At 38.6% G+C, this 288,358-nt stretch overlaps 2 protein-coding genes across 23 annotated transcripts; both read left to right on the top strand.

The window, feature by feature from the left end:
- The first annotated feature begins 87,571 nt into the window (after nt 1–87,571).
- Nucleotides 87,572–257,813, top strand: Mbnl1 (muscleblind like splicing regulator 1). 22 transcript variants are annotated; one of them, XM_057757030.1, is made up of 12 exons: nt 87,579–87,684; nt 140,459–141,468; nt 223,294–223,464; nt 224,427–224,537; nt 232,267–232,467; nt 239,775–240,032; nt 241,160–241,213; nt 242,102–242,255; nt 249,019–249,054; nt 249,756–249,850; nt 252,524–252,598; nt 254,459–257,813. In XM_057757030.1, the coding sequence occupies exons 2-11, from the start codon at nt 141,295–141,297 to the stop codon at nt 252,578–252,580; spliced, it is 1,311 nt and encodes a 436-aa protein (XP_057613013.1). In that variant the 5' UTR covers nt 87,579–87,684; nt 140,459–141,294; the 3' UTR covers nt 252,581–252,598; nt 254,459–257,813. The 22 variants fall into 22 exon arrangements, with proteins under 22 accessions (XP_057613030.1, XP_057613013.1, XP_057613012.1 ...); XM_057757029.1 differs by lacking the exon at nt 87,579–87,684 and adding an exon at nt 111,772–112,075; XM_057757049.1 differs by lacking the exons at nt 87,579–87,684; nt 140,459–141,468 and adding exons at nt 112,215–112,422; nt 172,169–172,305.
- Nucleotides 160,720–191,117, top strand: LOC130865742 (cytochrome c oxidase assembly protein COX16 homolog, mitochondrial-like). Its single transcript, XM_057756717.1, has 2 exons — nt 160,720–160,842; nt 190,594–191,117. Exons 1-2 carry the CDS (start codon nt 160,720–160,722, stop codon nt 191,074–191,076), a joined length of 606 nt encoding a protein of 201 aa, XP_057612700.1. The 3' UTR covers nt 191,077–191,117.
- Nucleotides 257,814–288,358: the final 30,545 nt, after the last annotated feature.

The following is a 288,358-nucleotide window of genomic DNA, read 5'->3' as shown; positions in this document are numbered from 1 at the left end:
CCTCTGTTATTCACAGTTGTATAAAGCCATGGCAAGGTGATGCCATAAACAATCCCACACCAGTTCAGAATTACTAATTATAAAAAGGGTTATTTATTTAAGGGGGAAAACTTACAGATCACCATCCTAAAGAACAGTCCTCTGAGAACAAACAGGAAACAGAGCCTAGGAACCTGGAACAGGAGCCAGAAGCAAGAGAGCTGGAGCACAGTTCCTGCTGCTTTTTAAACTATAAGATACCACGCCCAAGTGGGCTGGTATCTTAAGGGCTATTGGCTGAAGGAGCAAAATGTGCTCCCACAGCACCAAGGTTGTGGAATTTGTGATATTTAGTGTCATATTCCCTCTGCCTTTTAAACTCAGTTCAAAAAGATTAACAGAGACGAGAGCTCAATTCTGACTAATTAGTTCCTTGTAAGACTCGTCACTTGGGGAAAATAGTATTTTAGATGTTCTTACTAATCTGCAGAATGTTTTCAAAGAGTATCATGGGGGTAATAATGGTTACTTACATCCCACTGTATTTTATCTGATGAAAGTCAATTCTTTTAGTTTTAAGTAGCCCATTACAGTTTCTTGGGTTTTATTTCCTAAAGGTTATCATTATTAGTATTTATACTCAGAGAACACTTTAAGACAGGTTTGAAGCCACTAATACCTAGAAGGAAATGGCTCTCAATAGAACATCCTTTGATGTCTACTAAGAATATTACAGATTATTGGTTCCTCCAGCAAAGCCTTCTTCAGCACTCCTCAAAGGTATATAGGATCACAATTGCCACTAGTCTGTGAATCACCTACAAGAGAGGCCCCCTCACACACAAAATCTGTTCAGCTAACTTGGCTACATTTTTCTGATTCAACTCATATGGATTTTATGTGAACTTGCTACGTCATAAATCTTGTTGCATTTTTGGACCAATGCCAGAGGATCGGTGGCAATATGTGAAATAGACTGAAGTCTTTTTTAAAAAATTTGCTTTATAGTTACTAAGTATTATAGGAAGTTCTTCATTAACAACGTCCAAGTAAGCAGCTGATATACCTGAGTATATCCAGCAGCTGTGAGAGCAGCCACTTACCTGGTGAATCAAATCTAATCATCTCAGCATCGTCATGTTGATGTAGTATAGTTGCTTTCCTTTGGCTGCTCAACTCATAGTGATGTCTTTTCAGTTTGAAAAGTGATTGAAATGACAAGTAGTCATTTGAAGTGGTGAGTATCTCCTGTAAAATCATGATAGTAAAATGTATCAACTGTAAAAAGTGTTACTTATAAAACTTCTTGATTGCCTTCACTGATAAATGGTAACTAAGGTCACATTTTGTGTCATATTGCAAACATTTGCTTGGTTTTGTATCTAGCTTCTTGTGAAACACTTTCTGTTGTTGTTGTTGTTGTTGTTATGGTTACTGGTTTGACTGGTTATTTTCTTTTAACCAAGATCGTATGCTGATTTTCAGCAATGGTGTGTGATGAAAATCATAGTTACCAAGAACATTCGGGTTCACCTGACGTCTAGCATGTTTGCCTGCCTGCTAGCACAGAATGCAGGTATTAAGGTTTAGCCTAGCTCCATTATGCAAATGACTCTGTTCCCTGAGGTCATGTCATCGTCAGATCAGACACGAACATAAACTACCAGTTATCAAAGAGAATAAGACTTACAGATTCCCATAGTTTTATCATTTATAACAAGATAAATTTGAGTGATAAAATGAACAATGACAGATGGAGAATTATTGAAAGAAGAATGTCACCAAAACCAGACATTTTACAAAAAACTGTTTTACCTTTATCACATCTGCCACCACCTCCCAAATTTACATCCTGATTCTGTATTGTGACCTAATTAATCAAGTATCTTTGTTTCCAAACTTTTTTCAAGTAAAACCAATTTAACCCTGTAAAAATGTTTTAAGGAAAGAAATTAAAAGAAAATCTTATAGAAGGGCATGTAATAAGATAAGCTAGATTCCTTTTTGTTTTATTTTTGTACTGATTCTTGACTGCTGTTTCAGATATATGAGCATATGTATACAATTGTATTTTGCATCCCAATTTAAAGTCTACTGTTGTAAAGGATCATTTCTTTAATATTTAAAACTTTACCAAATAATATCTGCCTCTCATTCACTTACAGATGATTATTAATGTACCTTGGTTTCTTTTCTTATTTCTGTAATAAAATATTCAAGAAAAGCCACTTAAGGTAGAAGGGATTTATTTTGGCTTATGGTTTAAGATTCAGTCCATCATAGCTGGGAATCCATTATGGCAGGAGCTTGAAGGGGGTGTCACGTTGCATAATCAGTCTGAAGCAGAGACAATGAATGGGAGTGCTCAAGTTACTTGCTCTATTTTATAAAGTTCATGACTCCCTGTCCAGAGAATGGGTCTCCTTCCAGCCAATATGAGTCCCCACATCAATTAAGGTACAGACAATTCCTCATGCCCAAATGCTCATCTCCAAGGTGACTCTAGATTGTAAACTTGATAATTAATGTTAAGCATCATCGCATGTAGACACCATGTTCAATATGTTGGAAATGTAAAAAATTGTGATACAACTATCTTGGAAACACTTGTATCCTCCTAAGCAAATATGCTATATATACAAGCAAATGCATCCTGACCTGAATTCTGGAGCAGAGTCCAGAAAACTCCACCAAGAAGGTAGGAATAATAGTGATTCCATATTCTTGCGGTTTTGTTCCACAGATTCTTCAGTTTTCTGTTTGAAGTCAGCGTGCTGGAGTTTAAAGATGCTAGTTTTCTGCCCATTGTCTTCTAGTCTGTTAAATTAATGTGATTATTGACGAATAATTGATACACAAATTTCCATTTAATGAAATGGAAAAAAATAGCAGCAAAGACGTATTAATAGGTACTAGGTTTACCCTCCGAAGAATGGAAGCAATTTACAAAAAGGATTTTTTCCGTCATAAATGTCTCCTCTAGAAAGTCTCCCCTTTTGCCCCCAGTTTTAATTTGGTCACAGCAAACCACTCCATAGCACAAAGGTCCAAACACCCAGCAGCATATATGTGAAATTTCATGCCAATATATGCTCATGCTCAAAACCTAAAATGAGTCAACATTATTACAGCGGGTTTTTGACTGTCCGTCTTTTTTGTTTTCTTCTTACCCAAAATACAATGGACTTTCATAGCATGCACCTTAAAGCCTAATAAAGACAGATTTTATGTGGGTGTATTACAGTACTTGACCTTTTATTACGCATAGCGAAATCAGAATTCCAGTCATACTGAGAAAGGAACGAGCAGACTGCCATTCTGCAAACAGAACCAAAGCCACTGCTTTGCCGTGAGTGCTTTCTCGGAAACTCCATAAACAGCCCTTGATGGTGACTTCTGTATTCTGGCTTCTTTATCACACACTCATGACACAAGCCTTTCAATCCTTCCACAGACCTGTTTAATTTTTGTCATTATTCTTCATTCAGAGTCTTTAGCAATCGCTTTTTGTTCTGGTGCCAATGCAGTGTTTTGAAGGTCGACAGCACCTCTAAACAGCTAGAGGCTTGTCCACTCCATGCTCCCCATGCTCTTGCATTAGCTGGGACTTCGTTTCCATGTTCTTCTCCATGAAGCTTTGATGAGCAACACAGTTTCAGTGACCACACTAGTCTATAAAGCCCCGGGAAGCTGCTTGCTTCATTTCTGAGGAATCACAGGACAGCCCGAGCTTCTGGAGTTTGTGCCCTTATTAGGTCTTTGGCTGAACGATCTTTTAAAAAAAAAATCCTGTTTTATTTTATTTATGTTTCTAAAACAACTTGAAATTATATTTAGTGTTACTTTTGTATTTAAGATAATAGTAAGTGTGAAGTAGTAATAATAAAACCCTAGCTGACTGTTTTTTCTTATTCCTGAGAAGTTTCTGCTTATTTTGTGGGTTATAAAAAACTGTAAATTTTTTTCTATATTTTATCAAGCTGGTTTTATATATTGAAAATATCTAGATATCGTCTTGAGGATATTTGCCACGAAAACTATATATCATTTTTAACTACATATCATTCTGTCTTGATTCTTCTATATCCTCTAGCATATAACATTTTATTAAATGATTCAGGCCAAGGCATAACAACCCCTAACAACTAGAGAATTATAGACTCTCAGACTTATCTTAAACACTAACACACATGACTCCTCAGATATGGAGTAGAAAGAATGTGAAATATTTTTGTTACCACACCTTAGAATTAAAAAACAAAACACAAACCAAATAGATGAAGATACTTTGGTAAGGGTTAGCCTAGAGATGGGGCATCTTCTTCTCCTTCTCTGTCTTCTGCTACCAGGTTCTGTCTTGTGCATGCCCCAGAGATACAAAATAGCAATTATGCAAGATTCTTAGGGTTGTAAAAGTTCCTGGCAATTCATGAAGTTTCCTATTTTTAACATTGCTCAAACTCTGCCTCTGTCTAGCTAGCTAATTCTTCTGTCCCTTTCTCCACCCCATGTAACAGTACTGCAATTCCCAGGGTGCTGTGCTCTAAACCTGACTTCAGTAAAGTTTGAGAAATCACCATAGGAAACAACTCTGCGATATTCCTCAGCATTGCAAAATCCCTGATGAAAATCTGGCAAGAGAATAGATTGTCCAGACTTTAGAGGCCTGTACTTGCCCAGGACTCCGCTGGGAGGGGTCTGATAATTCTCTTACTCCATGTCACAGTGTAATCCCCATCTTAGCATGAGCAAATGGATATGGAATTGTGAAAGTATTTGAAAGATTCTTCATGCAGAGAGAGCATTTTTGTACTGAACACATACCTGAGTATTTTCCAGAAATCCACTCATCAGGAAAGATGGTTGCAGGACTAGAGCTCAGAAATGATCTTTCTGAAGATAACATAGCTTGTTGTAACTTGGTGTACTTTTTTCTTTTTACCTTCATTCAAAAGTATAAATGGACGAGACATGAGTTTACACCCGTAATTTTCATTTATCTAACTAGAGGGCCTGGCATGTACAGTGTGATATAGAACACTCGTGTCATAGGAAAAGGTTTATTCTGGGAATCTGTGCAGCCCTGTGTAATCAAGGAGACCAGATTGGCAACTTAAAAAAAAAAAAAGGTGACAATTGTCAAAGAAATTTAAATTTAAATGCCAAATTTTATATAGATATGAAAGAGATATCTGTCCCTTTAAAGCTGTTCAGAATTTCAAACAACTAAAGCGATCTAATAATATTCCTAATGTCAATTGTTCTAAAATTATCTATAAAACTCTTAATTTGCAAACACAGTGACACTTTTCACTTTGGTTTCGTGTGTACCCCATGAGTTTTCAGTTGGATACTTTCAATTGTAAAGTAACTCAGAGTATGTGCCCCAGGCAGATAGACTGGCATCAGTCCAGGAGTGTTCAACACATAAATCAGCCCTCCCAAGTTTAGAGAAAAACATACAAGTAAATCTTTCCTGGAGAAAATAAAATACATCACCGTCCAGTTTCCAAACAGGCAAACCACACTCTAATTTCCCTGTAGAGGAATCTACTGGCAACCTCTAACAAGCTAAAAGAGATTTCAGAAGAATCTGCCACCAGATTCCCAGGGTTCTATTCAGTGCAATCTGAAGAACACGCATATTGGAGTAATAACTGGCTACGTTTTCTAATTGTTAAAATAGTCTCTATCTCACCACCCACAAAAGTCATTCCTCCTGAATGTCTAAGCAAGGTTAAATAATATTGTCATAGTAAAATACAAACAGGTCTTATGAACATAAAGAAGCCTACATAATGTTCTTTACCACAGAACAACTGACTCAATATCGTCTGCACCGGTGCCAGTGTGTAGAAACCCTGGTACTTTTTTGGGAGCGGCAGAATTTCCCTAGGGCAGGCAGCTCCTCCCTTGCCTTCACTTCCCACACAATTACGAGCCTACATTGCTAGTGTGGAAACTATTAACTCTTCCAAGAGTGCGCCCTTGGAACAATTATTAAAACTGTCCAAAGACTGCGTTTATTTCACGCTCACCTTTTTAAATAGTTAAAAGATATGAAAAAACACCTGTATCAAATGTAGTATCTATTGACAGACGGACACTAAAACTACTACAACCCTACAAGTTTCCACTGAAAAGTCGTGCCCATCAATCATGCTAATGTCCCCACCAAGGCAATCTAGAGCCCATCCGTAACATTACTGCAATGGTAAAACCACTGCCAAACAAAATATCATGATATCCTAAGGTGAGTAATTAGATAATTTAGTGTAGAGGTTGGGAATTTAGTTCAGTAGCAAAGCACTTTTCTTGCAAGTAAGGGTTTTGGGTTTAGTCCTTAGCTAAGAGAGAGAGGGAGAGAGAGAGAAAGAGAGAGAGAGAGAGAGAGAGAGAGAGAGAGAGAGAGAGAGAGAGAGAGAGAGAGAATTGAGTGTAAACCCCAAAAGCTTCAGGTTTGTCTGTACATGAAATAGAATAATCATAACTGGAATTCAAAGCTATGATGGCAGAAGACCATGAAAATATTTTGTACACATGACAAGAAGTTTGTAAAAATCCAGTAAGTGCTTCACGCAAGATTTATATTTTTTCAACTGGGTAAAAGTACTAAAAGTTAGGAGAAACTAAGAACCACATATCAGTAACTACAAAAATATCAAATGAGCAGTAGAAACACATAAGTACAAAACCATGATTCAGGAGAGCATTCTTAAGGAGAATATAAACTCCCACAGTCATCACAAATATTCAACATGAAATCATTATAAAGTATTAAATATTTCATTTGAAAGAATAGTCCTCCATCAGAGGAACAATAAATTGTAAGTTGAGCAGCAACATAGGTAATATGTATAATTAATATTTTATAACTGGGAGATAGAGGCCTTAAGAACCAATTTTTAGAAACACAAATGGAAACAAACAAATGAATAAAAGAGAAATGGCCAATAAAAATATTAAAATGATTCAAGCTTGATGCTTGTATCAAAAAGAAAGAACCTTGAAAACATGTTAGGTGAAACAGCATGAAAATAGAAATATATATATATATATTGTATGACTTTGTTCATGTTGACTATCTATAGTAAGCTACTTTCTATATGCAAGACGTAAATTGTAACTCACATGAGTGAGGTAGCAGAGAGCAGAATTAAGACATCATTTAATCATATCAAGTTTCTATTTAGAGTAATTAGCATTTTTGAAACCTGGGAGTGCTGGCCCTCGCCCAACATTAAGAATGTAAGAAATACTAATGAATCGCATATTTTAAAAATACTCCGTGGGATTAGGGATGTACTTTAGAGGTAGAGACTTGAAATGATGCCAAAACCGTGCGTTTGCCCCAGTAACACAAGAAATAGGGAAGTTAAAAAAAAAAAATCTTACATAGAGAATTGAGTGAGCATAATGAAATTAACATAAAATTCTCTTTAAAATTCCTACAAATAATATCGTTCAAGAGTTCAACACAAATCAATAAACTAAGGAAGAATATCTGTAAAACATATACCTGAAGAGAGATATAAAAAATTCTGAATCAAAGAAAAGAGGTCATCAGTTTGTGAGAGGGGAAAGGCATAGGAAGAGGTGGCGAGAGGAGACATAGTGGGACGAGAGGGGAATAGAAAGCAAAAATGATATGATTTTATTATTACTTTAAAATTTAATACAAAAATAAATGTTTTAGTTTAGATAAAAGAATTTAGAAAAGTAGCTAAAAATATTAAACACCTATTAAATAATAACTGTTGATAAGAAAAAAGTTCAGAACAGGCTCAGCCTTAGAATTTACACTAACAAAAATATATAAAATGATATACAGCTTTATTTATCACTAGGAAATCAAAACTTTAAATAACATTGAGATATCACTATGCACTTGTTAGAATGGTTAAAATTCCTATCACTGAAACCATCAAATGCTTGAAAAATTTGCAGCCATTGTTGATGGGTGGCCATGCATAAATGGTATGCCCGCATGCTTCTGCTCTTAACTGTGCAGCTAAATGCAGGCTTACCACAAGTCCCAGAATTTTCACCTTAAGGTATTTACTCAAATGATACAATAGCTTATGCTGAATTAGTTATTTTTCTTGTCAATGTGATTAAAATATTTGACAGAAAATGCAAAAGGATTTATTTTGCCTCATGGTTTCAGGGGAATTTCAGTGCACCGTGAAGATGGATAAAGAACATGATGATATCCATAGCGTAAGGGAGAGGTAACACTCCTCACATCCTTTCACCTTCTAAGACCCAATCCCATCAATTTACTTCCACCGGATAACATCTACATCCTAAAGTTTCCACAGTCTCCTCAAATAGCACCACAGTCTACTTTGGCATTTCACCTTCAGATATAATCCCATGTCTGGACCCCAAAAGCTTATAACCATCTCTTAGTGTAAATTTCATTCAGTTTAACTCAAAATTCCCACAATCTTAAGCATCTCACCTTTGTTCAAAAGACCAGGGTTCCAGCTCAGACTTCTACAAGATTTTCAAAGAACTAATACCAATGCTCCTCAAATTATTCCACACAATAGAAACAAAAGGAACATTGCCAGACTCTTTTTATGAAGCTACAATTACCTTGATACCCAAACCGCACAAAGACATTACTAAGAAAGAGAATTACAGACCAATCTCACTCAGGAACATTGATGCAAAGAGACTCAAGTTAAGCTCTTAACTGTGGGCTGCTGTCAGTAAGAGGGAAAAGTAGACAGGGTGAAAAAGGAGAAAGACTTTTCATATAGATTAAACATTGATATATTTATATATTGATATTTGGATATAGTTCAGTTTATCTTCTTGCTATAAATTCATATAAATCTTGACAATTGATTATTTTTTGTATATATCACTACTGTATAATTCGGATTAGTTTCAGTAACCTCCAAATCACCCATATGTTACCTCATTCCTCCCCCAAAACCAGCTGAAATCCTAATAAGCACTTATCTGCTTTTCTTAAAGTTTTTTTTTTATTTTCCTACTTTCCTGTGATTGGAATAATAATATGCAGAAATTGCAGAGGAATTCATTTTGTCTCACGGTTTCAGGGGATTATCAGTTCACTATAGAGATGCATAAAGAACATGATGGTATCTGCAGAGTGAGGAGTAAGCTCTCTCACATCGTACCAGTAACTAGAGAGCAGATCAGGCTTAGACTATCACCTTCTAAAACCCAACCCCATAAATCTACTTCCACAGGATTGCATCTACATCCTAGAGTTTCCACAATCTCCGAGCACCATGGCCTAAAAATGTCCAAATTAGAAATAATCCAAAACAGATTAACATTCCAAATAAAACAACAAGACAGTGTACATATTCCCATCTGAGACCCTATGGGGACAGTATTACTCCTTGACTGTATTTCCATATGTATTCTACTTCAATCCCTATAATTGACTGTCCCATTAAGCTCTACTTACAGGATTTTAGAACTTCTCTGTGCTGCAGCTCTAAACATTTCCAATTTCTCCCACAATTAATTCTAAAGGCCCAAGAAACATGGCCAGATAGATGTATTGCAGTAATGGCCCAACCTGTTGGCACCATGTTTCATATTAAGTATTTTTATCACAGTAGTGACAAAAAATCCCGAAAGAAACAACTTAATTGATGGAATCTTTATTTTAGCTCGTGGTTTCAGAGGGACTTAAGTCTGTCCTACAGAATAAGGCATTGTGGCACAGCACAAATCAACTGCTTCTCCCATCACTGTTAGACAAACAGCGAGGTAGATCAGAATCAAGCTAGGCAATAGCATCCCAAGACCACAGCTGAGAGTCCTACCTCTCATTCAAGTCTTATTTCTTAATAGTTCTATAGCCTCCCAAAATAGTGCTAGATCTGATATACACGTATCCAAATAGATAACCTGTTGTGCACATTTCACATTCAAATCATAACCCATAACCTCTATAAACCTGCACATAAATGTTTAGCCTGGACTTCAGTCATCAAAAACTTAGCACAGACAGGATTTCCTTCAATTGGTGAATGGGTAAACAAACCGGGCATATCATACAATGGAAGAATATTCAACCGTGACAGGAAATGAACTATCAGCCCAAGAAAAGACATATGGGAAATACAAGTACATATTACTCATAAGGAAATATAAAGAGGCTACATATTATTATTCCAATCACAGAAACGTGTGAAAATAGGAAAAACTATAACAAAAGCAGATTAGCACTTACGAGGATTTCCATTGGTATTAGGGGAAGAAGGGTGGAATTAGTAACATATGGGGGGTACTGGGGTTGTTGAAACTATTGTGAATTATTCAGTAGTGGTATATACAAGATATAATCATTTGTTAAAGTTCATATGAATTCATAACAAAAGGAATAAACTGAACTATATCCAAATTTCAAAAACATAGCTTACAGGGTTCCAATGTGGAGTGTAAAATAGCAGAATTCGTCATTCAAGTGTGAAACAACCCCCACTGTAGCTAATAAAAGAAAATCTACTAACCTACATAATTTTGAAAGTGAGCAAAATCTCTAAGATTAACAGAGAAATGGATTGTGTTTGATCATTGTGCTATAGAAATTGAGGTCATTTACCCACAATTCACCTTGACAGGCAAGTACACACCCTGAAGTCTAATTACTGAAGACACACTTGTGACAACTGGAATCAGGCATCCTTCTAAGAGGTGAAACATTTCAATAAACAAGGGAGGAGCCTGGAAGAATTCACATAGTAGTGGGTTTGATTGGAGTTGTCAAACAAAACTTATATTCAGTTTGTTGTAGATTTTGATATGTATATATATGCATGTGTGTACATGTGTATATGTATGCCAACATGCATACGTATATACATATATTTACAGTGCATGTACATATATGTTAGTATCTATTACAAGCTAAATGTATGCATACTTGTGTGTGTGTCAGTATATACATGTGTATTTAATTATTTTGTCAGATAAGAGATCCAAGTAGAAAAGGCAGTCAGAGAAGACCTGGTGCTCACATGTTGGCATTTAATACTTTTAAAATGGTATAAAAATTAGTCATGTTTCCTTGGAGAATTGGCTGAGTCAAGAAATGAAATCTATATCTATGAATATATGTATATAATACTGCACTAATATAAACAAATATTTGTGTAAATAAGTGAGAAAGGCCTTATACATTATAATGGGGAAGAACTTTATGCTGAATGAGCTACAAAGATCATTAAAGACGTAGAACATTCTTCTCTCTGCTTTAGTGTAAACTGTACCCTGTGACTCTGTGCTAATGAATGTCATAAAGGAAGAAAGAAGAAGAAGTGATTTCAAAGTAGGCAATCATCGCGGACCTCAAGCTCATTGATGAAGCCTAACATCAGGAATAAGTCATATTGATATTAATAGCATGTATTCTTTAAAATGCATACGAGAATAGCATTTAACTGAGTGAGGTTACTCCTAAAAATCACCGCCACATTTATTACGGCCAGCAGTGTGTAGTTTTCTAAGGATACAAAAGGGCTGAGAAATTTAAAATCAGAGGCGTCTGAGGAATCACGACTTTTATGTGCAATTTGTATTCTGAATGCATCCTGGATCTGAGGAAAGATTATAAGAACACAGCTTCAAAAAATAGAGATAAGTTACGAACCTGACAAAATTGTTGACAAAGCACATATCTGATAAAATATCTGTACCTACAATACACAAATAATTTCTGAACTCAAGAGCAGCTCAGCTGAAAAGGTGGCTAAAATTTGAAACTGAGTGCAGAGAACTAAAGCTCTACTATTTTGGCAATAGTTCTGAGTATAAAATTCTTCTAAAATAGATGTTTTTTGATTATATAGTTTTAAGTTTGTTTAGAAATTTATTTTAATTCTTGCTTTTATTTTTAGAGTTTATAATATTACATCATTTCCAATTTTCTTTTCCTTTCTCCAAAATTTCCCATACACCCATTACTTGCTATATTTCAAATTCATGGCTTCTTTCTTTTTCGATTAATTATTTTTTTATGTGTTTTCAGGGCTGAATGTTTAGTATTGGGTAACCAGTTGGTGTAATCTTCTGTAAGGAAATTTTGCTCTGACCGTCAGTGTTCCTGTAGTTCTCGGTGTAGGTCTGAGGCCTCCTTAGCTTTCCCTTGTCAACATTAGCAAGAATATTATTATCTTTGTTCAGTTCATGTTCAGACAGTCATACTGGTGAGACTTTATTATAACTTCTAACTTTTCAGGAAGAATAACGCTAAGGGTGCAGTAGTGGTGTGATTTGGCAGCAGCCAATACTCCTCTAATTGCTCTTAATACCCAACCAACAAGAGGGAAATCATGTCTGGTGCTGGAAGCCTAGCCAACTACCAAGGGCTAGTGAAATCATGGATCCTAGAGAAGAACCTCCAAATCCAACTTTGCTAAACCAGCACAATCCCTAACTTCATTCTAAACATCCTTCGTCAAGAAAACTTTGCAACAGGAGGAGACGAATACAGAAGACAGCGATGAATCAAAATGCAGAATTATGGGACCCAGTCCCAGAAGATATACGTACAACACAACCCCAACAACTAAGTCTAGAGATCATTCTGAAAGAGTGATGAAAAGATTGTAAGAGCCAAAAGAAGAGGGAGTTCACTCTAAAAATTAATTTTATTTTTTATGTTTGAGTTTTTTACCTGCATGCATATATGTAATACATGTATGTATTTAATATGGTAGTTTTTGTTTGTTCTACTTCGCTTCCTTCTGTGAGAAGTTACTACTGCTTCATACTTGAAGAGAGATAGCACATGAACTCCACAGAATTCCAGACTAATTCTCTTCCAAGAATGAAGTTTCCCATGTTTATTTTTACATTCATAATTATATTATATAAGTGCTTAATATATTATATATTAAGAACAGTTTTGGACACTGTGTTTATATACTTTTTCTAGTAAATATTCATGCACCAAATTAAAAAAATTCAAGAGTCATGGAGTCTGGATGATGTGCAACATTTGTTTTTTTTGTTTGTTTTTTTGTTCCAAGCCTGAAGACAATTCAGAAGCATATTGGGATAATATCAGTACTGAAACGTGTTATGAACCTCAGCAATAGTATAATGAATGTGAAGTTTGTAGTAGATAATGGATGCTAGCTTTGTTTTGCAGTCTAGGAAAGCCAATGTCAAGGTGCGGTAGATGAAGTGTCTGGGAAGACAACAATATTCATATACATCGCCATCTTCCCACGTTCTCGAGAGCCAAGAGGATAAAACTGTCTCGATAAGTGGAGCATGCACCAGTCTCACTCATGGCTACATTCCATGAGGTACTCATTTCTCAATGGTTCCATCTCCAAATACTATCACATTTATAAATTAGAAGTTCAACAAATGGATTGGGAGACAGAGAAGACACTCAGCCCACAGCTGTCTCTAACAACCAATTAAGCTCTCTCTTCTTAAAAGCCGTCAGATGTACAAAATGACTTAATTCACTTTCTTCAGAGAAAACGCTGCTCTTAAAATTTCCTCCCCGGGTTTTCCTGTGCGTAGTTCCCATTGTTTTAACAATCTCTCTACACATTCAAGTGTTATTAAGAAGACAATGAGTTACTGCTAACACATTGACATATTAAAATGGGCTATCAATCTAATAATCAGGCTTACCTACCTTGTTACTAAATTTTCTTTAAAAAGGTGTTCATGAAATGTAGGCACAATAAACTATGTTTTAAACTATTGACCATCACAGCTTTGCTCTATAATGGTAGAATGGAGTAGCAGGGACACTGGCACAAATATGTAGCTCCAATCTCTTAGAAAATGTTTGATATTTGACCCTTTGTATAAAAACTTGCTGATCTACATTTTATAATATCATTTGTATTAGAATATAAGAATAATTCAATTAATTATTTATTTCCAAAAATTGTGCTGCAGAATAGGAGATGGCACATCTGACTACATTGATATTGCTTAGTATATACATTTTAGGTACCCTATAAAGGCTTCGCTTAACATGAAAATTGTGGATAAGACTACAGAGTGAATGTTATGATAATAACAGCATGATGAGGTTCTAAAATAGTGAATGCTCAAAACATCAGTATAACTATCATGGTATCTGACATCACTTAATTGAGATTAATAATTATTGATCAAATTACAGAACAATTAAGTGAATTTAGCAACAGGTATTTTATAAAACGGTTTGTTGAAACTCAAACAGTTATGACGAAGTTTATATCTGACTCTTACCTCATTCAACAGGTGTATTAAGGACTATATGTTGTTATATACCAATAAAATGTGCAAAAGTTTGAGATCGGACTTACAATGTGGTGTGTGTGTGTGTGTTTGTAACAACAATTAGATAAAAATAGGCCACAATTTGGAAGAAAGCAAGGGAAATGCATCAAAGGTGAGGAAGGGGCAAATGAAAACAGGAGGGAGCTATAATTATATTATAAATTCAATATAAAAATACATTTTACTATCTCTGCAGCTCTGGGATGAAGCCTATGTAATTGTGGTAGATAATTTTTCTGATGTGTTCTTCAATTCAGTTCACAAGTATTTTATTGAGTTATTTTTACATTTGTGTTCATAAGGGAAATTGGTTTGTAATTCTTTTTCTTTGTTGAGTCTTTATGTGCTTTGGGTGTCAGGGTAACTGTGGCCTCATAAACTGAACTGGGCAGTGTTCCTTCTGTTTCCATTTTGTGGAAAAATTTTAGGAATGTTGGCATTAATTCTTAATTCTTCTTTGAATATCTGGTCATCTCTTGTCACCAGACAAGACTTCCAGAGGAGGGGCTGACTTGTATTTAATTGAGTTGTTGGCCAAGGAGGCCCCATGAAAATTCCCAAGCAACAATCTATCCCTGTTACATGTGCTGGGTTTTTGGAGCCCATTCCTTATGGTGAGTTGATTTGCTCAGTTTTGATGCAGGCGAAGGGACTTGGTCCTGCCTCAACTTGATATGCCAGGCTTTGTTGACTCCACATGGGTGGCCTTACCCTTTCTAAGGAGTGGATGGGGGTAGGAGAGAGTTTGGGGAGGGGAGTTGAAGGAGGGTAGGGATGGGGAACTGTGGTTGGTATGTAAAATGAATTAAAATTTAAAATAAAAAAGTCAAAAGATTGCTTTCTGCAAACTGACAAAGAGGCCCCATTACCAAGGACAAACCCCAAACAATTCAGAGAAATAAAGTTGATGCCTACATGGAGTCTTCACCCCTGTGTTCTAGTATTTTTGATGCAGGATGGTACTCCGAAGTTTACTGAAAGAAAAACATGGACACCAACTCAGCCACAAAATCTCTAACCTACAATCTCTCCTGCCTGCAAAATATGGTAGGGCAATGGTGGCATTGAACTTGTGGGAGTAGTCAACTAATGTCTTATTTGATTTAAGACCCATTTCATTTAAAGGAGCCCATGCCCAATACTGTTTGGATAACCAAGAGCCAGAGAATAGGTAGCCCAGGGACTGAGAGTAGAAACCGAACACTACTGGTCTACAGAAAGAAAAAGTATTAATAAAATGACTCCTAATGATATTCTGCTATATGCAGAGATCAGTGCCTTATTCAGTCATCATCAGAGAGGTTTCCTTGGCAGCATATGGGAACAAATGCAGAGACTTACAGCCAGACATTATTCTGGGAGAGAGTCTAAATGAGAGGTCTCCATAAAATCCCTTTCCTCATAGCTCAGGGAATGATGAGGAAGAGGAGGAAAAAGATTGTGAGAGCCAGAGGGGATGGAGAACACCAGGGTTACCGTTGTTCTTGTAATCTGAATCGACTGAGCAGGGCACTTTATGAGCTCATAGAGACTGAAGAAACAAACACTCTGTCTGCACCAGGTTCTCTGTATATATATATATATATATATATATATATATATATATATATATATATATGTATGTATATATTATAGCTCTTAGTTTAGTATTTTTAAGAGACTCCTGACTGTGAGAATGACTCTTGTGCCTGCTCTTAGGACTCTTTTTTTCTCTGTTGGGTTGCCATGTCAAGCTGTGATGTTACAGTTTTTAAGTCATCTTATTATGTTTTACTTTGTCATGTTTGTTGTCTTTTAGGAGACTGATATTTCTAATAAGAAACAGAAAGGGAGTGGACCGAGAGGGGAGGAGAGGTGGTAAGAATCAGGGAGGAATAGAGGAAGTGGAAATCACCATTAGGATATACTGTAAGACAAAAGAATCTATTTTCATTAAAAGGAAAAAGTATTGGAAAAAATATTTAAAAGGGAGGTGCAAGAATTATGCTATTTTATGCTATCTCACTTATAGCAATAATCTTTGGATTAATGTTAAATAAAAAATTAGAATTGATCAAAAGAGAATTAACATGAAGAAAAGTACTACATAATCTCATTTATGCTTGAAATATATAACGTGTTTTCATAGGACTTGAGAGTGTTAGTTCAGAGGCAGGAAGTGTCAGTGGGCAAGAGAGTTGAGGAGAGGTTGAAGAATGGAGATGAATTTATTAATTCAAATACCTCTTTTCCCTAAGTCACGTGCAACAAGTTCACTGTGTGCCCACATCATAGTGTAACTGTAGTGGCATTTGATTGTATTTCAATAAATAAAGCTTGCCTGAAGATCTGAGAGTGAAACAGCCCCACCAGTCAGCCTTATGGACCAGGCAGTGGTGACACACACCTTTAATCCCAATAGCCACACTACTTTGTCATAGAAACGAGGCAGTGCATGCCTTTAATCCCAGTGGAGCACGCCTTTAATCCCAGCCCTAGAGACAATTATAAAACAGAAGGAATCATCTCACAGACACAGTTTTATTCTGAGATTCCTGCATGCAGGTTGTCATTTTGGACTGGGGTAGAAGTAAGAGCCAATGGCTGGCTGTTTTACTTTTTGGATCCTCAGGTGGAACTCCAATTTCTCTCTCTGAGTTTTAATTAATCATGATTCATGTAACCAGCAATAGTAACAAAAAAGATCTTAAGTGTTTCAGCCAAGACTTGGTAAGTGTTAAAGAAAAGGTTAATGAAAGCAAGCATCACAGGGTACCAGATAAATAGTTGCAATTTTGCCTTTTTAGAGCTAGTTACTTTTTAATTTAATTTAATTAAGTACTAGTATTTTTATTTAAATGTATTAAAAGAAGGAACAACATTTAGTTAGGTATATATTCATTATCACCAAACTCATAAAATCAAATGATAAAGGTTCATTTGCTAGTCAAAATTTAAACATTTATTCTTCCTGGAGTCTTAGAAAAGTCTAAGATTCATAATATTTTTAGGTTGCTTCTTCAACCCCTCCCTGTACCACTTTTTCTCTTTCTCAAATTTATACCCTACTTTCCACTTATTATTATAAAACATACACACTGTCTTTATTAACTAGACCTATCCATTCTTGTCTTCCACCATGCACGTTTTGAGCTTTATTATCATGGTGATCCTTGACTCTGCTCTACAAATTTGACAGCTTCATATCATTAAATCTAGCATCTAAGATTTCTGCAAACTGGTCTTAAGTATGCCAATCCCCAGCCATCTGTGATATTGTTTCTCCTTATGAGATCATGTCTAAATCTCATTATCTTTCTCCATCTCTGTTTATCTAGACTACGTTTTAGGTTCAATTTGTCTGTTCATCCAGGAAGCCTTATGTAATTATTCAAACAATCTGCCTGTGCCAACCTCTTTCTATCTTTAGCTTTTCTCATCCAGGACAAAGGACGTTATTTAGCTATGTAGTTCTGTTTCTAAAAAAAGATCTGTCTCATGTGACATCACAGCCCAACATTCACCTGGCTACAGCCTGCCTCCCAAACATCAGGGGTCCAACATACAGCTACTAATGACAAACTTCAAATCCTAGGAGCCACCAGTCACTCTGCCTCTGAAAAGTCAACCCTGAAAGAAAGGATAAATGAGATTCCTCACAGCTTCTCTGACGTCTCGTTCACTGCAAACTGATTCTTATGCAATTCTCACTCCATAGTTAACAGAAATACAATTGAATATTTATAGGCACGTGCACATGAAGAAGAATTTGGACTGCCAGAATGACTTGTGCAGGCTTATGTATTAAGGGCTCTGACTGGCAGATCTAATACACCTTTCTTCACAATGAGAAAATCTTCAATAGCTGCATTCACTTCCATTTTTATCCTTTCTCTCCTTGAAACTTGTTTGGCAGAATCATTTTAATACACTTATCACTTTCCCTGGCTTGTGAAATTACTCATGCCTTGGCTGTGTGAGTGATCAGTGTCCTATCATACCATGGGATTAGAGGCTTTGTGAATCATTCCAAGATGAGAAAACGATGATGTTTATGTAAGAAGCTGTATGCTTGTATGAAAAGAGTACAAAGAATTTTTAACAACCCTGGTTCTAGGCTCAAGAAGGTTTATCAAATTCTATACAAAATAGGCTGCAGATACATACCGTGGGCAACGCTTAAATAAACATGCCTTCATGAGAGAAGGAATTTTGAACTGGGAATTCAGCATACATTTTCATTGACTTCTGAGAAAGCTAAGACTCAGACACATTAGAAGGGAAAGTCTTTAAATCTCAGATCAGCACACGTCCCTTCTTTAATATTGAATTTTAACTATCTTAATCATAGGAACACACGTGGTTCATGGTAGGTATGCATCTTTTGGGAGAAAAATCTCCTAAAATGACTTTTCTTGACTCTGAACGTGAAAACCACTCTACATTTTTCAGAATAACAGATGAAAATGTTCAAACCTGGTCGGTAGCTGCATGCTACTTGAAATCTTGTGTGCTATCATTAAGAAGGCCTGAAATTTCAAGTTTGTAATGATTAAGCCAGTATATGTGTGTTCTTTTGTGTGTGTGATCTTTCATGATTTCATCTTCAGTCCTTAAAATCAACTTACTCTGCTAAGACATTTTTTTGAAACACCAGCGTCTTTTGTCGTATCAAAAAGTAATGTACTTATAGAAGAAATGGCTAGAGGGTAGGGGTAGAAGTGGGGCAGGCAGCTGTGAAGGGCTAGGTGCTGGAGGCTTTGAGGGTTAGGGGAAGGTCCTGTGGGTGAAGTGCTTGGCAGGCAAGAAAGAAGATCTGGGTTCAGATCTCTCGTTACCAAATAAAAGTGGAGCTCTCAACACATCAGATGGCTGAAAAATATATAAGTTAGAATGATTAACTTATTAGCCAGTTTCCTTAGACTTATTATGGAACTTTTAGAAAATAGGTAGAGTTTTTCCTGGGCTTACTAAATTGGTTAAATCTAATTGGTAGCCAAGTTTTTTTTTTTTTTGACAGAGGATGATTCTTCTTCAATATTGGTATGGTGGTGGCAGTAATGCTATAATAATACACAGTCTTTCTTGGGATAGTGTAAGTATCTACCAAGCTTTCAGATATTCATCAGATCACTCTGAATCCAGAAGCCATCTTCAGAAGACAGAGGAGACTACTTTAGTTGTGTCTCTTTCTGGTGTTAAGTAACTACTCAACCCATGGGAGGACTTAGATGCAAGACAACACCTTGTTTATTCCCCACTATTAATTACTCTAGTTCTGAGCCAGCAAGGCAGAGAAGCAGCAACTCCCTGAAAAGGCTCATTTCCGAACCCTTGTTCACTCTTCTGTCTTAGACAAAGGAAGTGAAAAAAAGCAAGAATATATTTTCCATGAAATTAATAAAGTATTTTGTGGTAATTTGGAGCCTAAAGAGCTAGTATTATCCAGACTGTCACAGCCACACTGGACTTCATACTTCTCCTTGTAAGACCAAAGAAACACCACTTACAAACAGGTTTTAATTTTTCCCCAACACATCTGTTAAGCAGGACCTCAGTGTTGTCAAGTGCCCTGTCCTCCTGTGCCCTCCTTGCAATCTAGCATTGCCTTCACGTTTGCCAATGTGTTAGTAATTCACTTTTCTCAACCGCATTTTTATGACCCATGAAGAGATTCTCAGAGTGCCCTCCAGGAATATTTGCATTTTATAAAAGACCATCCATAAAACTACCCCCATCATACTGCTTTCATTTCTCCTAATGCTGTTATTTCCTTATATTTTGTTTAAACAAACTATAAAACTATGTTTCTATTAGCACATATGCACATGTACATACAAATTATTCCATGCCATTCAAGTTTATTCTATTAATGGACAGTTAGCCCGGATTTGCAGCCATATACCATTGTTTTGACAATTTCATGAAATTTTCTAATGTATTCCTTTACATCTTTGGAAAAAATACACATCTTTTTCTTGAACATCTAGTTAATGAAAAAAGAAGACTAAAAAGGAAAGACACGACTGATCCTTGGTATTGTGGAAGAGGAGGCTTATTATAGATAAAAGAAAGAGCATAGCCAGAGATAGGGACATCTGGAAGATTCCAGCGTGCACCTGATCCTGAGCAATGTAAAGAGAGAGGTGAAGGGAAGGAAGAGGAGAGGGAAGAAAACCAGATACAGCAGTCAAGAGGGCAAAGGTACAAAAAGGGTGGGTAATCAAAATGGCTGGATTATACAGGAAGGGCCTCTGGGGGAAGGGCAGCTTAACCCCTGGCCTGGAAAGTTTGAGATAGAGGGTGGGGTATGCCAGTCATTCCCAGTAACTGATAGGAACTAGGAATGTTGGGAGAACCTGGCAGCCAGGTCTGCTTTGCTATGTTAAATAGATAGCTCAGCCATTTGTCCCAAGGTTTGAAACTTAAATGATGGTGTAACGGACTAGCAATATGGTGCTGCAGATAAAGGCACTAGCTTAGATTAGAGACTAAATGACTTTAGTTTATTTAGTGACCCTAGTTTAGTACTTAGAACCCGTGGTGGGAGGAGAGAAGCAACCCCCAGAAGTAGTTTTCCTTTGACTTCTGCATTGTGCCTTAGCATGCACCCATTTCTCTCTCTCTCTCTCTCTCTCTCTCTCTCTCTCTCTCTCTCTCTCTCTCACACACACACACACACACACACACACCAATAACATTGACCAAAAACTAACAGCAATAAATAAATAAAGCAAGTTTAAAAAAAAATACCCTCTGGAATAAAGTAGGGTTTGTACCATTTGGGGTTGGTGTCTGATAAGAAAATGGGATATGACAGGTAAGTCACTGTGTTGGATGGTTTTGCTTTGATTTGACTTTTATTATTTTGTTTATTTATGCATCTGTTTTTTTACTTATTGGCCAACTTGGCACAAACTGGGGTCCTCTGAGAAGAGGGAACCTCAACTGAGAAAGCACTCTTCTCAAACCTGCCTGTAAGAAAGTCTCCTTGACATTTTCTTGATTGACGATTGATGTGAAAGAACCCAGTTCACTGGGAGCAGCGCCGTCTTTGGATAGTGCTCAATGGGGAAATAAGAAAGCAGGCAGGGCAAGCAATAGAGAGCAAGGCACTAAGCAGCATTCTTCCATGGTCTCTGCTTCCGTCTTTGTTTCCGTGTTCCTGCCTTGAATTCCTCCTTCAGTAATTACCTGACTTCATTGTATGTGGAACTGGTGTCTTGCTTCCTATTGACTGGATGTCCCTCAGGGGTCTTTAGTTCCTTTTCTTTATGGGTCTTTAGTTCCTTTTCTTTGGCTACAATGAAACATGCTATATTTGCAACCTAATTCCGTTTCTTCTGACCTCTGACTGAATAGAGACCCGTTCTCTGAGTTCCACATACTAATAATAACCTCCCGAACGTTGCCTGTCCTGAAAACGAACCTGTCACCTGTGCTTTCTACCCAGTTTCTATTCAGGGCGGGAAAACGAAAGACCACGGAGTGAGTACAGAAAGTCTCTGGATCTGAACACGGCAGCACTGTCCACTAATGCCTTGGCTGAATGTATGCGTGGCTGTGTAATAATAATCTATGCATTAGATTAATCCTTAGGTACAAGAAGGGAAGCCAGACAATAACCCAGTGTTCTCGAGGCGCCACCATTTATCACACACGCTACCGCCTCAGCATCAAGGCCAGAGGAAGGGAACATGGAAGGAGAGCACCTGGCGTCCTTGGAATCATTAACGTGTTTTCCATTTTTGCCTTTCTAAATCCATGAACTCATAAGCCTGGCTCTAATAGACCTAAAGTAACCATCTGCAGAAGGAAGATTGGGATGGATGACAAAAGGAAACCATTTATTACAGTTGGAATGTGAAAAGGAAGGAGATCTTCCATTTGCGATATGCAAATAGGATCCCACAGCAAGGAAACTGCCTTATAATCCAGGATATGGTCTTGAAAAACGGCCTGCGAAAACTGTCCTCATCTGTCTCCCTCAGCGTCCTGTGTCTTAATAAGGAAGCCTAGAGGATTAGTACCGACATTTTCCTCCAGTGGAGAGAAGATGTCCTAAGCACTTAAGGTTTGCCAAGAGGTCAGAGTCATAAATGAAGGTGGGACAAAGGAGACGGTGGAAAGAAAGTAGTCTCCTGATCAGTTTCTGTCACCTTAACAAAAGCTGGTGTGAACTGGGAAAAGAAACCTTGAGAAAGCATATACCTCCATCAGCCTGCCTACAGGAAAGAAAACAGAACTTTTTTCCCCCTTTTCCTTTAGTTTATTTTTAACTATGCAATATAAATGTGTAATTTTTACATATTTTTATATTTTTAAAAATTATCTTTTTAGTTTTCAAAATTTTTATGTTTTTAACTAAAACAGTATACCGCTTTGCCTTTCCCCTTCCTCCCTCTAGCCTCTCCCAGACCTTGTCCCACCAACCCTCATGTGTTCTTTCACTCTCAAATTTATAGCCTCTATTTATTTATTATATTTAAAGCATAAATATGTATGTAAACACATATATAAGTACAACTTACTGACTCTGTTTTGTGGGTTTCTGTGTATATGATTTCAGGGCTGCCATTTTGTCTTAGATAACAAGTAAGGGGCTCATCTTTAGGGGAGGCATTTTCTTAGATAATGGTTAATATGGGCAGTCCTAGCCCACTGTGTGTAGATATTCCTCTATAGTCTTTACTCTGGTTTCTGCCTCTGGGTTCCTACCTGAGTTCCTTAGTTTCCCTTAATAATGGTCTCTGGCCTGAGGGTTATAAGATTGAAGAAAACCTCCTGCCCCAAGTTGCTTTAGGTCTTTGCATTTTATCACAACAACAAAAAGACAAAGTAAACCAAGTAGAAAGATATAAAGAAAATGAGAAAGGAGAGAGGACAGTAAACAACAGAGCTAAACATCAAATGTTTCCTGATCTTGATCCCCAATCTTTTGGGGCCAAGGTGTGATCATGTCAGTTCATATGAAATTCTCAGATGTAACTTTTCTACTTATCTTTGGTTGCTATATAACATGGGGAAAAATCATTGAACCAATTGAGCACCTGGTATGAAGTTTGGAATGTGGACTAGTTTGGGCAGGGACAAGGTTGCTTCCGAGAAAGAGCTACGGGATACATCACCAGGTGGAGCCCAGATGAATGCTAGTGATCCTGGTACAAGGGGCACAGAGTCATTGGAAACTAAGCTGAGACCATCATTCATTGGTAGATCTCATCACAAGTATCTTCTCATGTTGTCAGAATGTGTGCTCTCTCATCCAGGTATACAGACGTCAAGGTTAACACGACAGGAAGACAATACATTCACATGGATTAACGCTTAAAAAGGACTCCAAAGAAAGTTCATACTAGAAACAGGGAACTGCAGATTATCATCTCAAATCATCCCAAAGCTTCTTTAGACACACATGCTGCCTACATGTAAGAGCAAACTTCCTCCTGGTTATAGAGATGCTAAGGGTTAGACTGTCATAAGCACCTTTGAGTCCCAAGAGGGATCATAGGTGAGAGGGCAGTTGATCGAGGGTAGTAGTTACAGCTTCCAAAGAGGGATTTCAGAAAGTGTTTAAGATACTGTGATATGAAGACTTTGACAGGAATGTTTGGAGGCAAGCAGAGTTCTTGAATGCTCAGATATGAATTGTCACTTCTAAATAAGTTGGGATGGATCAATTAAATTCAGAAATAAGTGAGATCGGGAAATTGGAGTCACATAAAACATGAATGATGCTGTTGTTTGGGGCATACTATATACAGTGTGCGTGCATGAGTGTGTGTGTGTGCGCGCGCGCGTGCGCGCGCGCGTGCGCATGTGTGCGTGCATGTGCTCCACTGCTGGACTGTTTAAAAAATTGGTTCCAGTCATAACATTTAGACTTTCATTTCAATCCCATAATGGTTAGCTTAAGGAATGTCCAAATATTTCTCGAAGCCACAATATCCTATTTTCAGCAACAGACTCTAAATCATACATCACTGTACCTGCTGAACTCTGGCTTGGAATTTGTGGAACAATCGTGGGCTCAGTTAAGGCTTGCTGACTGCACTCACGTATGAAGTGAGGCTGGCAGAGAAAGGGTGTTTGTAGCTGCTGCTGCAGTCGGGTAATTCCAAACAATTCTATCTCTATATGCTACGTATGACTGAGCTTGGCACGGGCACTTGTTTCTCATTAAGTAGAATCACCTAGTGATTGTTACAAGCCCAAGAGATGCCTTTGAAAATATAGTAATTGGAAATTAAGGAGGATCTATCTCAGTTATCCTCATAAAGTAATCCAGTTGGCCATCGTTTAGAATGGGAATAATTTCCACAGACATTCAAGACATCTGGTTTTGGGTGTTCCTCCTGGTCCATAGTGATCTGTTAGACGCTCATGGAGAAAAGAATACATAGTACATTTTAGAGACACCTGTTTCAAGTTCGGATTAACTGAATTCCGTTTATGTCTCCCACTTCGACCTCATGACAATAAACATCTATTAGAAGATCAGAAGGTAAAAAATCACCTGCTGCAAATGCTTTATGAGAGACACCTTCAATCAACAAGAACCTTTATAAAAATATTTCATTATCTTATCATGCAATCTTCACAACTATCCCTGGTAGCACTACTAAGACGACGAGCAGTTAGCACTACTAAAGCTCTGTGTGTAGAGATTTCTAGTCATTAGTCTTTATTTAGTACAATAATAACGGTATGGTGTCAGCTCTGTCATTTATATGCTTTAAATATTAATATTTATTATATGAATAATATATGAGTAAAGGGCCATTAAGAAGTAAGTCTTGAGAAAGGAACTGCTCAGACTTGCCTATGTAGCGCGACGCCAAAGTCCACATTGTACAGAGGTACGGTGGGTTTTATGATGCTATAGTGACCACAATATCATGTGGCGGTTGAGAGTGTCATGTGCAGAGCCCCACAGGGAGTATTTTTGTTACTGAAAAATGCTACTGTATGGCTACTGTGCAGTGCGTGTCAATACTTAACAGGGCAATGTGGCTGAGTTTTGTGCAGTAGCATCAGGGACTGTGGAATTGCTAAGCCTTTATATACCTTTGAGATCCCAAAGTTGCTTCTCTCTGTCTAATGTTTCTAGTGAAGTTGCTATGGGGATTCAGGGAACTAAACTATGTTGCAAATACAGTGAAAAATGATTTCCTGATGTGTTGAGTCAAAAATTTCCCAAGAAATGGGAATGAATGTTCTAGTAATGAGGAGCCCACCGTCCGTCATTTGGGAAAATGCAGAGTGCTGCGTCAAACACTAAGAGGTCGGTAGATACCACTTGTTATCCTGTCATGGTGGCAGGCCTTTCCTTGTTGTTGAAGGGTGGCTCCTCCCCTCACACCAAATCCAGCCTGGAAAGCTGCTCTTCATCTCAGGACCACACCAGGTTACCTGAAACAATTGAGTTGACCGCAAAAACTGCCGGTAAGCAGGCTCTGTAGTTTCAACTCAGAGCAACTCATGCCAGGAATGGCGTTACCAGGTGACTTCAATGGAGCTGGCATGAGCTAAGGCGTATTTCAGTTGAGGTTGCTTTGACTTGGTGGTCTGATTAATTTAGACTTTATAGAAATTCACTATAAGAAATACTAGAAGATATTAGAGTATTTCAATACAATGACGTTAAGTCATATTACAGAGTAGATTGTCTTCTTTTATTATTTAAACTCATAGTTATTAAAAAAAAAAAGCCCCCAACATAGCATGGCACAAGCATTATGGTGCTAAAGCAGAAAGATGCCGGGTGAGAGCTGCTTGTTAGGGTGTTAGGAAGAGAAATAAAGCACGAACCAGAAAAATGACAAAGAAATCTACATACTCCTTGAATTTTTAAAATACAATGGATTTCCCCCAAAGGCCAATGACGTGTGACTATAGAGTGCATTTTCTGAACACACAAACCCAATTAGAGGCTGAAGGTTGTATGAAGTTGATAAATGACAGATAATAATATAAACTCCTTGTAGGTTAAGTTTATGACTATAGACTCGTAAGTCTTAAAACAATTCCAAAAATAACATAGCAACAGATACTTGATATTATAGTTCTTTAGTCTAATATGTCTTCTTCTAAACAATAAACTAAACTAAGAACCTGTGCATTGAGTAAGGAATAGTGAAGAAAGAGGGTCTCTTGATGTCACACTTCTCCCTATGAAGCCAACCGTCCAGCCATTAGGACACTGTCCACTGGAGCAGTCCATGCTTCTGCTCTTCAAAATCATTTTCAACAGAAGACAACTGATTACTCACACACTGAAAGAGATGTTTTACCATCAACCCAGGAGTTGTGGCCCTTTTATCCCTTGAGTTTAACCTCTGACTTGTTTCTTCCAATCCATCTAGTAAATTGCCCACAGCTTCTCCCAGTATTCATTCTTAGCAGCCCCCAGTCTCCAAAGACTCCCTTAGGTTGTGTGTTTAGATTGTGTTTTAGAAAGTAATTATTTCCCAGGTTCCTTCAAACAAACTTTTGTATCTTTTGTATCTTACCAGCTAGAATTGTATCATGTGCCCACTTTTATTTCTAGAAAAATAAGAAATCATGTTGAACTAATATTCACCAGCTAATGAGAGAAATGCTATACTTTCCTAAAGTAAATGACCCCTAAGTATTCACTAAATCATTGCTTTGTGTACCTATAGAAGGGTCAGAAGTTGGAAGGAGCCATAACTATTTCAATGTTAAAACTAAAATTTTCTAGTAAAGGTGTAGAAAAATAAAATAATAACTGCAAAGAAATAAAATACAAGTTTGAAGTGATCTTAGAGAAAATAGAAGTAAGTGAAAAATACTTTAAGGTTGTCAATAACCACAAAATTTTGAATTTTATATAAATCAGTTTTAGAGGACACTGGGAACACTTGAAAGAAAAGGGTAAAGTGTTCAATAAACAGCAAGTCGAAGGATTGGAGTGATGGGTTATAACAATTTGGTCAATATTCTTCTGTCTCTACCCAACTGTCATCGGGATGATGTAATGGATTCTACAGATGAAAGTTCTCTCTGTCATGTAACTATTTTAGACCAATTTTTACAAGCATAGGTTTCTGTTAGGAACTAAGGTTGATTGTCCAGAGAGAAATGAACAAATCCTAGACTGACTTTGTTTAGAGGAAACTCTCCTTAGAAGATGCCCTGTAAGACGAGCGGAAGAATAAGATGCTTACTTCTCTAGATGAGTGTCTTGACAGTCTGCTCACAGAATTTTATAAATTCAAAACATTACTTTGAAAATTCTTCCTAATTCCTTTCATTAAATCAGTGGTTATCGAAGACACGAAAAGAGTCGGTGTGGCGAGTGTAATGATGGCTCTCCGTGCCTCCTGAAAAGCCCACTGTAAGTGAGTTTTTCCTTTGAAACATTAGATTAAAAGCGAGACACTTCAGAGTGCAGCCACAGCCAGGCCAGGCTGTGACTCACATCAAGCTAAAGGTTTGCCAAACCTTCATTCATTGACCCCTCAAGTTATACATCAATATCTCCTGGAAAAGAAGCAGTCTGCTTTCCAGCACCTTCTAACCTAGTGCCTACATGTGCCTCCACCCACCCCCGAACCTGATGTTAAGTTATCAGCTCAGATTGCCTTTCATGTGTCTAAGCTGCTGTCTAAACTATAGAATGTCTCTAAGCTATGGAATGTATAAAACAATGCCCACATTCTTTTCATTGTTCCTTTAGTAAGCATGGACTATTTTGTAGAAACTATAAATGTATTATTGCATGGCTTTTCCTGTATAGATGTCAAGAATCACCTATTTCCCTCAGATAGAGAGAGTACCGGCAGATCAATAAAATGATTTTGTCCAAGTCTAGCTTCATGACTCAATTAGTTCTTGGAGGTTCTATACAGCAATGGGTGATTCACTTGAACCTACCCAACTGGCAAGTACCTTACAAGTCACAACTCAGAAGTCCTGGCCCAATTTGTTTAATCTCTTACTGAGCAGTGCTTGACACTTGGTGGGGAGGGGCCTCATGAATGTCTCATGAGCTTCATGGACCTTAGGCATGAGCTTCCCCCTTCCATCAATGAAGGAGAATCCCCCAAGCGCCTCCTGGATATCATCAGGACAACTTTGCTTTAAGATATTAAAACATAGTATCTAGATTATATAGTAATTAGATATATTGGTCTTCAGCCTTGAGGAGACAGCTGCATTACAGAACAGGTGATGGCTATAAACACAGAGATAATACCTAGAGAGTATGAGGTAAAATGGTAAAGCAAGCAAACAGAAAGATTGAATCAGCCAAAGGAAAAAATAAGAAGTCCTTCAAAGCATACAGGTACAGAGGAGAATTGTCTGTGACCCAGTTCAGAAAAAGTAATTGAGGGATAGCATTTCTTCATAAATAATTTAAAAACTTTATCTTAACAATTACAACATGTATGTGCTGTGTTAGCAAGTGGCTATCTCCCTACTCCAGATAGTAACCCAGTAGACTTAATATTTATTTAATCTTACTTGGGCATTTACCATTTTGGTTGGTGGAATCAACCATGTAGAGCAGGGCCTGAAAATGAGGCAGACTAAAGCCCCATGCAAACAACTTTATTCAAAGCATCAGACATTTTATACCCTGAGGACTAAAAAGAGTAACACCAAGAAAAGTAAACAGTCACATGTGACAAAAACATGTTTATCCAAAGAGGCATATGAACAGCAGCAGGTGAAGTGAGCTGACTCCTGCCTGCTACACCTTGGAGGAGCATGAAAACACATTTCCCAGACAATGCTGTGTTATGGAGGACCTGCGATCAAAACCCTCATGTCTTGTTTTCTTGGAGTTTTCTCACAAGCGCTCAGAATTCCCCTCGTGTGACTCCTTTCGTGGACCGTGTTCCAACACTTGGGTCAATGTGCTTACATTTCACCATCTCTCAGAATAATATTTTTTCCACTAATTTTATGATCTGTTTGCAGCTCCTCGGAAATCCAATAAAGTATTAAGCCATTATTGTAACATTTGTTTATCATGGAGAGTGAGCTGGAGCCCAAAACATAGCTCATAGCTACCATGGTCTATACAACTAACTTGGAATCACTACACTGTATCCCAGACAATGAATTAAAAGGCTTGTTGTTTAATGGCTTCCCTTTCAGGCAACTTTTCTCTTCAATACTATAAGAAACTCTACAACTCCTCTAGAGAAGATTCTTTCAGTTGCCAACTGGTAATCCACAGATAATGGAACAGACAGATCAGGACAACCCCAGCTTGTCGTGGTTAGGCTTGGTGTGAGAATGATGGTATATTGGTCATAGCTGGGTAGACTAGGTGAATTAGCCAAAATCCTTCTGAGGTTTCAAAGGGGTTTCTCAACACTGACAAGAAGAACTGAGTCAGCAACTTAGTGTTTAGCTGAAATCCTCACAAATGATTCACAGAACCCTTCCTGTCTGGACTGAGAACGGAACTAGTCTTTGTACCTCCCCTTCTCCCAAACATGTCATCCATAGATTTAGTTCTCAGTCACTGCCAGGCAGGTAGGTAGCATGATTAATCCTTCCTACTTAACGTCTTTGCTGCTCCTCTCTTTTCTTTAGCTCTCCACATTTGTTTCAATTGGAATCCTGGATAAAACGTTTTCTCCACCTTAGTAAATCTCACTCGCTTTTGTTGTACGCAGCAGACAACAAAATTTTGTAGAGAGAAGGGGCATGGATGGTCTAGTAAAGAGTGTCAAAGCTGTCTTGTTCCTTTCTCAGCAGTGTTGGGAATGTAGATTCATGAAGGCATATGATTTAGTTGAGATTTTTTTCCCCAAAAAATATCACAAATAGCAATGTCGGTATATAATTCAATGTATTATTTAAGAAACAGTGCTTTCACTGAAACTCATATACCTGGAGTGACACACCAAGAGAAAAAAGTGTTTTCTAGAAGTATTCCTATTTGGCCCATTTGGTTCTTGAATCATTCATTCATTGTAGAATGTGCTATCCATCCAAATGTCAACATAATTTGTGGATTCATTACAAAATAAAAAATATAAGACACTCTATTCAAAAATATGAAGAAATTTAAGAGAACATTGCTAAACTCATTTTAGGAGGCCACAGTCACCCTGATATCTAACCATACAAAGATTCAATGAAGAAAGAAAATTAAAGACAAATTTACGTTATGAACATTGATGCAAAACTACTCAACAAAATACTCACAAACACAACCCAAGAACACATCAAAAAGATCATCCACTATGACTAACCAAGATTCATCCCAGGGGTTCAGGGATGGTTAAACATAAGAAAACCAATCAGTGGAATACACCAGAGAAACAAACTGAAAGAAAATAAACCATGCTATCATCTCATTAGATGCCAAAAAAAGCCTTTTTCAAAATGCAACACTCCTTCATGATAAAAGTATGTTATAGAGTAGGGATACAAGGGACGTACCTCAACATAACAAAAGCAATGTAAAGCAAGCCAACAACCAACATCAAACTAAATAAAGAGAAACTCAAAGTTATTCCACTAAAATTAGTAACAAAACAAGGCTTTCCACTTTTTCCATATCTATTCAATACAGTACCCAAAGTTTAGCTAGAGCAATATGACAACTGGAAGAGATCAAGGGTATACAAATTAAAACGGAAAGCCGGGCGGTGGTGGCGCACGCCTTTAATCCCAGCACTTGGGAGGCAGAGGCAGGAGGATCTCTGTGAGTTCAAGACCAGCCTGGTCTACAAGAGCTAGTTCCAGGACAGGCTCCAAAACCACAGAGAAACCCTGTCTCGAAAAAACCAAAAAAAAAAAAAAAAAAAAAAAAAAAAACCAAAAAAAAACAAATTAAAACGGAAGAAGTCCAAGTCTCATTAATTGCATATGGTATGATAGTGTACTTAAATGACTAAAAAAATTTTCATTAGGGAACTCCTGCATATGATAAACACCTTCAGCAAAATGATAGGATACAAGTTTATATAAAAAAGTCAGTAGCCCTCTTGTATACATATGACAAATAGACTGAGAAGGAAATCACCGAAATAACACCCTTCCCAGTAGCCAGAAATAATATAAAATACCTTGGAGTAACTCTTCCCAAGCAAGTCAAATAATGATTAAAAACTTTCAAGTCTTGCCAGGAGATGGTGGTGCATGCCTTTAATCCCAGCATTCAGGAGGCGAAGGCATGAAGATCTCTGTGAGTTTGAGACCAGCCTGTACTACAGAGTAAGTTCTAGGACACCAAACTTATAACAGAGAAATCCTGTCTCTAAAAGAACCAAAAAAAAAATCAAGTTTTTGAAGAAGATAAAAGAAGATAGAAGATACTCACTGATCAGTAGTATCAACATAGTAAAAATAGTCATCCTATCAAAAACAATCTAAAGATTCAATGTGATCCCATTAAACATTTCAACACCAAACTTTACAGAACTTGAAAGGCCAATATTCAACTTCATATGGAAAAACAAACAAAAAAAAAAAAACCCAGTACAGTTTAAACAATCCTGTACAATAAAAGAACTTCTGGAGGTTATCACCATCCCTCTTGGGAAGATGTAGTATCGTGTTCTTAAATTTACTTGCTGCTGTCTGGGGGTGATGGCATCTTTAAGGGTAACCTGAAAAATTAGGATAATTATCATGTTCTGAAAGAGCTAGCTGTACCATTTGTTGCCCAGTCTTTGCCTAAAAGGAAAGTGCAAGTCTTAAGTCCTGGTTAGAGTAGTCTGTGATGATGGACCATCTCAGTTAGCTGCTTTGAAACTGTCCTCATGAAAAAAACTTACTTTTGCTGTCTTAAAATGGAGATAAAGTCAGACACACCATAGACAATTCTCTCCCCAGAATTGTAACTACATGCTATCATTTCTATGAAAATTTCCATTGCTTTTGAAACTACTTGATGTCTAATCAAGGCATCCCAAAATTTCATTGAGATCTATTCACATTGTTCACACGGATCTCCAGATCTTGCCTTCCAGATTTATCATAAATATTTAATTTTGTACTTAATTTGATGATTTTGTGTTTATTTGTTGAAACCTTGGTAAATATAGGACCCTTTCTGCACTACTGTTATCCTGGCATGTAAATGCACACCAGGCTTTGGGTCAGAGTCAGAAAGCATTTAACAAGTAGTTATGAAATAAATAATATCTGTTATATAATAATGTAAAATATATGCTAGAGGTAGATAACACGAGCAAGAAGATGAAAGCAGAAAAAGTGGAAATAAAAATTTGAATGAGCCTGACATCTGTAATTGGAAGTGGAAAAGTCTATGTTGCTAGACTTTTGACATGACTGGGAAATAAAAACAGAGTGTCATGGAGCCACCATGGTTGGGAATGATCATGTGACTAGCTGTAGCAATAAGGCAACACTGTTCTGTGTTACTAGAAGAGGTAATTGTCTGCATCAGTTTTGTCGTGACACGCATGAAAAGGAGGACAAACAGTCAAAACAGTAACTACCACAAAAATTGGATATAAACATCAGACTTCCAGTATTTGGAAACAATTTTAGAATTAATCTCCCCCACCCACCCAATTAGTTGTTTAATTGATAGAAAAGTTAATAAACCCTGGTTCATTTTTCTAAAGTTGGAGCCTTAAATAAGAAACACTTGTGAGGTTCGAGTGTGCTGGTCCTTTGGTTTCATTCTTTCTCATGGGAGATCACGGCCTACTTTTGATTAGCTTATACTTTTTAGGGTAAATTTCCAAATGGATTGTGAAAATATTCCCAATCACTGGAAATTTTTAATGAAAAGAAAATCCCATATACAAAAAAAATATTGAAACTAAAAAAATTATAGAAAAAATAGTCCTACAAAAGAACTTTTTCAGGTTAGATAAGCAAAAAAAAAAAATGTGTGTGAGCATTCTACAAGCTATCATAAATCAATGGATTGACTTTCCTCCCAGATTAGCATAAGGCAAAAGTGCAACCATCTCTATGACAAGAAGAAAGAATGCTAGATTATTGCAAAAAGAGAATTATTTCTGTGTACTCTCTAACTGACAAGTGACAAGTTGCTGCTTCATATAACATGTAAGTTTAATGCTAGTAAAGGGATTGCTTGGTATTAATATTTATTATTGTTTTAAAATGTTATAAACATGCTTTAATATTTAACAGCTTCTTTACTGAGACTGTCGCTCAGATATTATGCCTAATCTTATTTCTTGATGCCATTCAGTCTATAAACTCCCACCGGGTAATCTGTGAAAATGAACTTAAGCCACCTCTTCTATAGGTTTTTATAGGTTTGAAGAGTGTCCTTCAAACTACACAAATCCTTAACGAAGGGACAACAGTAACAGGCAGTCTACAACGTGTCCAGGGCTGTGCCGAGTGAGAATGATAACAGGCTAACACAGAGAAAATAATCCTAAGTGTTCTGCTTTCTACGTCAGTCATGCTCCAGACAATATTGAAGGTGTGGCCTTAGTGTGTGAAATGGTCGTTGTACTAAAATGCTTTGTTTCTCACAACAAGCACATTATATAATCCGTTCCTAAAGTTTGAATTAATTAAATACATGCCACTGACAATACAAACAATAGATAATTCTTATATCCTCACAAAAATATATATTGGCCTTTCCGCAGTCTTTTGAGGAGAGAGGGAAACAGTAAATGTCCTTTGGAAAATCGCTTTTCCGTGTTTCTGTGGTAATTCTGTTGTATCCATCCTTCTTGTATTTAACTTTTGTAACTTGTGCTTTAAAATTATTTTGCAAACTGCTCCTAAACTGATGCTCATTTTTCTGATAAATGAATCTAGGCAAAGAAACTATACAGTATGATCAACCTTAGGGGAAATAGCCACGTTTAGATAAATTAGAAAATCCACTGGCGGGGCTGGTCACATTGTGCGAGAAGAGAAAACACTCCAACAAATTCTCTGAAGCACCATCAATGACAACAAGAAGCTTGAGACAAATTGGACAGCTTCATTTCCAACTCACAGTCTAACTCCCGGTTCCCGTCTTAGCAGAGAGAACAGCTTCTCTGACTTGGAAACCACAGTTTGTGGATGAGACAGTGGACCAAGGGCAACAAACCACCAAGTGGAAACAGAAATCCCAACCAACTTAGTCCTTCATTTTCCTTTGCTTTACAAATGTTTCTCTGTCTGGGCCACATTGACAGCTACACCAGAAAGTGATGTAGCTCAGGTGTGTGCTTAAGCTTCATGAGATGTAAGAAACAAAGACAGACCCTCACTCCTCCACTGCCAAGCCAGAGAGTTGCTAACATTTACTATGTCTGTGGAAGGCAGGTGCATCTGTGAGCTGTTTAAATTCTGGTCATTTTGATCATTTCGTTTGGAGGTTTTTCCTGTTTGTTTTGACTGAGGTTTGACTTTAATATTGGGATATATAAAGTGAGTCACAGGTTCTTGACACCAAGAAGATATTAAATTGTCAATGTTTAAAAGAACACAAGGTGAAACACTTTTCTCTCCTCCCTAGAAGGCTTAAGGACATGATTTAAGAAAGCTGTACAGTTAGGCGGTAGTGTTACACACCTTTAAACCCAGTATTCAGAAGGCAGAAGCAGGTGGATCTCTGAGTTTGAGGCCAACCTGGTCTACAGAGTGAGTTCAAGGAGAACAAGGTCGACACAGAAAAACCCTGTCAAGAAAAACAAGAAAAGTGAGATGGGGGAGGAAGCAAGGGAGGAAGGAATGTAGGAGTGAGGGAAGGAAGGAGAGAGAGAGAGAGAGACAGAGAGACAGAGAGAGAGACAGAGAGACAGAGAGACAGAGAGAGAGAGAGAGAGAGAGGAAAAAGGAAGGAACGAAGTTGAAAGGAAGGAAGTGGAAAGGAAGGAAGAAAGAAAGAAAGAAAGAAAGAAAGAAAGAAAGAAAGAAAGAAAGAAAGAAAGTCATGCAGACCTACTCCGCATGTCACATTGTGAGACTGTTGAATGCATGAACTAATTTAACACTTTACAGAACACCTAAATTGCCTTGGAAAGAGCGGCCATAATGGTAGCTTCATAGGGAAAAGAAGAACAGATGCTGGGACTTGGTGACTTGCTTTACTGCTAGTGTCAAAAATTTGCTAGCATTGACTAAGTGTAACTGTTTAACCTACTGATGCTCCAACTTTGACAAACATTTTCTTAAACACATATTGCTTCACCCCTTAGCAAGGTCTCTGATCCAATGACATGGCATTAGGCCCAGGAAATTCTAATTAGTATGTAAGTGTTGCCAGCACTTCTGAAGACCAATAGAGAGAGAATCCAGATGGTTAGTGTCAATGTGAGACAAGGCTATACCAAAAGTGCAGAAAGAGAGAATGTCCTACATGAAGCATAGATAGGTAGGTAGGCATATAATAAATGATTGACAGATAGATAGATAGATAGATAGATAGAGATAGAGATAGAGATAGAGATAGAGATGATAGATAAATGTATATTGAGAAGAAAAAGAAGGAAGATCAATGTTACTCTGGACAATATTAACCAGTATGAGTCTCATTTGCTGTCTGCTTCAAAAACTGAATCCTCTCATATACACTTGAGGTTCTCTTTAAGTAAAAATCCAATATAATGGAAAACTGAGAGTCATGGTGATGTTGGATCGTTCAATGGGGAAAAAAACTCAAATAGTATAAATAAAGAGACAATGGACAGTTGGAGAAAAGGAGGGAGGTATCTTTAAAGTCACTTCCCATTCCTAAGAATATAAGAGTAAGCTGCCACCTTCTATGGGATGCTGGTGCCACTGATAAAAGTCGTTGGGAGAAGGCACTTAGTTCATCACACACCCAAGGTTGCCATCAAGGAAAAGGGAAGGGGTGTCGATTGCCGGCCGACAATGGTGTGCTCGATTCTGGTGATGCTTTGACTTGCGCCTCGTTCGTCCTCTCTGTTGCTCTGTAAGATCGCGTCATGAAAGCCTTTCACAGATGAGGGATCTGAGACTCCAAACTATTAATTTTATCTGTTGGGGCCATCAGGCCAGTGCCGGGGTTAGGAATTGAAGATGCCACTCATGCTCTAGTGACCATTCATTTTATGAAAACTGAGACCAGAGACCAGTAAAAACCGTGCCTAACTTAAGCCTCTCCCTGCTTCTACTTTTCTGTCAAAAAAAAAAAAAAAAAAAAAAAAAACCCTGCATTTGCCTTTTCTTAACTTCCAGTATTGTAACTATTTCCATGGTAAAAAATCTAAAAGTCAAACTGTACCTTACACTATTTCCTCAGAATTCTCTTGAGAGGTGGAGAAACACAAAACGTGTAAGCTCTGGGATCACGTGGTCGGATTCACATTGGTTTTCACTACCTCAGGTCATTCTGTGTTTGCAGCTAACACGCCGGGGTGAGGGGAATGATATCAAACAGTCCCGCACAGCACAGCACACAGCAGGTGACGACATAAGCAAGACATCAGGCACAGTCCCACCGTATTCTATGTCTGACAGAGGGAGCATTTGCTTCTCCCTCTTTGAAAGGCACCTCATGGGCAAGACCACTCCGGAAATATTATTTTACTTGTGAGTCACTCCCCTTTGTTTCTCAGCTTTCCTTTATCTTACCCCCTGAACTTTGATTTCCTGTTCCGCTGGTCTGTTTTGCAACTCTTCTAATCTTTTGCCGAGGGGGAGAAAACATCTTTTGTTTCATTATCGCCTCTTATAATACTTACTAACCCATATTCTAGAGAAAACAAGCTATTGGCCAGCCAAGATCAAGCCATGTAAAACCACAAGGCCTCTTCACACTCCGGTTTATACTTCCAGTGGTCGTATTTTTGTGAAATTAGCTTTAATATTCATAATTATTTACACAGACTTGCTAATTATAAAAGATATGAAAATATAGGCACTTATTTAGAAAAGAAAATAGCCTCCCAAACCAAATCCTCTGTATAGATGTGTATATATGAGTTGTGTGTCTAAAATTGTTTTCTAAATGTTCTTTTTACTTCACATCATAATGTATACTTTATCATTTGAGACTAGAAAATAACAGCAGAGTGCTAAAAGGTTATACAATATTTCATCATACAGTTATATTTCTTTTGTTTACAAGTTTATAATCCCCCTAAGGAAAAACCAGTGCATCTATGTCAGCTGCCACTGCTACAAAAGCAAGACTAATGCCTCTCAACGGCTGTTTACCTAGAAGCTGGAAAGTCCACAGCCACTGTATAGCTGAGGCTTTGTAGAGGAGTTGTTTAAAGTGGCAAAAATGCGCTCTCATGTCATGACAGCGACAGGTTTTCAATTACAAGCTGTTGACTGCCAACTAGAAAAATATGCAGTGATATACCATTCAGTTTTTTGTAGGGGTAGCAATCTTCTCTCTCTCTCTTCCTCTCTCTCTTATGTATGAGTGTTTTGTTTAAGTGTACGCATGCGTACTGTGTGAGTATGTGTGTTGGCTCATGGAGGTCAGAAGAGGCTATCAGATCCCCTGAAACTGGGGTTCCAGAGTCAGATTTGAACCACCATGTGGGTGCTGCCAATCAAACCCAGATATTGGAAAGAACAAGTGTTCTTAATCACTGACTCATCTCTTCAACACAGAGATCATGTTCTATAAACATTTTTGAGATAATTAAAGAATAAAAGAAACATATATGCATAATTTTATATTAAAGGAAATAATTTTCAGGAGGAAAAGAATGAGTTTCTGATCTAAAATGAAATACACGTAGATAGAAGCTTGTTTTGCCATTGAAAGAGGACGGTAAAGGTGCTCGAATATATTTTATTGCTTCAGTGTCAGAGTGCTCTCTCAAGTCTCTACTCACAGATAGAGTAGGAATGCAGTCTGCATTTGTTTTCCATGACCTGCAAAAAATAAGTAAATTGATGTGGGATACTCCTCTGTATGTGTGTCGCTTTTATTGGTTGATGAATAAAGCTGTTTCAGCCAATGACTTAGCAGAATAAAGCCAAGCAGAAAATCTGAATAGAGATACAGAGAGAGAGAGAGAGAGAGAGAGAGAGAGAGAGAGAGAGAGAGAGTAGGGAGAGTCAGGGGGATGCCATGTAGCTGCCAAAGGAAGCAGATGCCACGTAGCTGCTGAGAAGCAAGAGGTAAGAAACCACGAGCCTTGTGGTAAAATATAAAATAATAGAAATGAGTTCATTTAAGATGTAGGAACTAGCTAGAAATACACTTAAGACACTGGCCAAGTGGTGTTGTAATTAGAATAATTTATATGTGATTATTCGTGTACTCGTGTCTGGGTGGCCAAGAGCAAACGAGCAGTCTCCATTTACAGTAGATAGATGGTAGATAGATAGATAGATAGATAGATAGATAGATAGATAGATGATAGATAGATAGATAGATGGTAGATAGATGATAGATAGATAGATAGATAGATGATAGATAGATAGATAGATAGATAGATAGATAGATAGATAGATAGATGATAGATAGATAGATAGATAGATAGATGATAGACAGGTAGATAGATGATAGATAGATGATAGATAGATAGATAGATAGATGATAGATAGATAGATAGATAGATAGATAGATAGATAGATAGATAGATGAGAAAAAAAGGGAAAAAGTACTTACCATCTTTAAAATCATCTATCCTTGGGTTACAAAAGATTATTTAAATAGTTTCTAAAAGACAACAAGAAAAGCAGTATATATATATATATATATTTTTTTTTTTTTTTGGTTTTTTTTTGAGACACGGTTTCTCTGTGTAGCTTTTGACCCTGTCCTGGCACTCGCTCTGTAGACCATGCTGACCCTAAACTCAGATCCACCTGCCTCTGCCTCCCAAGTGCGGAAATTAAAGGCATGCTCCACCACTGCCCAGCTGTGAAATCTTACAAGCTATTGAGGTACCCTGGTTCGTTACTGTCTCAGAGATGCTACTTAATATTAGTTACATTAAAACATCAGATATTAAATAATTGGTTGAGAACCACAATTAATCATCATTGCTGATAATATACTACACATATAGACACAAAACATGCAGAACTTTTAGTGTACAATTAGTTAAAAAAACAAACAAATAGATATTTCAGTAAGACACCATGAATAAAAATCTCCTTTTATATAATACACATCTACATGAGGGAGATTACAATATCTAGATTTCAGTAATTTACAATATTAGGTATTAAAGAACTGTTTTGATGTTTCCATGACAGTCCACACCAGGCTTACTGTGAGCAGTACTTTTGGCAGTTACAGCGCTATTAGGTACCAGCTACACCTTTTAACTATTTTACTTAAGTACACTTCGTACTCTTCTATTGCTTCTAAATAATCTCAATATATTTGGTCAAGGAAGATATTTGGTCAAGGAAGATGGCAGAAATTGATAATCCTGTAGATGAACACATTATTTATTAACTGTCTTTGTCACCTTTAGATGGGCTGTGGAGGAACTATGACAGGGAGGACAGAGAGGTCCCAACCGACTCCTGGTGATACAGTTATGAGTGGCACGGCTCTGTGCTCTCCATGCTTATCTTAAAGATCACTCAGATGCCTTCAGGAAAAGTCTGCAAGTACGTCTGAGACCATGCTGCCCTGCTTTGTTGATAGAGTGTCTGGCATTGGGCACAGACATCTTGGACCAGCCACTGTTTTTAATGGCAAGCTACCATGGCTTCTAGAGAAAAAAAATAAAACAAAGCAAAACAAAACAAAACCTTTGCACTTTTCCAAGCAGTGGAATATTTTCCGTGCCACTGTTCATGTCTGTCTTTAGCAGAAGCTGAGCGGGCCTCACTCTTTGACAAAGAGAAATAACTTAGCTTGTGGCTCCAAAATTACTTAACATAAATAAAAAGGTGTTGATTGCCTATACTTTCATTTTCATACCACGCGAACTCGATTCTTCCTGTCTCTTCAAAACCAAGAGGCTTCTCTGAAGCTTCTAAATATGTCATCTCATTCCAGAACAAAAACAAAAGAAACGAGGATAGAGTATGCTTCCCCTCCCCATTTCTAAATAACTCTGTGGCAAAGAAACAAAATATGTATAGATATGACCTGCAAATTCTGTATGGTTAAAATATAAGCTGTCTAAGACTCACTTGAATGTTCTCTGCCTTGCAAATGCCTTCTCTGCAATCCAGGACCTTGAAGAAAGCCATAAAAGGGAAGGAATATAATTTTGTTTGTTGGCACTTACTGAAAAGCTAAAATAAAATAGTAACAGCAATCGTCTTGGCCAGCTCCAACCAAAGAAGTAGTGAGACATCCCAGAAGATCATAAGTTATGGGGGAAGTGTGGTTTCCACTCTGTCAGCTGTGTTTCAGGGAAGTCAAATGAACATCTCACCAATATCAATCTAAAGCAACGTAGAGCAGTGGAGTAGAACTAAAAGTGACTTCATAAAATGCACAGTGGTATACAAGAATAAAGAGCATGTTTGAATGTAGCTTTAATTTGAAACCTCGTAGCCATTTTTCACTTCGTGGTAAGAGAGGATTCTGTGATGTTGGCTTTCAAGTGCAGAAATGCCAAATTTGCAATAATGCATTTCATTGTCTGGTTAATGAACCAGAAGGACAATATATAACTTATAATTCACTTCAAAAAATTCCAAAATCTTTAAGGCAAGTGTAGATGCATGGATGTTAGCTAAACCACAACTATAATAAATGATTGGAATCCCACAGTGCCAATACTCTTTTTACTTGGGACTCATTGACTCTCTATAATAGAGCAGTTCAGTCCTTCAAATCACAGTGATTTATGTATTCAGATATCATATAAGTGGTAAAATTCTTAAATTTGGAATTAGTAGAATGTATTTGGAATTATGACCCATGTAGGAAAAGTTGACAGAGAATGCCAACTTGTCCAAACTCTAAATATGAATGATGCCTAGGAGAACGGTTTGCTTTTGTAGTAATACATACTTCAACTCACCTGCAAAGAACTGTGTGGACTACAGCATCTCAACATTACAAAGCTGTGCATTTTCAGGTGTAACAATGAGAAATTTGAGGGATTATCTTCATTTCTTTTCAAACTATAATTTTCAATCTACATTATAGGCAAGAGACCATAACTGGAATACAAATCAAATTACATCTCTGTTCCAGTTAATAAAAAGAAAATTAAGCCATTCTAAAATTCTTTTACATCTCTGTATGAAGAGGCATTTTTATTTAAATTCAAATATGAAAGCTTTTTGTCAAAATACGCATGAAGCATTTTCTTCTTTTGGAAAAATTTTTTCCCTCTGAGATCAATGAAATCAATGGTTAAGGTCAAAATATCCTTAATGTAAAAACATAATTTTTAAAAAACCTGGGTCCTCATTGCCTCGCTTAGCCTGTACCTCCTTTCCAGTTTTCCTTGTACCCTCACTCTCCTGTTTAAGTCCATCCTGTCTAATACACTAAATCAGGTCCTTTCAGGGTCTCGGGCTGCCCATGGCCAGAGCAATGCAAGTACATGTTATGGAAAATCCATCCCTAGGCTACATGTTAATTAAAGGGACACAGAACAATGTTGTGAAATGACTGGCTTTTGTGTGTTCCAATACTGAGCTCTTATATGTTTGCAGAATGGGTTTAGGCAAGGAAAAAATTTATAGGCAGCACTATGGGAAAATGAGATTTCTTTAGGAAAAGAGGTGTAAGCACAGCTCTTTTAAATCCAGGAAGGAAATTCTTTCTTCCCCGTGAACCCAGATTGGCTAACTAAAGGCGAATACCAGTAAACTGCACGAGTACGCGGCTGTGTTGTAGGATTGTTGGTTTCTCCTGCCTACCCTTTGTTGTGCTCTAGGCTGGGTTAGTTCAAACATCTAAAACAGTAGAATCTCCTGTTCACCTTCCTTATTAACATCTTAGCTCACCTGGAATTGTTGCTCTATCTCGCTTGTCAAGGAACAGTTTTTCTTTAGATTTCTACCTATTATTTTTCCCAACTTAATTTACTTCTTTAGATTTCTATAATTAAGACTATATATCTATTCTCTATTACCATAATCTCATGGTTCTCTTCTAAGAGTTATGGATTAATGAAGGAGTTACTTAGAAATTTGGGTAAAAATTGCTTTCCACCCAAGAAAATTGATGTTATACCCAGTACAAGTATTCAATAAATACTCTTTTGCTAATATATGTGCAAAACTTTAATTGTTTGAAAACCTTTTCTTATTTAGATGACAGAAAAACTCAATTCCAGGCATCTTTTCATACCCCTTCTCATCCTTCTTCTCTTTTGTCTCACTGGACCTGCAGTTATAATAGAAGACAGAAGTTCATTGAGATGCAAAAAGAGAAATGGTGGTTCCCTTTTAATTATCTGCCCTTCTTCTACATGGAACATGAAGTATTGATCCATCATAGCCAGATTGTCTTCATCTTTAACAGAAGCCACAAATCTTAATTTTATATGAAGTATTTTAAATTGCAAATGCTAAAGGATCCAGCTTAAATAAATAAAAAAAAAAAAGACCTACTGATCATTTTATGACTTCTACCGTGAAACAGGTAAATGCCATGAAAGCAGTATCCCTGGGGCAGTTTCTGCTCTCTGTCCTACTGAGGCAAGGAGTCAGCTGTAGTGTTTGCAAACCTTTCAAGATAAAAGTCCAGTGAGGGTGCTGATGTCACTTCTGTCTTTCTGTGCTGATCTCTGATACTGTAGAGTCGTTTGCCCATCACAGCGCCACTGTGGTGCCAAAGCTTGTGCATTCATGTGCAACTATATTAACAACTTGTTATAGTAGATAATGGGTCGTGGTTAAGTTGTGTTGAGTGAATTGTCTGGTGTATTTGATTTGTTCTTCGTGGTGACTTCAAAAGCCCACCACTACAAGGAACGCATTAGTAGAAGGAGAGAAGCTAGAATACGGATGTTCAATATCCTAAGTTTCCAAAGTTTAGCTGAAAACTGTTAAGTGGGGTTCATCTACAGACATGAGGAAGAGAGGCAGACAAGCTTGGCAGAGATGATGAGCAGACTGGTTGGATTTGGTGCCAAATGTACACAGAGCTGTTGGGATGGCCGAGCACTGATTCACGAGACACTTAGCTGCCCTTTCAGTAGTTTTGAAATTTGAAGAGATTAGTTTCAAAAGATTTATATCATCACGTTTGCATCTTAAAGCTCTTCACTGGCTTGCTCACTGAAACAGACCTAAAATAATCTATTCTGTTTGGTCTAAAATATCCTTTAAAATGTGGCTTCAGATTGCCTCACTAGTCCTTGTTCAGCTCAGCATTCAACATCTGCCTCAAACACCCTGACTGCTTTGCTGTTTCTAAAACGTGCTGGTGAATGTCACATACATGTTCTGTCCATCCCGTGCCCACATCCTCATCCTGTTAGCGCTGATGCTGAAGGTGCTGCCCTCAGGAAATTGTTTCCAGGTCCCTAGCTAGCTAACCGCCACCGTTTCTCTTTACCAGAGTAGTTTGTATTTCTTTCTTTTTCTTTTCTTATCTCTTTTTATTTTGTTGTTTTTTTTGTTTGTTGTAGTTTGGTTTGTTTTGGTTTTCGAGACTGGGTTTCTCTGTGTATTCCTGGACTAAGTTAACTTCGAACTCAGAGATTCACCTGTCTCTTCCTTCTTAGTGCTGGGATTACTGCTGCGTAGTAGTGTGTGCCGCCACCGCCCGGCTTACGTCTCATTTTTGATAATAATATTTAGAGGTTACTGAATGTTTCCAAGATAACCTCCAACATGTAATAAAAAGTTAAAAAGAAAAAGTATGACTGGGCTGATAGATTACTAAGTTTTCCTGAGGCTGTGATGTATAGTATCATGTGCACAGTTTTCCTGAGGCTGTGATGTTTAGTATCATGTGCAGTTTTCCTGAGGCTGTTATGTATAGTGCCATGTGAACAGGTGTTGCTATGGGCTGCTGGAATGAATCAGAGGCTTTCCCCTTCTTAAAGATGTTGAGATTTCCAATGCTCAGAGAATCCCATGGAAGAGGAGTCAGAAAGAAGATAAGAGCCAGAGGGAATGGAGGACGCCAAGGAAACAAGGCCCTCTGAATCAACATGACCAATGCACGTATGTACGAGCGAACATACAGAAACTGAAGTAGCAAGCATAGGGCCTGCGCAGATCTGCAACGGATAGAGTAAGAAGTAAACATATGCCTGCCTTCTGACTCAGAAGCAACTGTCAGCTGATAACCTCTTGAAAATGAAAATTTATTTCCCTCCAAGGGAGTCTTACTGGGGAAACAAACAACTCTTTAAGGGTAGGCTGCATTCCCAGAAGTAGATGGCAAAAAGAAAATGATCTCAACCTCATCTCTGGAGTTTTCCTTGTTTCATAATGTCCTCTTAGGATTCTTTCTGATTGTTTGATGGTTTTAATTTTATCTTACTATTTATTATTTTATTTGTATTTTTCTTTTCTCTTTTTGCCTTGCTTGTCCTTTGCATATATATTATCTCTTCTAGTTTAGTGGGCTTTTTTTTGTTTTGTTTTCCGTTTTTGTATTTTATTTTATTTTTTTTTTCATTTTATATACCAACCCCTTCCCTCCCCTTCTCCTACCTCCCCTACTTCCTCCCAAAGTCCAGCTGAGGAGAGGGAAGGATCACATGAGCAAGGTGGGTTCAAGATCATGATGGGGAAAACCACAGGGACAGCTGACCTGAGCTAGCAGGAGCTCATGAACTCTGTACTGGGGAACCTGCATGGGACCGAACTAGACTCTCTGAATGTGGATGACAGTTATGTGGCTTGATTTGTTGGAGGGGGACGACTGACAGTGACTCCAGGACTTATCCTGGATGCATAAACTGGCTTTTTGGAGCCCATTCCCTATACCTTGCTCAGCCTTGATACAGGGCAGAGGGGTTTGGTTCTACATCAACTTGGTCTGTCAGACTTTGTTGACTCCCCAAAGGAGGCCTTACCCTCTCTGAGTAGTTTAGTGTTTCTATAGGACTCCTGAATGTCCCTTGAGTAGGTCACTGTCTTTCTATGTTTCTTGTTCTGTCTCTAGGAATCATTCCTTCTTTGTTTTGCCTGATACCCATGTGCTACTTTTTGTTTTATCCTATTATATATTATTTTATTATAATCCCATAGATGCCTGATTATTTTCTAATGAGAGATGGAAAAAAGGAAGTGAATCTAGTTGGGAGGGGAGGTGGGGAAGAACTGAGAAGAGTAGAGGGAGGAGAAACTGTTATTAACATATATTATGTGAGAAAAAATAGATTTTCAATAAAAGGGAAAAGAATATTGAGTTTTGGATAGTGTTCAATATTATGCAAAACTCCAAAAATATTCAAATAAAATGAATAAAATTTAAAGATTAGTTTACCTTTAGTCTCATTATTAGAGATAAAATACTTCAATGATCTCAACATAAAAGAGAATATCTAAAATATTATAGTGCTGCTTTAAAACATTAAAATAAAGTTAAGTTGCTTATTCTTACACAGGAAATGCTTAAATTTTATGATATTTGTTTCAAATGGGGATATGAATATCCTGAGATTTGGAAATAATAGTTTTTCTTTTAAAATTTTTAATTATCACTCTTCTATAAATTAACCAAATAATCAGAATTTAGCTTTTTTGGAATTGGACATTGGTGTAGGAGGTCCTTCTGTCTATGTGTTGCTTTCATTGGATAATGAAGGAATTGCTTTGGGCCTATAGCAGAGCTGTAGGGGAACAGAGGTAGGTGGGGAAAGCTAAACAGAAAGCTGGGAGGAAAAAGGCAGAGTCAGAGAGAGACACCACGGAGCCACCAGAGTCAGACATGCTGAATCTTTGCAGGTAAGCCACTGCCACATGGTGATATACAGATTAATAGAAATGGGTTAAATTAATATAAGAGTTATCCAATATGAAGCTAGAGCTAATGGGCCAAGCAGTGCTTTAATTAATACATTTTCTGTTTGATAATTTGGTTCTGGGCAGCTGGGACAAACAAGCAACCTCCTTCCTTCCAACAGGCATGGGACATGCTCTAGCTCATACAAAGCTTGTGACATGTCCAAATGTTTATGTTTGTCATATTCTCTGAAGGTTTAATGCATTTCCAGTTCTTAGAATATTTTAAGGCAAAAGACAAAGTCATTGAAACCATTAAATCCCAAACCATTTTGAAACGTCATCCTTTGTTATGGTAAATACTGAGTATAATCCTTTGCTTATCACACAGTTTTCCTTTTGAATAAAAAATAAAACATGATAATGCAGGGACAAGACCATTACTTACTCTTTTCTGTATGTTGGAAAGCACACAGATACGTTGTTCCCAATCTACAGAGCCACCGAGGTGTGGCCCAGGACCAGAGAAGAGCAGTGAGGACTGGGACAGAGCTGTTTTCATTGTCATGCCTCCCAGTGAATCTGTTCCTTGTGGTCAGTGAAGTTAAACCCATCACAAACGCTCCGTTACACAATGACATATTTCTCTACACAGGGAAAGATATTTTTCAGCTAGAAGGCCAATGTCTCATTCTGTGATGGAGCTTTCCAAAGCACCTCCAGTCCCAGGAGTTCATTGTGCAACGGATGTCATGAGTCTATTATACAAGTCTGCTTGTTCTAAACTGCAGTCCTCCTCAACTCTTACCCATCATCACTCTGCCTCGTCCTCTACAAAGTTGACACAGCATACAAAATTATAGGCTACAAAACCCAGCAGTTTTATTTGCATTTTTAAGCTGATAATTTGGTACAGGAATATTAAGAGAATTGTTCTGTTTTGACTGGATAAATCACTTTGAACAAATGGCTATCATCCCGACGCCCCTCCCCTATCATTCCAAGATTGAGATGTTTATTGTGAAAGTTAAATGCCATGTTTACAAGGCAGGTTCTCAACAAATGCTAAACTCTAATTAAATGTCTGGATGTGGGTTAACTACAAAAGTAATGTAAATGGGGAAAGGGAGTGAAGGGCAGAAGAAACACATAGAGATATTTGCGTCACACCAGTAAAGCGTTTAGGGAATATTTATGGATGGAGTTCCATGAACTCTTACCAGAATACTTAAATAAATATCTGTTAATTTCTAAATGGTAGAAGTAGATATTTATTCAATAAAATATTCCTCCATTTTGTCATGATAGACTTGGTAAGACATTATAATCAGACATTATTCATACTGTCTATTGTACTACAAATCTTTAAAATCCATTTCTCTCCTTCTCAAAATCATATCTAATGCATTTTTATATAAATTTCTCACTCCTGACAGTAGACAAAGGACAGTAAAAATAGTTGAAGAAATGCCCTATATGTATTTCTATGCTTCCCAGGAGACTCAAGGTAAACCATCAATGGATACACGGGGAGAATGAAAAATATACATCAAACACCCATGTGCTTCCCAGTGGCCTCAAGTTCCAACCTTCCAGAAAATCTTAATGGTTCCTGTTCTTTGGAAACAGTAGGAGGAAAGTAAGAGGAAAGAGGTAAGGAGAAAGGGGACAGTTGGGATGGAGAGAGGCAGGCCCTGTTTCTCTTTATCAGGATTTCAGTTGTGATCAAGCCATTACTTTCCAACTACCTGTTTTCTTACTCTCCAGCTAATTTTCCTGCTGACAGGATCTCTTTTTAATAGATACATCTTGGTCTCACAACTCTTTCTTTGAACTGCACTGAAACTTGCCACCTTCTGTCTCTTTTCCTTGAAGACAATATGTGCTCACTTCCTGTGATTGACTTGTACTGTTGGTCATCCATCCCTCCCAGCTTCCCCAGCTCAAGTCTGGCTGGATAATGAGATGCCCAACTCCTCCCACCTATGTCTTCAGTACAATTGTGCCTCTCACATTCTGCATGGAAGCTGATTACTCCTAAGAAAACTGTCATCAGGCGAACTCTGTCGGTCTTTAGTTGTGCCTGATCCCTATGCACAGCAGCGGTTAACTCCTGTCATCCCAGGTTAGCTTAACGACCTTTCTCTCTAACACCACCCTTTTTAAATTATCTAGTTTTACTGTTGCTATGATAGATGTAGGAGAGAATGCTATAATTTATGTTCATAATTTACATTATTTTATTTATTTATTTATTTATTATGCATACAATATTCTGTGTGCAGGCCTGAAGTGGGCACCAGACCTCATCACAGATGGCTCTGAGCCACCAAGTGGTCGCTCGGATTTGAACTCAGTGCCTTTGGTAGAGCAGGCAATGCTCTTAACCACTGAGCCATCTCTCCAGCCCCCAATTTACATTATTTTTATTGATTTTTTTTCAAGGATCTGTACAGATGTATGATGTAAGTCCAGTTCCATTTTTTTCTCTCTCTTTTTACTCCTGATAGCCCTCTTGTTCCCCCTGGGTAGTTCCACTTCCCTTCAGTACATATATGAATGATTTTATGCCTCAGTATAAAAATCTAATGTTCACTAATAACAGAAAACATTTTTTTCTTTGTCTCTTTTGAGATTACCTTAATACACTTAACAGGACCTAACTCATCCTTTATAATTAAAAAATAGTGTCTGAAAGAGATTTGCTATTCAGCTTTCGTAGTCACAAGTAGGAGGCTCATCAGTTAGTGTGTGCCAAAGACTTGGAAAGAACGGGGCCTACTCTGACGAAATAGAGAAATGAAGTCCTTTGGCCCTTCTGGGAGGAGACCTGTGCGGATAAGATTCTGAAGCTCATTTGCCTCACCTCACCCCGTCCTATGCCTGACCTTTCTTGTCTAGCCCAGGAGCGTCCAGAAGTGGGGGAGGGGAGCGACAACAACAAGGCTTTCACAGTAATTAGTCCCAGTATCCTCCAAACCACAAGCTAGGAAAATTGCTTCTTCTAAATAGCTCTCTTCTCTCTTCCTATATATACCTTTCTGTTTGGCTGACTTCATGATTCTGTCCATCCTCCTGAGTTCCTGCTTAAAGGGCCCTAATAAGGCCCAGGTGCTCATTGTATCTAGTTTATAGAAACCCTTGTTTCTGCCTCAGGTACTGTCCAGGTTCCCACCAGTACTCCTTCTCCAGTGTCTGTTCATAGAGACACATCTGTGTCCTTGTGGGTGTCAGTTAAGGCTCCAGAGTGCATAGATTAGCAAGCCTTAAGAAAGAAAACATTTATGGAACTGGGGTAATCACATTAATAAAGAAGAAAATCAGCCTTGGGAAGACAAATTCCACATTTTCTCTCATTTAAGAGTCTTAGAATTTACATAAACACATGGAATCATATGCGTACAAGATGTCATGAAAGTAAAAGTGAAACTGTCTAGGGGACGGGGAGACTGACAGGAAGAGAGGTCGTGTTGGAGTATGCAGTATACACAACGTACTAACGTTATATACTTGCAAGAAAGTGGTCTTACACAATCCAATGTAATAAAATCAAACTAAAAGCTAAAGTGAATCTCCACCTAGTCACTACTGCTGATCATCAGCATAACATATCAGGTGGTCTGTGTCTCTGGCATCCTTGGCATCTGTGATTATTAAATGCCCACTCATACAACAGAAAGATTACTGTTTTTATTATGATCTGGTATAAGGACTAATTTTATGTCAATTTGACTAGACTATGATGCCTGGTCAAGTACTAGCATAGATGTCACAGTAAAGATACATTGTTTAGATGTGATGGACAGTTTTGGATAAAGCAAATAATTTTCCATAGTAAAGGTGGACATCATTTAATCAGCTGAAGGCCTTAAGAGACAGCGAACAATATCCCCACTCCCAAAAAATAATTTGTATCACCTCTCGATACAAATTATGTTATCTCAAATTTTCTAGGGCTTCCAGTCTTCTGGGTTGTCTTTCCCTCATAATCAATTCCTTAAAGTAAATCTGTCTCTTTCTGTGCAAAAATACAAAAATATTTGACTTTGTAAATCTTTATATAGATCTATGGTAAAGATTTATCTACACACTAATGTAGTTTTGCATTTATGTTCACAAAATATCTGTTCTTTTTTGCTGGTGAACCTAATACATCAGATTTGATATTGGGGTCCCAGATGTAGTGGTTGTATTACTTTGGAAAGGTACCTAGGACTCAGAGTTATTTGACTAAATCACCAGTTAAGGCTTTTTTCTATCTAAAGGAATATCCCAGAGGTGGAGCCCTTGTCTACGACCTGCAAAACTCTGGGTTCAGTCCTTAATATTGTCACAAAAAATACTACCAGACTTAAAAATGTGTCTGGTAGACTGGTAGGTGTGATGGGACAGCGATGGTGGAGAACTGGGAGGAACCTTGGATTTTCTCGTTGTACTCTGATTTCAACTATTCCCCATTCCTATTTAATTAGCCTTTTGAAAATGCGAAGGGATGGATATATTGCTCAGTGAGGGGAAGCATTTGCAACATAAGTATGAGGACCTGAGTTCAGTTATTCAGCATCCCTGTAAAAAGATGATCATTACCCATGTAGGCCATTAACCTCAGCATGGTGAGAAGCAGAAGGCAGATTTCTGGAAGTTGTTGACAAACCAGCTCCAAATTCCTGTCCCAAAAGAATGAGGTAGAAAATAACAGATCAGGATACATAACACCCTTCTCCTCTGACACATACCACTGTACATATACATCTACATATACCAAACACACATGTACTATAATCACATAGATACATACACATATACCACACATACAAACATTACATACATATATACAAGCACACATGCACACTCATGACTCACATTTATACATATATTATACCCTCAACACATATGCCACCCTCATATACATACAACCCAGACACTCACAGACATCTACAAAAAATTAGTTCTCTTGTTAATTTAATTTTAGAAATTAATTTTTAAATTTTTTTTGAAGTTCATTAATTTCCTCTGAAATTTTAATGTAATTGCAATAAGCAGCAACTGATCTTTGACTTTCATTCTAGTTCTGATAATGACGCGTGAAGACTAGGCTCACTTTTTTCTAGAACTTTCAGGCTTGGCCATTTGGAATGATGGGTGACATGGTGGCAGAGTGTTGTCAGTAGGTTCTCCGCAAGAGACACAACCCAAAGCCACAGTGTCCTATGGGATATCACAGCTGAGACCTGTTTACTACAAGAGAGATTCCACCATGTGTGGAATGGTAACAGCTGAAGCCAAGCAGGTTTCAGTATCTTGGGTTAAAAGTTTTGCTTAGACTGTGTAGTGGTGGTGAACACTTTTAACCCCAGCACTCAGGAGGCAGAGGCAGGTGAATCTCTGTGAGTTCAAGGCCTGCCTGGTCTACAGAGTGAGTTCCAGGACAGCCAGGATTGTTTCACAGGGAAAACCTGTCTCGAAAACAAAACAAAAAGAGAAAGAATATTGCTTAGTTAGGCCTCAATCAATGATCCACCTTCCATCTGAGGTGGAGATGACCTAGAAGTATGTCCAACGGCATCAGTGGCAGGGGTTAATTTTAGCCCTCCTGTCTTATCTGACAGTGTGCCATGGTAGATCAAGTAAGTCTGACAAAGGAAGGGCATGGCCTTTTCATTGCCTGAAATTCATTACCCACAAGTGAGACTCAATAAAATCTCATTAAATAAATAAGCCATTTATGACAGCACAACATTAAACTGGACTTCGAAGGTCAGGACAGTGTTATATGTAAGTATTTCGTGTTTTTTTTTTTTTATGTGATAGTCTCCGTAGACATAGGTTCATCACAAATAAGAAGTTATTACTCTTAAGCAAATTCTTGTTCTCCAGCTATAAGGACAGTTCTAGAGAAAAAATGTAAGGACTAATATGAAAATCAGGACGTGGCATTTTCAACTACCTTACCACATAGATGCCTCTTTTTCATTAAGTTCTGTGGGAGGGCATTTTTACCTTAATATGCTAATGTGATACAAACTGTTTGTTATAGGGGCTGATTCTCTCATTGACGCAAATTAGTTCTTTGTAAAATCTGGCTGGACTGCTTTCTGCATTTCATTTAGCTTATTCTGTGATAACCTCAGCAGAGCTGCTGCTGAATAAAGGTATATCAAGATACATCTTTAAATTCATAATTTAAAGTCTATAGCAGTATATGTGGTAAGAGTTATAGTTGCATTGTGTTTTATTTAATAGGTTCTAGTTTCAAATTCTGAATTTGAAATATTTACTTTATCTGGACATTGGGCAAATTTCTTTAAGATTTAATAATTCCATCACTTATAGTAAATAAAGATTATGACAACAATAAATAACAGTGTCATGTTCTGATAGGTTCTGACTTTGAAGATTGCATAAAAGTGTTCATGACAAATTCTGAATACCCAACGCTCAATGAGAATTTCTGAATTTTACAAAATGATGGCTAGGTTTAATGGATACAAATTGCTTTCCATTTTAAAATATATGTAAAATCTTTTAAGTGAGTATAATTACAATCATCTCTAATAAGTAAAATTTGTGTCCCTCCATGAAAATCCTGGCAATATTGTAGTTTATATTTATATGTTTCCTTATACTGTGACTTAGGGGAAATGTTCTCACAAAATGAAAAGTCATTCTTCAGATCAACAGTCCTGACTGAGAGAGCCTATGAAAAATAAAACTCAGTATGGAAAATGAAGAGCATTGAGAGATTAATTTCTACAAAAACTTCAAGACAATAGGCACGTGGAACTGTGGCCTCAGCACTGGCATTCATTAATAATTATAAGTACACATCCTCTATCCATCAAGCATTTCTGTTATTGGGCTCCTGTCTTTATATTAGGACCCTTGGGGGTTATAACAAGGTGATTTCTGCATGAGATGCTTTCAAAGGGCCTGATGTTGTAGCTAGAGTTGTTACTGTAGTTTAGAAACTTGAACTCTAAAGTACCATGCATAAGAAAGAATAACATTATAAAAGGCCGCGCTCAGGAGCAACCAAAGAGAAAGCATAATTCATTTGCCTCAAGATAAATGTTTGAATTGCTAAATGCCCAATGATTAAGTAGCTTGTTTCCAGCCAGAGTCACGGGGCTGAAACCCTGAACTGAAAGCAGGGAGACAGCCAAGCACAGGAAGGTGAAAACAGCTTTCAGAGCCCAGACTAGCTGGATGAGCTAGCAAAAAGACAATCGTTCTTTCCAACAGACTGACATTGCTGGCATTCCTTCAAGCTAATAAGCAAGCCAGGGCATGAGTTGGAAGCCCACGCTTGCTCAGACTTTAAGAGAAAGCTTTCTGATCAATACCTCTCAAACATTCTGCTGTGAGGACATCTGTGTTTTCTTATTTGCCATTAGTCACTACTCAAAAATAATGCAACTGCTCTTGAATCCATATTTAGCTCACATACATATTCTATTACATACATTCATAGTCTATCAGAGCCATTGCTAGCTTTAAACATGAAGTAGGTAGGCTCGATTTCTGTTTCCTACTTTATCCATTTTGCTGCCATTTGTTCTGATGCCTTCTGTATCCCAGTCAGAGCTATCTGTTCAGCAAGTACATGCTTATGGAGAGAAATCTTCAGGCATGGAATTTTTAACAGATAAGGAAAAAGTCCTATGTCAACATATTGAATATCAATAGCATTGAAATCTTCTGAATATTTCATACTCATTGTCCTTGTTTTTTTTTTTTATTTTTATTCTGAGTGGCAGTGTAGAGAGAACACACAGGCAAACAGATTCAAGTTTGAGTTCTGAGTATCCCACTCCTACAGTCCTTGTAACTTTGAGCAAATGATTTAACTTCATGTATCAGTTTTGCATTCCAAAACTGAGATGTTGCCAGCTGTTTTCAATTCTCTCTCTCTCCCTCTCTCTTTGTCTCTCTCTCTCTCCCTCTCTCTCTCTCTCTCTCTCTCTCTCTCTCTCTGTGTGTGTGCGTGTTCATGTGTGCGTGTGTTTGTGTGTATGTGTGTGTAGGTACAGGTGAATGCATTACCAGTCTATGCTAGAAGATATCTGATTCCATGATGGTGAAGTTACAGGTGGCTGTGAGCTGCCCAGGAAAGGTGCTCAGAAGCAAATCTGGTCCTCTGTAAGAGCAATATACCCACTTATCCACTGAGCCATTTCTGTAGACCTAGATATTACCCATTTTGGAGACCTGCTAAACTGAGGTAAGAAAACGCTACCATATGGATGGCAAGTATTCAATTGTTTTCATTATTCTTCTTATCACTAATTATAGTTTTCCATATAATCAAGTCACTCTTAAATGTTTAAAAAGGCACAGCTCCGAAAAGAAGGTGTGGAATGCCTGTGATCATGCTGGTACTTACTCCTCCCAGAAACCTCAGTGCTCAATTCCACTCTTTTTTCAGTGACTGAAAAGAAAGAAGTAATTCTTTTCCTCAAAACAAAACCGGACTTTATATTAAAAACAGTAAAAATAGGATGAAAGTTCAATGGATAAACATGACAAAAAGCTTAAGAGAAAGTTGGAGGAAAGCAAAGGCTTTGGTGGTATTGTGTCATGAAACAGAATATTTGTTTAATTAAAGATGTGTCACATTTGTTTGTGTTGCCGAATAACTGTTTAACTATGTAAAGATGTGTTGCATTTGTTTCTGCTGCGTTTGTTTAATTATGGAAAGGTGTGTTGCTTTTGTTTCTGCTGCATTTGTTTAATTCTGTAGAGATGTGTTGTTCTTTCACGTTGCCTGCCTAAGGCATGTGATTGGTCTAATAAAAACCTGAACAGCCAGGAGGAGACAGAGGAGAGATAGGTGGAACTGGCAGGCAGAGAGAAAAGGGAGTTTGGCCCGCAAACTGGGGGTGCAGCCAGCAAGACATGGAGGAGGAAGAAAGTGGGATGGACAGAACCTAGGTGAGGTAAATGAGCTTCAGGGCAGCACGTAGATTAATAGAGAGGGGTTCATTAATGTTTAAAAATATAGCTAGAAACAAGCCTAAGCTATTGTTGAGCATTCCTAATTAATAAAAAGCCTCTCTGTGTTATGGTGTGGGGCCTGGCAATCCAAGCAAACCCCAACTACAGCGTTGGATATTCGACATGCTGACATGGGAATGTGATGGGAAAATGTAAAACTAGAGAGGGAAACATCATGAAAGTCAGCACAGGAAACTCTGCCATGCTGGGGGGCAGACTCTGAGCATGGCACTATCATATTTAAAATGCCCTTAGTTAGACATTATTACCCAAAAAACATTCCACAGAACTCTCCTACCATGGATTTTAGAATAGTAATTTATTTAGACTGAAGTTATTTTATTAGATAAAATTTTGCACAGTTGTTAAATCCAGTTCCGTTCTAACGACACGTAGAGATTTAAATGTCAGGTCATGGGTAGTGATTGTATTCTTGGCATTCATTGCACTTAATATTTGTTGCACTTCAGAAAACTTCTAAAGAACTTGGAAATAAGGATCCCTGAGAATTCATCTAAACAGTTCTAATATACCTTGACAGATTTGTATTTATTCAAAAGTGAAAGCATTTTTTAGAGTGATAGGAATTACAGTGGAACACTGTCTAGAAAGATAAATATTACAAAACAAACTAGACAGAGGGGTGGGATTGGGCTGCAGATGAAGAAACCTTCTTTTTATTACACCAGTAAAAATGGTACCAAAAAGTCTGAACTATGACCCAAAATTATGGTAGCATAAAAATGAAGTCTCTCCATTAACATTCTAGTTTAAATAGAAGTATTCTTTTCAAAGAAGCATCTATTTTAATTTTACAATTTTTATAGTGCAGTAGTTATTACTACTTTTAATTTAATGCATAAAAATCATTCATTTTAATTTCTCAGAAAACTGTTATAAAAGAAATGGAAACTCTTGTTATTCTAGATGCTTCAATTGTATTTGGCTGGCAATGCTTTCCTAAAAGGAATTTTATTTTACTTTTCTGTTTAATTCAGTGTTTTGGATTATTTTAACTCTTTGCCTATATTTGTAAGCATTATTCATCCATATTCTTAGGTCACTCTTTCAAGTAGATATTTCAGATATGAAACACATACCACTTTTCACATGTATAAAACATTTAAAGCTGTATTTAAATTAGTCTAGACCCCTGAATTTCCATTTCTTGATATATATTCTGAACAACAGGATTACAATTCTATTTACATTGCTCCTACTCTCTACAGCAGGTTTTTCATTTGATACTAGGAGCATAATTTAGAGGCAAATGTTTACAATAGTTTTATTTCAAGGTTTTAGAAATCTGAGGCAAATATTTTAAATAGTAATGTCTAAAGTTTCTCCAACACTTCATCTATCAATCATCACCATGAAAATTGGTATTCTATGTTAAGTGAAAATTCCGCAGAGTAGATCCTTATCATGTTAGCTGCCTTGGTTTTCCATTTCTGTCTCTTTGCAGGAACTCTCCACACTGCTTTCCTCTGGGAACAACAACATTAAAAGAACCTTTAAAATACTCTTTCAGAATTCCATATCTTTGCTTGATCTTGTATAACCACCTTATTCTTCAAAGAGCCTTCTTTCATTGCATCTCTCAGCTTTATTTGGCCTCATGGATGATCATTATGAAAGTGAACTAAGCACAAAGAATGCTATGTAATTGTATATAATGAAGAAAACCAACAAGAAGTGACAGTCCTCAAGACCACATTTTGACTGCCACATAGCAACCAAAACATACTTCGCTGCTCTCTTAATTTGTTCCAAATGCTTAGGGTTGCTCAGTGGTCGTTTCTGTTTCAATAAAATATGACTGCAAGTTTCCAGAGCACTTGAAACTTGAACACTTCAATGTCCTGAATGACTCTCGTTAAAAGACAAGATAGCAAGGACGCGGGGTGACGGTGCTACACAGGCTAGCTAATCAGCTGCTAGTTTTATGCTGCTGTGCCCTGTTCTTGAGACAGTTAAGAAGGAAGGCGCTCATCATGCTCACACAGTCAGATGTTCCTGTTCGCGTTTGCTTGGATCGGTTGCTCTCTGACGCTGTGCACAAGAAAGCAGAACATAGTTGGGAGTAAGTGTAAGAGTATAAATCTCACTTCATAGGGAGCATAGGTGAAACTGAGGACAAGACTCATCTTCCCAGCTCACTTCTCTTCTTCCTCCAAACCAACCCCACCTTCTCTTTTTCAGTACCTCCCAATAATATCCCAACACTGAATCATAAAAGCACCAGTGTAAGAATTAGTCCACAGCCCTCAGAATGCAGCCTTCTCCCTTAAACCCATCAGCTAGTATCTGAGTCCCGAGTACAGTGAGTGAACTATGGGGTACATTTCCTTACAAATTGTAACACCATTGTTTTAAGAGGCATGACTGCACAGACAATATCCGTTGAGTGGTAATACTCTGTCATTGGGGATTATTTCCTGACCAGTGACCCTTCTCTCTCTACATCACTCATACTGTGATTCCTGTCTTCTTTCCTTATGATCATGTTTCTTCTAACATGTCTTTCGTTGGACACATAAAAATTAAGCCTAAAGAGAATGGAGAGACATAAACATCAAATAGGTATCTAAAATATACACTAATTTTCATCTGCACTTGAAAATTTTAAGGGTCAATTTAAACTATGTAGATGTTAGGAAACAAAAGATGATAAATGATTCATAAACCATTCACTGTTTCTATTTCTTAGGGAATCAGCTAGATTGCCTGATCCCCGTTGTACCCTCCCCATAAATACACATAAATCCACAATTGTCAAGTCCTAAATTCTAAATCTCCCCCTTCATATGAACTCTTCAGCAGCCTATCTGTCACTTCAGAACAATGGTCCACTGTTCCACGGGAACCGATTCTTGGTTTGTTTCTTTTGATATTTGCTTTATTTTCTTTAGTTGCAGTACTAGAATAAACTTGCATTTTCATGAATTTGGCCTAGGCTTGTAAGCTATGCCCCAGGCCTCTATGAACCAATTCTTTGCAGTTCTCAGATATGGACTAGAAGCTCTCATGGGTTTTTTTTGTTTTGTTTTGTTTTGTTTTGTTTTCAAATTTGGTGTCAGAACCTGGTTCTGGCACCTGTCTTTCAAGCAGAGAGAAAACAACATTGAACGAGTTCATTGTTTTGATTTAGAACCCAAAAGTTAACAAACTTAAACTGAAGGTTGCAGGAAATCCCAGTAACAGTTCCCTAGCACCATTTTCCAATGAGAGTTTGGTGAAAGTTAGGCCTTCTGAGTACTGGCCTAATGAGAAGTAACTGTTGGGTGCTTTTTAATAGCATAAAACTAGAGTCCGAGACCTTAGGTAATTGTTCCAATGTTGGAAAAGAAAACATTGCAGACCTTGGCTGAAGGTCATTTTGTCAACTCCCAGGAAGGAAAGCAAATTGTTGAGTTGCCTCATCTTACTTATTTTTATTGCAAGAAAGTTTCCATTTTTGAAAACCAGCCTGGCATTTCATAAAAGCTCCATCTGACAAACTTTGACCTCCTTAATTGCCAAGGCCTTTGGATTCCAGGTTCTGTATCCTTAATTGCCAAGGTCTTTGGATTCTAGATTCCGTAAGCCTAAGGACTCTTGCCCAATAAATTACAGCCACCCAGAGAGGAAAGCCTCCCTGAAACTCAGTAGCTATTAACTGGGAAAGTAAGCTAAAGAAAAACTGCGGAAGCAATTGGAATTTCCAGCATTGGGATTTCATTATTGGAAGATCTTTTGAGGCAATACTAGTCGCTGGAGACACGCCACAGACAGAAAACTGTGTTCTAAACTTGTGTAGTGCAAATGATTCTAGGCACAGTGTCTACCCACTGGTACAGTTGCCTGTGTATGTTTGAAGACTACTGCTTTAAACACTTGGTTAGCAGGTTAGATAGGTGTGAATGGGAATGGTTGTCAACCCTCCGCTTTCATGTAGGTTGAATAAGAAAGACGAACCATGGAAATATATAAGGCAGAGAAGACGTGCCTGCTGAGTGACATATCAGAAGGAAATAAAGACACTAGATTTTCTTTTTTCTCAGAAGCACTTTTTTTTTTGCCATGACAAGAGCTGAGGAAGGTTGTTTTTATGCCTAGAAATGACAAGGCAATTTTCTTCAATTTGCCCTCTCTCTCTAATGCAATGCTGCCAAAAGAATCTCTGTAAAAATGAAAAAAGTATTTTAGTTATCTAATAAAGTATCAGATAGCTATATGTGGCAGTTGAGCCCTTGAAAAGTGGGAGATGATGTGTTTCACTAATTTTTAAATAATTTAATTCTTAAATTTGAACAGCCTCCTGTGGTCATTGGCTACTGTGTAGAGCAGTGCTTCAATAAATATTGAAACTTTCTCCATCTTCATTCTTACAAAATTTAATAACTTACTGCTTCTGTTTTAGTTCCAGTGAGTATTATAACTTAGTGCGTATTTCTGAGAAGTCTAACATGAGTCATGGAGATAGCCTTGGTAATAATACATTACAAATAATTCTATGGGGCTGGGGAGATGTCCCTGTGCACCCTTGCTACCCACGTGTGAGGACCAGAGTTTGGCTCTCCAGAAATTTATGTAAATGCCTCATAGGCAGGGTGACCAGCCTGTACTTCCAGCCCTAGAAAGAGTCAGCGAGCTGACTAGCAAGACTATCAGACTCGCCGTATCAACAATCTCTGAGTTTGAGACTTCTTGTCTCAATGAATAAAATGGAATACCAATCTAGGATGAGTCCCAACGTCGATCCTTTTTTTATTATTATTATTGATTTTTATTGAGCTCTACATTTTTCTCTGTTTCCCTCCCTACCTCCCTAAAGAAGGACACTTAAAAGAAATCCCACACTAGGTCAGAATTGAGAAAAAGATGGCTATTTATTTAGGGGTAGACTCACAAATCAGAATCCTCTGCTTGAACAGTGTTCAGAAACCAAATCCAGCAGCCGGAACAGAGGGGCCGGAAAAGAGTGGATGCATGCTCTACATTGGCTTATATAGTATAAGAGGCCACGCACCAATGGGCGGGTAACCACTGGCTGTCAGACTTCCTACAGCACCTCCCCTCTCCCCTTCAACCATGCTCCCAATTTACACAGGAGATATTGACTTCTTATCTTCACATGCAAAGGCACACACAGGAACCCATGCACACCCATCACCTTGTAAACACACACACACACACACACACACACACACTGAAAATGAAAAAAAGAAAAGAAAATTCCACAGAGAAAGGTGAAATTTCTCAGCAAATAGAAGTGCTTGCAACCAAACGTGATGATCTGAGTCCAGCCCCTCGTGAAGGAGGGACTTCTGAGTTCTTCTGAGTTCCACAGATCCACATGGTTTTCACAAGCCCATGCGGATACACATAGACACATGCATACACACACATCCACACACAAATAATAAATGAATAAATATCAGGCGTTTTGCAAATATACATAAATGATATCTGTTCAAAGACAAAGGTGGAATTCAGCTATAGAAACAGCATAGGGCATTGAGCATTAAAGTAGTTCTTCCTTTTTCCTGGAGGAACGTGCTTTCTGGAAAACCTTAGCCAGTGACATAGACTTACTTTCTAAGAGGTTACACCTGTAACAAGAAAGAGAGAAAGAACGAGTAAGAAGAAACCTGAAATTATAATTGAGGCTTTGCAAGCACAAGTGTCTTAAGGCTTGTGCAAATGAAGTTGATGTGTGTCGTGCCAATCCACATTAAATTTGAGGCAGAGAAAGCCCTTAAGCCCTCACCCACAATTGCTTTGGTTACATCAGGGGACCACCTGTTGAGCTTATCTGTCTTTACCTCCACCATTGCCATTCAGCCCACTTGGGATCAGCCCCTGGTGTCTTCCATATGAGTTTGACGACCCCTATGCCAAATAATTCCTACATATTTTGTACTTCTAGCAACTTTTACTTCTCTAAGTACATCGTTGAAATGATGAGAGGGCCTTTGTTTCATCAAAATGCTAAACCCCTGGGGGGGTGTTGATACACTTGATAACTACTACAAACATATAAAGGAAGAACTGCGATATTATTATAGGCAAACCCTTCTTTCCATGCAAAATGCTCTCTGATGGTTTAGTGAATAAATGATGGAGACATTTCTAACATGGAAGAACCAGTACATAAATAACATCTTCAAGCTGAGATGTTTGAATTCACCTTGTTTGGTGCTTTAGCTTATTTTCATCTGACATAAAACTGTGGCGATAATTAAAGTCACAGGGAAAGTATAGCAGCCTGTTAAAAATCCTCAGAGAGAGTCCATTCTTCCAGTTTGTGTTCTGTGGCTTGTAACAAAACTGTGAACAGAAACAACTTGGGGTGGAAAGTATTTATTTCAGTTTACATTTCCACATGGCAGTCCGTCATTGGCAGAACTCGGAACAGGAACTCAAGCAGGGATTGGGAGGCAAGAATGGAAATTGAGACCATGAAGGAAGAGGGCTGACTGTGTTGCTCCCAGGCTCAGATTCTATTTATATACAGCCTAGGCCCACCTACCCAGGGATGATATTGCTGACATGGGCTAAGTCCTCCAACAACCAACAGAGTTCCCGACAGGCCAATGTGATGGAGGCAATGTCTTGATTGAGGGGTCTCTCTTCCCAGGTGACTCTAGTTTGTGTCAAATTAACAGCTGGACCGATGACACCCATGAAATAAATGCCCGCGGTGTGACTAGAACTTGCCTAAGTTGTGACTCTGCCTTCATTTCCCTCTTTGTCTTCATGGCAGTCTCTGTTCTCAGACCCAGAAATCTCTCTCAGCAATTAGCTCATAATCTACATGGTAGGATGGTTCTCTGTGTTCACTCTGCTTAGGGATTATGAGATTTCTTAATCAGTAACTTCATAGTTTTCAACAAGTAGGAAACTTTTGTCCCTTACCTCTGCAAAGTTTCCATTACTGGGTCTGTAAATATTTATAAACTAGATCATTTGGTAATTACCCCTAAGGTTGTCAAACATATTTTTCAGTAGTTATTTTTCTGTGCTTTTTTTCAGGTGATTTTTATTATTATTAAATTTTTTAAACAATCATTTCCCATTTTACATACCAATCTCAGTTTCCACTTCCTCCCCTCCTCTTGCTGCCCCCACCTTCCCCTTATCCCACCCCACATCCAATCCTCAGAGAAGGTAAGACTTCTCATGAGAGTCAACAAGTCTAGCATATCACTTTGAGGCAAAACCAAGGCACTCTGCTCTGTATATAGGCTGAGTAGGGCATCCCTCTAAAGAGAATTGGCCCCAATAAACCAGCTCAAGTACTAGGGATAAAGCCTGGTCCCACTACCAGTGGTCCCACAGACTGCCCCAGCCATATAACTGTCACTCACATTCAGAGGATCTAGTTTGGTTCTATGCCGGTTGCTCCATTGTCAGTCTGGAGTCAGTGAGTTCTCACTACATGATGTCAGCTCTTTGTGGATATCCCCATCATGATCTTGACCCCTTTGTTCATATTATTGCTCCTCCTTCTTTTCAATTTGACTTTGGTAGCTCTGCCCAGTGACTCACTATGAATCTCTGAATCTGTCTCCATCAGTTGATGGATGAAGTTTCTTTGATGACAATTAAGATAGTCATCAATCTGATTAGAGGGAAAGCCCAGTTTAGGCACCCTCTCCCCTATTGCTTAGGGTCTTAGTTGGAATCATCCTTGTGGATTCCTGAGAATTTCCCTAGTGCCAGATTTTTTGCTAGCCCAATAATGGCTCCCTCAATAAAGGTATCTCTTTTCCTTGCTCTCCCTCTCTGTCCTTCCCCCATCTTGATCATCCATTCCCTCATGTTCTCTTTCCTCCTCCCCTTCTCCCTTACTCCTCCTCTTCTTCCCTCCCTTCTACTCCCACCCCTCACACTCCCGATTTTCTCAGGAGAACTTGTCTATTTTCTCCTCCCAGGGTAGCCATGTATATCTCTCTTAGGATTCTCCTATTACTTAGCTTCTCTTGAGTAGTGGACAATAAGCCAGTTATCCTTTGCTTTATGTCTAATATCCACACATGAGTGAGTACATACTGTCTTTCTGGGTCTGGGTTACCTCATCAGGATGGTGTTTTATAATTCCATCCATTTGCCACTGAATTTTTTTTACCACTGAATAGAACTCCATTGTGTAAATGTACCATATTTTCTTTATCCATTCTTCGGTTGATGGGCATCTAGGTTTTTTCCCAAATTCTGGCTATTACAAATAGTGCTGCTAAGAATACAGTTGAGTAAATGTCCTTGGGTAGGAGTGTGCATGCTTTGGGTATATGCCTGGGAGTGGTATTACTAGGTCTTGATTCCCAATTTTCTGAGAAATCGCCATACTTATCTCCAAAGTGGTTCTACAACTTTGCTGTCCCACCAGCAATGGAAAAGTGTTACCCTTACACCACATCCTCTCCACCATAAGCTGTCATCGGTGTTTTTGATCTTAGCCATTCTGACTGGTGTAAGATGGTGTCTCAGAGTTGTTGTGATTTGTATTCCCAACAGTTAAAGATGTTGAGCAATTCCGTAAGTGTCTTTCGGCCTTTTGAGATTCTTCTGTTGAGAATTCTCTCTTTAGATCTTTACCCCATTTTTTAAATTGCATTATTTGGTGTTTTGATGTCTAGTTTCTTGATTTCTTTATATAAACTTTGTCTGATGTGGGGTTGGTGAAGATCCTTTCCCATTCAGTAGGCAGGTATTTTGTCTTCTTGACTGTGTCTTTGCCTTAGAGAAACTTCTCAGTCTTAGGAGGTCTTATTTATTTATTGGTGCCTTCAGTATCTGTGCTACTGGTAATATATTTAGGGAGTAGTCTCCTGTGCCCAAGAATTCAAGGCTTCAAGGCTACTTTATCTTCTATGAGTTTCAGTATGGGTGGATTTATATTGATATCTTTGACCCTCTTGGTTTTGAGCTTTGTACATTGGAATAGGTATGGATTTATTTCCATTCTTCTATATGTTGATATCCAGTTATGCCAGCACAATTTGTTGATGATACTTTCTTTTTTCCATTGAATAATTTTAGCTTATTTGTCAAAAATCAGGTGTTTATAGGTGTGTGGATTAATATCAGGGTCTTTGATTCAATTGCATTAGTCTGTCTGTTTTTATGTCAACACCAAGGTGTTTTCATTACTATAGCTCTGTAATAGAGCTTGATGTCTTTGGATGGTGATGCCTCTGGAAGTTCCTTTATTGTACGGGATTGTTTTGGCTATCCTGGCTTTTTGGTTTTCCATATGAAGTTAAATATTGTTCTTTTGAGGTCTGTGAAGAATTGTGTTGGTGTTTTGATGGGTATTGCATTGAATCTGTAGATTGTTTTTGGTATGATTGCCATTTTTATTATGTTGATCCTACTTATCCAAGAGCATGAGAGATCTTTCCATTTTCTGATATATTCTTTAATTTTTTCTTCAGAGGCTTAAAGTTCTTGTCAAGCAGATGCTTCACTTCTTTGGTTAGTGTTACCCGAATATTATTATTTGTTATTTGTGGCTACTGTAAAGGGTGATGGTTCTCTGATTTCTTTCTCAGCCCTTTTATCATTTGGATAAAAAGGGCTACTAGTTTTTTATTTTTTATTTTTGAGTTGATCTTGTATCCTGGCACATTACTGAAGGTGTTTATCAGCTGTAGGAGTTCCTTGGTAGAATTTTGGGGATCACTTATGTATATACTATCATATCATCTGCCAATAGCAAAAGTTTGACTTCTTCCTTTACAATTTGTATCCTCTTGATCTCCTTTTGTTTTCTTATTGTTCTAGCAAGAACTTTAAATACTATGTTGAATAGACATGGAAAGAGTGGATTGTCTTGTTCTTGATTTGGGGGGAATGGCTCTTAGTTTCTCTTCTTTTAATTTTATGTTGGCTGTTGGCTTGCTGTCTATTGCTTTTACTATATTTAGATATGCTCCTTGTATTTCTGATCTCTCCAAGACCTTTATCATGAAGCGGGGCTGGATTTCATCAAATGCTTTTTTAGCATCTAATGAGATGATGATATGTTTCTTTTTCCTTTCAGTTTATTTATATTGTGGATTACATTGACAGATTTTTCATATGTCAAATCATCTCTGTATCTCTGGGATAAAGCCAATGTGATTATGGTGAATGGTTTTTTGATGTGTTCTCGGATTTGGTTTGTTAGTACTTTATTGAGTACTTTTGAATCAATGTTAATGAGGGAGATTGGTTTGTAATTCTCTTTCTTAGTTACATTTTTGTGTGGTTTGGGTATCAAGATAACTGTAGCCTCATAAAAAGAATTTGGCAATATTCCTTCTGTTTCTATTGTATGGGACTATATGAGGAGTATAGGTATAGCTCTTCTTTAAAGTTCTGGTAGAATTCTTCAGTGAAACCATCCAGCCCTGGGGTTTTTTGGTTGAGAAACTTAATTACTGCATGCATTTCCTGAGGGGTTATAGGCTGATTTCAATTGTTCAACTTGTCTTGATTTAATTTTGTTATGTGGTACCTACTCATTGTCCATTTCCCTTAAGTTTTTCAATTTTGTGGAATACAGGTTTTTGAAGTATGATTTAATGATTCTCTGAATTTTCTTCATATCTGCTGTTACTGTTTTCTTAGTGTCTGCAGCACATCTGTCCAGGACCTTTTGGCTTTTAGGAATTCCATTGAGAATTTGGGTGTAATTCTGATAGGTCTGCATTTATATGTTACTTGACCATTTTTCTTTGCAGCTCTTCATGTTATTTCCTTTTTCTGTATGTTTAGTATTTTGATTATTACATGGCAAAGGGACTTATTATTTTGGACAAGTCTATTTGGTGTTCTGTATACTTCTTGTACTTTCAAAGGCATATCTTTCTTTAGGTTGGGAAAGCTTTCGTCTATGATTTTGTTGAAGATATTTTCTGTGCCTTAGAGCTAGATTTCTTCTCCTTCTTCTATCCCTGTTATTCTTATAGTCTTTTCATGGTGTCCCAGATTCCTGGATATTTTGTGTTTGGAATTGGTTGGATTTAACATTTTCTTTGACCGATGAACATATTTTCTCTATTGTGTCTTTAATACCTGAGATTCTCTCTTCCATCTCTTGTATTTTGTTGGTTATGCTTGCATCTGTAGTTTCTGATTGTTTACCCGTATTTTCCATTCCCAGAATTCCCTTGGGTTGTGTTTTCATTATTGCCTCTATTTCAATTTTTAAGTCTTGAACTGTCTGAACTGTTTGCTTCGCCTGTTTGATTGTTTTTTCTTGGGTTTCTTTGAGAGGCTTATTGATTTCTTCCAAGTTGTCTTTTTGTCCATCTCTTTAAGGAAATTTTTCCTTTCCTCTCTACAGGTCTCTATAATCTTCATAAAGTTAGATTTAAGGTCGTTTTCTTCTATTTCTTCTTGGTTGGAATGTTCAGGTCTTCCTGTTATATGCCCACTATGTTCTAGTGTTGCCATGTTCTTTTTAGGTTGTTGAATGCATTCTTTTTTTTTTTTAGGTTGATTTTTATTTATTTATTTATTTATTTATTAAAGATTTCTGCCTCCTCCCTGCCACTGCCTCCCATTTCCCTCCCCCTCCCCCACTCAAGTCCCCCTCCCTCGTCGGCCCTAAGAGCAATCAGGGTTCCCTGCCCTGTGGGAAGTCCAAGGACCACCCACCTCCATCCCAGTCTAGTAAGGTGAGCATCCAAACTGCCTAGGCTCCCACAAAGCCAGTACGTGCAGTAGGATCAGAAACCCATTGGCATTGTTCTTGAGTTCTCAGTAGTCCTCATTGTCCACTATGTTCAGCGAGTCCACTTTTATCCCATGCTTTTTCAGACCCAGGCCAGCTGGCCTTGGTGAGTTCCCAATAGAATATCCCCATTGTCTCAGTGTGTGCATGCACCCCTCGCGGTCCTGAGTTCCTTGCTCGTGCTCTCTCTCCTTCTGCTCCTGATTTGGACCTTGAGATTTCTGTCCGGTGCTCCAATGTGGGTCTCTGCCTCTGTCTCCTTTCATCGCCTGATGAAGGTTAATATTCAGGAGAATGCCTATATGTTTTTCTTTGGGTTCACCTTCTTATTTAGTTTCTCTAGGATCACGAATTATAGGCTCAATGTCCTTTATTTATGGCTAGAAACCAAATATGAGTGAGAACATCCCATGTTCCTCTTTTTGGGTCTGGCTTACCTCTCTCAGGATAGTGTTTTCTATTTCCGTCCATTTGCATGCAAAATTCAAGAAGTCATTGTTTTTTACTGCTGAGTAGTACTCTGATATGTATATATTCCATACTTTCTTCATCCCTTCTTCCATTGAAGGGCATTCTTGCATTGGTGCCTACCCATCTCTTCCTCCAATTGGTGCAGGCAGTGTCTCTGCCTGTTGGTCCAATCCTTGTAGTTGGTGTTTATGTCTCAGGGATCCTTTCAGTGACCTATTGGTACAGTTGCTTGGTCCACTCTGTGCAGTCAATGTCTGTGTCCCTGGGAGCCTCTGAGGTTTCTTGAGATGCGTTGGTTTGGGGGCAGAATGGGACTAATAGATTACTGGGTCCAATTGGGGGTTGTTGGAGCAGCCTGCCTGCAGAAGGCCTGCCTGTTGACCTGCTAGTGCAGCTGAGGTGAGTTGGGGGCGGGGTCCAGAGTTTTACCCTGGAGCCTAGGGCCTAGAGACTGAGCTGTTCAGCTGGGGCGGGGGGGGGGGGGGTAGTCATTTACCTCCTGATCCTCTCTGTGTAATCACAGTATCTCAAGGAGCCACTGAAGTCTCTGGGAATGGGTGGGTTTGGGGAAGAAGTAGGATTTGTAGATTACAGGATCTTATTGATGGGGAGTTCTGGAACAGCCTCTATTTCAGGTGATTTCTATTGTGTTTAAACTTTTCTTCTAAATTGAATTCCTGTGAAATTCTCTTCCAAGATACTCAATCTCACCATTGCACATTCTGTTTTATTTTCTCTTGTTAAGATTTCTCTACGACTCTCAATGTCATGGGGAATCATTATAATCAAAGTATTTGCACCAATGCAGCCATCTCTTGCTTTCAAGAATTGTTTCTGGTGAATGACATTTCTCTGGGTGAGCTACAAAGCTCACCAGGCTTTTCCAGGCGTGAAATGTTGTGAATGTTAGGATGCTGAGACAGGTCTTGTTGTCTTCCTTTAAAGATGTTTATGGTTTGGTCATGGTTTAGAACGATGATCTCTGAGTCTTATTTTTCAGTTATTTCAGGGAAGATAGAAAGCCTTCACTTTGAGAGATCTTAGCTCCACTTCTGTGCAGATACAGACTTTCCTCTGAGCTTTATTGACTATTTTATGTGCTCAGTAGAGCATCTCTTCTCTACTTGATAACTCTCACAGCATAAGAATCATGTGCATTATTCCTCATATTTCCCACAGTTTTTCTGAACCTAGAAGATATTCCTAGCTTGGACTCATGGGGCTTCACAGTATGGGTACATATTTGCAACCATGTATTACAGAATCTTTAGTTACATTCAAGTTTTTGTAAGTATTTCTTTACATTGTTTCTATATCTAATGCTAACTGTTTCTACATCTTCCTGTTGGGGTTACTGTCTCCCCAACTTTGATGAGACTGCCATGTTTGTTTTCACTTCCCTATTACTTTGTTACAAAGTTCAGAAGTTGCCTCCAAATAAGAATCACAACCGGTTTGATTCTTTGCTTTAGGACTCTTCATCTAAGCTGCCCAGTTTCTAAAAATGGGTGTTTTTTCACAAACATTTTCTCCTGTCTTATGATTGTTTGTTTGTAAACAAATGTATTGCCATTCCCTTGTGGCCAGAATCAGAAATCCCCTAGATTTCAAACATGGCTTCTTATGCTGTGATTTCACTCTGGTGACATAGAAGGTTTCCTCTACGATTTTTATGTCTATTGGATAAAATATCCCTAGGTGTTTGCTTTCTCTTATTGCACTGACTTTCTATATTGTCAAGAAAAATCTAAAACATTATTTGATCTAGATGTTTGTTGACTACATGAAGCTATTTGGGGGATAAGAATATGTCCACTCATAATTATATTTATTAGGAATGCTTCCTTCCATTTCTGTCCATCAAGAAAATTAATTTTAAATGTTATTGAAAATACATTTTTTTTTGCTTTTTGAGACAGGGTTTCTCTGCATAGATCTTTGGTGTCTATCCTGGAACTAGCTCTTAGTGAAAATAGAAGCTTATTATTATGACTTTATTATAATTAATTGAAGATAACGGATGGAGTATTTCACTGTTGTTGATTTTTAAACTCCTCAGAGTTTTATGCACCTTTGAATTTTAATTAAAATCAAGTTGATGTGATAAGTTCTTATATGAAAAGTGCCTAGACCATGGTTTTCAACAGAACTGTGCAGTGGGGTGGTTAGTACTCATTCCAAATCTGGAAGTGAATGAGCTCCAGATCCAACAAGCAGGAGATCATCATGTTATTTACCCTGAAGTAGAGAAATGGGGAAATAGCCTTGAAATTCAGAGTAGAAGATTCAACATCTCATAGAATCAGTAGGCAGCTAGTTTAAATCCCTGCTCCAGTGGAGTCAGGATATTTGCCAGATGCAAGTGGTAGGTACATAGATTATTCTGTACATGTGGTTTCTCAATAGTGTTCATGCCTTTATAGTAAAACTCAAGTAAAACAATTTTCAGTACAAAGTTGACAGGTACTGACAGAGATTGGCAAGAATATCCAAATATATTTTGACTTTGACACAAATCCTATATTCAAGGATGCTCTTAGTCTAATAATATTTATAAATTACATGCATACAGTGAAGAGTAATTTTTAAATACTCTTATTTTTCTAAAAGTAATTCTAAACAAATTTATTGAGATAAACAGAAAAATATCACTGCAACATGTTTATAGTAAATTCTAACCTTAACCTTTTGGCAACATTAACAGTGATTTAGCATAAACTCATTTTTAAATTCCCAGGCAAATGACACAGAAAGAGTGAGGATGCCACAATAGGTCAATGGATGGAGGTACTACAAAAACAGCATGTGCAAAGGTACCTTCGCTTTCTCTTCTCCCTTGCGATTAGCTAAGGGACATTTTCTTAAACGACATCCCTTTCAAGAATAGCAGTTATGAGGGATGATGGATTCAGCCTCATTTCTTGTCTTTTGTTCAGCTTCAATTGTTTTCTTGACCAAGCTAAAATAAAACAGATGCAAGTAAATCAGACAAAGATGTGAATTTGGCACATGAGTAGAGAGAGGGTAGAATTAATGTTGTTCCTTATTGTTTAGCTAAGCATTGTTAAGCACATTCTGTTACTGTGAGCAAGGGGCAATGCTTCAGTAGTAAAACATTTGCTAGTGTTGAAACTGAAATAGGAAAAACATTAGAAAATAAGAGAAGTACGCAGAAGCTTGATACTAAAATCTCATAATTCTGAACAATAGGGCGGTATGTTTACTAACTCACTCAAGAGCTATGTGTGTATGCATATTTGAATGTATGTATGTATGTATATATATATATATATATATATATATATATATATATAATGATATGTAATGTGCTGGTTGACTTGGTTTATTCGTACACTACCTCAGAACATAGCGGTCAACATCCTAATTTACTGTGTAATGAATTGTTATTTTAGAATGCATTAGTGTTTTAAAAGAATAGTAATTTCAAAATATGTCAATGTGAAAAATGTATCCAAAATTAGTATGTCATTGCTTAAATGTTGTGTTCATCCAGATTCCTAGGAAGAAGAGCCATTGGGATATACATAGAATTAATTACAGGCACTAGCTCGTATAATATGGACGCTGATATAATTTAAGATGCATATCTCTACCTACAGTGATTGAAAGGTTTCTGGAAACAGTAGTCCAGGCTGGCATCTGTGGTCTCTTAGAGTCTGCAGGAACCTGTCAAGGCCCTTCTGGTTTTCAAAGTCTCCATTGAGAAGTCAGAGTAATTCTAATAGGCCTCCCTTTATATGTTACTTGTTTATTCCCCCTTGTAGCTTTTAATATTCTTCCTTTGTTTTGTATGTTTACTGTTCTGATTATCATATAGTGAGGGGACTTTCTTTTTCTGGTTCATTCTATTTGATGTTCTGTAAGCTTCTCATACCTTTATAAGCATCTCCTCCATTAGGTTAGGAAATTTTTCTTCTGATTTTGTTGAAAATATTTTCTGTGTCTTTGAGCTGAAGTTCTGCTCCTTCTTCTATTACTACCATTCTTAGACTTTATCTTTTATAGTGTTCTAGGTTTTCTGGATGGGTTTTGTCAAAACTTTTTTTATATTTAACATTATCTTTGACTGACTTGTCTTTTTCTCCTATGGTATCTTCAGTGACTGAGATTATCTCTTCTGTCAACCTTATTTTGTTCGTGATACTTGCATCTGTATTTCCTGTTCACTACCTAGATTTTTCACCTCCTGAATTTACCTCAGTTTGTGTTTTCTTTATTGCTTCTATTTCCATTTCCAGGTCTTTGAATACATTTATTCATTTCTGTCAGCTGTTTTTTGTTTCCTCTTGATTTTCTTGGCATGATTCCCTCCAATTGTTTTGATTGACTTTTCCTAGATTTCCTTAAGAGATTCATTCATTTCCCCCTTAAGAACCTCTATCATCTTCATAAAGTTGGTTTTAATGTAGTTTTCAGGTGCTTCAGCTGTATTGGAATATTCCAGGCTTGCTGTAGTGGAATAGTTGGGCTCTGGTGGTGACATATTGCCCTGGCTGTTGTTGTTTGTGCTCCTACACTTACATTTAGGCATTGGATTTGGAGTGATTTCAGGTCTAGGTGCAGATTTCTTGGTTTGTCTTTGTTGCACGGGTATTTTGTTCCTTGGTTTCTGCTTCCTCTCTGATCCTTTGGTTATGGTGGCTTATGATGGAGTAGAGGGTCTCCACCGTGTTGGAGGTTGGACTTCTGATGATCCCGATGGCCTCTGATCCAGCAAGAGGTTGCTACCCAAGTTTGGGGCTGAAGTTCTGGCTATGTTCATGTCCTCTGATCTGGCTGGAGGTCCTCTGGTGTTCAGGATGCTGGTCTGGCCTCTGATGGGGAGAAAAGCTTCAGCCAGAGGTGTTAGTTTCTGTTTCCTTTATTAATTCTGTTTCTATTTTCAGGTTTTAAACAGTCTTATTAGGTTTCCTAAACTCTTTTTTATTTATTTTTTGGCTTTCCTTTAGGAATTTATTCATTTCCTCTTCCAATTTCTGTTTGTCTGTTCCTCGATTTCTTTAATGCTTTCATACATTTCCTCTTTAAGAACCCCAATCTTCCTAAAGGTCTTTTTCTTGTGCTTCATTTGTGTTGGAATACTCAGGCCTTGCTCTAGTAGGATAGTTGAGCTCTGGTGGTGACATATTGCCCTGGCCCTTGTGATTGTGTTCTTATGCTGGTGTCTAGGCATCTGGATATGGAGTAATTATAAGTCTAGGTGCTAATAGAAATTGTTTTTGTTGATTGGGTGCTTTGTTCCTTGGTTTCTTTTTCCTCTCTGGTCTTCTGGCCAGTGTGGTGTCCTCTTTGTTCCTAAATATTAGTTTTTATGTTGGAAATAGAAGAAAAAATTCTGAAGTATAGAAATATTATTTATTTTATCTCTTTCCTCATATCTTTACATATAATATATTTTAAATAGAAAATTAAGATAAAATTAAATACCAGATAATTTAAATAAATAGTAAAATTTATACTAAAAAAGAAGGAGATTATAATAAGAATATACAGAAAATAACATTTTGTAATACAGGCATAGACATATTCAAGAAGTAGATACTGATGTATTAAAATTCTTTTCTAACAGAATTCTGTTCCTAGCTTGTTGTCTTTTCCAAGGAACATTTTATGTTCCCATGGAGAAAGAATATGTCTCATCAATAATAGCTCAGTGAGATTTAGTCAGGCTTTTTGTATAACATTTTTTGGATTTTTCTATTAAAACTGCTTAAATGTCTGTACATAAAGCAGGATTTAATCTTTTTCTGACATTCTTGGGGGGGGTTCTCATATGCATATCAGATATCCTGCATATCAGATACTTAAATTATTATTCATGACAGTACCAAGATTGCAGTTACAAAGTAACAGTGAAATAATTTCATGACCAGGGGCCGCCACAACATGAACTGTATGGAAGACAGCCTGTGTTTATTAGAGCTCCCCACTTCATCTTCTTCCCTCCTCATCAAGGACCATTTGGTCACTGATGCTGTCGACTAGAGATCTCTGCCGCACGTACTTTCCTCATGGAAAATGCTAGCTACTTAGTCATGTTCCCATGGCTACCATTTTGTGCCTTGGGGAGTGCTTTAGGAACGTAGTCCCAGTCTAAGAGGTAAAGAATGACTGAACAAGATCCAAAGAATGTGGGAGGAAGGACACCTTGATGGTGTGGTGAAAACAAAGGTTGGGACTCGAGGTTCAGGCTGAGAAGGATTCTTTGGATTTTGTTGGGGCTTTTTATTTGTATATTTTGGGGGTGCTGGGGAGAGTTTGCACTTATTTACTTTTTAGTTGATACTCTCAAACATAAAAGCACCAGAAAAAAATTGAAAAGAAACTCCCCGTGTTTAAGTTTTAACAGCTTTTCATATCTTATCAAATTTGTCACAAGTACTCTTTGCTCTTTTCTGTTGATAAATGCAAATCCCATGTATAAGACTGTTCTGTCTCATAGATGTTTGTGTGTGTATGTATACATATATGTGTACATATATATGCATATATACATATGCCTATATACATATAAGTGTACATATGTATGTTTATGTTTGTGTTCAGTAGCTATATGTGCTGTTGCATGTTAATGATATAAAAACTGAGGAAGTAAAATCTAACATAGTTCCCTAGATGCCTGAATACTCACATTTTTTTTTTTTTTTTTTTTGGTTTTTCGAGGCAGGGTTTCTCTGTGGCTTTGGAGCCTGTCCTGGAACTAGCTCTTGTAGACCAGGCTGGTCTCGAACTCATAGAGATCCGCCTGCCTCTGCCTCCCAAGTGCTGGGATTAAAGGCGTGCGCCACCACCGCCCGGCTGAATACTCACATTTTCCAGTTAATCAAAGACTCTGTAGGTACCACTCTTAAAGAGTTTGAAAAGGTAATGAACATACAAAGTCAGAATACCTTGGACTAATCTAAATACACATGTTACTTGATCTAGAAGCCAGAGACAGAAATACAGATTAAATATGAAATATCATGGGGGGGGTTGAGAGCACAATCATTCAAGAATATTTCAAAGATGGAAGGAGCATGGTGGTAAGGAGTGGAATTTGTGCATTGTTCTGATCAAAAAACAAATTAGAGAGTGGGGGGCCTCAATTATAAAGCTAAAGAAAAGTCTTCTCTGCCCACAACTAGCACCATATTGAGCACTACATGACGGAAAGGAAGCCATGCTGAGACCATGATTTTAGCAGTTTAAGACATGTCCTGAGAACCAAGCCATGTTATATGAGTGTGACATTTCCAATCTACTAAAAAATTGGTTTTGTTTCCAAATTTTGTGGTAGCTTGACAACTGTGGAAATTTACAGAACATGAAACTATATATATTTATATAGCTATAAATAGAAATACCAGAAAACCACTTTAGAACTCTTAAAAATAAAATCACCATACCATTGTAGTGATGCCTAACACAATTAACAGAGAGAGCTTACTAACTTCAACATATCGGGTATTAAAGAACTGGAAATCTTGGCTGTTGTGTACTGTGTTCATCAGATCCTCAAGAGTCAACAACGACAACAAAGTGTGCCCTTTGTGCTCTTGAGAATCAAATGTAAACAACTAACATAAAGATGTGAATCAAATCTCTATGAAACCTGAAGTCTGTCTGTAATTCTGAAATTAATCAGTTTCAGAGTTATAATCAAATGACTATTGAGACTAAATTGCTTAGAACATGTTGAATCCTGTCAGAATCATCTTCTTTTCATTGGTGAGTCTGTGCAGTTTTGAATGGATTCAGTGAGTCATTCATCTAAAAGCAAGTGTGTGGCTTTGGCATCACTGAATTCATGCCTCTCCCAGTCTCTTTGATAACAGCCTAATACATCCTCAGGTACTCCTTGCAACTCAAAGTTGCTCTTGTTTTTTTTCAACTGAATTGGAAAAAGATTTAGCTACCTACGGAAAAGAGCAATGTTTCTTTATTCTGATAATAATTTCTCAGGTGTTTGACTGGTCATTTTCAGAACTTTGGAATTTTGTTATAAAATTATAAAGAGCCTCATTGTTTTCTAAGCATTTTTTTCAGTTACTTCTGATAAATTCACCTTTCAGCTATAAACACTTGGTTAAATTCAGTTTAAATCTCACTGGACATTTCTTAAATTGTAGCCATGTAGACCCTGGAACTGAGTCCCTGAAGTACTGTGATTCTTTCAGGATCTTCTTTAGACATTATTGCCTTTGGAAAGCCTTTGAAGATTCTGTGGAAACAAGACACTTTGTGTATCCACTTGTACTAATTAATCCCTAATTCCTGAAACCACACACTTGCTGATTTCCAGGCTTGACTCTTGCAAGCTGTGGCCCATCCTAGTTTAGGGCAGATATTTTGTGTGTGTTTGTTAACAACAGAAGCTGTGGCAATTAACACTGCTTAGAACATAGAGCAATCAACATGATCACTCAAGCTTGACGTGTTAAAATATTTACATCAGTTGCTCTAAATTTGTGAGTCACAGGTTTTATAAAAGTTTTTCAAATTATAAAATTATATCCAAATAATTATATAGCTTGAGTGTGTGTGTGAATCTCTCTCTCTCTCTCTCTCTCTCTCTCTCTCTCTCTCTCTGTGTGTGTGTGTGTGTTTGTGTGTGCTTGCGCAGAGGCTCTGGCTTGCTATGGCTGCCGCTGAGAGCTACTGAATGACCCTCTGGATATAGGTGTCATATTCTCTAATACTGCCCTATGGGACTATTTTTCGTGATCTTATCCTCACTTTATAGTGCACACACACCTTCATTGTGCAGCTTGTGTGCTGTGCACACACGTTCATTTTTTCTTTTAATATAATGTCTTTTTTTTTCCCTCATTGACCATCTGAAGGCAAGACAGGTCACCAAAGCTCTATTGGAATCAAACCAAGGAAGTCGGACCAAGGTTCTCGCTCTTGCCATGCCTCCATCTACCCAGTGAAACTAATCATACTTGTCTTTGTATGTAAAAGATAAAAAGCCTTTAAGACATTCAAAAATAAAAAAAGAATGAATGAAAGAAAAGAAGTTTCAAACTTATCATCCAGTTGGCAGAACATTATAAAGGAATGCTCACCACTGTTTAAATGTTCAAAGTGGGGGGAAATGTTGTCTGGCATTTGGAATTCAAATCAGACCCATGCATGTGACAGGAAGGTGCTCTACCTGAGCTATAACCCTACCCCATGTTTTGAAATGTTACTAAACTTATAGGAGCCCTATCATTATATAGTACCAGTTTCACACTATAAATAATAAAAAAGGAAAGCCGTTCATAGGCTTCTGATGTAATTTAATATAGAGAATATTAAAATCTCATATTTAAATTTGTGATCTAGGAGATAGATAGATGATAGATAGATGAAGGATAGATAGACAGACAACTATAGATAAAGATGAGTCTGAAAAAGTGTACATTGAAATATAGTAATTATCCCCAAATGGTTGAAATAAATTTTAGCCTTCGCAGTTTGTCTTTATTTTCCAAATTTTAAAGATAATCACAGTCTATACCTCCCAACATGATACAGATAGATAAATGTCGATATAGATAAGTAGATAGGCATGTTTATATGCACATACTACTTGTGTGCACATTTATGCACACATGCTTTCCTAAAAAGTATTTCCACAGGGCACGGTACGTTATCATGAGAGTAAGGAAAACAACTGCAAACCACTGAATTAGTTGAGTGCAGAATGATAAACTAACTTCTGTAGCATGTGCCATAGATTAGAGCTTTGATAACTTTGTAAATGTCCAGTCACCATAGAACAGAACTGACTTCCTTGAAACCTTTTAAAAGCCGTGTAGCTGCTGGTAATTGGCTTTTGGGAAGAAAAGAATGCATTAAGCTTCCATTTTTTTTCGTGTTTTGCAACAAAATAGTGCATTGTAAAGCTCTTCAATGTGTCAGAATGGCTGTCCAAAGGCTGGCTGCAGTGGCCAGATGACTGGCTGTATTTGCCATCCACTGTCGGAATTGCTCTCCAAATGCCAAAAATATTGAGAAAGGCAGCTGCTTTCAGTAAACATGGATCCACTTCCCCACCTAGAAATACTACATTTTTTCAGAATGTGTTACTGTGAATCTCCCCATTTCCAAATGCAAATTTCACCACAGCTCCAAGTAAACAAACAAACAAACAAAAAAGCAAATGCTTGAAGCTAATGTATCGTGCTATGAGAACTTCCAACACTAATGGCACTGCTGTTTCCTGGAACTCTGATGAGGAAAGTAGCCCAGCATTTCACAGTGGCTCTGTCTTGCTGTGGCTGCCATAGTGGGCTATTGCATAACCCTCTGGGTGTAAGTGTGATATTTTCTAACACTTCACTCTAGGGACTATTTTTCTTGATCTGATTCCCGTTTTGCCACACATACCCCGGTGTTGGCGGGTTATGTGTTATGCAAATGTATTGATTATTTTGTTTTAATTTGGAATTTTAAAACATTTCTTCATCCAGTTGGCAGAAAGGAAGCATTTCACTTACTATACAAAAATCGGCTCGTCTATCTGAAATGCTTTTATGGAAAAAGTATTTCTAAGCACGCACACAGAGAGAGAGAGAGAGATTTGACTTTTCAAGTGTAATTCATTTTTAAGAGAATTCTAAGGTTAGAATTTATGTAACCTTTTTATTAAAATTTAACAAATTCTCAGTAATAAAAATTATTATATCCTTAGATTATTTTATATTTACAAAAAAAGAAAGTGAAGCATAAATCAGAAAAATCTAATTAAGGCTATTTAAGCATAATCAAATTTAAAATGGAAAAACTATTTTTAAAGTATAATATTGATATTATATATAATAAGATTTGAAGGGATAGTATTTATATTTTATAATTTAATTGTTTTATTAAACAAATATAATCTTTGAGACCCTACAATGATGAAGAAATGGGATGGGTCAGGAATCTTTAGATTACTTATACACCTTTGTATAAATATCATCTTTGTATATATAAGTAATAGTATATGTCTTTATTCAAAGACTCTTATTATTTTCCTTTTTGAGCAGTTCTCAAATAAGAATTTATCTTTTAGTTAATTCATACATAAGAAAACATTTTACTCTTTTGTTCCTTCCTTATTTGACTCCATTTTCTTTCTTTCTTTCTTGTTTTGTTTTGTTTTGTTTTGTTTTTTTTGATGACCTTGAAGCAAAACCCATTGTCCCTACCTGGCATAGGATGTTCCAAGTCTTGACGTGAACAAAAAAAAAAAAAAAGTATTGAGAGAACCCTAGTCAACATGAGATTTCCCAACTGGGGCATAGTTTGGTGGTACGGTGGGCACAGCCTACAAGAGCCCAATGTACAACATCCAACTTCTCAGAAAGAAAACAATGCAGGATGTGAGATACGTTCTCTGGCTGCCCTACTCTAAAGGCATAAGCAAATGTTTGCCCATAGAAAACCTTTCTGGATGCTGTAGCTCCGGGATTTCTTTCATTGAAACATAATGTCATCTGCATCTTTTCTCAGCTTACTCCTGTTGTACTCGAGGAATGACGGTGAAGGATGGTGTTGTCTGATGCTTCTGAGGACTTGAAATGAGGCTAGGCTGGAGTGGCTAAATGTTGAATTTTTTATTGGATTTAGTTTTAAGTGATTTAAATTTATATTTAAAAATGGAAATAACATGTGTATTCCCATGTGTATTTATTTCTATTGAAATAGTTATGTTTTTATATTATTAATATATTATAAAATTTATTATTTTATATTTATTAGTATTAAATAAAATACTTTATCAATATTTCTGTCACCTGTTTATTCAAAATTCATTTTCACCTTCCCCTCTTTCTCTTCCTAGTTCTCTTTTTACTGTGGTGCCTCAGAATTTCCTAAAAGGAGAACATGGATGTCCAGTACTAGATCTTCTTTCTTGACTTGGATCATGCAATTATTTTGGAAGCAGTCAGAGCTTTGGCAAATGAAAAGGTTTTAATTTCTTTACAGACAGGGATCACATGTTTGCTGCAGTGCTAACAAGTCTGAGAAGTCAATGTCTCACTCCGCACTGGGGCAGGCATCAAGCAAGGACTTGCTTCTCTGAGAAATCTCTTGCAGATTCTCTGCAAGAAGCAAACAGTAATGAGCAAGAAAAGGTGAAGATACAAAGACCTAACTGTTCACACTACGAGTTGTTTTCGACTCCTTGTGTTTTCCTATGGTATGGGATGAAACCGGAGCCTGTGTGCTAAACACAGATGCAATTCTGAGCCCTGCTTTTTTACGTTTGTTTGTTTGCTTGTTTGTCTGCCTCTTTTATTCTGTTGTTCAGAGGATGTATAGCAAGCCTGTTCTAACAATATCACACATTACCTACTCTGGATCTGCAGCCCTTCTTTGCTAATGCTTTTACTAGCTTGTAAGTCGATACCTCCTGAATAGCATACCTTACACATCATTGTGAATGTGACACTCTTTCTCTGACTGCCATATCCTCTCCGACTTGATTATCCCTTCCAAATACCTGCACAGACCTACTCCTTCTTTGGGTCTTAGTTAAGTGACTGTGTGCCTTTACTTAGCACACCTCCTTAAACTTGCTCCTTTGTTTTTCCTCTGATACTGTACACCTGCTAGTGTGTTAGACTAAAATGAAATTTGATTGCATGGAAGGGTATATATATATATATATATATATATATATATATCCTGAATGAGGTCTCCTTAAGGAATGCATTTAGAAATAACAATTTTGGGTGTTCAAAAAAATAACTCTTAGAGGTATTGACATGACCAGGAGTGCTTGAGGCATGACAAGCCTCTGGCAGGTCCACCTCACCCATGAACATCAAGGAAGATTCACGCTGTGGGAACCTAGACAGAGCTGTAGCTAAGGAACTGGAGACAAGTCCAGACTGGAAGCTATAGGTAGAGAAATATAGTAACTTTTGAATGCATGCCCTAGCAGGATTATGACGATATAGGCATTCAAAATTTGCCTACACCCAATGCTTATATTAGTGTTTCCATTGGCCAAGATCAGTCAGAAGGAACTGGACAAGGCAGCCTGGTAAGGTATGCAGAGGTCAGCATCTGGACCAGAGAGCAGGACTGCCAAGGGCACAAAGACTACTAATGGGTTTTCTTCCCATTGCTTTGCTATTATACCTCTATACAAATTGCAGGAGAAAAATATTAAGTAGGTGAATGCCTCTCTAAAGATCTTCAACATTACTGCAATCAGGTTTAACTTTTAAGTCTTTGCAATGTTTCAAAAAACACACTGACCAACATGATAAATATTTGTTGAATTCTATATCTCAAATTAGGTTTGGAAATCACTAGTAACATTTTATCTGGTAACAGAGTCATCTTGGCTCTCTGTCTTTGATAGTCTATTGACTGGAAGTCTCCTTCACAGTTTATAAAGAAGACAAAATGAGGTCAGAGATGCTTGGAATCATCATGCCTTCCCCTCTGATTCTTTCATTTAATAAAAGCAAAATCAGAATATATATATATATATATCAATGTTTGAATATAAAAATCTTTCTTTACAAGTTAAAATTAAAATCAGTGAACTAGAAGTTCATCCCTCACCACTAAGCTGTGACGATAGCAACTGGAATAGTGTTACTTCTGTGTTCTGAGAGTCCCATGAAAATGTGCTTGGGAAGAAACTCGTGCCTAAAACTATGATTGTCTTTCATTTGAACTGAAATCTCCTTCCAAGAAAATAAGCACAGTCATGTGATAAATTTTTGTATATGTATGTGTGTGTGGTGTGTGCATGCATATTTATGTTTGTATGTGTATGTGTGTGTATTTGCACATGCATGTGTGTGCATAGCATGTTTGTAAAATTCCAGTATTTATGCCTGATGTCTTTCTTGACAATACCCTACCTCATACTGAGGTAGAGTGTATCTGAACCTGGAACTCATCTTTTGGGTAGGTCTGGCCATGCACTTGCTTAGGAAATTCCACCTCTTTGTATGTGGCAGGCTAGATTTCAAGCAGATTTCTGCACCAACTTGGTTTTTGTGTGGGTTCTAATGATTCCAACCCCTGGCCTCACACATGTGGGATAAGTTCATTATTTCCTGAGAAATCACTGTACTCCCCTGATAATTTGGCCTGGTATAAATACTCCTTATCTGAAATGTGGGTGAATATTTGCTTGTACATAATGATAAATGTTGAATTAGGGCCTAGGCCTAAACTCTCAGTTCTTTTACATTTCATGCATAGCTTATACACAAATTCTAAACATAATTTCTGCAATATTTGACTATGATCTATGATATGAAGTCAGAAGTAGAATTTTCCACAGGTAACCATATATCAGCACTCAAATGAGGTTCTGCTTTGAAATATTCCAGATTCTAGGTTTTCATATTAGAGATTCCTACCCTTCAAACAGAGAAGGAAAGGGAGTGGAAGAGGAGGAGGAATAGCAATGGGAAGTGGGTTTGCAGTAGTAAATCTGGATTAAAACCATGGAAAGCAAGGAACCTGTGCTCCTCTTCCAAACTACATGACTTTTCAAATTTCTTTGCAAGATTATATCAATTATGATTCATCAAAATAATTAGATTATTATTAGTAGTAGTCTAATTATTATTAGTTTATTACTATAGTCTAAATATAAATCAATAATTATTTTATTGCTTTTCTTCATTAAAATATCCTTTTAAATAAAAATTGTGCCCAACTTTAGTCTATAAGATATTTTCTTACATTGAAATTATCGGTGTAAATTATTTCATACTATATATGATGTAATGTTCATGCATGCTATAGAATGTCTGATACACAGACGTATATATGTATGATTATGTGTGCATAAAAGAATGTATTGCTTGGCATATAGGAGAAATTAAAATAATTTATATATTCATTTTTTATTTTAAATTATGGCCGGGCGGTGGTGGCGCACGCCTTTAATCCCAGCACTTGGGAGGCAGAGGCAGGTGGATCTCTGTGAGTTCGAGACCAGCCTGGTCTACAAGAGCTAGTTCCAGGACAGGCTCCCAAACCACAGAGAAACCCTGTCTCGAAAAACCAAAAAAAAAAAAAAAAAAAAAAAAAATTATGAACGTGTGTGTGTTTGAGACTACTTGTGGGTATGTATATATGAGTATAGGTGTCTGCAAAAGCTAGAGGTACCAACTCTGAAGGGAGTTGGAGTTGCAGGTTGCAGATGATTTTGAGGTATCCTACATAGGGCCTGGAAATTAAATATGAATCTTCTGCAAAAGTAGTACAAGCTTTTTACTAATAAACCACTACTCTGAACCCCAAGACAATTTTTATTGATTTAATAAATAAACAAAATTTTTTCCAAATGCTTTCAATAACTCAGTTAGTAATAAGTTGCACAGGAGTTTAATTGCAGTTGCCTGAAATCCTATTTTACTAAAAGAAGCCATGGTTCTTTAGAGAAGTGAATGACTTTAGGTCCAGGTAGAAAATATACTAATGAGCCCAAATATCTTGTGCCAGAAGGCATGCGCATTATCAAGGAATATGAGAGTCATCTCAAAAGGTTCCGTGGTGAAAAAGAAAGCCCTAAAGGAGATGCAGGAATGACTACAGCAGCATCTGAAAGGGGCAACAACACGCTAAAATAGAATGCACTGCCAACCCTGCAAGTTAGTAAGAATCAGCCAACTACCCAAGATAAAAGCAAGCAAAGTCCACCAATGAGCATTTATGAAATAGCAATCAGTAGCAATAAAGAATACAACATTAAAACGGTTTCTACTATTTTAACTAGAAATACAAACTAAAATTTATTAAGACATCATTTTTTTACCCAAGAGTGACAAATCTTTAATATCTGATTTTATATAATATTAGCAACAACATGGAAGATCTAAAGATGATGACAGTTTATATTTTAAAGTCTTTTATGAGAAGGTGATTCAGCAGGGACAACTAGTTGTTGTCATGTGACATATATTATGTCATATGTCCTAATAATCCTATTTCTCATATCTTCTTGGAGGAAAGAATTGAGGATTTTGGTAGGGAGGCCTTCATGATGCTGTTTCTGTGCCACTGTTTTGAATTGTAAAATTTAGCCAATGAAGGAAATTCATATATAAATTATTTCAAAAGTATGTCTTAGAGCAATATAAGATCTCATATACAGGGATATGAACTGATAATCCTAGCACTGCGGAGGAGGCTACACACACAATCTTAGAAATTATGTTTTAAAAGACACAATGAGAAAATATGCAGTGAAGTTTTATGTAACTTTAAATAGACTCACAAAAAAATTTAATTTTGTATATGTTAAAATTATATAGATAGATATAATTTTATAGGAACCAGGGGATCAAATATATATATATGTATATATATATTAGATGAGATAGGGTATGTTTGGGGTGTTATGACCATAAACCAAATATATACATAGTGCTTACATCATGTGTAGAAAAAAAAGTTGGAGAAAATTCTAATGGATGTTGCTATTGTATTCATGTTATACTACAGTCCTTAAGAATGAACTTTGTTTTGTAATCTTCAATAACATTTTAGGTGAACATTTAAGGGCCGCTTACAGAGGAGAAAATGACATCAAAATGATCGTGGATTTGTCAGACTTAACGGATAGTAGAGCCGATCTCTCATTTTCCCCCTTCACTGGGAAACATGGTCTGGGACTTCACTATATCAGAACTTCTTCAGGAAAACATACATTTGAACTAAAAGATTTAGCATTTGTTAGTCTTTGTTCATGGAGACTGCTAGTAAAAGTGTGTTAAGGAGACAGTGGGATGAAGAGATCTACCAGACCCAACTCCAAGCAAAAGCAGAATCTAGATAGTACAGAGCCAAAGCTCCTACGAGAAAATCAGGGAAGCTGATGCTCAGTCAGAGGAGGTGATGGGGAAGCCCAGAAATGGAGCTCAGAAAGCAAGTCCAGGGAGAGGAAACGGTCAGTAGAGGGCATGTGCTGAGAAAAGATGGCAAGAGAGGGCTTAAATGTCATTGCAGCTTGATAACACGGAGCTCATTTCCTGCCTAGCAAGGAGTCTTGGTGAATAGAGGAAGCGGGAATCCAAATGCAGAAGGACAAAGTATGACACGAGGGGGACTTAGTAATCTGCTACTCCCTCCAAATGCTAACCCTGGCTTTGTCATACAACATACATTTTTGAGGTTGCATAGCCAACCTAGAAGCAGAGATCAAAAAGATGCGTGCACAGTATTGTTTACAGCAGAAGCATCCATAAAGCCCAAGGAAGAAACAATTCAACCGTTCCCTGATGAGGAATAAAATGTGACCTATGCATACAACAGAACAGTGTTCAGCCTTGAAGAGGAAAGATAGCTTGGACAGATGGTAGAAACTTATGGACCTTAATGAAATAAGCCAGGCATGGGGGGAACAAAGGCCATATGTGTTCCTTTACCTGTGGTATCTAGAGTAGTCAAATCCTGGAAGTAGATGGTGGTTGCTAGGGAGTACAGGGAGGGAGCAGGGGCAGGTTGTTGTTGAGTGAGCTCTGAGTTTCAGTGTAGATGGATAAGAAAGTCCTGGGGGCTGATGGTGCTGGCGTTCTGCAGTGAGGATGTCCTTGATAACTTCAAACTGCACACATGAAATGGCTAAAATGGTGAGATCTGTATTACATTTTGAGACTAACACCGAAGGAGAGGAGGACTCAAGCAGAATTAGTATTGGCAATGACTTCGAAAATTTCAGAGGAAGAAAAAGAGAGCAATAGGTTGGGTTAGGTCATTCGTGACGTTGTGAAGCTGGCAGAAGCTCAAGCACAGTTGCCAAAATAAAGTTCCTGTTGGAGAAGCATGGACACCAGCCTCTCAGATAAAGGGGATACTAGTGTTGATGAAAAAGGAGGTGATTGTAGTGGTCCATGAACCTTCAGGATGTATTTCAAGATCTCCCCACAGCAGAGGTCAAAATCTCCCCATGCCTGCCAACGTTTTCTTTCTCATTACATGAACCACACCTATGCCACCATGAGATCTATTTTCTTCCTGAATTACCAAGAACGTTCACCTTTTCCTTTTAAAGGAATACTTCCTGTCTTCTCTTTGGTATTTTAAAGTGGGTAGAGCATCACTGTTCTAGAATGCTGGGGTCGTGATTAAGTAAAATAAGGTGACTTCAGCGTAGGCCCTAAGACAATGTGACAGGACTCTGATCACATAAATGGGTAGTACTGACTATGGGGGGGTAGCGCCCCCAATGTGGATCCACTGGGCACTCAGGTGATTCATGTTCTATACAACAAGCAGATGAGATTTTTTTTATCATGCTACAGAATTCTGGCAACTGAAAATTACGTATCATTTCTGTAATTTTTCGTGAAATTTTTTTGGACTGCGATTGTAACTGAAGCAGTAGATAGGAAAACGACAGATGAAGGGTTACAAGTGCACCCATGGGTGCTAAGGAGGTGAGACTGGGCCCTGTTCACATCAGTAGCATTTCCCTCATGGGCGATTCTGCCAGGTTGTCACTGAAGATTTCAACCCAACTTTTAGACGATGACACTTAGGTTGTTATTGTTTGGAGTTTTTTGTTTGCGTTTCTTTTTGTGGTATCTCACTGCAGGCTGTTCTCTTAGCTTGGTTTATTCGATTCTACTTCTCGCCAATTCGCATTAAATACGTGTGTGAGTAAAGTGCAAAATGTTTCCATTTTTAATCATTCCCAACATCGGTCCTTTGGCCACACGATTAAATAAAAAGCTTAGGGTGTGGGGTTGAGTGAGGCCTCTTGGGCTTTCCCTCAGTCCCTGTTAGCATATCTGTTATTGCTTTTGTTGTGCTCGTGTTTTGGCAGTTACATTAGTGAGACTTTCCGGGCATAACATCTGACGTGCCTAGGAGACAATCTCACAGAAAATTCCTCAATCCTTTGACTTTTACGTTCTTTCTGCTATCTTCTGCAAGGGTTTTTGAACCATAGTTGCAGGGTTATATTGTAGGTAATCCACTACAACCCTACACAAAGAACTACAGGCAACTAAGGAATACTGGGAGCTAGAGAAATAGTCTTTCCCAGGAAAGAGCACGTCCACTGATTATCTAATACCAAACCATCAGCCCTGAAAGCATACAAGTAATATTATGCAGGTAATACCTAAGTATTCATGAAAATATGTTAATAAACACACATATGCACATAACAGTTAACAAAAAGAGACTATGAACTTGATAAATAGTAAGGAGGGGATATGGGAGAGTTTGGACGGAAGAAACAGAAGGTGGAAATGACATAATTATATTACAATCTACAAAGAAAATAAATTGCTTTTAAAGACCAAAAAAAAAAGAAAGAAAGAAAAAGAAAAAGAAAAAAAGGAAAAGAAAGCTTAGGCTTAGTATGATGCCCGCCGCACAGCGGTTTCCAAAGTCCAGAAAGTGGTTCTTAGAGTGTGTGAAGCGTTGCGTAATTTATGTGTTATTCTTGCAATCCACCCCCTTCTCTTCCCCAATAAGCAAGCGAAGAGGGGAGAAAGTGCTACCCATTGGCTACCATTGACTTATATTATCTGTCAGACTGAATCTGAGAGAACACGTATGTACATATGAAATACACATGCACAACCATCTGCATAGAGAGACCTCTATGGAAGTTGTCTAGAGCTGATACTTTGGTTAGCCCTTCCCTATATTTGTAAACATGTCTTCTTTCAGCCATCTTCTTTCAGATATTTCCGTTTGCTCTCCTTACTGGTAAGGAACTCAGCCATCGATGTGTTCAGCGACATGAGATCTGTGCCTGTTTTTCACTCTTGTGGCTGAAGTTGTGGGAGATTGTGGATAAGTAGCGGTTTCATTTCTGTCGTGCTTTATCTCCATGTAACAGACCACTGCCATGAGAAAGGAAGTTTAAGACTTACAGGTAAAGAACCACTACCCCAGTTCTGGGAAAATGTGCTATCTTTCTCTGTCTCTCTCTCTCTCTCTCTCTCTCTCTCTCTCTCTCTCTCTCTCTCTCTCCCTCCCTCCCTCCCTCCCTCCCTCCCTCCCTCCCTCCCTCCCTCCCTCCCTCCTTCCCTTCCTTCACCACTCTCTTTCCCCAGTAGTCAAATGAGTGCTTGGGTCATACTCCAATAACTTTAAATTAATTATATCTATCAAAGCAAATTTATGTGTCATGTGTTGGCTATTCCCTTTCTTACACAGAACAGCATTTTTTTCTGGTTGTGTGTTTCTGTAAGAATCATAGAGCTTCAAGCAGCTTTTTCCTTATACAAGTGAGCACTACTTGACAAAATATAAACTTCAATGACTCGACTTCTCTAAATTTTTAAATAAATATGCATATGCATTAATTACATATGAATGGATGCACAAATTATAGTTCAGCTCCCATGATTATAAGGGCCTCGTGAATAATTTCTCTTCTCTGTAGAATTTGTAAAGCGTAATGACTGGTATTTTGCAACTTCCTCTTTCTGTGCACTATCCCTTTGCAGAGCAAAAGCTCTGTGCTTTTGCCACTTGTGAAGAGAGTCTGGCAGAGAACAGAGCTCTCGGAGGTGCTGCCCGTCAAACACGGATGGAGCAGACAGACCAGCAGCAGTAAACAAGTCCCAGAGGTAAGAAGAACATGTTACTTGTTACTTTTAAATTTATTGTTTGGATTTCTATTTCTATGCCAATGGTACAATGTTATGCATGCTGGCCAGATTACAAACTAGCCTGTGTAAGCCTGGTACTTTTCTCATGTAAATAGTAGAAGTTTTTAAATGGAAAAAGTTTAAGCAATTTCCCAAGTTTTAGCTTCAAATGTAAGCTTTTACTAAGCTGTAAAAAAATTAAAGTTCTTCTTTAACCTAAAAGTTATTTTACCTACAAAATAAAAATAAACTATCTTCCTCATTTATAGGTAGCCCCACATACAACTACCTGCTAGATAAGTTTTTGAATTAATAATAAATTCAAGTGTTATTTTTCCCCCAGCAGTTGATTCCTAACATTCAAAAATCCTCCAACAGTCTCTTATTCTTTTTATGCTTCATTTATTAAACAGTTTTCTTAAAAGAATATATTTCTTTTTACCTGCTATAAAAACAATGTTATTTAACATGTAGTGTTTGGGATTTTTCATATTATTACATTATAATACTTAAATGTTGAAAAATGATTTGAAATGTAAATCTAGTACATGAATTTAAAATCGAAATAAGTAAATTTAACTTTCCTAATAAGAACAGTTTGTATTTATGATACTTAGTAGAGAAAAAAATAGAACAAAGATAATTCATATTAGTAATTACAAATCAAACTACACTAGTTTTATGAGTCAAATCTGAAAACAGTGTAAGTCGTGTAGAAAATATCCTTTTCCCATTTGTGCCAGTGTGAGAAGCTGGCTGTCCAAGCAAAGTAAGTGTATTCAAATATGGAAACTTAACAATCTTCCTTTTAGGACCTCTTGGTTTCCTCAAGTTTGCTAAAACTCTTCATAGCACACTGAAGTCAACAAACAGGGTTTAGGAAGAACAATGGCGCTCGCTCAAGTGCTGTTCAGTTACACGCTTGTGGTTTGCATGGTTTGCCTGTGGAAATTCACAAAACTTAAGTAATTTAAGGAAACAACACACATTACATATTCACTGTTTGAGATTTGTTGAAATAAACATTCCGGACTTGCCTATCTGAGGGCACATTTAATTTTACTTTTAAAATAGACAATCATGGCCTCCAGCAAAGAAAACCCGCGCTATCTCATTTCTTGCTGGATCTCGTTTTTAGTGTTTCGGAGCAGTGATGTCTTCCTGGTTCCGTTGCAGCTACTGGTACCTATTGACTTTTTAAAACTGTTTTCACATACTAGATCCTAAACGTCTTCACTGTTTTTTGTTTTGTTTTGATTTGATTTTGTTTTTTTATGATAGACTCAGGAAAGCAAATGTTTCACATTGTAAATTCAGGAAAGTAATTGATAATGAAAGTTGGACATTTTAACCAGAGTAAGTTGATAGCTGAGAATCCCATAACATTGTGCCTCTTCATCTTTAAATCTCACACATTAACTCAATAATATCTCTATTCAAATTTGGTTATGTTACTGCAACAATACTATTTCAAATGTCTACTTTATCAATACCTGTATTTTCAAATATCTGCACATTTAACTATGAGATATCTAGATATCATGAACTACTAAGTATTGAGAGTATGTGATACGTTATGAGGCACTACTGTGTATATTGGATATTGGATAAGAACCAAGAAAAAAAATATGGACTAAGCTGATCACCACTGTAACCCAGAGCAGTAAACGAAGGCCAAGGCTGTAGAGAACATGCTGTCTTGTTGGCCGGGCAGACATTGTTGATGTGAATTATTATAAGTCTGAATTAGCAGCCGGCTTCTAGATCGTGGAACATAAGTTTAGAATTTCTTCTTTGAAAACAATCTATTTACGGACAGGAAACATGAGTGGTTGACTGGCTGTTTCCAGGAGACAAGCGAACGTTGAAGGGATATACTGGACAATATTAGCATTGTGTTTCTTCTCCCAGAGACTCACTTGGGCAGAGCATTTAGAGTCTGTCCCCAATCAAAATGTTTTCAGTGGATTTAGAAAGAATATTGTAATATATTTCCAGAAACAAATTTTAACTTTTGAGAAAGATAAACACACACACACACGTTTCAGTGTTTCGTTAAATTCCATGCATGTGATACATATCTCCATTGTTGGAGATATGAATGGTTGCTGAAACTTCATAGCTGCTGTAAACCAAATCTTAAGAAGACCCAGTTTGCAACACGTGGGAGATGCTTCAGGGATGTGTGAGATTGAAGGCCCAGAGTTGATACTGATTAGCTCCGAGTGAGGAGGTGTTTCTTTTCTTTCTCACACTGACCAGCCCCAAATTACCCATTGTGGAAGAAAGTGACCTGCTTGTCATGAGTGTTATCCCACCCTAACCAGTAGCCAAATGTATTTTTCAAAAATTATTTTGCTTGGAAATACTAAGACTATTTTTTTTTTAATAAATGGGTAGACTTCCAAAAGAACACTGGAAAACTATGAACCTCCTCTTTCTTCCTTTCTCCCTCCCTCCCTCCCTCCCTCCCTCTTTTTCTCTCTCTCTTTCTTTCTTTCCCTTTCTTTATTTTTTTAATTTTTTTCTTTCATATTTTGTTTTTCCTTCATTCAGCCATTATCACATGTGCAAGAATAAAGAGAAGAAACTACATTGTCTGATAGAATATGATTTATATGCAAACAAAAGGAAATGACATGACTTGAATTTAGAAATCTCTGCTTTAAAATATTTGGGTCTTTTGCTGGACAGTGGAGGCACACACCTTTCAGCTTCCCACTAGGGAGTCAGCGGCAGAAGGATCTCTGAGTCTGAGGCAAACACAGTCTACAGCATGAGTTCCAGGACAGCCACAGCTACACAGAGAAACTCTATCTTGAAAAACCGAAGGGAAAAAACAAAACAAAACAAAAAAATGGGTCTTCTAGCTTTTCAAAACCACATGACCTTGGACATTCTCATTTATTATTAATGTAGCTTACAAATAAGCGCCAAACCTTAACATATTTAAAGTTACTATATATACACAATATGTTCTGAGTAAATGGCAACATTATTATGTTTACAGAAATGTACGCTGTGAATAAATGCATTCAAAGAATGGGAATATCAATCTATGAAATTATTTATGTAAAAATAAGATATAAGCAAGCCCATTTTGGTACTGACTATATCCATCTTTACAAATTCAATGCCATAGAGTTTAATGTACACATCTGAGCTGTAGTAAAAAAGTTGAAAGTATTATATCCTGGCTTTTACATTTTTTAAAAAATGTAAATTTTCTTTTGGGAATGACCATTACATTTTCTTGGTTCTTAGAGTTAATGTTGTCCGTGTTCCTTCCAGTTTTATTTTCATCATTATAAACAAAACTGAAAATGGTTTTCAATTTTTTATTTGATATACTTTTTCTTTGAATATTACTGAGAAAAATACTACTTTTTATTTTAAAATACAAATCCAAGGGTATATAACATGTCATTAGAATTGATAAATTCAGAAATGTCATAAGTAAATAAGAATGAAGTCAGCCTGTTGGTAAGAGCACCTGGACTGGAGCAACTTTCCTTCCCCGTTAGCATTGCATTTATAGAAATTTCATTGTGAGCCTTTACTTTTGCCTTATTCTGTTGTTACCACACCCTCAAAACTCTTTTCACCTTGGAAACAAGTGCTGTCATGTGGTCTCTGAGAACCTCATTGCAGCCGGTTTTGATTCTGGATGAATATCGTAGACACTCATGAGCACACTTCATTCACTTCATTTGTCTTTTCACAAGAAAATGATTCTAAGCGAGTTATTTTGTCCATTTCTTTCATGGCAGAAAGACCTGAATGAGAAGAGCCACAAAGGTACTCTTCTTGGTAAGGCTGGCAAGCAAAGAGAATTTATCTGCTTCGAATACTCAATAGCAACTTTTACTCACTATTTTTTTAACTTTTATTTATTTTCAAAATCGTGACTTGAGTGGTTCACACGTGTAATCCCAGCGGAGAATCCCTATGATTTTTTAGACTGCCTAAGTTATGAGTTCGAGGCTGTATAAAAAGTGAGAGCAGGCCTTTAAAACAAAAAGTAAAAATAATTCCAAGCTTGAAAGTGTCATAAAATAGTTCAAGGGGCATCTGTGCATCATACCCTTTTTTTTTTGTCTCATAACACAAGTTTCTTTCTGTCACTATTCAATTTGTTCCGCCCCTCTAAGAAGAAGTCCCTTGACTTCTGTGTGCAGTCACTAAGTGTACAGTCTTTCTTAGCAGATATATACAAGGTCTACTTCATAAATCTGTGCTGAGAGTTACTTTTCTCTAATCTCTGTCCCTATTTAAGTTTTGCTGTTTAATAATATCATTTATAACGTTATCCCTCCAGTAATCAGTTCAATCAAGAGTTGATGATCACATTTAATTGTTACTTCTCTTTTTGTTTTTTAATTGGCAAATAAAATTACTTATATTTATTGTGTACAACATATTGTTTTAAAGTATGTGTATATTTGGAATGGTAAATTCTAGGTAATTAGTTTATATATTATTGCACATATTTATTTTATTTTATTGTTAAAGTACTCAAGTTATACTTTCTTGGCAATTTCCACAGATACTATACAATGCAATTAACAGTCATTATGCTGAATTCTTTGCCTTCTTGCTCTCTTTGGCTTGGAAAAATTTCATACCATTATCTTTGGTAAAATTAAAGATTTTAAAGGATATAATCTTTCAACAACATATTTCTTTACCTTTTAAAATTCTGGTAAAACAACTGTATTTAACTGATATATAAAACAGAAACTGTACACACCTGAGAAATGTCTTACATGTAATATGTTGGTCCATGAATACATTGTGTAATCTTCAAATCAGGGTAAGCATATCAATCTCAAATACTTATTATTTCCTTATGGGGAAAGCATTCAAAATCTCTTCTGATAATTTTTTATAAAAATACATAACTATTATCCATAACATTCTTAATTTTGCTAGCATGTTTCCGTGGAGTGTTTTTCTGGCATTGCCTCCTGTTTGGGGTGGCCATACATTGTCTGACATCACCTCCTACATGGGATGGCCATACATTTCAAATGGCACCTCCTGTTTGGCCTGGCCATATATTTTCTGACATCACCTCCTATGCTTGCACGTGGTTTTCAAGTTACTGTAGACCAAAGAATCTTTTATTCCACAGTTGTTCATTTATGTCTTGGTTTATGTGGTTGGTATAGGTTCAAGGAACTTCCAGCTTTTGCTGTGACTTGTAATTCTTTATTGCCTAAATTATTTGCTGCCAATTTTTACACACGTGACCGTCACAACTTCATTCATTCTGGTTTCTATGTCCTTATGATGCTCATCTACCATATCAGTGCGCCTTTTCTTTGGGTGTAAAAAGTTACCCTAAGCTGCTTCGACTTCCTTCTGGTTGGATTTCTAGACTCATTCATCATTTCTTTGGTTGGTGGCTCTATAAGACATGGTCCCTGCCACACTAGTGGTTTTGTTCCATGACACTTGTATGGAGTATAACAGTGTAAGTGCTCATGTGCAAACACAAGCATATAAGTGTATATGCATTTATCAACATACATATGTGAAACTTTCCTATCCGTGCATACATTCCTATATATTTTGGGTAATCCGAGCTCATTCTGTATCATTAGGTAAATCCATCTTCATAGGGCTTTTTTCTTACCCTCTCCTATGTGTGTTGTTTATTTTTTCATGGGGAGAAGCCTGTGGCCTGACAAAATTGGCATGCTTATATATTGACCCAGTTCTATATGATACAGGGAGAATAATTTCAGAATTTCTACTGAAAAGAGAACCCAGAGAAAGATTCTGTGCACTAGATTGCCATCCTCCCCACTACCACCAGATAGTAGTTTACAAATTACTTGGCTCAGTGCTTCCTTCCTATATTCTACTCCCTTTCCTATCAGGGTAACTCTCCTATTAATTAAGCTTGTTTCAATGTAGTTCTATTTTAGGGAGATTTTAGCATTTACATTCTTCTTGATTTTATTTTTAGTTTCATTAATTTGTTAAGTATTTTCTTTGTTTTTCAACTTGACACAACAGCTTGCCACAGCCAGTTATACTAATAACTCAATATATTATAACGTAAATATTGTGGCTATAAATCAGCAACACCTGCTTAAGTTATTTGTTAGGATTTATTTTTTATTTTACTACTTTTATGTTAGCATGTTTATATTTTATATTAGCTCAAATTGTTATTTTGATATTGCAAAAAAATGTAATCTCCAGAAAATAAAATGAATACCTGTAGCCTTACTGGAAAACTTTATAGATTTATCATGCCCCAGTTTTTTTTTTTTTAATGCTGAATGTGCACATAGACTCACAGTTGCAGAAACCATTCTGTAATGAAGAAAACTAGAAACCATAAATCTGCACATTCTATACACACTGAAAAATCTGTCATTTTATCTATAATACTAGGACATCCCTTTACTAAGACTTCCCATAGTCTACTCGGGAATTTATAGCCATAAACATAACCTAATGTTTGTGTTGGGGAGACAAAGATTCATTTTCAGCTTCCATTCATTACTTACTGACTGCGATCTCCGGTTACCCAGCCTCAGTGTTCCAAGATCATTGGCCCAGGTGACTCTCTCCCCAGCTAGAGTAATTCTCAGGAATCAGACCCTTATCCCAGTTACTCAGCTGATTGACAGCCTTATCTTCAGCTGCTCGCCACCTATTGGCGGGACTGTGAACTAGGCCCAACGGGAGTCTGGGTGGGTTCTCCTTCCACACTGTGCACACAATATAACACAACAAGGCAGCCTTTGTTCCTGTAGCCCCCCTAAGAAACTCTTCACTCTTGTCTATAAACTATCCCACATTACTCTAAAGGCTTTTTTATTTATTTTTTGGAAGAAAACCAAAATTTTAGATGAGGCTTTGTCTCGTTCTCTACCTACCCGCCTTTCCTCATAGCTTACTCTCCTTACTCGACTCTTCATTTTCTGACCATGGCAGGATCCCAGCTAATTACTGACCAAGGGTTCTTTCACATGTCATTTCTCTTTCTCTAGCATGTTCTTCCCATACACTGGGATACAACAGCTTATTCACACCTCAGCGCAAACATTCCCCCTAGGCGTTGTCTCTCATTACCAGCTTCCTACTTAATTGCAGTAGATTGCCCAACAGTTCTCTACCATTTTGCTGTTTTCATTTTTGTTATTTGCTTGAGATAGGGCCTCAGTATGTAGCTCAGACTGGCCTAGATAATGATTCTCCTACCTCAACCTCCCAACTGCTGGAAATACGGTTGCAGTGCATACATGTCCCTGGGATCTGTCTTTTTTCCTTCCTTCTCTTCCATCTTTCCTCCCTTCCTCTCTTCCTTCCTCCCTCTTTACTATTATTAATAGCAAATACAATTTTATTCTTTGTCTATCATTTTGCTTTTCAGACAGAGTGAGTCTCCCTGTGTAGCTTTGACAGATCCGGAACTCACTATGTTGACTAGACTGGGTTCAAGTTCACAGAGATCCACCTGACCAAGCCCTCCTGAGTGTTGTGATTAAGGAATGAATGGGCCTCCATGGCTGGTTTTAATTTGTTTTAAAAATTCTGTTCTTTTCTGTATATTTTTCTTTCTGGACGACAAGATCCTGAGTTATTTACGCTATGTCCCCAGTTTCTAGTAAATTGTACTGTATGTATTCCATGTTTCATAGGTAAATGATGAATAAGTCCAATATTTCACCATTTCTGAGTTGCACATTCAAATCAACCCCACAAAATAGAAATAGCTGCATCCCGAGGTGACTTGGGTGAGGCCTTGATTATGGCTGTGCTCGAAGCTTCCATGCAGTTGTCAGGTGGAGAAACTGTCCAAGTTGAGTCAACGGAACTGAAACCGAAATGTGGCCCCAGGAGACAGTAAATAGACCAAGATGTTCAGGGTTTTTTTTTCTCTCTCTCTCTTCCTGTGTTGGCTTTTTTCCACTGAGCTAAAAACAGACAAGTTCACAGTGTCTGCCACTAGCATTTCAGAATCCCAGAGGGCAGGGTAATACTCTGTGTTGCTTTCCCCACCGTCTTCAACTTAATACCCACCCTACCACCAAGAAATCCAAGCGATACTTTTCTTTAACAGTTAGAGGTCATGGCTGTCCATAAACCTCTCTCTGTCAGAATGCTTTCCTGACGAAGCATGCTGTTTTTTTTTTTTTTAATGCTTCCTGGACCGAGTTTTGATTTTGAAAACAATTACAAAGCTACTCTAGGGAAACTGACTTTCTTGTGTGCTCAAAATGTAAAATGGAAAGATGTGAACATGTGCCTTGGTTCTTGAGATTATAAGGCCCAAAATGATGATAAGGATGAGGATGAGGCGGAGGAGGAGGAGGAGGAGAAGGATGAACATAAGGATGATGATGAAGAGAAGCAAGATAACGACAAGGAGGATGAGGATGAAAAGGATGAGGATGAGAAGCCTGATGATGATGAGGAGGAGGATGAGGAGGAGGAGGATGATAGGCGGAGAAGGTGGAGGAGGATGTGATGATAATGATGAGGTGTTAGACATTTTTTTGTGCCATCATTTTTCAGGTGCTTCATATTATGTATTAACTTAATATTCTCAGTAATTCTGTAAAATCAGAGCTATTGTTCACATTTTTCTTAAATAAGAAAAACATACAAGTTCAGGGATTGGATGGGTGGATAAAGTCACAAGACTTGATCTTGGCATATTGATCTCTAATTGGAATCTTCAGTGTGTTCGGACATTGCCTCTACTACTTAGGTTTGATAAGGAAAGCAGGCCAACTTCTGGTTTGGATGCAGGCAAGGATCTGACATTTGCAGCTCTGTCTTAGAGAAGCCCGATGTAGGTCAGCACTGTACACACTGAAGGCTCTCTTGGAGAATGGCACTCTAAATGACATAATTATATTATGTCTCAACAAATAAAAAATTATTTAAAGGGAAATTCCTGCATTATTTATTTAGATGCAGAAAAATCTACATATACATAAACTGATTAGATAAGATGAGATCAGGAAATTTCAGAGACAATTCAAAGAAGTAAGAAGCAGTTCTAATACTTGGTGACTTCAATATGGAGCCATATGGAGCCATTTTCCGTGTAGCATTCCTACCCCAAGAATTGTTAGGTGACACTAATGGCATTAGGTGAAGATTTTGACTCATGTGAGAAATGTTTGTTTTCATTTTGAAGTACATTTCTCTGTGCACGTTTATACCAAACTCTGCTTTGGGCATGGTTCTAGAGCCAGAGAAGCCGTGATAATTTAGATCAGTTTCCATCCTCAAAGGGCCTGCAGTCTAGAAGGGAGAAGCACTGGATAAGCCAGTTAAGTACAGGCTGGGCGGTGGTGGTGCACACCTTTAATCCCAGCACTGGGGAGGCAAAGACAAGCGGATCTCTGCGAGTTTGAGGCCAGCCTGGTCTATTGAGCAAGTTCTAGTGCAGGCTCTGATGCTACAGAAATCCCTGTCTCGAAAAACCAAAGATGCAACATTGTATACTGGGAGCAAACATTTGCAGTGATGTACATGCATGAGCTACGGGCAGAAATGCACTGAAAGATTCATTATTGGTGGTTAACATAGGCCAGGAAATACTTGGGTGTGAGAGGCAGCAGCAAATATGATACAGGTCAGAATTTTCCTTGGAGATAAATTATTGTATTAGATGAATTGCAGATAAGACAGGCTAACCTTCAGAGGTTAACTACACATTTTGCCCTTTAATTTCAGTAATAGGTCAAGTTTGATAAAAGTGAAAAGGGTTCAAAAATTATTTAAATTTGTTAGCTTAAGAGTTTTAAAAGGAAATTGTTACAGAATAACTGACTATCACCCTAGCCCATTTGAAAATATATACACTGGTGTCATGCGAGGGTCATCCTGAATCTTAATTTCTGTGTGCATATGGAGTAGGAACAGCTATTTTCCAGCCCCAAGAGACAACCTCTCTGAGGTTCCCTCCTTTATTCTTTCCAAAGCTTCAATGGCTGTTGAACCCTAGTAGTGTCAGCATGCTATTTCCGTAAGTATTGATTATAAATTTCCTCTGATTGTTACAATTACCCCAAGAGATGTAAACAATCCAAAGAGTCACCTTTAAGTCATCAACTGGACTGAACTAAGGCTTGAGGGGTGGGAACTGCGGAGGGGCTATTGCGTTTCTTACTGAAAAGTGTGTTTTTAATTGATCTAATATCCTCGATATCAGTTAGTGAGGGACCACAAGAACAAATGCCCGGGCTGAGGAGTGGGCTTCATGGGTAAAATGTCTGTGTAACACTAGGATCTCACACCCATAATCCCAGCACTGGGCCATTGGAGACAGGAGAATTTCTGGGGCTTCAATGGACAGCCAGTCTAGCCTACTTGGCAAATTCCAAGCTAGTAGTCGACCCTGCATAAAAAGACATAAATAAATAAATAAATAAATAAATAAATAAATAAATAAATAAATAATAAATAGTACATGGTGCCTGAAGAAAAACTCTGAGCTCTGAGGTGGATCTCTGGCCATCACAAACATGCACATGGAATGGTGTCCACACATTCCACACATGCACCACATCACATACTGGCACATGTAAACACAACACGCAGATGCCCATGTGCCCGACACCAAAAATGTCTTTCATACTCAGAAAGCTAGTGGCATGAAATAGTGGATTCTTCTATTCCTGGTTTGAGTCAACATCTGACAATAAGATTCCACTCACTGGTCTTGGACAAAGTATGTGTTAGAAGGCTAACCTTAGGTAGGCTAGAGAGTTGTGCTCATTGCTTCCCTTAGGGAGACAGACACACACAACGTAAGTCTGTAAACTCGGCTTTGAACATTCCTGCTACCCTTTAAATATATAGAAAAAGCCATAACAAAACTTTTGTACAGGTTCAACAGAGATATCAAGAGCTTACTAGCTAATTGATCAATGTATTCCATCCTGCCATAGTCCTATCTGGTATGATGACTCACCATATTACCACATTTTTCCTTAATACGAAGGGCTTATGTGATCCCAAGTGCATACATATATGGGAGAATAAACCCATGAATATCTACACTGGGTAGGAGAGGACATGATGATACTTAGGGCACTTTCTGGCTAGAGCACAATGATCCAGAAGCAAGGGAGCTTGAAAATATTGGATTTTCTGCAGCTGGAATGCTATGCCCTTTCTTCACCCATGCATCCATTGACAAATGCTCAGGTTGCTACCACAAGGACTACTTTAAGTTGTGTGGCAACGAACATAACACTGTTATATTTCTTCAAAATACTGATGTGTTTTCTTTGCATGTACAGGAAGTAGCGAGGCTGCTGGATCATACAAGTTTCATTTTCAGTTTTGCGTGGCCCCTTCATACTGGGCCAATTCACATCCTTACTGGCAGTGCAAAGGATTCCTTTTTCCCCACAACCTTAACAAAAATAGTTAGGTTTTGTCTTTTTGATGATAGCCATTCTAAACAGAGGGAGGTGGTACTTAAGATAATTGATATTAAATGTACTCATCACACACACAAATGGCAACTATGGGAAGTCATATATGTTAACAAGCTAGATGGTACAATTCTAAAATGTCTAATTTCAAGAAACTGTGCTGTGTGTGATAAATGCATACACCTTCGGATGTTGATGTAAGCTATATCAGTTGAATAACAAGAGTGCACACATGTGTAGAGATGAACTAGATACTAGGAAGAGGAGGCAGGAGGAGCACTTGCCTTGAGGCCCAACAATTTAGCTTGGTGAGTGTCTTTTAGCAGTATCTACCAAGGATGCCTTCCCGAAAGTAAAGGGCCCTTATCATCGCTCTTATTTGGCTTTGTTCCTCCCTCTCATTAGAAATCCACCACATCAGAAAAGAATACCTTTCAAACTTGAATTGTTCCTGGGGTGAGTCACTCATTCCTGTGGCACACGCATTTGGTACAAATGGGTCCTCGGCAACACAACCACTATTTCCCCCTCAGAGACCTGAGCAGCTGCTATATTCATGTTCCATAAAAGACACCAAAAGGTGACCGAATTTTCTATCCTGGACCAAATTCCTTGAGTGTATACAAATAAATCAATAAATAAACAAATAAATAAATAAATAAATAAAATAAAGGACATATAATAAACCCTTTATGTCCCAAAGAAAGTGGTTCACAGTATTCTTTAAATTGGTAGATTTTCTTGGTTTAGTTTGACTTGTCTTCTCATATTTTTGCTCATAAGGCAGGTAAGGAGTGTTGGATAAAAGAAAGGTGTGCATTGGACAACTGAGAGCAATGCAATGCTTCCTCTACCTAGTCAAAGGCCCTGGTTTGACCCCAGCACTGGTGGTATTGGGGGGGCAGGACCAGAGTGATGTTTCTCAATTATCTCTCATTCAAGAAAATATTCAGGCATCTGTTAAGCATATCCTACTGATCCTTTAGCAGACCTCAAGTAAGCTCTATCCCTATGACTGGACTACCTTACAATCCATTGCTGAATGTTTCTTAAACGTTGGAATGTGATTCGAGTCCTTGCATTTTGAACAGATGTGAATTTTAATAGGCACTATTTTTTAAAAAATGATTTATATTTTAAAATTAATAATTACTTCCCACTTATAAAACAACAATAATAACTGTAATTTATTGAAGGTCCAATCACGAAGTCATTTCTGGTCATAATTTCAAGGATTAGAGGTGTATAACATTCACTGGAAACTGCAATTTAAAGAGATTGTCTGAATCCTGTTCCTCTTTATTGTTCAGGGACCTCTAGATCCACAAAAACGGGAGTATTATCCAGGTCTAGGTGACTGGGAAACAAACGTGCAATCTTTGCTTACATAGTTGCACCCACTGTCTGGGGCATGGATCCACTTAAGACCTAAAAAAAGTTAAGAAAAAAAATTAAAGAGGGCTTCTAGACACACAAAAATGGGAGTATCATTTGGGTCTGGGCGGCCGGGAAACGAATGTGCAGTCTTCGGTTACAGGAACCAATGACCTTGTTACTTCCTTAAACAAAGGGCCACAATTTCTTGATCTGATTCTGCCAGAACTGTTGCTGCATACACAGGCAGGCCCAGGTCCACCAGACTGGGGAAGGGGCACGGGTATGCCCTGCTACCTGTGGAGGCCAAAGACAAGCCAGCAGGCCAGGGACTCTTACCAGTGGAAAATGGCTCAAGTGCTGTATTCAGCATGTGGACACTTGTTGCCAGGAATTCCAACTGTGAGTGCTCAGCCTGAATTGCTGAGCACCTATTTACGGGTGAATAAAATATTGTCTTTGGCTACTTCTTCTAAGTAAGGACAGTTCTGGTTATGCCACAAGTACGTGTGCGCTTCTGTTTCCTAATACTTTAGGCTGCTATCTATGTACAAGCAGGGCGTCAGGCCAAAGGTACCTTTTATCTATACATGCTCTAGACTGATCTAGCAAAGCCACTATTTCGGTGCCTTCACGAAGTAGTTGGTATTTGGGGACCCGGAAAATTACTTCTGGTTTCTAGCAGACAGACCCACTAGGACTTTGCTAGGATAAACAGACTACCAAAATCTCCCCATGGGAACAGGTGTCCCGACTCAGTTTCTAGTTTAAAGGGCCCTTAGAAAGCACTGCTGCAGGAGGAGCAGCGTGGCCAGCCTCTTTCATGCAGTTAGCTTTTACGTTATTTAATTGCAAAGAGTAAATGACAGGCAGGAAAGTGTTTTTGTGGAGAGTGGGCGTCTGAAACTGTGGAAGGAACTTATCTCTGCATGGGAGTAAGCTCGTGGGTGGCAGTTATGGACTAGTTGAGAATAATCACGCATAAATATCTCTACTGTGCCGCCATGAAAAGATTCAATACACTCCTATTTTAGGCACTTGTTATATTATTTGAAATAAGCACATATTACCTTATATCTAGGAACAGATAAATGGTAACTACATCAAGGCCAAACAATTTTTAAAGGCACTATTATCTATGACAAAACAAAAGATAACACAATTGGATATTCTTTTTTTTTTTCAAATATCATTTCAAAGCTTACACGTTCTAGTCCTTGAGGATGTTAAAGAGAAGCAATGTTTGTCTGTTGATGTCACAGTTTTTTGTTGTTGTTGTTGTTTGTTTGTTTGTTTGTTTTGGCCTTGAACTCACTTTGGTTTTTTTTTTTTGGGGGGGGGAATATTCCCAAGAAATGCCCTATCATACAACAAAAGTATATGATGTCACAGTTTTAAAAGAGTGATTCTACAAAATGAATGAAACTGACACCAGCAAACACAGTAAGGGACAGCGTGCAGTAGTCAAAGAGATCAGCCACAGAGTGCTGATGAGCTTGCCCTGGAAGACTGCACAGACTCCTTACAGAAGTACTCACTCTTTCCTCCAACTAGTAATAGAATTCTGCCCTAGAAAAGAAGAGGGCAGCTAGATGTGTAGCATACATGTTTTGGTGATTCGTATGTCTATAAGGCTCGACATTTGTTTGAATCTGATGGCAGGAGAGGATGATGATGATGATGATGATGATGATGATGATGATGATGATAATGATAAAGCAGGAGCAGTGGCTCAGTGATGGAGTGCTTCCTGCTCTCACTTAAAGAACTAGGGTTTGGTTCCCAGCACCTATCAGCTCACAGCCGCCTATAACGACAAGTCAAGGTGCTCCAATTCCCTCTTCTGCCTTTGAGAGCTTCTGCGCATTTCCTTTACATTTTCCAATTTTGTGGCACATAGGATTTTGTAGTAAGACCTAATGATTCTCTGAATATCTTCTGTGTCTGTGGTTATGACACCCTTTTCATTTCTGATCTTAATAATTTGCGTGTTCTCCCTCTGTCATTTGATTAGTTTGGATAGGGGTTTGTCAATTTGTTGATTTTCTCCAAGAACCAGCTTTTTGTTTCATTGATTTTTTGGATTGTTTTCTGTGTTTCTATTTTGTTGCTTTCAGCCCTCAGTTTGACTATTTCCAGTCTTCTACTCCTCCTGGGTGAGTCTGCTTCTTTTTTTTTCTAGACACACACACACACACACACACACACACACACACACACACTTTTGGGCCCGCCATGGTGGTGCACACCTTTAATCCCAGCACTAGGAAGGCAAAGGCAGGTGGATTTCTCAGAGCTCTAGCCAGCTGGGTCTACAAAAGAAGTTCCAGAACATCCATGACTGTAACACAGAGAAACCCCATCTCAAAAAAAGCAAACAGAAACAAAAAAGTATACTTTCAAAAAAAAAAAAAAAAAAACAATCGTCTGATTAGACCCATTAGTTGTACACATTTCTCTCACATATTACAAATACAGTCACATAGTTTCTAAAATTGGGCATAACCTATGCCTTCAAAGTCATTGTCACAGCTAGACTGTGTCTTTCACGGTGCTTGGAGCCTACCCTTGTTGACCCGGTGCCCACAGCCTCTAGAGGAAGCTGAGGTTATGCCAACCATTCCATTTCGTGTAGCCCAGATAGGAAAACTGACGGCAGTAACTTCTAGCACAAAAGTGCCTCACTGTCTGGTCACCTGGTAAGCTACAACCTGAAAAGTCTGGAAAGGAAAACGAGGGCTCCTCCTTGTCTAAGGATGCACAGCACAGGGAAGCTGCAGGGTTAGTCTATTGTAATTCGGTGCTCTTGATGCCCTTTGAGGAAGCATGGATATTCAGATCAGCCCTGTTCCAGCGGGTGGGTCATCTGCATTGATGGCAAACTCACAGTACTGTGCGTTAAAATCTGCCACAAAAACCTCAAAAGAAATCAAGTGAGGCATTTCTTATTAAGTTATGTGTATGATTTAAGTATATAAATGTGTTAAGTAAATTTATAAAATGTAGTATCATATGCAAAAGTGGTTTTGGAATGCTTATTTTTGAGTGCACACAAGGAAGTACCGGGACACATTTACTTTCTCTGATACTCTGACATCTCTTGAAGAGATTTGGGGATATGTTTCTGTAGCAGAGATAAGGCAGGGAATTGAAAGCAACATCAACCTAAGCGTTTAAAAACATGTGGGAGTATCGTCTGTGTGATCTCAGTGGCTGGTCTGGTTTGCTTTTATGTCTGTAGACCATTATGGCATACCGAATAGAGTACACCTGTTTTGTTTGCCTGAGAAGCATCATTGCGAAGCAAGTGTGCAACTACATGTACCTCTCCTTCACCATTTCTGCTCTGCACAGCTATCCTAACTCCCCAACTTCTAGAAGCATATGAGCAGCACTTTGCCCAAACAATTTTCCTATAGATACTACCACTGTTTGTTTCTATTGAGTCAACTAAATCTTACCCATCACAAGTTGAACACGCCCATGGATTGCTCCTGATCCCGAATGACTTCCATTTCTGAATTCTGGCTCAGCAGAAGTAAGCCACACACTGGAACCATCTAGGGGGGGCTTTGTGATGTCAATATGCAGGGGTGACTCCCAGAAAATTGATTCTGTAGGTCTAGGCTTTTTTATATTGACACAAAATGCTGAGAGCCCTCAGGCCTAATTTTAGCTACCCCACTTCTAATAGCATCCTGTCTACCTCTGGGAGGCTCAAAGTCATGTCAGGATGTCTGAGAATTCACCAGCTTCTAATCCCTTTACTTCAGCAGGAAAGAAAGGGTGAGAAGTGTGGTGGGAGCCTGAGAAGGAGAGGGGCCAGGATCCTTCCCCAGGGTGCACAAAGCTTCCTCTCTTAGCAGTTCATTAGGGCTAACAAGCTGTCCTTTGTGAAGGTAAGCCTCCATCCTTGCCTTAGTGCAAATGACTCTGATCAGATAATCTCCTGTCGCCTCCAAAAGATTTGTGACTTAGGTTTCAGGAGGAGGAGAGAACGCTGCAAGGTCCCATAGGACAGCAGAAATGCTAGGATGCTGCTGTCTGGCGCCCAGCCTCCAGGATAGAAGCATGACAAACACGCATAGGGCAATATGATGACTCTGAAGCCCACACTACCACTTCACATCGCAGGGTGGTAGTGTTAGCATTATGCATCTGACCAAGTCACTTGTCTGTCTCTTGATCCTTCATGACCTTTCTCTGATTTTTTTCCTCGGCCATGAAGCAGTTAACAATTGTTGAATAATTTTACCTTTTGCCAGTGGCTTAGAAGCCCATGAGGACCAAGGCCTTGCCCAGGTCTGTCCTCCTTGCCACCTGCTTAGCGCGATAAGCACGTAAGGCCTGATGAACTTAACTGAGTTGCTGCTTTTGCTACATGCTTCTCCATCTTTATTGTCTCCCAAATCCTCCCCAGCTCCAGACTTAGAGAACACCTAGAGGAAGACAGGAAAACACACGCTGCTTTAGCACCAGTCACAAATCCTCACATATTGTCAGGGATCAATACATAATTGTTAAATGGATTAATAAGCCATGGCCAGTGCACTGATATTAAAATCGAGGGCCGGAGATATGGCAGTTAAGAGCACTATGGCCAAGTTTGGTTCCCAGCATCAGTGTTAGGGAGCTCACACTGACTGCTAAACTCTCCAGTTTCAGGAAATGGGAGATCTTTGACTTCTTTGGGCAAATACACACATGTGCACATATGTGCAGGCACACACACACACACACACACACACACATACTAAATAACAATACTTTATAATCATATCTCCCAGTCTACATGCTTTTGAACAAGGTAAAGTGGAAAGAATGTGTCTATGAAACTTGTATCAATTTTTGAGGTGATAATGATTTTTTTTCTTATTCAGAGTCAAGAATTAATACATCCCTTGAGCCGGGCGGTGGTGGCGCACGCCTTTAATCCCAGCACTCGGGAGGCAGAGGCAGGCGGATCTCTGTGAGTTCGAGACCAGCCTGGTCTACAAGAGCTAGTTCCAGGACAGGCTCCAAAACCACAGAGAAACCCTGTCTCGAAAAACCAAAAAAAAAAAAAAATACACATAGCTTAAAGGCATTTCAAGCATTTCAAAGATGCCAGAAAAGTAAGAAGTAATAGGATGCCACAGCGGATGATTTAGAGAGAGAGAGAGAGAGAGAGAGAGAGAGAGAGAGAGAGAGAGAAAACAAATGAATGAAAAAGGACAGAGATATAGAATACTATAATACTATAAAATCAAAAGAAAGGAATGTTACGCATAATTAGATACCCATTAGAATATACTTCAGGATTGAAAAATAACCCCGGTAGTTGTCATATTTAGGAGTATCAGCTTTAAGAATTAATAAGGTTGTGGCCATATCTTTAAGGAAAAAGGTCACAGATTTTTCTATAATGAACAATGTTAAAAATCTATATACACATATATAATTTAGTTCATTTGTGTACTATAATTCAAAATATTTATTAACATATGTATATTAACAAAAATTTGCCAAGAATTTTTTTAGGCAATACCACATAAGTTTATGGCATACTAGAAAGTGATTCACAACATCACATAAAATTACATAACATAAGCAGAAATAGATAAAATATCTACTTTTGCCTCCCCACTCCCTGTTTCATGTCTAATCTTGTATCTTTTATTTACTAAAATGCCAATATTACATATTTAATTATTTTAATTACAGCCTCTCCCTCCCATGACACACTTTTATCTTAGATACATTGGTTTAAGAATCTCCCACACCTGACTCTTATTTCAAGATTTTGGGAATTCCAGGTAGAATTCTGCAGCACAGGAGGCTTGATGTCTTATTCCCTGCAAGGCTCTGGTGAGAGAAGACTCTAGAGCCTCTCTTCTATTATTTGAAGATGATGACGATGTGATTGACATGAGGGGTGGCGTTTGTTCCATACGGTTGTATCAGACATTTCAGTTGGGGTGGAGAGATGCCTCAGGGCCTAAAGTGCTTGCAGTGTACGCTGGTCAGTTTTAACTGCCAGCGTGATATAACCTCAGATCACCTGAGACACTTCATGAGGAATAGTCTAGAGGAGGTGGCCTGACCATGTCTGAGGGTGGTTGGCTAGATTGTTAGTCGGTGTGGGAAAGAGTAGCCCACTGTGGGCTACCACTCTCTAGGCAAGGTCTCAGATGTTCTAAGAGAGGGGAAAGCTAGCTGAGAGCAAACATGCAAGGATGTGTGTATTGTTTCTGCTCTCGACTGTACGTGTGAAAGCCCATGTTACACCGCTACCTTTTTCTTATTTCCCTTTGCACGTTTTATTTGCTAGAAATCCCTGCAATAATGAACTGTAAGTACAACTGAAAGACAAGTCAACCCTTCCTTCCTGTAGGCTGCCTTTTGTCAGGTTCCATCACAACAAAAGAAGCTAGGGCACCTCATAAGCAGCAAGCAGGCACGGGGAATGGAGCTCAGAACTCAGGAGCCTACACAAAAGCGCGGTGGTCCTACCAGCCTGCCTGTAAGTCTGCTACTGAGAAGCCAGGGACTCTGGCTCTCTGGATCAATCTGGTGGGCTGATTAGTCATATAATGACTGAGATACCCTGACTCAAAGAAGAAGGTTGAAAGTAGGTGAAGATTAGTCCATGGGCTCCATGAATACCCACCAATTGAACCAATTCTGATATTCTAATCTTCAGTAATTCTGAATTTTCTTTGTTGTGTTGGTCCCAAGTAAGAGATTGGTTGCACATAGAAACACCATGTTTCACTTGCCTCAGAGCACAGAGGTGACTATTGCATTTTCTTCAATTCTAGGGAATAAATCCACAGCACTTGTAAGACTATATTGCTAAAGGTGTTTAACCAAATCCCTTTCCATGGCTGCCCTGCCTGCTGCTTGCTTCCACTTGCCTTTCTTGATAGCACTGCTCATTCTCGGCACTGAGGCGCTTCCTGCCTTCTGCTCTAGACCAGACCATATCGGATGGCAGGGGAGAACAAGCCGGTCATCTTTAGGGCCATGTGTGTCTGCCCATCTCACCTCTAAAACAACCAGCTCATCCATGTGTCCCACGGAGCCTAAATGTTGTGGTCATAGCTTTGCGGTTCCTGAGTGCTTCGTTTCAGATTCTTGTGTTCTCTCCTTTAACTGTAAATTCCTTGAGGTTAGGCAGCCCATTTCTGTTTACTTGCCCCCAGCCTATCACACAATGAGCTTATGCCTTTTGTTTTCTCAGGATTAGGACATGGCCACCCCAGTCTGGATTTATTCTACATAACACAATTTCTCTGTGTGCTTGGTTTTACTAAGAACTGCTCATCTGCATATACAATTATCCCTATGCTTTCCTTTTATTTATTTGCTTGTTGCTTGTCTCTCCCCACCACCCTCCACCCCTGGGAAAAAAAGTGATTCCTCTATGTTCACTTCTAAACACAGAACCTAAAAATGCTTGATTGGTTAAGCTGATGCTCACTAAATACTTGTACAATGAATGGAAGCTTTGTTGGGGGGGGTAGTATTTTCTATTAGGAGAGAAGAAAAGAAGGATGGACAAGAGAATGAGAGAAAGGAAAGAAGGAAGAGCACTCAGAAGCTTAAAGCAGTTGATGCTCACATTCAACAGAGGAAACAGGCCTATGATAGGTCTTCATATTGTTTCCATTGCCTTAAGCACAGAGGACAAGGAGAACTAAGAGTCAGACAGCACCAATGCCAGTCCTGCTCTGCTTCAATGACACTGTCCTCCTCTTCCGAGAACATGCCAGTGGTCCCGACCTTCGGTCTTTACTACCATTCCATGTTACTAAACTCTTCATTTTGATATATCCTCAAATAGTTATACACAAGACTTAACTTTTAGGTAACTTAGAAAGTGTGTGATTAAATCAATATTTGAAGTGTTCTAATTTTATAAACATTGAAAATTTATGGGTTTTATATGAAATATTTTTACAACGCATACAATAACCAGTATATGGTTCATGTTGTATTATATAATATCTAAGATATGTTATCTATATTATCTCTATATATAGATATATTATCTATATCTATATTAAAATAACTTTTTGTGTGAAATGTACAATTATCCTTGAAGATAAACAGACAAATAAATAGATTCATATAAGTCAGTCAAGTATAGATATTCAGCTGTGAACAAGTTTGAATTAAAAATACAGAAGAAGTTGCCTTTTTCCTGGTGTGAAATATAACATGGGTACAGATGCATAGGCTTAATAGTGATTCTCCGTACAAAGGTGCTTACAGTGTTTTTTGTTACTTCTAGTAGCTTCTCCTCTTAACTATTTTTACCTAAGAATGATATTTTAATCAGTATTATCATATCATATATTGTATCGTCATATATTATGTAACTATATTATTATAATTATTTTATCCTGCTATATTAAATAAATTGTAGATAAGTGCTTCTTATATTTCTGCTTTCACAACCTTCTTTCTTGGGTTTGGAGGCTATGGAAGGAGGAGGCAGAAAGACATTATATTGAAAGGCAGTAGTGGGACCTGCTGAACGTGAGTGCGCCATATAGAAGAACAGAGTGTATAACACAAACACTCTTACATGGGTTTTAAAGACTTCCACTTGGCTGAGAAAGATAAATATTTTTAAATCTATATTGTTGGAAAACAAGGAGCTGACATTGTCTGCAGAATCCATGTCCCCTGACTGTAGTACTGCTGGACTCACTGGTATAATGAAGACTGGAAAGAACTAAGACAGTTCAGGAACCTGCCGTGGATAATTTTTTCCTTTACCAAGAGAATGTAGTTTTATTTCATCTGAAACTGTTTCTGTAATTTCCCTTTCTTCCTGCAAATGACCGCCACTTTGTGCTTATGGATGTGTGCATTCATGAGTCAGAAAACTCGAACATCACCTCACAGTGTACGAGAAAACCTAAATGGCCTCCCGGCACTGAAGAAGTATTGGTAGATTCTAAATGGGGGGCTGTTAGCTTTTTATTACAATCATGATTTTTTGTTAGTAGTTTCCACAATTTGAAAAGTGACTGGATGGCTATTGGTAGATGAAAACAACATGGTTTAATATTTTTATCATATGGCTTTATGTTTGCTTCAGTGGTTCAAAAGTTTAAATGATAACAGGTTAGGCTTATTCCCTGGCAATGTTGTTTCAGACCTTAATCTATTTTGGCTCATTTCTAAGGTTTAGATTGGCTTGAATGACACATCATAGCATTCTTTTTCTCTTTATCTTGTAAAATAACATTTTCTTTTAAAACTTTACTAGAATGTTTATTCTATTGTTTCTAACATTAAGTGCTTTTCTTGAATTCCTTTTTGTTCTGTTTGGTGAAACAAAATTCGTGTCTGTTTCAATGTTTCTTTTGTTTTTAGAAGTTCCCCAACCTGCAGAGTTCGAGCAGTTTCTCCTCTTGTACCATGCATAGGTTCAAAGTCCTGCTTTTTACTATGTTCAGTTGCAAAGGGCATGTTTTCTAGCACATGAAAAAAAAAAGATCAGGAAGTCTCTAACTTGGAAGGAGACAGGGGTCTGAGCGTAACTGTAAATTAATTTGCCAAACAGGAGGTCTTGAAGCTCACTGAACTGTCTGATCAGAGAGGCACCGGGTGCTAGCACAGTAGGTACAAAGGTAGCCATTTTATCAGGAAGTCAGAGCTTTTTCTGTTGGCAGAAAATGGGAAGCAACTGAAAGGCCAGTAGCAATCTAGTGGGCTAAACTAGGACCTTGGGAGTCTCCCAAAGCCCCTCCCTTCCTCAGTCCCTGCATGAGTCACTTTTCCAGAGTGTCTACACCCATTCACCCTTCCTCTGCCAACATCCCTGAATACTCCTAGTCACCCTCTAAGCATTTGCCAAAGACCTTTCTAGAATGCAAGTCCAGACTCCACCCTATCTCCCTGGTCCTGCAAACTAGTTCACCATGGTTTTTTGAGTAAAGTTGAAGTTCGTGGCTTCTTCTCCTGCCCACACTTTCTCCTTTTACAGAAGGGTTAGAAAAAGATGAATGTAGTCATTCTACAGGGAATTGAACAGATAGGTTTCTTGTACGTTCTCTGCTCTTTTCTCCACTGTCCCAACCTCCATCCACCTCCCTGTGCCTATGTATGCGTACATATGAAGGTCATGGGTTCACATCAGGTCGCTTTTGAAATTTACTTTAGTTTTTGATGTCTCCCATTGAGCCTTGAAGTCAGTGTTGGCCAATGGACTCTGAGTATCTCCCATTTTCTACCTCCTTTCCAGCACTAATTACAGAACCTGGCCCTGGTGCTTTGAATTTCAGCTCAGATCCTCAGGCTTGAGCACATTTCTTTAAGAATGAGTCATCTCGCTAGCCCTTCGACTCTCTTCTTATCTTACTAACTTCTGCACATCTTTCAAGGCACTCGTTATATGAAATTCCTCCAGGGACCCTTTTCTCTCCCTGTCTCGGGCTCATTTTGGGTTGTCTATCATCATAGCACCTATCTATCAGCAGGCGGAAGGCTGCTCACATAACACAATCCTTGGCTAAGGTCCCCTCCCCCATCCCACCTATACTTAACATATCTGCCATAGCCCGCATTCCACCCAGCTGCTGAAATAAATACTGAGAAGAAAGGAAGTCCCAGGGCCATGGTGGTTACTAATTGTCAGTTAGAAACTCCCTGTCTCTGTCGGCTGAGAGAATGTTAGTGTCAATTCTACATTGTTTCCATTGTTGGGGACTCGGGGACTTTTAATGATTAACGCTGAGAAGTGGCGCTAGGTAATTAATTAGTTCAGGAAGGGATCAGTAATCAGGATTAAGTCAGTGTTCCGTGGACCAAGCACAGGATCTGTTACTCGGGTCTGTGACTGATATCTCTGCAAACCACTTGCGCACCTAACACCTTTCCTGATATTTTTATTCCTCCTGGGAAAGACAGCCTCACCCTCTGAGTACAAACATACAGGGAGAAATCCTGTTAAGGTTTGGGTTTGCATCTCCCTTGAATCACGTTCAAACCGCGGAACAAACGTTTTTAGTTAAAAAGCATCCTTGACCAAGTTATCAGAATTCCTTAAATTAACAGGAAATCCCGTCCGCAAATCTTCAAACTTTATCTCTTCTCAGAAACTCAGGATTCTTTTCATTTAAAGCCAAGTTACAGGACAGTACCCAGTGAACTAGGGGGCTGGGGTTTCGTTAGCTCAGGCCGTTGCCCAGGGCTTGTTTGCGTGGGAGTACTTCTGCATCTCCTAAGATGTTATTTTATTTTAAAAGAGGGAGCCCTGCTTTCTGCACTGCACACTGCAGAGTTGGAAGTCAGGGAGCCTTTCAGTTGCAAGTTTGATTTACTGATTAGATGGGAAGGTGGCCTGTGTTTGTGCTTGAGAGACGATCCGTTTTCCCGGAGAACTCCGAAACTGTGGAGTGCTGACTGCTGGAGGAAAATCCCCCACCAACACCCTTGCGCCTTCTTTCCCGCCCTTCGCCCTCCAGGTTCCAGGCGGTGCGGCGCTTCTGCCCTGGCAGGCCGGGCCGCTGACTCTAACCTTTCGTCTAACCTTGCGGGCCTCCCGGGCTGGCCGCCGAGCCCTCGGAGCCGGAGCGGCGGTAAGCGGCGGCGCGGGCCCGGGCGAGCGGGCGAGCGAGCGGGCGGACGGGCTGGCGGGCGGGGGCCGGGGCTGCGCGTGGGAGCTCGGCGCGTCCGCGCGCCTTCCTGGCGGGGCTGGCGCGGGGGAGGGGCCGCGCAGCGGCGGAAACCGGCGCGCGGCGATAAGAGGCTGCACGGCGACATGCCACAGTCTCTCGCCGCTGCCCGACGAGTCGGGGCGCTCGCCATGCTCCCGTGACCCGACCCGACCAGTTCCCATTCCCGTGGCGGGCATCCCGGAGTCGCGATCCCACAATGCCCCGGGCAGTCGGGGCCCCGGCGGGCAGCCTGCACGGCCACGTGAGAGGTGAGTGGCGGGGCGGCCGCGCATTGTTCGGCGCTGCGGGCGGCGCTGCGGCGACCCGGGGTGGCGCTCGGGGGGTCCCCGGCCCGCATGGGGGCGGCGGCGCGCTGCGGCTCCCGGTCCGGCCCCGCGACTCGCTGCGGGTACCCGGGGGGCGCTGCGGATCGGCACTGGCAGCGGGGGAGCTGGGGGCAGGTGCGTGGCCGAGTGCTCTGAACTCGGTGACCTCTGCCAGGGACGGCGGGGACGGTCACCGGCTGCGCGGGTCCCGGGCCGCGCCCGCATCCTCCTGCCGGGGGGCTGCCATCCAGCACTGGCTTCATGTGGGCCAAGTATGTGCACGCAGAGGTTAATGCTCTGCCTGCCACCCATAAATTACGCATGACATGTTTAGCTGGGCTGCCTTATATGGAGAGTGCTGTATTTCAGTCCAGTGTGCTTTTTGCCAAGTTTACAGGGCGGAAGACGCCCTGCTTTAGAGGGCTGCCGCTTTTCCTCCCTTTCTGGTCGTTTTGTAGTGCGTCACTCAAAAAAGAAAAAAAAAAACTGTAAGAAAAGTAAGTATAGAGCTTTCCAGGGCGGAGCCGCAGTAGGCTGGTCGAATTGCTTTCATGAAAAGTAGTCAGCATATGGGCTTTTTTTTTTTTTTTAAACAAAACCAAGAAAATATGTAGCCTTCCCTCAACCTCCTGAAAAAAAAAAAAAGCCCGAATCTGTTATCGTTAGTAATGTCTCTTTAGAATACTTTGATTCCAGAGCCTGTAACATGAGAATCAAAAGATTACATATATAAAAATGGAGCCGAAGCCTTTCTGACTAGCCCGCAGCATGTTACAGCTACAGGGATGTTGAGACAAGCTTCAGTGTGTTCTTAAGTCTCTCTGGCATGTAGCCTATTTGGCTGGTGGGATGCTACGTTGGGTTTCCTGGAGCCTACGTCCCCAGGATTAAAAACAAAGTTGGAAGCGGCCTGGCAGGTTATTGCCGCTGTCTTAGGTTTCGGTGTTCACCGGCACAGACACAGGCCGAGCAAACGATTAATAAACTCTGCCATACTCTGAGGAATTTCATAAATTAATACACGACGAGGGAAGTCATAATTATGGCCTTTGGATTTGCAGGCCTTCTACAACGTGCTTTGAAATAGTACACCGATGGACATGCTATACCCCCCTCCTGGGTTTCAACACAGTGTTTATACAAAGAACTTACTTAGGGCATAACTTTTCTACGCCGGGCTAAGGGTCCGCATTCTCGTCTCTGGCTTTAGAATGTTGGTGTTGTTTCCTGGTCCTATTTTTCCAGATAAAATTCTGACCATCAAGACATGATAAATGAAATTTCAAGGACTACAGATCTTTGAAGGACTTAGTGCAGTAAAGGCGATGTGTTAGAGATACATAGTTGCCCAAGACAATAGTTATTTCATAGCTGGAGAAGGCACGTGGCTGTCACTTCCATCTTAGCCCTTCTAAAAGTTGGTGACAGTTAAACCAACTTTCCCGAAACATATCATGGTCCAGTGTTCCTGTTCTGTGTAGCCGTAGGGGGTTACATTTTCTTTTTTTTAATCACTGTTAGGCCCTTTTTCAAATCTAGACTTAAAGTTTTTATACCTCTTTGTTTAACGCGGAGTTCCCTCGGTGAGAACTACGAAGCTAACTGCTGTGTTTATAGAACAGGTTAGGTCAGCACCAGAAAACCTGTTCATCTGTTTTATAATTACACTGTCCCTGAAGACCTCATTGCCACATTTTATTATTGGGAGAGACTTAGACAAAGCTCACGTATGCTTCATTGAGTATTTTCCTCCTGGAACTGAGAGCAAATGAGAGCCTACGAAGCACGTGTCGGGAACACGCCAGGAGAGAAAGCGACGGGCTACGTGGCCTGGGAGACTGCTGTTTGTGTGTGCCCTTCCACGCTGGAGGCAGGTTCCAAGTGGAATTCATTAAAGTTTGATTCTAACATTCTGTTCTTGCTCAGGGCACAGAATTCCTGTGAAATGAAACACTTGGTTCTGTTCAGAGCAGGAAGAGATTACCTCAGGGTTTCTCCTTGAGGGTGGAGGGGGTGGGGAGAAGCATGCGGTGATAGTTTTCATTGAGGAAGAGTGTGCTATTCTTATATAATGTTTCCTATTGTCATTTTAAGGTAAACTTGTTACCATGCACTCATGACTGTCACCATCCCGTAGGCCTGTATTTGATCTGTCTATTTATGGAAGCAGAAAGGTCTTGCTGCACCTTCTGGCTTTCTGCTTGGTGATAGATGAGCGGATAAAAGAGCATCTTAGATCTTTCTTGGAATAAGCCCAAATAGATGGACAGTTGAGGTTTATTTATGTATTTATCGAGTGCTCTAAAGGGCATTAGAGAAGGCAATATATATGATGATCAGGAAAGTAGAGGAAGTTAACAAATTATATTCGCTAGATATGTGGTTCACTTAAAGGTCCTGTGCACTGAAAGATTGTAAAGCATCTGGACTTATAGATCTAAACCTCTGTTTTTCCGGAAGTTTAGAGTATGCTGGCTGGTACAAAAGCCACTAGTCACATGTGCTCTGGAACACTTCAAATGTGTCCAGTTTTGAACGTTGCCTTAAAGTGTAAAATACATACTGGATTGTGAAAAGTTTGTACCAAGAAAAGTATGTAAAATACTTGATTATATTATATTTAAATTAACTATGTTATACTGACAATGTATTGAGTATTGGGTTTTTTGTTATTGTTTTGTTTGACTTTTTACCACCCCCCACCCCAAGTACTAGAAAACTTGATATAACAAATGTGTCTTATGTTCTGTGGGGCACCACTGTTGTGAAACAAAGCAAGAAAGCCATATTCTGAGAAAAAGCTTAAATTAGAGTTTGCTAGTCAAAATACAGTAAAAGTGACTTTTATTTTTACAAGGTAAAAAGGTTTATTATATACAGAAACAAAATGACTTGTCTTTCTCATCCATTGTAGCCAAAATTTAAGCAAAAGTACTACCTTACGTCTATTTTTATTTCCTCAAAACTACTATTTAGTTTAGAGAGTTAATGGTGAGGTGGTAATAGCAGAGAAAGACTTATAATTAGGAGGATAAGCTTAACACCTCCCAGAGGCCAGAATAGTGTATGATTGCTACTCTGGGATGTTTGGAAACACTATAGTTATCATTGTCCTGGAGTTACCAAACAGAAGCAAGTCAGTGAGATTTATTTTAAAATAGTTTTCAGTAAACAGCAGTTACCTTCAAATGCCTAATATGTGTTTTCTTTTGTTATGACAGACCTTCCTTAGAAAATAAAAACACCAAAGAAAGCCAAACAAGCCGACAGGAATAAAAGAGTCTCACCTGTATGGAATAGGGCATTACTTTGCATGTAAGGGGTGGTGAACTGACACTGCTGTGGTGGTGTTGCAGGCTCTGAGGAGTTCCTCTATGTTGAGTCTTGATAATTAGATCACATTCTTGAGAAAGCATCTGGCTGGGTAACAAAGTACAACGACATAGGTCCTGGGCACACTCCTTTTGGACATTTTATCAGAACTGGAGTGCATTTGCTTTGCACAGTGTTATGCCCCCCAAAATGTGGTTCTTTTCTAGCATGTAAAGTTATGTTTGCTGATGTTCTCTTGAAGGATATCAAAGGTACACAAGTTTTGTTGTTGTTGTTGGGATGGCAGCCATATCCCATTTGGAGCCTCAGGTAGAGTTCATCCTAGTTTGCTAGCATGATGGATCTGTCGTTTGCTGCCACAGGTATATATCATATTAGTACCAACAGCTGTGGTGGAAAGAGAGGGGTGAGAGCATCCCTGTTAAACTGTGTTCATGTCTGATGAGTCATGAAGCGTATTCGGTAAGGGTTGGAGAATTCATTAATTGAAAAGCAGATAGTTGAAAAGGATCAATTGACATGCCATGAAATGTGTCTAGACATTTCTGTTTTAAGATTTAAGAAAGGGAAATTGATGTTTACATAATGCTTTCCTATTTCTATGTATATATGTTTTTGTAAGCACTGCAGTTTTATTCTTGGGAGAAATAAACATCCTAGCATAACCATGGTTATAGTTTTGTACATATTATTAGCTTAAGAAAAGCACGACACAACTGCTGTATCTCTTTTCTCTGTTACACTTTGAGAGAAGTGCCTGTCACATGTGTCTGATATCCAAGAGTCTTGAAAGAGGTTTTTAATTTTATACTCTTAGTGTTCTTTTTGATACTTTTCCCCGTTTTTTAAAGCTCTCACTTTAGGTTTTTGTGATTCTTTGTTAAAGCAGTACAGGATCCATTATCTGAAGACTAGGGGAAGCCATATTGCATTCAATAGGCAATTATTTGTCTCCTTAGATAGTTGTTTGAAAAAGGGAAGATACTATGTTGAAGTAGAATTATGTTTCAAATAGTTTACTCCCAAGGAAGCTTTGTTACCTCTCTTGACAATATTTTAAGAACAGAGATGGTTTCATTCATATGTCTAAAAGGTTAAATAAAAAAAGGTTGACGAAGGCTTCTGTGAGTTGCGAACACAGAACTTGTGTATTGAAAATGTTTGTGTGTGTGTGTGTGTGTGTGCGCGCGCACACACACCTCATAGCATGCCTATGGAGTTCAGAGAACACCTTCTTTGAGTCACTTTTCTTTTATCATGTAGGTTCTAGAAATGAAATTCAGACCCTTAGGCAAATTGACCAACTGATTTATCAGAATTTTTATTTCTGAAAACAATAGAAATACATTATACTATTCAGAATAATTATCATAAATATGAAATCCAACTACTCCTCCTTCTAAGACGACTGTGTCCATGCAGGTATTAGCTCCATTTTAGTCCTCTTACCTAAGGTCATGAAGTGAAGAGATTTTTGTACTCCAAAGGCAATTTTCAATAATTATATTTTGACCTTAATTCCCTTCTCTTCCTTCTTAAGGTTTAGAAGCAATTTGCTAAAATGTTACTTGCTTCAGAGGACTCAGTGAATTCTAGGGTGGTTGGAATAGGTTTAATCCTATGAAATCAACAATCCAATGCTAGTTTGAAACACTTAACTCACCATGTAAATATGATTTCCAGGTAGTCCATATTGTGGTAAAGTACCAATGCAGGCCCATTGAAAACGATTTGATTTGGTCCGTATATCCTTGAGGAAATGACATCTTGCTTGAGAAAATAAGAAGTTTGAGTCATTCCATGATACAGTGGTGTTTCATGAGGACTGTCTAGTTAGGACAGCACTGAAGGTGTTGTGTGTGTGCTTGGCACTGAGGATTCCATCTCAGCAGATGCCAAGTGAGGACTCTGGTGCCTGTGAGTGAGCGGTAGCCCCAGCCTGGAACAGAAGTTTGGAGAAAACAGAGACAAATCCTGATGCAACATAAGTGCAGCAGAGGAAGTGGTCTCCCGAGAACTAAGGAAGCCTAGAGTGTTCTTTTTTTTTATTATTATTAAAGATTTCTGCCTCCTCCCCACCACCACCTCCCATTTCCCTCCTCCTCCCCCAATCAAGTCCCCCTCCCTTGTCATCCTGAAGAGCAATCAGGGTTCCCTGCCCTGTGGGAAGTCCAAGGACCACCCACCTCCATCCCAGTCTAGTAAGGTGAGCATCCAAACTGCCTAGGCTCCCACAAAGCCAGTACGTGCAGTAGGATCAAAAACCCATTGCCATTGTTCTTGAGTTCTCAGTAGTCCTCATTGTCCGCTATGTTCAGCGAGTCCGGTTTTATCCCATGCTTTTTCAGACCCAGGCCAGCTGGCCTTGGTGAGTTCCTGATAGATCATCCCCATTGTCTCAGTGTGTGGGTGCACCCCTTGCATGCAAATGGATGGAAATAGAAAACACTATCCTGAGTAAGGTAAGCCAGACCCAAAAAGAGGAACATGGGATGTACTCACTCATATTTGATTTCTGGCCATAAATAACGGACATTGAGCCTATAATTCGTGATCCTAGAGAAGCTAAATAAGAAGGTGAACCCAAAGAAAAACATATAGGCATCCTCCTGAATATTAAACTTCATCAGGCGAGGAAAGGAGACAGAGACAGAGACCCACATTGGAGCACCGGACTGAAATCTCAAGGTCCAAATCAGGAGCAGAAGGAGAGAGAGCACGAGCAAGAAATTCACGACCGCGAGGGGTGCACCTAGAGTGTTCTTTTAGTTTTCCAGCTTTACTATTATTTGCCCTTGAAAGCACTCATTGCATCCACCCAGTGATGTTTCCCTGTGTTTATTTGTAGCATCTACACAGAGGATTTAGGTATATACATTGTAATTCATTTCTTTAGTTCTCTCATCCAGAATGACCTGAACTCAAAAGAACATTGGTCATATTGTTTATTAGCTTTAGTGGACATTGCAACACCCCAACCTTTTCAGATGGCCACTGCTGTGAAGAAACGATACAAAGAATTTGCTGAAGAGAAAGCTAGACTAAAAGTCACGAGATCTACCTCAATTGCCACGATAGCTTTAGCATTCAAGCTCAGCATACCAAATGTGGAGAGATTTTGTTAGGGGAAATGAAAGTTAAGCTATATAATGTGCAGACAAGAGGGAAGTGCAAGTGAGCGAGGAGGTTTTAATCAAACCGTCACAATGTCTAACTTCTCTGAACTTTGAATAAAGGAACAAAAAGGAAGTAAAACAGCAACAAACAGCGCTGCCATTTTAGGCAACCGTTTGCAGAAGGTTTGGTGAAGTCTGATTTCTCTTAGAACTCGTAATGACTTCTGTTTTCAGTGAAAACTTCTGAAAGGTGAGGGAACAAAGGAAAAGACTTAAAAAAGTTAGCAGTCAGCCCATGGTGTGGTCAGCACAACTGTATGGAGGTCGAAGGATGCTTGAGCCAGGTGGTAAACAGTAATAAGCAGACTGGAAACATCAAAGGTCCTTTCTGAAAGTGACTAAGAATTTGCCGACTCTTCCTGGTTGTCAGTTTTACCCTTCTGTCCCACAGTTATGCCTTAGTGTTGATGAGGATAGTAAGCATGGCACATCAGCGTCTTGTCTGGTCTTAGAAGAAAGCTGCCTGCACGCTTGTGCATCTCCTCACCTTACAGAGCAGAGAAAGCAGGGAGGTGGTGACATGAGCCAGTGGATGGAAGAGGTGGAAGAGAATGGACATGCTCTTGAGGCAGGTTGGTGTGGAGAGCACTAAGTGTTGGCAACACTCTCAGCTCAGTCCTCCTCTTCAAGAGGCTCCTCATTGTCAGTTGTGTGTTTACTAAAGTTTGATTTAAAAGTTAAGTTTGAAAAGAGTTTCTAAAAAACTTCCTAGAAATACCATATCTAGGTTTGTTCTGAGTGTTCTCTGTTGAATGCACTAAAAGCAGAATAATAAAGACCTCCCTGGTCTTACATCCTTTGTCATGTAAGTGCTGATGTCAATACTATAATTTTATTATATGTACTTATTGCCTTTAATCTTTTTCTTAAAAAGAACAATAGATTTTTTAGAGAAATATTTTCCCATCTCTAGACTGTGACATTATAAATGGACAAGTAACAATTATAAACATAATAGAAGTTGCTACTTGTGTATTGTTTTATAAAGTCTCATTAAGTATTCTCTGTAGCTATAACATAAATCTTAGGACTTTTGTCTTAAAAGGTAATTAGCATGACTAGGACTTTTTGGTTATTTCCAGAACCTGAAAACTTGATTTTTTTTTAATGTCCAACTTTTAACCTTTTAACATTTTGTCTTGTCCCCAAAGTTACTTAAAGAATAGAGAAGAGAATACTTGCACTAATAACGCTAACAGTTTGGAGAATGGCTTACATGTGCACAGCGAGGTTTTAAAGTAATACACAATTCCTGAGGAGAGCTTCATGAAATGGTCTTGCTAATGTCTTGCTTTCAGACATGGGGAAACTGGGTCACAGATATTTCAGGTTTATTGCCCAAGGTGCCTTAATTACTCAATAGCCCAAGGAGGACTTTGAGCCATGGTGCAGTTTTAGAATATCTGCACTTATGTGAGAGAATAAAAGTGAATGAAATATGTGTGCTGGGGATTATCAGGTGATATAAGATCATATCCGTTTGAGATACTTTACAAGGGTCACACACATGGAGAAATCTGTAGAGAAAGGGTAAATAACGGTAGGGTAGAGGAAAGAAGAGATAGAGGAAGGGGACAGAAAGGTGTCAGGTGGGAAAGGGGCACTGGCACTACATTGCCCATCAGGCAGCACGTGCAGGCGTGTGACAGTTGCCAGCACAAGAAGCTGTTTGTCCGGAGACGTCCCCTTCTAGGAGGCAGTTGTGCTGCAATGTCCCAATAGGAAGAGTATGATGCATGGCAAAAAGTGCAGTGGTTGGGAGTGAGGGAAGAATGAGGAGGTGATGCTTTGCAGTGGAAATAGGACTTCTGGTTCCATAGGGCATAGGGCATATCCAGTTGTTGGATGTGAACAATAGGAAGGGATATGATTTGATATAGTGAATATTAAGAGGATTTTTAAAAAATATACTAATAATTAAACAAAACATCAGTAAAATTTATTATTTAAAACTCTATCATTGTTCTAATAATAGTGGTACAAGTGTTGTTAGAATGAAGAATTGCAGAGCCAACCAGTCGTGGTGAAGCTTGCCTACAGGCTCAGTGCTCAGTAAGTGGGAGCAGAAAGATGTTGTGTTCAAGACTGACCTCCCGGGTCACCTTGCAAACTCCTGCATTAAAAGCCAAATGCCAAACACCAACAAAGATGAAGGGTTATACTTCAAAATACCTGTAAGAGAGAAACACATATCTAGGATTACAACTCAGTTATTAAGATGTGTCAGGTTCTTAATGCATTTCACTGCTTTGAAGCAAGGTCTTAGAACCACCAAAACCTTTATCCCGCATTTGCCGTGCTACAGTAAGCAACCTTGGATATTTCTGGGCATGCTGTTTTCTGCTGGGAAATGTCTTAGTGTAAATTAGGAACTTTGGTCTCTTATTACACGTAGGACTGCTGTGCATCCTATCCTCAGTCTTAAGCAAGGTAGCAGAGAGAGTCATGATGGAACGAGGTTGCAATGTGCTCAATGTGGTTGACGCTTAGACTTCTATGACCTTGCTATTTTGGGGATGGTATCAGTGTAGCTGTGGCATTCTTTCTCCTGAAAGCAAAAATCCTTAACAATCAGCCACTCTTAGAAACTGAGAGTTGGTTCTTATAGGGGAAAAAAGAGGCATTTGTGGTTGAATTTTATCTGAGGTTAGGAGAATACCTTTGCGTGACATAGAAGGCTTGAGATTTTATTTTACCTGAGATTCTTTAATACCTATTACAAATAATGGCTTCCCATTGTTTAGCTTAGAATGATAGAAATAATAGACTCTGTTTTATTTAATATTTATAGAGGACCTTGTAAAATCGAGACAGTTTTCAGAAAGATGTATTTATAGGAACTGGGGAGACAGCTCAGTAGGGAAGGTGTTCACTGCACAAGTGTGAGGACTGGAGTTCAGATCCCAGGGCCTCTATAAAAATAAAATCAGCATGTTGCCCCACTCCTGTATCCTAGCACTGGGAAGTGGCGCCCCACCAGCTGAGCTCAGGGTCAGAGACTAGATTTCAATACATTAAAGTGAAAAAACCTAAAGGAGAAGTATGTGAACCTCCCCCAATACTCTTATGAGCATATACATGTGATAAACCATGCACAGAATTTCTATAAGTAACCACTTGATGCCTACTATTTTAATAGACTCTATTCCATGAATAGTAGTATGAAATTGGAACAGTTCGTGGTTTTAATATAGGATGCTTATGCAGGACAAGAGAATAATGTTGGTATAGTTTGCCTTTCTTTATGTGTTGCCAGTATTCTGAAATACATACACATACACACATTTATTATATACCCTATTTTTTAACTTAGATTTTTTTTACCTAGTATTTTGCCTTGTGCTTTGCAGATGCAGTGAAAGTGTGTGTGCTGTCGTTAAGCTTAGAAAGTGTCCCTCTTATCTAAGATCCACCGGCGTTAACATTAGAATACACTTTTTCAGCTATTTCAACACTGTGCAAATCTGAACTAAACAAATTCCCTTTAAATTACTTTGAGCCATTGTTTGAACTCCAGTGTTAATGCCTTCAGGAGGAATTGCCGAGTCAAGGTGGTGGCATTCAGATGAGGCCCTTGGCACCCATTTACCTGATGATTTAAGAGATTTGATAATTGGAGCAGTGAGAGCAGGGAATCTCAGAATTCCTTTGACCAGGTGTCAGTTCTAAGGCACTGTATGACCTTCCCCCAAAGAATCTGAAAATGCTTGGGACTATTGGGAAATACATACCTCATATTTAATTCTGCATGACATGATGCTTTCCTGGGGACCACACTTGCTGAGACTTGTTTACAGGAAGTGGCTACTGCAGAGGAATATAGTTCTGAAGAGTGGGGTGTTTAAAAGCTAACGCTGTATTGGGAACAAGTAATTTAGAAAGGAATCTGTTGAGTCTTCTTGGTTATGGGTTACAGCCTAGGAAGTGCTGTACCCTTGCCCTTAAATCTTTATCGTTTCAACAATAAGAACAGTAATCTTATGTATTAAATAATCATGAATGAATGTATTTTGGGCACCTTTTACAGAATCGCTTGTTTTTGGTAAATGCGGATGGTAGTCATAAGCACACAACTCTCATACGGGAACCTCTTCTTTGTGTGAAACCTAGTGTTTCCAGAACAAACACTGGGTACTGAAACACAGCCTCATAATGGTGCACAGATGTGCACCTGAGGCAGAGCATCTCTTCCTGATGCTGATGAGGACACCGAGAAGTTAACCTGCTTGCCTAGATTCTCACAGCTGCAGTAGCCGACTGAACAGAAGTCAAATCCTTTTTCACAGTACCCTCCTTACTTTTGTGACTCTTATGGGAATAAATGTGGCATTTTTACAATAATGTTTAAATACTCCGTTTCTGAGGTAGGCTTCATTCTGAGGCCTAGGCTGGTCTGATCCTCATTCTGTAGCATTGCTTCCTCTCTTAGCTTCTCAAGGATCGAGGATACAGACAGTGGCCACCATGCCTGACTTAAAGAAAAAACCGGGAGTGAAGAAGAAACAGACTTAATTAAAACAAAACAAAAACTGTCTTGCTTCAGTGTTAGACTACAAATTACAGAGACCCCAAAACGTGCTGGAAGTCTTACTATTGTTTTTATTTTATTTTGTGAAACCTAACATCGTAAGGCCCTCCTGTCGTCAGCAGACGTGGAAAGGATTTGCTCTCGTGTGACCCCTCCTGCACTTTCTGTAGGTAGATCAGTTTAGGCTTCTGTTGGAGAGAGCTTTGGGGACGTCAGATGTGCACTGTCCCTCAGTAACCATGGACATTGGTTCTAGGGCTCCCCTACAGCTGCCCAAATCCATTCATACTCTGGGCCCTTAACAAAACTGAATATACACATGCTCTCTATATTTTAAGTTGTCTTTAGATTCCTATGATACCTAATACCATGTAACATATGCATGTACTTTATTTTCTGAACATCTCCAGTCCATGTTTGGTTTGGTCTACCAATGCAGAATTCATCAACATAGGTCTACTGTCTTTTTTCAGCAGTAATACCAGTAGAATTTTCATCAAGAAGTGATAACGTGTACAAAACATATCCTGATTTTCATGGACCATTCTCACGTTGTTAGTTTATGCTCACTCAGTACACTGTTTCCATACATCAGTTGGTGCTGTCTGTGATTGTCCCTGTGACACACAGCATGTGGCTTTAATGATAGTTCTTTATTGAAGTCTTGCTCTGTAGGAGACACTTGCTAACTAATGCCACTTTCATGAACTGGTTAGAACATACAGCAAATATTTTTGTTTTTAAGAGAAGAATGGGGTTGTCTTTGTCTTGATTCTGGTTTCAAAGGCAAATGTTTTCTTTAGCAAATACTGATCATGCGTGCCTGTCCTGTTCATCTTTTCTAGATAGGCGATGAGCAGGATGTCATGTGCTGAGTAATTTTCGGTGCAGTAGTAGAAACCTTCTCCAGTAACGTGGCACAAGGCAAAGTGGGCGCAGAGGAGCTTGGAGGAGCATAGCACTTGCCTAAATCTCAGAAAAACAGAAGAAAGCATTAACTCTTCCAGAAAGACAAAATCAACTTAAAATTTGTTAAAATGATGTGGCCAAGTATTTATATTATTTCTTTTTCTTTTTAAGTACTTAATAAATGAGTTGGAGCACAGTATCATCTGGCTGTACAGAATTGAATCAAGTCGTTTCTCACTAAGTCCTTCATAGGAACAGATTGAGCAGGCTATATATGATATTTATATGTACATATACACACATACATTATATATACATATATGTGTACACACAAACACACATATACATGATAGTTAATGAAAATGAAGCCATTATTTTGAAGAGAAAAAAGGGATATAGGGAGGGTTTGGAGGAAGGAAAGGGAAAAAGGAATGATGTATTATAATCTCAAAAAAAAAAGATAATTAAAAAACTTCGTACAGACAACCAAGTTTCAGAGCAGACAAGTTTTATGTTAAGAGGAAAGGAAAATCCATAGGTGAGAGGTGAACTGTTTTTAAGTTTATTGACCAGAGGTACAGATAGGTGCACCAGGCTCTTTTTTTCCATCTTTTCTTTGTGTGCAAGAAATTACTTTATCTGCCTGCCTGTCTGTCTGTCTTCCTTTCTTTTTTCTCTTTTCTTTTCTTTTCCTTCCCTTCCATTTCTTTTCTTTTCTTGAGAGTAGGCTTGCTTCTAAACTCAAGAATGGTGACATTGCTAGTGTTTATCTCCCTGTTCACCTCAAGTGTTTGCCCTTTGTTCTCAGGATTTAATCTGCATTCTTGGTTGGAATACTCTTCTATTTGATTGCTTATCATTATTCAGTTTAAATAGTAAATATTTGTTTAAGGCCCACTGTATGGAAGTTTCACTGTAGGATTTTACAAGACATCTGGCCTATTCTGAGTACTATAATGAAAGCAAAGCAACCAGAAATGATCTGACAATTAATTGGAATCCTTTGTAAGTAGCTCCTTCCTTGGTGGGCTTGGCTCTGCGTTGATAAAAAGTTCCTACGCTCTGTAAGAAGCAGGCGTTTCTCCCACTCTGGCCCACAGCTGAAGAAACAGAGTCTCGAGAAAAGTAAGGTCAGGTCACTTGCTCCAGGGCCACACAGGAAAGTGCTGTGGAAACCCGGCTTCACTCCTGCCATTCTGGTCTTTATGTGGTGCTCTGTTGCCTTTGGTTTGGTTTAATGAAGTGAATATATATCTATTTTTAGCATCTTGAGGTCGACTCCAAGTTAATTCTGGAAAGACTTAATGAAGAGATAATATATCGAGAGGGTTCTATTTTTTTTTTTTTTAATTGTGATCATAAAATAGCAGACGATGGAGTGGACTTTGAAGTGCCCTGGCTTTATAGTGAGGCTATATCAGATGCCTAATCTCCCTTATGGTCCATGCTGTGTTTGTTCTACCCACTCCAGTACCTTTGCCCCAGCACTCACTGAGATAAGCAAAGTGATGTTACTTGGAACAGATATTCTCTCTCTCTCAATTGCTGGGTGGCTGGTTTGCCTAGTGCCACATTTGAAGAAGTGTCTTGAGCCTGAGAAGGATGGGGCAAGTGCTCTCATTGTCTGTTCTACTGCCTTATTGGGAATTAACCTAATTTCTCTCATTACAAATTAGATACCTGTTTTCAGCATTAAAATAATGAAAAGCAAAACTTCTGCAGTTACTTGGATATTCCTGAATAACTTTCTCACCCCGCCCCAACTCCATCATGTCCATGTATCGGGGTGTGTGCACAATCTTATGTCATATCCGGATGCGCTTATGGAGTCTAGAAATGATGACAAAGTATCTCATGAGCTGTAGGTGAAGTGCGAGAAGTTGAGAGGGTCCGAGGCACTGGGTCTCCAACTGCTGGGTCAGTTTATAGTGCTTTATTGAAATATTAGATCGTTTTGTAAATATGTATTACTGCTGTGAACTTATGACAATACAGTAAGTGATGTCCTCTAAGTAGAAGCAAATATGAATACTCCAATGTATGCATGCATATTTAAATATATAACTATCCTTTGATTGTGAAGACTTGACATTAAACAGTTAGTGGGTCTTGTTATTTAGACTCTTAACATGTCTTAATGAATTGGATTCCACTTATGTTTTCTTCCACTTGTATTAAATTTTAATCTACTAATCATATTTTAATTGGTAATTGATGTTAATGGACTCAAATATTTCCCTTTATGTATCAAATACTTCAAAGATAGCTGCAGCTACATAGATAAAGAAGTTTAGTTTTGAAAATTCCATGTGAACACACTGTTTAGCGAGAAAATTAAACACCAGTGTTCCTGTTTATAGTGTCAGTGGAAAATAAAACAAATTAAGCATGCAGATACTGTGTTTACTTACACTGGGCCCTTTATATTCTTGATATTGCACTGGATCTTGAATACATTATAGTCAACATGAATATTAAATATGATTGTAAGTATAGACATCTCTCAGATTCTGAAGTGACCATTATAGAAATACTGACGTTTTGTTAGGTACTGCTAACATTAAATGTATGTAATCTTTTCAGTTATTTCAAAATTGTAATTTATAGGTGGCAATTAGAATTTATTTTAAAGTCTGTGCTGATGAAATATTTAGCATGTGTGCATAAAAGGAAATATTCTTTTTCATGTAAAGGAAAGTGAGATTTTATGCTTAGAATCACACAACCTCACAATTAAGAGAAATTGCTCCATAAGATTATGAAGAAGAAAACCCACCTTTGAGTGGCAGCAACATCTCATGAGTTTAAAAGGTCAGGCTGGTGCGGAAGGTGCCAGCTTTGCCACTCAATGTCATGCAGAATGCTGTGGCAGCCAGGGCTGATACAGCTGAAAATATCTGCAGCCTTGGAAGGTTTGGAAGCTTCAGAAGGTCATTTTGGCATCAGGGTAACACTGCTGATTCACAGGGAAGGTCAAACTAGACAGCTGGGTGAAAACATAGGTTGCTGAATCCAGGGACTGTGAGTTCAGAGCAGTTGCCAGTCGCAGTAACTGGGTGTTGTGGTCTAATTGGTTGTGACTCTCATTGCGATATTGATAGAGTAATGAGATTTACTTGACTAGTGACTTTAAAATTTATTATCCTTTGAAAGTTTGTTATTCACCTCCAGTTTCTCAGTTTGTCATGGTAAACAGGACAGAGGTCGCCTTAGTGTTACATATTGTATGATGTCCTTCATCAGAAACAAATGAACAACAACAACACAAAAGATGAGTTGGCTTACTACATTAAAGTATGCACAAAACACAGTTGTAGAAAAAGAGCAATCAGTTAGAAGGGAAATATGAATAGAGTAAGTACTTGAGATGAAATTGAGCATTAAATTTACCTCGACTTTGCTGCACCTGAAGCAAAATCTCTAGGAAGTTAAGAAAAAAATCCATTTATTTAATACAATTTCTTTCTACCCTGTACTGTGTTTTACTTTTAACCCTTAGATACTCAGTGAAATACTGCAGCTCTGCTCTTGGGTTAAATGTTGGGAAGGATCAATTCCCAGTGGTTAGGAAGTGGATGCTGAATCCTTCAGTTGGGACCCTTCCCGACCTGATCCCAGCCCAGAGCTGTAGCTGCTGACACCGTTGTGTAGTGGCTCCACAGAGACCAGTCCCTAGCGTTTGCGGTCAGGGTTTCCCATGCCTACCTTGTCCATTGCTACTTCTATAGTGTGCTTTTTGTTTTCTGCCTTTTCCATGTCAGACGTTGCACTCGTTCTTCCTGCACTAGTGGTGGCGTCCAGTGACAGAGCACCTCACTGGCATGTGCAAGGGTGTGGGTTCGATCGCTAGCACTGAATTTAAAAAAAATCAGCCACATCCACCCAAGACCCCTTGCCCATCATGAAACCACATCTGACCTTTTTCCTTTCACACATCAGCCCTTATTAATATCTCCTTCTGTATATGTATATCTTTTATAATATAGTTGCTATTAGCTTATGTTCTGTTTAAGCAGCAAATTTCTCAAGGGCTCGATCCATGTATTCCCTGTGCTTGTCTCTCGAGTGACCGGTAGACATGATCCATACTCACCATGTTTCCATCTCTGAATTTATTCATTTAATGCGGTTACAGTGGATTAAATGTGTTTTTTAAGGAGAATTTTTCCCCTTCTATGCTAATGAGAGAAAGAAGGACTAAAAAGTGGCAAAACGAGAGGAGTCACACATACAATTTTTGCCCGAGGAGATGTTTTGGGGCCTTGGAACCAGAGCTTTAATATTTTTTTTTGTTTTGACTTTCATTTTTCATTTTATAAAGCGATTTCATATTAATCATTTATTTTTTGCCAACAGGTAACTAATATAGTGTAGGCTTAGAAAGGTAATTTCTGTCCCTCAAACCCTTAGTGCCTTCTCCTTGGAATTCTTTCCCACGGTTTTATCAGCTGTCGGAAAGGACGTGATGTGGTTGATTCAGACCACTCCCTCTTCTCTGTCGCTCTGTAAAGTCTAGTTCATGGCTTATTTAGATCCACACCACTGCATGGCTTCTCACTTTGGTGTGTTCTAAGCCGCATTCTGCTTTGTCTCTGTGGATGTTTTCTGTTCACACCGAAGAGAGAGCAGGCTCCAGGTGTTGAGTAGGTTAGTAACAATCTTCTGCTCCAAAGAGCTCACCTCAATGGTCTGTCAGTCAGCTGCTGGGTAGGCCCAACGCTGCAGCCTTGTTCAAAACGGATTCATTTTGTAATGGAGAAAGAACTGATAGATATGGTTTGAGATTTTTACTTCTGTGTACTGTCTGGTGTTTGCTGTATGGTCAAAGAAGGCGGGCATGCTTCCCGCAGCCCTTTAAAGGAGACCACCTCCCTCCCTCCCTCCCTCCCTCCCTCCCTCCCTCCCTCCCTCCCTCCCTCCCTCCCTCCCTCCCTCCTTCCCTCCCTCCCTCCCTCCTTCCCTCCCTCCCTCCAGCAGCAACTGGAAGCTTCTGAGCAAACCACTATTGATGTAGTAGTGGTCCCTCCAGTGCGTCCACTCCACTCAGCTCCAACCTTTCTGTTCTTTTGCTCTTCTACGTCATTTCTAAGTTTGATGTTAAATCAGCAGCGTGTGTTTTGAATGAAGTTTTACACTTGAAAACACATGACCTGATTTTGAGTTCTTGATCTTCCATTTGGTTACCTAAGGAGACTTCAGTGAGTCAGTTACTGAGGTACACAAATATCAGTTGCTTGTTCACAATGAGTACGATAATGATTTTTAGCTGTAGTAAGATAATGACTATAGATATACTCACGGAAAACAAGAAGCAAATTATGAAAATTAAATGTATTGGTCTATAAAATATTTGATATTATAGAACATCATGTATTTTATTTTGATTAATCAAAATAATGTTATTACAAGAAGCTGTTTTCTTTAAAAAACATTTATATATAATTGTATAATTGTTTAATAATTTATGAGACAGTCAAATGATAGGAACATATGACAAGCTCTGACACTGTTATCAGATTACTGTTTTAATTTGTCCCATGTTGTCATCTGGATACTCCTTAAATGAAACAGAATAGGTTAAGCTTCCTTCTTACCTACTATCTTGGTGGGGATGGTTGGGCAAGACCAAAACATAACTGGTTGGAGACATAATGGGTGGTATTACATAATGCGCAGTGCTGTATGGTAGTGATGTGGAGGGTTATGTGTGATTTATGATAATATATACCATTTAAACACGGTAGCTTTCTGAAGCAAACGACAGAATGTAACCAAAGAGCTTGTCACAGTCTTCAAACAAGGGGTTTTTGTTTGCTTGTTTTCCAGAGAATACATCCTAGGTTTTGAGGCCAAGCAGAAACAGTGAACAATCATTGTGGAGAGTAACCTTTCAGTTTTAGTTGCTTGCAGTTGCTGAAATTTTATGTGGAAAAGAATAGCCCCAGATGGTAACCGTGGAGTCCGGGTTCCCTGTCTCGGCACGTGTGTAGGTCCAAGGAATACAGACTTGCAACCGTGAAGCCTAATTGACTGACTCAGGCAGCTCGAGACATTTCTGAGGCATCCGTAGCCCAGAACAGTAATTGTGGGAGTTAATACACAATTGGCAGTTATTGGAGCTTATTGTTAACTATGGTTGTCTTGTGATTTGCCATGGGGAGGTGGTCATTGGCTTTTAAGAGCGTGTGATGCTGGTGGAAATTTACGGAGCTTTAATCACTGTCTCATTAACAGGGTGTCATCGGTTTTTTGTGCTTCTTCATGGGTTGCAGCTTTTCCAGAATGCATAGAATCTTATGTGCAATTAAAATCATTAGGAAAGAGTAGGTTTTTCTCTTTAGCAAAAGGGCCAGATTCCAAGCTGCCCTGCTAATTTGGTAAATTGGTACTTCTTTTGAAAGTACCAAATTCTAATAAAATCTTTTATTTCATGAAAAACATGGCCCAGTCATAAAATCTCATTATTGAAACAAGAAGAAAAGAAATAGAAATGACCAGGTTCTGCCACCTAAGCATTTTGAGTCTTAAAGCTTCTCTTCCAGATACTTTGTGTTATGAACTGTTGTTTAGTAACCAACTTTGAAGGGGCAAAGTGAGAGGAGAGAGCCGTTATTCACTAACCAGGCAGGCGCACAGGCAAACTCTCCTGTGAGCTTATTGTACCTACCACGTTAGTTTAACTGGAAGCACAAACTGCTTCAGGAAGAGCCTGCTGTAGATTCGTAAATGATTGAAATGGATTTTAGACATATGGTAAACTGGGAAACGTGTTTGTGCTTACGTTGGTTTCCCAGATTCTGTTGTGCCTTAGTTACTTTGATAACACTTGGGGTTGCTTATAGAAGCTGTTAGAAAGACTACCTTCAGTCAGTCTCTAAGGAGAAGCTGAACAAGACGTTTTTGATATTTATAGAAATAATGTGAAAGAAAAACATTCCTTTAATCCTATGACATAGTACTACTCGAAAGCCTACAGATGGAGCATTCCCGTGGTCATTTCATACCACACACCTTCTCCTCTAGTCACTTCACACCACATACCTCCTCCTATAGTCACTTCACACTGCACACCTCCTCCTGTATTCACTTCATACCGCAGCCTTCTCCTGTAGTTATTTCATACCACACTCCTTCTCCCTTGGTCACTTCACACCACACGCCTTCTCCCATAGTCACTTCACACCACAGCCTTCTCCTGTCGTCACTTCACACCACAAACCTTCTCCCGTAGTCAGTTCACACCACACTCCTCCCATAGTGACTTCACACCACACTCCTTCTTCCATGGTCATTTTACACCACACGCCGTCTCCTGCGGTCACTTCACACCGCACTCCTTCTCCTGTAGTCACTTCACACTGCACGCCTTGTTTCTATTAATTAGAAATAAGAGTGTATTGTCCGTCTCCCCCACTGTCAATGCAAACATTTATTCATGTTTTTAACATTTTCTTTTTGACAATTACAGAATTCAAAAATTGTACTTACTTTTTTATGTTTCTTTTTCTTTTTTGAGCAATGTAGTACTTTATTTTGAATTTTCAAGAGCTAGAAACTGATGGTACAAATGCTTCCATTAGTTGGCTGCCATAAACGGGAGGATATTGAACAGATTTTGGAGATGCAAAGAAAGATTTAAGCTCTCTTTAGAGGTGAAAGGTCTTTCATGCTTCCCTACTTGAGAACTTCACAGTGTAGATGGAGGGATAACGTCTCAGCAAGTACCTAAAAAATATCAAAGAGTATGCTTTGCTGTTGAGAAAGGTAAAGTCTGGGAAAATGTTCTTGTTTAGTTCAGACTTAACACATGAGCATGCCTTATGCGCTAAGGATTTATGTTATTAAGTGATGGCAGCATAAGAGTTTTCCATATGGACTTGCGAGCCTTGATGAGACGTCAAAAACCAGTATTGACTTAGGTGGCTATGCAGACAGGGACACCACGTGAAACTGTTAAATAAAATGTAATTATATTGCCCTGTTTCTTTTGGCATAGAAACATCCTTAAAACACAGACAGTATGTTTATTAATTGAAATATTATCCATTTGTATATTAGAATAATAACAAAATTTGTTGCTATTTAATATCTTGGGTCTAGGTGAGTAGGTTATTTTCTGTAGAACTGTCCCTAAAGAATATTTAAGGTACACTGAAGCCCGACGGTGAAAATATGAGTTGTTAGCCCTTGTCTTTGCTTTCTGACATTTCCGACTGTTTTAAATCAGAAAGGCAGAGGAACATCATTTATTCTTAGTGAAAACATCGCTCCTGTTTGTAAGCAATCATATATGAGCTTACAACTTTTTAAGTAAAGCTCAATTTATGTGATGACAATATTATATTAATAATGAAATAAGGTTGCTATTAAAGTCAGATCTATTAATCAGTAGAAATATTTGTAGGATTGAAATGATGTTTTCTGCAGCACCCATGTGATTTTATGACCTGGGAATAAGAAATGCATTGGTGAAAAATGCTTTATTGATTTCATGGAACAGAGGAAATATTTGGTATAGTGTCTCCTTATGAGACTTGTACTAATTCATTTCTTATAATATATTCAAATAATTATATGGTGTATTTGCTCATGAATGATTTCATTCATTGTATTCTTAAGAAAAAATATTATGTATATTTATTTAATTATAAACAAAGTTTTCATACTTTTTGTTATAATTTATTGAGCAACATATTTAGGATAATTTTAAATAGTCATAATCCATAAACGTTTTGTTCTGAGTTTATTGTGTCAGGGTTTAAATATAGTATTTGAAATCCAGATCTCCCTGTTGAATGTCACAGTTGAAAGTAGGGAGACTGGTTGTTCGACAATAATTTCAGAAGCCTCATACAACACAGGGTAGAGTAAGTCTGGTACTTCATAGAGATTAAATTTTATTTTGGGCAGGTTTTAAATTGTATCTGCCACTCCTTCATATGCTACTTTTATAATATATGTCACTTGATTCTGCTAAAATGGAATATACATGGTTAATTACGGAGGCTGTCTTGGGACCTCTGGAGGGGACCTTGGGATGACATCGTGAAGGCTATCAGTTGCCGATGTCACTGAAGTCTTAAGTTCCCTGGGAGTATTCTCTTAGTTCTCTGGTTGATCAATTTCATACTTTTGAGTTATCTATTATTCTCATTAAGAAAACATAGATTTCCCTGTAGCATTGACCATTGTCCTTTAAAACATTTTAGGTAGAAATGCCACCAGTCATATTAAATATTATATTTGCTGCTCGTTAGTATGTCAAATAAGCTGTTTCTCCACTGAGCGTGGTTTATAGTCTTAGTCCACAATCAGAATATTGCTAGGGCATAGAACACCACTGTGAGTCTGTTTAGCAGTTTGGCCAGGCTAGTTTCACAGTGACAAAATCTGGGTTTTCCAGTGTATCATTTTTTTTTCTTGAAAATTCGAGGGAGGTGATTTGTCTGATTTACCGTTGAAGACAAACAGCATTAACTCTTTTGTTGCCTGTATTCTGGTTTATATTTATCACTTTGAAATAGTAAACGTTACAGGCAGATCAGACATGCTACATGAGGCTAACAAGATAACGTCTGTGTAATATATGAGTATAGGGTCAGTGTTTTCTCATGAAGAACAGTAAAGCAGCATGCGGTCTTATCTCCTATCTTCTTGGTGAAGGGAGAGAAACTCTACACCACTGACTGTTTGAATGCCATAAGATAATACAAAGGGATTATATTTTAGATTAAAGCAAATCTTTTAATTTCACAATCAGGGAGACATTTAAATGTGGTTCTATTGGAACTTTACTGCGTCCTGTTCTCTTGCCAGTTAGTATTGCGTTCTCTTAATTGTAAAGATGAAATAGCCAGTGTTTTGAGCTGGGCATCCGGAGCCCGGATAATGTAACCTGCAGAAGATACTTTGAGACTAGTATTTGTATGCCGTGGGCTAATCTGTATCTATATCATCCATGTCTCTTTGTTTATGCCTGTGTCATGTCCCTATCCCTGTCCCTATACATATCTCTCTGCCCATCTGTCTACCACCCATCTACAGTCTTATGGCATGACTATTTGTTTCCTTTGGGCCAGTGCAAGTTTTGATGCTGATCATAGAGGAAAATCTATCCTTGTTCATGGGACTTCTGTGCCAAGACAGAAGCTGACAATGGGATATGGACCTTTTGTCCTCCTCTACCCCCTTCCTTCCAATGGCTGGTATCTGATGGGGTATCATGTACTTGTCTTACAATCTGGACTGCTCTTGGGATGGAAAGAGGTTGGCCACATTTGATAATGTTTATGTACAGAGCTAGTAACCAGTATGTGAAGAACTGCTCTCATCTTCTAGTGATGCTAATACTTTACAGTTTCCTTGTACAATAACATAGAAATAAATTCACCACTCACTTTTAAATCATTGCCTATATTGACATGTGTATTGTTTTGTTTTAAAAGTCATTTTCTAATGTGATTATAGTTCTGTAATTCTAGTCTTTAACAACAGGGTATCAAGTAACCTGTGCTCCTTCATTATCTGCCCTACCACACACCGTTTGTCTTTTTGGGGAATGGGGATTTTGAAAGACTGCGCTGATAGACCTCAGATTACTTATGCCAGTCAGTAAATGAGGTCTTCCCAGCAGCTGCCTGTCTGAAATGTGTCATACCAGGAGGCCATATTGGTAATCTCTGTCGTTCCAGAGGATGTGTGACTGGAGGTTATCTTTTTCTTAGTAGTAGTTCCAAGACTTCGGTAGCTTGCATGACGCCATGATTTTATTGCCAATATATTGACTTAGTCTTATGCTTTGAATTCTTTGGCATCATTGCGAGTCATCACATGACCAGCACAGGCTGGAGGAGCTGGTGTCAGCACTCTGGGGCATCTGTTAAGATTACACAGTGTGCCTCTCTCCATGGGCACTGCCCCTAATTCACTTACCCTGGGAAGCACCCAGTCTAGCTCTTTGTTCTAACAAGAGCAATACTTCCGGAAGGCTCACTCACCCTCTCAGACAACCACAGCTTGGTGACTCTACTTAAGAAGTCAGGACAGTGTGACTGCAGATCTCCCCCAAAATTCCTAGTATTATTTCCCCTGAAGTTTGTTAATATTTGGGGCAAGCACTGAGAAAAATTATATGAGTAAGCTTCATGTGTTTAAGTGCTGCATAGCTGATTACAGTTTTGTTGACATTGGCGACCAGAAAAAAAGATGGTTTTGGACAAGTGGCTTCTTTCTGTCACCTCCAAACTTACACAGTGAGGTCTTCCATAGTTTCTGTTTGGTTAGAACTATTTTAGTAAGTCAAAATGGCAGTAAGAGGCCTCACATCATTTATTTCTCAGTACATAACACATCTTAATATCAAAGTGTCAGAAAAAAATCCCACAGGCTTCTCGGTAACTACTCTGGGATCACTGGACTGGTTCCATTCTATTTGTCTTACAACTTAAAGGACTAGGAAACATAGGAGACTAAGAAACTAACGTCTTGCTCTAAGGCGATTGTTCCATCTTGTAGGCATGCGTTTACCTTCTACTGCACACTGTGTGAGGCCTCAATTGATGCGCACCCTTCTGAGTGTCTAGGCCTTTAGCTGACAGAGAACACTGCTCATACTTCCTCATGGCTTCCTTCCTCTTTGTGCTTTTCAAAACTTTACTCTTTATTTTTTTTTTCTCAGTTTTTACTGACTGGATTATTTCATATTGTTTCCTTTCTTTTTCTTCCGTTATACCTTATCTTACCATAGACTGTACACATGGCTTCTGACATCACTTTAAGTGAAATTAGCTCGTGTTGCAGAGAGCGTTTGGCTGTTGATATGCCATGTGAGTGAGGAAATGCAATGGTTAGAATTTTATCAGTCAGTCACTGAGAACTTTTTCCATGGGTACCAGAAAGTTTGATTCTTGTTACAAAACTTTTAAATTTCCAAATCAAGCCTTTTGTTCTTGAGGTAACTTTACATATAATATATTGATAAAGTCAGAAACATCATAGAGAGAATTTACCTATTAGTAAACATGTTAGAAGTAGATTCATTTCATTTAATAGTCATTTAAAAAAAAAAACCAAACCTTTATTTCAGAGAAAAATGTTTTCATAAATTCTTATAATCTGTATGTTACCGTTATATAATTTTCTTTTCTTTTCTTTCTTTCTTTCTTTCTTTCTTTCTTTCTTTCTTTCTTTCTTTCTTTCTTTCTTTCTTCTTTCTTTTTTTTTTGAGACAGTTTTCATTATGTAGCTGGCTTGGAATTCACTTTAGCCCAACCTGGCTTCAAACTCTTAGTGTTCTTCCTGTTCTGTCGTCTCCTAGGTATGAGGGTCCACACATGCTAAATAGCGTCTTTGATAATCGGCTCATAGGGTAAAAACACCTTTACTAGTTGAAGTTACATTTGAGAGTTCAATGTTGATCCGAGTCCTTTGCGTATTACCTTAAACCAAACAATTTCATGAACTGAACTTATCCAGTAGGCACAGATAGATGTCGTCTCTCCTTATTCCGTCTTGCCCAGTCAGTCATAAACATGCTGCTTCTCGTCTGCACATGTGTTCTAGTATGATCAGTTTACAAACGTGTTTATAATTTTTTTAGTTGGAACTTTCGAAGACTCTCTTAAATAGACTGGAAATGGAATAGAGCAAACTAGAATCTCTAGGCAATTTTGTAATTAATATATGTTTCATACTAAAGTGCAGCTAAGCCTGTGGCGTTACAGAAAGGAAAAATAACCAACTCAAGAAATAAATTTTATCGTATTCTACCTTGGCCACCAGAGAACATGGATATTTATAATGGTGCCAATTCTCCTTTTTTAAGTAGCTTGAACCTTGTACTTTACAACTAAATATTCCCCAATGATTGGTAATATACCTGCCTAAACATGTTTGTTCCTATTAATAGGAATAAAATTTATACATATATTAAGCATTTAATAGTATCTGCTATATTCCAGGATTTAGGGTTTGGGTAATACACCTTGCCATCAGGAAGTTGAGAATATTAGACAAAAAGTTCTAAAGTAATGAGCATGTTATTGGGTGGAATCAGGCTTTTCTATTTTCCTTTACTATTTTTCATCATAGCTGGCCCAGCTTTACAGAGAAGATGGTATCTATAGCAGTGTAAACAAGAATAGATTTGCTGGGTTGTAGGGATATGGGGTCTTTAGCCAAATGAAGTGATAGAGTGTAGTACACTATTGGGGTTCAGTAGCTGCTATGGGCAGAAGCCCTGAGAGCTCATCCCTCTAAAGATACAGGGATGTGGGATCATAAGCTAAAGAGTTGTATGTGTTGGTTCTGTGTTGTGGCGTGTCACCGAAGCAAATGTAAATGCATTCGGCTTTTCCAGGGTTGTCAAATCCTGTTGAGCAGCAAAGTGATAAGTATGGGAGTTACAGTGTTGTGGGTACAGATGTGAAGGACACATGAAGACAGCAGAGAAGCAGCGTGTGTAGATTGTAGACACTGATCTGGGGAAGATATGTAGCGCGAGGGGAGGAGGACAGTGCATAGTCATGCAGGACTTTATTCCCCTTTGGTGTAGGGTTTTCCACTCTTGTGAAGACTAAGAATGAACAGCTGTGTGAAGGTGGCAGACGGGTGTGCATAGGTCTAGAGAAGGAAGGCACCTTTGGGAAGGAGCCAATCGAGGTGGAAGCTTGACACTGGGGAGAGCGGCAACAGAAGATGTAATCAGACAAACAGGAGTTTCAGGGAGAACTCAGACCTCAGGACGACTGTTTGAACAAAGAAATAAATGTGACACATAAGATCACCCACCACTGGGCAAGTGAAACCTGAGGAGAAGAGGATTCAAGTGGAGGTGGCTCGAAGGTTGCTCTGTAAGAGAGGGAGCAGTCCAAGGCTGTGCAGAGACCCCTAGGCAAAGGGAAGGCCTGCAGGACCCTGGAATTTATAAAGGTGGTGGTCTGCACATGCTTTCAGTGTGTATTTGAGTACATTCACATATGATTACATGTGTGTATGTGTGTTACTTTTGTGTCCTCGGGTAAGCTCAGTCCCACCATAGTAAACAATCGTTTGTATACCCTTGCTTTTGGAAGTCACTCTGTCTATAACTTTATCACTGTTCTCAGGGTGCTGAGACAGTAGTGTTGATTCTGCCCTTGGAAACATGTGGTCCAGTGGTTTCAACCTACAAGAAAATCCAATGCTTCACAGACAGGGATGATGTGTAGAGGTAATTCCGAAATGATGATGCTAGTGTGTAAGTGAGCAAAGGTGGATGTGGCACCTTTGGCTTTCTTGGGGGCGTGGTGGCTGATGAAGGGTTAAGCAGTGTGGGCTGAAGAGGTGGTAAGCACATGTGCTCTGTATTCATGCCGTGGAGGCTCCCAGAAACTGTGACTGCTGAGCAGAGACTGTCTAAACAGAGTACCGACTTGCCAGGACTGGACAGACTGACCTTGCTTCGGCAGAGCTGAGCCTTAGGACCTGAGGACTCTTCTTGAACACTGTGGTTAGTTACTTCTTCAGTCCCTGTTAGAAACTGCAGTTTTCTGTTTTAGCATTTTCGAAATATAAAAACCTGCTAGAATTTTCTCTGAATACTATTAAGAATACTAGGATTAATCCTAAAAAAATAAATTCTACTACATAGTCATGCTTTTAGAACAGATATCTTCATAGCCTTTATTCTAATTTCCAAAATTACCAAGGTACCATTTATGATCAGCTTCTTTTAAAAAACTGACTGTAATCACCATTACTCTGTGTTGTTGGCGACTTGGAAGGTGCTAGTTAGAAAGCCTGACTTTCTTTACCGTGTTCAGAAGGAAAGCAACTCCAAACATACACACTTTTATTTTTGTAGCTAGTTAAGTTTTTGTGATTTTTTTTTTTTTGTCCTGTCGAAAGGGAAAGTAAGCTGGTGAGCAAAGCTGCCCTGTTCTAAAGAGTGGTCTCCTAAGTTAACAGAGCCTCAGGCAGCCGCCTCGGCTCCTACCCTCCAGCATAGTGTGGGACTGAGCCTCCGAAGTGCATCCTGCTGCCCAAATCAAATTGCTCACTTAATAATTAATGTTCCTGCAATGGAATCACTTTCTCCCTGGAGACTGACTTCAGATTTACCAGACACGCTGACAACACTGCACTCCTTATTCTCGCCACAAGACCTCAGCTTCTGCTTTAAAAATGTCTGAATAAAGGATGCTTTTGTTCATACCTCGCCTGCCTGTGATATAGTGACACAGTGTCTGATGGCTGAATGGAATAGTTTTACAGTGTGAGTGCTGCTTTCAGCAGAGGGGCAGGACTTGGGCTTTAGGAGGAAGTGAATTGGATAGGTCAGGAGAATGTACCATTCGTCTACACCCCTTTCCTTTTTATTCACGTGTCAGAGCAGCAGCAGCGGGCTGCTCAGTGTCCACCCCTGGGAAGTGCCAGGGGGAAAGCAGCTTGGACTTCAGCTGCAGATTTTAGACCTTTATTTGATTCCTGCGGAGAGCTTGTCAAGTCCTTGGACTTCTTGCGTTAGAAGCTATTTGGAAACTAACATGGTTTAGTCCACTAACTGCATGTTGGGTAAATTCAAAACCCACATGCTCGTCCTCTTGCAGTGGAATAAGTCACATCTGATGGACATTTTCTGTGCTTATAGCATAGTAATGAACGTCTGACAGGCGCGACCTTTCATAAGACAACCCACACTATTGGCTTTCTGCCCAGAATATTGCTGCAACACTATCTGTGATTGGTTATCTCTTTATCATGCATTGCTTCACAAGGGGAAACGGCCCCCTTTTTAATAAATCTACGATGGCTGGCTGCAATATGCCTCACTGTAAGTATTTTGTGTGTGTGTGTGTGTGAGAGAGAGAGAGAGAGAGAGAGAGAGAGAGAGAGAGAGAGAGGCAGAGAGAGAGAGGCAGAGAGAGAGAGGCAGACACAGAAAGAGAGGCTGACTTTGAGTTGCTTAGTCTGGTATCACATGGCAAGGTTGTGGTACTATAGGACATTAGTGAATGCTACTTAGTAAATCTTAACCTATCTCTTTTCTCTACAGGTTGGTACTAAGAAGTGCCTTTCCTGACGTCTCTGCTGCTTGGAACCGCTTCTAGAGCAGCCTCTGCTTTTGCCTTGCTTGCTGCCAGCTAGACTGTGACGACAGCACATCCGCCCTCCACCTCTAGCCCAGACACCCCCATTTCTACTTCTAATCAGGAGAAAAGCTCTGAGTATCTGCCATTGCCCTAGGCTGCTTTAGTTTAGAAGAAAAGTTTGCTGAAAAAGTAAGATACCTTCTGCCAGGAAATCAAGGAGGAAAAAAAAAATCATTTTCTCGATTTTGCTCTAAACTGCTGCATCTGTCTATGCCAAACTAATCAATACCGATTGCACCACCAAACTCCATCGCAAATTCAGCTGTGAGGAGATTCCCTGTCAGACAACTTTGCTGAGAGCAGCTTGGAAATTCGGTGTCAGAGGGTCTGCCACGTTTTCATGCTTGCATTTTGGGCTCCAAATTGGCACTGGGAAGGGGTTACTGAGCACAAGGCTGATTCCAGGCCCTCCTGTAAGCACCCATCCACTCACAGTCCTGGTATTCCTCTAGAAACCAAAACCTCTTTGAATTAACAGTTTCATGCTGTGAATTTCTAGTGGAGGTCTAGTGATATTTGAAGTCACACTTTTCCACGTGCCGTGAAAGCAGGGAGTGGGGAAACAGCCTTTCGGACATTTTCATTGCCATTTCACACTTCTGAGTTTTATCAGTTCCTATCTTTGTTTTGTTTTTGTTTTTTGTTTTGTTTTGGTTACTGATTTTTCTTTTTTTTTTTTTTTGAGAGGGGTTGGGTTTGTTGGTTTCATTGACCATTTAACTACCTGTAAACTATAAACATGGCTGTTAGTGTCACACCAATTCGGGACACAAAATGGCTAACACTGGAAGTATGCAGAGAGTTTCAAAGAGGGACTTGCTCACGGCCAGACACGGAGTGTAAATTTGCACACCCTTCGAAAAGCTGCCAAGTTGAAAATGGACGAGTAATCGCCTGCTTTGATTCACTGAAAGTGAGTAAATATTCTGTACTTCTAAGGATATGCAATGACTGATTAAGGGGTATGGGCACACGGTACAGTAAGTTTTGGATTATGGATTGCTTTGTTAACACTTTAGTTATGCAGCATGTTCTGGTTCATGTGTTGGGCTGGGACACTCAATAAGACGTCATAGAACCGAGTCCGGCCAAACTTACAAGGAACTTTACCAGGCCTTTAACTCCAGACTCCTTGATTTCTCCCCCTAGAGCAGAAAGTGTTGTGTACCGATGCAGTTGTAATATGATGATAACAAAGTGTGATCTTTGTTCAGCAATGGTAAATGTTCATGTTCAACACTTTCATGTGTTAGAATAAGGCCAAGATGGTCACTGATTGAATAGGACTTGTTTTCCTTTGCTGGTAAACTTGTCAAGTCGTTAGAAATGAATGGCAGATTCTATGGATACATCTTTACTTTTCTGTGAGATAATTTTTAGTGGCTAAAGCCACACAGTTTTGGGGAAACTTGACTAGATGTAAGATTTCTTTCAGTTGCTATAGTAGTTTATGTGAACTACCTATTTTTTTGAATGTGGTCTTTATATGTAGGTACGAACCAAATACTGTTGTTCATTAGATTTTTTGTACTGAGGAAATACATATGCTCTTTTCCTGTGAGAGTCTTGCCAGTTGTTACTTACTATGTTTTTGGTCAGAAATGTTCATAGTTAGCTTTGTGTGTATGGTAAGAAGAAAAGATTTATGTTAACATGTTTATCAAGTTTGAAATGGATCTTGTGAAATATTGCAAGCATGTCTTTATTTTGAAATGCAAGGACAAGACTAGAAATGTGTTCTGGGGGTACCTTCAACTTACTTGGTTTAATCAGATGGATTTTTGAATACTAAACACCTGCAGTTAATTCTTTGACACTTCCAAGATAACCATCCTATCTACATCTGTAAAGTAGTTCCATCATGTCTTTTTGAAAACACAGCATACTGTAATTCCAGTGCTGTTTCCACCACAGCAGGGTGAGTTAGAGGTTAACCGTTTCACCCGGTTGCTTTTAGTTCACTTTGGGATTCTCACTTTGGTTTACTTTAGTTTTTTGCCAAGGTTTTTAAAATTTCAGTCTTTAGAATAGGCTAAGAGGAGGTGTGTGGTAGTAACCACAGATCTGTGTCAGGATGGCAGGCTATGGGCATAGCCCTAGAGACAGGTAAGCAGGAGCTGTCAATTACTACTGCCCCTGCCTTGGCCTTGAAAAACATTGATAAAGGCACAGTGTTGAGACGTTCGTGAATGTCAGTCCTAAATTAATGGTCACGAATTCAGGGAGACAGGGATCCATAAAATGAAGAGCAGAGGACTAATTGCTCTTGTCGGTAACCAGCTGTGTTCATAAGTAACTCCTTTTTGACCCAATTCCTAGCAAATCCAGTTTTTAATCCTATAGATAATTCTTGGTGAACTCCTAGCTATAAAATGAAGGACATTACTTTTGGCTGTGATGTTGAATGGTTTTACAGAAGACCTGCCTACACAGGGTTTGGAAACATTGTGAGCTATTAATATTCAGTTTCTATTTTTCCACCTCCAAATATTTTTTTAAGTTACTATTCACTTGTGGTCAGAGAACAGTTCCCCTTTGAGTAAAGTAGCAATCTTACAGACATGCTGTGTGGTTAACGAGATTCAACCGCCACATCAAGGACTTTTTAAAAAAGTAACAACAACAAAAAGAATGTTAAGTTTTAAAATCTATTCGTGAAATGACTTTATTATACCAGTAATCACAGCAAAGTCCATCCCTTTCCTTTGGTTTTCTTAAATAGGCTGAAATTTATAGTTTAAATATTTTTTAAATTTGGTAAAATTTTTTAAATTTAATTAGATAGACAAATTAACACTAATTTATTTATAATAGAATTTTATACCCAGACAATAGCTCCTTAAATGTTAGTAAGATAAGTAATAAGAATCAATCAACTCTGTTTGGATGTTCAGTTAAGTATTTGTGTGTCATGTGTCACTGAAAGAGCCCTCCTTCTTTATATGGTGTTTGGAATTCTACCTTTTAGCTATTAGTCTTCTGGTGTTCATGTTTGTGGCTAAAATAGATCCAGAACACATCTTAAAACACTTAAGTATCCGTATGACTCATGCTTGAAGTTCTGAAGTTTGGAGCATTCTGAGGCTTGCAACCAGCAGATCATCTCCCTTGTCTCAGAGTAAACAGACGTTTTACAAGTAAAACTTGTAATAGCCTGACTTCTTTAATGAAATCTGCTTTCTGTATTGCTTTTAATCCCTGTTCCAGCCTCTTTTGAGTTCTTGAGCCATGAGATGGAGGTAGCTTGTGTAATCTACTATTTTTAGAAAGTTAGGAAAGCAAACCAAATACTCTCTGAGAGGACCCTGTGAAATGGCTGTACCCTTCAGCTGTGCTGTTTCAGACTTTGGCTGAGCTCCCGGGTGACTTAGGTTTATAGCTGACTTCTGGTTAGAAGAAGAGAATTCCCTCATTCCCTGGCCCCCAACACACACACACACACACACACACACACACACACACACACACACACACACCAAGTTTAACAGTAGAAAAGTGTTTATCTAAAAGAAATCACTAGGCATATTACTGGAGATTATGAGGAGAAAATTAGCTGATAGGGTTTCATTGGCATACTGGTGATGTTAAGATTTAAGAGTTTATGGGAAGAGTGGACGGAATGTATTTTTGTGTGGAGGTGAATGTATATAAGCTCAAAAATGAAATGTTTACTATGTCATCCATAGAGATAAACCTCTGGTGTTAACATCTGGATTAGACAGTAGGACTGATTTGATGAGATTCCCTCAAAGTAATGAAGTTAATTTCAGAATATCTCCTGTTATTACCACAGAGTATTTGCACCATAATAATTTCTGGTATCATTGCTGTTCTTTTAGAGATACCAGATCATGGTCTTTTCATCATGTTTTACAAACAATTTTATCTGAAAATTCTGGCAAAGTGAAATGCATGAGATCTGCAAGTCCATTCAGTTTTGTACTATAATTTCAATGTTGTATATTCCTACTTGGACTAACTTCTGCCAAGCATTTGATGCCCTCTTCCTGACAGCAGGTCACATGCGGTGTTCAGTTTGAAAAGACCTTCACATTCTGTATTCTAAAGCTTGTGCACACACGTGTGCATTGTTTCCTTCAGTGAGCGGTTGACACAGCAGGTCCTATTCCTACAGTATTGCTTTCAGAGGTGGACTCACAGAAAGACACAGCTTGTGAAGCAGCGTTATTGGCTTTTACTTTTCTTCCAGTAAACAGAAACTTCACAACTCTGAGACGTTCCTGTGCCTGTGTGGCAAAATCATTAATTCTGACAGGAACATTTCTGTAACAAAATGCCCAGTAGTTATAGCTGCTTCAGCAGTCCTAATAATAACTGTAGACATGTGCCTGTTCATGTCCTTAAATTCTTTAGAAGTCTATTTTTATTCATTTTTTCTTATTTTTGAGATTATACTATAGTTATATTATTTCTCCCTTCTATTTTCTCCCTCCAAACCTTCTAGTATACTCCTCTTGCTCTTTTCCAGACTCATGGCCTCTTTTTTTTTTTAATTAATTGTTGTTACATGCAAACACACACACACTCTCACACACACACACACTCTCTCTCTCACACACACAAACACACACACACACTTGTATTTTTCCTCTACACACGAAAGTACAACCTGCTCCATCTATATAATATTACTTGTATGTATGTTTTCAGGTATTGGGTAACCAATTACTTGCTCTTCCCTGAGGAAGACTCTTTCTCCTACTCTGAAGATTCCTTACTTGCCTGTAGTTCTTTGTGTAGTGTTGAGGCCTCCTGGTATTTTCCCTGTTCACTTTGGCATGCCTCTTGTTATTGTCCTTGCTGAGCATACACATAAGCTGTCATGTTGATACAAACTTTATGGGTGAGCGCCTGACATTATGAGGAGACACAGTCTCACAACAAACTCCCTGGCCCTCTGGCTCTTGGCAATCTTTCCAACCCCTCTTCTTCTATGTTCCCTGAGCGTTAGGTGCAGGGCTGTTTTGTAGATGTAGCCACTGGGAATGGCCTGTCCAACTCTGCATTTTGATTGGTGTGGTTTAGAGAGTTATCTTAACTGAGTGACTATTTTTTAAACTATCAGACAAACAAAATGGAAGATGTAAAACTACTTAAGGCACAGATTCTTGCTGTTTTCCTTTCTTTTGTAAGAATTTAACATACTGCTTCTCTCTTTTCCTCATTAAATCTTTTTCATTGTGTTAGAGTGATCAAGGGAAAACTACTTTAACCCAAAGTATCATAGAGTGTAAACAGGTAAAGTTTGCCTGCATGTCAGATGTCTGCAAGTACTCACATTCATTCAGTAGTCTCCTAGTAGTGCTGTGTAAGTTCTCGTGATCTGTAGGGTAAACCTAGTGTCGTGGGAGTGGAGCATGCATCCAGTTCACTCGTGCTTCCAAACACGGAGTGCTTCTCAGACCCAAAGCCACACAGGGACCTGGGGTGTGTTGTTTATCCTGTCATTTTCCTTGCTAAGGGTATGTGGAGGACTTGAGCTATTGGCATCACTAATCCATTACCTTTCATGCTGAGCAGCATCTCAGCCTTCCCACAGACCTAGACAAAGATTCTTATTTTCTTACAGAGAGATCCTAGGAAGGAAATTTTGAGGCTTTTTTTTTTTTTTTTTTTTTTTTTATAAACTTGAACAGACACACATTCTGTACTTTTAGGGGAATAATTTTCAGTGTTTTTTACTTAGGTCAGAATTCCTGAGAGTCAGTAGAGATGGGTAAACAAATGACCTGTGATCACACTGCTGATAGAGATTCATATGCATAAACTCAAGTAAAAGGGACTGGAAAGGTTGAACTGAAAATATTTAGTTGTGCGATGTATTGTGTATTAGAACAGTAATTTCCTGTGAATTTCACTGAAGCAATAACACTAGATAATATTAATTCTAGTAAGCATTAATTTAATAGTCATTTACAATATGCTAAACAACTGTAGTTTTGTAAATAACATATTTCTTGTATAGTTATCACCAAATACATGTCTACTTATATCAGCTCTATTTGACATTAATATTTGGTTTTTTTACAATTTTGAGTTATGCTTGATTTGTTAGGAAAAAAACATTTTTATACTATGGAGTTTTTATTTTGAGAATTTAGTGACAGTTTTCAAACTATAAAACAGATTATATACTATAATTTGATTGGCAGGCTAACTTCAAAATGTCTCTGGGCCTTGGCCTCACCCTTTCTTCTTTTGTTTCCTCCAAAATCTCTGCAACTTTCAACCCATCTAGTTTAGGACCAGGTGGATGTGATCTTTCTGAGTCCCAGAGACAGGCAGATGCGATGTAAGCATCTGAGCTGTAAAAGGTTAGAGTCAGCTTTCAGTACTCCCACTCCACAGCATTTGGCATCAGCAGGAGTTTGAATTTTCGTCAGTTGTCTAAGCCTGTTCTGTGTCTTCTGCAGTTCCCACTGTTCAGGATTCTTCATCTTAAGTTCCCGAGAAGCACAGGTCTGCTAAATTTAGCATTATTTCAGTACTGTAAGATGGACTGGGCAGCACCAAGAACCCAACCTTTTCTGGGAAGAGCAGAAGAGGTAAAACCTGGTACAGTCAAAGTCTAACAGAGGTCCCTTGGTCTGCACCATGGTTTTCCTGACCTCTCATTGGCTGATTTGTCTTGGATTGCTGGGAACTATAGTGGTTGCTCAGCTATTCCCTGATTAAAATCATTTTTCAGGTACTGTGCAAAGAGATTAATGATGTTCTAGTTTCAGCCACCAGGATGAGAGAATTACAGAAATTACTACCCCCAGAAAAGTCTCAGAATCCAAAAAAATCTCTTTGGCAAGCATGGGAGTGTGGTGACCACTGAAGTATCTAAAGGGGAACTTCAGTACTCCTCCACCAAAGAGGCCAGCGCTTTGTTTTGGTTGTCAATAAAACTTGATATCACAGAAATTAGTTTTTGTTTATGTAGATGCTTCTTTTACTTTCCTATTAAATAAAATAAATAAATAAATAAATAAATGTATGTATATGTTAGTGAACTTTGTATGGCACAAGAGTCTGTTGTTACCATAATTTTCATTTGTACTTCCTTTGCAAATGTAATTTTTATTTATTTGGTGTAGAGTAAAATGAGTTAATAGACACTAAATTCCTTTGTGTTGATCACTGTCTTCATTTTATGACAATACCTTTACAACAACTCTTTGATATAGTATTTGACAAACAGGCACAGTGAAATACAGAGAAGTCAGATGTGGGACAACTAGTAAGCTGGGGCTCCATGCCTGGTGGTTTGAATGCAATTTTCATACCCAGTCACACCATACCAAACATTGCTTTACAACTTACATATCCGTGTGCAGAGGCCTCAACAAAGAAATCACAGCAGCGCTTCAGCATACATAGTTTTACAGGAAACATTGAAGGCATTGGGCCTTCAGCAGTAAATAAACACACATAATTATGTTTTGACTTAACAAGTAGATCAAGAATGGAACCCAAGATTTAACAGGAAGATTGTGGTTTCAGACACAAAGGTTGAGTCTGTTCTAAATTATAAGAAAATGAGTTCAAGTTTACCTTCACAGACAGTGCCACTATATCAGCTAGATAGCTGTCTCAGTGTATAGAAAGAGGGACTGAAGAGATGGTGCTTAAGAACACTTGCTGCCCTCCCAAAGAACCCAGGGTTAGTTCCTAGCCCCCACCCAGTGTTTTTCAACTATCTGTAACTCCAGTTCCAGAAGGTTCTATGCCTTCTAAACCCCGTGGTTACAAGCCATGCAGGTAGTACACATACATACATGCATATAAAATAAAATCAATGTATAAGAAGAAATATGACCCAGTTTCTTCATTGTTTGAGTTAACTCAGTTAAAGCATCCAGGCCACTCTGAGAAACCAAAGTAACTTTAAGTGTTCTGGGCTTTGCTCTAAAACTTCAACCACTAATTAAACCCAGGAGATTCCACAAACACATTGTAGGCTCCATTTTTTTTCACAGATTTTAAATATAATTTTATTATAGTAACAATTAAGGGTCAGATGTGAAAAACAAAGACATTTAGGAGCTGAGAAGGGCTATGGATTGAATAATTTAAAGAGGATAACAAGCATGTTCTGCTCAGACTTTGCAAAGGCAGAAGTTAAAAATTCTGGTTTCATGGTATTGTTTATGGGGAGACCTGTGTAAAGACGGAATGAAGTGGAGGCTAGGAGGAGTTGTGGTTTATAGGGAGACCTGAGTTAGGAGGGGGATGGGGTGGAGGTTAGGAGGGGGTGGGGTTTACAGGGAGACCTGAGTTAGGAGCAGGTGGTGTGGAGCTCAAGAGGGGAAACTCCTCAACAGTAATGGGAAGGTCAATGTGAGAGCAAACTGAAGACGGGAAGGGAGGGGCATCTTTAGTGGTTTAACTTTACCTTTTCCCATAACTACTTACTGACTCTGAAACCACAAATGGGAACAGAAACAGAGAGTCCCTAAAAGAAAAACTCAAAAGTCCCAGACCCAATGCTTAGGGTACTGTCTTGGATGACCCCACTTAGATGGAACTCTATTTTAACCCAAGGTCTCAGTTTCAATGCTTATAGAATGCTACAGTTAGCTGAATTTATCTAGTGGTGCATATGTTGTATTTTGTGTTGGTGTGAGTTTGAGGCTTGACTATCAGGTCCCAAATCTTGTTGATTCAGGGCCCAAAGGAGTCCAGTATGCAGTTAGAGTTATCTCTGCCTGCAGTGCAGACTTAGAGTTGCTCATATCTACATCCAGGCTGTTCTTACATGAGGCAGGGACCATCTGCAGTTAATAGTTGTCAGGAAATTACACAAAATAAAACACAGAAAATTAAAGTTAGCAAAGCTGGGAAGTTTTCCTATCATCTTCAATTTCTGCACAAGATACAGACATAATCAGTGTTTAGGATCTGCCTGTGATGGATAAATTACACGTGTAATTCATTCTTTCCCATGTTACTGCATTCAGGCGATAATTTGCTTTCAGAAATCATTGCTCATCTAATATTCTAAAATTGTCCGTAGACTGAAAACAAGTCTAGTAGCTTGTCCCTATGGAGGAAGCACTTATATCCAAACAGCTTCTAAAGAGGGCAGAAAACTTTTTAAAGAGGCATTGGAGAAAAACAGACAAAGTCCTCTTTGGTCAATGACATTGTTTCTCTATAAAGATTATTCTCCTGAAAGAGAGGCAACCCCCAGAAGAAAGATGAAGAAACACTTAAAGAATTAATTATTAAATAAGGAATCCTGCTAAGGAAGATTTGTGTCCTGAATGAATTATCCCACCATTATCTCATATCTCTTCATGGCTAAGTGGTGACTAATGAGATCTAAGTCTAGCCATGAGAAAAGATTATCATCATGGTTTTATTTATTGGACTCTTTTATTTTCTCTGAGGAACTTTTGTTTCCAGGCATTGTTTCCCATGAATTCTAGCAGAGTTAAAAAAAAAAAATGAAAGCAAACATCCACATAAGAAACTTAAATAGATTTAAAAGTAACAAAATAAATTCCCAAACACCCCCAAATGAAAAAAATAGTACAAAACTATCAAAAGCCCGGAACAACCCTTAGCTCAGCTTCTGACGGATTATTCATGTTTAATCATTATTCATGTTTAATAAGAGTCATTTACATAAAAAATATTTTTACAGTGGGATCTATTTCAATAGCTTCTTTAATACTTGTAAACCTGTGATTGAAGTTTAGTAGCTTAGCAATGTATGATCGAATTCAAAGTTTTCAATAGGCGGAGCAGTAAATGCAGAGGGGCTTTAGCATCTTTATTAGTGACTGTTGGCTTCTGTAATTCCTGCCAAGGATGAATAATGATAGGGAATATATATATATATATATATATATATATATATATATATATATATATGCTAAAGATTTAACTAAGATCTAATTAAAGCCTTAGAGGGCTGAGGAAGTGACTCGGTGGATCAGAACACTAGTTAAACAAGCATGAAGACCTGCATCCAAATCTGAAACTGGGGGACAAAGACAGGCAGAACAGAGAAGCCAGTTGGCAGCCAAACCTCTCTGAAAAGGCAACCTGCTGGTTCAGTGAGAGGTGCTGTCCAAAGGCCTTACAGTGTCCACCTGCATAGATACCAGGTAAACTATAAAATATGTGCTACTTACATATCTTAGTTGCAGGAACAGACACTATTCTTGCCCTGTTCATTGCTCGCTCTACTACACATTGTGAAACCCCCACAAAATATGCCTCTGTTGCTAGACTTGGGTTTGTTGTGAGATCATAAAATACTAGAATTTTGATTCTCGTCGATTTGTTCTAAAACACACTGCAAACATTTAGTCTGTGGAGAAGTGGGATAATTGGCATGTTTTCAGCAGAGTGGTCAGACTGCTGGTTTTAATACGGCAAGAGAGTTACGTAAGCACATCATCACCGTCTGTGATCCTGTGAGAAACTTGAGTCACATTGATTTTTAGACAACATATTTAGAAATCATTAATTTTACTCAACTGATTTGTTCATCATCTACCTGTTATGTAAAGTAGAAAGTTCAGAACCAGTTAAGTTACTTTTCCAAGGTCACACTGTCAGAGGCAGCTTCCCTGGTACTTGAACACAGGTAGTCTTATCTAAATGATTAATACTGAGAAACATATGGCATGGTCTTGTGCCTACATTCTGCATTTAATTGCCAATGAATTCCTATATGTAAACGTTGCGCAAGTATTGTGTTGCGTTGCAACCATTGCCTGAATTTAAAGGGTACGTTTAAAAACAAACTCTTGCAACATGCTTTCTTAATAATACAGTCTCTGAATGATTGCTAATAACATACTCTCATTCAAAATGTGAAACATTTCATTTTTATCCAGCGGCCTTAGAACATAGAATATAAGTCTCAGATCAAGTTGCATTTGCATGTTTACCCACCACACAGAGAACAAATGAGGTAGCAGATCAAAATACAGCGTGTGCTAGAAAACAAATTCACCAGAGTCCCCGGCATCTGAGACAAAGGTCAGCAGTGACGTGAAAGGGCAGTAGATAAGGAGGCCGCTCAGTTAATGGCTACCCCTAGTTCTTTCGGGTAAAACGGAGTATCTCTTTTATTAACTGGATAGCTGAGTCCATGCAGATGCAGATATCATTTTGCATGAGATTAAGATTTCATCTTATTTTGTGAGTTTTACTGGGAATAATAATTGTGAAGTCTTCCGTGTGTATTATGTGACATTAGAATGTAGGTCCCACTCAAAGCTTTGATTCTTGAAACATCTTCCTGTCATGTGTTGTATTTATGTGTTTATGACCTCGAATAGGACAGTTCGGGAATTATCTAGGACAAAAATTATAGTAAATTTTTATTCTTTGTATATCTTCAATATTTACTTACTATACTAATAATGCCAAAACATCTAGTTCAAGTAATTTTTCATGTAATATAATAATTTTATTAAATAATTTGAAACCGCTTATATCTTTCTTTTTAAGACTTTTGTATCACAGTTAAATGGAATAAAAATGACTATAAATAAATTACAGATTTCATTTTTCAAGATGTGGCAGAGAGAGTATATTGTGCTAAAAAACTTGGCTTTAAGAACATTAAATAAATTCTTAGGTTTCTTAGATAGTTCATAAGTATTAGTGTAATCCCAAACTCTTAATAAAGAGATATATCAAATATTAGGGCTCATACGTCTCTCTTGGCAACACACGAGTCTTCTCCCAGAGCAGTTCAATTTCACAGTACTAGCTGGTAGGACAAGAGCCCTTTCCGCAGAGGATCAGTAGTGCGTTTCCATTAGCCAGTGTCTTGAATATATTGATTTAGACAAAAAAATTAGTTAGAAATATATATATATTTTACAAAATTGAAAGCTTCATGGATTCATGGATTCTGATATACCAAACTGGCTTTTTCTCTAGAACCACTTAGAATACAGGGAAACCTTTGTGGTGTTTTTTTGCCCTTAGATTTCATTTCTCTGACTTCTCTGTTTCCTTTATTAATTTTCTATAGATTGAGGTTTGCTTTTTCATTCTCCTTGGTGTTTTCTGAGTGTCTATGTTGGACTTCACTCGGTTTTTATGGAATTAAACTTTTCCTGAAAACTTTAATTTCAAATAAACATTGATGCCAAGAGTGATGAGAATGTGGCCAGCAGGGGTTTACTTAGAGCCTTCTGCTGCCCCTTAACTCTTAGTCTGATGTGTGTGTTCAGAGTGATCACACAAAGCCACATGCCAAGAGTTCTGTAAGTTAGAGACAAAGCAAGCAGCAAACCCACCTTCTGCACAGAGAGTCCATTCAACCAGGCCTTTTTACTGCAAAGGAGTCTGTGACTTTCGTCTTTCCCTTATCTCGTGCTAGTTCGTCATTTATAACATTGCTTCAAAGGATTGAGAGGATTCAGTAAAATCTACTACATCATATAAATCTCTAAATATGTGGATGTCCCATACAATACAGAACATCATGTTGTTCTGGTCTGAATGTTGGAATTCAGTTTGAATTATCATTTTCTTTTGTATGAGAAACTTTGTCTCAGTTTAGAATAAATGTAATTATTTTGCATATTATACTGTACAAAGGTAACTGTGTTGGTTTATTGTAAAATCTAAAAGGTACTAAAAGGTATAAACACAGTCTTATACAGTAGGCTGTTTACTTACCTATCATGAACAGAAAACAACCCCTAAACCGAGCATAAATTTGACTTCACATTAGTGAGGCAGTATTACTGGAATAATTCTTGCCTGTTCCTAAAACCCATTTAATAAATGTAGTCATCCACGAATGGAAAACAGTTATAAACATCTGTGCTGACATTAATCCCATCCAAAATAAATGCTTCTTTAGTTCTTTGCTGTTCTACAATAATCATATTTTACATTGCAAATGCAATATGTGAATATAATACTAAAAGATTCACACATTTTAAAGATTTTATTATTTAATTAAATATTTATGTATGTGTGTATGTTTATGCATGTGGGTATGTGCATGTGTGAGCACAGGTGCCCATAGAGACTACAGGTGTTGGATCCTCCATAGTTGGAGTTTCAGATGACTGTGACCTTGTGTAGATGCTAGGAGTATAGCTTGGGTCTTTTGAAAGAGTAGGATGGGCTCCTCACCACTAAGCCATTTCTCTAGTCCTATAATATATGCTTTTTTTAAAATGTAAAACTTATATTTATTCAGTAAAGTTCCTGCCCACGGTAGCATAAATCTTAAGTCCACTTTTTTGTGTTTCATTCTCTTATTCTTTTGCTCCTTTTATATTTACATGTATATCTCAAGCCACAGATTCATCTTTGTCTTTGTTAGATTCCAGAGAGTTTCTGATAATGTAGAGTATAAACCTCAGGTCTGTCCACACTCCCTCTTTAATGGTGTAAAGATCGCACCCCAAAATATTCTGATTTTAATCTATTTTTTTTTCTTTTTATACTTGTCGTAGACAGGGAACCAGTGCGAGCTATTGAAATAATCCAAGCTATCCAAAAGCATTATTAACCTAACTCAAAAGTTTGAGACTTGACGGGGTTAAGAGAAGAATCCTTTCTCTTTCTTTGTCAGCAAGGGAACAGCATGATATGCAAATGTTGCTTTTATATCCTAAGTATGAGTTGTGCACTGGCTGGTGCAGTTAGCCATGCCACACTGCCTTCTTGTTAAGACTGTTATTGGGTTTTGCCCGTGCTGTATTGCTTTGTATTGATTTTGTGTGTGGCAATGAGTTAACTGTATTATTTAATGTTAAAGGAAGATCAGATATGTGTTCAGTGGAGTTGCTTGTAGACTTTTAATTGAATTGGTTATTTTGAGTTTTTCGCATGTTGAGAGACAATTAGGAGAAAAGTATAGGATTACCTTTGAAGGCAGGAAAAATAAAATGTATCTTCAACTTTCTGGTAGTTGCCATAAGTGGTATAATCCTATTTTCTTGCAATCATGAAATCAGTTTGTAGTTAGTTAGCAGATGTGTAAGATTTGAAATTTCACTTCTGTGTGTCTTATAAAAGCCAAATATGTTTAGCACTATAAAATACTCAGGATTTCTCAAGACAATTTCACTTCTATAAGAGTAGTTCCATGATGAAGCTGTATTATAGGTTCTGTAGCGAGAGAATAACAGTGTGTAAGCATGTTGCTGCTGACATTTGGGGGTCATGGAGATGGAAAACTAAGCCAAGGATTAAGTTGGGGATCAGAGGAGAGATTTTATTATCTTAATGGATTGCTCCCTGTTTCATAATTTTTTAAAGATGAAACAGGGCTAATATTTACTTACTTTCTTTGACATTGATAATCTGATTTTCCAAGCTTTTTCTTTTTCCGTGTGTGCATGTCTCTGACTGCTTGTGTGTGCAGGTTACACATGCACATTGTGCACCTGACTGCACATCTGGAAGGCAGTTTAAGATCAGGTGTTTTCCTCAATTGCTCTCTAATTGATTCACTGAGTCTGTGTCAGTCACCGATCCTAGAGCTCTGTGGTTTGGTTTCTACATCCTGCAGACATGTCCCAGGTTCCTCATCTGTGCCTCCCGATTGCACCTGAAATATAGATGCCTACCACCCTTGACTGAGCTTTCTCCCTAGCTCCCAAACTTCAAATAATTCATCTCTTTATGTAAAGGATATGTCAAGCATGCTACCATGCTCATCCTTGTCTGCTAATGAGTGTCAATTTTCATTCTAGCATTTCACTTGGCTCTAATGAATAAAAAGGTTTTATGTCCCATCAGCTCCAAGGCACGAGCCAAACCAGAGTTAGAGAAAGATCTTCAGAAGACGAGTTTCTCTAGATAAAACCAGGATTCAAAGTGCACATGGTTATGCTTGTGCTCCCTCTCTGCTTGCTGTCTCTCAGTAAGGCCACGTTTTGTTAATCCTATGACGTTATGGTTCTCGATGTGTTTTTAATTAATTTGCTTTTGGTTGAGCTGATGGTAGCATGTACTGGGGCATTGTGACCCAGAACCTTTTGCCACCCCTGACTTGTTTGACAACTGTATGAATTTTGAGAAGCAACCAAGTTTTTTTGAAATGCATATTAAATAATTGGCCTCAATCACCCTTTTAGGAATTTTAACAGTAGAATTGTGAAAGCACTGTCTTAAAGGAAGAAGGAATATGAGGGGTAGTGTAGATCAGACAACTTGCAAATGCCTCGGAGAGTCTTTCTGCCCTTGCTGAGGGACCAGTGTATGAAGATAGGGTCCACTTCAGTGGGTGGAAGTCAGTATTCTCATGGTTTTTCTGCAGAGTGTCCAAGGGCAGTTTGTTCCAGGTTTCTATACAAAGTCTGTGGCCCTCAGAAATGTGCATTTTCTTACCCCACAATTTGCTCTATGTCTCAACTTAGTCAGAGCCTCTAACAGACAGGATTAGATGCTTTCTACAGCTCTATATTCCTGATTAACAACGCTTGCTTTACCATAGCTCTGTAGGGCTGTACTAAGGACTCTTGTCTGCGAAGGATAAAATTATCCAGGAACCTTGAAGTATTCTAGATGTATACAGAGCTGGCTTTTCTTCTTAGTACTGTAGAGACATTTTTAGAAGGCATTTTTTTAAAAATATCTTTCTTACCTTCTAAATTGGTGGACAGAAGATAAAGTAATTCATTTTATTAAATTTTTATTTTCTTTTTCTTTTTTGCTGTTTCCCATGGCCTTTGTTCTCAAAACGAGAAAAGAACCTGAAGTACACTGACTGTGATAAGTATGTATCCATTTAGTACAAATCCTTTTTCCTGTATCTTCCCTGTTGACGATAGGTTGTCCTGTCTGTACGGTGATATATTGTCTTTTAAAACACTATTACAATTATATTGTTTAGCAATATGGATTTTCGATGAATACTTAGTATGGTTTTATATTATTTTGTTTGTTATAGAGTTTCATGTCTTTGTATACTTTATTTAATTTTTATAAATCTTCAGATAATTCTATCAAGCTACTTGAAAAAACCTACTTAATCATCTTTAAATTTCTAATTTTTCCTTTTGTTTAATAGTGAAGTGATTAGAAAGGATGATAATCTGGTAGAAGTTAAGGTTTGTTAACTTTGTTCTTTCTCTTTGCTTTGAGGTTTACTTATATAAGGAGCAGTCATCCTAGGTTCTTAGGAAAAGGTCGTCTCATACGGGTAGTCCAGCATACCTAATGCTGTCAGGTTAGAACTCTGAGTATAAACACCATGATGTTCTAGGACACAGGGAAAAGAGATGGTTCTACTTAGGCTGTGGTGAGCTTTGACAGCATGAGGAAGTCAACAAGCCAATTCTCTAAAAAGGCTTCTCAGGAAGCTGTGCTTATAACGAGTTGAAATACTGTTCCAGAGAAAAGCAGGGCACCATTGGTGGAAAAAGACAGATTTGAAAGTACTTGCACTTTGAGCTCAATTTTACCAGTAAAATGTATTTATCTTAAAAAACATTCCTGAAAGGATCACATTTAATGCATTTCAAATTGATGAGTAAGTCTTGAAACCCCCCTCAGGTAATTCTAGAATACTGTTACCAGTTTTGGTTTGGTCATCATGTTGGAACTGTAAAGATTTTATTTCACAACATGTATGTTATATTCAAATAGCATAAATAGTTATCAGCACAAGCAGAAAGATAAAGTGTTTTAGGTTTATAAAATTAATGCAGATTTCTTCCACTGTCTGGTTCAATACTGCATTTGAATTAAAGTAGGTCTTGATCGATGGAAAATCATTTGCTGTGGGTTTACAGATCTCATTCTCCATAGCTTGGAAGATGCATTGGCCAGAAGCAACTGTTCACTTACACATAGTTCTTTCATGAGCTTGATGGTTTTGGCCCCAGGTTTATCATTACTCCATATGTCTGTGAAGAGACAAGCTGCAGTCTCATTTCTAAGCCATAACCAGCAAGTAAGCCAGTTTGAGGAATAGCAATGAATCAATACAGACTTGAAGAACAGACCAAGATTACAGCCAGCTCTCAAAGTATAGTACTTAGCTTTCATGGTTATTGTGATTTTCCAGTATTGGGTCAGTGTTTAAAATGTCATATACTACCTACTCTATTTTTATTTTGCTAGAGAAGAGGTTACCAACATTTTGAAGTAACCTAAAAGAGAAAGTAGATCCCAATGGCTGCACAAAGTCCTCATTAGAGTAAAAACAGCAGCAAGTCATTGAGTAATCAGCCTTCTAAATAATTAGTGTGTGTGTGTGTGTGTGTGTTTTGAGGAAAAAACACATTAGCATTGAAAATTTAGGTGGTAGATTTTATCTACACTTTTCAAGTCTGTATTTAAGATTTGCTATTTTTACACTTTGTGCATGCGATGTAAGAGTTTTGTTTAGCGTTTCGACATGAGTTTTTTTCTTTGCCACTTTCAGCATAAAATTCCCACGGACCACAGATTGCTGCCAGTGCAATCAGAAGAGGCCTAAGGAACGAGGCCATGTGACGTAGGCCCTTTACATATTAGGATAACAGGGAGTGAAGAGGGACAGGCTTAATTGTGTTCATCAATTTGTCAAGGTCACCAGGACCTCTGAAACCTGAGTACTTGCCAAGTCAAGTAGAAAAACCTGATGATGCTGTCTTCATCCCATGAGGACAGCAACATCAGCTCTCCTGACAGCTGAAAACCACTCTAGGTCCAGTCCGACTGAAATCTTTTTTTGAACAAAATGATGCTTTGTTTGTTGGTTGCATCAAAGTCCATAGCATGCTTTGCTCTTAAACAACAAGTTCTTCCACATTCCGTGCATGTTATGTATTATAGAGTAGACTATATTTTATAGTCAATCTGTCTGCATTTTCTCATATTCTCTTAAGCCCTAGAAGATTAGGAAGCTTTCCTTAGTGAACTTTTGTATGTGTGGTTCTTGGGATGTTATTGATATTCACCGAAGTGGAAGCAGTTATTTCTTCTTAACCTTGACCAGTAATTATTAGCTGATCTTAAATGCTTTTAAATTCAGCTTTAGGCTATCTATTTCCCTGCAGTTGGGAATCCCTTCTCTAAAGAACGCAGTACCCTCCATGGGAGAGACTCCTCCCATGGCAGAGCTGTGAAAATCTCTCTGGCAAGTTTCATGCACCTCTGACTGGTTCTGGCAGAGTGAAGGATCCTTTCTTTTCTGTAAGTGAATTTCTGGATCAGGTCCTTTTTTTTTTTTTTAAGAGTGAGTGCCTTTTTAAATGTTATCTTGCACTGGCTGCTCATAGGGACCTGCCCCCTTTGGCTGGCTATACATCCCATGTCTCTTGGAGGAGTGATAAATTGTTCATTGCAGTGGCACAATACAGTTATTTTGCTAAAGTCATTAACACTTATTCACGAATGCTTTGTTAGAAGCGTGGGACTTTCACAGAGAATGTTTAACCTTCAGCAGCTGCACATGGAGAAATCGTTGCATTATTGGTGCTTACTTTGTTTTGTTACTATATCGAGAATATTGGGAATAGCTTTTATCAGTTTTGTTAGGTTTTGGGAAGAGCATTTAGGATCCAGACTACAGCTGTTTTACTGTTGCATTTAATATAGAGTAAACAATACTAAAAAGGGAGTAGGATATTTTACAGTGATTTGTATATCCATGCTACACATAAAATACTAGAAAGACGTTTTCTAATTCTAAACACTTTATAGTTTGAAAGTTTTCAGTTTAAAGTAGGAGAGAATCCAAAGACACAAAATGCGTTCAGATTCTGCTAAATGCAGAATTAATCATTACTCTTAACCTCTCACCATCCTTGACAGAGATGTGATAGAAACCATGTTTTATAAGGCATGAATTTTTCGAGAGAGGAAAACACTCCAGATAAGAGTGGGTGCCGGCAGTTTCGGCACTTAAGCATCTGATTCTGGAGGCCACTACGTTTATCCACTTTGGAAGAGGATCATCAAGAGGGATTAAAAATTTAGCACTTGACACTTATTAAGGGTTAGAGTGGAATAATTATTTATGTAGCTGGCGATGCTGCAATCACCACTCGAGCATTGCAGTCGGTTGGGCACTTTCTGTCTCTTGTCAAGGAGCCTCACAGTTTTCATCTCCCTAAGAATAAGTCTCGCTGTCACATGGCTGTAGATGCTTCCTGATTCTTTCTTACTGTGTGTGTTATCAGAGGAGATATATCTTGTTAGAGTTCTGTAAAAGGACAGCTCTGTGAGCCACCTCTCCTTGCTGCGCAGTAGCCTCCTACGTCAGAACAATGGGTCCTTGTTCTCCTGGTGCTCAGAAGAGATGAGTGCCGACAGAGCCTTCATGTTCCATCCATTTCGGTTGTTGGTGGTTATGGGGCTAGTTTTTTTTTTCTTATCTTGAATGTTGGAAAATAAAAGGCCCAAGCGACAGCAGTTGAGTCTGGAATGGTCTTCTTCATCAGGCTGTGAAACATTTTGTATTGTAACTGCAGTTGTGGGCTTTGATTTTGCTTCCTATCTGTGAGGCACACAGTAGCATTATAAACTCAATCAAATCTGCTTTTAAATTCTTGAGGATTTTTGTTCTTTCTTTTAAAAATATGCACCTATCAAGTTCTTCCTAAGAGACCCTTCATCCCTAATTTACAGCCTGTTCATTCTCATTTTGGAAAAGTCAGATAATGCTATTATGTAGAAACTATTAAAAAAATTTTTAAATCATTTTTGAGGTAATTATGTGATTTTCCCCTCCCCTTTCCTCTATTCAAATCTGTCCATGCACTCCCCACCCTTTGTAAATTCATGACCTCTTTTTCTGATATTGTTGTTTTTTTATTAATGAAGGCTGAACTTTATAAATTATAAAGAAACTGTCTTCTATACATAACGTCCAAACAGTCATGCATTTAAGAGTGAACATTGTACCTCATAAGAGCACATTTTCACAGGCAAGTGCTGCTGTGCACATATTTGTCAATGCCAAATGAATGGAATGCCAGCAAATGAAACGTTGTTATTTTAACTACCGAGTTGAAAGGGTATGTCTTTCCAAGTTTTCTCCATGTCTTATCTAAACGAGATGCTCTCTCCTTTGCATCTCACTACATCTCACCAGGCACAACAAATACAAATATTTTGAAAAAATATAAACACTTTTCTTAGTTAAATAAAGTGTAAATAAAACTTTTCTTTCCTACTTGAAGCTGCATTCTCTGAAAAGAGTGCCCAAATGGATATTTCTATAGATATGGCACCAGAGGAAGATAATAAAAAAGATGAATTTGATGCAGTCACCACTGAAGTGAATGCTGAGGGCATGGCCCCTGAGGGCTTTAATTCTGGTATGAGCCTTTCTGATAACATGGCACCTGTGAGCAAAAAGACTCTTCAGACTGAGCATCCAGCAAGGGCGAGACACGAGGGGAATAGCATTCAATCTGATTCAGACTCATGTGAGGAAATGAACAAAGAAATGGAATATTACCAAGCACCAGTGATAGCTATTGAAGACTGAAGTTGACAACACTGTCATTGTTGTCAATGTGTCTTTGTGTGTGAGCATATTCCTGAACACACACATACAAGCTACTCAGTCCCTGTAATGTTTCTGGTATGCATGTCTTTTCAGGGCTGCTGAGAGCAGAAGAAACAATTTCACTCAGGGTAGAGGATACAGAATGATCAGACCTGAAAGCAATATAGAAAATGAACTTACATTTTCATTGTCATTTTACTGCAAAAATTCAGAGAGGCATAGCCAAACTACCCAGTCTCCTACTGCATATCATTGTGAGGTTTTCAGCTCCCTCCCTGTCTGGGTACTTTTCAAAGTGAGGGTATTCCTTCCTTAATCCCTGTGAATATTGATAGCCACTGGACTGCAGGAGAGGCTGCAGGTAAATACCATTTGACTTGTGTTGAATGTAAAGTAGAGTGGATTATGCAATACTATCAAAATAAGATAACGCAACCAATGCCCAAACCTTCCTCCATCCCCAAGATTAAAATTACTATTTAATCAGAGTCCTTACAGTTAGGTCATATATTTCATTAAAAATTGAAGAAGCCATGTTTTGAAAGTCTATGTCAAAGATATAAAAATAGCCATGAACATAAAATGTCAAAAGTATTTTAATTTAATTTAATTTGGAATAGCACAATGATAAAAAGTCCTCATATCTGTGTATCCTGTTCTCAGTCTGAAGGGTTGGACTGTAAAATACATTGATTTAAGTAAAGAAATTGGCTGAATTATTTTACCAACTGGACAGCAATATTATGGATTGATTTTTTTAAAATTTTAATCATACCTGGAAGTTTTTCTCCCTAATGTAGAAAACTGAAACTGTGACCTTTGCTTTGGCGTTTATAAGCATTAGGAGTACAAATCAATAATTAACTTGACCCCATGAAATTTAGGGGTCATACTCGGGAGATCAAGAAAACACCAAATGCAGTGTGGACAGACACTTAATGAAGCTCAGAAGCACCTTTCATATAAATGTAATAAGTGTATCCGTGTAATGAGTCACATTTGTACTCAGAAGCCAGTTGATCACTGGATTCTGTTAAATCAGCTGCGGGCTTCTGAAAACCAGATTTAGTAACAAGTCAGCAAAGGACTTGACAGATGCCGAAAATGGGAATATACTGGCCACTTCAGCTTGCTGGTTACTAGCTGCCTCTCTTTAGTATCGTATTCAGTTCTATGAGAAAGATAAATATTGTGTTTAAAACATATCTAAAATACTTTATTCATTGATAACTAACTTGATTATTGAGCGAGGGAACTTTGAAGTGCTATGATCCATGTGTTAGTAATCTGACCTTCTTTAATATACCTGTAAAATTTGCCTTTACTTTTTTAATGCTGTTCTTAATGTGTAACTAATGCTTTTAATGCTATAGTGTAAATATATTAATATTGATAAAAGTTCCTCATATACATCTATTCATGAGAGTACGTAAGCTAAAATGTTTTATGGTAAAAGTGCCTAGTCCTTTGATTGGTCTTGTTTCTTGATCCTGTTGTTCAGTATTCATTCAATACCTGACATGTAATTTGAAAATGTAGGACCTGCAAAAATACCCCTCCCTCCGTTTTTGGTTACAATGTCTGTTGCTGACCCAGGTCAGATGGTTTCTTTTAGCTGTGCTTTTGCTTTCAGCTTCTCTAGTAAGTAGCAAATCGTCTTTTGAGGCCAGAGAGTATTAGGAATAGTGTAGCAGGAAATCCTTTAGTAATAATCACAGTGCATTCATCCCCTGCAAAGAATGCTTTTTAAATGGCAAATGTCTTTAAGAGAAAGTATTTTCTTGAAGAATCTCTTAATTGTTTATTTTCATCGCTTTAACGTATCACAGTATTCTCCTTAGGAACTTAGTAGCTTAGAATATAAATTTAATATTTGCGTAGGGTCCTGTACACAACATTGATAACACTTGCAAACTGTCTTTTATTTACTCATTGTTCCACTGGCCCGTTCCTTTCACTCTCTCCAATTTTGTGTACTGGAGCTGTTGGGCTGTCTGCTTATCCGTGATGTCTCATTGGCAACTTAAGATTGGCTGTGGAAAGATGATTTACACCATGGAAATTGGCAAACACTACAATCCAAGGACAACTCCTTCTCCAGAGAGCCTCTTTGAGAAAAATTATCCTATGCTGAGTAGCCATGTAAAATTCCATTTTGATATGTTTTCTCCATATTATAGAGATATTTATCACATAACTTATTATTTCATGTACCAGCTGAGTGACAGCATTTACCTTATCCCTTCTGTGGTTCAGCTCCTGGTCTGTAATGTAGAAATAATAGTACCTCTTCCCTCACTCTACTTCCATTGATATAGATATAATTTTAGATTTTTTATAGATTTTTCTTTTTAGATAATTCATTTTCAAATGCATGAAAATCTTTTTTTCAGGAAGACAAGAAGGCATTTCTATGTCAAACACGTGAACGTTTGCCCATGGATATAAGTACATTGATTTAGGCTGTCCAGACTAGATTGTAAATAGCAAGCCCAACTTAGAAACCAATTTTTGTATCTGTGATGCTGAAATAGAAATACAGCTTGATTATTTTCCTAGACATCAATTCCTCTATTTTTTTTAATGTTATTTTTTCTGGGGTGTGTGTGAGTTTTTTTATTATTTCAATTTCGAACATATACAAAATAGATCAAGATATTTTAATAACTCATAGGTATATGTGTTTAAATTATATATACAGGAATACGCCAGCATTTGGTAGGCACATATCATGGATACACCAGTGAACATCTCGATTTGTTTTGTTCTGTCATCGTCTCCATCCCTCAGTTAATATTAAACAATGCCCAGACAACCTTGCCTTTCCTGTATACAGGAAGTTGGATCTCCAACTTCAAATTTCTTGGCCTTATTATCTAAAATCATGACAGTAAGATCCTCGGGAGTTGAGTAAATCACACTGACACAAAGAAACGTAAATGACTGTTTCATTTAAATTAGTCATTTTGAAAGTAAAATTAAAATCAAGAATACTGGAAATCCCCCTAAGACGAATGCAAATGAGACGATCCTGTGAGATTCCTCTGTAGTTATATGCGAGCTTCACTGGATGTCTAGTTTTAGAAAATAAGGATGAAATGCTAGTTTTTCATCATTTCTTCTAAGATGTATTTTGTACATATTAAAGAAAAGTTTGGGGTTCTTAAGATAACTGTTGAATAATAAGCATGTAGATATATATAGAATTCATCCAAAATGTGCTATGGAAGTCTGGGGTTAGCATTTATGATTTTGTTTTGTTAGAAATGTAATTGTCAAACAATGTACTTCATTTATTACTGTTGCTTGTGTGTGGTGTTGTGTGGTTGGACATGCTAAGGCATGCTTGTACTGATCACAGAATTACTTTGCGGGGTCAACTCTCTCCCCACCATTCAGTAGACTAGACATGAGCAAATGCTGGCACCAGGCTTAGACAAGTACTTTCACCAGCTTGGCTGTCTCAGCAGCCCTGGGAATGTAATTCTTCTGTGGATTTTAGCATGTATTAAATAGTGATTGCATACCTGATGTCTTCTAGATATCTTATATAGTTCAGAAATAGTTCTTTTATGTATGTTTAAGTACTATAATGCAGCTGTTAATATCACTTACATTAAAAGTAAGTTAAAGTAGAAGGTAATGTCTTGGCATAAAGTTTATTTTGCAATAGGAATGTAGACAATATAGAACTGTTACACTGAATTATTAATTGTGTGTAGACATATTTTTGATATTACAGAGAAGTACTGTGAAGAGATATTTTAAGTGAGGTGATATTTGTTGCTTTTGTGAACATTTTAAAGGTAGAGGGAAAATAGAAAGCTAGTTTATGGTCTCTGGTAACATCAAGGATTAGCTGAATTAAACTTTAAAGATCTGCAAATGGGTATTTATTTATGTCCCTCAAATAGTAGTTGCAAATTTGCCTGGAGAAAATAGTTGCACAAGAATAGCAAACAAGTTGATGATAAAATTTGTTAAAACATAAAGACTGTTTCAAACTGTTAACCGGAAGGCTAGCCCCAATGAGATAGGAGTTCCAGAAAGAGCTGGCAAAAGTAAATGTTATACAACACAGAAAGCATACCAGGCAGAGAGCTGACAGAGTGCAACAACAGGAAGATTAGTCACTTCTAGAAGGAAAAAAAAAAGGACGGGGCAGGGAGAGTGTATTTTAAGCAGGGGTGTTGACTAATATGCAGTTTTGAGCCCTTTGGGGGCCACTTTGAACAAAACAGGAAATTCCAGTAGCACCAAAGACCCAAATACCCAGGTAGAAAGTTTGTAAAAGCTGGGAATAGAGCAAAAGTGGGGAAAGGTTAGGTTTGAGTTTAAGGAAGCATAAAATAAAAGGCTGGCAATGTTCCTCAGTGGAGCTGATTGACTTAACTCAGGTTGCTGGGTTGGTTGTGGGGAAAGAAAGCCCTGCATTTTTTACAACACTTGAGGGCCCCTTCAGATAGTCTATGCAAACAGAAGCACTCTGAGTGTCTTGATTGTGTTCGCTCTTTGAAATAATTTTTGCTTGTATAGAACATTCAGTTATGTGCAGTTAAAAAGTATAGCTATCCAAAGATTCTGAGAGTCATTTCTGTGGCCCCTTACAAGTGTTAGTAGTCATTATCTGTATATTTTATCAATGGTACTTTGGAGCCCATAACTGAAGACCAGAAAGTAAGCTGTATGCTTGTGGCTATTGGTGGGGTTCTGTTAATTTCCCATTTGTAGTAAAAGGAGTAGGGATGTGCAAGATATGGATTTTGCTGAATCTCCTCACATGTCAAATAGGAATAATAAGATGCTTGCCTCAAAAGCACGTAATGAGAATGAACTGAACTGGATGCAAGAATATAAACTTCAGATAGCATGCTATTAATTTATTTGACTCTTTAGTCAAGTATGGCCCACTGGCTTGAATGACATATTTTTAGCTCATGAGAAAGGTGGATATTGGCAGGGACACTCTTTCTTATACTGCTTGGTTATTTGTGATGTCATTTGTTGTGTTGCATATGTATCTATACTTATCAGATATATGATTCTTACTTGTCCATCTCTTAGTTGTTCTTATAAATTCTGTTCAGTATTTTCTCATTAGATACCAGGACACAATCTGCCCTATTTAGGATAATATCCCTTTCTCAGTTAAAAGTATAAATTCGTGATGTGTAATAAAATAGAAGTAGAAAACTCACCTAATTTAGAGACCTTGGGTTTTTAATTTTACATAGCTATAGGGGATATATAATTGGGTGTCATTGTACTCACAGAAGTACGCACTGCAGTGAGCTGGTTTGCTCTGCTGCTCCTGTCACCAGTTGTACTTTTCATTGTTCATGTGCACAAACTTTGCGCGGGTAAATGCAAACGTCTCACAAAATACCCAGGTAGTACAAATGCTAAATGCTCACTAAGCCCTAACTTTCCCTGCCTTCCCCGTCCCATGCATAATGGAAAGGGAAATGTTTGTTTTCTAAACTGAAGAAGACAAATCGTATCTCAAACCCTGAAAGTTCTTCCTTTTCCTGGAGTGGACACAGTAAGTCATCCTGAGTCACTCGAGGATTCTCTTTAGCCAGTTTTATTTAAAGCGTCATATTGTAAGGACAAATGACTCAGGGGTGTGTAGCACAGTTAGAGTGGTTCACTTTTAGGGCACCATTCCCACACAAATCTCTCCTTACTAAATATTTGTGACTCTTTGTTTATCTACTATGGAAGTGCACTGAAACCTCACCTGTTTGACCTATGCGACCTCTATTTGTGTTTATTAATATTTTGTTTTCATAAGAAGCCTTATTCAAGGAATTAGGTAAAAGGAATGGGCCCAGTAAGAGCTGATGGATACACAGAGTACCTCGCTTATTTATCTGTAAACGCTGGCTGTACTGATACTTGCATGTGAGTGAAATGTGTCCATACCTAGGTGCCTACACTTGACCCTTACCACCCGCACTGCCCCTGCCATCAACCAGAAATCACTAAACAGATTGTACGAGCTCTGCATAGGTTGAAAACCGTAATTTATAAGTCTCTGTCCCTGTTTATATATGCTCTATGACAACAGAAATGACTGATGGATCTTCCTAGCTCTCACTTAATAATGCCAAGGTAATAAAACCATTTGAACAGCAGGTGAGATAGCAATATCATAAGTTCAGTGCCAACCTGGCCTCTGTTATTTGGACTCTGTCCACACATAAATCCTATAATCCATCTCATGCAAAAATCTGTTATTTCATTTTTCTTACCAGAAGGTGGTAGAGTATATATATTTTTTAACAGCATTATTGTGTGTGTGTTAAATCCAGTGTTCCTACTGGAGGCTGAGACAGACGGAAATCTGTTGCTAATTGCTGAGCAAATTAAGCTCGTTCCTTGATATGAAACACCACTGTGCAGGGGTGCTGGAGAGAAGAGAGTGGACTAGAAACCAGATAGAACTGCCCATCCCCTTTAATGGACACTTTTGAGTTTAGAAATAGTTGAGAATCAATAAGCTTACATGGTGTGTCACCTGAAGGGAGCCCACATAGACACCTAAATAAGTAGTTGGTAAATGCTGCCCAGGGGCTGTTTTTCTAAAGCTCATGATGGAGTCGTCACCAAGGAAAAGTGCTTTCACGCAAAGAATGCACTTCTGGAGTATCACGGGTTCTTTTGGTCCAAGCTTTCCTAAGTTTCAACTAAACAAGTAGAAGCCACTCCCCCCCCCCAAAAAAAACCTGGACTTCGGCTCACAGCTGGGGAAAGAACTGCTTGGTGTCTGTATTATTTTTGCCTTACCCTGAGGGACCTGGCTGCGTGATTTGAACTTCCTGGTCTGATAGACTTGTGACCTCAGCTCCTTCAAGGGTAGTCACTTCAGCTACTCAGTATTCAGGGGTTTCAGCCGGTATCTCATGGGGTGCCTCTTGAATTTCTTAAGCTCTGTGTGAACTCATAATTATTGTCTCAGTCTTCACATAATTAAATCCACAGGCTGAGAGGGAATGGATATACAAGTGACCGCAGCAGTGGTCCCCCAGCAGAGTGAGCGCTGCTGGTAACAATGACATTGTCTTGGTGGGGCTTCCGAAGAGATGATCTGTTTAGAAACACGTGACAACTGGGTTAGTTCTTGACAGTCTAGCATTTGAGAACCATAAAACGTTAGAGGAATATGTTCACCTGTGGAAATGTCTGTTCCTATCTGCATGTTTCCAAAGGAAGTGGACGTTGGCAGGTCCTCTTCCCACCGTGGTTCCGGCCCGACCTGCCACCCCTTGCTCCCACTCTTAATGGGTTTCAGTTCTCAAAAGGAAGGGCAGATGGTGACAGTGGCACAGGCACATTTCCAAGTCTACATTTTTCCTGCGTTATCAGGGTTATGATCCTAGGTGGCACTTTATGCCTGGCATTCACCTTGCTGTGCTGATGTCAAACACTGGAGAAGCATGCCAAGAGTCCTGGCACACAGGCTTCCAGATTCACCAATAAAGACAATTGTCTTCTATGCAGAGAATAGGGCTTTCGTCTTCACAATTCTCTAGTAAGTCTGTGATAGTAATATACTAATCTCTTTTCACCTCCCCTTGAGCTATTTAAATTCCAAAGAAATAAATCTTGTTATCTTTTGTATCTCTATGATTGAACTTCTAGACAAATCATTTGAATGCCTGTTAATGATTCTACTTGCTACATTATCCAGTCATATTCTAGTGAAAAGGAAGTAAGGGATCAATGACATCAGAATGGAAATGAAATATGGAAACAGAGAAGCATTGCTCGTTTTGTAAAAATCACAAGAACTGATGTTTCCCCATGTAGTTAGAATGTTGTACAGGTTATGAAAACAGTGGCCTTTGCAAAAGTGTTTCTATTCCAGGAAGGCAGGTAGAGTATTATTTTAAAATTGACCAAAATCTCGTGGTAGCAATTATTTTACATGGTAGCTTTCTTTCAGCAACAGGTTTTAGGTTAGTTAATTTGTTTGCTGGAGAGGAGGGTAAAGGAAGTATGGAAGGGTAAGTGTGATTTCCTTAGGATCAACGTTTATAGAATTGGAAACTTAGTATCTCATAGTAACAGTATTTGTGTCACTTGTTTGGAGAACGGATTTTAAGTATGATCACAGGAAAACACCTGTTTTGACTCTTAGTGTGGGATAAGTGCAAACACGTGGGTAGTTTGTGTGGGTGGGGAACAAACGAGAATGCTTTGGCTAGCATCCTGCCGGGTGTGGACCTGACACTATTCCAGCTACTGCTGCCGAGGACTGCTAATACTGTGGCATGGGAAAATGACTGACCAGGAAGCTCCCAACTGTTAGTGCTGTAGCAGTTATGCGGGATGTGTTGTTTAAGGGAAGCACCGTGAATCCTTTTCAGTGGCAGAAACAGTATATACTATTCTTGAAGATGAAGCGTGAAGTTGGCTAATGGATGCTGGTGAGTGAGGCAAATGGGAAGGCAGCTAACTAAGATGTTGAGAGATAGGCTAGCATTCCAGGATTCCGTGGGAAAAGAACCTCTGAGGCTATGTACATTGAGAGCTCGCTTAAGAAAGGGGTATTATACCCGTTAGTGCCTGATCTGTAGCTTGCTTAGTTAGTGTCATAAGTAGAGGTGGCATTTACTCCCAGATCAGGCTAATTCTCATACTGGATTGACAGTTCAACCAAAGGGATAGAGTTTTTCATAGAATTATATTCTGTTCTTTATCTTTTATTCTTGCCCTTTACTTGACTCATGGTTATGCTTTCTTAGATGAAAGTAACTATTTTCCTTTCACTTCTAATGCACTCCTGCTTTATTCTTACTAGTAGGTTATAGATTTTAAATTAAATTGATGTGCATGAATCTTGTCAGGAACATTATTTTCAAATAGAGAGAATTATGTAAGCAAATTAGTATAATAATGCTTATATTAATCAGATAGTGACTTACTTTTATATTGTTCATTAATACTCTGAATGAACTAGTATTTTCTGTCTTCAAAATAAAACTCATTTTTGGTATAGAGATACATTTTCTCATGACTTGTATCAGGCACTAATAACACACCCATTAACATCTTGTGTGTTTTTTTCATAGTTTGGGAGAAATACTAATTTTAAAATTTCCCTAAGTCTTTAGATCACACCTTTTCCTAGACTAATTAACCTATATTAATAGATACCTAAGGGATATTTTCTAAGATCTGCAACAGTTACATTTGAGAACTAAATGTAAATGGTAAAGGCTGTGGCAAGTATCGCCGAATCAAACGTGCTCCAAAATCTAAGCCTACTGAAATAGGACTCTTAAAGGGAAATGGAAGGCTGTCACAGTATCTTAGTGTACAAATGGCATTTGCTGTGCACCGCCTGGAGACCAGGCTCATCCCCATAGCCAACTACAGGTGGACAGAAAGACTTCACAGTGGTGCCCTCTGCCCTCCTTGTATGTACCATGGCACATGTGCCTCCACATGCCATGCATACACACACACACACACACACACACAGAGAGAGAGAGAGAGAGAGAGAGAGAGAGAGAGAGAACAAATTTCTAAAAACAGAAATTGAGATTCTTTGTTCTCTTTATAAAATCCCAATTTCTTCCAAATTAACATGCTAATTGCTTAATGAGAGCTGGCTATATGGTAGCATTGTTTCTATTTTATTTTATTTTGTTTTATAACAATATTTGGCTCTTGATGACTTATCAGACATAGGTAAACTTCCCTTCCCTCCAGTAAATAGCTTTATTTCATGTATTATTGACTGTGAATGAGGAAAGGAATTAGCTTTATTTTAAAAAGGTTATTTTAAATAGTCACTAAATTACTTGTGCTTTTATGTGCCAACTGAACAGGTTATTGCTAGCATTCCAATTGCTCTGAAATTGAAGTTGATACTCAAAGTGGAGAATTACACATACATAGCTATCATAATGTCTTTTCACACTTATGTCCAGATGTCCAAAAGCAAGTCTAAAGTACTGCTCATTGTTAATTTGCTCATAATTTTATAAAGTGAAAATGCCCAAGTTATCACAGTCATTTTCATCTGATATATAATAGGTATTACTAGCATCTTCTCAACATTTATACTTAGTTTCTAAGTTTCATCCTGCTTACCGAAGCAGAGTTGCCTAAGATCTATCTCCTGCCTGATCTAGTATGTAGGATATAGTAAGCAACTTGCATGAGCTCCTTAAGGCCTGTGGGAGCCGTGAAGTATGGGCAGTCCTAGACTTAGACATGAGAGGTTCACTGGACTGAACTGACATATTTGCCTTTCCCCTCTGGTTCTCTTGTCTTTCTTAGCTTCATGTCTTGCCCTTGTTAAGCCTGTACATTCCTTAAATACCTGCCTGTTTTTTTTTGTTTTTGTTTTTTTTTTTGTTTTTTTTTATCAGATTCTTCTCTTCGTCAAATTCCCCGTTCACACTCATCTGAATCTGGTTGAAAGTGATATAGTTGATGAAATATATATTGTACAATTAGAAAATAATTATTTCTCTCAAGTAGTTTTTTAAAAAAAACTAATTGAGTTTAATCTGTGTCTTCCTATTTTCTCTTCCAATTCTACACAGCATTGGCTTTCTACCTCTTGCCTGTGGACCAGCTTCCTGAGGGCTTTTTTTTTTTTTTTTTTTTTAACATTTATAAATTAATTTGATATGAGGGTTGCAATGACAGGGGGTAGTAGTTTTATGCCACTTTTGGAATTTTAACATTAGTACAGCAGGCATGCCATTCCATGTGTCCCTCACTTTTCTTTCTAGAACTAGCTCTCCATCCCCTTCATCCATGGCTTTCTGTGGGATGTATGAATGGCTGCCCCATATGTCTTGTTGCAATTCTCCATTGCTTCTTGTGTCCTGGTGGGAATCTTGGTGATTGTTCTCAGTTGCTACCTGAAGTCTGTGCTGGTTGCTGCTCTCCTCCCAGGGTCTTGTGCTGGCTGGTCATGTCTCTACCTCCTTGGCACTGCCCCTTGGTAGAACCATGGTCCCTGGATGGCTGCCTCTAAACCCTTGTGAGGGTGGGGAGTATTCCTCCCCCTGCTGCTACAATTGAGCTCTGTGTTGGGTCCCACAGAGCTCTCTACACTTGCTTCCACTCGCGAAGGCTTCCCGAGCTTTGGCTGTGGCTCAGGGGTCCTACTGTCCAAACCCTGAAACTTTCCTAGCTTCGACACTCAGTGGTAGCAGCAGGTGTTGGGATTTCTCCGACTCCTAAGGCCTTGGGAGGAAGAGAGTGGCTGTTGACATAGACCTCAAGAATTTTAAGAGTACGCCAGGAAACTTCTCCAGAAGATATGTAAAGGTAAGATTCTGATTTCTCTAGGAAGTTATTTCTGATGCAAAGAAAACAAAACCTCTAGCCGTGGGTTTAACGTAAATGGATTTTAGTAATGAATACATAGAGAATTCTTGTTTGCTAACACAGCCAAAACTTGTCCTTCAATGGACAAATACTTACTGCAAACGTTTTTGGGGTAGGATGGTTCTGTGTGAACTTTTCTATTCTGTTTTATTTATTTCTATTCTTATTTTACTTATACAAAATTTTGGCATTGAATAACCTTGAAAGTATTTTACTTCATGTTTTGAGTTTGGAATTTTAAAGCATCTTGTTTCTCCATCTCACAGTCTTCTTTGTGTCTTTAGTAAGATTGTTTTTGAGATTTCAAATGGATAAAAAATAAAAATCTTCTATTTTATCAAAAATGCCTGTATTTTAGTTACCTCTCCATTGAATATTTGAAACAACAAAAAAATACTAAACGAGTTGCATGCTTCCATTCTTCTAACTAGAAAGCGGGAGTGCAGCGTTTATGTGGTGTACACACACACACACACACACACACACACACACACACACACACACACACCAACTATTCCGCCCGAGTCTCTAGTGCTGGGATTACAAGTAGGAGCCACAACCTGAGCCTGTTTTCAGTTTTCAGGGTTATCCCTCTATGTCTAGTTAATGAGGGAAACGTACCTGTGAGTAGCTACAGGATCTGCATTGGGTGCTAGTGCTGCTGTTTCTGAGCTGTGGAAGGAGGTAGTACAAACCATGCACACAGAAGTACAGCACCATGCCTGCACGTAGCTTATTTCTAGCATACTTCACTCTGCCCTCACAGGCACTAATCTGGGAGTGAACTTTCTGATTTCAGCATTACTATCAAATCATAACTTTTTGAAACCTTTTTAAAAATATAAATCTAATATCTTAACCAATACTCTAAGATAGAACCAAGGTTCAACCTAATTATAGTACTGTAGTTAAAGTATATCCTTGCTGGTACCTTTGCAAACTGAAAATATATTTGAAAATATTTGTTTCTATTCTGTTTGTGTTCAGCCCATTTAGTCATTTACAAACCAAGGTGTGGAGAACAAGACTAGAAGATTGCATCATGCTGAAGCTTGCCTTGCGTGCACCTCCCTTGCTGTATTTCTCTGGAGGGAGAGCTTAGATTCTCTTGGGGTAAAATAACAAATGAATATAAAATGTAAACTCTCAAAACTAATGAAAATACATATAAATTAATTGCTAATAGTAGTTATTTCAGGAAGAGTATGAATTCTTGTCCGTAGTAAGTCTTAACTTAAACACTGTCCATACCTGTCTTTTCTCTTCTTCCCTGAAGCAGAGACCTCTATGGGGTCGGGGGGTGGTGATATTTGCAGTAGATGTTGAACTAAGCAGATATAAAGTTTTTATTATTTGTTTTACTCACTGTAACAATTAAGTCAAAGTCTGTAAGCTTCATTAGACATGCCCATGTAGAAAAGAAATAAAAGAACAGACCTGTGCTCTGTCAGAGAAACTGAATGGAAAGATAAATGCAGGGCTCTGACCACATGCTGATACTTTAGAGATCTGGAAAACACTCCTATTTATTATTCATCTTTATATAGAGCTAAAGGCATATTGACCAGTTTTACAGAATTGAAATGATCTCTTTGATTTTCATATTTTATTGATTGTCTACCTTTGAATCACATCTAATTTTTTTCATAGAAAACTTGAGGTAGGGATAAGAAGGAGGTAAGAGAAGAGTAGGGGAGAGGGTAATGATAATACATATACCTGTATGAAATCATCAAATAAAATTAATAAAAAAGAAACATGATACTATTATCATTGTATCATGAAGATGAGCAAAGTAAGACTTTATGAAATTGAATAGCCCACCATGGTCTTCACCCCAGTGCTCACTGGCCCACCATGGTCTTCTGTCCAGGGCTTACTGGCTCACCATGGTGTTCCATCCAGGGTTCACTGGCTCACCATGGTCTTCACTCCAGGGATCACTGGCCCACCATGGTCTTCCTTCCAGGGCTCACTGGCCCACCATGGTCCTCACTCCTGACTGACACCAGAAATTGTAGCTACAGAAGCTGGACTGTAAGATCCTTGCTCTTTGAACACCCTCTGCATTGGGTGCCAGCCTTCTGTTCTCATCCTTTGGATAACTCCGTGCTACCAAGGGGAATCAACACAGCCCCCACCCAGTTCATTCTAGGCTACTATCTGGCTTTGTGACCTTGGGCTGCTTAGTTGCAGTCTTCTCTCAGCTATAGTCTCACCCTCTCTAAAATATACATAATATTATCTCCTTGTCAGAGTTTTTATGAAGATTTAATGAGACAGTTTGTGCCAGCACTTAGCACAGTGGCTAGCATACAGAAAATGGTGAGAGTGTGGCTGTTACTATCATTTTTTCCAAGGTCACACTGCTGGAAAAATGATTGAGTCACAACTCAAATACAAGTGTTTCTGAATAAAAAAGTAAATGAAACTAGAATAGATATACTCACATATGCACACACACACAAGCTACTACAGAAACTGTAAAACAAAGGTCATACTCTTTCTGCACCTTGAACCTTAGTCTTCCCTCTCCACTGATACACACACACACACACACACACACACACACACACACACACAGATGGATGATAAGTGTTGAATGCAGAGGTAGAAGTAAATACCATTGAGTCTAGTGGGTCACATGAACTCTTCCATTGAGAATTAGAATTTCACTTCCAGCGTTTAGAAGCAGTGATCTTAAACAAGTTTCTTAATCCCTCTGCTGTTCCTTATAAATCATGTTAAAAATAATAAAATTAAAGAATCATTGCATGTATTATCACAGACATTAAATGATACAAATACAAATTAAAGGCTCCAATAACTATTGACTCTTATTAACTGTTGACTGAGATGTAAACATTTCTTTAACCACATAGTGTCTTTATCAAATTGACATGTCTGATTAGTGAAAACCATTCAGAGGTAGATCAGCCTTCTATTGTCTAAGGACTAAAGTATGTTCCCTATTAGAGCTTTGTCATGACACAGACAGACAGTGGAAAAGGGGGAAAGACATCTAAGACTGAACCTAAATAATTGGAGAAGGGGAGACATTCCTTTCATCTTGCCTAATGTTTGCTACTGTCACTGAAGTGTCCCAGATAGTGAGAATAATGGAAGCTACACAGATGATAGAATATTCTATCCTTATTCTTTTTTATTGATTTTATTGAACTATACTTTTTTTTTCTGCTCCCCTCCCATCCTCTCCCCTCCCCTTCAACCCCCTCCCATGGTCCCCATGCTCCTAATTTACTCAGGAGATCTTGTCTTTTTCTGTTTCCCATGTAGATTAGATAGATCCATGTATGTCTCTCTTAGGGTCCTCATTGTTGTCTAGGTTCTCTGGGATTGTGATTTGTAGGCTGGTTTTCTTTGCTTTATGTTTAAAAACCACTTATGAGTGAGTGCATATGATAATTGTCTTTCTGGTGGTGCACGCTGTTAGGATTTGCTGAAGGAGGCAGAGGCAGGAAGATCACGAGTTTGAGGCTAGCCTGGGCTATATTTATTCTTTGAAGGAGAACCCAAACTAGCAGTGAAGGCTCATCCTGAAGAGAGAGAGAGTCGTCAAAATTAAAATATCTGGATTTAACTTTGAATGCTACCCATTGGTATTGGATTCAAGGTGTTGCATTTTTTTTTCAACGAGGTTTTTGCTACTCTTTGACCTCTTACTAGATCTGAAAAGCTTAAGACCAGGGACTTATGTATTGATTTATAATCTCAGCACAGTGTCTAGGAAAAAGTGGATATTTATGTTTAATTAGATTAAAGGAAATATATTGCAAAAATGGTTAAAAAGATTAACTTTAGGATATAATGGTGCCAAAGTGATTAGAAAGAAAGGCTATGGCATGGGAAGCATGGGGCCCCACGAATCGCTAGGAATGAAGGGACAGATGAGGACAGATGCTGCAGGTTGGAAGCGGTGCGTGGTTGTGTTTTCCAATGCCTGGTAGAGGAAATGTAGGCACTGAAATGTGCTGTACAGCAGTTAGCATAGGAATAACGTGTTCAGAGTCACTCACGAGCACACATCACCGCTGAGGAATGGAGAACTAAAGGAACCCCTCGACATTTTATGTTTTTCATGCTGAAAAAATATACCTAGCATTAGAAATTCAATTTGATGCCAGAATATGGAGGGGCAAAGTATTAGAAATATGTCATTGGTGAATATTTTTTGAAGAAATTCTCAAAACATGGTTTAAAACATACAATATTGTGAAATTGTAATTTGCAACAAAAACGTCATGGAGTTAGTTGTGTGTATGACAGAGAAAGGGTACAGTTCTAAAAAGCTGAAATGTTTGCAGGGGGCTATTGGAATAGCTTGATGCTTGTTTTGTATCAGAACCCTAACTGCTCATTTGATGTTTATTCACAGATACAGTATGGTAAAGGCTTCTCTCATCCTTTATTAAAACAAGAAGACTTAAAAAAAAAAGCAAAGGAAAATGCTCCATATTAAAGCAAACACTTTGTGTTGATACATCTCAAACTAAGGAGGAACTGGTGCTCCCTTGGGCTGCTAACCTGCCCACTGGGCTTCAGTCACACACGCTGTAATTAGCAGTTGTGGCCTCGTACAAAAGGGGGAAGGAGTAGGACCATTCTCTGGCTGCTGTAGGAGTGAGTTCAGCTCTATGTAAGAGGCATTCTGGTGTCTGAGCTACATGCATTCACGCCTTGTATTCAGATCCTGCGGAGTGTATACTGTCGCCCGTAAAAAGCATGCTTAGAAAATATCAGGCGAGAGTAAAAATCAAACCACACGAGCAAATGTTCCATGAACATTTGTGTCTTCATTTGAAAAAGACCATATGTTGCAGCAGAGCTCCAGTAAGACTCAGATAGTGCTGAACTTTCAAGAATATCATCAGAACAAACTTAAACCGAGCGCACGTTTCAAAATTCTTTGCTATAAAAACATAACACAGATGTAAAGGTAATCATAGGATTGAGTGTGAATAGAGGAAAATTAGAACTCATGTGCACCTCCTTATATAAAAAGTGGGGATCCTCTGGGCCACTACTATTTTCGAATGTGACTGGGTATGGCCCCTTCGTTTGCCTTTCTGATGCTGACGTTTGAATCACAAGAGTTCTGCCATGGTGGAGATGTAGTCTTCTCTTAACCTGGTGAACTTTCTTTTTCATTTTGTGTCTTACTTTCTCATGCCTACTTTTTTGTTTTTGTTGGCAGCTTGCTGTTTGTGTTTTAATTAGGGGGTAAATTAGTGATATTTTGGAAGCAGTACATATTAACTAGTAAAATGAAACCCATTATAAAATCTTTGACACATGAATAACTTAGATAAATAGGGTGCAGTTTCCCATTTCTTTGTCATGGAATGTGTGTGTGGTGGTTTAATTTGCTTTATTTTCCTCTGTTTTAAAATATAAGACAATACAGTGTAAATGATCAGTGAGGTCTCTCCCTAAGGAGAATTTTGTCTGGAGGGGAAAAAAAATATGCTAAGGGTAAAAGTATTGTAAACTAAATATAAACTTCTAGATCACATGATGTAGATTCCAGAAATTTTATCCCATTTCTAATAAAATTAGAAATGTTCCAGTTTAACCTTGTGGTTAAGAATATCAGGTCCAGAGCCAGAGAATCCCGGAAACCCTTCATCTACCATGTAACGGTGGCATTACCCATGAAGGTTCCTGAGGTTGTTACACTGGGGAACACTGATTTCTAGTCTCTGTAGTGGGTACAATAATAGACCACAGGTTTCCTTGAGGGTTACATAGACTTTAGAAGTGCATTGAGCCATGCCTGAAACACACTGAATACTAAGAAAGTTGTTGTTATGCTTTAACTTCTTGTTTAATAAGAGAGATCAGAGGAAAGTGGTTTGAAAAGGCAAATAGAACATATTAAGAATCCCTCCAGCCTAGAAGTCAGCAGGGTCAGATCTGTGAGGCGCATGAGTTCACAGCCACAGGGGAGTGAAGAGAGAGCTAAGCCAAAGACAGAAATCACAGGAAGTCCTTGGCAAGGCTCTTGTTGTTTGGTATGGTGCCCCTTTGGAAAATGTTACCTTTCCCTCACTGAGCCTACTCAAGGGCAGGCCTGCATGGTGACCTATAGTTGGGCAACAAACTGTGGCTAGCTTCTTATAACCCTAAATATTCAGATATTTTGTATAACATAATCTAGATTCATTAGTTTTGGAACATTCCATATTTATTTTCTCTGCATTGTCCTTTGTTTTCCTATGAAGATTTCTTTTATAGATTTTGCACTTGTTATTGCCATTTGGAATCAGCCTGATGAGTATCACTAACTGTGTATACAGTCATTCCAACATTTTTCAGAGAGTAACTCAGTGGTAGTTGGTTTCCTTTTTTCTTTTCTTTTCTCTTTATTTATTTCTTTTTTTCTTTTTCTTTCTTTCTTTCTTTCTTTCTTTCTTTCTTTCTTTCTTTTTTTTTTTTTTTTTTTTTTTTGAGGCAGGTTTTCTCTATGTAGACCCAGCTAGACCTATCCTGGAACTCATGGCTGTTCAGTAACTTTTTAAAGTTGTTTTTTTTTTTTTTTTCTGTTTGAAGCTCACATTATCAATTACTTTAAAAAGTAAAGTTGGATCAAAAAGGAGACCATTAAAAACACTGACACAGCAAAAGCTTCCCACAGTGGTTTCTGAGTCTGTGATGAGCGCTCTCAGGCCTGTTCAGTGCAGTGGCTATGGTGACATGGTCTGGCCAACCTGTACACAGACTTTTATTACATTGAACCCTGAGAAATTAAGTAACATATTTTGCATTTTCAAAGTCCGATAATGAATGATTGATCTCGTTTGTTACATGCAAGTACAACGTTGTCATTATCCTAACATGTTTGCAGACATTTCACAAACTCAAGTAACAAAAAACATTCTTTTTTTTTTTTTTTTTGGTTTTTCAAGACAGGGTTTCTCTGTGGCTTTGGAGCCTGTCCTGGAACTAGCTCTTGTAGACCAGGCTGGTCTCGAACTCACAGAGATCCGCCTGCCTCTGCCTCCCGAGTGCTGGGATTAAAGGCGTGCGCCACCATCGCCCGGCAACAAAAAACATTCTTAACTTTACTCAGATACTGTTAAGATGGCAGCGTAGAAACAGATCCCTTGAAAAAGACATCTAAACCCTGTGGTAGTTGATTTAGAACCATTCTGGAACAAAAATTATCTAAAAAAAAAATATTTTTTACTGAGGTCAAAGTCACATTTAAAACAAACAACAGCAATAACATTTTGAAGCTGGGCCTAGTAGCACAGGCCTGTAATCCCAGCTGAGTGAGAGGCCAATGCAGGGTAGAAAAGTCAAAGCTGCTTGGGATACAGAGCAAATTCACCAGCCTGATTAACTTAGCAAGAAGCCTTGTCTGAAAAAGAAAGAAAAATATTTTTTTTAAAAGTGTTGTGCTTAGACAGTGATATTGCAGTTGCTTATTGTACACAGTACTTTAGACACAATACCTAGAACCCCAGCACAAAAAAACAAAAGAAACTAATATCCAAGACTTGATTATTTTAAAACTGGTACTATCTTTGTAAAAATAATATTTTGCAAGTCAGAATGGAATGAAATTATCCTTCTAATAATATTTAAATGATAACTTTTTCATTTTAAAGCTATATTGCATTTAGGTTTCGTGTTTTTCATAGGTGTTATTCTGCCAGTAGCTAAGATACATTGATTCTTTTAGAGACAGATTAGTTTCTACTGAAGCTTGTTTTAATATACTTGAAGTTTTCAGCGGAAGTCAGAGCCTTCTAGTGAGGGAGACTGCAAGCCAGGTGAAAAGAGAACAAGCAAAGCTTGCACTTGTGGTGAGTTCTCAGCTTTCTGAGGTAGTTTGGGTTCTGCACAGGGCTGCCTGGAGGCTGTGTTCTCTGGAGGCGCCATCTTGCTTCCTCAAGCTTTATGGGTCTAGTGAAGAAAGTGAGCTGGGCATCTTGTGAAAGGTCTCTGGAAAGCGATGCCCAGTGAATGGAGGCGTAGAAGAGGACCGAGAATTCAGTCTTTTCCCCTCAGTTTTACTGTTTCTCATTAAAAAAAAAATTAACGTGGAAAGAAAATTATTTTTAGTATTGGTAGTGTAAATTTTTAACCTGCTTAAGATAGCGAAGAAGAGTTCAAACACTATTTTCTATTAAAGTATATTGTATGATATTTAAAATTTGGTCCTAAAGAATTTCACACGTACTTCCTAAGTGAGAAGGCGATGCGATGGGAGGGAAGGTGGGTACAGAAAACAGAACCGTCTGCTCCTTATGGAAAAATGTATTTTTAACCAACACTAGAGAATGGAGGATGTACTAGATCAACAAGAGTTTCCTGAAATGGCTGGATATGCCAAATGTGTGTTAATGGCTAAATGTATATATGAGTAAAAATTTATTTGGGTGAACAAATAAACGACCGCATTTAGTACGTTGTGTGTTCTTACACTTCCTTGTTTTAGGAAAAGTAACCAGTTTTAAGTGCTACAAAACTTATTGAAATATATTAAAAATGTATTGAATAGCTTAATGTAACACTCGATTTTAACATGAAAAACAAAACACGTGCTTTGGACCTTTACATGAACACACGATCACAACCCTAGCTCTGTTTGATCTGTGCCGTACTGGAGAAGTTCCTGACTTTGTTCTAACTAGAGGAGCGAACTGGAGGAGAGGGGCTGGCTGTCATTTCTGACTCATCTAATAATATGAAACTATGTAGTTCCTACTTTTCAAAGTCATCCATCTTGAACAATAAAATCACACAGCCCACTCACATGCACTTAGGGAAACAGGCAGTGCTTTGGAAATGTCGGGCTTACAAAACAGGCACACTCAGTCTTTTGTATTGCGCTCTTGTTGCATCTTTTTCATTGTGGTGGTAAGGAAACGTATCAGGTAATCACCCCAAGGATTAAAATGTTACCAGTTGGGCGTGGAGCATTGCCTTTTTCTAAGATAAGAAACATTTTTAAATTTTTTGAGAATTTCCTATACTATAGATTCTGTATTTGCAACATTTCTTTCTTCCTTCCTTTAGTGTTTCTCATGCCTCTCCCATTCCTTTTCAAGTCTGTGACCTCTCATTCTTTAATTATAATCGGTGTGTGTGTGAAGTTTATAAGTACAAGCTATTGAAATCATTTAGTGTTGCTCTTATATGTACTTAGGACTGACTTTTGGGAATTTCCTAATCTATCAGGATCCTCATCCCTGAAGAAAACTGAGTCTCAGTTCTTCAGTAAGGGTTAATTCCCTGTAGTTCTTCTAAAGTTAAAGCCTTATGGGATTGTTCCCATCCACTTTACCATGTGAATTTGGTGGTATCAAGTTTTAGATGATAGAGTTTAGGAAGGGAAGCAAGTGTTAGCTGAGAGAGCAGCACCATGGGGGCTGTTGAAGAATAGTGAAATAACAGATTGTTTTTCCACTAAATGAGGTCACAGGCATCCGTGGAGAACCAAGGCATGAGAAATCTCTAACTGGAAGACGTGGGCGAAGCTGGGGCTGTATCAGAAAATTCAGTGCTGGAGTCTGAACTCGAAGATACCCTGACACTGACTTAGAGTATGACGGAGACTCTGTCTAGACAATGAGATTGTTCTTACATTACCGGCTCAGAACCTTGTCTTTGTCTGGGCGATTCACTGCCTGTGTTCTTGCTTGTTTTAATAAGCTTAACAGAATATTATGAGGGGAAGGCCTGTGTCCTGGCCATATATGCACTGGCTGAACCCTCCCCATTCAAGGGCTCTAATGGATTCAGATACCATGAGTGGGAGTTAACTAGCACGAGATGGGCTTTGCAGGACTGCCCCACAACCACAATGCTTGGCTTTGAGGCTCCTTACCTAAGTGAACCTCAGTAGTGATTTCCAAAACAAATGAATAAGACAGGATATTATATCAGTTATTTTTGATCTTGCAAAGAATATTATACTATAACAAAACAACAGAGAGCCCAGAAGCAGATAATACAAAGGCACATAATTCACTGTGCAAAGTAAAAATCCTTGGTTAAAACAGAAAATAGGTAAGACTAAAATTTGCAAAGCAAATAGTTTCTGAGTGCTATTTCTAGCAGCCAGAAACAAAACCCCAAAACAAAACAAAACAGATCTGAATTGTTATTGTCTTCCATGTGTGCTTGGATAAACACAAGACCTTTACCAGAGTAGTCAGATTTGTATGCTAGGCTACTTTATGGCAGAGAAGGTTGGGTTTGTCTTGGTGATTCTTATTTTTTTCTATGAATTAAAAACTTCTGTGCCAAGTGGTGGTGGCACACAATCCCATCACTCGGGAGGCAGAAGCAGGTGGACCTCTGAGTTCTGCACCAGCCCAGTACAGAGAAACTTCCATCACCAGCACCAAAATCATAAAAAAAGTTTGTGTTTCATAATATAATTTCATAGTTGAGCTACATTTCTTAAATCTCAACAACTTTTTTGTTACTGTTTATTTATATATTTATATTACAATGATATTTAGAGTCATACTCGCGTGTAAACACAAGGGAGGTGTCTAATATAGTTTACTTAAAGGCATACTGCTGGTTTTTAAGTCATGCTGTATCTTCACACACGTTACTATAAGTGACAATTATGCTACCTGTAATTCAGGACTACATAGAATGCCTCCCGAAGGTGTCCTTTAAGGAATGTCCAAGTGTTATATCATACAGAGAATCCACACTTTGTCTCCCCTGTGACAAAGCCTCCTTATATATTATTGCCTCGTTTTTGGATTCTATTTCAAGCCTCAGAAGTCCATTCTTGATATCTTCTCCCATTGCTCTGAGTTTCTGCTTAATTTCTTTTGATGCACATTGTTTTTTGGGGGAAAAAAGTTTCTAGGCATAAACTGCCCACTATTTTTATGGTATTTGTTTCAATATTATATTTAAAGTAAAAAGTATTGCTATTATATTTTCTAAACTATGTAGAGCTACAGAATTTTAAATTTTAGACACTTGATTTGTTCTTCCTGTAAACCCTTTGCTTTGTTTCTCTTCAAAGCAGTATAGAAGGAAACAGAAAGAAAAGACAAAATATGTAGTTTGAGTAAAATAAAACTAGTGACTGTATTTCCATCTTCTTATATGTGCATCTGCTGCTACTGATCGTCATCACTTAAAGTCTGACTGATGTTGACTGGTGTGCAGTTGCACACATCTGGTTCCTTTCAGATGCTCCCTGCAGAGCACAAGAGCAGAGGTCCCTTTCCTGAGCTGGAAAGAAACACTTCATAAAGTGGAACACATTTTTGCCCTGTCTCACCTCCCTTCATTTTTCAACCACTCTCTGGGCTGTTCTGCCTCCCTGGAGTGTTGAAACATGTTTCTCTTACATGTCTGCTTCCACTTCCTCTGTTTCATCTTCTCATAAAACCTTTTCTGAGTGTGGACCCATAGCACTGTCAGCTCTTCTGAGAGATTCTGTTGCCCCATTGCTCAGACACGGAGGGATGTTTCCACAGCATCGGTTCTTAGTTCCCCCCATTTGCCTGAGAGGCATGCAGGACTGACAGTTTGTGGTCCTGGAATGACCTTATTCTGGAGTAGCTTTTTGGTTTTGACATTAAAACATATTTATCCTTATTTATTGGGGACTTACATAGGTATACTTGTTTGGGGTTATGTCCTAGGTTATTAAGTCTGTGTTCGTCTGCTTTCTGAGTGATAACTTACAGAAGTATGGAATAAATAAACCTGGCAGTAAATCACAGACTTCAGCTATGAATGTCAGCTATGCATCTTTCATATGAGAGTGTCAGAGACGAGAGCTGTAATCAGTGTCATCCTGATAGCAGGTGTTATCCTGATGACAGTGCTTGGCTCAGAAAGGCTTCTGTCTTTGAGGCGGGAGTAATCTACTCCTTCATCAGGGGCCTCTGAGATCCGAGCCTGCTCTGCCTTTGATGAACGTGGGGTTTTTGGCAGAGGCCCATGCTGTGGCAGAGATGGGAGAAGGACACTGACTTCTCTCCGTCTCTGCACAGAAGTCAAGCCACCATTTCTTCTTAGGTTGTCTTGGCTAGAGTGACATTGTGACAATTTAATGCATCAGAGTCTGGGAGAAGACATCTATGTGCATGCACAAACATTAGGAAAATGCAAAGACCTTGATACAGATGCTGTGTTGTTATTTTTTTCTCCTCTTCCAGTTTTCTTCATAAAGAGGCACATGAATGCAAGGGTATGTTAGGAAACAAACGTCACTTGGCCACCTCGAGTGAGAAGAATTAATTCTCTAGATATTTATTGAATTCTTGTCATAATTTCGGCATATTAAGCACTGCAAATTCTATAGATCTTAGCTTTGGGGGTTTTATATGAATTTGAAAATCAAGATGTAACAAAACACAGGGCTCTCTAAAGCTCTGAACCTATCTTGTCGCCATCGCAGATTCCCCCGGCAGTATGTATTCAGTCAGTCAGTGGGTCTCCGCCCGTGGATTGTCACCCCCAAAGATGATCAGAAAACAGAGATGTTTACCTTCCGATTCCTAACAGTAGCAGAATTATAGCTATGAGGTAGCAATGACAGTAATTTTGTGGTTGGGGAGTCAGCAAAATATGCAGAACTATATTAAAGGGTCACTTCATTAGGAAAGTTGAGAGCCATGGAGTTAGAGCAACAGGGATGGACCACATCATTTTATACAGAACAGGAAAAGCTGAGAGGCTGTTTACAAAAGTTAAAGTTTGCTTCCTCAGATTGAGTGGAAGAGAACAATTGATGGTTTGATAATTAATAGAGGGGGAAAGATGTAGACAAGACTGCTGATGAATGAATGCATCATCAGGGGCCGACTTGCTGATCTGTCCTGTGTAAGGCTGCGGCGATCAGTGTGCTAAGTCTAAACTCTTCTTGTTCCCATGGCAGTACTGCAAAGATGGCCAAGTGATCTACATTAAAACATTTCACTTTTAAGCTTGTGGATCATAGAGATTAATGACAGCATTACATAACATTTCCACAGCTTTTTCATGTATCTGGGGTTACATTATTTTTTAAAATTATAAAGCAGATATTTTTTGTTTAATCTTCCTGATTAAAGCAATGTGGGAGCAAACAAAAGTATGAAGGAACAGAAAGGTCTGTGTGTGTGAGTGTGTGTGTGTGTGTGTGCGTGTGTGAATATATACTCCACTGCCCTAGAGACATAATAGCATTGTGACTCGAGGTGGGCACTGCAGAGCCTGGTGTCCTCAGTTTAGATATAAGCTGGAGCTCTGTGTCCCTGTTTGCCTGAGTGAGACTGGCCACATCACTGTGTAACTTGATTGCTGTTGGGAGGGTGAAGTGAATTCCTGTAGCAAACGCTGAAACACACCAATACTCAGTTTAACTTTGCTTCTTAAATTCAACCCCGGCGTTATGATTTAGATAGGACATGAATATTTAAATTTAACATAGAAATTAAGATAAGTCATCACTTCTGATACTAATTAAGTAAGGCAAAAGAACGTTTTAAACCTTGGTAGATTACTATGTGTGGTGTTTAATACATAATAATTTGACAGTTAATATTTGCTCCTTTAACCACTGACTCCTAGATTGTGTTAGGAGTCCAGGCACGTGCTCCATGGTCAGGTTGGCCCGAAAAGCCACTTTACAAATGTCTCCATTTAGATATAAAGTCCCTCCCCATCATACCTGGTGTCCCCTTATCCCAGAACTAAGGAGGTCACTTGCACCTCTGAGAAGGTCACATTTAAGTGCATACTATTTGAAAAGTTACAGATTTTATGGAGAAAAACAATGAAACATTTTCAGACCATCATTGTAGAAATAATTTTTTTTAGCATTATAAAATATAATTATTTGATTCTCTTACTGAGGTAACTTTATGCATGTGAGTATTGTGGGTCTGTGTCTATAAGTGTGTTATGTTCTTACAAAATTGGTCTAATGTGAAGTCTTCCATTTTCTTTATGATACTGCCATGCAGATAATCCTACCATCAGCACTGTGTCCTGTGGTAGGCAGACATTCTGGGAATGAGCAGAGCAGATTCACTGATTATTATTTGTGTGAGCTTTAGGGATTTTCCCCTTTTTTAGAGAAAAATACTTAAAATACTTATTCATGTGTGTGTGTGTGCACACACACATGCATGCTCATGTATGTACTTGATGATGCTTGTCCCTGTATGGAAATCAGAGGTTCAGGATTAACCTCAGCATTTTCTCACTGAGCCATCTTGTCAGCCCACATTACTTATTTCCTAAACAAAGATCATTCAGTCCTGAATTACCAAACAGGCCTTGCTTGCTCTCTAGGCTACCGGTAGACTATGGTTTTAGAGAGCCCACGGCTTGGCCCAGTCAGAAGTAGAGGAATGGTGGTAGCTATGGTCAGTGATGTTATTAGGGTCTAATTTTTAGAAGCCCATGATCATAATTAAGTCCATCCCTGTTCATTGATTACATAATCCTTGATTAAACATTTCACATCTTCAAGCTGATTTTCTTACCTCTAAAAATAAGATAGCATTTGCCTTAATTACTTTCAATGACTGTTGTGACATTTATAGAAAAGAAAACAATAGCGTACTGTGTAAACAAACAGTCGTAGCCCTCCCATGCTTTCTCGGGACTGCATTCTCACTTCTAAGAGGTAGTGTTGTTATGAGCAAGAATTTCAGCTCGGCAGCTGTGTGGGAAGACATGGTTAACATGCTTTCAGGATGCAATTGAAGTTCTGGGAGTCTGTGTGTGTAGCGGGCTGAGATGTGGTCGGAGCACGGATATGTAGACAAGAGTACCCAAGAAATGGAAGCTCAGTGTTAGGTCTTCATTTCTCTCACCTAATCTTCCCTGCTCTCAGCAGCTGTGCCCCTGGGCCTAGGAGATTGTCATGTGACAGAGTGCGGTTACTGACTAGGAAAATCTAAGCTTCAATGAGATGACAAGAGATGATTACATCACGGCTGAACAGAATTAGAAATAAGCTAAGAGGACTAGGGTCACTATATATCCTGGCGGAGAGAGACGAAAACTCACAGTGAAAGGAGAAAAGTGGGAAATGAGGAATCCCTTGTCCGGAGCCATGGATGTTCCACCCTGACCAAAGGTTCAGAGGGTTCAGTCCTGTTCTTGCTCCTGAAAGGTTATGACAGGAGGTTTGACCCAGAGAGCGGCTGCGCACAGGATGCTTGGCCTAGGGTGTGGTCACTGCATGTCCTGCCTAAACAACAGAATACTTAACTCAGGATGTTTCAGATATCGAAAAGGTAAATGCTGTGATTATTCTTTAGGGCTTGGCAAAGAAGTCTGTTGCCTCCCATCTCCTTTTTTGGATTGGGATATATATAAAGCATATGGAAAATAAATGCAAACTAATTCAGTATTCATTGGGTTGCTCGCCCAACTCTATTCAGTGTCTCTTTTTATTTCTTTTATATTTCTGTTTTGTCTGCCTGACATTCTAATCCACGTGCCCCTACTCTGGAAAGTACAAATCTGTAGACTTTGGACCCTGACCGATGTCGCCCCAACATGGGGCTGTGACAATCCATGGAGCAGAAAACATTGATAAGTGAGAGTAAAGACAGAAAAGCATCAAGGAATAAGGATTTCTTTAGGCCATATTTAAGGGAAAAAGAGATTTTTAAACTTCAGAAGTCTGGATTTTATGAGTCATAATGTCTTTTGACATGTCATAAAAAGTCAAACTTGAATAAAACAATCGTTAAACTTTAAAACAAGCCTGGTGGTGGTCGCACATGCCTGTAATCCCAGCATTCAGTGGGCAGAAGCAGGTAGATCTCTTGAGCCTGGTTTACAGAGTGAGTTTCAGGACATCCAGGGCTGCACATAGAAACCCAGACTCAAAAAAAAAACAAAAAAAAAAAAGCAAACAAGCAAGAAAAGACAAACTTTAAAACAATCTGATGTAAAGAATTGTAAGTAATATAAAATTTTGTTGATCCCTTATAAATATGTCATTATCTTTGAATACACATTTGCTAAAGGTTGAAGTTTGTTAAAATTACAACAAAAATTGTTAATGAAGATAATAATCTTTAAATCACCAACTAACTTCTTAAGTAATGCATAACTATAATTAGTGAACAAAAAAGAAGAGGAAGATTAATGAGATAATTAGATATTAATAGTGATATTTAAATTTCTCATTCAGGTAAATGATAGAAAAGAGGGCCAACAAAATTTGAAAAACATTTCATTTCATTCTTCAATCTGTTTTCTTCTTCACATGCCTTTCAATTTTAGGGGGAAATTGGTTGGGATAGCTGTAAGTGTATGTATCACGTCTCCTTTCTGTGCATAGTGACAAACATGTAGATTCTTTCCTGATTATGGATTGCAAAGAAAATAAAACTATGTTTTTTCTATCAAAGAAACTGGTTTTGCAAAAACTAATACAATTACAAGTGTCATTTGCTAAGAGCATACTAATGGATGTGTTTTACTAATTTCTTTGGAAAAGAAAACAGTTTAACTCATTGAAAAGCTAGATTTAATCCTCATCAACAATGTCTAAAGTAAACGTGGAGAATAAAGCTTCATATACCCAGAATAACGCAGTCTAAGCGTATGCACCTGTTCTGTCATTCGACCTCAGTTACATGTATAAGCAAGAAATGGATTTTGCTTCCGTCTTTGCTGACAGTAGCAGAAACTATATATATTTTGACCTAGTCACTTGGGCAGGACAGATTACATTGCAGATTTCAAACCATTTGATTTATAAAAGGCATCCAAACTGATTTCCTTGCCAAAGGTTGTTGAATCAAATTTAAACAAATACCTACAATCTAATTTTCTCACACTTTCTGGTCGGTTTTTCTTTGTCATGAGATTGGTATTTTGGTTCATGATTGTCAGGTGGGGACAGATGCAGTGGGATGTTGATGATTGGCAGTTTCCTCTTGGAGGAGGGAGGACACTGGTTTGTCGAGTCAGTTGATTACTGTGGTGTGAATGGCTCACTGGTTTCATACTTCCAAAGGGAGGTGACTGCGGTGGAGTTGATGAGCCGGGATGCCTAGTAAACTGTGGAGCCCTGTGGGCTGGCCCTAGCACACTGCTGGTAGGACTGATATCCCAGGAGGACATTGGAGCTAGCATGGCTCCAGATACTTCCCAAGGTATTATTGGATGTGGTCACTTTGTTAATGGAAAGTTCTTCAGAGACTGACCATGATTTAAAGAGCTTAAGGAGAATCTAGACATGAAGTAAACCGTCCCTGGTTTCCAGTGCCTAACTCTGCCTTCTCTGAGGGAGAGCAGTTTTTTTACATAAACGTCCACAAATAGTGTCTGCCTCGGTTCAGCTCAGAACCTTTCTTTGTATGGTTCCTCTAATTAGGTGTCTCCCAGAGCTAACTAAGGACTTCTGTTCTCTGTTTCTCTATGCAGTTCCCAGTATGTCCCATTCACTTCCACATTTATTCTTTTGACTACTGGTTATTTTTCTTTATTGTTACTCTGAAAGCTTTCAAACCCAATCAATCAAAAATTACCATGTTAGTAGAATATATTCCTGTATAGCATTCAAGTGAATTTACTAATTGTTAACCTTTTTGCCACATTTTTTTTACTTTGTGTGTATATACATGTGTGTAGATATTTATCTATGTTGTGTGTAGATGACATGCTAGTGCAGGTCAGAAGACAGCTTGCAGGAGTCATTAAAAACCTAAGTGAAACTTCCTCGTTCCCTTTGTTAGTTGACTTTACCCGGATGTTGCTACGTTTGAGTTAATTATATTTAATTTTTGAAGATTTGTTTCTTGATTCATTCATTTATCCAGAATTAGAGCTATTATTAACAGGAACTGAAGCTAAGGCTTAGACAGCCGTCACAAGCTGAGACAGAGGGAGAGAGACTGATGCTTCAGTCACAAGAAGGATAATCATTACCCTTGAATGCAGTTAAAGGAGCCCATATGCTCACTCTGTCATTCCTCTATTCACTGATTTCTTTATTCAGTCACCAGTGTTTAACACTTGCCTGTAGCAGAGAGCCCCTGACTCTTAAGAGCAGAATCTGTGTCCATTTGTTTATGAGGTACCCTGGGCACTACAGAAAGGGAGTCCAGAATTTTCCCTCAGTGTTTCCGGTAGCAGTTTGTAGTGCAAGGAGGAATAGACTAGGCAAGTTCAAGTCTAAGACGCATGAAAAATAGAGACTGATCCAAGAACCAGGGGCAGTTTTGTACAGAGTAGCATTTGCTGGGGAGCTGCCTTCAGAAAAGGGAAAGCTGGGGACTTGCGGAGGCCTACCGGGCAAGGACTCCGCGCCCAAAGCTAGTGCTCAGTCTACAATTTCGCTTGAGAGGCGGGCAAGGCCGCTGGACTCCAGGGATCCCTCTGGGCCGCTCCAAAGGAGCAAAGCCGGCCGCAGCTTCTGCCACGGTTGGGCCCGCTGTGCTGCGCGCTATGTGCAAGAACAAGACCCTTGGCTACGGAGTCCCCATGTTGTTGCTGGTTGTTGGAGGTTCCTTTGGGCTGCGTGAATTTTCACAGATTCGATATGATGCTGTGAAGATTAAGGTAGATCCCGAATTGGAAAAAAAGTTGAAAGGAAATAAAATAACTTTAGAGTCAGAATATGAGAAAATAAGGGACTCCACTTTTGAAGACTGGAAGAATATTCGAGACCCGAGGCCCTGGGAAGATCCTGAACTCCTCCAAGGACAAAACCCAGAAACTCATAAGCCTAAGGCAGCCTGACTGTGCTCAGCTTTTCAATAAAATGTCCTCACCTGGCCCTGTACTCCACTAGGAAGAAGATTCCACACCTGTGCAGACTTGGCTGTGAGTAATATAATGGCAGAACGTTTTGATTAAAAAGGCAAATGTGAGTCTTTATGCTTCCCGGTCAGTCTGATTACAGACGAAAGGAGCAGTGTTGAACACACACGCACGCACGCACACACCCTAGTAAAAATGTGACCACCATAACGAGCCATACGTCCTCCCTCTCTACCAAACACTAGTACATTTTGCTATCTCATTTTGGATTCTGATGAAGATCATAGGCTGGGATCCAAATTTTCCCAATAAAATTGTGACTTTATATTAAACTGAAAAAAAAAAAAAAGAAAGAAAAGGGAAAGCTGAAGCACCTGCAGTTGTTCTCCTCAAACCTCCAGCTGTGTCACCAAGCGTGTCCAGATGTTTTCTTGTAGGCAAAATTGTCCTTGATTAAAATGTAGGCATTAAAGAGTTAGAAAATATGAAAATGGAGTATCTATGAAGTATCTTCCTGTAGGCTAACTGCATTTATTAATTTTACTCTATTGTTTATCATAGTCTTTCTGTGTATATATGTATATATATGTGTGTTTATGCATGTCACTATGTGTGTGTTCATACATGTATGTTAGTGAGTATATGGCCTTGTCTATTAAGCGTTATGAAGTTTTTCTAGATTTAATGTTACAGTAACAAGCCAGAGCACAGTGTCACAGAAATGCAGCTCAAATGAAGTGTGTGAGATTCTGTAACAGGTCCACATGTCCACAGAAGAGCAGCAGGAACCAGGAAGAATGAGGTCCAGAAATAGTACTGACTAGTCAGATTTGCCATACTGGGAGACGACATTTCTTTTATAATTTTATTTGTATTTATAAACAGTATTTTTGATCTACATTTTGAAAAGTACCAACAGGAAATGCAAATAGCGTTGAGGGATATGAATTTAAGTTGTTGGTTTTCATGCAGACCTTGCACACTGAGAGCCCAGTTTTTATTCTAAAGTGGTAACTTATTAAATTCATGGATCCACAAGACCTCTTAGACAGGTGGTTCTCAACCCTCTTAATACTGCAACCACTTAATACAGTGCCTCATGTTGTGGTGACCATCAACCATAAAATTATTTTCAATGCTACTTTATAATTGTAATTCTACTACTGTTTTGAATTGTAATGTAAGTATTTTTGGAGATATGTTTGCCAAAGGGGTTGTGACCCACAGGTTGAGAACTGCTGTCTTACATTAAAAAGTATTGCAGGGGGGATTCAGCCATGACTGTTTGCCACAGTCATTATTTTGAATAGAAGTGCAGCGTTATTTTAGCTATGGTAGGAGACTAACGCCTGGAAGTGAATTCCAGTAAGTTTCTGAGGAAATGAAGGTGAGCGAGCGTAGTGAAACTAGTTTTTCTTTAACCCAGTGTTGCGATGGTTAGCATCCTTTCATCTCTTCTGTCTTTTTCTCTGTTCCCCCTTCCTCTTTTTGCCTCACTCTTGGAACCAAATTATCCCAAAGCACACTGGGCTGTACTCTAACGGTCAGTCATACTGCCCCCGGTCCTCATTATAAGATGATCCCTCAAGGACCTACAGTGATATTTCTGATGAGAAAATGTCATACCTGTCTTTTTGTTTCTGAACCAGTTTGAGCATGAGATAAAGTCATCCCACAATGATGGTCCAGGACATATAACGTGTGTAGTGAGATAAAGTCATCCCACAATGATGGTCCAGGACATATAATGTGTGTAGTGAGATAAAGTCATCCCACAGTGATGGTCCAGGACATATAATGTATGTGGAGACAGTAGTCATTTTCTAGCCAAACCTTTTTTCTAAAATGGATATAAGACTAGTGGATTTGTTTTTAAACACAGGATGTAATTTTAAATTTTTTTTTTTTACTATTCATGTGTAATTCTCAAAAGAGAATTCCTCCTTTCTTTTATGTGTCCATCTAAGCCAGAAGTTCTTAACCCGTGAGTTGCAACCTCTGTCGTGTCACGTCATAAATCCTGTATATTAGATATTTACTTTATGATTCTTGACAGTAGCAAAATTACAGTGTGAAGTAGCAACAAAATAACTTTATGGTTATGGTCACCACAATATGAGGAACTGTAGTAAAGGGTCGCAGCATTAGGAGGGTGGAGAACCACTGTGAGCTGTATAGCCTGAGATGTAGTATTCTGGATTAGCATTGCCTCCATCTTTATTATCATTATCATTAATAGAACTATTATTATTGTTGAAAATTCCAGAAGATAAGCGACACGTGTACACATCGCAGCTCTGGTGTGACTTACAGTAACTTTGAGTCTCTATGATCTCAATGATCACTTGCAAGGAACAGTGCAGGCTTTGTAATAGTGTGTCTGACCCCTGCAGCTTTACACTTCGGAGTGTACTAACTTAGGAAGGAAGCACTCATTACATGCCTGTTAGCAGAAACCCATCCACTTCAGAACGCAGGAGGAAGAGGAGGCCATTCAAGCTCTTGGAGCCTTGAATGTAGTCCCCAGCAGAGGATACTTGAAGGAATTTGATTCAATGATCAAAATCTATACATAATTAAGGAGTTTGATTTGGAATAGTTTTCCTTTCCAGCCTGTTTTCTGGAGTCAGGCCTATGAACATGTTTTTAAACTAGTAGTGTTAGGTTCTAATAAAAACGTTTGACCCGAGAAAGCAGGGGGCTGGATCAGACACAGAGACAGGCTGCAAAAGAATTGAGAGGAAATTCTTTATTCCAGAAGTGAAAGGAATCAGTTACAAGTCTGTCGTGCTCTCTGTTGCTGGCCACAGTAACTGTTGGTGTTCGCGTGAGGATCGGGCCAGCAGTGCTGGGACTTTGCTCGCTGCTGTTCTCCAGCTCTGAGAACCGTGCCCGTGCCCAGCTCTTAGCCTCCTGCCACAGAGTGCAGTCTTCCACACTTGGCCTTTCCTTGGGGAAACTGCTGATGGTTTTTATAATGAAAAATACCTTTTGATAATTTTTATGATTGTACCACCCATCTCATCACTTACTGGGTGAAAAACTGTTACATGTCTTACCTGTTCTTGTTAGATGCCAGTGAAGAAAAACTGTTACATGACTTACCTGTTCTCGTTAGATGCCAGTGAAGAACAAAAGCGTTTAAGCATTTGCTGTTTCCAAATGACATCCTGTTGACAAAGCAGCTGAGGTGTTGAAGCTATTGCTGTGTGTGTCTGTTCGACATCACTAAAGCCCTTTCAGCCTCCAAGTTTGATACCTCCAGTTCCATATGAGCTGAGGCTGTAAATTGAGTTTGTCTTTTCTGACAAACACAGAGTTGACTGAGCATGTATCCATGGGAACGTAGGTTTCTCTGTGAAGTTTTCTTGTTTTTGTTCTGTTGTTTTTCAAAAACTATGAATTCTGGAAATGGAAAAGAGAAACCTATACTTAGCTGCACCTTTTATCTTCAAACTTGTTTTTGAACAATGAATATAGCTGTGACCTCAGTAAAGTAGTATCATGTTATTTTAACTGTGTATATGTATTCAGCATGTTTTATTTTTATTATCATTTTTAATTTTTGAGTTTGAGTATGAAAATACTCAAACTTATGAAGAATATAACGTAGCAGAGTAATAATTTCCACAATACTCAATATCCAGATTCAAGAATTCTCAGTATCTGTCTATTGGGTTTTGGATTCAATGAGACATACAACATATTTTATAGCATATTATTTGATTTAAAAATACTTTTGTGAGTGTATCAATGATTAAGATTTCTTCCAAGCTTGTAAAAAGAACTATTTTCTTTTGAAATGTTTCAAAGGCTTAAAATTTTCAATAAATTTCAAAACCAATTTTTTCTTCAGATTTTCTATCACCATAAATGAGAAAGATTTTGTGTGTCCATTTGTGTTTGTATGTGTGTGTGTGTGTGTGAAATAGAGAGAGGGGAGTGGAAAAAAAGAGAGACAGAGACAGAGGGAGAGATTTTGGACTCAGAAAAGAAACTTGCAAAGGCATAAGCAGAACAGCCTGTAGGACAAGCATGTAAACAGGGGACAAGATTTACTCTTCACAGACCTTCAGTTCTTGATCAACGAAATAAGATTGTTGCCTCATACTAATATCATTAACTCTAAGATTCCATGACAGTTATCATTGAGAAAGAGTAATTTTAGTGATTGCAATGAAGCTGAGAGCTGCTAAGTAGGCTGATAATGATAGCCGGAGACTTTGGTACCATTTGAATCCTGAGTTACAGTATGTTCACCTTCAGCTTAATCACCATCAGATGTGTCTGATTCAGGGTCCAGAGACGAGTCTCTGATTTCAGTGGCTTTTAGAGCAGGTCCACACCTTCCATCACATGTGAGTTTTACAAATTGATACCACTTAAATTTATTCCACTTCAATACATTTGATTGTGTGTCCTCTTGCTTAGTTCTTCAGATTGTAATGCAATAGCCTCCACCCCGAATAAGATGGCAGATGCACGCACATTTCCATACCTGAATTACACTAATGCCTTGATTATTTTTCAGTGCTCTGTTGGAGGGTGAATAAAAGACTTTTTAATTCATTGTTATATTTTGGAAAGAAATCTATTTGATGCTGGGCGGGGGCTTTGCATTCTAACAGACTGCAGTTTGAATATATTGGCACTCCATAGACCCAAACATCACATCCAGTTAAGGAGCTGAGCAAGCCTTTGAATGTCAGAATCCTTTGTTGTTTATTCACTAAGAAAATGAGGGGCATCTGACTAATTGCTTCCTGCTGTCAGTTATTTTGAATGGCGAATAAAGACAGCCACTTCTTTAGATAACATCACTTTCATTTGCCAAGCTCATTGTTGATGCTGTAACAGTCCACTGTTGGGAAGGAACGGTTTGACGAATATCAGATTAAATGTTTTATTTAAAAGAGAATAAATTGGTACAGTGTTCATAATTCAGAAATGGAATTGAAAATGTATTATATATTTACCTGAAATGATCAAAGCTGTAAATTCCAATGGAAAAGTACATTAGACATGGTCTATATTTGGTCTTTTAAAAGCATTGATCTGAAGGGAAACTTGCCTTTCCACTGTATTAAGTGTTTTTTTTTTTTTCAAGTTAAAAAGAAATTAAGGCACAGTGAGTACCACAATTGACCATGATACATGCACAGTTTTCCTATTTCTTGACCTCACTGCTTCTTTCTATTCCTCTACTTCCTTTTAGTTCAGGTGAGGGCTCAGCAGTGCCATGTAGAAGTTCATCGTGATTGGTGACTCATTTCTAGCCTAAATGATTTAAGGTTGTATATTTGTCTTTTACACATAAACACTGTGTTAAAATGAACTTCCCCTTTATCTTGGGTTTATTTAGGAACATTGAATTTTGAAATAATTATAAGTTATAATTAAAATTAAAATCCCAAACCATTGGCAGACTCAGTTGCTATTTTAAATTACTGTGTAGTATTGCAAATTCTGTTTCTAAAATGCCAGTGAAAAAGACCTGACTTTCTGAGATGTGGGCGGGGGAGGGGGCAACAGGAATTTTTCTTCTTCCTTTTTTATTTTTGCATAATGGACACTGGCAGTGATCCAGCAAAAACAAAACAAAACGCTCAGAGCACCATCAGCATCTTTCCAGCCGACAGTGTCAGCCTCCAGCATCTCCCAGCAGCACCGCAGAGACTCTTTCACCAGCACCTTTGTCAATCCGTGTTGTAGCTTCATCCCTTAGCTTGTCTGACATGTCCTGCCATTTACCTTCTGTGCCAGACAACCCAAGCCAGGGTGTCAGCTTGGAACCGAAGGAAGTAGACTGGAAAATGGGCAGGCTCTGACTCTCAGGGAAGTGAAAGTGGTGCCCACCTCATGAGTAAAATATGTAAATCCTACCAAACAAGTGTAAAGTTTTCCCTGTGGACATCAGCATGCAAAAGTCGGTGGAGAAGCGGAGTGCTTAACCATGTTGGCATTGTTAACAAGGCGGATATGGCCACACGCATGTAGATACACACCCACCTGCTGTCCACAGCTCCCAGCTCACAATAGGGCTTGGGATGTGAGAGTAATTGTTTTGTCCACGGGCAAAGACAATTGGCATCCATTGTGATATAAAAAGAAGAGAGTTTCTAAGGCATGCGCATTGCAAGGTATTGAAGTTACTAAGCTTTTTTTAAGGACAGCTGTTGGTAACTCTGTAGTATTTCTAACTCATATAAAGCATTGAGACTAAAAGGGTCCTCTTGGCAGCCAGCTCATAATGTTTGCACCGTAGAGTGTTGAGGACTGAACACGAATTCCCTGAAATCATAATGTGCTGCATTATCAGTCAGTCAAGAAAAGCACCGCTGATTACCCACTGAATTATGCATACAAATATTTGCAACATCCTGTGTAATTAACTCATGAAAATAAATAATTACTATAATGGAGATTGAGTGAGTTTCCATATATTTCTCCACTCCTAAGAAAGATATTATCCAGCTGGTTAATACTATTATATTTCTTAATGAGAATATTTCAGATACAGTGTTAGCTCCATGTATTTGCCCTTGCTTTAGAAAATCTAAAATAAAGTATCAGTCCTTTTGTACAGGAATCTCCACATGTTCTTAGGTTGTGAGAGATCTCTGTTTCAATCCCATCAAGTTGGTCCACCATGCTGTTTTTCGAGCTAGGGGGCAAGCAGACACCATCACAAATTAGCCACGAGGTATAATAGAAAATACTTCACAGGTTTTTAAATCCTCACACATCTTTTAAATGACTGAAATTTTCCATGTAAGGTTTTTCTTGGAAAGGACTACTTTCTGTTAAAGTTTTCAGATATACTGTATATAGATATTTGACTCAGGCATCTGAGAAAAAAAATACTTGCACATTTTGTAATGAGATAAGTGCCAACTCTAATTTTACTATCTCCTCTGCGTTAATCTTTTGACTAATACAGGTATACTGTTCTGTATCTGTAGTTAAACTCTTGGAAATTAAAATGTTCATCGTCAGGGCTGATGTTAGTTTTGATGTATATCTGATAGCCAGACCTGCTTCAGAAGCAGCCTGAGATGTTTGCAATGGCTTCGACTTGCTGAGTCATAACAGCTGGAACCTGTCCAGTTGTCAGATAGTTACATGGACAATCCTGGTTCTTAGATTTGATCTGGCTAAAAGCAGAGCCAAAGTCTGAGGAACAAAAAGAGCGTTTGGTTGCTTATTCCTGTGTTTTCAGGAGTAAAGGGTGCTGTAAAGATCCAGAGGTTATCCGTCATCAGGCGACACCCCTCTCCTGGCAGATGGTCTGAGGGGTGCTACTCTATCTTTTAGGGGAACTCTGGTTCTCTTGGTTCTGCTCAAGGCCTGCCTGCTCCCCATCTTTTTTCTGTGTCCCCTCTTTTCTCACTTCTTGTTTCCTCTTCCCCATCTCTGTTTCTTCCCTGTACTCAAAAAAATGATTCAAAGTAGGATTTGTGGTTGGTGATTCACATGCTTGCTTCCTGTTATTTAAAATGAAACCCAAGTCCCCAGTAGTGAGGGTCCTGAAGCCTTGGCAGGGAACATGTTCCAAGTAATTGAACCATCAGAGTGGTGAGAAGGAATTGATAAGGATTATAACTGTTCTTTGGAAAGTTCGCTACTTTTTGGTAGGGTATTAAAATATATTAAGCTATATAAAATTGTGCCCTGGTATTATGCCTTTCCCACCGGATTAGCCTAGCCTTTGTGCTTTTGTGGCCCTTTGAATCAGGCCTGATTCAAACTACCTACTCCTTGCTTTCTGTATAAACCACAGAGACTCGAAAGAATGGATCTATGACCCATGTTATGGTGATAGGACCCAGTTACGCCACAGTATGTCCACATAGCCATAGAGCATTGCCAGTTCAGTCTGTTTCATGTCAAGTCCTTCTATCCTGGGGGGGGGGGTATAGAAATTGTGCCTTCTGAGAATGGTGGCGTCTTCAGTGAGCTAATGAATTGCAGCACGTGGGGGCCATGCTCAGCACATTACATGACAGTAAATGTATGTTGTTATTATGTATCTCCAAACAAATGTTGATAAATCAGAAACCTATGTTTTGGCACATGTCTTTGTATTTGGAGATCAAATTCACGGCTCAGAATCCTTGGCATTTACTCCTTTTAGATTTATCTAACATTGCGTGCCCTCACTGTTTCTGTGATCAGATCTGTCACAGTAATCCCTTGGTTATTTCATAAAATGTACAGCTGTCAAAGGATGGGCACAAACACAAAACATTGAAGATATTTCATCTGTGTTCTGTTCATCAAGAGATACTGTAGTGTATTTGTTCTTATAATTGTGAGTCCAGTTGTTTTATGTTGGCAGCTCCGTTTGTACATTATTGTAATGTAATACACACATCTCCATTGCTAGTACAACTGTGGCTTTATTTACATCTTCATTAGTGTTTACTTACTTGTCTTTTGTATAATAACTAGACAACTATTTGTAAAATTATTTCAAATACATTTATGTCCTTTTTTTTTGCACTAGAAATATTTCTTTAAAATCTTCCCCAATTTCTCTTTAACTAATTTAAATAATATCAGAAAATCCTTCTTAACATGCTATGGTAAACCATTACTTGGAATTATACTGTATATATGATATAAAGACAAGTTATGTATATTCTTAAATAAATGTTTAAAAAAACTGTGTAAAAATATTATTTATTATGTATACAGTGTTCTACCTGCATGTATGTCTGCATGCCATAAGAGGGCACCAGATATCATTATGGCTGTGAGCCACCATGTGGTTCCTGGGAATTGAACCCAGGACCTCTGTAAGAACAGCCAGTGCTCTTAACCTCTGAGCTATCTCTCCAGCCCTGAACCAGTTATATTTATAACTCTACCAGTTATATTTCTATTTATAAAATGTTTATACTTATTCTACTTGTTAAACATGTAGTGAATAATTTTAAATTAGGTTGGAAGCAGTGGAAATTAAATATAAATACTTGTTATATGAATTGCTACTGAAATTCTGGACGGCCTTTGATTATTCTGTGGAAGGATTTAGAACACTGACAAAATGTTCACTGAAGCAGCAGCCGCTATATAGTTAGCGCTCTGCTCTCAAAGTATCTGTTTCTCAAAGCGTTTAACTAGGCAGTGATCATTGATATCAAGTAAATACTTTGGAGCATGTATCTTACAATGTAATTTTCCTCTTCGAGCACAGCAACTTTCTCTGAATGGTTCCAAAAAAATTAAAGCCATTTTAGCTTTTCTTTCAAACTGTCGCTTTGATTGTAGTTTATAGATTTGGCAAGATGTAGTGTTCTTTCCTGGAAAGTTTTCAAATTGCTCAGAATTACCTTTATTTAGTTTATCGGATCATGGATTTGTAATTGACATTTGCATTCAGTAACGACTGCAGCCATGCACTGGAGACTGGGGAGGTTCGTGAGGAAACTGCAGACGTTCCCTGATGGCTATGGAGAAGCCCCTAAGGTGGGGCTGTAAGGACTGTGCTTTTGCCCTTTGCTCCGATGCCTATCCCAGAGCATCAGGAACTTGAATAAGTGGGATTTGAATACTTGCCTGGGTCTATCAGGTCCTCCTTCCTCTAGGGTTCCCACACTTCATATGATGTGTTCTAGTCCAAGTTTCAGACAGTGTTCTGTGTAAAGTCTATTCTCAGTCATTTTTATTCCTGTATAATCAACATTTTGTAAGAATCAACATACTATTTTTTCTTTTAAAATACTGATAAGCTTTACCGTAGTATTATATAGAAAGACTGGATAAAAAACTATTTACTTATGAATTCTAAGTTCTTCTCGTAGTTTCGGTTAGCTTAGCTTCTAGTAGCAAGTTCTTGTGCTTTAGGTTTTGAGGATAGACAGTGACTAAAATTGAGGGCCGAGGACTGCAATAGAATGGATGAACTGCTCTTCTCCAGATTAACTTTGCTTTTGAAAAATTCTGTTCCAAGAGTAGATCCTTTTACTAGCATTTGTATTATGTAAAAGGGGCGAGGGGCCAAATCCCAGCTACATTCCAAATTGTTTGTAAGACACTTCGATTGAAAACCATGCTTGTGTCCTTGGAGAATGGGCAATGACCATTACCTGTGAAGGAGCAGGTCAGGGGCCTCTGCTGCATGGGTGTCTGTGCACTTAAGGTGGGCATGGCAAAGCACAGGGTTTCCTTTCACATGATGCAATCAGTGAAAAGCTTTGCCATCTGACATCAAGTGGTTGTTAGGTAGGCTTCTCACATCAGCTTCTGTTCTTTTGACGTTCTAATCTGCTTCAGTGCAGGGATCAGTTTCTTTATTCTAGGAACTTATTGGTATATTTGTTAACTGATCTGGAAACCGCTTTAGTTAACTAAGTAGTTAGTGTAGCTTTCCCCTGCTCACTTGCTGTAAGAAGAGTATATTTAGACGAGGTTAGTTAGTAAGTGATGTTAACCAAGCCGGCAAACCCAAGCATGAAGTCCTCAAACTCAGCCTCCTTGACAGTCAAGTCCTACTTCCGTCTTCTCTTGGATAGCAGACAAATGCTGAGAGAGGAGTAAGCTAGCTGTCCCTTTGTCTGATGCAATACTTGAACTCGGCATGCTTAAGAATTTATAAAGGCAAAGGAAACCCTTTTCTTTGCCAAAAGCGTACATTGTAGAATTTGTGTCGGTTGTTTGATATCAGGTCACGTAGCATAAAGGGGACAAACCTAGAGAGAGCAAATTGTGCTAGGTGGAACAGGGAGAGAGAAAATGGAAGGAGGACCCTTCCCAACGTGTTCAAGTAATTTAAAGTATGGCAGAAAAATTAAGACTTTGGAAACCTAACACAAATGGCTCATTTTGATTACACAGTACTTCTCACAGGCCACCCTTCATGGTCGTTGGTGGGTTTAGTCTCACAGTCTGTTTACCAAGCGTTTTTCTTCAATGGCAGAAGAGTTGTGCAGATTGCTTCTGTTCCGTTATTTCTTCTTGCTGCATCAGTTGCACTAGCGAGGGCTATTCTCCCCCCAGGCTTCCTTCATATTTTAAAGCCAGCTTTTGCTATCTTTAAGCATCATGTCCAGCTTCACTTTATTACTGGTTTGTACATTCTGGGCAAGGAAATAGGACTTTCCCTTAAGGGTCATTCCATACTTCAGAGGTATATTCACAACTCCTGGTCACCTCTTTCCAAAGGAGTGGCTCTCAGTTAGATGGCGAGACTCACCAGACTCACAAAGAAGAGGAAGCAAGAGCTGCTTGGTGGCCATCCTGGACACAAGAAGCCCCTGAAACAAAGGTTCCTAGATGACAACCCCAGGTGTTTGCGTTGTCACCTGTGGCTACACTGTTTTTCCTCCACACCTCCTCGTGTGAGTTGGTACAAACTGCCTTGCTTTTTGGTCACTACGCTTATTTTCCAAAATCTTCAACAGCTTCTAAAAAAAGTTAGAATTTAGTTCCACCTGAAACCTGGGAGTCTTAGAAGTTCACCAAGCCCTGGGGAAGACATAGTTGTGGTCCACAGGTGTTAAGGAGCTGCCATCTTAGGTAATGGCCCATGTCATTTGTCTTAGGAGTGACTCCAGAATGTCGAGGTTTGCCTCAGAGTTGTTAGCAAGCGCTGTGCAGAGCCAGAGAGTGTTCTGAAAGTGGGAGGGGTCTGGGAAGTTTGCCCACAGAGAATTACTGTTTCATGAGTAGGGCATACTTTGTGTTACACTAGTTGAGCGCCCCTGAAGGATCCATATCTCCCTGGAGGAGTTGCTGTGCTGAAGCTAACACCCTAGCGGCGCTCTCGCATGTTTACGGGCATACTGCAGGCGCTCTTTGCTTTGTAATGCTGAACAGAGAGTTGCATGTGTCCCAGGATACAGGCATGCCATGAGAGTTTCAGGCCCTTTTCTTTTCTGTCTGTTGACAATTCACAGTTGTTTTGGAGGTGGGGTGTCATATTGTGGTATCTGAATTCCACGCGGACCAGTTACCAGTTAAATCAGGCTTGTTAGTATATCCGTCACCTCAGTTATTGTTCATTACACCAACACTGTGCACCATGTCTGAGTCTAGCATTTTTTTTTGTCATGGTCTGTGTTAGTAAAACAGTAATAAAAATGACAGAATAGTTCTCCATGTCACATCCTGTGACTGGTCAGGGCTATGTCGTTGCAGCCTGCCCCATGTTAATCCCTTGAGTCAACAGTCAGGGACATTCAGTGCTACACTTGAAATATTTTTAACATGTGGTATTTAGAATGTTTAGAATGTCAAAGGATCCTTTGTCATGATCTCCTTGTGTGGTTCAAAATGTTGTAAAGGACTCTAATAAAGTGCTCTGAAGAGAAAGAACTTAGTTTCAAGGAGGAAAATTATACCACACACTTTAATGGTCTATCAGTCAAATAACCTTTGAGAAACTGTAGAGAACAGTGTGTTGTTCATTTTGGTTGTTTTTCTATGAAGAAGAGAATGTGTTTGACGCTCCCTCAGGGAGCTACACCTTTCTCTATAATCGTGTTTTTCACATTTTATGTTCGAATGTAAATGATCGAAGAGATAGCGTAACCTGTTCATATTTGTCGTGGAATATATTAAATTCGGTTTCTATGGCAACGACTTTTAATTGGCAAATCCTATTCTGCTGGTTCTCTCAAGCCTGTTTTTCTTGGATACACTGGATTGTCAGAGATGCTTCACATGGTACAAGTTGGACTTGACAGAGTTCTTTGGCAGGAAGCATGTTCATGGGCCAGGGCTTATTTTTTATTAAATAATTATTCATACTATGTTTGCATGGTTGGTTGCTGTGGCGATTATGTTTCTATCTCACCCTTGCTCTGTGTCAAGAAGCCAGTGAAGATTGGTATTTTTTGACACTTTAGGCTTACAAATATGTGACAGCTTTCCTACCTGAAAATAATAAATAAATAGCATTTGAACCCCTCCCTCCCTCCCCGCTGAAATCCATGAAAGCAGCATTTCAGGTGTTTCAAACAATTTACTGATGATTTTTAGCTCCTCTTCGTCATTACTCTAGTAGTATAGGCTAGACTGATTTATGACAAATACGATTTTGGGTGTTCATCTTACACTCTGTCTTTTGAATCAATGTGGTGCAGAATGTTGAAGCAGGTATTTGGTAAGTTGGATTTAGCTACTGCAGTGTTACAAAAATAGATTAAGTAAACAGACACAGCAGGCCAATGCAGCTTGGATTCAGAATCCTCCGGAGACTTAGTAGAACTTTAATAGGCTATAGTTCTAGAGAAAACTATGAATCTCTAGGCTGATTTTAATATTATATAATGAAGGAGGAGCTGTTTTGCAGCAAAAAAAAGAAAAATCAAGTGATATGTCCTAAAAATTATTTCAGGGAGGCTTATCTGAAAGCCTCTCTTTTTCAGCTATTACTGTCTATTGTAGACTTCTTTATTTATTTTTTTGCTTTTGCTATTTTTATACCCCTGCAGTAGCCTAACCCTGCACCAGGCACAAGGCAGCATTACACTTGGTGCTGAATGTAAAATTGCTATTAAACGAAAGCTAACAAAGCAAATCCTTGGAAAGAGGGAAGCTCTGCAGTAAAGATTTGCGCTGTTTAAAGTTTTAATATAAAAATTAGAATGCAAAAGGATAAAGTAACCACTTCCACCTTCAAAAGACACGACTGTGTTCAGTGAAGAATCTGAGTGTGCGTCGTCACTCACTTTCCTTCCTGCCACTGCAGAGGTTCTGAAAAGGTGTTCCTTTCTTAAGATGTCTCCATGTCCTCTTTAGATTTGTTCCTTTTATCAGATGTCATGGAAAACTTTTGAGTTCAATTTTAACTCAATCAAGGTTCATTATATATTTCTAATCAATATGCTTCCTGATTAATTATGACCCCAGTAGCCTAATAATTATACATATTTAGAAAATAAATAACTAATGTGTGTATAGGTAGCCACATTTTATGATTGATCTGACTTATGCATTTATTTTCAGTAGTCTTAGAAAATAAGAGGTGTTGTCAAGTAATAAAGTGATAAATCATCTTTAAAAGCTATCCTCCAGAGAGTACAGAAAGTAATGGAGATGAGGTGACCTATAACTCCTGCAGAGTGAACCCTTCTCAGAGCCACGGGCCCTGAACATTATTCTCTGATCAGTATGAGTCTGTTAGACTGTTCATATTCTTGTAATTTAGCTTTCTGGTATTTAAATATTAAAAAACAATACCAAAGAATCATGACACACAACTGTCTTGGTGCTTGCGATGAAATTTAAATCATGTTCTCTGATTGGCCTCATACACCTTGTTGACTGTCAACCTCAGCATGCCTTTGTTGACTGTTCAAGCAAATAGTAACCCTGATGAAGTGTGTATTTGTCCATTTGGTGATTTTTAGAGATCTGTGAAACACACCACATCAGATTGTCAGGATTCTTCTCATCCCCATGCTGTGCAAACAGGACTTGAGAAATTAGTACAGAAAGGGTAGCTGGTAGACTTTAAATCTTTGACTTTTTAACCCTCAGCAACCCAGCCTAATAGTTGAGAGCAGCAACCCAGCCAGTTGCCTTCTGTCTTCTCCAGCAGTTCCCATGCTGAGAGAGTTGTTACCTCTTCTTCCAAGTCAGTCTGACTTTGAGCATTACTACTCCATACACTATGGGGAAAGGGTGGGAAAGGATAGGAAAGGCAGTGTCTCCAGTGGACCAGATTATAACTCCAGATCCAGCAGGTGAGACAGCTGCACATCCGGAATCTTTATTGATGGTTTTTGCAGGTTACCTGTGAAGTACATCTGTTGAACCAAATTATAAAGAGCTTTCTTCATTATGTTACAAGCTCTAGATGAATGACAAAGAATGAATGTGAGCATGGAAGTGAGTTTCAAAGTTGCTGGAAACAGGAATGTGTGATAAAATATATGTTAACCTAATTTAGTTGCTTTCATGTTTTCCCACGTTGATATGAAACATACCTTTCATACATTTAAATTTTGCATGGGGTTCAGTCTCCATACATGCTATTTCTTCTCAGTACATACATACGCCATGCATGCATTGCACACATATAAGCTCACCCATTACATACAGTTATTTAGGGTGAGATCATGTGTTTGGAAATGAATTTTTTTTTTTTTTTTTTTTTTTTTTTTTTTTTTTTTTTTTTTTTTTTTTTTTGTAATAGGAAAGAACATCCAAGCCACAGTGACTCCATTCCAGATTGAAATCCTTCATGTAGGGAGAGAGTTCTGGGGCAGGGCCAGGATATCCCTGTCTAGACCTCTCCAGAGTAGAATAGAAACCAGTACTTTGTATAATTCCAGTTGAGGCAAAACAGCACATGGGTCTTTGAAGTGACCTGAGACTGGAAAATCCACCTTAACAAATGAAGATAGAGCTTCCCTAAGAATGACCACATTCTCATGGTCTTCTCCAGGTGCTGGACACTGAAGCAAGGGTTCTCTACAGCTTTTCACTTAAAAGCCCCCCTTGTCACCTTACCTGGGAGATGGTATAGTTATTACCATTTTACTGATGAAGATTTTGAGGCCCGGAGGATTAAGCGATAAGCACAGAGGCACAGGTTAGAAAGGTCAAGATTAATTTTTGAATCTATGTGCCTGTTTTTGCTTCTTTGAACTTCACTGTTCAACTTTATCCTCATCTCGGTTTTAAGGAAACTTACATTGTAATACATCACAGCAAAGATGAAAACTGACAGTCCCGTGTTTAAAGAATGTCTTCATGGCAGTATATGCTATGTAACTGTTTCAGATGTATCCAGTCTTTGAAACTACCATTAAATTCCTGCCTTTCTCCTTCATTTCCTGTTCCTCCAGCTTCTCATACCAATAAACTCTCCTTCCTTCAACATTACCATTTGCATTAGAACATGTGGTTGTTTGGACTTTGGAGTATCATCATGAGAGTGATAACTTGTCTTCCTGCTCCAGAAGACTAGGAGAGCTGACCAATTTTGAGGACTTATTCTCTGCCATTAGCTCTTATCCGATACTTTTTTGTCTTACAGCGTATTGGTAGTATGTACCAGGCACCATTGCCATGATAGTTTCCAGGCGAACACCGTGACACACTTCAGGGTGTTACAGAGTGTATGTGAGAGCTGAAAAAAACGGATTGACCAACAGAGTGCTCTTTGGAAGCACTGAGAAATAGCATGTGGTTGCCGGAGGCAGGCAATATATGTCTGTCCTTTCCCGCCCCTCACCCAGTGGACTCAGAGCAAAGCACATTTTATAAATTCTGAGGAATCCATTGCAGTTCTATTTTGGTAGGCAAGGCAGAGTTAGAGCACTGATGATGAAGTTTTGTTGGTCTCTACTGTCATCTCAATGAATTGCAGACTTAAGCTTCTTTTACTGTGCATAGGTTACAAATACAGGGAGAATCATTGAGTCCTTTAATTTTGTTTTTAAAAATTTACCTGTTCTCAGTGGAGATAATTGAAATTTATACATGGCAGAGTTGGCAAAGTGACTTCACTTTACAGTGTCAGACCCAAGGAAACTCTGCTCCCCCAAATTCTGGTACTCATTCCCCTCTTCCAAAGAAACCATTTCCTTATCACTTTCAGAGGGAGATAATGACTATCTGTGGTATCTGTTAGCAAAAGTGCTGGTCTCCAGGATCTCCCAGGGTCTACCACTCCCTGTGCTGGTCTCCAGGATCTCCCAGGGTCTAACACTCCCTGTGGCTCTTGTCAGCTCGTCTCATCCCACCCTTAAACTCACGGGCTTCCCTTCCCCAGCTTCGCGGTTCCTCCTGACCCTACTATTTCAGCTCCGCTCCCTTTCTCTTAGTTGTCCTCTCTTGGCCTCCTCTCCTGTGCCCTTCTCTTGGTCTCCTTTGCCCACACTCTCTTCATCTTCTTCTCTCATTTTCCACGCTTCTGTCTCATGGCCACGTCCAATCTGCTGGTCTTGTTAAATCTACTATTTCCTCTCCCTGCTGTGGACTCTTCGAGATGCCTGTGACTGAACCCTCCCCCATATCTATAATAAAAACCTTCCCCACAACCATACCTTGGAGCGGTCATGTCCTCAGTTTATACATTTAGTGTCTAAACCCTCAGTTTATACATCTGTTGTTAAAACCTCCTGGTAGGGTATAAGTGAACCCCTTTCAAGGGGCCCGGCCTTTCTTAAGCAAATGAAGCTGCTGATTTGACTCTCCTAAGGTGTGTATGGATCATTCCTTTCTGCTGGCTTCTGCCCCCTCCGTATTTGACTCCAAATTCTAGATTCTACCCCTTCACCTGCTCCTCTCTACTTGCTGTGCTTCTTCACTGAGATTTGGAGTATCTCATGGTCTGCCTGACTCCTAGAGCCCACTTCACCCTTCTGGTGCCCTTCACAAGGAAAAGCTCTGGCTCTCCCTCTACCTTCTTCTCTCCTCTTCTGCTGGATTAAGTATCACCTCACAACTTCCTGCTTTGTCTCTTGGCTTGGTAGAGCCCACTGTGACTGTTACAGCCTCCTGAAACCCCATCATATGGAAAAGGGGTGCCTCCTCTCCGTGATTTGGGACATTTCTCTCTGATAAGTCTCTCCATCCACTTGGCGATGATCCACATTGAAGTTGTTATCACCAGGACCTTTTTCTCTCTCATCCATGTCCGTTTCTCCCTCCCCATACATTCTCAGCTCCCTCCTGAAGCTCCCTCTTCTTCCCCCTAGGAGCTTCCTGATATCTGTCCCCCTCCATCCCTCCCTGGAGCCTGCCACTTCTTCCTTAGACCTGCATGATATTGGAATCCTTTCTGGGGCAGAGTTTCTGTTTGCAACCCTTGTTTCTTCTGTCTCTCAGCTTCCTCCTGGAGCTTATTGGAACCCTCCCTGGTGGTAGAGTTCCTGTTTTTGACCCTTTCTCTTTTCCTCCTTAGACCAAGAGATTGTATTAAGCCTTAATATCTGATTGCAAGAGGTCTGGTCTCAGTACAGTTCAGTGGTCACAAAACGGCACACTTGATTTTTAAATTATCACATATTCAACAACTTCTGCCACCACACAAGCCAATAATCTCTGAAAGTTTCTTTTTTCTAAGCCCTTTTTTTTACTTTCTACTCTTGAAAATCTTTTGTCTCTATGTATTTTCTTTCTGCGCTCAATAAAAATCTCTGAAAGCTATTATGTAGACTCTGTCTCAGGATTTGTGAATTTATTGGATGTGACTTAAAATCTATAAAATCTGTAATTAAAAAGTTAGCTTAAAACTTGCAACAAAAAGCTGATAGTTAAAATCTCTACCTTAATTTTCTATATAATGCTATATATGTCATTGAGATTCAACTCATGTTTAGAAAAATAGATCTGCTACAGCATACTATAGATGTAACTTGGATCCAACATTTGTTTAGTAAAATAGATGTTTTCTGAATAGCAACCATGTTGTTGCCTCCATCTTGCTGATGACCTTGTCAGGATGGAAGCAACCATGTGACTGGAAGCCATCTTCACTAAGGTTAAAAGAGAGTACATACCTTGTCACTTCACCACCACATTAATTAAAATGACCATGTGGTATAAGCCAAGTAAGATAGTAGTAAAACAAATGCTTCTTAGACCTACTGAGCCCTCTGCTTATTGCATCTTCTTTTTAGACTAAGGAGCCAACAGCAAGTCTCCAAGATGTTTTGAATTAGATGGATATTGGTATGATAATGGAGTGAGCTGAAATTTATGAAGGGCAGTAGGAGCAAAGTGACTATGCTTTACAGAGTCTATGTGTTATGTGTTACCAGAAATGATAGCTCTGGGAAGAGGGACTTGAAGATGAGCCTTTGCTGTTCTTCTCACTAATTCTCTGATTTGGGGCCTGGGGAGGGAGGGAGAGAGGGAGAGAGAGGGAGAGAGGGAGAGAGGGAGGGAGGGAGAGAGAGAGAGAGAGAGAGAGAGAGAGAGAGAGAGAGAGAGAGAGAGAGAGAGAGAGAGCGCGCACGTGTGTGTTTTCGTGTTTATTGCTATGTGCCTTATCTTAGGAAATAAAATGTCATGCATCTTTTTGAGACAAAAATGTAGAACTGAAATTGCAAAGTAACAGAGTAAAACGTTAATGGGATACAAAGTTCAACCACATGAGCCTTTTGTACATACTTACATTTTATCTCATGTACTGCTTGAAAACTAAAAGAAAAGAAAAGAAATGAGTGGAATTCTTTTGAAAGCCTGTATGCTTATCCTACCTCTGCCCATGAATAAACAACCACCCCAGAATTTGCGCCTTTGCAAAGCACAAAAGGAGAACAAAAACGCCCAGTGTTAGTCATTAGTTTTTCAATAATAAATGTCTGATTTAACTTTTTCTTTAACCACTTTCTATTTTAGTACTCCCTGGCAAATTACGTAAGAACCATAATTGGGCGAGCTGAAATCTCTGGGCAGGGAAATCACTTGGAAGAAGGCAGATATGTTACAAAAGCAGCAGCTCGGAACAGCTCAGTGTTCTGCCAGTACTATGGTGCTCCGATGAAAGGCAGATACTCCAGGGTGCTATAGTGATGTGAGGAAAGCTTCCATAAGACACAAACATATTCCTGAGGGAAACAACGTACGAGGGCTCCACACTTCTGGTTTAGACTTTTTAGGTCATATTTCAGAAGTAACTGACTGCAGTTTCTTTCTTCGTGGGATATATTATGAATGATTTTGACATTTTGATTTGTGTCGGTTCAGGCCAGTTGCATTATTCATCGCAGGATAATCCTGGTAATTTCTTAAACTAGCAATTTGAGACTTTTCTGGTGTGTACAACGTCAGGATGGCTCTCAGGAGCTCCCTTGCTCCTCCTCACTTGATTAGTGTAGACAGCTGTTTTGCCTTAGGTGGTTAGATAGTAAATAACCACCCAAACTACTATTAGCTCTTGGGTTTGTTTAATGAGTGCAGTCTTTCTATGCCCTTACGCCATCTCACCTGGCCTGTGTTCCAAACTGGCAGCTGCAAAGACACCAAGCAAGGGGCTATTCTTTGCTTACATTTGGGGCCCTTACTGCCCCTTGAGCTATGCCTACATCCTTTCCTTAACTCTCTGACCTTGCTGCCTTGAGCAAACCCTGCTCGCCTGGTTGGTTTAGCTACAATCAGCTGACACTCCTGAATGTTTCCACCCAGTCTGTGGTATAGTTCTTATTTCTGTCTTACTCATGGAGGGCACCTGGCTGTTTGGATTCTGTTCTGGGAAGTCACTGTGTTAAAAGACAATATGGTGGTTCAGTGGTCCAGTGGCGTACACCTTTAATCCCAGCACTTGCAAGGCAGAGGCAGGTGAATCTATGAGTTCGAGGCCAGCTTGGTCTACAGAACGAGTTCCAGGGCAGCCAGGGACACACAGAAAAACCCTGATTTGAATGCCCTCCTCAAAAAAAAAAAAAAAAAGAAAGAAAGAAAGAAAGAAAGAAAGAAAGAAAGAAAGAAAGAAAGAAAGGAAGAAGGGAAACGGAACGAAACTACAGTGGCAGAATGAGTATCAGACCAACATTTGAGAACTTAACTGTGTTACCAAAATCTGATTTGGGGCAAGTTATTTATCCTCTCTTAGTCTTTTTTTTTTTTTTTCTTTCTGTGATGATGTGGACTGTGAAGAGCCATGGTTCACACCTTCTCTGGGTCTGATACAGTAAAAGGATGAGCGTGTGAACCTGATAAGCAAGCTCACTGCTGAAATAACCCAGGCACTGTTACAGCTGGGAGGACTCTTAACAGAGACTTAAAAGTTCTTGGAGGAGGTGGCACTTAACCTGGGTCTTTAACTCCACTGAGAAGTCATCTAAGAAATGGCAGGGATGGGTGGGTGGAGAGCGGTTTGTATCTGGGTAAGCGTGGATACGGACATATCTTGTGCAAGGGCTTAAACATGGCTTAGCATGACCTGTACACAGTATGTGTGCATGTGCTGTGCTACCAGTCAGATACACATCTAGTTTTCTAAATAATTTTATGGACTCAATATATTTATAGTGAATTTCGGAAGCAAATAATATAGTGTGGGAATATGCATTTTCTATCTATATAATAGTGAAATAGCGTTTTACATGAAAATAAGTAGTAAAAATAAACTATAATCAAAAGATTATAGGTTGTCGAAGACCCTACCTAGTCTTAAAAGAACTTCGCAAGGCTTGCAAGGTTCCCGTGATGTGGAGAGCGAGCCAGGAGAGTGACTTGGGTCTAGTCGTTTCCATTTATTGAGTCCCAGCCACAGCTGAAGTTTGTAGACATTCTCTAATTTAGTGTCCACATCATCCTTTGGTTTCTCTGATCATCATTTTCATGGAGGAGGAAGTTGCATTCAAGGTAGACCTTCTAATAGAGTCAAAGGTGCGACTTGAGCAGAAAGCTTTCTGCCAAGCCGGCACTCTCACTTTCTCCTACCAACTCTGGGAACCATGGGGCTCTAAGGTTGTGCTGGGTAGGAACACTCCACTGAATGACCGTGGGTCCTGCTTGCAGGCCCGGGGAGCTGTGCCTGGCCAGCAGTGTTAACCATGAAATGGAACATATGGTAGGAAATTAGAGCAGAAAGCAACTCTAATCGGAGGAAAAGGGGCGACAGGATGTGAGTCAGTGCAGATTCTGGGGGAGATACAGAAAAACGGTTGAGACTATCTTTTTGAGCAAAATGTCCTTTCTGAGTGGATCCACCAAGAGGCCATGTGTCTGATGCCTTGTTCTCAGACTCCGCAAGCTGGTGAACTCTGAAAATATATTTTCAGTATTTGTAAGCATGTCAACTTATATTTTGTTCAAAGGGACTAAATACTATAAGATTAAGAGGTATTAAAATAAAACAAACTCCATTAACAGGTCCTTTCTGAAATATAGTCAGGGACGCATACTTTAGTCTCCTTTGCCCAGCATAGGCTGTGGATACATGAACTATGAGGCATAGTAAGCTCCCTTCTGGAAAACATTCTCCAGGGGAGGAAGATGGGTAAACAATACACAGATGAGGAGAGAGAGTTTTACTCTATGGAAAATGAAAAGAATTCTTCCTGTTAAGTCCACCTGCTTCAGGAAGAAATAGGATGTGGGAATGGCAGGCATGCTCCTCAAGGCATGCTACCCTGCACACGGCACACCAGTCTGGATGTGTTGGTAACGAGGAGAAAAGCATCGCATGACATCTCTATGCGCCTCTTCTCTTACATTCGCATTTGGCTTATTATGAAAACAGTGTTGCCACGTCTGCACTCGCGCCAGGCACCACAGCTCCATCCGTGCCATCCTAATCACTTGAAATATGCTCTGCAGCTTGGGGATCTGTTCAGAGCGCAGCACCCTGGGATGACTAAGCTTTTTCGGGATTGCATGCTCACAGGGTGATTTCACTGTCAAGATCATCTATAGTGGCTTTCTAAATTTCTGTGGTTTGTACTTGCTTTTATTATTTGCTGGTATGGAGCCAATCTCCCCAAACACCAAAGATGTAAAATGTGTCCTTGTAGTGTCTTATTCCTCAAGATAAACATTCAGGGAATGTTTTTGAATGTTACTTTAGATATTTGAGGGGCTTCTCTGGGAAGCCAATGGGAGACTTGGGGTGAGAGACTTGCAGAGAGCAGGAGAGAGACAGGCTCACGTAACTTGTGTCCTGATAATACCACTTTTTGCTTCAAGATCTTTTCCACCCTGATTGCTTTTGCTGCTGCTGCCAGCACCCTATGGAGCTGTGTCCTGGGCTCATGAAACAGTTTTTTTTTTTTCTTCTCACTGTAGCCTCAAGTCTGAGAGGGGTGATAGCTGTGCACAATTTTAGTGGATCGTCATGGGGATGGGAAGTGGGATTTCCCCCCTAAGAACTGAAGAACCAGTGTAATTGAACACACTTTGTTCAGGTACAAAGTTGGCCTGTCAGAAAGAGATGCTGGTGAACTGGTGCTGAGCCCTCTTATCAGCTCACCCTTCCTTCCTTCTGTGTCATTCGCACAAACAGTAACCTTTAAAGCTAGACTTGAGCAGCATTTTTGAGCACAGAAAGTGTCAGTGTATTTTAAATTAGGGAATCATGTTGGGTTATGGGCCACTACTGAAATATTAGGGGGGAAAGAATCTCATATTTGGCAAAGTTAATGATATGCATAAAGCCCAAAGAGGAGTGTGGTGAAGTAATTTTAGTAAAATACAAATAAATGTGAAAAAGACAACAAACTGTTGTTTATTTTAGTGTAAGAAATTGTTTAATCACCAATTCTATACACTAGGTATATTGTCATAGCTAGTAGATTTTTAAGATTTATAATAAAAATATTAACATTATTTGGTGAAAATATACAGCATAGATGCTTTAAAAGTTGTCATGACAATGATGAGTATCAGTTCAGTATGTAAAAGCAAGATTAATTTTTATATATTTGTAGGCATTTTAGGATCCAATAGGAATAATTGTAGTATTTTTGTTATATAAATGTAAGTGGACTTTATCAAAATGTTCCCACTTTTTGATTTTCTTTAGTTCTTTTATATCCATGAATAAAAAACATGCCCCTTAAAGCTCACCATATGTATTTCTCTCTCTCTCTCTCTCTCTCTCTCTCTCTCTCTCTCTCTCTCTCTCTCTGTACCTTTTATATAATTTCAGATGTATGCAAATCAAAGAAGTCCATGAAATGCATGGATAATTCACTCACTCTTGACACTCCACATTTCTTATTGAAATGAAGTGTGTGGAGCAATACCCTATGAGCACGGGTAATGCACTTGGTAGGAATGTGTATCCTAGCACAGTGTCTAGGAGCACCAGCTCAGTGGGTAGATTGGGGTCTGCTGGGTTCAGTGGTGTATTTATGTGCAGTCCACATATACCATGTGTGCTCCAGCAAATGTAAAAGAACCTGTAAAATAACTGTGATGCAGGGGCATTAAGTGATCAACATTTATTATGTGCTTAGCATAGTGCTTAACACAGGAGCGTCATGTAAGCATTATTATTCCTTTATTGTGATAAGATATGTGTTTTGGCTTTAAGGAGAGGAAGATGTAAAATGGAGGTTTTGTTTATATATGAACCAGGAGCTAGCATGAGGCTGCAAACAGCTATGCTAGTAAGCCTTCTAAAGATGGTTGTGAGCAGCGTGCATGTATTTCACCTAAGTTTACCCCCTTTTTATCTGTGCCATATTATAATCCACCTAGTTACGGCACAGGGATGAGTTGTGTACTGTTTATGAGGTACTTTCTGTTCTGCGGCTGGAAAACATGCCCTACAAACACACCACCAAAGATTATTATGTAAACATTGGTCTTTTAGATTATTAGCTGGCTTGATTTGAAACCCATAAAATGGCACAAGTGTTTCAGCCATAGTTTAGAAGTCTGAGAGTCACTATGCTGAAAAATAACTGAAGCAATTGAAAGGAATAATATAAATGCAGTGATCTGCCATTTCCAGTTTTATGCTGCTATAAAAAAGCAGCCAGCACATGTTGGACTGTTTAATGGCACTGACACCTATCAAATGTCACTGGACTTCACAAGGTCAGAGAGACTCCACTTTGGTTCAGGGGTGCAGACTGAATCCATCTTGGGATCCCACAAGGACTCTGGAACCAGGAACATCGATGGTGCTAGAAAAGACTCCATGACATTAATGTCTGTAGCATAGGGTCCACGGGTATAAGGGAAGCAAAATTGTCCCTTTGTGTTCCATGCCATCAGAGGCAGCTCTAAATAGGTCTGGATTTCTGACAACGACCGTACAGGTGCCGCTCTCAACAGTTGCGTGTGTGTATGATCTCTCACAAACAAAAGCTGCTGGAGGGAGACATGATATTTTGGTCACAAGAATGTCTTTGATTTGCGGCCTTTTTCCCTTTCTCCCCCTACCCCTCAGGCAGCCAACCCAAGCTCCTGCATTCAGGACACTGAGCAGAGGTATAGAGTTTCACTTCTGTCATTTCCAGGATGATTAATGCAGTTGCGCAAGGCGAGCTCCCGAGCACTCTGGGAAAGCCACAGTACCCCACTGAGGTAGAGTGCCTCGATACTGCGTCAGCAAGGAGGGTATTTTGGGATATTGTAAATGTCACTATTGGTTTTAATATACAAGAATCTTCATCATCAAACCTTAGGAATGTTCTACAAGACAGCGCCTAGAACCGCTATTGAGTTCTGAAAATGACTTTTTAAATACCTAAAACTGTTAACTAAATTTCCCATTTGTGACCCAGTTAGATAGTGTTGAGGAGGGAGTTTAGTGTGTATTAAATGGAGCCAGTGTTCTTTCAAGTAATGATAAATTATAAAGTCAACAGGCTGTGTGCGATGCGTGTAATAAGAGGTTTTCAGGGTGCCAGAAAAGAGGAACGCCTAAATTCCCAGCACTTTCTGTTTTGGCTGGATACATATTCCGTATCTATGATAAACTAATTGTAAGAAATTAGGACATAATGTATTTCAACTAGCCTCTGGTAAAAATATTAACTCTTAGACTTTTTTTTTTATAGAAACATGAAAGAAAAATAGATAAATATTGAAACTCATTTTCTCAGAAATTACAAGTTTTTAAAATTTGCAGCTGTTAGTAGTTGATTAAATTAGAAGGAATAACTGGTCAACCACCTGCTCCTTTTCCTTTGAATTTCTCAGTACAAACTTAGTACTTTATGTTTGAGAAAATTTCCAGATTAACTTCCTCCATTTAAAATGGTGAAATATTTAAGGTACATATAGCTAATTTTAGATTATCACACACACATATATATATATGTGATATATATATACACATACATACAGAATTAATAGACTGAAGTCTTAATCCCAGGGTATGTTTGTAAATGAGGATCTTAAGGCTAGAACTAAGAACATGAAGCCACAAGACTAGAACTCTGATCTAACGCTGATGTAACAAGAAATACCACAGAGCTTATAGCAGTACTGTCTCTGTCTCCTTCCCTCCCTCTCTCTCCCCCTTTCCATCCTTTGTTCCCTTCGTCCCTCAAAGACAAGGTGCCCATGAAGAGAGTTCTGATTGAAAACTGGATAGGATACACTTTCATCATAAATTTTTAGCTTCTAAAACTGAGAAAATGAATGTCTGTTTGAATGACTGTAGTAGTTTTGTTATGGCACCCCTAGAGGACCAATAGAGTGTCCATTATATTTCACTGGTTATATAAATCAGTGGTTCTTTCTCAACTGGTAATCATCCCAATGACAGCCACTGCTTGTTCCTACCTAGGCATGATAGTGTTACAGGGAGCTGGTGCCACCAATCACCTGTACCACAACATTTATATATGGCCCTAGTTGCCAATAATGGTGAGGTTGGAAAACATAGAATGTCTTTTTAGGGTGCAGGTTCTCTTGCAAACCAATATAAACCCTCCATGGGAGCAAGTATGTTTTAAGAAATACTACTTTATAAACTACAGTACAGTCTTTTTAGCTGCATCAATTTTTTTCTCTACACTTGCAAAATCCCATAAAATGATTCCTAGCATTAATTGAATGCACAACCATCTTTTTAAAAAAGACAAATGGAAGGATTTATATATTAGTGTTGGAATGTTTGGACTAAATACAGTTTTCTTAAAGTAAATCATATAGACTGTTGTAAATTTCCTACCACTAAAACTAGAAATTAAAATTGTAATATATGTTAGGGGCTGGAGCAGTGTCTCCATAGTTAGGAACACTTCTGTTCTTGCAGAGGGTCCAGGTTCAATTATCAGTACCTGCATGATTACTCAAAATCATTTGTAACTTCAGTTCCAGGGGAGCTGATGCCCAATTTGGGTCTCCATGTCCCCAGGCACACACATATGTACATGTAGGCAAACAAAATAAATATTAAACTATGTTAATGTCACATAGTATATTATGAATAGCATAGAAGAATAACTAGACAATGAGGTCAGTTCACAAGAAAACATTTCATGGAAGGGAGAAATCTTAGTGACCAGTGCCATTAATAATCTTATTTTGGGAAAATATGTACCAGCTGTGGGGGGGGGGGGGAACTAGCAAGAAGTTTCAGTAGGCAGCTACTTGCTTTCGCAGTCAGATTTCTGGCCAAGATCTATGCAGTAAATAGCTCCAGAAAGTGCTTCAAAAACAGTCTCTGTCTCTGATTTCACAAAGGAAATACTGGTTTTGTTTTAACCCTTGAAATAAACGATTCTAGTTTGAGGAGCCTTACTAGAAACTCGGTGTTGCCAAAGGAAGCTGGAAAAGACTTGTGAGGTGTATATAATTTGTTCATTGCCTCCCTATTCTAGTGTCTACCCAGATCTGACTGGGTAATTTCATCCCACCCATCCTTAGTATTTGGCAGCAAGACAGTACATCTTTTTAGACTCTGACTACATAATCATAGGAATCCTTTTATTTCAGGTTAATGAAAAACAATCAAAATGTAATTTTGACCTTTTTTCTTGTATTATTAAATTATTATACCTTCTAACTAAAGTGCTGTTTTATTTTTCATCATTTAGCAGGTTTTTAAAATAAATATTAGAAATCACTCAGGCACAGCATTTGCATTTTTCTGAATTCCCATCTCTTGGTTTAATGTTTTCTCCTTTCTGTCCTGTTGGTTGCCTGGCACTCACCATGGTCTCCATCTTTTCTCTTCGTGGACACGAATCACGAGTCCCATCCATTCACTTTGTGAATTCACTATGTTTACATACCCACACAATTATTTTTAAATGTGTAGTTCGGAGTTGTAAGGTTAAGAGTGGGCCATTTATTTGTTCTGAGGACTAAACCCTTTGCTCAAACAAAATTTCACTTCTTTTCGTCACAAAATTGATTATAATTTTTCAAGCTAATTGAGCTTGTCCTTAAATTCAGATGGAATGAATTTTAATATCATAACTTGCAAGTGTGATGTTCTCAGTCACTATTGTTGATTTCATTCACTTTAATGGTGATCTGAAAGTAAGACTGCCCTGGAATCAACAAGTGCAAAACACAAAAATCCCACACGAACAAATGGGTTAGAATGGAGTTTTTCTTTGGGGGATGGTTAAGGAAGCGCAGCCTGTCCATTATTGATGACTGGGTTCCATGCCTGTTTATTTTCAGGACTTTCTAAAGCTGTAGTGCTTGAGTGAGCCACTTTGTTCTTACTTGAAGGTTTTAAGGAAAGTAGGAACAATATTCAGAGTTATTGATAGCGCAGTATCCAGTTATGTAGAAAGCCTGCCTGAGCTCTTCTCAGTTTCCCTTATCACAGAGGCACAGGGCCTGCTGTGGTTATTCTGACAAAAAGACGTGGCCACATAGAGTTCACTGATTCCACGAACTCACCCAACTGAACAGCAAAGCCGCTGTTAAAAGCAATCTTTGTACAGTTACAACATAGGTGCAAGTGCACATGTCTGTGAAGACAGATGCAAATACACTCCAAGGGCAGCAAGGCACGCATGAGGACCTAAGTTCAAATCATCAGCACTGCATGAAAAGCTAACCAAGGCTGTGCTTACCGGGAATCCCAGTGCTGGGAGGGAGCAAAGGAGAATGCTCAGCTACCTGGCCAGCCAGTCTAGCCGGTTGGTGTCCTCCAGATTCAGTGAGAGACACTGTCTCAAACGATAAAGAACAATTAGTGTGAAGACTGGGAACCTGCTTGTGCACGCACGCATACCCGCACACACATCATAATCACACCACATGCACATATGCGCGCGCACACACACACACCCCACAAGCACACTATGGGCACATATGACACACATGGACATACACACACACCTGCACACACACACACATGCACATATGACACACACACAAATGTCTGTTTTTATGTTATTAAATCCTAGTAACCAAAATTAATGTGTGCTGAGGTGACATCTAAATAATTGAAAATAGTTACTCCTACATGAATCTCCAGATGTGAGCTTTACAGGCTATACAAATTTGATTTTAGACTTGTTGAGTGTATTGTCTTTTTTTACATTTTAGGGTGCCAAATACAAATGCAAGGAATGTGTGCATAGATCTCCTGACCTCCCAAATCACCTTACAGACTGCCTGCTTTGTGTGTGTGTGTATGTGTGTGTGTGTTTAAAGGCTTGTGATGAATATAAATTATTTTCTGGTCTCTGAATAAAAGCATTTGGTCAGCATAGCTCATAATAAAGATTTGGTATTAAATTTGGTTTGTATTTCATAACATTCATTAGCACTAGGATATACTGCTGTTAGCGTTACCTAAATTCTCAAAGGAAGTCATACTGCTGGTGGATTTTAGTTGTTTTGTATTTTTAGACATTTAGGTAATGCTCTAGTATAGGATGTTTGTTCTAACTTATTTCTGATCTTTTTATTTGTGGAACTTCAGTCATTCAGTAGTTTAGTCAGCACCCAACCTATTTTAAACCCCCTAAAAATCAAAGTTTATAAAATATCCCTTGCATGGATTACTGTTACTTTTTCTGTGCCTATCAAAGCAAATTCCTGTGGCTTTTCACAAGACATTTTCTGTAGTATCTTCTGTTAGGCCAGATCCATCAAAGTGCTTATGCAAATTCACATTGCTGGACCCAACTTGTGGTCATAGGCACTAGAGATAAGCTTCCCTCATGCTCTAACCCCAGTCAACACGTTGGTTTGCCATCTTGAACTTGGGTGGACGCCTTACTTCAAGCTGCCATTTCTCTGTCTAGAATGAGTAGGCATCTTCTCAAGTCTCTCCAGGAATCATCACAGGACAGAGAAGATGAGTAGGAACATCCTGTTTAAAACATATCCACAGCTTTTGGAAAGTTAGGGACCAAAATAATAAAGTTAAGCAACAGGTAAGAAGTATAGTCAGGTGATGTCTCTTCCCCTGATTAGTTATCGTAAGCACAGAAAGGAAGCCATGTGCCTGTCTGCACTTCTAAATTTCAAGGCGAATGGACCTACAAATAGTTCAGCAGGTGTAAGTGCTTGCTGTCAAGCATAGCAACCCAGGTTTCACCCCAGAACTTATGTGATGGAAGGACAGAAGTGACTCTCACAAGTGGTTCTTCGGTCTCTATGAGCATGCTGTGGCATATAATCCATATTATTTTAAAACTTTGAAAGGACGCACTGATGCAAAACTTATAACCAGGACATAAAATTCCTTTCCATGATTTCAGTCAAGGCTGTGTTCGTAGGTAGAAGGGCTGGCTTGGTGATGCATGGTGAGGGAAGGCACTAGAAAGGAGCACGAGACAAGCAACTGTTAGTATCTACAAGTTCAACGCCAGGCTTTGTTTGTGCTATTTCTGGGAATAAATACAGAAACTGACCAGTGAACTGACTGCACCTGAGTCGTCTGGGTAGACATGACCTTTTTTCTATACTTAGTCCAGTTTTAGCAAAGAAAAAGAGGTGGAGACTCTGGGAGCCAGAAGTCCTGTTTTGTGTCCAATTCTGTGGACCTATCAAGAGCCATAACTAGCAGATAATGTAAAAAGGCACCTCTTGGCAATGTTGTGTTTTGCTCCCGTTTGATATGGCATTAGGTTGTGTGGGGTTGATGTGTTTCTAAGCATGCTGTGCTGAACAGAGAGCTCACGAATTAAAGGACATAATGTCTCCGGCCATTTGCCTAGCTAATGACTTTAGAAACTAGGGTTTGGGCATTAGATGTATAAATTGAGGATATGACCGCTCCAAGATGTGGTTGAAGGGGAGATTTTTACTGGTGATATGAGGGAGGGTACAGCCGGAGGCATCTGGGAGGGTCCAGAGCAGGGAGAGAAAGTAGTAGATTTAATATGGCCAGCAGACTGGACTTGGCCATAGTGGGGATGGGGAGTGAGAGAGGATGACTGACCAGGAGATAAGAAAAAGTCTAAGAGAGAGGAGCCTGAGAGAGGAAGACAAAAAAGAGAGAGAGGGAGAGACAAAAGAGCAGGAACAAAGAGGGTGCCTAACCGAAATGGCAGGGTTATATGGGAATAAGAAGCTGAGGAAGGGAAGCCCATGGGCTGGGGAGATTCAGGATAGGGGCTGAGAGAAGCCACAGGTAGCTGTCCAGTGAGAGCCTGGAGGCCAGCACTCCTTTCGGTATGCAGATAGCTGGCCATGTGTCCCTTCTGACCATGCTGAAGACTGGCTCTTTTGGTAGAGGGAAATAGGGACAAGGGTTTGGAGGAGTGGGATTTCCTTTGGACCTGAGAAAGACTAAGGAAGCTATAGACTGTTCACAGCCTTAAACTCTCAGTATAGAGACTTGTCCTAAAAACTCTTAAAGGAGAAGAACCTAAATAGAGTATTTGACTTACAATTGTGGCATAAGCATCAGTTTTCAGAGTTAGTTTATGCAAAGTAAACAGAATTTACTTTTCTATAGATTAAAAAAGGGTAAAGGAGGTTATTGACAGCTTAATCTTTGTGATATCTTCTTAACAAACAAGGAGTTCTGAGGAGATGCACTGATGAAAAAGTTGTCAAAGTAGTTGTTGAGATGTATTTGTCAATATGGTTAAAGCATTTCCCACAATATAGCATATTATAATCTTTAATAAATGCTTCCTATGAATCATGCCAGGGTAAATGCATACTTATAGTCATTAAGCTTTAGTGATTTATTTTGATTTTTTTTCATTGTCAGTTCTTTGCAGAATGAGCATCTCTGCCTCTGATTATTTTCATAGTTTGAGGTCATGGGTCAGTGTTATCTTTGAAGGACAGAAGGCTCATTTTCACAAGTATTTGATTATCTGTAAATCTCCATTGCTGTGAGAAAATGGTAGTTCTCTTGTCAGCCTTAAAATCCCTAATGCATGAAACTTGTGAAAGTTCAGTAGCAGTTTTCATTTTATTTGTTCTGGGGTTTATTTGGAGGCATTTCCTGAAGAAACAGTGTTCTTTGAGTCCTCTAGGCTAATTTGCTTGAATTCAGTATACATAAAATAACAATGATAAGCCTGCATCAGTCTCTTCATGATTTCATGATGTTGAGGAAGAAGACCTTGTGGCCAGCATTCAAAACTTTTTAGTTGATCGTCACTGCTTTAGATTTAGCTTTGTAATTATAGACTTTTTAAAAGGAAGTAGTAACACTAACATTATGTTGAAGGAACTTCCTTCAGCTTTTGAACTTTTCAAATGTCTTAAATTCTCGTTTTGATAATACATTTGTGATTGGGTTTATTACTTTTTCTTAATGTGTAATAAAATGGTGTGAATGATAACTTTTATGAAAAACTCATAGCTATAGATGACATATTTGTGTATCATTTCTACAATTCACTAGTTTTCTGTTTCACAGTGGTGCTTGCTTCTTTCATCTTTCAGGGTCGTTGCTCCAGGGAGAACTGCAAATATCTTCACCCACCCCCACACTTAAAAACGCAGTTGGAGATTAATGGACGAAATAACTTGATTCAGCAGAAGAACATGGCCATGTTGGCCCAGCAGATGCAGCTAGCCAATGCCATGATGCCTGGTGCCCCATTACAGCCCGTGGTGAGCACGCTTTCCTCCCTATCCCTGTCTGTTTGACCAAGTGCTCCATGTCTGTGCAGAAGCAGTGACTGTATGTGAACACAGGCGGCAGTGGCCATTGCCTGGTATTTTCACCCTGTGAAGTTACTTAGCTTTGTGCCAAAGGTTTTTGGCAATTTAAAGGCTAGCATTGCTTCCCCTAACACTCTTAAAAAATTAATCATTTAACTTGCAGGTGTTAGCCTTATATTTGTTAAAATAGTCATCAAAGTCAGTTTAGGTAAGATATATTCTGTATTGCCTTTAAAGGTAATAATGATGCTTTATTTAAAAACAAAAGAAGATAGATATATAATAGTTGTTGGTTTTGAGACTCTTTCTCCCTTTCTTCCCTCACTGAAGAGAATCCCTGTCATTTTTCTTTCTCTAAAAAGAGACTTTGTGAAAACCTTAACTTGAAATTACTTTGTATTCACAAAGGCTAGGCAAATTTTCACCGTGGTGAGTCATAACCACAGGCTTGGAAGCCTTTTCCAAGGAGAACTAATCCAAGACAGAACTCTAAGGGCCTTTGAAAATAGCTAGATTTGATAAGCTACGAGTGATCATAGATATTTAATATTTTCCTAGCCGTGTGCATGGGTAACTTGCTTATGAACACACATTCCTATCTAAATGTTTAGATTGATGATGTGCATGTGGTAAATGAATTTAATAATCTTATTTATGTCGTAGTTATTGTTTGTTTGCAATGGTGTTTATGTTAATTATAGTACAGAAATCCTAAATTGCTTACGTATGTGATGAAATTTGTAGTGATCAGAATATATCTGACAGTAATTTACCACTAACGTATTATTAACTTATTATAAGGTCATGAAAACACGTTTTTCTAGTTTGTTAATTGTAGCATGCGTGCTAACTGATTTTTTTCCTAATACATTTTAACACCTGAACTCAATGTAATTATTATTCTCTCTTAGAACTTAATGCAACAGTCATTCCAAAAAAGAGGGGGGGATTGCATTTCGAGGTGGGAGGGATCCCCATATTACACCGGCAGTGATACCAATTATCAGTACTGTACAGTCGAGGTGAGAGAATATTATAATTAATTCTCTATCATTTTAATCTGATTTTTATTTTATTACATTATTGGGGGCTCAGTTAAAATGTGATATCTTTATTTTTATGACATCTCCTAATTTTATATATCTGTATGGTGATAACATAAATATTTTAAATTTGTTAAAAATGTTTTGTATAATCAATCATTCTCTCTTCCAGAAAATATAGGACAAAAAAATCTTTCTTGAGCTTGGTTCTCATGTATGGTTTCAAAGATCTGGGGCAGTTTCTGCTTTAGGGTATAAGGTTGCTTCTAACTGATATGAGGTCCTTTTTTCCATTTAAACTTGTAAATCATATTTACTGTTGTTCTGTGCTCTCTGTGACCCAGAACACGGCTGAGATGGGAAAGCATAGGTCTGGGATGGAAGAGCTATGCCCACCATGGCCCTGAGATGCTTTCTGTGATGTCTCAGGCCATGTCCTGACCTTGTCCTTAACTCTTACTCTCATGGCTGATCCAAGGTCATATATGCTTAGCTCTGGGAAAAACTCCAAAGACCTCTATTCTCTGAAATACTAGTGATATATGTGTTTACATAGTCACTAAATCATAGATTTCTGAAACCATCAGATTTGTGGTACTTTTGTTAGAAAATTTTCTGCTTAGATAAAGTAGTTATCTGTATTAGTTATGAGCATAGGCCTTATGTTAATTTCCCCTCACATCATTATATTTCAGTGAAAATTACCCTTTGTAAAAGTATTGTGAAACCGTAGATGAAAAGTCTCTGTTCAGGATGGTGTTATTATAATAAGTATTGAAATCATTTTAATTATTCAAACCTAGAGCGTTTTTACTATAATGACTGTAGAGAAGGCTTTAATACAGGAAATTTGCCTTCAAAACCCCCCTGAGACTGTTTGATCCCCTTCGTAGTCAGTCTTGTTTTGATGAGGATAATGATACAGAAAGAAATGGGATGGTCGTAACCAACTGCTTTCTGAAATTTTAATTTTGGCTACCTATAGAATACAGCTAAGCTGGAGCTGCCCTGTCACTAACATAAACCATGGCTCTGAACACACACCGAAGTGTGTGTCTGAGGATGTGTGGTCACGAGATCAGGCAGTGGCGGTGTGAAAGTGGAAATTCTGTGAGCAGAGCCATGGCATCGGAGCATTAGGGTACCAAAAGCCTATGAGGAGAGACAAAGATTGCAGTCAAGTAGAAAACAGTGTTCTAGTTCTCGGTGCTCAACAAATTAAGCCCCAAACATAGTACGAGGATCAAGGAGGGGAGAGCAGATGCGGCCAAATGAAAGGAAACATAGAAACATCCACTACTGTGCCTTGGATAGAGAAGAACGCCACACCTGACTGATAGAAGTAGGAGTAAGAAGTTGCCGGGTCATCCATAATCCAGACAGAAGCTCATAGTGCTTTCTCTGCCCTGAAGATGGAAGGAGTTATAACTCAGAGCCAGAGCACAAGCAAGCCGGAGAGGACAGCCTCAGATGGGCCACAGTGGCCAGCACTTGTCGGCAGTGTTCCCAAGACAGGAGAGGTGACTGTTAGGCCAACAGTCACTGAATCATTAGACCATGACATGGGGCTGATAACCTGGCTAATGCAAGAATTCATAGGAAACTTTTCTGCTTTCATTAGAATGTCATGCAGTATATCAATTAAATAACATTTTAGAGACAGATATCATAGTTGGAGGGCATCTAATGCACACAGCACTTCCGTATATATCATTCTCACACCTTTCCTGTGAGGTAGGTAATAGTATCTCAGGGCTAGAGATTGAGGCCCAGAGGCTCAGAGAGGTTGCCTGAGCTGCTCAGCTTGCGCAGCTAGTCAATAGCAAAGTCAAGATGTTAACCAAGCCTTGCCAGATGCAGAACTCATGTGGTAAAAGCATCCAGGGAACAGACTATCTTGCTACTCTGGACTTCTGATTGACTGAGCTCTTTGATGTTCAACGTGGAGATAGAATATTAAATACATTATCAAGAAAGTCTTTATAATCGTATAAACATCATTTCCATTTTACACGACTAGTAAAAAATGAGGTTGATTTATAAGAAGTATAGTTTTTTTGTATGCCTAATTCCTTGAAAGTTTACACAATGAATTGTAGTCTTTGGGGCCTTTACTTGGCGTTAAATTTTCTAATAAATTATTTTAATTTATTAGAATCATTTTAAATTCATTCTAATTCTTTTATAATATATGATCTTTGAAGATAAATGAGATTATAGCACTTAGTTTCCAAAAGAAAAAAAAAAGCAAAAAGGAAAAATCTTCCGTGTTCCTTCATAAGTGCTACATCATGGCTGGAGGTTGGGATGTAATGAGAAATTGGCATACAGTCTAGCTGACCCTGAACTGCCATGTCCAGATGACAACCTGGAAGCAGCACCTAGTATATGTCTTAGGCTCCAGGATCAGCTCCAAGCTCTCGGCACTGCAGAGAGATCTCTGTAATCAGTGGGTGCCGAGAATTGGACATGAGCTCAGGAGTTCCATTAATGTTCGCTCACCTGCTTTACTTGGGACCTGGGTTAGCAGTAACTGCAGTTTCAGGAAGCAGATATTCCTGAGGTCCACACCAGCACCTTGAGACGCATAGCCTGTGTAGGGATCCCTAGGCATTCAGTGACTCTGACATGTATGTGAGCAATTCAGAGTTTTCTAATTCAGCTCACATCTCCAGTGGCATTGCTTCTCTTGTCCCCTTGACTTTGCCACCCTTCCATGTTCCTAGTGTTGCTTAGCAGTGGGGTGCAGAATGCTCTGAAGACACCATTTGTCCTCCTGCAAGGAGCACCTCGAAATCGCCAGTGTTTTCTTGCTTTACTGTCTTGCTTACCCACCATCATGACAGGAGATAAGGCCAGTTCATCCTATAGTGTCTCTTCTTTATCAGTTACATTGATATATTCATCAGTCAGCTGTGTACCAGTGAGTCTGTGAATTCTCAAGCAGCCTGAGATCAGGACCTGAACTCTGAGAACAGACCTATGTTCATTTGAAACCTTTTTACTGAAAGAGTCTCAGGCGAGACTGCACTATTCAAATGTTTGTGTCAGTAAAACCGGATCAAAGAATACAGCGAAGCAGATAAAGCAAGCATCCCTCTTCCTCCTCCCATTCACAAGCCAATCAGGGAGCAGAGGCCACAACAGCCTTTGTTTTACTCAAGTCACATGCTACGTTCTTAGACAAAGACTTGAATGTGAATTTATGGATAATTCTTGTTAGCTTTGACCACTGTCTACATTCAAATCAATTGCCCACCAAGACTAGCTCTGTCTCTGGCTTCAAAATGGTGCTTCCCTAAAAACAGTTGCCCATATTAAGGCTTTCCTGGAGCTATTTTAAGAGAGCTTTGATTTTCACTGTTTGCGAGTTTGACTGAAGCATACATAGGTACACACACACACACACATTCTACTGAGCATACACAGGTACACATGCATGCATTCTACTGAGCATGCACAGGTACACATATACATGTTCTACTGAGCATACCTAAGTACCCATGCATACATTCTATCGAGCATTCACAGGTACACATGCATACGTTCTAGAAAAATATAATGTGTAAAATTTCTGTTCTATAATCTCAGAATAATAAATTTTGCATTATTATATGTGACCCTTTCATTGTATAAAAACAAATATTATTGCAGTGTTTTAAAATGAACAACTCTGTGTTGTTTGCAGTGGTACAGAATAGTAATTATAATAGTTAAGATGTAATGTTTAATATAAAAATTAAAAAACAGAAAAGTTAAGATTTTAAATAGTCATAAGAAAACAGCTAAACTCTAAAGTGGAAAGTAATATATAATTATATCTCTTAGCATCTTGATATCTATGCTAGAAAATATATCATGTGTCTGGTACTTTCTCTAGCAAAGAAAAGCAATTAACAAATCTGTAATGGCTGTGTTATACAATAGTCACAGAGGTGGGTGCAGTGCCAGTTGCTGGTTGGATACAGAATGACAGGTACAAAACAGGCACCGCGTTTTGGGAATCTGCAGCTTGATAGGAACAGCAGAAACACAGGTGGCTTTTAGGGGTCAGAGCTACAGTCAAGTGAGAGGGAGTTCTATGAGACAGAGAGTTGTGGTGTGGACTCACTGGGGATACTTAAGGAGGTAGAATTCTGGCTCCGGAAGCATATCTAGGAATTAGACAGGGGAGCTGGAAGTAGTCAGTGTTGCCTGAAACCCATACTCAGCAAAAGAGAACCACAGAGGAACTTGTTTCCTTAGAAACCCCATGTCCAATCAGAAATGAAACCTGTTTCTTTAAGTGCCTGGGAATAAAATCACATAGAGGCTTTCAAAAAAAAAAAAAAAAAAAAAAAAAAAACCCTGCTTCCTAGGTACCTTTCCTTGGAATTCAGACAAGGAGGAGTGGCTGAGGAAATCACAGTTTCAAAGACTTCCAGATAATTGTAATTCACACTTGGTCATTATGTGAGAACCAGATTTCAAACCAGATTGAAATTAGACTCAGATGTGTTCACTCCCTGACTTTCCATTCATTCCTTTACAAATGATGGGCACACAGCATTTGTGAGCATTTTATTTAGAAAACAGACATAATGATGTCCCCCAGCAAAATGGCAATTCATTCATGGAATGCCTCCTGTAGGCCAGGCATTGTTCTGTGTTTTGGGGACTTAGAAGGGAGCTAAAAGATATCTCCCTACTCTCCCAACCCTCCCCAAAGAAAGTTTAAAGGAAGAAAAGCCTTATATTAGAAAAAATGTAAGTAAAGCATGCAAGCCACAGATAGGGAATTACTAGTAATAATCATGTTTATGTAGTTAACTAGGATCGTAATATGAAATTGAATAATGTATTCAGTTATAATGAAGCCTGATTACCTTAATGTGAGCAAAATGTCTCATTTAAAACAAAACAAGTGATAAATAAACAGCCCTGCAATTAGTAAATGTGCAATTTATTTGTCTCAATGGAAAATGCCCTGGAAAAAGGCAACTATAAACCAATGTCCTTTATGTGTCCTTGGAACAAATATATCTATTAGTCATTGTTACAGGGATGTACTCAGTATCAGTTACACCAGTTACACAGTTAGACATTATCCAGTTAGTACTGGAGAGAAAAATAAGGGCTACTTCAAATATCAGTGTATCGGTTACCATCTTTGAGATCTTCTGAGCCCTCTGCAGGACAGCTCTGGGAATGCAGGAGTGGCCATGCTCTTTATTTTCCTAAGGGTCAGTGGCTAACAGTAACCAGCCCCAAACACAAGGTGCTCATGGTTTGTAACAGCTACATTTCATCCATATATTGGTTTTCATTGTATTTTATTTGATGAGATTTAACGAGCCTGAGTTTTATTGGCCTGCTATCGTTGTTTTGTCAAGTCAGAATATATTTCTTCATCCGAATGACTTTATAAATTCAGCCTTTGCCTTAAAGTAATTATTATAGTGTACAATGACATAAACATTTCAGTAACTTTCTGAAATAGGTACTAAATGGGCTTTCTGGAAACCCATTTTAATTCACAGAAATGGAATACAGAGAGGAAGAATATTAACTAGCTCCCAGTCTTTTAGATCTCTGCTAAATTTCTAATAATTCTTTTATCTAGTTACAGCACTGGTCTGAACGGCTTAGCATGTATTATATCTAACTGTGTGGAACAGAGTACAGATTTGACTAGTAGATTCCTGGACAGATGTTGAAATATAATGTGTGATCACCATGCAGGATCACCCTTTCATGGTGCTGACCTGGCCTCCATGATACAAAGAGGCATCCTGCAGTCAGCTGCTGTTCAAGGAACTGCTGAAAGACAGAAGCCCCTAGGCCCAGTTTTAGATATGGATGATGGTTTTTAATAGTGTAACACATGAACAGTTTCTTATAGCCTGAGGGTAGCTGCTTTGGACGGGGATAGGTTGGGGGGGTGGAGGTGAAGGTCTTGTTTTAGGCGACTTCATCTTTCAAGAGCCATGCACCTGTCAAAGTAGCTAAGCTTGGTATCCAGAATCACGTGCTTGGACGCCTAGGTATTTTAGCTTGAAAATATCACTGTGAGCTATGTTATAAATAAATTCTTTCCAGTGAATCAAAGTACACATTAAATATTCTATTGTTCATAGTCTTCATAGCACAAATGTGTGTGCAGTGCACAGCTATCATGTAGGATGCATGCTCAACCCTGAAGCAGAAGTCTTTTGGGACCTAACACTTTTTTATGAAAGAATGTCATTTACACTTTTAGCATACCTGGCTTTTCTCTATTAAATACAGTAGCACCACCCCAGTGTGACAAAAGTATGCAGATATTGCTACGTGTTTCCAGGGAGGCAGAATCACCCAGAATGAGAACCACTGTTTGTGTAGAAGGGTCTAAACACTGTTTTTATTCCTCTGCATGCACGATGTCATAGCAATATTATGGAAATGACATTTTATTTTGTAATTTGTTTGATTTCATGTTATACTAATAACTTGTAAATCTTATGTTGCAAAAAGTTTTATTGCAAAGCTTTCTGGAGTCTTTCCTATACTCTAGCATCTTCTAACTTCTTATCAGAGAGAGGAATTGGCAGCACTTTAATCTAATATCGCCTTAGTATAAAACTGTTCAGTAGATCTATTTTTTACTATCAGAACTGTTAAAAATTACCTTTAAGTACAGGTACCCTTTTTCCATGAGAGAGAAAACAAAAGAAAACCTTAGAGATATATACATACATAGATACATACATAAACACACAAACATACAGAGAGAATAATTTTTACACAAAGCACTAAATTTTAAAACTTAAAATTTTTGAAAATCTATAATCAGTAAAACTGTAATTTATGTCTTGTTACCCTGGACAAACTCTTAAAATAGATTTCAGCAGACTATTGAAGATTGGATCTATTCTTTGACATTCTGATTTGCATATCAAAAAGTAACATAAGTCTTCATCTATTGAAGTATTTCCGTCATAAATCCTGTCTGCTGACAGCCCATCCTATGCAGCCAGGTGTAATTCTTGAATAATTCTGTGGTGTTTCCTGGAAAGTATTCCATTTCAGTCTTCACATGCTAGACTTTTCTCTTTCTTTTGAGGCTTAATCCATTGCCGAAAGCCTCCCAAGGATGTGATGGGCTTATAGAATCTTGACCATTGCTTCTGAGAAACCCACATCAAGTGACCAGGCTAAATGCTGTCTCCTCTTCACCCAAAAGACAGTGTAATCTTTCCCTCTCACAGCCCACAAGATGTGCTAAATGTGCACTGGTCAGGGGACTCAGGGATGTTCCAGGACTCCTGTGCCTTCTCCAGACGATAGAGCCCTTGTGTCCTGTTAACACTTGTGAACAGACCTTTCGAGTGTATCTGAAGTTACAAAATGTATATTTCAGACAAGTTTCTAGGAATGAGTTAGGACAAAGGTGGAGGCTGGGTGACCACAAGCAAGTGTCTGCATTGATATATTCAGGATGAAACCCCAATTTTAGATGCAAATCTTCTGAAACTCTCTGGAAGCTCATCTGCTAGATTTTAGGGAAAACATGACCTAGTGAATGTCTCTTTTCTAAAACCTTTTAGACTAAATTCAAAACAGAATTAAACAGAAGTGAGGGAAGGAAGAATGAGTCCCATATGAAGAATAAATGATAGCTGTATAAAGTAGGGTATCAACTTGGAAGCGAGGCCTGCAATTAAATTTTGCTTTCTGATTTACTTTTCAGCCAATGTTTTCAGTTGCACCAAGCTTAGCCACCAATGCATCAGCAGCCTTTAATCCCTACCTGGGGCCTGTTTCCCCAAGCCTGGTTCCAGCAGAAATCTTGCCTACTGCACCAATGTTGGTCACGGGGAATCCTGGAGTCCCAGTGCCAGCTGCCGCTGCAGCTGCTGCACAGAAGTTAATGCGGACAGATAGACTCGAGGTAAGACCAAGAATTGCATCTACGTAGTTTCCATGACAGTTCTGAAGTATTATAGCCAGAAATGACTTTAAACGCTGAAAGCAATGATTTTCCTTCGGTATTTGTAGCATTTCGTTAGACTGGAGTTCTGCTGTTTTGAGTAATGGAATTTTATAAAAACTACTCTTCCGTGTTTAGACTACTAACTAGGTGAAGAACTGGAACTGGGCTTGGGGTGCCTGTTACTTCCCTATGCCATCAGTTTCTTTGAACTAATCACATGTTGTTAGTCATGTACATACCTCAAAGAATTAAAAAAAAAAGAAAGTGTTCAGCATTGAACAGTTGCTTCTTGAATGTTTATTGCTGTGGCATTGTAACCATCAAAAATTAGAAATGATTGATGCCCTCAGGAGCTCACAGACATGGAATGCGCTGGCTACCGTACATGAGACATCCTAAAACTCATTGTAGATGTTCCCATAAGCTCTGGAATACATCCGTTGAGACAGTAAGGCAGTTTTGTGGAACGTACGTTTATGAGAACCTTTTAGGAAAACGTCACTTGGCTGTCGTAGTCTTGGGGTGGAACGTGAACAGATGCCCAGGCTTTGCTGTTGCTGACTGAAAAGGAAATTAAAGTTATACATCCAAATTTGAAATTAGCATGCAGAGTTCCAGCATGTCATGAATTAACAGGCTTGGTAGACCGTAGGAAGATGGCCTCTGAGTAAGGCACAGATCTGCATCCAACAGCCTTCCCTGCCTGTCTGCATAGAGGGAACTCTGGGCTGAGAAGCCCTGTGTGGACTAATTAAGGAGAAAGCAACAAAGTCAGGCGTACGTGAAGGCAGTTGAGTCTAATAACTAGTGAAGTTATCAGAAGTATAGTAGGTGTTAATATCTTACTTATTCGTTAAAGCTTTGGGGATGTATTAGAAAGAGTATCAGATCACAGCATTTTTGTCAGGATGTCCCTCCGACACAGACATCACTCCTTCTAGCCTTAGAACCACCTGACGGGAAGACAGTATTATTACCACTGTTTCCTAGGGAAGTAAGCCGGGGTAGGAAAGAGATGTGACGTAGCCTGCCGTTGCCATAGGGATACACTCTGGTGTTTGGCTTCTCGTTACACAAGTACAGAAGTTCTCTTATTGATGCTGTCTGCAAGTGCAATAGAACAGCATTTGGATCAGCTTTATTCCCCTGGTCTTTGTAAAGCAAACCCAGGATTCTTTTTTTTTTTTTTTTTTTTTTTTTTTTTTGGTTTTTCGAGACAGGGTTTCTCTGTGGCTTTGGAGCCTGTCCTGGAACTAGCTCTTGTAGACCAGGCTGGTCTCGAACTCACAGAGATTCACCTGCCTCTGCCTCCCAAGTGCTGGGATTAAAGGCGTGCGCCACCACCGCCCGGCTAAACCCAGGATTCTTAATGCATGATTGTTATTGACTAATGGAGCTCTGAGAGGAATGTGAGTATATTAATTATTAATATGTAATAATATTCAAAACACTGAAAGAATGGACTTAAAAAAACTCAGCTACATTTTCGGTTTTTTTTTTTTTTTTTTTGGTTTTTTTTTTTGGTTTTTTCGAGACAGGGTTTCTCTGTAGCTTTGGAACCTGTCCTGGAACTCCCTTTGTAGACCAGGCTGGCCTCGAACTCACAGAGATCCACCTGCCTCTGCCTCCTGAGTGCTGGAATTAAAGGCGTGCGCCACCAACGCCCGGCCTTCAGCTACATTTTCAAACTCTATATTTTTCCCTTAAATTTTTAGGTAGTTTTTCTGTAGTTGTCTTTTGTGATTTAGTTTTCTTTCCCATGAAGAGCTGCTTGTGTTTTGTCGTTTGCCTTTGCTACTGCTAGAACAATCTCTCCTCCAGCATATGGGCGTCCCTGATAGCAGTGAGTATGCCGTCCCTTCTGTTGCCAGCGTCTGAGTTATTGTCACAGTCACAGGGCCTGCACTGGAGATATGCATGCACCTCTGCTCTGCAGTGATTCAGGGCTCCCCCAACCCCCAGCACCTCCAGAGCTGGAGCATTGGAGGGAGAAAGACATGGAAGCAGTGCCCACAACTCTTTTCTCACAGTTGACACCGGTGATTACTTAGAGATTAAAGTCGTGTTCTACAATAAAATATTTTGGATTTTTATTTTCTTCTGAGGTAAAATTGGTCTAAAACAGTTAGGATCTTGGCTTAGTTCTTTTGCTACATCTTTTCCTCCTTGTCTATAATTGGCACACAATAAAGAGACTTCAAATGCTTCTGGTTTGTATATAAATCACTTAGAAGTACCAGTGTTGACCAGACTGGATACAGAGGTCTTAAGGTGGAAAATAGGAACCCGGTGATCACTGCTTGTAGGGTAGTTAGCTACTTAAGTTTGGTTTGTCACATTGACTTCATGTTGCTTATATGTAAAATTTGAGATTTGCACTGGTTTATTTTATTTTTAATGTCATAGCACATTTAAATTATTCTTGTCTCTCAACAGCAACCAAAAGAGGTATTAAAACATTTATTTTTAAGTATGTGTGTATGTGTTATGTACACATCACAGATAGGTAGCATTTGTATCAATATGCTTATCCATTCTTTGCTGGATATTTTTACAAAGATTATATGTTCTGTACTATAAACTCAGATTGTAGTTTTCTCTTAAAGTGAGGCCAGTTTGTTAGTCACTAAAAATATGCTCCTAAAATTCTGCTTTGTGGCCTTGGGATCCTTTCTGTAATTCCCAGCATCATTTTAATGCTTAAAGAGTATTTTTTTTAAATATTTATTATGTATACAATATTCTGTCTGTATGTAGGCCAGAAGAGGGCAGCAGACCTCATTACAGATGGTTGTGAGCCACCATGTGGTTGCCAGGAATTGAACTCAGGACCTTTGGAAGAGCAGGCAATGCTCTTAACCACTGAGCCATCTCTCCAGCCTGTTAAAAATTATTACAGTTTGTGCAGGTATTAGAAATGGCTAAGACTTAAGGTCATGTGTGTTCTTCATTACAAAGCATTGATAATAATGGAAATCATTGATTTAGTCTAAAGAATCATAGTAAGCTTTCAGGCTGCAAAATGGATCCACGGATTCATATATGCTACCATTTCAGTGGAGAACTATACCAGGTGTCCTTCAAGTTAAAGGTGTGTTTTGGATACCTGTGAAGCCTTTACTTACTGTCTGTTACCAAGAAAGGACCCTCATAAGACTTGTACTGCTCATGTAACTTCTACCCTTAAGTAAATGTCAGCTCACCAACCTGCTATGAATTTAACTAGTCACAGAAAAACACATTCCCTCACAGAGGTGTTATCCATAATAGGTGATTAGTCATTACAACTTTGAGGAAAAGTTTAAATATTTGTTGACTGTTTTGGGGGGACACGTTTAGGTTTTGACCATTCCAATTAGAAAACGTGTTGTCTTGGTTGTGCTATTAGACATGGTGCAATTTATTTGCCAACTTAACAGAGACTAGGATCACTGGGGGTGGTAGTTTAAATCTGGCAGTCTCATCCATGTAGACTTGCTGGTCTGGTAGTGGGATTCAGGAATTTTTTTCACTCATCAGACAACTGACTAGCCTTCAGAATATTGTTATATAACTCCCAACTTTGCACCCCTTCAAGTGTTATTATTCGTGACTCTGAACTGAAGATGTACTTCCAGTGCTCGTATTTTTATACAGACTGCTAAGTTGCAGTGAGCATTGCTCGCAGTATACTGAAGGACTTTAGACACAGTGACAGTAAGTAGCTCCTACCATACAGTAGTAACCAAGCACACCTCGGGGGCTGCAGAGTTCAAAGACTTATTAAGACATTTCGTTGGATATTTTTTCTGGCTATTTTTTCCTATTGACTATTTTAGGTTTATAATTATCCTACAGAAGTTTTGTTAGAAATAGGATATATAATGGTTTTGGTGAGTATTGCAGTTGAAGTGCTGCTTTTCTTGTGTTATCCGTTTTTTGTTACACTGTGTAGACCAACCTGGCCTCTGATATCAGCTCTGCTTTGATATTCACAGAGTAAGAAACTCAGTGTTCAGTTTTGATTGAATCCTTTTTTGTGTATGGCTTAGTATATCTCATCATTTTAATTTAGGTTTGAGAAACATTTACCAATACCCCCAATTTTTTTACCAACAAATTTTGTTTCTACATATTCATGTTAGAAAATTAGGAAATTAGCCAAAATGCCTATTGTTGTATTTCCTTTGCAAAATCGTTTGTAATATGAAAATGATGGAAATAATCTATATATTCACTTAAGAGTCACCCATAGTCTGTGCACTATTTAATATCTGATGTGCAATCAGAAATGATGACTTTGGACCTCACATAGGAAGATGAAAATGTTGATGCTGTTATGGCTTTGTTTTCTGAAAAAGGTACCAAGGTATAACTGTGATCATACTCATATAAAATGTATGTGAACAGGAAATTACACAGAAGGGAAATGGAGTGAGAATATTGCTCGGATATTTTTTATTTAATTTTGTCTTCTCTACTGCTAATTTTCTGTTAAATTTTATAAGTTCTCATCCTGTTTTGGAATATGAGATTAAATCTGTTGCCAATTTTGTCAACTTATTTTACCAAGGTAAACTACATCTCAAAGTTTTGTTTTAATAAGTTGATAAACCTAGTCAGAAGTTTTCTCTAATTTTCAGAAAAAGGAACAAACCAAACCCATATTCAGCAGTTATCGCAAGACCCCATTTTACTGGTGGTGACTGTTAGGAGGAAATGTCTTTGAAAGTTGTCCTCGTTCAGTGCCCAGCATTCAAGAGTCCGTCTATCTGCCAAACCTTCCCCACCGTCTCTCAGCAGCCCAACTCTCACAAGATTTCTCCTTCACTGTTGCCCTGAACTGCAAACTAACGTGAGGGTAGCAGTTTGTGTTCTTCCACGTCCTGTCCCAATCCTGGTCAGAACAAAACACTGGAAAAACATGTGTAAGTCCAAAATGCAGCAAAAAACAACCCTTCATTTTCAAAACTTTAAAATTGACTGTAAAACTCTGCTGATGCCTAGTCATCACCTCTGATTAAGGATTTGTACAACTCTCCCTGCTTGCATTTCACACACACAAAAAAATGAAGTGTAAAATTATAGTGCAGTCTTTGACCTATAGAAAGATTATGTGCACAAAGGGAACTGACCTTCCTGCCAATGTGGCAACCGGGAAACAGAGTGTTAGGTCTTTACCTTCAGTTCTCACCTAGGCAGACTTGGGAAAGAGGAAATTATTGAGAACTGGCTGGAGAGAGCACATATGGGCCAATCTAAGCTTCCTCTTGGATGAATTGCTTAAGCACAAAAGTGACCTTTGTTCTTCATAACATGACGTTATAAACATAAAACACAATATGTATTCTACGGGTAGGCTCACTCACTACATTGTAATTTTTTTTTTCAGAGTATCTCTTTTCCTGGCTTCAGTGATAAGCTTGTAGTTTTTGACAGGCTCCAGGAACCTGTGCTCTGAAGGCCTCAACACTTCCTCTTGTAGTCCACTAGAGAAGGGGAGTGCCCTGAAACACAGCTTGGCCACATTTGCTTTCTAAATTGTAAACTCGTGGTTACACTTGAGTTTCCTTTGTTCTGTTCAAGAAGGTGAATATAGAACTCAAACAGCCTCTCGTAACTTCCTAAATCATCTGTATCCTTAGTTACTCAATATGCTTGAAAATCAAATAATGTAAGAAGGTAAGTGGTGCTAGGCCATTGCTGTGCTGTAGAACACACATCTTTACTAGCTGGGAGTTTCCCGGTAGTCATTTACAGCATGCTTCTTAATATGTAGCCAAACCCAGGTTCTTAGTATGAGCCGCTTTCCATCCTAATAGGATGTTAACATAATAGGGACTGGTTTAAATGCAGTCGTTTTTATGAGTCCCTTTAAAGTCCCAGCATCTCAGTCCTGTTTAACTACAAAACAGAGTGTTCAGTGTCTGCATTTGCCCAGTTGGGGGAGGGGCATGCTCGAAGTATGAAAACTGTCTTTGAAGTGTACATTGTTTAAAAAAAAAAAAAAAATACCGAGGTTTGAAGCTAGGGCACATAATAAAGTCAAGCCGTTCGGTGTTTTAGATGGCCCTCTACTGGTCAAAAGATCAAACTCCCAAAGGGAGACTTTTGGAAACTTCAATAAGACTCAAAGAGCAAGCGGATGAGAAATAATCTATTTTACCTCTTCCCCAGGATCCCCACACTGAAGTTAACAGCCATAAACCAAGTAGGCAGTAACACAAGTGAATCTTCCTCCCTCCGCTCATACTGGTGTTGAGTGCATCTTTAGTGCTCAGAAGTGACTTCTGGAAACATTTGGTAGAAATGCCCTCAAGTTAGAGTGTTTTGTGTTTTCACTTAGAGCTAATGTCTGTTTACCCAAATTCTTGCTGCCTGACATTCACTAAGCTAAATATTTTAACATTTTAAACAACTCCAGTACCACTTATAAACCTCATAATTTAACTTTGGTTTACTTTGAATTAAGTGACCTGTATACCTGAATCTGATTTCATTTAAATTTGTGTTGCTTTTATTTATTTATTCATATAAATGTCTGCTCACTTGCATGCCACACTGTGTGTGTGAAGATCAAAGGGCAGTTTTCAGGGGGCAGTTCTCTCCTTCTACCCTGACGGTTCCAGGGATCAAGCTCAAGTTGTCAGGTGGGGTAGCTCTCATTGGCTGTGTCAGACATAAGCAACTGTCCTGCCAGCATCCTTGCTCTGGCTCCATGATGTCCAGTCCACGACAGCTTCTTAATCTTTCTTATTTTAACAACCTTGACACTTTGAAAGCATGTTTAGTTATTTTTTACAAAATACTTCCCATTCAGTGTTTCTAGTATTTACCAATCGGCAACGATACAAACACCATGTGTGATATGGCTTTTTTTTGGGGGGGAGGGTAGGGGAGTCACATTAATAGAATGGTGTTCCTGTGTCTCATTCTTTCTTAATATTCATGTGCTCACCTGGTGAAAGTGGTATCTGTTGGCTTTCTTCACTCTAAAGTCCACATTTTCCCCTTGGTAGTGAATAAGTACAGCAACACTGTGCTGGAATAGATAGCTCATGCTTTCCATTCATCATGAACGTGTTTCCTTTCTCAAGGACATTTCACGGGAAAGATTCCGTATTTGCATACTAAGCACTGCCGAATCATGCTGCTGCATTGCTCCAGTTTACCTTTCCCCCTCCATATACACCCTTGGCCCCCAGTTTGGATCGTTGAAAAATCATCTTCAGAAGGGACCTGCTTGCTCACATTGACTGGATCCCATTCATTTCATGACCTCATAGGTGTGTCGAGAGTACCAGCGAGGCAACTGCAACCGAGGAGAAAATGATTGTCGGTTTGCTCATCCTGCTGACAGCACAATGATTGACACCAATGACAACACAGTCACCGTCTGCATGGATTACATCAAAGGGAGATGCTCTCGGGAAAAGTGCAAATACTTTCACCCTCCTGCACACCTGCAAGCCAAGATCAAGGCTGCCCAATACCAGGTCAACCAGGCTGCAGCAGCACAGGCTGCAGCCACTGCAGCTGCCATGGTGAGTAGAGATAGCAGTGCCCTCCTCATCTGCAGTCAGAACGATATTGAGCAATTTGTCTACTACAAGCTCTTCATCTATTAACCTCTTTGTTATGTTTTGCTGAAGATATGTTTGTTCAGGTATCCCACACAATACATAAAGAAGCTGCCCTTCACAGAAGTGAGGGTAACTCCTCAGATGGTTCAGATTGTTCCTCCTCTTGGCCTAACCCCTAAGGATCTGTCTTATTCTTGCTGTAGGGTTTCTGACATTCCTGCTTTATAAAGAGCCACTTGTCTCCTCTTTGACATAACAACACTGCCATCTCCAGTCTCTGTACATCATCGACCAGCCGTTGTTCTCCTTGGGTGTGTTCTTTTGCACATCAGAGCTCTTCTTTACATTTATATTGCTTTTAATAACATAATCTGGAACTATTTAGGAGAATCACTTCGACAAAATTGTTTTTAAATTAGCTGCAACATTTTGCATAGCCTGCCATCTAGATAGTGTGAAGGCCTACTGTGGCATAAACATGATTGTTCAAGAGCCAGGTCTTGACTAAGCCATTATACATGAAGGAAAAAGAAACTGCGCTACTCAAGGAGTTAAAAATCGGGTCATTTAGAATAGATACTAAATGTTTTTTCTTAAGATAAACTTCAGTATGACCTAGTAGCGGAGTTTAAAGGGTCCATTTCTTGGCTTAGCTATTTTAATGTTGTCCTTTCTTACATATAAATATGTAGCTTTTTAAAATAGTCATAAAAATCATTGTCACTACACCATAAAATGAGAGAGGTCTTTTCTGTGTTTGTTTATGGATACTTGAGCAAAAATACAGAAGGCAGACTCTCTCCTTTTCTCTTTCTTTCACTCCCTTTTTTTTCTTTAGAGTATTGTTTGTAATTAACTACAAAGAGGAATTATCCTCCAATAACAACTCAATAGTGCCTCTATTGTGCATGCTTAGTCTTGTTATTCGTTGTATATGGCATTCCGATGATTTGTTTTTTTATTTGTTTTTTCTCACCTACCCAAAATGCACTGCTGCCCCCATGATGCACCTCTGCTTGCTGTTTATGTTAATGCGCTTGAACCCCACTGGCCCATTGCCATCATGTGCTCGCTGCCTGCTAATTAAGACTCAGTCGGCTGTCAAATCACTGAAGCGACCCCTCGAGGCAACCTTTGACCTGGTACTATGACCTTTCACCTTTTAGCTTGGCATGTAGCTTTATTGTAGATACAAGGTTTTTTGTTTTTTAGTTTTTTTTTTTGTTTTGTTTTGTTTTTGTTTTTAACCAATTTTAAAATATATATATATATATAATCCTTTTCCTGTTTAAAATGGTAAAGTGCAATGAAAAACTGAGTGTGGTTTCCTGAAAAATGAGCAGAAAGACCTAAAATGTGTACATAGACGGCTATGGTACAATGAAAGACTGGAATCCCAGCAGCCCACATTCAGTTTAACTACATTGTAAAGCTTTCTAATGAAATACTCGGAGGACAGTAAAGTGTGGTTTTCACTGTATATTTATTTCTGTACCTGTGTGGTTAGCATGGCTTTAGTGGTAGAATTCTTACTTTTTAACCTGTAGAGTGCAGTATTTGAGGAGAGTTTGCATGCTCTGGGACATTTGCATGAGTCAGCGGACTGGGGTGGGCAGAGCTGGCGGGAGGTTGTGTCCCCGCCAGTCGCTGTGTGGTGACCCTCTCACAGTGCTTCCACTCCTCGATCCTCATGGAGCTCGCACTGCAGCTTTCCTTCTTCCCCAAATCAACGGCTTCTCACGGAAAGCCTGAAGCATTATGGGACATAAAACACCTTACTCATGATAACATCTGCTCTCGTTACTAGTGGGCTTTCGTTGTGGACGAAATAATGCTTCCTTTAAAGCTTTTATCTTGCTTAATTTCCTTAATTGGTTTTGTCGACTGGATTTTTCCCTGGGTAGTTAAATGCTCTGCTGCTTGCTTGCTCGTGCTCCCTAACAGTTTTAGCCTACAACTGATTTTTCTTTTTTTTTTTTTTCTTTTTCTCTTTTTACTGGTATTTGTTTTTATACTCATTCACTAAACAGGGAATTCCTCAAGCTGTACTTCCCCCATTGCCAAAGAGGCCTGCTCTTGAAAAAACCAACGGTGCCACCGCAGTCTTTAACACTGGTATTTTCCAATACCAACAGGCCCTAGCCAACATGCAGTTACAGCAGCATACCGCCTTCCTCCCACCAGGTAAGGGCTTGGATTGACTATGGAATGCATCTCTGATGACATGCTCAGGGTTCTTCTGTTAGAGCAGGTTAATCCCTGCAGCCCAGGTTAGCCGTTAAGTCATAGAGAGGGTGTAAGGTAAGGTAGCCAGCTGGGGAAACACTCAGTTTTCATAATGGTTTTCCTTTGAAACTGGCCTTAAGCTTACTGAGACAGAGATGTTTATATATTTGTGGGTGTTTATGATATTTGGAATTGAAATGTTCTCTTTTTTTCTCTTTCCTCAACACTGTTGTATGTTTGTCAAGCTGTGTTATGATGCTCTCCTGCTGTAAGACCCCTTTGCCTTCAAGACACCACAGTTTTATGAAATGACTCAATTTTGACATTTTCAACCTTTAGTTTGCAAAATGGACTGAGACAGTTAAAATGTATTCATCCTAGAGCTCTTAAGATGTGCTCTTCGTATTAATTATGCATTGCTAAAATTACTCTTGTTCCAATGCTGAAATTAAAGTCCAACTTCCCTTGGTGTTTGTATTTACTGCTTAGTCATCCCATGGTCTTCCTCTTTAGTGCTTAGTCATGCATCTCTGGTTTCAGCTCCCTTTCAGCTTGCTCACATACACATACTCTCATTCATAGAGATTTAAGGGTTAAAAACACTAATAACTCACTAAGTTGGTTAGAAATTTACTATTTCAACATCCTTAATTCTTTCATTTTGTACATTGCTTCACTTTTTATACACCTCATATTTTAAAATTAATTAACCAAGAGTGTCAGTAATCTCTTTTTCTTATACATGGTTTTATTTTGAGAACACTTTGGATATATATATATATATATATATATATATATATATGCTACTTTTGATAAAATAGTTTATTAAAAAATTAGTAAATTAATAGCTAGGTATGTACATCATGGCTCTACCACCTTGTGCTATGGTGACAGCATTTAGAGTATCATGTTCCTGTGATAATAAAGAGTGGGGTGATTTTCTTTTACACCTATTAGCAAATTAATACATTCTGCTCATATTAGATGTTACTGAGAAACCAAACTTTTTGTCCAATTCATTTGGAAAACTGGCCATCCACACATGGAATAAATAAGCTAGCTCAACTGTTTCATTAAAATGTTCCAGGATAAAATGGTAGCTATACTCTTGAGATAGCATTGTTCAAGTGGGACTTTGTCCAGCCAGATTAGGATAAAAATTAAATGACCTTCATCTATAACATATTCATTGATCTTAGGGAATTTTTTACACTAAAGCACACAATATCTCTCAGTTTTTTAATATAGCGTTGTTTGGAGGCTTCCAGTAATTCATTGTCTTGCTTTTTGGTTAAGTTTCTGTGCTTCTAGGTTTTACTGTTTTCAATGAACAGTCGCTCACTTTTATATAACCAGATTCCCTAGGCCACATTTGAAGGGATTATTAGAATACTTAAACAAATTAAAATTATATTTCTGTCATTTTTTCTATTGAATAAAATGTTACCCTTAAAATCATAGTTTCCCTATTTGAAATTTAAAAATAAAATAAATTATCTTCTTCCATGTGTTATGTAAGCGAACTTGAAATAGTCCGTCTTATCCGTGGGTTTTTGTATTAATTTCTTACTAGTATTCAAACCTTTTATCCTCCTCTAAATCAGTGTGGCCATCAGTTGTGTGTGGAGTACAGTGTGACTCTGACAGTTTGACCCTTTACCAGCTCTGTGGTCTGTTTATACACTAAACTAAACTTTGCAGACTCAAGTTAGGGGACAGTAATTGTATCCATGCCTCACAAACAGGTACCCACTACTTTTGAAAGATATATTAGTAATTTAAAATGTGCTTGAAATAGGTTGAAATTTTAAAGATATACTTGCATTTTATATGAATTTTTATATCAGAGATATTCTGATATCTTGATATTATATTTACCATTATACCATTATGTGAAACTATTATTGCAGGCATATAAAAGAATATTTGCAACCTGATCTGAAGGGCATACAGCCAGGTTGAGTTATTCCTTAGCCATATAACCAGAGATAAGTGCTGCCATCATGACTTAAAAATAAAAATACTTCCATTATTTTACATATATATCAGCATGTACATGAAAAATGACCCTATGATATCTTTATTTCTGCCAAACCCCTTAGTCATAAAGGTAGAAAATAAAGAATTTTTACGGGGAAAATAAACCTGTACCCCAAAAGCCACACAGGGACTTCCTAAGGGGACTAGTTACTGTTTAGATTGCCTAGTAGGTGGTACCAAGGCCTCCTGATGGCCAATGTCCATCATGTTGTGTTTGTGAATGGGGTTGGTTGGTTCTCTGCTTCTTAGGGCTGACCAGACAAAGCTGCATAGACAAATACAGCACAGATTGCTATGGACAGTGGCTTTATTCCAATTTGGGGACATTTGTGTATTTACACACAAAATCAAAAATACTAGCAATTTTACTTTCTGAAATCTTGCTAGAACTAAAGAAAGTTGATCTTACCATAGATTCATATACAATCACATGTGTACTATCTTGGGAGAAAATAGTCTTATTTCCCAAAGTCTAGGTTATGCATATAAAATAGAATTACATATAAGCGAAGCAGTCTCCTAATCACAGCATAATAATTAAGAAGATACACTATCATTTTCACAGCTGGGATTTTTAGAGCCCCGTGGTTTTGTTGCTTCTCAGTAACTGTAGATATGTGTAAGTCTGTTTCATTCAAATTGCAGTGAAGCACAGTTTGCTAAGTCCATAGAACAATCGACTACATACATAGGAACTAGTTTGTTGGCAAAGGATCAGGGATTAGTGTCGGGCTAGTCAGCTAGCGAAGACACTTACACACTTATTTAAGAACAGACCTGAACTTACTAGCGTCCATACACCTAATCCACCGTTCACGATTATATCCACCCACGTGTCTGTCTATCCAGTTATCATCCTCTCTTTAGCTCTCCGACCTCCCTTTCTCTGCGTCCATCTTGCCTTCTATTCAGTCAACACCTATTGATTATATGCCACACGGCATGCTAGTATTTACACTAGAGATTCCAAACTCCTGACTGCAGGGGGAAATGCAGTATCCAGAAATAGTTAGGGCACATGCTTTCCAGCCCCACAGCCCTCCTATTTATTTTACACGTTTCGTTCCAAACAGCCACCCTTGGTTGAGTAATGACTCCTTGCTGTGCTTGCCAAACACTACAGACCTATTTTCTCCTTTTTTCTCAGACCCAAAGTCTGACTTGAATTTTCTATGTTGCCAGTGAGTAATATGAGGCCTAGTGAAGTCCAGCAATTTATCACCATGTTACATGGCTCTCAGGGGAATTTCTCAATAGCTGTGTGTTAGCTATATAGTTACCTTAAAAAGAATTTCAGGAAACAGAACCAGCTTTACCAAGCACTAAACTCCACACCTGCTTCACACCCTCTACTAGTATATATAAATATTGGATTAAGTTCAGTATTGTTTATTTGTTTGAATTTTAACTACACATTAAAAATTTTTATTTTACTTTTACTCTTCAAAACTAAGCAGAATAATTACAAAGACCAGGTATAATGTAAGACCCATTTATATAACAAAATGAATTTCAACCAACCCTTTGATATGTTAGAAATAATATTTTTCATTGTTTTTGATTTTATTTTTTAGCTTAGAATGTAAATCTAGGGCCGTTTTAATTTTACTGAATCCCAAGAGAACTTTGAGGCCCTCCGCTGGCATCTTCCTCCCTCTGTCCCCTACCCTCTACAGCCCAGATTCTCAAGTGTTCTGTTCCCATTCAGTCCCTGCCTCTCACTGTAAGCATTACCTCATTAGAAGTCCTTGGGAAGACGTCTTCTCCAGGGGTCCTATGCCAACCTAAACAATAAAAATCCTTGACTGAGCTCCTGAGTTCAGTAGACCTGCCTTAAGAGTATGTCAACATTAAGGAAAGACTGTGCCATGGGCTAACAGTTCATGGCTCCAAAGATTTCTGTGTCATCCCTCTTGAGTTTTCCATTATGTTTTTGCTTCCACAGAAGCACCTATCACTTTTTTCTCCTAGCATATTTCTCTCAAGCAATATTAGTGAACAGCTTTTTAAGAGCTAGACTCATTAACACAATTTTTATGTTGGCTCATATTGAGCTATACCTGATATAAAGAAATGGTCAGGAAACTCTCTTAGATGGTGGTGTAGATGTTTGTTCCAGGGAGGCAGGAAGATGAGACCATTTTTATAGAATAGATGCCACAAAAATCTCTAGTCTGCCGCTTTTATTATAATCAATTTAAGTATAAATATTTATAGTTTTATTTATGCTAAAAAGACTTATAAATAATGAAAAATAAGGAAGCTATTACATACTTGAATATCAAATTTGACAATTTAATTGACTGCAAGTTTTTAATAAATAATATTCTTTAATTTTAGAATACTACAAATTACCTTTGTACTCCTTACTATAAACTTAAATAAGTAAATATAGAAATTCCAGTCAGATCTCCGGTTTTAACATTGTCTCTCTTCTTTTTATTTCTTTCTCCTTGATGTCTTTATGACTACACCTGTATTTCACTTACAAATTGTCATCCCGATCTTTATATCCACACAGATAGTTAACATTTTAACTTAAAAAATAATGTGATTACACTGACACATTGCTCAGAGCCACACCATTCTGCTGTGCAAACTTCTTTGTAGGGGAAATTGGGAATTGACAAATACATTCGCTTAAATTCTGCCTTATGCTGAAAAATGAGGGAAAATTTAAATTGACTCTTTGTGCATCGCTTTGAGTAAATCAACCAATTGGAAGTTAAGATGTTTACTATGGTCATTTCAAAACTGGTTTTTGGTTATGGTAAGAGGGTCCTACAGCACTGTCTTCATACTTGTGAGTTACTGCACCCCAGCTAGTATCTTCATCGCTGCCTTGTGTTTATTTGCTATGAATCCCTCTTGAAGCTGTGTGCATTGGTTACATTGATAATGAGGATGATAACCCAAAGAAAACTTCAATTATTTAAAAGCTAAATGCTTTAGAGAGGTGTATGAGGTCAGCTCACTTCCGGTGCCTGCAGGCTCAATTATGCATGAACTACTGTAGGCAAACTGTAGCATAATACTAAATTTAAGACCTGTAACGTGGATAATATTTTAAACCGGTTTTCACGTCCCTTAAGTAGCCTACATACTCCTTTGTTTACCTTTGTCCATTTTCTTTCCCAATCCTCCTGCCTCTAAGGTAGTACCTTCACAAAGTCTTGACCCAGTACTAAGTCTTGCTTGCTCTGTTGTCTTTAAATACATTCTTTGTTATTGGTCTGTTTTGTTGTTCTTGTTGCCCTTCACAAGTCTTTACACAGTAGTAGTAGCAAGTTACAAAGCTATTCAAATGTCTTAAATAATGCCTCCCTAGAGACTATTAGTTGCTTCCCTAGATCCCTTACTCGCTTTAACCCTGGTCTAATTGCGGTCACGGATGTATTGCAAATGTAACAGCAATGCCAGTTGAGTAATCTTCATTTCAGTTATGTTTCTCAATGGCAGTTTGTTGTGTAAAACCATTTCTGACAAGACTCAGTTGGCAGATATTTTTCTAACAAATGTTCATCCCAGATGCCACTAGTAGTTAAACAGGATGTGCCAAGATTCAGAGATTTAGATAGAAATGTAAAACCATTTTAGATTTTAAACCTTAAGGAGTCGAAAATAGTCTTGTAGAAAGAACAGTAGTTCTCCATATGTGACTGTTGCCTATACTTGGTAAATATAGATAGAGTTTCAATATTCAATTTCTATAGATAGAATTTCAATTCAATGTCAGGAGGCAGTAGGAACTATGAATGGGGCATTATATTTAGTTCTTACAGTCACACCTCTGTGCACATCAGGGCTTAAGGCTCTGCAGGTGACGTGGGCATCCTCATTATCTCGCACTCGGGTTTTTCACTGAAGTCTAATTAGCAAATTCTTGCCTGTGAGATTTTGTAAACTTTGGCAACTCTAAGAAGCTTTAAGGTCTAAGCGGAAGTCCCTCTCTTTTGCCAGATGCCTACAGGGAAACTGGTTTGAGATTCCAAAGAAATTATGCTCCCCCAAAATGCTTGTTCTTCCTTTAAATTCTACACTAAAGAAGTGAAGAGTTTTCCCTTTTTGCATACCGTTTATTTATTGCTTGCTATCCCTCTGAATAAAGTTTCTGTCTGGGTGGTCACATCCTCGTTGTGTCTGTATGGTTGCTGCCACAGTGAACAGAGAAGCAAAGCCCAGAAGTTTCAATTAGTTTCCGCTTCATGACATTGTCCAGTCAGTTTCGTGCATTGGCGTATTTAGCATTTTAATAATGAACACTATTTCTAATTACTCAGAGTGTTTAGGAGTGTTTAGTCTTAAAAAAATGCATGTGTCAGATTTGGAAGTAGCAAAGAGCTGGCAGCTGGATTAAAACAAAACATTACAGAATTTCTTCTAAATGAATTAAATAGGTTTAAATTTTCTTGAAAGTGCTCTATTTAGAAGCAGCAGTTCAGAGAAAGCAAGTATACCAGCACACAGTGAAATTGGCTCTTACTCCTCACCCGGGGCTAGTTCTAACTGACCACTGTTGCTACTGTATGGTTTGATTGTGCTGACAGTTACATGCCACTGTTCCCGTAATAACAAGTTTTCTTCTTTGTTCAAATGAATTTCCTAATTACACGTGTGATGGGATGTTTTAATTCTTTTCCCTTTTCAAATCCACCTTCCTGTTGCAATGCATGATGGGCAGGCTCAATATTGTGCATGTCACCCGCTACAAGTGTTGGTAGGTGCCAGCTTTGTTTCTTGATTATCTTAAACCTATATTGCATCTCACAGCCCCTCAAAATCCACTGCTAAGTTTAACGTTTATCTATTGGGCAAGTCCATTTCCTTTTTACTAACACCTGTCAATTAAATGCCGATTTCTATTTAATTGACATGCCCCCACACACACATAAATGTTTTCTTTCCACACAAGTTTCCTTAATCACTTAATTATTAGTGGATTTTGATTGGACTATGAGTTCTGGTATATAAAAACAAGTCTCTCATAAAAGTAATGACTGTATATTTTTATAATAGTAAATAATAAAAAAAGAACTTTTATTCAAATGGATAACTGTAATACAAAGTAAATACCTGTATTTTATTTATATTTTAATGTCTTTGAACACTATATAAAATTCTTGTTTTTTAACTTAGCAAATTAAGCCTGTTTGTATCAATTTTCTTGATTTAATGGTAACAAGCTTTTTCCCCCCCTCCCCTCTTTTTTTTTCTCTTTCATCCCTCCCTCCCCTTCTCTCCTTGGAATGTTGTCCTGCTTTGCGCTGTGATTGCATGTCACTCGCTGGTGATGATGTCCTGTCACATGGCTTCTTGCTATGATAAATACCATTGCCCAATGATCTCCTCCATGTTGCCATGGTCTCCATATTGCTACACTCTTCTGTATGTTTGCTTATATGATTTTCCCTCCGAAAGTTCCCATGGTGCACGGTGCTACGCCAGCCACTGTGTCCGCAGCAACAACATCTGCCACAAGTGTTCCCTTCGCTGCAACAGCCACAGCCAACCAGGTTTGCTAATTTACAGCTTTGTTTCTTAAAAACCAACTCTTAATAGGGCCAAGTCCAGCAGCCTTAACGCACATGGATCTCCCATTGTGCTCAGTGGGAGTCGTGTGTGTGTGTGAGCTGTAGAGGGTGCTGTCATGAGCATGGGGTTCAAAGATACCTCTTGTTGGCCTACACATTCTCTCTATGACAAGCAGCTGATTGCTTTTATGCCATTTATAAATGCTCCAAAGTGTCGCAGCTCTGTTTCTGAAGCTACTAAACTGATATTTACACAAGCAATTCTCATTTTTCTCAACCAATTGTCTTAAGTATTTTGGCCACCCAATATGGGAGCAATTACGAGGTTAATATTAAAGCGTCTGGTATATACTTTCTCAGCTCATTCCTAAATTCTTAATTTAAAAAAGGGAAAATATTTTAATGTATTCCTATGCCACAAATGACCACTCTTGTAAATAGAGTTTTGATATATAATTTTTATAGTTTAATTTTGATAAGCAGATTGCTTATTAAAATGAATTGCTTTTATGCAGCGTCTCTCAGCCTTGATTCTAGCTGCTTTAAATGGAAAAGGAAATTAAGTGCTCTCTCGCTTCCACAGTTAACCTGCATAAATATGGGACATTTAGGGAGGAAGAAAAAGAAATCACGAGTGATAAATAAGTTATGAAAGCACAGTTTAGTAGGGATGGTGGTGCATAAAAGCCACTAAACCGGGTTATGCCTGTTTCACTGGCAGAAGTTAGATGGAGCCTGGTGAGACTGAAAAGAACCTTGTCAGATGGGATCTAGCATAGTGTCCTTGGAGCAGGCAGACAAACTAAGAACCAAGAGTTACTGCTATGAGGAGCATCCGCTTTCTTTTTATTTTGTTTTTTCTTTTGTTTTTTCAATATATCATCTTCCGTTGATGAACTTTGAGCTATTAATATAGTCGTTAAAACCTTTCAAGATCATAATGCCAAAAGGATTTAATTTCAAGTTTCAGACAAGCCTTAAATAATTCTTGGCTAAGAATCATTAGTTTTTCAGACTTATCAAAATACCCTTGGATTTATACTAACACAGAAGACTCATTTACAAGAATGCTAGATTGAGCATATGTGGCATGATAGTTTGACCGAAATCTCAGTAGATGCAGTGCGGTCCATTTATGGTTTACATCAGAGATGCTGGAATCTCCTGCATATTCCATATACGACTATAGAATTGCTGGTGTAAGCACAACTATAGCAAAGCAAATTCAAAATGCCCTTGGCCACTTGGGTTGTAGGGGACACTTTACTTTTTGCATTGTGCTGTGACCATTTCATGCATAATTCCCTGGGTCTTCATACTATTACTATTCTACAACCAAAGGAAAGGGAATGGATATATATATACACACATATATTATATCTACATATACATTCATATGTATATGCCTACAGTACATTAGCAATGCTGGGAATAGCTGATGCCACAAAATGCAGCCTGCATGCATGCAGAAGTTTATAGCTGGCCCTTCATCTGCATCGAGTGGTGTTGAAGGTCCTTGGTATGTTTCGACAGCCCCATCCTTGATGCTTCTACACTGTTGGGTGCAACATCCTGCCCTGCAGCAGCAGGAACAATGGTATGAGGAGCTTCATTATGCTTGGAGCACATTTTCGTGCCATTTGCCAATGCTGTAAAATTGTGTAAAATGTCAGCTAAGAAATAAAAAATAAAAGGAACATAGTAATAGATACTCCAGACTGTGAATTATAGGTTTTAGAAGATTGACATAGTCTACGATATTTAAAATTAAAACAACAAAAGCCTTCATGTATGTGAGACCATTGTTACCCCAACTAACTCTCTGAAGTAGACTTAATGTCATTGTATAGAGTAAGTTGAAATAGTCACCAGTTAGTTGCTTTGCTCAGGTTCACACAGCCAGGAAACAAATAAGTGTTAGAACCAGTGTTTTCAGGCCTCTGCTACACTCAACCTGTGTGGTTGCCTTGCCCACATTATCAACCTTTAATTGGGGGTTGAAGAAGAATCAAGTCACATGTTTGATTTCGTATAGAAAAAAGTAACCTCTGTGTTGGTTTCTCATTGTATTTTCTCCGAAGTTCTCTGAGTCCCTGCCTATTTAAAATGCAATGGCATGTGTAGCTGAGGTTCCAAAGTCAGCTCATGAACAAACCTATTCTCTTTCCCACTTATTTTTTGAACCACGTTTTTATAATTCACACCTGGTATATTTAATTAGGGTCAAAAGTTAAACACTTTGATCTGAATGAAAATGTTAGAAATTTGGTTGCACAAACTTAGGCAAGACATTATTTTATTCTTGATTTCAGTATCATTGCTAAGTATTTGAAACCACAAGGGTGTGTGTGTGTGCGTGTGTGTGTAGGCCAACAAAAAGGGCTTCTTTTAATAACTGCTCTGCATGAATTTTTGGTAGCTATACTTCTCTTACTTTCCAAGTACTGGTAACATCCTTAGAGTAGTACTTAATGCGAAGATTACAAGCAGTGAGGTGCTTCTCTGGCATTTGCATTTATATTAACTTTATATCATGTTGACCCAATGAGGTCTGAATCTCACTGTTTTGTATAAATTTAATATTAAGATGTTTTCATCTCTCGGTGGTTGGCTTGCTTGCATGGATCATTCATTAAATAATTTTTTATTTGCTAGATACCCATAATATCTGCCGAACATCTGACTAGCCACAAGTATGTTACCCAGATGTAGAGTTGTCGTCACAAAATGGTAAGTTTATTATGCAGTATAATCATTTAGTGTTTGTGGTTGGAATATGTTAATACTTAAAATGCAAAGGATAAATATTTAGGGGTATTTTAATTGATATTGCAAATAAGTACAAGCATGAATAAAATATGGGAAAGGCCCTTAGAAGACAAAAACATGAGTTAGCATTTGATGCAATTTTCTGCTAGGCCTACAGACCAGTTATTCTTTTCTGTATGGAGCATGCAGCTTCTGCTGCAACTCACCCACTGTAGTGTGAAAACACGTAGAGAATGCAGAAATAAGTAGATGTGGACCGTACCTCAAGAAAACTCTTCAAAAGCCGGCGGGCAGTGGTGGCGCACGCCTTTAATCCCAGCACTCGGGAGGCAGAGGCAGGCGGATCTCTGTGAGTTCGAGGCCAGCCTGGTCTACAAGAGCTAGTTCCAGGACAGGAACCAAAAAAAGCTACAGAGAAACCCTGTTTTGAAAATAAAAAAAAAAACAAAAAACAAAAAAAAAAGACCTCTTCAAATTAGACAGTGAACTAGATTTGGCTCATAGGCAGTCATTTGGTGACTGCGTATAAGTCATTAATTTTATTTTAACTATTATTTCACTCATTCCTATATGATAATACATACCCACCTGTATCATCTATCACTGAGTACAGGAACAGTAGGGAACAATGAATCTAAGTCAAATAACTTTATATACATATATGTATATAGACACACACATATATATATACATACATGTACAGATATTTTTATCAGTTAAATAGTAGTTCAAGACAGCTAGCTTAGTGATACAGAATTCTGAATATGTTATTGTTCCTCACAAGGGTTTGACATCTTGTGTTTGCTTTCTGTGACATTGTTTTCAATACTTGGAAAATTTGCTATTTTTCCTTACTAAAGTACATGTTTATTCAGCATATACAACTTAAATTAGATCATGTACACAGAAGCATGACAGGTACTTATATTTGTACATTTACAAAGAACCATTTAAAACTCAGTCTGGTCAGCAGAAGGTTCTTTTGTTGCTTTCCTGCATTTATTTGGTCGCAGACATATTGGCAAGTGAGGTTTTGTACTGCTTTTCTGTAAGTTACCCCATCAATGATGTAAATGATTTCAGAACTGTGTGCTAACACAAGAGGTCTTTGAACGAGTGTCCTGTGAGGCAGAGGTCCAGGGCTCCTCTTCTCAATAGTCAGAGAAGGCATTTGGACAGTGAAGGTCTTGTATGGAGGGGAGAGTAAGGACCTGGCTGAAGGGATAGGGTCAGGACTTCATGGTGCTTAGAAAACCAGGCAAGAAGAATCCACACCAAGAGCCAGACACAGGTAGATCCCAGACTAGCAAGAACGGTGGGCAGAGTATGAGATCCATTTAAGGAAGAAATGAACTGAGACTTTGAGGAGCCTGCAAAAGATGCGTTGCAGTCAACAGTTATTTAAGTTGATTTTTCTCCATTTTGTAAGCTCTCTCAAAGCAGTTCTGTCCAGGTATGGTGGTACACACCTTCAATACCAGCACTGGGCACTCGAAAAAATGTGTGAGTTTCTATATGCTCAAGGCTGGTCTATTATAATGAGCTCCAGGCTCGGCATTATACTCAGTGAGACCCTATCTAAAAATGGAAGAATGGGTGGGAAATAAAGTGCAGTTCCTTCGTAGTTGCTCAGAGGCGTGGAGTCAGGACATTACTTTGTTCATGATAAGTTTAGAAGAAGTTGTCAACATGGTGTCTGTGTGTTTGTGTATGTATGTATGTGTGTGTTTGTGTGTATGTGTGATGTATATTAACTATATACTGAAATGTTTTCAACAATTAATGTGTTTTAACAAAGACTATCTCTTTTTTCGATTGTAGATCATCAAAGAGGAAAGGACAGTGTGCTTGGTTAGAGTAAGGACAACGTCATTAGCCATATTGTATATACCGTCAAGCAACACACACACAAATCCCTCAGCCACAAGACATCCACATATTGCATGTTAACCAGAAGAAAAGACAACATGGGAACTTGCTGCACACTGTTGCCTACACACTTTGTACATTCAATTGGTATTTGTGCTGAGGTGATATTCCTATCTAAAAGAACAACATTGTCTTTCTTTTGTAGCACAGAGTTATGCATTAAAATATGCATACATAATTAGTTTCCTATATATTCATGCCATCTTGAAAAGACAGACTATGGTGTAACCATGATTCTATTATGTATTGGTACGTCTGTAGACCAAGATATAATTTTTTAAAAAATGAGTTTATTTCTTTCAAGGTTTACAAGTAACAAAGGTGCACCTTGTATTTAAAGTTGCCATTAGAGCTGAGAGCGCGCATGCACAGTCTTTTGTTTAAGAGTAATATTTTTACTGTAATAGATTGTAAGACGTGGTGAGGGAGGGATCTGACAGAGATGAATGTGCCAAGCAAAACCACAACTGTGTATATTTTAAAGCACATCATGGCTTTAAGTACCATGTTGTTAAGGATTCTCATGAAGTGCCATAGACTGTACATCAAATTAGAGTATTATTTCTTCAGTGTTATTATTTTCAGAGCCACATTTTGTTGCTTATTTGCTAGTACTAATCAATCAAAGGGCACCATTCTTCTTTTCTTTTTTTGTTTTTGAAACCAAAGCTGTCTCAGAAATGGCCAATTTAACTCTACAGTAACAATAGACGGCACAACACAAACTCAGTACAGATAAACTTTCACATACTGGAGATATATATAATAGATATATAAAATTATTTTAATGCATTGTAGTGTAATATTTATGCATACTCTACTATATAACATGTTATTCAAAAGGGATATGCCATTTCTGAGACACAATAACAAAAAATGTTTGAGGAAATTATTTTGCTTCTATTTATAGCCTCTGTCAAAAGTCAAAAGACTATAAATGCTTTGCAGAAATGGTTTCACGTTTGCTTCAATGCTTCATCACAGTCACGTTCAAAATAGTGACTCTAAACAAAGAGAACAGCACTGTCATCAGATGCATGAAAACCAAAATATGAAAATGGGAAATGTTTAATTAACCTAGTAATTGGGTGGGTTAAGTACATGGGTGAATTTTATATGTGATTCTTTTGTTCAGATTAACTGCTTATAGCCTTAGAAAGCCTTTTAAAAATTTTAAAAATAGATGTGCATTCAGTTTTTAAGAATGGATTCATCCAAAGGAATTCCCCTTTTTTGTGGTTTGGATGTTGCAGCTCGTAAAGGATATTTTTGCTCTGTTCAGCAATTCTAAAATCGCTGAGTAGGGGCCAGGTCACTGGCAGATCTAGTGTGGAATGGGAGAAGTGAGAGTTCCGTTATAGAACTTTCCATACTTCCAAGTTTACTGCAAGTTTTTATGCTTGAGAGAGATGCTTTCTAATATAAGACTGATGTGTTGATTTATTGATTGTACTGTACATCTATTAAAGCCTTAGATTATTACATTACGGGTTGGAACCCATACCAATGTAATTTCAATCGTGTTAAGAGAGTAATGGTGACTTCACATGTTATTGTAGTTAGTTACATTATAGAATATTACTTATTTTTCTTGTTAAAATGTAGTTTTTCATTTCCTACATTTATTAGATTTTCATTTTCTATTAACATTGAATACCATTTCATTTATAGACTATTGTTTTATTAGATTTTACCAATGAATTTTTCAAAATACAAAAAAATTAAAGTAGTTTTTCCTTCATAACATACTCAGTTTTAAATTACATGTAGTGTCATATGAATATCCGTATTATTAACTAAATGATTTATATTTTACTGATTTAATATTACAGTGTAAGAATGTCAGTCATTGTTCTTGTCTAGTTTTCATTAAAAGAACAAAGATCTTTTATATGGATATCTTATAAATATATAATCATTGCTAAGTAAGAAGTTAAGTTGTTGCTATGGCAACAATCCTGGCAGACAATTGAGTAATATTTTGATGATTTATTTTGTTTGTAATTAGTTATTATGAGAAGATCTAGATCCTAGATATTAGAATAAAATTTATTTTCTACTGTATCCATTTCAAATGTTAAAGTATTGTTTAATATTTTTGAAATCCCTGAATATCAGGCCTTGTTATAAATAAGCTGCATAATCAATAAATAGAACAAGGGACTTTTTGTTGATAATCCAAATACTCAAAGTTTACGTAATGAGAATTTTAGCGTGTGTGCAAACTCTTGAGGGTTGATGATGCTGCAGTTGAGCATGTTGGAAAGTCTAGAGAGAAAGGTTGACTTTTTGCACTTCTGTATATAGTCAAAAGAGAGAAACCTGTATAATAGCAAGATCTTATTTTGAATAAAAACGTCTATAATTACAAGGAGTTTTGTTAAGGCTAATGAGATGACAGACTGAGCAAAATTGCTTGCGAAAGTGGCACAGACTTAGCACTCCATACCCTTCAGACACGTTGCTTTGCTTTTTTTGTGGACAGCTTGTAGTTTGCCAGGATTTTTCAGCTGGAAAGATTTGCCATCCTTCCAAGATCTCATGACTGACAAAACTCCATTGGGCCAAATCTGCCTGAAGATCATTACCAAAAATAGCAGGTACTTCAGCCATTAAGGTGAAATCATGGATCAGATATTCCTTACATTGTTTTCAAAACTACTGCATGTTTAAAACTTCAACAAAAAGAGAGAAAGAACTATGCTAAGGACATATATTATTCAAATCGGTTTCTGCCAATTTCAATGGTTTATTGTTCACAAAATGAAATCTTCAAAACAAGTATTGACTTTCACAAAATTTAAACCATAAACAGGCAAACCAAACAGCACACTTGTAGTTGTTACGTGATTGTTTTTTAATTGCTGTAGATTTTGTTCTTTCCGCGGGTGAAAAAAGAAGTTCAAATTTCACAGTTTTAATTTTCAACTCGAAAGTACTCAAAAGAGCAAAATGTGACAATGGCCACTTGATTAATGACTTGGTTGCCCAGCCTTTACTCCAGCTGGCTGCTGATGTTGCCCTTACCAGCAACCTGACCACTTTCATCTGCCGAAAGGACAATGTGCTTGGTTTTACTATTATGTAATCACAACTTACTTTCTGCTTGTAGTTGCTTACAATTATGTATTTTGTCTAGGGCTGCAATTTGTTTTATGCTTATTTTATTATTACTGCAGTAGTTGACTTTGCTGTATGGAAAAATAAAGTGAAATTGCCCTAATAAAACTTCTCTTTCTTAAGTACATATGTGTATCTGAGATTGAGTAGTGAATTATTTCTCTGCATTTCACATACATTACATACACCGTAATGAACATAGGTATAAATTGTCTGGTTTCAAAGGATTGCAGCGAAGGCAGCTAATGCTTTCTGACACATCATCTCTCGATGCTGAGAATCTAAACCAAAGAGATAACTGATATTTTCCAAGTGTTTTTTAAAATCTCTCAGCCCACTTTTCCTGGCTCTACTAACTTAAATGGTATATGAGGGAAATATATGAAAGTTAAAAAAAACAGCAACAACAAAGATTTTTAATTCTAGATCTTTCTGTGAAGAAATGCAATTTACTTGTCTGATTCCTATTGACGAGCTCTGAGAGACAAATTTGTCAATAAGATTGCACTCTATTCAGAAGGACACATAGGTTAAACAGCTGGTTGAGCCACACTTTGCATACCTCCTCAGTGTGTGTGTGTGTGTGTGTGTGAGAGAGAGACAGAGACAGAGAGAGAGAGAGAGAGAGAGAGAGAGAGAGAGAGAGAGAGAGATCGTGTGACTGTGTTTGAATTTGTTGAGCAATAAATTCAAGTCTTTACAGCTAGTGATATGTGGTATCCCTTACCTGATAGCTGTGAAGAACTAAGTTATAATATGAAGAAACTGTATTTCATCATTCAGTTTTATTATATGTTTGTTCTGCTCCTTAGTATTAGTCAAAGGCTGCACACTTCTCATTTGAAATTTCATTTCTTTTATTCTCCAAAACTTCTTTCAGGAATAATGATGATGATAAATGCCTTGTTTATTGTTGACTTATTGCTAACAGTTCTGTTAGTGATGTGAGTTCTCAACATATGCAACCATTTTGTGTGACATTCATCAAAGAGAGAAAGCTCTACAATTTTTCTGAGTGCCATAAAAAAAACAAAAAACAAAAAACAAACAAACAAACAAACAAAAAAAAAACAACGTATGGGACTAGAGAGATGGCTCAGCAACTTAGAGCACTGGCTGTTCTTCCAGAGGACCCGGGTTCAATTCCCAGCACCCATATTGTGGCTCACAACTGTCTGTAACTCCAATTCCAGGGACCTGACACCCTCACACATACCTGCATGCAAGCAAAACACGAATGCACATAAGATAAAAAATAAATTCTAATAGAGAATTAGTTCTCTCTAATCTGAGATATCCAGTTTTATGCTTTTTTTTTTTTGAGACAGGGTTTCTCTGTGTAACCTTGGCCAACCTAGAACTCACTCTTTAGACCAGGCTAGCCTCAAACTGAGAAATCTGCCTGCCTGCCTCTGCCTCCTGAGTGCTGGGATTAAAGGCGTGGGCCACCACCGCCCTGACGAAGAACTTATTTTTATTATTTTACTTGCACACATGATTCTCTGACTGTGAATGTATGCCCACATGTGTGTGGGTGCCTATGAAAGCCGGAAGAGGATGCCAGCTCTCATGGAGCTATATTCCAGACAGTTATGGCTTCTGGTAACGGCTCTCAGGTCTTCACAACCATTGACCTCTCTCTCCAACCCCTATCTCAGGTGTGTTTTGATTGACTGAAAATGCTATAACGAAAATCCATTTTGACGTTTGCAGTACTTTACATGAAGCTCTATTCTATCACAACAGCAAATGAGTGTACTAAAAAATTTTGTATGTAATAGTATTCCTCAAAACATTCATTCAGAAGGATACAGTATTACTGAGGCGTCTACTAAAAACCAGTTCACGGATCGGGGCCCTCTGCTAGGCACCAGCTCTTTCTTACACACATAGAAAGAACAAAATCATTTGTTCAATGTAAGACTTTATCACACATACAAGGGATTTACTTTGTGCTTTGAAATGGCCGTGACACTCAGCAGCACATGATGGTGTGTCATCTTTCTGAGACTCTGCAGTGGTGGTTTCCTTCATGTAGCTAGGCCTCTGCAGGTGTAAAAGAACCTGTGGAACACAGCAACACAATATTGATAAATTTTTGGTTTGCTAACTCCATTGACTGGAAGGTCTGGACAATCTCTGCCATGGTTGTGGCAGTCTACTATATCTTTGGGAAATCATCTATGTTATAATTAAAAGAATTTGGAGCCTTTTGAAAGCTTAGTATATATTCATTCTAAATGTTCTGCATCCAGCAACTTAGCATCGTGAAGTGGGACAAAAATGAAATTTAGAGACTGAAATGTCAGAGGGTTTGCTTTGAACTCAGTCTGACAGTATCAAAATGCCACACTGAAATAACTTTATTGTAGCCCTGATAATCATCACCATACTTAGCCAGCCCATGACACCGCCCACAGCATTTGTAGTGTCCACTTCCAAGTCATGTTTGCTCGGGGCTACACTGAATAGCAGCTCTCCTCCTAAGTCTTCAGGGTGTGGACAGCAGCTCTCACCTGGACTGTGTTTAGAAAATGAAAGCATTGGCCAGGTCAGAGCTGGGGCTCAGGAACTCTTCTCTTTATCTCTGCTGTCAAATCCCCTTGTGAATGGAAGGATGGGAATGACCCAGCGTGGCTGTGCCACAAAGATTGGTAAGAATTGAAACCACAGTGGGCTAATGTCATAAAATGTTTGCTGTTAAGATGTGCACTGGCGGCTTTCTTAAACTAAGAACTGAAGACACAGTAGTTCAAGTGAAGGGCTCACAGCAGGACCATCTGAATTCGTTTTTCGGTACTTTAAGGCCTTGGCCGTGATAAGTATCTTCAGCTGTCTGTGATAGTTCCTACTTCAGTATGTATGTAGTAACAAGGGTATGAACATTACAGGAGAGTTCAGCAGTTTCTAGATTTTGCTGCAGTTTGGAATTGTTTCCAGGATCTTTAAAGCGTAGCTACTTGCTTCCTTAGAAACCTGGCTTAATTGCTATGGGGGAAAACTCAAAGGCTAACATCTATAGTGTTTTAAAAGGAACCTGCTACAGAGCAAGTAATGGTGTTAACAAGGATGGCTAATTTTACTTAGAATTTTACAAATTTACTTCATCTGTTTTTCAAACCCCACACTTGATCTTTAACTTTCCATCCTAGTTTTGGGGGTCACCCTTTGCTTTTTATTGCAGCTAGATTTCCATACACCATCTCCATCCACTTTTGCCATAATTAGTTCTGTCCTCGTTCACTACTGAAACATTATCTTGCTGCCATTCAGCACCACACCACAGCAGATCTCTTGTGCTTCTCGTGAGGATTTCTAAAACTATATCTAACATCACTTTTTCTAATTGTCTTTGAATGTGTACTTCCTGTCCTAGCTGGATATAATAATAGACCATGCCTAACCCCTGTCAGTTTGAAAGAAACCATTCAGAAACATGCACTTTTTACTGCTTGACCCTTTAAAAATTTAATAATATAGTCAACATCAATCAATGAATGTCTCACCATGTGCATTGTGCTACTAAATTTATTTGAAATATGACAGTATCTAAGTTAGCACCAATATGCTTTAATATATGCATGTGTGTTTATATGTGGGTTGAGAAGATGGGATCCAGGACTTGTTAATGCTAGGCAAGTGTTCTACTCCTGATCTCAAACTCCACCCCTACATGTTTTATTGTTAGTTTATTATATATGTTCCAATAATCAATGACTTAGTTCAAGAAACATTACCTGACAATATGTTATGGACTGTGCTATATTCTTAGATACCAGGGCAGAAGGTAAGAACCTTATGATATGTCTAGTGCAAGGCAAATAGAATATTCCATGTAACTACATGGTTATCCCGAGTTCCTATCTCCAACACCAGTCTCAGTCTTGTTGAGTATACTACAAAGTAACTTAAAATAAGTAACAACTTTAAGTAACAACTACCCACCCTTATTCAGTGGAATATCAACATCCTTAGTAACTCATTGTTCATTAAAAATAATACAAGTATTAATACCTAGACACACATATGTGCATGTGTGTGTGTGTGCATGTGTGCGCGCATCATTATTGTGCACACATGTAATCCCAGCACTCAGGCTGAAACAAGAGTGAATTTGAGGCAGTATACCGGGAGCATTTTTCTGAAAGTAAAAGAAATATTACTGCAGAAGTTTTTTAATGGCATTTGTTTTCAAGTGAGGCATACAAAATAAAAATTTTATACCATGTGGAAACTGATATTTTTAATGTGTACATTTTTAATGGGAAACCAACTTAAACCTGTATTGCCTCAAACATTTTTCATTTTTTGCAAGGAAAATGTGTTCACCACGCTTTCTCCTAGCCTCGTAGACCTACAGCACATGATTGTTCTCTGTTGCTCCACCCCGATGCTGTGTCCTGCTGATGGTAGCATTTTTTTAAAAAAAAAAATATTTATTTATTTATTTATTTATTTATTTATTTATTTATTTATTATGTATACAATATTCTGTCCGTATGTCTGCAGGCCAGAAGAGGGCACCAGATCTCATTACAGATGGTTGTGAGCCACCATGTGGTTGCTGGGAATTGAACTCAGAACCTTTGGAAGAGCAGGCAATGCTCTTAACTGCTGAGCCATCTCTCCAGCCCCCTGTAGCATTTTTGTTAAAGAAAAAGCCAACACTCTTGTTTTCAGTAATTAGATTATAGAACATGGCTTCTTTGTGGAGCGCTTTTGAAACTGACTCATTAACATGAAAAAACAACTTTAAGGTAAGATTGTGAGACCTCAAATTTACTAGTTTTTAATTTTTTGCATTTTCACTTTCTTTTTAGTTATTGTTCTTTTAAAAATCTTTTTAGTTAACGTTCTTTTTAAAAACCTTGCTTTAAAAAAAATCTTTTTATTATTCTTTTGTCATTTTACTTTAAATTCATCTAGATATTTTTCTTAGAACATTTTTCCACTTAAGTGAGTCAGTTCTTTAAACTTTATTTTTTTTTTCAAAGATAAAACATGGTTTTACTTAATGATGAGAAGGGATCCAAAACATTGTACCCAATCAGTAAAAATCTTATGTTGTTTTCGTGATGAAAGCCAAAAGACCTTCCCAATCTTAATCCATAGTCTTAATTACCTGTGTTGGTAATGTTTCCTTATTACTGTCGTCCCTTGTTCCTATTTAGAGTATGTATTTCCAGTTTAAATTAGTACATTAAGTTATTTATGCAGATGGTCATCACTTCACCCTCCCACTTCAAAAGGTACCTTCCTTCCATCACCAGAATTAGATACAGCCCCCTACAATAATTTTAACAAGAAGTCAGTCATGCAAAATAACTCGGGAAGATATGTAAGCAGGTAAGAATGGTAACTCCATGCATAAGAGCAAGTATCCCCAAGGTGACACTGGGCAGAAAGTCTTGTGTAAAGTCAAAGGGACATTATGTGACCATGGTATCACATTCCACATCATCTTTGCTGCAGAACACCGATTAATCTTTTCCTTTCATATTCTAGGCCACAGAATCCAGGAACGTTTCTTTAACTTCTGATGATGCATGGCAGAAAGATGGAATCCTAAGGTTCATAGAGAAGAGGGGGGACCTCACCTCTAGGATCTCACTAGCTGAGATTCAAGAAAGTGCACACAATTGATGAAATCAACTATAAAGATTGCCTTCGTAGAGACACTACTCCTTTATTCTGGTATTTCAAACAGAGGGTTCAAACAGCTAAGAATTCGTGCCTAGAGCTAGAAGTGTTTAGAATTTAACCTCATCTACACTCGAGTCCCATCTGTGAACCTGAACACTAAGCATCATAAAAAATTAAAACTTGCAATTTCATTTACCAAAGGAATTTCTTTAAGATGAGAAATATTCATAAACCACCTCATATTTTTAACTTAAACTTTGCTTAAATATAGATCCTAGTTGTGAATTATGTCTTTGGAGCCATGTATATTTAAAAGCCATGCAATGATTTGCCCAACATGAACAAGACCTAGGGAGTTCAATTCACAGCACCATAGAATAAAACCAAACAAACCACAAATAAAGCATACTATCTCTTGATAGTTCTTTGCAATCACTCATTCTGGAATTCTGTCTTAAATAAAAGTCAGACTTCTGGACTAGGGAGATAGCTCGATGGATAAAATGTTTGCTATGCAAACAAGAATGGACCTGTCCTTCAACTGACCATCAGACACTAAGGCTTAAAAATGACCCCCCTGTAGACAATCCTGTTAGGTCAACGTCTGTACCAAGACTCCCACCAGAAGCCAGTCTCCATTCTCATTGCCTTCTGTAGCTATTTCTTGACTATAGTGTATGCAAGATCAGTCTAGCAGGGTGCCTGAAGCTTTTCACCCTTCTCTTCCTCTTTACCCTTTCTTTTATGTCGTTCAAATAACACAAGCTTCCCTGGTATACAGGAATTCTGCTCCTCGCCCTCCAGAGCAATTGAACTCTTCTTACTTTCTCTGAGTGGATAGTGTTACTCCTTTTCCAATTTACCATCACCCAAACTTCATACAGCCTAGGCTCAGTTTATTGTTGCCTCTACCATTCACATTTCTGTACATATATCATTGACTTCCTACCTAGCAACATAATAATTAGTAATCCCTTTTCTTGTTTCTTTTTCTTTTTGTACTCATGCACAATAGCCAATAGAGCATTGCTCAGAGTACTATTAGTATTCTTTTACTACTGAAAACAGCTGTCACTTAAGTAGTGGCTGAGTTGTATTAAACTCTACTCCATTTCATGGCTATTGCAGATGGCTCTCAGTTCTCAGGGAAGATCTAGAATACTGCCTGATGTTCTGTACATCAGTATAGAAGAATAAAGCATCACTGCAATCTTACTGTACCCTCCCTGTATAGTATATCTAACATTGCCAACAATTCCACTAAAAGAAGTAAAGAAAACTGTATTAAAAAAAGAATAGAAAAATAATTTAGTCAATGATCTAATCCCAGATAATCTCAGGGGGCAAATGCCACCACAGGAAACATAGATTGTAAGATCATATGTCTCCTCCAAAAGTTACAAATTCTACACCAACTCTCCATGGGAGAGCAGTAAATGAAACTCTAGGGACACTAATCAAAAGAACAATTATAAATGTGTTGAAAGATGTCAAAGAAGTTGTGAATGAACTCAATGAATTACAAGAGAATACAAACAGCTTAATCAAGTAAGATAGTCAATTAAGGATATGAAAATAGAATTTAATAGAGACATGCTGATAAAAAAAAGAAAGTGAAGTAAGATGGGAATGAAAATTCTATTCGTCATAAAATAGCAGAAAGCCTTCCCAAGGGAATTGATAATTGTAGATAATTGTCAGAGCTTGAAGACAAGGTTGAGGAATCAGATCATTTAACATTGACAATCAATTTGTGTGTGTGTGTGTGTGTGTGTGTGTAGTGTGGTGTTTAATGTATGCAGGGAAATTTTGAATGATGCAAATTCAGGTATTTAATGAAGAAAACTATGAAACACAAAAGACAACAAAATTAACAAAAAGACAGAATTTAATACATCTTTCAATAATAACACTCAATACTATCAATTCCTCTATCAAAAGACCCAGAAGAGCAGATTAGATTAGAAGAGTAGATCCTTCTTCTCCCTGCATTCAAGAACTACACAGTGTCATCAAAACAAAGGTATCTTAGAAAGAAAGGATAGGGGAAATGATTCCAAGCAAATGGAAAAAAGAAGCAAACATCACTATTCTAATATCAGACAAAACTGACTTCAATTTAAATCAAGTGTCATTTAATTCTGACCAAGGGAAAAATCCATCAAAAACATTACAATTTGAAGCATATACATACCTAACATAGGCAGGCACCTTTCATAAAGCATATATTTCTAGTTATGAAGTCACATAGTAACCCTAACACAGTAGTAGTTAGTGGCGTCAATACTTTACGGTCATCTTTAGAAAGATGGCATATATAATTCAAGCAGATTTATATCATACAATAAAATTAAAGCAGCAAATAAAAAAAAGAAAACTCCCACCTAAGAACTGTCTGAGTCCACATGGATTTACTGAAAATTCAAATTCTATGTTCAACAAGAATTAACATTAATACTTCTCAGATCATTCTATAAAATAGTGAAGGGTCATTTTTAAAATTTTTCTGACAAAGTCATTAATAACCTGATACCAAAACAAAGGTGCAACATTAAAAGAAAATTGTAGCCCAATCTCAAGGATAAAAACTGATTTAGTAAACTACTTGCAAATTAAATGTAAAAACTTAAAATTCATTCATCTTTTTCAAGATGCCTTCATTCATATACAAATCAGTAAATATAGTTCATCATATAAATGGTTTCAATGACTGAAGCCACATGATCATTGTAATACACACAGAAACAATGTTTGATAAAATCCAACATCATGTTATGATCAAAGCCCTATAGAGATCATGGATAACGGAGCATATTTAATCATAATAAAGTTATATATGACAAACCTGTAGCCCGTGTTTTAAAACATGGAGAAAAAGTTAGATTCTCACTACTACCTGGAAGAAATCAATAGTATCCATTTTATCTACTCAGATTCAAGATAATATTTGAAGCCTTAGCTACAGCAATAGGCAAGAGAACATGAAGGAGATACAAACTGAAAAGGAAGAAGTCAAATTACTTTTGCATATGTATAATTCTACACACAAAATATCATAAAGACCTCATGTGGCAGAAAACTGCCAGAGTTCATAGCTCATACAGTTCACAAATACTCTTAGCAAAGGAGCAGGATACAAATTTAATGTACACAGATATGAAACATTCCTGCACACCTGTGGCAAACACAATGAGAAGGAAATCAGGAAAACAATCTCATTTACAACAGCCTCAAAAACCATCTTGGTCCCTCCTGTTCTTATTCCCACCTGCCCCCAGTCCACCCTTGAAATCTATTTTGGCATGCAGAGTGGGGTGCCGGTTGTGGAGGGAGAGAGAATGGGTAGAGACACTGGAACTGGGGTGCATTTCAGAAATGAAGTAGAAACCTAGTGCAGTGGAACCTTTCTGGGGTGTATAACATTAACCTAAGCAAAGACTCTTAGTAATGAGGGATATGGAGCCTGACCTGGCTGTATTATGTAACGAAAAAAAGACTTCCTATGGAGGGATATCAACCCAGCCACTAAACCTTAGATTTACAATCAATCTGCCCTGCCTCTAAGATATGCTGGGGTAATAGTGGTGCAGAACTTGCGGGAGTGGTCAACCAATGATTGGTCCAACTTTAGGACCACAAAACAAGAGGGAGCCCATGCCTGACACTTCCTGAATGACGAGGAACCAGAGGCTGGATGGCTCAGAGACCTAAGATAGAACCAAACATGACTGGCAAAAAAAAAAAAAAAAAAAAAAAAAAAAAAAGCACACAAATAAAAGAAGCAATGAAATTCTTCCTAATGTTATTCTGTAATAGTCGGAGACCAGAATCTAGTCCAATTGTCATCAGAGAGACTGCATCTAGAAACTGATGGGAGTAGATGCAGAAACCCACAGGCAAACATTATGTCCTGCTGCAAAATATTCTAGGGCAGTTGTGACACAAAACTCATGACTAATTTTACTTAAGACCCACTATGTCAGATAGAACCTGTACCAGACTAAGCACAAAAACCTAAATAGCCCAGAGACCTAGGCTAAAACCAAATACTACTACTGGTCTTAAAAAAAGACAATAAAATGACTCTTAATAATGATCGTCTGCTATAGTCATAGACTGGTGTCTTATTCAGCCATCATAAAAGAGGCTTTGTTCTATATCAGATGGGAACAAATACGGAGACCCACGGACAGACATTAGACAGAGAGAGAAAGACTTTGTAACACATAACTCTAAGTGGGATGGCTCTTTCAAATCCCTTTCCTCGGGTGTCAGGGGGCCCCATAGAAGAGGCAAAAGGAGTGTTGGAATCAGAGCGGGTGGAGACCAAGAGAACAAGGCCCTCTAAATCAATGCAGCAAGGCTCATATGAAGTCACAAAGATTGGAATATCAAGCACAAGGCCTGCACAGGCCGGCACTAACTCAGCTCCTCTGCATATATAGCATGGGTTTCAGTTTAATATTTTATGAGATTCCTGAGTGTGTGAAGGAGTAGATTCCTGTGCCTTGTCTTTGAGTTCTTCTCCCTCTGTTGGTTTGCCTTCTCCAACTTCAATGTGATGGTTTTTGTTTTATCTTACTATATTTTATTTCATTACTATGTTTTGGTGTTATCTCTTAGAAGCCTGTTCGTTTCTAATGAATTACAGAAGGTAGATCCAGATGGGCTAGGAGGTAGAGAGGAACTGGTAGGAGTAGAGGAAGGGGAAACTATAATCAGAATATATAGTATGAAAAAAAATCTGTTTTTAATAAATGATGAAGACTGAGGGGAAAAAATAAAGAAGAAAAGAAACACAAGTTTGTTCCCATATTGTCTCCCAAGATGCCAACATCAATTGTTACTGCGTTTTCTCTCCCAACCCCCGCTCTATTTTATCTCAGTGTTTTGATTGCTTTTCCTTCAGTCTCGGCTTTCATTCTGCCATGTGATGATGTTACGAGTTTGTTGTTTACAGCTGGGAATCTCTTCATGCAGATATTTTCTTGCCACTCTCCCTTATTCCACAGTAGCGCCACATTTTACATTTGCTGGCACCGGCTGATTGTTTACTTAAACTGTAATTAACTGTGTTCCTAGCCTTGATTAAAAATTTGGATTCAAATCATTCTGTCAAACTCTGCTTTTCAGACAGTGAAAGCAATGTGGCCATGGAGCATCTAGAAATGCTGATAGGCTCACAATGCCTTCCATTCTTTGAAAAACAGTTTTGAGAAATGAAGTGGCACCTCCCAGCACATGCCACACTCATAACCCTCTGAACCTTCTCCTGAACAAAGTAACTCAGAATATGGCTTTCATTGCATGAAAACATCTCTCCTTTTGCAATAGAAAAAATGTGATTGTCTCACTGATTATCAGTGAAGAGGGGATTCTGAGTAGGGAATTTTCTGAAATATGTTGGAAACAATATGAATATCCACTTATTAAAAAATCTGTACAAAAGATAAAAGACACCTTCCAAAACCTTACATCCTTCCAAATAATGCTGAGTCTGAACCTACAGCTTTGGTACTGTTTATGCAAAATCCTTTTCCTTGCCACCTGCTAAACTGTTTTCATTTCAGTATTTGCTTCTTTTGCCAGGCATATCAAGCCTGTGATAATTAGCATCAACAGCAGAATACAGGAGGAACATAAGGCTTGTGAACAAATTATAGTTATTATAGTATACATTGGTTTTGTAGAATATATAAACTACAGCCTGGGTGCATTTAACATTTGCTTGTTTGCAGTTAGCTTTTAATCTTTCTTTTTATATAATCTCAGAATTCTCTGAGCTTTGATCACGATTTTAGACTTTCTTGGCTCCTAGAAGAATTCTTGTTATAAAAAAATAGACTGAATAGACTGAATAATTCTTCATTTGCTGTTTGGTTTAGGTCCAAGAAGCTATCTCATCTCCCTACTTTCATCCCTCCTCTGTCTTCTGTCTTCATCATTATATTTGTTCTTCTTTTCTTAATGGTACACAAAATTGTAATCTGTATTATACACTATCAGAGAAATGGAAGAGAGCATGATGGATTCAAATAAGCGTCTAAGAATCCATGGAAGAATGTTCCGGTAGAATGCTAAGAGGTAGTTCAAACACAGGGGAAACTTACACTAAAACACTTTGAAGATCGTCTAGGGAAGGGTTTCTCAAACACGTGGGTTGTGACCCCTTTGGCAAACTTCCATCTCCAAGAAAAGTTTGCTTTATGATTCATAACAGGAATAAAATTATAGTTATGAAGTAACAACGAAGTAATTTCTCCACAGCATGAGGAACTCTATTAAAGAGCCAGGCATTTGGAAGGTTCAGAACCACTGGTTTGAGGAAAGCGGTATGCTTGCTCTTTAATTCTGAACCAAACACAGCCTTAAAATCTCTAGGGAGAGAGTCTCAATGAGGGCTGTTCCTCATTGGCCTGACCTGTGCTTGTGTCTGTAATAGATTGTCTTACTTGTTAATTTATGTAGAAAGACCCAACCTATTGTAGGCAGCAGCATGGTAGGGCTTTGTGTCCTGGATTATATAGAGAGGGCTAGCTGAATACTAGGCACGCAGCCCACATAGGTACACTTATTTGTCTCCTGGACTGTATAGGAGTAGAGAGGACTAGCTGAATAGTAGCCAAGAAGCCAACATAGGTACCTCCATTTCTCTCTGCTCTTGACCATGGTTGTGGTGTGACCAACTACTTGATATCATGCTTTGGCTTCCCTGAAATGATGGGCTATAACTTGAATTATGAGTTAAAAGGAATTTTCACCCCTAACTTGCTTTTGGTTGTGGAATTTTATTATAATAACAGAAATGAAAGCAGGGAAAAATATAAAGAGAGGTAACTGATCCCAAGGTTAATGGAAACGAGCTTGCATGTGACTCTGTCAGCATTTGAACACAGTCTACCCATTTAATTTAAGCAGGATTTTTCATTGAAAACTAAATAAAGCAGTTTCCTTGTTCAGATTTTCTCTATATTGAAAGGTTTTAGTAAGTAAATAAAAATAAGTATTTTAGTACTTTGTATCTGATTAAACTTAAAAATTTGTATATAAATGAATTAAAGAAGGTGTATTCTACATTTAGCCTGTTTTCCAAATATCTCACTCCTGTCACATATACAACAGCAGAAAGGAAGCTCATGCGAGCAGGCAATGAGCTGTGTGTCACAACTGTGTTCTTTGTGTCCAAAAACACAGGGTATTGCGGTGATTCAAACTATCCTTGTTCCCAAGAGAGCTGGCCATGTTATGGGACGTTTATTTGACATGAGATGGCAATTGAATTCTTCAGTCAAGACATATGTATTAAATTTCATAGTAAAGATTCTTAAATCTGGTGCTAAGATAGCTCGGGTGCCAAAGGCCTCTGATGTACAAGCCTGATGACCTGAGTAGGAGCCCGAGAGTCCATGTTAAGGTGAAAAGAGAGAACTAACTACATAATGTTGTTCTTTGATGTTCACACATCATTCACCATATTAATAATAATAAATTCTTTAGTTAAAATATATCAAATCCATTTTGAGTCATGATTGGGGCCACTCATAGATATTCAGTCATAAACAGGTGATTAAGTGTATCTCCAAACATTGTTTTTAAAATTGAATGCTCAGTAGAATAAATACCCAACATTTTTCAACTTCACAATTATTTTGTTTGTGTTATAAGGGTTGTTTTAGGTATTTTCTTAGCATTTTGTTTCTCTGTGTTTTGTTTTTTTTTTTTTTCTTTCTTTTTAGCCAACTGTAGTAACTGTGGGCAGTATGTATTTCCAGCAGATGTCAGTGTTTGCATTAGATCAGATTGTTTCCAGTATGTGGACTTAATTTAGGAGTAATAAGAGTATGTGAAAACTGTAATTCTTGGAAAGCTTGGAAAGATGTTCTAAATAATACTGTTCTTCAGGCAATATACGTCACAGCTATGACTTCAACATTATCCGTGTGTGTGTTACATATATAAAATGCTCATGAGGGGTCCAAATAAGTCTTGAAGCATCCACAGAAGAGTGTTCAATGTACACATGCTAAGAAGTAGTTTAAACACAGAATGAAAATTACACTGAAACACTTTCAGGAAGGTCTAGGAAAAGTGGTATACTTAAGTTTTAACTATGAACCTAACAGTATGAAATCCTCCAGGGTGAGAAGGTATCAGTGAGGAAGTTTCTATGCTGGGTTGGCCTGTGGGCATGTCTGTAAAGGATTGTCTTGATTGTTAATTTATGTAGAAAGACCAGACCTACATGTAGGAATTACATGGGTAACAAAATGCTATTGTTTTTAGATGAATACAAAAGAGTCATCTTGAATATTGTTGATTCAGAATGGTTACTAATAGATAGTAATCCTACTGCCCCCAGGATGGTCTGTTTGCCCCAGAACCCCTGTTTCCTACTGTAGACCTTCTTTCCTTTAGAGATTATATACTGGAATTGTACAAGATCCCTATGGATGTGCCAGCAGTTCCATTAAAATGAGAAAAAGCAGAAACTTGCCCTTCCCCCACCCCAGTGAAATGTATTTGGTTCTTTGTCTGGAAGATGAGTCCTGATGTGGGGTTCCCCTCTGTATGCTGTGAATACCATTGGTTAATAAAGAAGCAGTTTGGGGCCTGTGATAGGGTAGAGCAGAGCTAGGTGGGGAAAACTAAACTGAATGCTGAGAAAAAGGAGGCAGAGTCAGGGAGAGCTATGAAGCCTCCACAGAAGACAGATATGCTGAAACTTTGCTGGTGAAACAGCCTCATGGTGATGCACATATTAATAGAGATGGGTTAAATTAAGATATCAGAGGTAGCCACAAGGAAACAGGCCTCTCCGTGATAATAGTTCCTGGTGGTGCTGTTTTAGTTTATGACAAAGCCAAATATCATCAATCAGTCACCTTGTTTAAACTGGGAAATGGCAAATATCTTATTTCTGTAGGAAGAGGAAGGAAAAAAAACAGGAGAAAGAGCTTTAAATTGTTTTTTTATATGAGCAGAAGAAGTGATGTCCTTCTAATAGGAGCATGCAAAATCTCATGCAAGGTTTGCAATTAGAATAATCAGGAGAAGCAAGAGCAGGAAATGTTCCAGAACACCTGAGTCAATACTCATTAGGGTGTCATTTATTCTTGTCTTGTGAACAGAAGTTAGAGATTTTCCAATAATTCACACTGTATGTCTTTTTCCCTGGGTGTTCAGGTGAATTTCTTGGTTGGAGGTTTCTGGTTTTAAATGGGGATATGAAGCCTGTTGTCAGCTCTCACCAGTTTGACAGTCATTGTAGTGCTCAGCATGACCTGATAATGTCTCTTCATCAAGCATCTGATGATTTTGTGGACCCTTCTTCCCACACTAGAAGGACCCAGCCCATAGTGTCTATATTCTTTGCGGTTCTAGCCTTCAGAATGGGCATAAACTTGTTCCCATATTCCTATAGTACTCACTGGATTTGCTCCAGTTTTACTATGTATGGAGTCCTCTGATTGGCTTCAGAGTCTGACAGCCTATTTAGTGGAAAAAAAAAAACCCTTCTGTATAATATATTGTAGGCGTTCAACTTGACTTAGATTTTATTGTGGTTCTTTCTTTCAGGCAATGAGTAAATTTTTAGAGTTTTCTAGCAACACTTTACTATGATCTATTTAACAGTTTGGCTAGTCTTTTCTTATTTGCCTTAAGACTTTGACCTCCAAGCAGAATGCAGATATTATTGCATGCCTAGTGACCTATGTAAAGAATATATTACATGTTGCTGCGAGACAAGGGTTTTCTTGTACTTGTTTAATAAAATGCTAATTGGCCAGTAGCCAGGCAGGAAGTAGAGGTAGGTCAATGAGAACAGGAGAATTCTGGGAAGAGGAAAAAGTCAGTCTGTGGTTATCACCCAAACACAGAGGAAACCAGACACAGAGCAAGCAAGATGTGACTGCCTCACCAAAAAAGGTACCAAGCCACATGGCTAACACAGACAAGAATAATGGGTTAATGAAAGATGTAAGAATTAATTAATAAGAAGCCTGAGCTACTAGGCCAACCAGTTTATGATTAATGTAGACCTCTGTGTGTTTATTTGGGACTCAATGGCCGTGGGACCTGGTGGGACCCAGTCAACAACATGTGATATAAAAGATGACCTGTTGCCACTCAGAAATGAGCAGAGGAGGCCAAATCCTAGGATCGTTTCTTTTTGTGGGGAGCTTTGCCACTTCAGTTGCCTTAACAACCCTTCTGGGGAAAACTTCTACCTATCTAGCAAAGGTGTGCACAAACACCAACATATTTTGAAACTGACACAAGGAAGCAATAGGAGCCTAGTCAATCTGCCACTCCTCCTAGATTAGTGTATCTCCTCTGGAATGGTTCAGAAAGTAGAGAATGAAGATGCCCAGTATTGTTATAAACACAGAGCACAGGCCTGGCTCATTCCTTGCTGTGGTGGTTAGCCCCTGTTTTAGGAACAATTAAATTGTCTTTTCCAGAGTGACATCCCTTCTTACATGTAATGACTCATATATTGCTTTTATTATTTTCCACTGTGGGGTCTGGGGTAATGAGATTTTCTTCCCCACTTAGATCTATGTCTTCTTTGGGTTACATTCTCATTCTTAAGTCCATATTTTACTGGATTATATACTTTTGTTTTAATTCTCTATCTTTAAGGAGAACAGTGCTAACTACCAAGAGATCTATATGATTGCCTTTATTGCCTCTTATTCTTCCAGTTTATTTCTTGGTCACCATTATATATGTCCTTCTGAAAGACCTGTTTTGAAGGAGACCACCACTTATGGGGCAGTTGAAAAGCTTTCAATACATTTATAGTCTCTTCCTTATGTATTATAGTCACAGTATTGCCTATTGCCTCTCTTTTTCAGATCATAGCATAGGCATGTAAAACCATTAAGTTTTCTAATCAGTGTAGATATAAATACTTTCCCTTTTCCCCAGAGTGTGTTCTCTGTTTGAAGCTGATAGTTCATTTGGGGACTGAGATGGAAAAGATTAATGTGGAAATCTTAACTACTGTTCTTTGGTTGATCAAAGCATACCCGGCTTTCTATTCACTTAGAACATCTCCCATAAGTAAACAATACCTGTTAAGGATTATCTGTGGCTGATGACTGAATGCTGCCCAAATGGTTTTAGTAGAGGACATCATCTCACTACACAAGTGCACATCTTACAGCCCAAATGTGGAGCCTCACCACCAGAAGCCTTCCAATTTCAAGTTCAGGTTTTGCAGCTGCTGCCAATGAATAAATTTCTCAGAGGGCCCAGGCTTCTGCCTGGATCTGATTCCTCCAGGTCATAGTAAACCTTCCACACAATTCTGTCCATCATTTGTAAGTGTTCAGGTGAGAAGAACTAATAGTTCATTTGGCACCTTGTTAAGAGAGAGCATCTTCTTATCTCTCTGCTGTTTGACTCACCAAATATTATAGGCACTGTTTGAGTTCACAGCCTACCCACTGAAGTCTCTGGGGACATATGCCTTTTTACAGTCAAGTATAGAGACATAGATGGATAATTGCAGGAAAAATATTTTATTTATTTATTTTATTTTATTTTATTTATTTATTTATTTATTTATTTATTTATTTATTTTTTGGTTTTTTGAGACAGGGTTTCTCTGTGGTTTTGGAGCCTGTCCTGGAACTAGCTCTTGTAGACCAGGTTGGTCTCGAACTCACAGAGATCCGCCTGCCTCTGCCTCCCAAGTGCTGGGATTAAAGGCGTGTGCCACCACCGCCCGGCAGGAAAAAATATTTTATAAAAGGGAAGAGACAGAGAAGCTTGGAATTATACAAGACCTGGACCTCAGTCCAGCTCCAACAGAGGAAGGGAACAGCTCCTCATGACTGAAGATGGGTTATTTGTATATTAGTTCTTTTCTATGCAAGTTCTTTTTCCTACATAGAGACAACAGTCAGGAAGACTTCGAGTCTTCTGTAACCTCTTCTCTTACTATAGTCTTTTATCCATGAGTTAATATATAGAATCTCCTCCCCTACCTTGTTTCATATTCTTCTATCTCAACTCTCATATTAAATTTTCCACTTCCTATGTACTCTGGTGGTTCCCCAAATAACACATCTGATGGAGAAGCCAATAGGGGAAATTACTGGAGTCCCAGTTCTTCTGATTATTTCCCTCCTTCTCCTGGGAAGTATTAATGGAGCATTACGGTTACCGTAGACCTAATGTGGTAGTTTAAATGAGAAATAGTCTCCATAAGCTTGAGTTCTTAAATTTGGTTTCAGTTAGTGGTACTATTCAAAGGTGATATAGCCTTGCTGGAAAAAAATATATTACTGGGGGAGAGGCTTTGAGATTATATAGCCTCACCCTACTTCCAGATTGTTTTCTTTGCCTTGTGTGTACAATTAAAGCTGTGAGCTTTCAGCTTCCTGCTCTGGTTAACATACTTGCCTGCTGCCATTTCTCCCCACTATGATGAACTCTTATCCCTTGAAATTTTAACCCCCAATACATTCTTCTTTCTATAAATTGTCATGGTATATTCATCATAGCAACTGAGAAATAAATAATAAACTGATATATCATTGTATTGTTTAAGTCATTTAGTTTTTATGACTATTGAACCAAGAAAACCTTGACTACAAAACCAAGTTAACAAAAAAATGCAACAAATATAAATAAAACCATGCCCCTAACCCACTTGATTTAAATTGCTCACAGACAAACGTGATTATGCACAGTGGTGAAATGATTGGACATTCAGTGACTAGATTCTGTCTAGTTTATACAGCCACACTTACAATCCATCCCTGGCAATGCTGCTCATATCTACTGCTCTAAAGCTTTCCTTCTCAACTCCAAGATTCACTTCCAAATTCACGATAACCATTCCTTCTTTTATATCTTTTCCTTCATTTACTTTGCTGGTTGGGAGGTTATGGTTACTTGTGGCCCATCTACAATGCCCAGAAAGCATTGTTTCCAACACCTCTCATAGAAATCTTGAGGAATTTTGAGAAATCTTGGCAGAGGGCATCAGCAAGGCTTCCAATCACCAGAGTCCAGAAAGCACTGGCAATTCACAGGTCTCCTCGGCTCTTGTACCAAAATAACTCAAAAATTTTGATAAGTCTTATTCTTACTTTAAAGATCACCCAGTTACTTGTGGAGCTAAAGATGGGAGACAGAACACAAAGGGTAGTCAATATCTAAATACTCTCAATTCCCCTCTTTGCTTTCTTGGGGTTTCATTTGGTACAGATATGGAAGCAAAGGGAACTGGTTCTGGATGCCCTTGCCTCTTGTCTTAATAAATCCTTTGCCAAACCTTAATGGTTGGATAAGTGAGATTGCTGTTTACATGATTGACTTCTTCCTTACTTATGTGACTTTGTTGGTCATGATAGCTCATATCCTTAGCCAAAAACTATATCTCAAATTATTATCCTACCATATTACAAATGGACCAGAGCCTGGAAAAGGTATGAGAATAAGCTCTACCACAAGTTAGATATGCATAGGAATTTTTGTAAGTGGTTAACTTTCTCAAACTCAGCTGTATTCATCATATACCTTGGAACAAAAATAATAACCCACGTGCTGACAATAACCTTGAGAGAGCAGAACTCTGTGATCTAAATCTAGGTGGGACCTTTGTTTGAGGTAGAAACACAATAACCTTGAAGGAATAGAGCCAAGTTCCAATTCTCTGACCTTTGGTCCAGGTGGAAATCAGCTCACATTTTTTGGGCCTCCAAAGTATGTGTGATGGCTGTCAAAGGTCAACATCAGGAGCCTTGCTCTACAGATTGTGTCTTATTTTTGGAGACACACTCTCTTACTGAAGCTGTCGATCAAGCTCTGGAGATTCTCCCATCTCTATCTACCCAGCACTGGGATTCCAGGTACACATGTTGTACCCAATTTTTTCAATGGGAGAACAGGACCTTACTTTGGGTGTTCCTGCTTGCTTAGCAAGCATTTTTACAGAAACTGCAATTAAAGAATTTAAGAGGTTAAAATATTTGTTTTTGATATCAATTTTTCTTCTTGAAGAGAGAGTTAGATTGATTATAAAGCGCACTGATTATGAGTCATTTTAATGAAGAGGAAACAATGGAAACAAAGCAAATTGTTCTAGTTTGTTTTCTGTTGCTAGAATAAAATATTCCAAATAAAAGCAACCTGGGAGAGGGACGGGGTCATTTGACCTATGCCCAGGGTGCATTTTGCCACTGGATAAATCAGGGCAGGAACTTATAAGTGGGAACTTGGAGCAAAAGTCACAGCACATAGTTCTGGTTCATTTTATGACTCCATGACAGGTTCATAATTAACGAACTTTCCTATACAACCCAAGACCATCCACTGTGGAATGCAAGCACCCACAGTGATTTGGACCCTCCTATAGAAATTAATAATTAAGACAATCCCCTTCCGACATGCCACAGAGCAGTCTGACCTGAGCAATCTCTGTTGTGACCCCTCTCAATTGGATTTTATGTCATGTTAAGGCTAACCAGGCACCATCTAAATGCAAAAGAATTCAAAGTAATATTTTGACTTTTATATTTGATATATGCAAAATGTGCACTTGTAACTATTATTTTACTGTAATTTTTTTCTCCTAATACTTTGCTAAACTTGAAAGAGACAAATTTATCTTAATATTGAGGATCTTCTGTCTGGTGTTGAGTTTCCAGCTCTATGGGGCTTCTTCATTATTCAACATTCTTATTTTCGCTAATAAGTTGACAAACTGTTTCTAAAGCCATATGCTCTGAGTCAGGAGGGAGCCTCGAAGCTAGTATTTAAGTTATCCGAATTATTGATAATCTAACTAAGTCAAATCTCAAGCAGGTGGGTTGATCAGCTTGGCTCTCTCAGTGGGAATCTTGCTAGACTTCAGATCAGAGAAGGGAGCAGCAAACACGTAGCTTCCAAAACTCTGGTTCTATGAAATGCTCAGCATGTCACCAAGTGGGAATTCAAGCTTGAGGCTGATAAAGAAATTATGCTTGAGATGCCAAATGAAACTATAGTTCTGGTAATTTACTTCTCAGTCCCACATTGCACTAAGTAAATTGAAAAGTAAATACTTGCCTTAAGAAAACAAGTATGAGAATAGATACATTAGTTGAACGAATAGAAATAATTCTGTTTTGTTTTCTTTTTTCTTTTATTTTTAAAACAATCTTATTGTATATACCAACCCCAGTTTCCTTTCCCTCCCATCCTCTCCTTCCCCTCTTCTTCTCCCACCCCACCCCTCATCTACTATGCAGAGAGGCTGAAGCCTCCCATGGGGAGTCAACAAAACCTTGAGGCAGGACCCAGGCCTTTCCCCTTGTATCTAGGCTGAGCAAGGTATCCCTCCAAAGAGCCAGTTCATGCACTAGGGATAAATATTGGTTCCACTGCTAGTGACCCCACAAACTACCGAAGATTTACTACTGTCACCCACATTCGGAGGGCCTCGTTCAGTCTTTCGCTGGTTCCCCATGATGTCTGTCTAGAGCCATTGAGCTGCCGCTAGCTTAAGTCAGCTGTTTCTCTGTGTTATTCCATCATGGCCTTGGCCCCTTTGCTCATAATATTGCTGCTCCCCCTCTATGGCTGGACTCCAGTAGTTTGGCCCAGTGCTTAGCTGTGAATCTCTGCATCTGCTTACATCAGTACTGGATGAACGTTCTATGATGATTAAGGTCGCCATCAATCTGATTCCAGGGGAAAGGCATTTTAGGTACCCTCTTCACTATTACTTAGATGATTAACTGGTGTCATCATTGTGAATTCCTGGGGATATCCTAGTGCCTGGTTTCTCACTAACACCACAATGGTTCCCCCTTTCAAGGTATCTCTTTCCTTGCTCTCCCTCTCAGTCCTTCACCAACTTGATCTTCCCAATCCCTCATGTTCTCCTCCCTATTCTCCTTTTCCCCTCCCCACACCCACACCGCCCTCCTCTGTCCCCTCACATTGCCACATTACTAAAGAGATCTTGTCTACTTCCCCTTCCAGGGTAGGGAGAATCCATGTATGTCTCTCTTAGGGTTCTCCTTGTTTCCTGTCTTCTCTGAGGTTGTGGACTGTAGGCTGGTTATCCTTTGCTTTTTTAGGGGGGTGCATTTGAGACAGGGTTTCTCTGTAGCTTTAGAGTCTGTTCTGGAATTAGCTCTTATAGACCAGGCTGGCCTCAAACTCACATAGATCCGCCTGCCTCTGCCTCCCGAGCACTGGGATTAAAGGTGTGTGCCACCACTGCCCAACTGGTTATCCTTTGCCTTATGTCTATCATCCACTTATGAGTAAGGGCATGCCATGTCAGAATGGGGGAGAAAAATCTTCACCAGTCCCACATCTGACAGAGGGCTGATGTCTAAAATATAAAAAGAACTCAAGAAATTAGATATCAAAATATCAAACAATCCAATTAAAAATGGGGTACATATCTAAACAGAGAATTCTCAACAGAGGAATCTCCAAATGGCTAAAAAGCACTTAAGGAACTGTTCAACATCCTTAGCCATCCATCAAGCAAATACAAATCAAAACAACTCTGAGATACCATCTTACACCAGTCAGAATGACTAAGATCGAAAACACCAATGTGATTTTTTGCTGGAGAAGATGCTGAGTAAAAGGAACACTTCTCCACTGCTGATGGGAGTGCAAACTTGTACAGCCACTTTGGAAATCGGTATGATGATTTCTCAGAAAAATGCCAATCAATCTTCCTCAAAACTTGGCCATACCACTCTTGGGTCTATACCCAGAGGATGCAGACCCCCACCACAGAGACATTTGCTTAACTATGTTTACAGCAGCATTATTTGTAATAGCCAGAACCTGGAAACAACCTAGATGTCCCCCCAACTGAACAACAGATAAAGATAATGTGGTACATCTACACAATGGCATACTAACAATGACATCTTGAAATTCGCAGGCAAATGAATGGAACTAGAAAAAAACCATCCTGAGTGAGGTAACCCAGACACAAAGATATATTTTCTTAAAGGAAAATAAAGTTTATAGTAAAAGAAATACATTTAGATACTGTAAGCGTCTCAGATTTGGGGCCTCAAAGGAGACTCTCAGGAAGGATTGTCTTTTTGAGTAAAGGGCTCATTAGGAAAGTTAGAGTCGGTCTGCCCGTTCTTCCCTGTCTTCACCACCAGGGTGAGCTCTCCAGCATTGTCCTGGCTAGTTCAAACGAGGAGGGCGTGGTCAGCCCCCTCTCACGCACACAGAGCTGTCTCACAGGCACTTCTACCAACAGGTTTGGCTCTACTGCGCTGCCCAGGTGAGGAGCTGGGCCCGCTTTCCTGAGTGCTGCAGCTGGTAAGGAGGTGGGTCAGCTTGCTCATGTGTTGTAGGCAATACGGGGCTTGAGTAACGGGAGGGCATCTCTTCCCCGCCCACACTGCCCCATGACAGGCGCGTCTCTACCACACACAACGTTGGTCCTGGCTAACCCACACATCCGCTACCAGGGTTGGTTCCCTTGTGCAGCTCAGGCAAGGTGCAGAGACTGCTTTCCCAAGTGTTGCAGCTAGTGGGGGGCAGGGCGAGCTCTCTTGCTCTTCTGACCTCACAGCCAGCTCTCCCACCTGCCTCAGGTGTTGATGTGTGTGTGTGTGTGGGGGGGGATATCTCTCCCACATCCATGCTGCCTTTATGGCAGATGAGGGGTGAGGCTAGATCTCCCACACTGCCGATCTCAGGGTTGCTGGGGAGGTCCAAACATTTGAGCCTATTTCCACCTTGTCTGAAGGTCAGAGAGTTTGAGGTTGCTCGAAATTGTTGATAACAAGTGTGGCTACACATCCTGACCTAAGGTGTGGTTACTTTGTATTTTGGACATTAAGATAGCCCATACAGGTAGATCTGTTCCACCCCAACCAAAGCTCAGAGAATTCCAGCCTACTTCTGCTCCTTCTTTTTAATTAAGAGGTTTGCCCTAGGGAGTGACTGCCTTCAGGATACTTGGTCTAGGGTGGGTTCACTGCCTAAACAACAGAATGGTTTTCTTAGGAATTAATGAATTATTAGTCAACTTTTTAATGCTGTCTTCCCCTGAATTATCAACTTTTAGAGTAACCAGTCAGACGTTTAAATGGCTTTTGTAAGTACAATATTTTCATTTCGGTTTTTATTTCTATTATGAATTTGCATCAAGTGCGATCTTAGGCCATGAGATACAAATGAAGATCACAAGGGAACAGGAGGGATGAACGCAGGGTGATACAGTAACCCACAGGCCCAGTGATGCAGAGGAATCTCATGGGAACACACGGTACAGGAGGCCTCCGGGGTCGGTGGATATATTCAAGTGTGTGCTATGTGTTTATTCATGTGTGGTACAATGAGAGTCTGGTCTCATTTGTTGCTGTTTGCCGATAGGTATCCCTCTCCCTTCCCTTTTCTTCTCGTTTCACACCTGAGCAAGTTGATTAAAAAAAAAATGCCATACCTTCAATGCCTATGGGATGTATGACACACAGGAATTCTCATTGTAGCCTCGTTCCCTACCCACCATTAAAACTGCAATCTAGTCTTCCCCTCTTTTCCACGTCACTTTTTGGCCTGTGTGAAGGACACCTGATATTCCCCACATAGCTTTACTATGTGAGTATAGTGGGAGGGGCCGCTTGTTTGTTCCCGGCTGCCCAGAACCAAAATAATTACACAGAAACTGTTTTAATTAAAACACTGCTTGGCCTATTAGCTTATGCATATTTCTAGATCACTGTTATCTCTTGAATTAACCCATTTCTATTAGTTTATATTTTACCATGAGGCTCATGGCCTACTGGCAAGGTTCCAGCTGGCAGTTCATGCCTTCCCTCCCTACCCCCACGGCTACATGTCTTCTCTGGACTCCGCTTTCTTTCTCCCAGCATTCAGTTTAGTTTTCCCCACTTAGCTATACTCTACCTTATCACAGGCCAAGGCAGATTCCTTATTCATCCAATAAAAGCAACACATATTCAGAAGGACCTGCACATGTGAGTGATGAAACTTTTTCATGCCTTTTAGCGTAGTAATATTCAAACTAGGATGTCATTATTCATTCAGCTTCTGTGTAGGGTAACTAAAATAATTCTGTAAAAACATTCCAGTATACTCACACTACAGAATACGCAGACATACACATAGACAGACAGACAGAAAGACACACACACACACACACAGAGAAAGATATATAACTTGAATTTATAGTACAGAGGCTTACTTAAACTCTACTACCAGAAAGGAAGTGAGGGGTAAAAAATCTCAAAATTCACAATAATGAAGAAGAGATGTGAATAATTTGTATATTTATCTTGTGTCCTTATCCAATATACACTATATTATTCACTCTTCTCTAGAGGAAAATATCTGATAGAATGAGAATATATTAAAAGGATATTTATTAGATTGGGTTACCAGGTATGTTTTGGATAGTCAAGCAATGACTGTCTTATTGCTAGAGAGACTTAGAATCTGGTAGCTTCCTAATTCATAAACCTGGATGTCTCATGAATCCTAATTTGGTAATCCACTAATTTAGTACCACTAATTTGGTACTAAAGGCAATGATGATTCCTGGAGACCTCAGTCTATGTTTTGATATTAGTTTTGCTATCACATTTTAGTGTCAGTAGAGCAATGCAGCAGCAACAGGGTAACTAAGCTTGCCAACAAGAAAGGCAAAAATCCCTTTTTATCTGGTTGTCACCAGAAACTGCAGCACACATTTATGTGGGTCTGCATACTACAAATAATATCATCAATAAATTTCCTTACAGTATCTAAACTGATTCTGGATCCAGTGAAATTGTCAACCAAGATCCTCTCTCTCTCTCCCTCCCTCTCTCTCTCTCTCTCTCTCTCTCTCTCTCTCTCTCTCTCTCTCTCTCTCCCTCTCTCCCTCTCTCTCTCGATGTCACCAAAAACTGCAGCACACATTTATGAAAATGACTACCAAAATGGCCTTTCTGGCTCACTCTACTTGTAAAGAAATGTCTGAGATTTTGCTTCTCAGATAGATCATCCAATTTAAGTCTTGATCTCCTAGAGAAATAATTGTTCCTTCTAAACTATATTAAAATCTGGCCAATTCCCTCAGGCATTATTAACATCTTGTCACTGTATAAATGTTAAGCAGAAGCAGCAGGAATAATTTTATCCTGGGAGTCAGTGTGACAGATTGCAGTTGGAGGTCTTAGTAAAGGTCATACAGAGAATTAGAATGCCTTTATCCACATGATTTATCCAGCAATGTAGGACTGACTATACCAAACAGCTACAATCAGAATGAGAATTTCCATTTTAATTACACGAGCACCAGATTGCTAAAACCCAGACAATTTTAATCAATACCCAATGGAGGTACTGCAAAATACTTTTAAATACTAAAATCCTTCATGTGATTCAAAAGTAACTAGCCTTAAATATTTCTGCTTAACATATTTCTTGAACTTACATGAGATACTTTTCTACCCTAAGTGAATGAACAAGTAGATAAAGGCATCCTAGCTCCTAAACATGACACTTCTGGATATTACATTGTCATTAAAGACAACAAATATAGCAATTTTAGTTATATCAATGGAGTTTGAATAAATTGGGCAACTGGATAGAAATATATTGCATCAAGCATGTTTAAAAAAACAAGAAATCAGGAGCCTACAATAAAATTACTTCCAAAGAAGCCTTGATAGAACCATATTGGATTAACACTAATACTCTACCATCCCTACCTCCTTTGGAGAGAATACCCCTCGATAGTGAACAGAATCAAAGTCAAGATGAAGTTGATTGTGTTAAAAGACAAAAGAAAGCACTTTTTATGTGGAACTATTTTTGAGAGATGCAAATAGATGTCTACTCACCTCAGGAAGAGAACGTATGACAAATTGAAGTATCGATGCGATTATAGCCAACTTGGTGAAGCAATGAGTTTTGTTGGAATTATTTTCAGGGGGCAGAAATAACCTGAAAACAACTGCATTGCCAAAACCCACCTCAGAATGGGTGGCAGCTTGCAAAATAGGGAATATGGGGCACACTGCACAAATTGTCAGCAGCTCTACGAGTTGTAGAATGTCCTTTCCTGGTAACTTGGTTGGTCGGATGCTCTTCCAGACAGTACAGTTGATCTTTGTTTCTTATAAGCAGTTCAGTTAGTCTCTGTGTTTCCCAGGCTGGTTGGCTGATTTGAGCCTCTTTTGGTAGTTCAGCTTGTCTGGGAGAGACTTTGAACAGCTTTACCTGTTGATGTGCTCTCTAAGGAGGAAGCTAGTGAAACTGGCCAGCTGTAGCAACTTTCTGGGGGCTATATTGAGTTGTTTACCTACTGATTTTAGGGAGCTTCCCTGAGGTATTCAGGGTTTCACTCTCCCTGAGAACATCCTCTTGTTTCACTTTTTTTTTTTTTCAGTACTCTAGGCCTTAGGGGCATCCCTCCAAGATGGAAGGTTTTAATGTTGGAAGAAAGTGCTACACAGTATCATTTAACAAAACAACTGTAGTAAGATTCCTACTTAGGATCTAGGACCTCTCCACCCATGGGGGAGCATGTTTACAGTACCACGAATTCCATCCTGGGGAGTGGGTTTCAAGTCTAACAAGAAAGCAGTTGCTACTACCCATAGTGCTCATGCCACTGCCGCACAAATGGGAACATCTTGCCTGGAAGATTGGTATTTACACCACACCCGGTTCACCACCGGGTCAGTTCATTGATGAGTTTTCTTTGCCAGAGGTCTTTGTAGATACATCTAGCTAGAAAATAGGATGCTTCCTGGTCAGTTCCAGACTGACACCTCGATGTTCTGCAACCCAAATGTGTGGTGTCTTCAGCAATAGGGTCTTAGGATTTATTTTTTGTGGACAACCAGGAACAACAGCGATAACCCATATTGTTTTGAGGGACAATGATGACTCCCGAGACAATTGATAGGGATGTATCCCACACATGGCACTGAGATTTTATTTAATAACCCATAGCTTCTAGTGGTCTGCCTGCAGCTGTCTCATATCCTCACCACCAGAGCAAGTTTTTCAACACTGCCCTGGCTAGCTCACCCAATGCTACATATAGCAAGGTGCAGGGGCATTCTCTCAATCTCAGACACTCAGAACTGGCTCACCCACACCCACACCAATGAGGCTAGCTCTACTGTGCTGCCCAGGTGAGGTGCAGCAGGTGAGGGGCAGAGCTAGCTCTTCTGCTCTCATGACCCCTGAGCCAGCTTATCCACCTGCCACAGGCAGGCAGCCAGGAGTAAGGGAGGTTAGGGCATCTCTCCCTCACCCATGCCACTGCATGGAAGATGGAGACCAACTCTCCAACCCTCATGCTCTCAGGATAATTCACCCATTCCACCACTACTAGAGCCAACCCTACTGTGTTGCATGGACAAATGCACCCCCACTCCTGCTCTCTAGAATGCTGTAGAAGGTGAAGGGCAAAACCAGCCTCGCTAGTACTGTAGCCAGGGAGGACAAGGCCAATTCTGTGAAGCCCTTGGATATCAGTGTATTCCCAGGAAGTTGTTCAGGCCTGGGACAGCTACCTGGTATTTGGTGGCAACATTGGCAATGGTCATCTCATAACACAAACCCCCTATGCTGTATGGTCAAAGACTCAGACATGGCCCTCAGAAGCTATACGGGCTAGGATTTCACCAAGGCCTCAGGTGACTTCACAGGCAACTCTCCACCCTCACAGCTCCAGACCTGCCTTTCTTTGTGGCGCTCAAGCTGTTCTGCTTCTCTTTCTCTCCTGTCTCTCTACCTCACACTTGCACATCATAGTGGCTCATGCTGTGTGAGGCCCATGCATTGGGCAGGGTATCTGGGTGTCTTCAAGTGTCCTTCCAACCCAAAACTGTAGAAGGATAAAGGTAGATATATATCTCAGACTCTGCACCAAAACGGCTGAAAATAAATGGGTTGCCATCTGAGTGAAGGGTCTCGCTGACACTCTGAAACTGCTAGAGGAAACAGAGGTCAAACAGTGCAGGTCCAGGCGGTGCTTTCTGCCAGCGCTTCAGCAGCACAGGAAGCAACCCACAAATAACAGAGGCAAGGAATCAAATTAACAAGCTTCTTTGCAGCAAAAGGAACAAAGAGACAGTTTTCAAAAGAAGAAAAAAAAAAGTCTATGTTCCTTTAAGAGCCATCCTGGATATGTCAGTTAAAATGGCTTTCCGTTTTCATTTCTCTGAGTCAGAATGATTTTTATCCTGGAAACAAACTCCAGTGAGAATGTGATGGAAGAAAACTCTTATTCACTGTTGATGAGACTCAAACCAGCACAGCCACGTTAGAAATCAGTACGAAGATTCCTAAGACGATTAAAAGCAGAACTACAGAACTTCTATGTGATGAAGCTATGTACTCCCAGACATTCAGTCATCATCTGGAAGATGTTATATACCTTCACATCCATGGCTTCTGCAACAAAACTAAAAACTAAGAAATTGAACAGTTTAGCTGTCATCAATAATAGGTTGATGGATAAAACAATTTTCATACACATATAAATTTGTATTTAAAAATAAGAAAAAGCAAAGTCATGACACTTAAAGGAAATTAGAGTGACTGGAGACATATATAAAGTAAAGGACATTTTTATTGTTTTGTCTCTTCATTTCTGAATATGCAAATGTTTGATATCATCGTAAAAATTGAATAAAAGAGAAGGAAGTAGATGATGGACAAAATAACCATATACTTCTCTTTGTGATAAAAATGGAGAAAAATTCACAGTAGTTTCTTTGCCACAGATTGCAACTAAATACTCTGGATATAGACCATAGGTTAAACAAGAACAATAACAACAACAGCAAAAAATCAAAACCACAGAAAACTCTGACAAGTAGAAGCACTAAATACATGGAAGAAAAAAAATCCCAAATTTGAAGACATTACTTATTGATCGAGTTTCTGATTACTTTCACCTCCTCCTTTTTCTTGTCTGTTTTGATCCAAAGTATGGAGCTGTGCTCTTATTCCAAGTAGCAAATGCAGAAAGGAACTATTGGCGCCCAGAGAGGAGTGAAAGGGGTCCTGTTTATCTGTTTATCTGATGAAAGCTCAACTGTGGCTGCCAATATAGCAGCAAGTGTGGCTAAACATACAACACACACGCATATGCACAGACACACACACGAGCGCACGCACACGTACACCTTTTAAGTCAGAGGACATGGCAAAGAGGTTGTAGAAAGAAGGGAACTGTCCTGGGATATCATCTGAGCTGTCCTTATTTAGGGCATGCAGAGGAGACTGATGTGGCATAGGCTAAACAGCCTTGGAGCAGAGGGTAAGATAGAAAGAAAGGGTAAATATGGAAAAATGAGAAAGGGAACTTGGATAAAACAAAGAGGCTCTTTGTTTCAGAACCTGGTCTCTTTCTGTAGACAAAGGCAGAAAAGTTCAGGTACCACTGATAAAACCCAGATTTCCCAATGGACAATACATGTTTTCCAAAAGACCATTGTCAAAAAACTATAAATAAAGCATGCTTACTTAGGCCCAGGAAGATTGATTTTCTCAATGATACCTCAATCAAAAGTGTCAAAGTGGCTAGGAATGTTGGAAGAATCTGGGATGAGTTGGGGGAGGAAAAGACTAAGATCAAAATATATTGTATAAAAAATTAGAAAATATACAGAAAGGAAAAGGCCATAAATTTGACTATGCTAAGAGAGGTCTACAACTGTATCCCAGGCTGGTCTGGCATTCAACCTGCCTCAGGTTCAGCTGGACACCAGCACCACTCTTTCCCTTCCTTCCTTCCTTCCTTCCTTCCTTCCTTCCTTCCTTCCTTCCTTCCTTCCTTCCTTCCTTCCTTCCTTCCTTCCTAACTTCCTTCCTTCCTTCCTTCCTTCCTTCCTTCCTTCCTTCCTTCCTTCCTTCCTTCCTTCCTTCCTTCCTTCCTTTCTTTTAAGGATACTTTTTGGAAGACTTTCACCATCTTCTGACTTCTTTTTATGACGTACAAATGCTAGTCAGGTCCTCATGACATCATTTTCCCACTTCTCTTTGCGTTCAGATTGTTTTGTTTTG

The sequence above is a fragment of the Chionomys nivalis genome, chromosome 24 (assembly GCF_950005125.1).
Source record: "Chionomys nivalis chromosome 24, mChiNiv1.1, whole genome shotgun sequence".
NCBI classification, from domain to species: domain Eukaryota; kingdom Metazoa; phylum Chordata; class Mammalia; order Rodentia; family Cricetidae; genus Chionomys; species Chionomys nivalis.
The sequence above is the reverse complement of the archived record's forward strand: the minus strand, read 5'-3'. Positions and strand labels throughout refer to the sequence as shown.

Bases quoted from the DNA above. Each gene is read 5' to 3' on its own strand.
- Mbnl1 (XM_057757030.1), top strand. From the start codon at position 141,295: ATGGCTGTTAGTGTCACACCAATTCGGGACACAAAATGGCTAACACTG. The intron at 224,538-232,266 runs GTGAGAGAATAT...TTTACTTTTCAG, and splicing joins ATCAGTACTGTACAGTCGAG to CCAATGTTTTCAGTTGCACC. The intron at 249,055-249,755 runs GTAGGTGCCAGC...TCCCTCCGAAAG, and splicing joins GTCACCCGCTACAAGTGTTG to TTCCCATGGTGCACGGTGCT.
- LOC130865742 (XM_057756717.1), top strand. From the start codon at position 160,720: ATGGCACCAGAGGAAGATAATAAAAAAGATGAATTTGATGCAGTCACC. The intron at 160,843-190,593 runs GTGAGCAAAAAG...AGCTGCCTTCAG, and splicing joins TTTCTGATAACATGGCACCT to AAAAGGGAAAGCTGGGGACT.